Raw genomic sequence first — 288,358 nt, forward strand, 5'->3', positions numbered from 1 at the left:
AAGACTCTTTCATAAAACTGAACAAATGGAAACACTTCCAAATAGCTTTTATGAAGCCAACATCACCTTGATACCTAAACCAGACAGAGATGCTATGAAAAAAGAAAATTACAGACCAATATCGTTGATGAATGCAGATGCAAAGATCCTCAACAAAATCCTGGCAAATAGATTCAATGCCTCATTAAGAAGATTATCCATTACAATCAAGTAGGTTTCATCCCAGGAATGCAAGGATGGTTTAACATCCGTAAACCTATCAACATAATACACAACATCAACAACAAAAAATAAAAATAAAAAACACATGATCATATCAATAGACGCAGAGAAAGCATTCTTGATCAAAACTCTCAGTAATATGGAAATGGAAGGAACCTTTCTCAATATAGTTAAGGCCATCTACCACAAGACAGTGGCAAATATTATCCTCAATGGAGAAAAACTAAAAGCCTTCCCTCTAAATTCTGGCACAAGACAAGGCTGTCCTCTCTTACCACTCCTATTCAATATAGAACTGGAAGTACTCGCTAGAGCGATTAGGCAAGAAAAAGATATCAAGGGAATCCAGATAGGAAAGGAAGAAGTCAAGCTCTCACTATTTGCAGATGACATGATACTCTACTTAGAAAACCCTAAAGACTCTACCAAAAAGCTTCTAGAAACAATAGTCTCATATAGCAAGGTGGCAGGCTACAAAATTAACACACAAAATCAATGGCCTTTCTATACACCAATAGTAATAAGGATGAAATGGACATTAAGAAAACAACCCCATTCACAATAGTGCCACACAAACTCAATTATCTTAGAATCAACCTGACTAAAAATGTGAAGGACCTATACAAAGAAAACTATAAAACTCTGCTCCAAGAAATAAGAGAGGACATGCGGAAATGGAAACACATACCCTGGTCATGAATTGGCAGGATTAACATCATCAAAATGGCAATACTCCTCAAGGCATTATACAGATTTAATGTGATCCCTCTAAAGATACCCATGACATTCTTCAAAGAAGTGGATCAGGCACTTTTGAAATTCGTTTGGAACAATAAACACCCTCGAATAGCTAAAGCAATCATTGGGAAAAAGAATATGGGAGGAATTACTTTTCCCAACTTTAAACTGTACTACAAAGCAACAGTTATCAAAACAGCATGGTATTGGAATAAGGATAGGTCCTCAGATCAGTGGAATAGGCTTGAATACTCAGAAAATGTTCCCCAGAGATACAACCATCTAATTTTTGATAAAGGAGCAGGAAATCCTAAATGGAGCAGGGAAAGCCTCTTCAACAAGTGGTGTTGGCACAATTGGATAGCCACTTGCAAAAAATTAAACTTAGACCCCCAGCTAACATCATGTACAAAGGTAAAATCCAAATGGATTAAAGACCTCGATATCAGCCCCAAAACCATAAGATATATAGAACAGCACATAGGCAAAACACTCCAGGACATTACAGGCATCTTCAAGGAGGAAACTGCACTCTCCAAGCAAGTGAAAGCAGAGATTAACAGATGGGAATATATTAAGCTGAGAAGCTTCTGCACCTCAAAGGAAATAGTGCCCAGGATACAAGAGCCACCCACTGAGTGGGAGAAACTATTCACCCAATACCCATCAGATAAGGGGCTAATCTCCAAAATATACAAGGCACTGACAAAACTTTACAAGAAAAAAAACATCTAACCCCATCAAAAAATGGGGAGAAGAAATGAACAGACACTTTGACAAAGAAGAAATATGCATGGCCAAAAGACACATGAAAAAATGTTCCACATCACTAATCATCAGGGAGATGCAAATCAAAACAACGATGAGATACCACCTCACACCCCAGAGAATGGCACACATCACAAAGAATGAGAATAAACAGTGTTGGCGGGGATGTGGAGAGAAAGGAACTCTTATCCACTGCTGGTGGGAATGCTGTCTAGTTCAACCTTTATGGAAAGCGATATGCAGATTCCTCCAAAAACTGGAAATCGAGCTCCCATACGATCCAGCTATACCACTCCTAGGAATATACCCTAAGAACACAAAAATACAATACAAAAACCCCTTCCTTACACCTATATTCATTGCAGCTCTATTTACCATAGCAAGACTCTGGAAACAACCAAGATGCCCTTCAACAGACGAATGGCTAAAGAAACTGTGGTACATATACACAATGGAATATTATGCAGCTGTCAGGAGAGATGAAGTCATGAAATTTTCCTATACATGGATGTACATGGAATCTATTATGCTGAGTGAAATAAGTCAGAGAGAGAGAGAAAAACGCAGAATGGTCTCACTCATCTATGGGTTTTAAGAAAAATGAAAGACACCCTTGTAATAATAATTTTCAGACACAAAAGAGAAAAGAGCTGGAAGTTTCAGCTCACCTCAGGAAGCTCACCACAAAGAGTGATGAGTTTAGTTAGAGAAATAACTACATTTTGAACTGTCCTAATATTGAGAATGTATGAGGGAAATGTAGAGCCTGTTTAGGGTACAGGCGGGGGTTGGGTGGGGAGGAGGGAGATTTGGGACTTGGGTGATGGGAATGTTGCACTGGTGATGGGTGGTGTTCCTTTTATGACTGAAACCCAAACACAATCATGTATGTAATCAAGGTGTTTAAATAAAAAAAAATTAAAAAAAAAAAAAAGAAAACAACCCCATTCACAATAGTGCCACACAAACTCAATTATCTTAGAATCAACCTGACTAAAAATGTGAAGGACCTATACAAAGAAAACTATAAAACTCTGCTCCAAGAAATAAGAGAGGACATGCGGAAATGGAAACACATACCCTGGTCATGAATTGGCAGGATTAACATCATCAAAATGGCAATACTCCTCAAGGCATTATACAGATTTAATGTGATCCCTCTAAAGATACCCATGACATTCTTCAAAGAAGTGGATCAGGCACTTTTGAAATTCGTTTGGAACAATAAACACCCTAGAATAGCTAAAGCAATCATTGGGAAAAAGAATATGGGAGGAATTGAGGAATTACTTTCCCCAACTTTAAACTTTACTACAAAGCAATAGTTATCAAAACAGCATGGTATTGGAATAAGGACAGGCCCTCAGATCAGTGGAATAGGCTTAAATACTCAGAAATGTTCCCCAGACATACAATCACCTAATATTTGATAAAGGAGCAAGAAATCCTAAATGGAGCAAAGAAAGCCTCTTCATCAAGTGGTGTTGGCACAACTGGCTAGCCACTTGCAAATTATTGAACTTAGACCCCCAGCTAACATCATGTACAAAGGTAAAATCCAAATGGATGAAAGACCTCGATATCAGACCCGAAACCGTAATATATATATAGAACAACACATAGGCAAAACACTTCAGGACATTGAGACTACAGGCATATTCAAGGAGGAAACTGTACTTTCCAAGCAAGTGAAAGCAGAGATTAACAGATGAGAATATATTAAGCTGAGAAGCTCCTGCACCTCAAAGGAAATAGTGCCCAGGATACAAGAGCCACCCACTGAGTGGGAGAAACTATTCACCCAATACCCACCAGATAAGGGGCTAATCTCCAAAATATACAAGGCACTGACAGAACTTTACAAGAAAAAAACATCTAATCCCATCAAAAAAAAAATGGGGAGAAGAAATGGACAGACACTTTGACAAAGAAGAAATACAAATGGCCAAAAAACACATGAAAAAATGCTCCACATTACTAATCATCAGGGAGATGCAAATCAAAATAACGATGAGATACCACCTCACACTACAGAGAATGGCACACATCACAAAGAATGAGAATAAACAGTGTTGGCGGGGATGTGGTGAGAAAGGAACTCTTATCCACTGCTGGCGGGAATGCCATCTAGTTCAACCTTTATGGAAAGTGATATGCAGGTTCCTCCAAAACTGGAAATCGAGCTCCCATACGATCTAGCTATACCACTCCTAGGAATATACCCTAGGATCACAAAAATACAATACAAAAACACCTTCCTTACTCCTATATTCATTGCAGCACTATTTACCATAGCAAGACTCTGGAAACAACCAAGATGCCCTTCAACAGACAAATGGCTAAAGAAACTGTGGTACATATACACAATGGAATATTATGCAGCTGTCAGGAGAGATGAAGTCATGAAATTTTCCTATACATGGATGTACACGGAATCTATTATGCTGAGTGAAATAAGTCAGAGAGAGAGAAAAAAAAACACAGAATGGTCTCACTCATCTATGGGTTTTAAGAAAAATGAAAGACATTCTTGCAATAATAATTTTCAGACACAAAAGATAAAAGAGCTGAAAGTTTTAGCTCACCTCAGGAAGCTCACCACAAAGAGTGATGAGTTTAGTTAGAGAAATAGCTACATTTTGAACTGTCCTAGTAATGAGAATGTATGAGGGAAATGGAAAGCCTGTCTAGAGTACAGGCAGGGGTCGGGTGGGGAGGAGGGAGATTTGGGGCATTGGTGATGGGATTGTTGCACTGGTGATGGGTGGTGTTCTTTACATGACTGAAATCCAAACACAATCATGTATGTAATCAAGGTGTTTAAATAAAATTCAAAAAAGGATAAAAAAAACTACATTACGAAGAATTTTAAAAATGAGTTTAATATTAAGATCCAAATATGCATATCATTAACTGTAAACCATAGTGTCAAAAATTTAAATGAAAGATTTATGATAATTTCAGATAAGTACTTGAGAAAATATAATCTTAATTCTTTGCCCATGATTATTGCATATAAATTATTTACATTTTACAATGGAATTTTCTCAGAGTTAACAAAACCTAATTATACTGCAGTATTTTTTGGTGACACCTACCATTCTTTTTTTTGGGTGGGGGTCACACCCAGCAGTGCTCATAGGTTACTCCTGGCTCTATGCCCCTAGGCTCAGAAATCGCTCCTGACAGGCTGGTGGGGGGGGGGGGGGACCATCTGGTATGCTGGGATTCGAACCACCATCCTTTTGTATGAAAGGCAAATGCTCTACTTCCATGCTAGCTCTCCGGCCCCGATTCTTAAAGATACTTATTACAGAATTGGTAGCAATTTGAAAACTTTTAAGAACTGATCAACTAGAAAATTCTCTAGTTGAAGAAAGAAGCTGAATCTTGGAAAACTTGAATATTAATAGTAAAGAATTAGCTTCTTCATTTCTGCGGAGAGAAGCTTAAGGCCTGCTACCCAAACTCATGCCAGGTGTGTCTTATAAAAGGAGAGCCCAGTGGGAAGCTCAAAAGGATTTTCCAGAACTCCCTGAGGCACCAATGTACCAGTAATTCTGGACTCTCCCCATTAAAAGCCAAAAGCCCGAGCCCTAGGAATTCCTGCCAAAGGTGCACAGTTAGAGCAATGTCTTCAACAGCACACAATCTTTTCCAGATCTGCTGGGAAGTACAAAGTAGTTGGACACCCCTGATGACTGAGCGGGTTGCATGGTCATTGCCCTGCAAAACATAAATTAGAGAATTAGTTTGTATTTGTTTTAGCACAGTACAAAAAAAAAAAAAACTAAAATTCATGATGTTGAAGATTTTAAAAAGTGAGGGACTCTGGGTTTCTGCCACAGACGGAAGTTCCCAGACCCACTTATTCCCCTGTGGTTTAGCCCTTTGTTCATTTCTACTTGGCCTCTGTGGAGGAGGTTGGGCACACACTGATGAATATTTCATATGGTGCTTTCAGGATCTCACAGCACCTATGGAAATTCAGGAGTCATTCTCCTTATGATCTTCTTTTGGCATCATACTCTGAAATCTGTCTGGCAAATGTTTCCCTTCTAAAAGATTCCATGAACTACATACACCTGGTAGACTTTATTTATTATCTCTTTAGCAAGGTCTTCAGAGATTAAAAACACGAATATTTGCATTTTAACAAACAATAACTCCCTTGATTATGAACCCAGACAAGAAAACAGAACAAAGTTGGGTGGCAGATGCATTATGTATGTGCATTTGTTTTTAATTGATTGATTTGAATAATTTTCAACGTATTAGTTTGGATTGACAGCTAACACATGCTGTTCTGGATCTGCTGTGCAGACTGTATTAGCCTTTTGTCAAAGAGGGCAGTTTTTCATCTTGGGCATACTGACCTTGGACAGAATAACAAATTGTATTCTCAGTTGGAGCAAAGAATCTTTTCTTCAAAAAAAAAAATCTGTCTTGCAGGTGTATCATACAGCTTAGTAGAATTCATTTCAGGAATGCTTCCTAAATATAAATATTACAAGTGAAGCCTTATATTTAGCCGGCTCACATCTGGTTTATATAGCATGTCTCCTTGAGTTAGATTTTTGTCATGCCCATTCTAGTTGAGGGCGATGTCTAACATTTTCCATACTATCTGAATTCTTTATGTTCCTCATTCTTAGAGATGGTGACTATAAAATCATAACATATGCACACACTCACTTACTGAACAAATCTCCTAAAGATGTACCACAAATTGCCATCTTATTTTAGTGTTTTTATGAAGGTAATTATAACCTCATTGATAATAATCATCATTTTAGCTCTCCCCTCCCCCCAAGTTCAGCTTTGCATTTAATTCTTGTGATTCTTGTGATTTTTAAAAAACAAACCAAAAAAAAAGTTAGCCTGTTGCTAGGTAACCTCAGCAGTGGTGTATGGTGCTGCCCCTCTATTTTCTTAATTCTTCTATATTTCTTCTTGTGGTTTAATTATAATTGTTTTTCTTCTGAAGACTTTCCATTTGTGGCTGCCATTATCATCAGATAACTGTCTTTGCATTATTGTCAACTATCGAATCCAGTGACTTGAGGCCATGATTTGCTGATTCTTCCAGAGAATAGAATAACAAATTATATGTCCTTGATGATGCATCCCTGTGCTTTCAGAGGAATAGTTCCTCTCTGTGAGGTTACATTCTCAAGGAAGGTTTCCAGCATTTGGCCGCCCTCTCCATCTAAATTGCCTCATCTTTCTAACCGTTAGCATAATCCCTTTCTCTCTAGAAACAGGCTTATGTCTGTGTTGTGATGGTGTTATGTTTTGTGTATGATAGATTCTGAGAGAAAATAAAGTTATTGATAGATGCTTCACCATGAATGATGCTCTCTCTCTCTGAAGTGGTAAACATCAACAATAAAAATGAAGATGAATATGAATACTCTTACCCATGGGTTAATTGTGTACTAGACTGCTAAGTTATTTACATACATTATCTAATTTAACCTTAATAAGCACTACAAGGTACTATCAAGACCTTTTGTTTTGTTTTTGTTTCTAGACTACACTTGACTATGTTCAGGACTTAATCCTGGCTCTGCACTCAGAAATTGATCTTGGTGGGTGAATTCAGGAGACCTTGTGGGTCCCAGGATCAAACCCAGGTCAGCTACAGAGAATGCAAATTCCCAACCTACTGTACTATCTCTCCAGCCTTCCCAGGACTTCTCTAGGGAAAAGGAAATTGAGATGGGACTGAGAAAGCTGAAACTAGATAAAGGATAAAATCACAAAACTAAGGTTTCTATATCTACAATATCATTGATGTAAGAAGGCTCATAAAATTAAAAATGGCATTGTGTTAAATGAAAAGTTACTTCTAAGTTAAATCTGGACATCAGAAATATTCCACAATAGAAAAGCATCTGTTACCTCAGTGTCTGAGGTAACAGAACCGCTAGAACCACAAAGACTGACTTCATCATAAGTCCCACCTCAGGATCTGTGCAGATACTGAGACATCTAAACACAGAGCAGAAGTCTTCCACACACCAAAAAAAAAAAGGAAAAAAAAAAAAAAAAAACCACCAACGGGAAAGTAAAGGATCCTGAGCAAAGTCTAGAGTTGATTCCATGACAGTATGCTCCAAGGACGGAGAAACCCCATATCTCTTAGGCCAAGTGAATTCTTTTTCGAATGACCCCAATATTTACTGTGCCAGGGCAGGAGGGAAAAAATAAAAATACAAAAAGCACAAAACCTTGGTTATTTTTTATATAAATATATATATTACCTTCATTTATTATTATTATTATTATTTTTGATTTACCAATCTATTTTGGTCGATTTCTCTGTTTGGGTGTGATTATTGAAAGTGTAGTCCCCAATTATACTTTTTTTTTTCTCTTCCTTTCTTCTCTTTCGTTATGTGCTATGCCATGTTTCTCAATTCAAGACCATGGCGTGATTTTTGTTTGTCTGTTTTTGTTTTTGTTTTTGTTTTCTATTTGTTTGTTTGTTTGTTTTGTCTGCTCTGTGTGGTGCTTATTGATATAGCTGGAGCCCTCACTGGATATTTGACACTTCTTTTGGTACTAGTGGAGTGTTTCACCTTCTTTTTCTCCATCTCCCAAATTGATGATGAGAGCCTTTAGAAGGACTCCGCCCAATTTCGGGGTATTAGACTCTTATCCCAGTTTATTACTTTTCTCTCCTTCAAACAAAACCACGCAACTTGAACTAGCTAGTCCTGACTCCAGTTAGAGGGGGAAATAAGGGAGGCATCAAGACCAAACAGGTGCAAGACTACTAAGTAGTGGGTTAGATACAGAGGGGACCACATATGCTAGCCGCCCTGGGGTGAGGGAAAAGGAAAAGGGAGGTAGGACAGAAACAGAGGTGTAGGGAGGACAATTTGGCAATGGGAATCCCCCCTGATTTTATGTAAATATGTACCTAAAATATTATTGTCAACAATATGTAAGCCACTATGATCAAAATAAAAATTTATATTAAAAAAAAAAAGAAAAGCATCTGTTAGAGGCAAGAAAACACAGATCCTTATATTCAGTGTGTTGATGTTTTGAGAACTAATCAAGTAATTTGCTAAGACTTCATTTCTACCTCTTACCTAAGAAATATTATGATATTTTGTTTTTAACCTGCTCTCTGAGCATTTGCAATGTGAGGCAAATATTTTTTGCGTGTGCGCAGATGTGTTGTGTGAGAGCACTATCTTTTCTACCACAATTCACATGAACTTTATGAATCCCCCTTTTAATAAAATTAGCCAGTTAAAGTACATAAATTGAAGTGTTGTATGGGACAGTTCCTAAATGTTTTTATTTAGATAGTTATGATATAAATTGATTGAATGCAATTTGTTGTTATTGTTTATCAAAGCACAGAGAACATGAAACCCCATAAATGGTTAGATACTAGTCAATTAGAAGAAAGGAATTAAGAATTAAGCCTTTAGGTAGAGTCATTTAATTTCCTTTGTTTTTTGTTTCCTATTTTATCTCTACTCAGAATTGTTTTATAAAAGAAAAAAATTAAACTGAAAAGAAAAGGAAGATTTAAATTAGTATAAGAACAAAATACAAAATAGTGAAAGGCCTGCATATAAGATATTTGTTTAAACATTGGGTTTATATTATGTTTGCATATAAATTTTGAAGCCTGAATTTAATGAAACTAATCAGTGATAACTGGAATACATGTGTACATTTCCTTTTTGATAGGTTGTCTCTTATTTGATAATTAACCTCTGTATTATTCCAGTGCAACCATATCAAAATTCTTAAGTTCCAAATAGCATGAGGGGATAGAATTTTCTTCAAGAGCTATTAATTGTCTCAGCCCATAACAAACTGTGGCTTTTATTTAACCAACATTTTACATACTTTGTGAGGAGGTAAAATCAGCTGCTTTCTTCCATTTTCAGGAATTATGGTTATACATTCTACTCCAGACACTTTTTTGGCATTATAATAATACATTAAACATATTCAGGTTGGCAAAAACATTATATGAGTGCTATCATTCTCCAACTCCACACCCAAGGCAAACATCACTCATCAAGTTTTTCTTTTTAGCCTGTACTTCAACTTGGAATCTAATGCCACATACCAGACATCCACTACTGGCTCAATTTCAGCATAAATCCTTTCTGCCAATCTACATTAGACATTAAGCTACCTCCTTCATTTCTTGAATTATTGTATGTGAAGTGAATTGCTTTTGAACTTACCACCACCTGGCCAAATAAGTGGTCTTTAATATTTCTCCTAATTACAAAATGAAAATGTGTTCACTAGGATTTCCACCTTCATGGAGGGAAAAAGCTTTCCTAATAGGAATAACAATCTTAAAACCTGCTTTGCACTTTGGAAAAAATGAGCAAATTTTTAATCTGGGAACTTTGCAATAAAGATCTAGACTCCAAATCACAAGATAAATGTGCAACCTTATGCCTTTAAATCTTTTGCACACATCTGCTTTTGTGCATTCTTAGAAAATGTTCAAATCATTTGAATCAGAAGTGCAGTGTTTGCTAACTTTGATGTCCAGAATATATACTTCTGACATTGCTTAAAAATAGATTCAGCCAGTCAGAAGTTATCAGCTTCAGAAGGCAAAATAGGGAGTATCAAATGCTTACAATAGCACAGTATTGTCCTCTGGTATTGTTCATAATGTGCTCTATTGCCTCAAGTTGGAAGTTTCTTTAGCATCTGTTTAGCAAAATACACATACAATGTGCAGAGCACATAGATTTTTATGCATAAGAAAGTCTGGTAGGCAAATATTTCTAGTACTTTATTAAGAAAGATGGAGATAGCACAGCGGTGTTTGCCTTGCAAGCAGCCGATCCAGGACCAAAGGTGGTTGGTTCAAATCCCGGGTGTCCCATATGGTCCACCGGGCCTGCCAGGAGCTATTTCTGAGCAGACAGCCAGGAGTAACCCCTGAGCAACGCCGGGTGTGGCCCAAAAACCAAAAAAAAAAAAAAAAAAAAAAAGATGGCCCTATATGTTAATTTCCTCTGGGTTAATTTCACCAAAATACTCTCTCACTCATTCTCTCTCTCTCTCTCTCTCTCTCTCTCTCTCTCTCTCTCTCTCTCTCTCTCTCTCTCTCTCTCTCTCTCTCTCTCTCTCTCTCTCTCTCTCTCTCTCTCTCTCTCTCTCTCTCTCTCTCTCTCTCTCTCTCTCTCTCTCTCTCTCTCTCTCTCTCTCTCTCTCTCTCTCTCTCTCGTGAGTGGGGGAGCAAGCTCAGGCAGATGCTGCTGGAGTACTTAGGAGCAGATAATAAAGAACCAACCATTGATTCAAATGATGGCAGTTAATGAAAATTCATGCATGGACGCAAATCTCAGTTAGATGTGATATGAAAAAAATGCATTGGGCACTCATGCCTTCATTACCATTTGGCAAACATACAAACATTATTCTGATTATGTGAAATAGATGAGGTTTCTTGGAGAGATAAGCTTTAGAAAGGGACAAAAATGGAAGCCCAGAAAGAGATACATTTTGAGGTAAAGAAACTCAGTGGAAGAGTCTATGAAGTGGCTGTGAGGGGGCGGGGGGGGGGAGGGGGGATGACGACAAACAAACCAGGAGCAACTCAAGGAAAAACAAGTTCCAAAGAGAAGAAAAGCATTTATTATATCAACCCATTTTTAGTAGAAAATTTAATTTAGTTCAAATTGAAAAGACAGAGGAGTGATATATTTAAAAAAGTGTATAGTTTGGATTATAGAGTTGAAAAAAATTTGTTAGCTCACCTATTTTTATGAGAAATTAGGGCAAAATCATTAATAAATATCGAAGTGTTGAGTTATAAAAGTCTGGAACAATTGTTATGAAAATGTAAATAGGAATAAAAGATGTAAGTAAGAATAAGAAGAAATATTTTAGACAGCTTTAGGAATCCAGGTGAAGCTGGAAGATACAAACTTTAATGGCACTAATTTGTGTCACTGTAATTTTCTCTAGTGACCCAGTTGCACATAGTAGCATAAAAGATTAGAATAATTTCATCTTTCTTATAATACAATGATTTCAAAAGCTGTTTTAGAAATCAATGATAGCCAGAAATCCTAGTCATAAATATTTAAGAAATGTGGGATATATTTTATTTTATTACTTTTATTTTATTTTTTTCCCCTGGCCAGAGATTCTCATTCATGGGATGATCAAGATTTTGAGGAGTTGTCAATTAAGCTCAGAAAGTGATGTTTCCCTGGGAGCTTCCTGAATCATGGAGTCATCATTTGACCTTTCTATGTCGAAATTGCTTAGAGCAATACTGTCCTCCTTGCCCCCATCACAGCACCAGAATTTGAACTTGTGTCTTCGAGCTTGTCAGCTAAGTGCTTTAAGCCACTTAACCATCTTTGGAATATGAAAGTAGACTTAAGAGTCAGGTGATCCAGGTTTTTAATTCTGGCTTTGCTTTTGTCATATAACTAGGTTAAGTGACCAACTCACTGGTCTTCGTGTTTTTGGAATTTATCCATCTATAAAATGAGAACATAGATATTAGTATTAATTTTGTTTAAGCTTAAAGTCAATATTAAAGTTTCATAAAGATATAAAATATGAATTTTATAATACTCTTCTTATGACATTTAACAAAATATTTACTAGCAATATGTCCCAAGCACTGGATTTAAGGCATAAAAGTTATAATACTGTGCAACTAAAAATATCTTTTCTACATTTTGGAGGAAGAAACTGACAATGAACAGTTTAAAATTATATATTGTACACTTTTTCTTTTCTTTCAAATCTAGAGAAAGAAATGATAATAATAAATTTAAATGTATTTTATATGTTTACAACTTCAAATATTAATAGAGGAAGCAAAAAAAATTTCAACATCATATGATAATTTTAAAGGACTCAAAGGGAATTAAATCTTTGAAAGGAAACAATTCTCTTAGATGATAACATTTGAACTACCACATAAATGATGAGCCTAAAAACCATAAGCCCATATGAATGATCGGTCAGCTGTGCAAAGATGTAAGGACTAAGAATCAGGACTGAAGTAAAAACTAGGACAAAAGCCCTGGGCTTAGTTTGCTTGAAGAACAAGAAGGCTAGTGTAACTGAATCATAAAACCAAAGAGAAGACGAGTGCAAAAAGTTATTTATAACATATACAGGAGCCAAATAATGAGTGCATAGTCGAAGGAATCTGAATATTTTAAATACTTTTTTTATTTTTGGTTTTTGAGTCATACCCGGCAGTGCTCAGGGGTTCCTCCTGGCTCTATGCTCAGAAATTGCTCCTGGCAGGCTCGCTTGGAGGACCATATAGGATGTCGGGATTCGAACCACCGTCCTTCTGCATGCAAGGCAAACACCTTACCTCCATGCTATCTCTCCAGCCCCAGGAACCTGAATTTTAATGACTGGAAAGTTTCGGAAGGTATGATGCAAAACCTGTGTTGTTCATATTTTTTATTTTATTTATTTATTTTTGTTTTGGGTCACACCCAGTAACGTTCAGGGATTACTCCTGGATATGCGCTCAGAAATCCTTCCTGGCTTTGGAGGACCATATGGAACACCTGAATCCAGGTCAGTCCTGGGTCAGCCGTATGTGCAAGGCAAACGCCCTACCACTGTGCTATCGCTCTGGCCCCTTTAAAAGGTAAATATAGAATTTTTAAAAGGTAAATTTTGAGGGCAAAAAAAAATTGTATAAAGGTTAATGTGTCTTGCATGTGGCTTATCTTGGTTCAATTCCAAGTATTTCCAGGAGTGAACACTGAGTATAGCTACCACGCAGAGTACTTCAGGGGCTCAGTTTCATCCATCATTTTGGAAAGTCTTCATGCCCACTATAGAAAAGGTGTCTGGCTTGGGGACCCCATTTCTTGACAACTCTTGGAATGTCCAGAATTTGTCGATGCAATTTAAAATGCTCTGTGGCCGGTTGACCAGGCGGCAGCCCAACCTCTTCAGGTGTCACAGGACCGTGGTATCACTATCGGATTGCACTGAAGAGGTGGGCACCCGAACCAGCACCACATCTGGGAAGTGGTAGATCCTTCTGGTTCAGCTGGAGGCTGAGGTTGCCGCCAACCACAGTGACCGCTGTCTGGTCCATGAGCACTGCCTTGAAGCTCACCTCCTGCTCCGAGCAGCTCCAACAGAGGCCAGCAAGATCTGCACCTGCGGGTAGTTCTCCTGGATGTGCCGGCGGGTTGTGCCCTGAGTACAACCATGTATGGCCCCTTCAAAACAAACAAAAATTTCTAGAACCAGAGAGATGGCTCAAAGTTCTAGTGTACATGTCAGGGACCTACGTCCCATCCATGGAGGTAGATGGTCTCCCAGATTCTGCTGCAGTCTCTGCACCACAGAGTGTGACCCAAAGCAGCTGCCCCCCAAATGTTTGAAACAATAAGGAGAGCTCTTCATTTCTGTACTATTCTTCAAGATCTAGAACTCTAGTCTGGATAGTCATTAAAAAAATATGAGTCAAGTCCTGATATGCATAAGTCATCTTACAAGTACAAGTTGTCAAATGTCATAGATATAAAATAAATAAGGCCAGACTTAGAAAATAGTGTTGATTTAAGGAGATTAAGGAGTTGTGACTACTAAATGCAAGGTGGTATTCTTCTAGGATTTGGGGAGTACATTCTGCAATGCTCAAGGCTTACTCTTAGTTCTACTCTCAGGGATCACTGCTGGAGGGGCTCAGGGGACCATATGGAATACTAGAGAGAAAAGTTTATAGATGAGAGATAGTGGAAAGATAGATGCTAGGTTGACCCTGTGTAAGGTAAGCCTTCTCGCGGCTGTGCTATGGATCCTGAACTTAAAAAAAAAAAATGATGCTAGAGGCAAAACTGATAAATTCAAATCAAATTTGCAGGTTAGTTAGCAGTTTTGGGCCAGTGTTAATTTATTGGTTTTGATAAATAAAGTTTTAATATATGTTCTTATCATTAAGAGCAGCTGAACTAAGGGAATATGGAAGCCCTATTCTACTTAATGGCAGGTTTTAAACTTTTATAATCTTTTAATTTATTGATATAGGGCCTAGAAGAATTAAAATATGCTTAGAATGATCTATAGTTTAAAAATTAAAAAAAATCTAATTAATTATTTCAATGAGAATAATCACTAAGATTGACTAAAGTAGAATCACGAAGATAATTTGGTTGTTAAATAGACCATATGAGAGACTTGGTAGCTTAGAACACATGGCCACAGTTTGAAAATGAAGAAAAATCATTGTATTTGGTAATAATGTTGATGGTAGAACTGGCAGAACTAGCTAAAATTATTTCTTCAAGGTAAGTGAAACAAAAGAAAAATATCAAAATGTATGCCCAGGTCTTCTAACTTAGAAATTAGAGGTATTTTTGGCATCATTTTCTAACATAGCAAATCAAAGTTGATAAAGAGTTGTTATAGAGATGATGATAAGGGATTGTTTCCAGCGTTCTATTTAAATATGTTAAAACTCTACTGAAACAGAGAAGCATGTACAGATTTGGGGGGAAGATTGAAGGGGATAAATAGGTAAACTAGAAGCATTATGGAAACAGGTAGAGGGTCTAAAACACATGGCTAGTGCTAAGAGATATAAAAGTATGCATCAAAAGCATAAATTTTGTAGGCTGGGAGGAAGTGGGTAGGGGAAGAAACATAATTTTTGAAACATCAAGCTATAATGACAATTATTATTTATAATAATAAATAAATTTGTGGAGACCAATAGGCTTGCTGACCTCCAAGGGCAGACAAAACAAGGTATATAATGAGGACTCCAAATATAGAACTTAAAGGAGGTCATGCCTGGAGACAAATCTTCAGACTTCATTAAAAACAATTTTTTAAATGCACATCTGGGAAGATGACTCAAAGATGGCTAGTGTATATATTTTGCCTCTAGGATCCCCAATACCACATTACCTACTGAGCACGATTGGAAGTAATCACAAAATAAAAGCAATACCCAAAATGTGTTTGTTTTTGTGTGGGAGACAAATGAGATCATCTAGGAATAGTGAGTAGTTTAGAGAAGAATGAATTTTTTCATACTACAATATTTAGAGGAGACACAAAAAAGAAATTAGACAAAGGAAATGAGAAATATAAAGTTTTAAGTCAGAGTGGCAGAAGTAGGAGATGTGAGCTCTAGGAGGGAATTTTCTAGCATTTCAGTCCTGTTAACAGATGGAGTACCCCACAGATTTGGTGCTGTGACGAGTGTTATAACTTCAAAACAGTCATTTCAGTGGAATAAAAGTTTTAAAACCCAATGGCAATGAGACTATAGAGCTAAGAAAGGCCATTCTTTTTAGTACATTTTGCTGCAAAGAAATGACATTGAGATAAGAAAGAGATGTAAAGTCAGTGGAATTTTGTTTTTTTAAGATATAACTTCTACAAATTCAACTCAAGCATACTCCAAACAAATTTTTATGGAATGTCTGATTCCTAATCCTTCTTTCTTAGTGTTTCCATTCTTTTGGCTTATCCTAGTTCCTTAATCATTTTAACCATTGACGCTGCAGTTATTCCACTCTAAGAGTTCTAGTACATGATGAACAAACAAACCCCTTCACATTTTTAAAAAATTCCTAAGCAGGGGTTCAGAGGGTTGGAGCACATGTCTTCCATATGTAAGAACCAGAGTTTGGTATCTAGTTAGGGGTGTGCGTGGGCCCCTGTGCATTACCATAAAAGTGCAATAATATAAAAATAAAGCAAGAAGAAAAGCAACTAAATACATCTAATAAAATTCTATAAAATAATTCAATAAAGTTAATTCAAACATTTTCATTAATAGATTAAAAAAAAGAAGTACCAAGAGGAAAGGTACAATGACTTGGAAATTCGTCTAGAAAAACAAATATTTTTAATGATTCTCTTCTTCATATTTACATCAATTTATCTGAATACTTTGTAATCCAAGATGTGATAAGTAGGATTGGATAAGCAATAAATCATTTTACTCTTGACACTTCAAATTAAACCCTGTCATACCAAATCCAAAGCTGTTCCTATGAACATTTGATGTACCTTTGGTGGGCATGTGTTTACTGCTGAGCCACATCTTGACCTTGAGAAGTCTTTATTCCTAAATATTAGGTATTCTCCTACTAGTTCATTAGTTCACTGATGCCAGGAATCTGATTGAGTCTCCCAGTGTTTAATACAACTTCTTGCTTATAACAGATGTTCAAGGAATCCTTATTTGTGGATGTATTTATTGATTAAAATAATTTCTAATATTTAGAAAATGATACTGTAATTAAGACTAATAATTTTGGATTTTTCCTGAATTCCTTTGCTTTGCTCTTTTAATTGGAAAACTATTACCTTAATATTCTAGGTTATGTGGTTCAGATCCATGTTTTTTGCTCAATTTTTTTTGCTTTTTTTTTTTTTTTTTTTTGGCCTCACCAGAAATTCTCAGGGCTTTTTCTGACTATGTGCTCAGAGATCACTACTGAAAGGGTTCAGGACAATATGTGGTGACAAGGACTGAACTTGAACCAGCCATATGCAAGGCAAAGGTTCTAACAACGTACTATCTCTCTGGCCTTAACTTGGTCAATTATACTTGGAAGTAATTTCATTTGGGGGATATAAGAATACAGCTGACCATAGAACAGTTTCCTTGCAAATGTAAAGTTATGGTTTTATTTTAAAGCACTGATGATTAGGTGAAGGAGAAAAATAGCCATAATTTCATTTCTTCTTAACTCTTTGTTAAACTGAGTATGTATCATGATCTGTAGCCTTTGATCAAGGAAGACCCTCAATATCTAATAATCTTATCTATTTGGAGACATATATAGGTATAAATTTGGCAGATGTATCTCAGAAAGATATACCTACACATATTTATGTAAATATAATAATATTTGTGCAAAGTGATGAATAAAAATTGATAGCTTAATTATTTTATGGGAATTATAGAAATATATAGAATAGTTACTTTTGATTAGAAATATGACTCAAAGAAGAGGAAGGTATGCATCACATGCAGAAACTCCAGGTTTATTTTCAGGCACTTCATGGTCCTCAAAATACAGCTGGGGGTAGCCAGAGAACTCTCCCAAATATAGAGTGTGATTCATTGATCTAAGACTGGAATATATTACTGACTTTTATGTCTGTTTCTGAAGCTCATTCTATAGAAGTTACTATTCAAAAAATGTAAGTCATGCTGAATAATTCATTAACAGCATTAATAGTTTAAAATAACAAAATTTAACTGAAACATATTAGAGTTGGAGAAATAGTACAGGGGTTAAAACACTTGCCTTGCCTGTGGCCAACCCCTATTTAATTCCCAGTATTTTATATGATGACCTAAGTACAACCAGGAATGATCCCTGAGCAAAGAGCTAGGAGTAAGCCCTGAGCACTACTGAGTGTGACCCAAACACCCCCAGTAAAAATTATATATTACTAAATGAAACTTTTAGGAATCAAATTCCAATTAGAAAATATATAGAGAAATCATTTTATATTTTAAGGTAAACAAATAAGGCACACTGAAATGATACATAAGTTAGAGCATATATTTATATATATATAAATTTATATATATTATATATATAATATATATATAAACTTGATTCCTGGCAGCACATGGTCTCCAGAGCATTGTCCAGGTACAGTTCTGGAAGCTCCAAGGACTCTGAATGGACCAGGTAGCCCCAAGAAGCATCACAGTCTCAGATTCTTGTTTTGAACAGAATAACTGGTGGCACTAGTGGGGCATCCTGCTCTCTTGTTCTCTCTCTCTCTCTCTCTCTCTCTCTCTCTCTCTCTCTCTCTCTCTCTCTCTCTCTCTCTCTCATACTTATGAATGATCTGAATAGATAATTTAATACAGATCTAAGTGATCTAGTCATTTGTGTAAATAATAGTATTTATTGTTTTTTATCCTTTGCTTATACCAGGCATAACCAATCAGATAACCAGCATGGGGTTAGGTTAATAAGAACAGTGGAGTGTCCTGTGCTTGGTCCTGGAAGACAAAAAAACGAGGCTAGTTTGAGAGGTGCTTGCAGGAAGCCACTACTGAAGAAAGGTTGATACTGAGAGAGAGCAGCAGCTGGGGCTTGCCACCCTGGAAAAGGAGATTGCAGCTACACTGTTGTAAGCTGTAAATAAAGAGCTGCTACCCTGAAAACATCTGCTAGTCAGCATATTCGTTGTCCCCAAAAACCCAGAAGACAGAAGCTAGCAGTTTGACATTCTCTTTTGGAACATAATTGGCCCAGCAGCATCTTGTCCTTGGCCCTTGCACTGAACTGACATCCAGTTGACTGTGAATCCCTGGTAGGTTCCTAAGTGCTACTTAGAGAGGGTCTCTACACACTACACACACACACACACACACACACACACACACACACACACACACACACACACACACAGCAAGCATAGAGAAAAAAGAAAAAATAGTTTTGCTATATAGAATTGTTTTTACAATGTTCTGTAAGGTGCAAAAAAGTATGACTCAGCTTTAAGAAAATTCATTTTTAGCTTAAAGCTAAACAACAGTTTAAAGTGATTTTTAAAAATCTTAGATGAGGAAAAACTTGAAAAGTTAAGCAAAATATTCAACAATAAGGTAAATAAGGTATCCAGAATTCTTTGACAACCTTTAGAAAAATTGTTCTATTTGCCTGGTGATAGATTGCACATCTGTAAAACCATTTGCCAGTAAGCTTAAGTAAAGTAAATCATAAAGTATGATAAAGTGCTTTATGGACATTTAGAATTTTTAAATCTAATTTTCCATTACAAAGTAAATTAAAATCCCATTTGAGAATAGGTCAGTTTTGTGTTGCCTGGCTCGCAAGAACTATGCCAGAAATGAAAAGAATTGAAAGGATCAGACTCAACAGAGCAAATATAAAATCTCTAATTGGAAGCATTGAAGGAGATTTATGAGGTTTCAGGTTTTTCCAACAGAATTAAATCTTAAAGCTTTAAAGCAGGTTTGAACTCCAAAACACCAGCTCCACATCATGTCTCCTCTTCCACATTGAAGCAACCCAGAACAAATTCAAGCAATTGCTTAATATTTTAATTTGATGTCACTTTTAGTACAGAGGCTTTTATATTTATTTGTGTTTACCCTGGGCATGTCATAAATTCCTAAGGGATAGGGGCCCAACCTCTCAGACTTCTTCCACGGGTTTCTCTCACTACAGTGCCTTTCTGAAGATGCAGTAGATTTCACACTAGTCGAAACCAAGTTCTCTTCAGTTTTCTATTTTGCTAATATTTTCCTTCACATGTTTTAAGAAGCTCTCAATGTGCTTAATAAAAACATGAATCTTCTTGCCAAGAAGATTGTGCTTTGCTTGTTTGTTTATAGCAATGCCAACAGCATGCTGTATAGCATTATAACATTGTTGATTTGTTGTTCTGCTATGACTAGTTGCTTTATGCTCACACTGTTTATATATAGCTGTGTACCGGAGTGTCCAGTGGAGACATCAATGAGGAAGGTCAGAGATGTGTCTTAGTGGTAAACTTTTCCTACTGTGAAGGAAACATGGGCTTGATTCCTAGAACCACAAAAATTAAGTGAACATTAGAAAAAACAAACATTTTCTCACCACTAAAACAACATCTAGTTCATAGGTAAGCACCCACAAATATTATTCAGAAACTGATACTCTATAGGAAAAATGAGAATCCTCTATGGTTAGTTTAGTTTCTGGCATAAAATCCAAATTGTTCTTGAAAGTATTTTTTAATAGTCAGGCAAACCCTACCCCTGAATTTTCTGCCTTTGTCCTACCCTTTGCTGCTTTTGCTACTATGATGACCAGAGAGTCATTGTACACACATGGTTGTATAGTTTGCCATGGATCAAAGACTTTGATTGTGCTCACATGCCAGGGATTCTATTTTCAGCTACAGAGTTTATATGTTTGTTTGTTGTTGTTGTTGTTGTCGTCATTGTTAATGTGGTGGTTTCACCCATCTAGCCATGCTGTTCACACACATCTGGTAGCACACTGGAGATTGGAGAAATTATGCTCTGTGCAAATAATCAGCACTGGGAATCCAACTATTGGTCACATTCTTGCAAAGCAAGAGAGCTTAACTAGTGAAATTTCTCTGAAGCCCTTTGAAGGAGAATATTTTAGTTCAACAATGGCGGACATAAAGCACAGATGACAAGAAAGGCCGGCTTAAAGTTTTGTTTTCTAGCATTTTTGAAATTTTTTAAATATAAAAATGTACTAGTAAATTCTGCTTTAAGTATTACAAAAACTTTCATGATGCTTGGAGAAATGTCTTTTGTAGTTGATATCTAGAGTTCTTCTAGGGATCCACTAATCACTTTCATGGAAGGGCCAGATGATTTATCCTTTTAGATTTTAAACTTGTTAATATCTGTGTGCAGGGTAGAGAGGGGCTGGTGAAATGTCATAGATATTTTATATCATTTTTCAGTTCTCCGGTTGCATACAAGATAAATTAATATTGGCAAAACAGTGTAGATCGCAGTATGTTTTGTTTTTGTTTTTGTTTTTACTTTTGTTTGGTTTTTGGGTCACATCCAGCAGTGCTCAGGGGTTACTCAGAAATTGCTCCTGGCAGGCGTGGGGGATCATATGGGATGCCGGGATTCGAACTACCATCCTTCTGTATGCAAGGCAAACGCCTTACCTCCATGCTATCTCTCTGGCCCCAATCGCAGTATGTTTTGAATGTCCTCACTAAGCTTGCTAAACAAGAGGACATGAGCGTGTACTCTCAGGTAAGATCAGGAATCTCCCTGCTGTCTACTTTGTGTGAATCTTGACATTCATAATTGAGTTTGATTAAAGCTGGGTCCACATGCCTAATTAAATTTTATATTTACTTAGGAATTTTGCTTTTTATAGGATGTAAAAGCACTAATAACTTCTTTCAATTCACCTTTGAGGAAGAGAGAAAAGCATTATTAATCCAATTTTATTTCTGTGTGATTAATGAAACACTTTGATTCAAATAAAAGCTAGTTATTATCTCCCTATCATCCTGATATACTGTTTTTGCATATGTGAATTAAGGTAATTCCAAACGATCACAAATTTACCTATAAAATGGGGTTTCTGGAGTCTGTTCATACTTTGATGTTCTTCTTTAGCAGTAAAAGTGAACAGCAATATCAGTTTGAACATTTTTATAATATGAATCTAGTCCAGCATATGATTGCCAAATTCTGCTCCAAGGGTCAAATTCAGCCCAACACTTGATTTTTTAAGGCCCTTAGTTATGTTTTTTGTTTTTTTAAATACTTGTAAAAACAAACTAAAAGAATAATATTTTGAAAAAATAAAGTTATATGGAATATAATCTTCAGAGTCTATGAATCTGTGTTGGATATAGCCATGAACCTTCACTTATATATTGTCTATAACACTACAAAGGTAGCTTTCACTACAAAGGAAGAATTTCCTACTTTTCAATTTATAAGACATGACTCAGGAACCCTAATAGTTTCATTAGCTGACCCTTTACATAAAAAACTTGCTGAAGTATTAAGGATTGAGCAGTTTGTATCCAAACACTAAGTAATAAACAGAACAACAGAGTATGATTTGTGCTTAATTAAAATTAATTACAAAAATTTAGCAACTCATATGGGTATTTCAGATCTAATAGTCCAAAGAGAAAATAATCATATTGAGATAGAAGATAGAGTTGATTTTAAGGGGTAGGGCTTGTTGCCAAGCAGTGCTCAAGGGACCTGAAGACTGTTTCCTCTGATACAGAGTCAACCAGGCCTGAAATTTTGTTTCTGTGTTATGCTGCTTGGGTCCAGCACTGTTGGGGATTCCCTGAGAGCCAAAACTGTGATGCTGTGGGGAGGGAAAACAACTGGTGCTGGGGTCAATCTGAGAGTCTTGTATATGCTCCTGGTAGCTCTTCAGGCAACCAAATGATTCTAAAATAAAGTTAATTACCTTTGCAAACACAAAAATAGTAATTATAAATGTAGAAATTTAAATATCTTCATTTTATATATCTTTGCATGTTTATAAATTTTTTGAGTACATAATTTTTGTTAATAATTCTTTTTGTTTTGTTTTTGGGCTACACCCGGCATTGCTCAGGGGTTACTCCTGGCTGTCTGCTCAGAAATAGCACCTGGCAGGCACGGGGACCATATGGGACACCGGGATTTGAACCAACCATCTTTGGTCCTGGATCGGCTGCTTGCAAGGCAAACGCCGCTGTGCTATCTCTCCGGGCCCTTGTTAATAATTTTTTGTTAATGCTATAACTATAAAAGAGGGAATAGAGAGATAAGGAAGGAAATAACTTCATTAAAATATGCAAATATGGGGCCGGAGAGATAGCACAGCAGTAGGGCATTTCCTTGCATGCAGAAGGACAGTGGTTCGAATCCTGGCATTCCATATGGCCCCTGAGCCTGCCAGGGGCGATTTCTGAGTGTAGAGCCAGGAGTAACCCGGAGCGCTGTTAGGTGTGACTCAAAAAAACAAAACATTAATTAATGAATTAAAATATGTAAACATAAATGATAAAGTAAATATTAAATCTACTGAGTCATAATGAAAAATTATGCTTTGTGATTTGCTTAAATACTTCTTAAATTCCATACATCTGCCATTTTTCTCAATGATTAGTTCCATTCAGAAGCATTGGCATTCTTTCAGATGATGATCACTGACTGAAAAAAGAATGTTGTATTCTATTAAGTGAATTTTTGCAGTCCACCTGAATATTCAGTATGCTTAACAAATCTGAAAGTAGGCTGAGGTAGAATGGGGTCATTGAGGCAGAATCCACCTGAGAAATAAGGTAATTCATATTCATTCATTGTCTTGATGTGAAAATGAATGCTAATGCTCTTATATTGGACCATGATTGACCCTTTTATTCTACATTTGTGTGTGCTGTTTTTTCCCATATATTCGGGTTATTTACAATACATTCTGTTCTAATCTTGGCAGTATCAACAAGCACAGTGTAACTTTATTATTTCATTTCACAGATGTCTCCATTTACATAGAAAGTCTCTAGCTGTGAATGTCTACACTGACATTTATTTATAACTTATTTAGCTCTAAGATCTCCTTTGTTGTTGTTCTTTGGGCTTGTATTTTATTTAAAAGTAGTCATTTCTTGGGGCCAGAGCACTGGCGCAAGTGGTAGGGCATTTGCATTGCATGTGCTAACCTAGGATGGACTGATTCCCTGGTTCGATCCCCTGGCATCTCATATGGTCTCCTAAGCCAGAAACAATTTCTGAGCAGTTAACCAGGAGTAACCCCTGAGTATCACTGGGTGTGGTCCAGAAACAAAAACAAAAAAATAATTATTTAATAATATAAAAATCAAATATCCAACTTATATACCCCCTTTTACCCAAGGCTTCTTAATTTTCATATTCATGTCCTTATTAGAAACACTAATTTACATATAAAAGCTGGAACAGTTATTTAGTGACTATAGTTACCAGGACACAATTTATTAAAAATGTTTTCATCCTCTTTTAACTTATGATCCTATCTTATAGCAAATTCTAAATCAACACTTTCTGCCTTTTTTATTCTACTCTACCATTCCATCTATTCTTAGTTTAATACTCTTAATTTATTATGCTCATAAAAATACTTATAACTTTCTTTTTAACATAGCTACTATTTTGTCCCATATGTTCTATAACTATAGTTTCCACTTTTGAGCTGGGCCTATTATTCCAAAACAATGCCAGTAATAGTAAGACCTTGCTTTCTCTCAAATAGTACCTTATTTCATAACTGCTTCAAACATATAGTTTTAGTTGAGTTTTAGATCGAGTTATTATTCATATTAACCTCATTCAACTACTCAATCTCCCAAAATTGGAAATCAGAAAGTTTTAGAGAGGTTATAGTCATGCTCCTGAACTGATCCTGAAATGCTCCTAAGGAGACAGCTGTCAGAAACTCTCGCCCTGCTGCAGATTGTGGCTGGTGCTTGTAGTCAGGTCAAAGCCTGCTGGCCTCTTGCTAACTTTGGTTACAGCTGTCCAGAGTCATGCTGAGTATGTGAGATCCCACAGCACCAATCAAAATGTTCGCCTGCATTAAAAATAAATCCCTATAAAGTAGGACATGTAATTGAAGCTTTGTCATTTTCCAGCTCAGAGGTCTCAACTGTGATCTTAAGTTGAAGTATTAGATCTACTTAGAAATGAGGCAAGAAGCCTTTGCTTGAATAATAAAACATGAAGGAGATCTTTTCCAGATTTTTAGCTTGTACTGCTGGCAAAGTGATGAACTACCATACTTAGAGATCAGCTGACTTCTCAGAATAACATCTATTATGTGCAGAGATAGAAAAAGAATATAGCCTTCTTTATGCACTTCGACTACCAGTAGGCTTAAATGTTATATGGCAAGAAATTCCAACGATTTCTAAGAAAGTGTACATTTTGGAAAAGCTTAAGGGTACCTGGAGGGATAGCACAGTGGCGTTTGCCTTGCAAGCAGCCGATCCAGGACCAAAGGTGGTTGGTTCGAATCCAGGTGTCCCATATGGTCCCCCATGCCTGCCAGGATCTATTTCTGAGCAGACAGCCAGGAGTAACCCCTGAGCAACGTCGAGTGTGGCCCAAAAACCAAAAAAAAAAAAAAAGAAAAAGAAAAGCTTAAGGGTCAACTAGACCAGCTGGAAATTTTCTATAGCTATCACTATACACATGTAGTTTTTAAATGTCAAAATAAAAGTGTTATAGATACTGTTTTCAATAGCAAGAAAGTGAAATGGAAATTGTTTAAGGTGCTGTGCAGACCTTTAAGAAAGTCCACAGAAAGTAATTTTTACAGTGGAGCAGACTAAGACACAAAAATGAACTCAGTGGAGGTAATAGCCAGTTTGAAAAGGAATCAAGAACTTTTATCAAGCCATGAAATGGTCTTAGTTAAAGTTCTGCTGCTTATGTAAGTTTAAATTATGTTAGTTTAAGTTCTGCTACTTTATGAATCTACAAGCTGAAGAGAATAGAGGTCGTAGTGATAGTCAGTGGGTAGAGTGTTAGCCTTCTACATGGCTGATGTGAGTTTGGACCCTGGCATCCCATATGATCCCCTGAGAACATCAAGAGTGATTCCTAAGTGCAGAGACCCAGGAATATTCTGAGCATCACAAGAAACAAAAACAAACAAACAAACAAAAACTATCTGGAGGGAACAGTAGATAATTTGCTCTAAGTAAGAATCAATTTCCTAAGCTGGCAGCATCAAAAATAATCAGCACAAGATGTGAATACACTTGGATGAGACCAAAGTATTTAGTTCCCACTGGGTTTAGAGTAAGCACACTTCTGACTGCAAGTCTTCCCTGAACTTCTACAGGACACAAGAGATCATATACTTTCAAAGAAGAATTTTAGGATGCAGTGGTTACATGACCTCTATTTGAGGCAACTTATTTCTGTCTCCTGGAATGCTGGTTTGGCAAATACAGTTAGAAAGAAACATGCGACTATTCTGACATTTCTCCCTTAAAGTCAAGCATGCCAGCATAGCAAATTTCTTTGCTATTCTGCAGCCAGAGTCCCATGAACTCTTCTTAAAGTCACATTTTGCCACTTTGCAGAGTGCTATGGAGCTTTAAAACCTGAGGAGCACATAAATTGTCTTGAAGCAGAAGGGGCTTAAGTTCTATAATAATATTGTTCATTTATTCCATTGTAAAATCAGGTTATTATATACCTAAATATATATATATACCTAAATAGTATCTAAAATCATCACTTAATATAGACAGTCTTCTGATTTTATACAGGTAAAGAAAAATGAGGCCCAGATCTCAGGGTTTTTATTTTTAGCCAGGAGTCTTATGTAAAATAATACCCCAACTCTGATAAATATCATGTCAAGCTCACTTAATCTCATAAATTCCACACAATAGACCAATATCATTTTAAACTTTAAATTTAGACACTTAATTTATATACTTAAATTTATATACTTAAAATATTGGTAAACATGCTCTATGAGTAGGAGCCACTGATTTGATGCCTGGCACTCTCTGGTACTCCAAACACCACCAAAATGACCCCCAAACAAAAGAAAAGAAAAGAAAAGAAAAGAAAAATTAAGTTTATACAAAGAAAACTAAAAATTCTTTCTATGCTCAATATTTTTGGCCCCAATCTCCCCAGAACTAACTATTCTATTTTGTGCCCAAATATTGGTACCTAATTTTAATTTAAAATGGAATTATTTTCTGGAGGTAACAGATACCTTAGGCTAATCAGGCAAGGCACCTAAATATAGCCAAATAACTAGACCCCAGACCCCTGTAGTGATGGGATCTGAACTTCAACAATTCATTTTAAAAAAATATCTGTCAAGGAGTCAGGTTGGGGTGTAGGAGGGAACAGGGATCATTGCAAGAGGGATGGGATCTTAAGGTTCTGGGTTGGAGGTGGAACCATTGTATGCCTGAAACCCAATTAGAAACAACCATGTAAATTTTCATATCTAAATTAAAATAAATAAGTCAAATTATCTATTAATTTATTCATCACATATTTATGATTATTGATTTTTTGCAATTTAAAAAGTGAGTTCCCTATCTTAACTTCTGTAATGGCCTTCATCACAAAATTCTCTCTTCCATTTGTGAACAGAGACTCAAGTTGTAAGCAGCTGGGCTAGGTTCAACAAGATATTTTAGAAGACATTAAATCAATCTCACAGGGAAATAAGAGAAAAGCAAAGGACATCTGGGAGCTTGCCAGGAAGGTGGCCCCAGGCAAGAATAGATGCAGGGAACTTGCATCGTGCATATGACCAGTGACATCGAGGGAAGAGAACACATCTACAGAAGCAGCAGAGCAAGTTGAACTTTGTGGAGCATGTTCCAGATTCTGGATCTCACCTGTAGAAGCCAACTGGCAAATAGATTAGTGAGAAAGAAGGCCAGAACCTCTGGCAGAAATACCAGGGGAAAGTGATGGAGTCCTAAAATAGTACCTGGGGAAAAGAATAGAAGTAGGGAGTCTCCCCCTGAGAGAGGCAATGTGGTTTGGAACTAGGAGATAAAAGCAAGGATGGAGAGTAATGTGGTTTGGGATTTATTTTGGAGGTAATATTACAAGGTTGGCTATTAGACTTGAAGAAAGAGGTATGTATAGATAGAGGAAAAGATAGATGATCATTTCTAGGTGTTAAACATCAAGTTAGGTTATGGTACCTTGCTCTCAGCTACAGAGCAATAACTCAGCAGTTTTAGAAGAAATGTGTTTGGACACATTATGTGAGACATACAAGAGAATTTCAACTTAGCAACTTAAAGTGTTGAGTGCCAAGGAGAGACTTGGGCAAGGATATTAATTAAAATCCTCAGCATGTAACATAGATGCTGTATTTAAAATTCTAAAATGTTCTTTCTAAAAAACACCCCCTGTCAAAGAAAAGTTTTAAGACAAAGAATATTGAGAGAAAAAAATGAAGAGCTCCAGACAAGGAGACCTAAGAAAGGTCCAAGAAGACAGGACAAAAAGAGACAACATGTTTGCCATATGTACCAACTAAAGATGAGTATGAACACATATTTTTATTTAGCAGGAAATTGATAGTTATTTTACCTCTGAAAATCATCTATTTTCTTAATAGATTTTTTTCTGAGACAAAAAGGGGATAGTTTATTTCAGAAGATTTACAAATAAATGTTGTAGAAAATTCATGAGGGAGCAATCAACAGAAGACTCATAGGATGAATGTTATGTCCCAATGATGATACAGGAAAAAATATGATTCCCAGATGCAAGAAGAGCATGGTTCATTTTCCATAAATGGATATGATACAGGGGCTTACAATAACTCAATTGCAAAATGTGTCTTCCTTACAAATATGAAGCCATATGTTTAATTTTTAGTGGCATGCACTAAAAGATCCCTGCAGCTCTGTTGTCTACCCCCCCACACACACACACCCAGCTTCACAACAATTGTATATTAGCACTTCAACTGAAATGTGTATCCTCTCCCCAAATATCATGGTCAATTGTGTGAGTACTAATACCAATCAAGTATGCAACTATGGGGCTTCATAACAACCAAAGAGAAGGGTGGGGAAAAATCTATGCAGCAAACTTTGATATTTAAACAAAGTTTGTTTTAATGGATGTGTTTCCTGGGATGTAGCTGAGGCTCTGTGGTAGAATACAAACCTTGCATGTATGAGGTCCTTGGTTCAATCTCTGACAATAATGTGGATGAGCAAATCATACATTAGTCTATCCTTATGTGACAACTTAAGTAAGATAGCACAGTGGTGCTAGCAGTCATAACTCAAAGGACCACTGAAAAGCCAAATTGTGGGTGGTGCTATGATCAAATGTGTGACCTTACTCTTGAAATGCTGGGTGCAAAGTAGAAAAGGAGTTCTTTCTAATTCTAAGAGCCTTCAGATCAAAATAGTCCTAAGATAGTAAATTTTTATTACCTGTGACTTTATCAGATAAAATGATTGGCATTTCTACCTTCCTCATCAAATACTGTAAGCCTCACATTTACTTTTCTAAAAAGTTATTACTGAAAAGAAAGTTTCTATTTGCTCTTAGGTAAAATAGCACTCTAAAATGTAAAACAAGCACAAAACCAAAAACAAACTAAAGGTAAAACAAGGCAGGAAAGATCTTAAGGGCGCATATGCTGTATGCATGAGCCTTGGGTTAAAACCGCAGCACTGAATGGTCTCCTGAGCACCACTGGGAGGAACTTCAATCTCCAGAGAAAGAAAAATGTAAAACAAAGATAACAAAGCTATTAGGTTTTTTTTCTGGAAGTGGGAGCATTGATTAAGAGTGAGAACTAGTTAAGTAATAAATTTAAGATTAAGGAAGTGGACAAAGTTAAATAAAGCAATTCTATCACCATCAAAAACAGAACCTGTAGTTTATCATTTGTTTCTATAAGTATATATAGGTATTATATATATATATAATATATATATATATCAGATTTACTTCCAACTCTTATTTTGGGATCTTTAAAAAGTTGAGATTACAAGTGAGTGGCATGTGGTGCAATAATGGAGTGTCATGAAAAATTAATATCCTTTTACAAGGAAATACAAAATGGTTATTATAAATATAGGTTCTGGGTCTGTATTACTTGGGTTCAAACTCTGTTTAATCATTCCTAGCAGTGTCTCAGTCTCCTGGGTTCCAGTGCCATCACTGTTCATCTGCCCTTTGGGGCCAGCCAGATTGGTGTCAGGGAAGGAGTAGGGAACCTCACACCTTAATCCCTTTCACCAAACGCAAATGGGGCTGTTTTTTGGAGTCTTTCCCAGAATCCATCCAGCTCCCAGTGCTGATCCCTTGTTCCCTGGGGATAGTCAGGCCTGTGTCAGGGTGGGAAAAGGGGCATTCCCATCCTAATCCCCTCCACCAAGAGTGAACGGGGCCTCTTTTCCAGTCTTCCCTCGGCTTCCTTCTGGGATCCAGTGCCATTACTGAACCTACCGTCCTTCCCATCAGTCCCCCCTTTTCAAAGAGTGCAGATGCTAGTGCATTCTTGCGAAGTTATTTCAATTTATATAGTAGACTTCCTGGAAGATTGGATCTACCATTTCTTTCTTTTAGAAAATATACAGCTCAAAGACCAAGCTGAACAAATCAATAAACTAGTATGCAGTATTTTTATTTGGGGTGGCACATCCATTTGACGCTCAGGGGTTACTCCTAGCTATGTGCTTAGAAGTCTCTTCTGACTTGGGGGGACCATATGGGATGCCAGGGGATCGAACTGCGGTCCATCCTAGGCTAATGCTTGCAAGGTAGACGCCTTATCTCTAGCACCACCGCTCCGGCCCCACTATGCATATTTTTATCATACTTAGACAACCTTGTTAGTTTAGAAAAATAACCTCTAAGAAGATATACCTCGAGTCACATTTCATACAAACAATTCAAGAAATGACTTTCTTAAACATCGTAATACTCCAGAATTCCAAACCACTAAATGCAAAGATCAATGGGAAGCTAAAGAAGACATCTACTATGGGGTATATGGAGAGAAATCCTGGCATTTCTCCAAGTTTCCCCAAATGGAAATAGAATTGAAGGAACTAAAAAATATGTTAGTTGTAGAATTTCAAAAGTGGAGAATCAAATAGGTAAACTTGAAGACAAATTACAAGCCAGCATTGATAAAGAAGTCAAAAAAGAAAGGAGAGACAAAACCCTAGAATAAAATATAAGGTACTTAATAGACAAAGACAAGAGAAATAATCTCTGAATTATAGGAATTCCAGAAGGGGAAGAAAATGGAAAAGGAAAAAAAATCAAGTACTGAGAGAGATATTAGCAGAGAGCTTCCTCTCCCTTGGAAAAAAATTTCTCCACAAATCCAAGAGGCAAAAAAAGTGCCAAAATATAGACTATAACAGAAAAAAAAGAAGAGAGAAAGAGAGAAAGAGAGAGAGAGAGAGAGAGAGAGAGAGAGAGAGATTGACTCTAAAGTAGTAAGGGAGGAAAAAACCCTACTTGATAAAGGAAACAACATCAGAATCAAACAAGATCTTCTATTTGATACAATCCAGGCAAAAAATGAGTAGAATGACATATTCAAACTACTGAATGAAAGAAACTTTCAACCTAGAGTCCACCACCCAGCAAAACTCTCATTTACATGGTAGGGAAGGTTAAAAATATTCTCAGAAAAAAAAGAATTCACATTATTTGTGCTAACTAACAATCCTAAATGAGTTACTCAAAGAGCAATTACACAAACCAAATCCCCAATTGTAACAACAATAACCCTACAAAATATAATGGCACGACAGCCCTTTCTGTCAATAGTTTCCTTAAATGTCAATGGGTTAAACTCTCCTGTCAAGAATGGATACAACAATCACAGGATAAAGCAGTGCTCTGGATTTTATCCACCCCAGACTATTTCAAAAAACTTAATATTTCCTTTGAATATTTCTTTAGTTGTATTCCCATAATAGGTATATCTCTTATTGTCTATCTTCTTATATAGTGGCAATGTCCCCCATGTTTTGGGATCTATTTAGTAGGGAATTCTAATAGATAAGTTTCTTTAATGTTCTGAGTTCATATTAGAACCAGGTTATAGGGATTGTTTAACTTGTTAGTTTTACCCCCAGAGATACCAGAAGTACCATGTGGCATTGTTCCTTTTTTGCATAGGCACATTAAAATGGGGAAATCTTTTTTTTTTTATGGTTGTTTTGGTTTTTTTTTTGTTTGTTTTTCGGGCCACACCTGTTTGATGCTCAGGGGTTACTCCTAGCTAAGCGCTCAGAAATTGCCCCTGGCTTGGGGGGACCATATGGGACCCCGGGGGATCAAAAACTGGTCCTTCCTTGGCTAGCGCTTGCAAGGCATACACCTTACCTCTAGTGCCACCTCACCCCAAAATAGGGAAATCTTAAATGTGCAAACAAGTTTAGGAGCACATAAATTTTATATTGCAGAGGAGGCTTACACCCTGAAAACTTGTTATAGTGACTTGGCTTAGGCTTCAAAAAATCGGACATTGGTCATTCACCCCTGAATCTTGGACCCCATCTATGGAAACAGCATGATTTTCTACACAAGCACCAGTAATTGGACATCTACCAGGGAAGACCCTACTGCTGCCCTAGCATTGACTTACTCCAGAGTGGGTTCATATGACATCTGTTGGTTCACCTGGTAACAGAAACAACCTGCTTTCAGGGCTGGGTTCTTTTCATTGCTACCTCATGGTGAGATGAAACCAGAAGACACTCTGTGTCACCCTGACTTCAACATGGGATTTGTACAGAAACCAAGATATGTAACTACAGAAACCTGACAGCAACAACTGTGATTATGAAGAGCTTTTACTGGGACCACAGAAAAAGACTTTGGGGTTAGACAACATAACATATTAGGAGCCTGTAGTTGGTCTTATGCCAGGATACTTCATGAGTAAGGTCTCTTTGTTTATAGGCCAAAGGATTTTTTTCTATTTTCCCAAAATTTTGCTGTGCCTATGCAAACAACAACTGAACTTAACTAAAACTTCTGCTATTGTATTAATGACTTTATTGGAGATACAATAATTTCCACAAATATACTTGCTACTGAGCTTTCTCTTCTTTCTTTTCTCTTCCATTTTAATTTTCAGTTTTTCTTTCTATTTTTCTCAATAACTTTGCTTTCCCTTATATTGAAATAAATAAATTGTGATCAGTTATGTCAACTATGTGATGCATTTTCTTTAAATAAAATTTTTTTTAAAAAATTTTAAAAATTATCCCTGGGACCAGAGAGATAGCAGAGATGTAGGGCGTTTGCCTTGCATGCAGTAGGATCGTGGTTCAAATCCTGGCATCCCATATGGTCCCCCAAGCCTTCCAGGAGCAGTTTCTGAGCATATAGCCAGGAGTAATGCCTGAGCACTGCTGAATGTGACCCAAAAAAACAAACACACAACAACAAAAAAAAAAAGAATTATTCATAGTACAAAAATCTTGAACATTTTATTTATTTGTCATTGTTTACTAATTTGAGAAATAGGAATTATTTTAATATAGCGCATCTCATTGAGTTTTTATGAGAATAAAAATAACCTTATTTAAAAGCAGTACTTTATATTACAAATAAATACTAACAAAAACTTTGAAATTTTTATATGTTTCCAATAATTTTTATTTTGACCAAAGTGGATTACAAATCCTTCAAGGTAGTATTTTAGATATATAGTGACATTGAATCAGGAGCATTCTCACCACCAATGTTGTCCTCCCTCCATCCCTGTTCCCACCATGCATCCTATATTCTCTCCTTTGCCCCCAGGGCTGCTAGTATAAGTGGTCCCCTCTGTGTCTAGCTTGTAAATTGGGTATTGATTCTGTTGTCCTTGGCTTAAACCTTTGAAATTTTTAAATCAGAAATATCTGGATGTCTGATTAAATACAGAATTTCTCAAGTAAAACAAAACATATTTAGAATGAAACATCAAATTAATTTGATAAAATACATTTTATTTATAAAAAGAAATATGTTTCATCTGTGCAAAAAAGGCAAATATTCTATTTCATTCACTCATTCAATATTCAACAAACATTTGAGTAGCTGCTATGAGACAAAGACTATTCTGAGTATTTTACACAAAAGATAAACCATAATTAAGAAAGATATACTCCCTGTTATTTTAAAGGTTACATTATATTTGAGAATAAACAAAAATTGAAAATAAGCATAAGTGGATGTTGGAGCAATAATACAGCAGTTAGGGCATTTGCCTTACATGCAGACAACCTAGGTGCAAATCCTGGTTCTCCATGTGGTCCCTGCAAGCCAGTGAGGCATAATTCCCAAGTCCAGAGACAGGAATATTCCCAGAGCATCATCAGATGCGACCCCAAAACCAAAATCAAAACAAACAAATAAACATAGGGAGCTGGAAGAGTATTTACCTTGCATGCAGCCACTTAGGGCTCCATCCCCTGCATCCCATATGGTTCTCACAAGACAGCAGTGTTTAATTCCTAAGTATAGAAACAGGAATAACCCTGGAATACTTCTGGGTGTAGCTCAAAATCCAAAATATAAATAAACATAATATGTAATTTTACTATAATTCAGAATGTGATCACTGCGATTTTAGGACCACATCTAGCAGTGTTCAGAGAATACTGCTGACTATGTGCTCAGGGTTCACTCCTGAAGGAGCTCAAAGGACTGACTATATGGGGTGCTGGTGTTTAAACTCAAGTCAACACTTTGTAAGTAAAGTGCCCTTCCAGACTGGGCTGACTGACTGTGACAACAGAAGCAATAAGTAATGTATTCTGCTCCCTAAGTGGTCTTGGTAATGCGGACCCAAATACTTTAAGTGTGGGATAATCCTGACTTAAGTTTCTGAAAAGCTATAGGTATATGAACCTAAGATAAGTAAATTATGTAGATAAGTAAATTCTTATAGGAAATGATGTATGATATGAGAGATGGAGGAAAAGGCCTTTGTATAGGAAGGCTTTTAAATATTAACATATTTACCATATATTTTAAGATAGTTACGAGTGCTGTGTTGGTAAAAAAAAAAAAAAAAAAAAAAAAAAGACCAACAGAAGCAAGTGAATGAAGAGCTCAGCAAAGTGATTCTGCCATGAGTCAAAAAAAGAGAACAGTGAGGTTGAGAAGGAACAGAGCAGAGATTTGGCAAGAAGGGAAGGACAATAGGATTAATGACACATATATTTACCAGAGGAACAACTCTTGAGTCACTGCTATTTTCCAAATCAGAATATCTGCAGGAGGAGGAAAGAAGTGGGGTTTGAACACAGAACTCACACATGTGTGACATGTGTCCTACCACTATGCTCTGTGTCTTGTCCAGACGATGATTTCCAGCAGAGAAAAATATGACAGGAATGTAGAAAAATATTTCTAGGAAAAAATGAAGACTAAAGAGAGAAACTAGGAAACTGTCCTTTATAGAAGAAAGAAAGATGCTTACAAAAATAATGAAATGTCCCACCACCACCACCCTCTTCCCCATCACCACCACAAAAAAAAAAAAAGAAAAAAAAAGTAATGAAATGGAAAATTATTAAAGGATTGGGGAAAAGTAATTTAATCATAAAATTACTCAAATGTTGTGGAGTTTGTTTATGGGTCAGAGAAATAGATTAAAGAGCTGGAACACATTCACTGCATACTAGAGACCTGGCTTTGATCCCTGATACTGCTGACTACTTCAAGCACCAGTTTGGAAGTAGCCTCCCTGTGCTGAGAGGACTGCTGGATGTGCCCCCCAAAAGAAAGAATTGTTTATTTTAAAAAAAAAAAGGCCATCCTCAAAGGAATTCCCTCTATAATATCCCTAATAATTACTGTGCCTATGCAGGGGGAAAAAGAAAAAAAAGGGAGGGGAGAAAAAAAAGCACAAAATAATAATTTTTCCACATATATATTTATTGATTGATTGATTGGTTTTTTTGACGTCTTTATTTTGGTATAGATATTGAAGACAATGTCTCCTTTTTTATTTTATATTACTTTATCTTATCTTTTTTTTTCTTTTTGCACTCCAGCATGATTTGAATTCAGAACCGAGACTATTGTGTGGTGCTTCTCTTTATTGCTGTAGGGCTCACTTGATATTTAAGTTGATATTTATTTTTGTATTGTTATGGTGTTTCAATTACCTTTTTCATGTCCTCTCTCAAACTGAGACTGATAGCCACTAAAAGGACTCCGCCATTTTCAGCATATTTTTTTAATTTATTTATTTATTTTAATTTTTTTTTTTGCTTAATCTTTACCCCATTCTATTGCCTTTCTTTCCCTCAAACAAAACCACATAACTTGATTTATCTAGGTTAGCCTCTCAAATAGAGGGAGAAACAAGGGAGGACACCAGGACCAAACATATGTATGATCACTGATAGTAAGCTAGACAAAGAGGGGACCACCTACTCTAGCAGCCTGGGAGGTGATGGTGGGGATATGGGGAACGGGGAAGGGGGGAGGACATATTTGGTGGTGGGTATTCCCCTGATTCAATGTTAATATGTACCTAAAATACTAATGTGAAAGATATGTAAGCCACTATGATCAAAATAAAAAAAAATGACAGTAAAAAAAAAGCCATTCTGACAGTTCTAAATGTTTTATATACCATCCACTTATCCTTACCATTAAGTTCCTCTATGCTGAGTTATTGTTTATTTGTTTTGTCTTGCACCACAATCTGAGGACTTACTCAGTGTTCAGTGATCACTCATAGCAGGGCTCAGGGGATTGACCATATGTGTTGCTGGAGATAGAAACTGGGTCAGCTGAGTGCAAGGCAAGTGCCTTACCTCTGTGCTATATCTCCAAACCCTAAGCTTTCCTTTAGCACATGTGTGTACCACACATACATACACACAAAGACACACCACATGCACTAGGACTCTCAAACTCACACACACCCAATTACATCTGGTGACAGCATGTAAACCATTGAAAGAGCACTAGTAGGTAAGTGCTGTGTGGAACAAAGGACAAAGCTCTACCTAGAAAGGAAGCAATGGGTAAGGTAGAGAAAAACGAGGAATGTAAGGAAAGTACATTACAAGGAAGAGAGGATAATAGGCAACAAAAATTCTGCCAGCATCCACACTAGTTTAGAAAATGAATGAGCAAAAATGTTTGCTGCATTTCATCAGGAACTAAACAAAAAAATAACGTTGCAATCAGGGCTAACAAGACCCACACTTTAAAGTGCTCACATTCATACACTAGGGTGTCTTAATAAAATACGACAGAATGAGGGGCTAAAATAGCATAACTTTTCTCTTTGATCCTGGAGCCTGCAAAGAATTTCAAGTCAAAATGATGGCAATTGATTTCCTGAGATTGTTTTCCTTGACTTGGAAATGGTATTTTTTGAGAGATTTTTGGTTTTAGTTTTTATTCTTTTTAATGATTTCTGCTTAGAGTCTATGTCCAGATTGAATCTTCTCATAAGGAGATCAGTTTAAATTAAGAATCAGCCTAAGTGCTTGACTTATTAATTTGGGAACCATGCCCAGCAGTGCTCAGGGCTTACTTCTGATTCTGTGTTCAAGATTATTCCAGGTGTTGCTGAGGGGACCATATGTAATATTAGATATGCTTTGCCCTACATGTTGTACTATCTACCCAAACCATAGACTTTATATTAAATCTCATGAACATATATGTATCAAGTGAAAGGAAAGAAAAGTTATCATAATTTGGCAACACAACACTAGTGCAAGAATTTAATACCCTGCTCTCATTAGTGGGCAGGTCACCCAGACCTGTGGGTAAAGAAGCAAGAACTCTAACTGAAGAATTGGAAGAACTCAGTCTAACAGACATATTCAGGACCTTCCACCTCATTCCATCCTCACCCAAATTGAATACACATCCTAACATTCACCAAGATAGATCACGTGCTGATACACAATTTAAACATACATAAAATCATCAAAATAGAAATCATACCAAATATCTTCTCAGACCACAAATAGAAAGTTGGAGAAAATGAATATTCTGAAATTAAACAATATTCTTATAAATAACAAATTAATGAGGAAATAAAAATAAATAAAAATATTCCTCTGAACAAACAAGAATGAAGATTCAAAGTACAAGAACCTATGGGACATAGCAAAAGCATTATTATAGGGAAAGTTCATAACTATTCAGGCTCTATCAAAAAAAAAGGAAAAAGCTCAAATCAAAATCTCACCTCTCAGCTACAGAAACTAGAATAAAAAATGAATCACCAAATAAGTAGAAGGCAAGAAATAATTTAAAAAAATAGAACGAAATCAATGGTAGTAAAAACAAGCAAGCACTGAAATCAGGTGCAGGTAATATGAAAGAATAAACAAGATTGACAAGCCCTAGACAGACACAGGTCAAGTGCTCAGGTTAATGAGTCCCTTCTTTTGCTCCATAATCAGAACTGGGATACTGAATCTACTTTAACTGAGCAATATGGTGTATGAATTTGTGCATTAATCAGGGTAAGCTAAATGCATAATTCCTCTTAGCTTGCAATAGGTTTGATCAGGTTTTATTTATTCCTTATGCTTTCTTCTGACAAAACATTTTAGAAATTAAAGGAGAAATTTCTGCTGTTCTTATTTTAAAATGTCTTCACAGTTTGAAAATAACAATTTAATTTATCCATATTAAATGCTGACTGACCAAAGGATTTGGAGAGATACTAATTTTGTATTAAAATCCAAAGCAAGCTTATTTAAAATAGCATGAGAGACTTGGGAATGGCTGAAGAGCACAAAGCTCCTGCCTTGTTTGTGTGAACTAAGAGTTCAGCTGAGTGTCCAGATGGGCTGAGTAGGGTCCCTGTCATTCTGCTGTCTAGGACCCCAGGTGCACAGCGAGTGTGTGATCCCTGGCGCACAGTTATATATGTGTAGAATCTACCATTGAAGTGTGCACTTTATATTCATTATTAGGTCTAGTTTAATAAGTGTTTCTCTATTTGATTGCCTCAACTATTTTAGGAAATTCAAAGCCATATCAGAACTGCTTAACATTCTAATGAAACTTACTGTGTACCAGATACTTGTCTTATAGGTTCACAAACATTAACAATCCTTACTACAATTCTATGAGGTAGCCTAGTGAGGCTAATACTCTTGCCTAAGGTCATCCAGCTAGTGAGTAATAAAATCTGGATTTGAGCTAATTATGCTGACTCCAGGGCCAATGGAAAGCAAAAGAATTTTTTGCTTCTATTCAGATTTTTATCCTAATTGATGCCATCATTCTCTTGATTATAAGTAGATCCTTCCCATAAATCTAGAAAAAGTAACACATTTTACAAAATATACACTTGCAGACAGGTTTGCAACTGACCACAAACACTTGTGTAAAAGGATTCAAATATAGGTAGTTTGGACTATGTGGACTATTCAATCTTTGTCACCCATATTCAAATGTGGTGCTATAGCCCAGAAGCAACCCTATATAAAGTAGTCAAGAAGCATGACCCTCCAATAAAAGTTAATTTACAAAGAAAGCTGAGACCTGACCTTAGACTAACCTCTTTACTATTATTATTATATAATTATAATATAATATATTGTTATAATTATTATTTTGTATTTTATTCATCCTCCAGTCCTTCCCTTTACTGTTGCTGTGCTCCACTATTGCTCACAGGGTTGGGTATGAAGCAATCAGGCATTACCTAAATAAAGTTAGCGAGCACATTCAAAAGTTTATAGCTAAATAGTGGGAGAGTGCAGTTAGGGAGTGCAGAGAAGGGACCACTATGATAATGATAGTTGGAAGTGATCACTCTGGACAAGACCTGGGTGTTGAATGGAGATAAAGTGATGTGTATGATACCCCTTCAGTAACAAGTTTGTCTACACAAAGTTTTGTGAAAAGGCGAAAGAGAATCTGGGGACATTGGTTACAAGAAATGTGCACTGGTAAAGGGTGTTGTACATTGTATGACTAAAACTCAATCATGAACAATTTCTTAACTGTTTAAAAAAAACCTATAGAAGGCATTTAAATAAAGTAATTTTTAAAAAAGCATATGGTACCACTGAGATCAAAGGCACAGACTCGCACAAAATAAAATAGGTTTGTGCCCAAATCTTGTTCTTTTTTTTTTTTTTTTTACTAAAGACATACCACCACTGTTTACAGCACAACTTTAATTTAGAAGGAAATGGCTATACAATTTTGGCCCTGCCTTATTCAGACAGCTCGTAGAAAAAAAAACTAATAATTAAAACTCCTATTTAAATGTTTATTCTTTAGTCTTTGCTTTGCCTTTCAACCCACTGAGTGTCAGCTTTATATTTTCTTCATAAAGGGCAACACATTTTTGCAAGTGAATCTCTTAAAAGAAACATCATTTTACCAGGCATATTTCCAGCATTGAGAAAATACTGTTTTGCTACCTCAAATGTAATTAGTTTTAGAAAATGATTAGCAGAAAAGAAAAAAGGAAGAAGAGAGAACCCTTAATTTAAATGTAGACTTCCATTTAAGGACTCACTGAGAAAATGCACTGGAGAAGCCAGCCATTACTATAAGATGCACTGCTGAAGGTGGAGGGGTGCTGATTTTGGAGGAGCAAAACAGGAGTCAGTTCCTGTTGAAGTGAGAAAAGGGAACATGAGGGAATAGAGGTATTTTTAATATAATTTTTATTTTAATCATAGTGGCCTACATATCATTGACAATAATATTTTAGGTACATATTAACATAAAATCAGGGGAATTCCCATCACCGAATTGTCCTCCCTCCACCTCCGTTCCCGTCCTACCTCCCATCTCCTCCTCCCTCACCCCCGGGGCTGTCAGAATAAGTGGTCCCCTCTGTGCCTAGCTAACTACTTAGTGGTCCTACACCTGTTTGGTCTTGGTACCTCCCTTATTTCCCACTCTAGTTGGGAGGCGGGACTAGATAGTTTAAGTTATGTGGTTTTGTTTGAAGAAGAGAAAAGTAATAAACTGGGGGGGGGGGTAATCAAATACGCCGAAAATGGGCGGAGTCCTGGAAGATCTCATCCTAGTTTTGAGAGACGAAGGGGAAAAAGGAGGTGGAACACCACAACAGTACAAAAAGAAGTGTCAAATAAAACATCCAGTGAACACTCCAACAATAAAGATAAGCACCACATAAAGGCCATGGTCTTGAGATAAAAAACATGGCAGAGCACATAGGCCCCCCTGGGCTGACCATTTAGTCCAGGGGGCTGAGATCCCCCCCCCATGCCACACTGATCTTCATGGCCACGCCTGGTAAATCGGGCCCTGTGGGGAGGGTGGGGGAGAGAAATCCCTCCCCTATGCATACTGGACCCCATTCAGGAGTTTTTTTCTTACTAGTATTCATTTTCGCCCACACAACATACATACTTTTTAACAACATCCAAAAATATTCTTAATTCTTGACTGTTTCTAGGGAAAAAATGAATTTCCCTACATTTGGAGGATAATATTCAAATAGGTCTCTAAAATCAGTGTATATATAGACGTGACTTCCTAAACAGTGGTCCTCTTTGACTGCCAAGCCTAATCCATAAACAATTCATCTATACAATGTATATAGCCCCTCTGATATATTACACCTCCCCCACAGCAGAGCCCCTTTTACTCCCTCATCTCCCAATCCGGACTCGTTATCTTACCCTCAATTAACCCTCTTTACCCTCAGTTCTTTAATTTGTTAGGCACCAAGACCAACCTCCTGCCCCTGATTCTGCCCTTTTGCACACCCCTACAAAGCTCATTATTACTCCTTAACTCTCTCACCCCCAAGCATTGGTACCCCACATTTACTCTTTTTAACTTCAGTACTACACAGTCCTAATTACAGACCAAAGTCGTGTATTGGATTTAACAACCCCCAACTATTTCAAAAGACACAAAATGGACACATATGTCTTTTGAATATTTTATGTGTATTTTCTTTAACAGCTATAACTCTTTCTAAATAATCTTTTACCGTGAACATTCTACCCACTTTTTATCTTGTCTTCTCTTTGTGAGCTGTTCAATAAAGAATTTTGGTGGAAGAGTCCCTCGGTTTAATGGTAATGATTGAACCATGTCATGGGGATTGTTGGACTTGTTCTTATGGCCCCATATGCGTCAATAACGCCACGTGGCATTGTTCCTTGTTTACATAGGCACATTAAAATGGGAAAATACTATACATACAAATAAGTTCTTATCTAATAGAGATTGGAACACACAAATCTTGTAGTGCAATGGGACCTTACACCCTGAATATTGATATAATGACTTGGCACAAAATTGATATAATGACTTGGCCTCAAAAGAATGGGCATCCTCCATTCACCCCTGAACCAGGGAAGCTATCTGTGAAGCATCCAAGGTTTTTTTATAACAACATCTGGAAGCAATCCTCTACCAGGGAAGACCTTACCACTGCTCTGATATTGACCTGCTCAAAAGAGACTTCCCTTAACACTAAGAAGACTTGACAACAACAACGACCTGCTTACAGGACAGGGCTCTCTGCATTGCCCTTTAATTGTGAGGTGAAATGAGAGGATGCTCTGCACCATTCTGACTGCAATATAGGATATGCAGATTCCAGGATCTTTAATACAGAAACATGATACCAATAACAGAGACTGTATGAAAAACAAAAGTGTATTGGCACAATGACCTGGATTGGACAAACTAGTTTGCTTGATGCCTAGGAGTTGGTCTTATGCCAGGAAACTTCAAGGGTAGGGTCTCCTTGTATTTAGGCCAAGGTTTTTCCTTTCCATGTCCCTCATATTTTGGTGGGACTATGCAAACAATAATTGCCACTCTAACACAGTTTTTACTGTGCTCCTTTGTCTCTAATCCTTAAGAAAGGCAACTCACTTAAACTTTTGAGGTTAACTTAAACTAATATGCATGTGCATAGAAATGCAAAAAAGTAATTTGCCTTCATGTTTAAGGAGTTACATAAGTTTTATGGCTTTAGATTGCTTTGTGTGCTGTTAAGAAATATTATGTACTACAATCTGGGGGCTTGAGGGACAAAGTAATTGTACATGAGTTCTGTTTTATTTTTCTTAATGTTCTTTGGCTGAAATTTCAAAGTTAAGATCTCAGCAATGGGACTATTGAGAATTCTGTTTATGGGTGATTATCCTTCCACTGTAACATTACCTTGTCCTCTTTCTTTGCATCTTTGTTCTCATAATTAAAAATAAAAATTAATTTAAAAAAACATGGCAGAGCACATAAAGGAAAAAAAAAGAAGAAAAAATATGAATGGAGACAACAATTTCAATAACCACACCAAAACAAATAAATTGGCAAAAACTAGATAAACAAATTTAAAAATTGTGCTTTCTGACTTTTTTTTTGTTTTTTCTTCCCTCATGCACAGGCACAGTAAATATTGGGGTCATTCGAAAAGGAATTCCCTTGGCCTAAGAGAAACAGGGTTTCTCCACCCTTGAAGTATATTGTCATGGGATTAACTATAAACTCCTTTCAGGTTCATGTACTCTCCCCTTGGTGCTTTTGTGGTGTATGGAAGACTTCTGCTCCGTCCTGGGTGATAAAATCAGTACTCTGTATCTAGAGATCTCAGTATCTACACAGGTCAGAGAGTGGAACTTATGATGAAGTCTTTCTTTGTGGTTCTAGAAGTTCTGTTCCCTTCGTGTCATTTTAATCCATTTTCTGTGGTTGGTGGCCTTGGTCGTTGTGCTTTTACTAGGATGGGGCCTGAGATACCGTTTTTCATTATGTTTCCAGAAGATCTATTCCATTGCAATTGCAATCATCTCAGATAGACCTCTGGAACTAGAGATCATGGTTGTTGTGCAGGTCGTAGTTAAAACCCTAGATTAGGGCTTTTTTATTGGTCCCAGGATACATACAGTCCGGTCATGGTTCTATCTGTCAGTCATCTGTAATCGTGATCTTGGCATTTGGACAGACCAAAGGGTGTCAAGTCTTCTGATTTTGTCTTATCGTTAGCTGGTGAAGTAGGATAACCTGCTCTTAGGTCAAGTTATTCCCAGTTTCCTCATTGTCAGGATATCATATTAGAGCTGGCACTTATTGATGTCCGAGCAGTATTAAGGATGTCCCAGATGGGATCTGTTTCCTATGGCTGTTGTGAAGAACTGTGTCATTGCTGTTTCTGGGATTCAGTGTTCAAGGCTGGATGGTTGGTGTCTAATCATCTGGGGTCTAAGTTGAGTCCACGTGACATATTTTCAAGGTGGTAGATGCCCCTGTATTGTAAAGAAGTACGAGTTCTTATCTCTAGTAGATAAGAGCTCATTTTTATACATAAGATTTCTCCATTTTTTTAGTGTGCCTTTGCAAAGAGAAATGGTGCTACATTATATTGCCAGTGCATTTGAGGGTGGAAAGAAAAGAAAACAGAAATAGGTCACACACCCAAAAAAGATAAAAATAGAAATAAAAATATATGTGCTCACATATATATATATATATATATATATATATATATATATAAAGAAAAAGGATTTAAAAAATTAAATAAAAAGTAATTAAAGGAACAGAGTGATGCAAGAGACTACCTTACTTTTGGGAAAAAGCAGGTAAAGAGATGGTTTAATACAGGCCTTATACTCATGATGGAAGTATAGGTTTTCCCATTGTCTTTTGAGATTTTCTTGTGGCGTGTGGGTTCCCGTCACCTTTTCATCACACAACCTGACCTTCTTGAGAATGGCAAAAGATTTGCGGCAGGGAGGTCTTGGGAAGAGTTCTTGCATTGGGGATACTTTTATAGCTAAGTCCAGTTTCAAGTAATAGTCCACATTAGGAAGGGTTGGTAAGGAGGACCGGGCAGCATGAGTCAGCAGGGGAGTTGGTTGCCTTTTCTTGCAGGGGACGAGGTGTGGGTTTGACTGGTTGTCTCTTTGCTTAGGTGCTGGGTACTGGTTTGTTGGGCTAGGAGGTCAGTCTTGATGCCTAATGGGTTAAGAACTGAGGGTGAAGAGTTTTAATGAGGTGGGAAATCTGGGTGGAATTGATGGGTGAAGGGATAGTCGGATTTCCAAAGGGGAAAAGGGGGAAAGTATATGAAAGGGGCAGGAGATAAGAAAAGAGAAAATAAATTAAAAAGAGAAAGAGAAATAAAAAAAAAAGAAAGTAGTGAGAAGAGAGGAGAAAAGAGCATGGGAATGCTAGTTTGCTTGACTGTGTTTGATGAGTATGGCCTGTAGTATAAGTCTGTAGGTCACAGTTGCTGCTTCATTGATCTGACTGGACACGTGTTTCAGGTCCTAAAAGAAGGTATAACCTAGAGATAAAGGTTATGTTAAAGAGTTATATCAGGACATTCTCATAGTGCAAGCTGGGTATGGTATCTCGTGTGAGTGAGCCCCAAGATGCCATCTTAGTTTGTCCACCCTTTGTATCCAGAATGCCTGTGGACAGAAAAGCTAAGAGGTTATTTTAAATATAGTAAAATTAAGGCATTAAAACAAATTGTTATGAAATGTTTCCATTGGAGTCAGTGATTTCCCATGGTATTCTTTACTGTAATCCCTGTATAAGGTCCCTAAGGGATTATTATGGGCCTTTGTAGTACAAGGCTGATTACATACCTATTCTCTCTATGCTGCTGTTTCTGGTGTTGTTGGTTTCTTTGTGGTATAATGTGTAGTCAAGAGTTTGTGTTGTTCTTCTTTTATGTGTTTTGGGCACTGCTCTCCAGTGTATGTTGACTGTTACAGTGTTTGGAGTTTCTACCCTGTTAAACCCTGTTATTTGATTGTTGAGTATTAGTTGTATATAAGGTATATGTTCTAGGTGCTTCAGAATAGTGCTATCATTCTGTGTCTTTCATCTTCTGGCTTACTTTGTTTAACATAATATGATCTAGGTCCATCCACGTTGCCACAGAGTCATTTCTGACTGCCATGTAGTATTCCATTGTGTATAGATACCACATCTTAATGATCCATTCATCTGTTGTTGGACATCGATGTTGGTTCCAAGACATGGCTATTATATTGAGTGCTGTGATAAACAGTGGGGTACACATACTTTGGTTTATCTTTGAGTTGTTCTATGTGATTCTCGAGCTTTGCGATTCTGCTCTTTTGGCTTTCTACAGTTTTACGAATTTCTTTTAATTCTGTTTGAATGGAGTCTTTCATATTTTTTAGGAATTCTTGTTTAAATTGGTTCATTTGTTCATCTATTGATTTATTGTAATCTCAGGCCAGTGTGTCTTTCATTTCTTATAGCATGGCTTGGAATTCTATTCTCATGGCTGCTTTCAGGTCTTCCTCTCTTGGGTCTGTGCATTTTGGTGGACTTGGAAACTTGTTCTGATTTCTCTCCATCTCCCCTGTTGTTAATGTTTTCCTTGGTTTACCCATCTTTCTTTGCATTTATTGGCTTGGCTTGGAGTGCAGTGCCTTCAGGTTTCAGCCCACTTTTGCCACCTGTGACGTGAGGCTGGGTCCCTTCTCGAGGTGTGGCTTTACATGAGTATGTTGGGTAATGTCGCTGAGTTTTGGACCTTCCCTCGGTTTCCAGTCAAGTCTAGTCAATCTCCACCCCCTTCCTGCCAGACAGTGTAGGTTCACTCTCTGGCCCGTCCCGGGAGCTCAAGGTTCCCTTGAATGGCCGCCTTCCTCCCTCTCCAGTCGGGGACCTCCTGCACTTACTCTGGCTTGTTCCAGGAACTCCTGCACTCACTCTGGCTTTTTCTGGGAGCTCAAGGTTCCCTTGAATGGCCGCCTTCCACCCACTCCAGTCAGCTACCTCCTGCACTCACTCTGACCTGTCCCGGGAGCTCAAGCTTCCCTTGAATGGCCACCTTCCACCCGCTCCAGTCGGCGACCTCCTGCACTTACTCTGGCTTGTTCCAGGAACTCAAGCTTCCCTTGAATGGCCGCCATCCATCCGCTCAGAATAAAGGTATTATCTCTAATCACAGAGATTTGGGATTCTACTTTGTATGTGCCTTAACTATTTTGATGTTGAGCAGTGAAAACCTCCATCCTCCCAAAACTCACTCCAAAAACCAGGTATAGACATGGAAGTCTTTGAGTAGTTCCTGGGTGCTTTTCATGTTCCTTTAGCATCACTGGGCTCAAGAAACGCTATATTCTTGGTCCACCGCATTGGACTGTCCAGCCTGGTAAATTAAGTTTTATTATGAGGATTATTACATTATACATGTTAGTTTTAGTCCAGAATGTTTAAAATTAATCTAATAAAGTCCCAAGAATGAGACAGAGCAGCAGCAGAGTCTTCTTTGTGACTCAGAAGAGCATTTTCGCACCCAGGTTGTTGTTTCAATATAAAATATAAAGTCTGAAGTTCTAGTCTTAGAGCGAGGCCTTTCTCAGCATGGCACCATAATTTACCCCTACCACTGGCCTGTCTGAAGGGTAGTAGCAGTGAAATAATTTCACAGGCAGTCAGTTAAAGTTTCATTGGAATCAGCCAGCTTTATTTCACAGCCCTAACTGCCATGTGCATTTCCTCACATGGCTTCTATGCTAAGCCTTTTCCAATCAGCCACTTCTCTGCTCCTTCTCTGGCTCTCTGCCTCTGTCTTTCTTTCAGTTGCTCTCCATGCTTCCTTGCTGCCTTTCTGGCAGCGCCTTTTTAATAATCTTCTAGCCTCTTCCTCTCTCTGACTCTCTCCCCTCCCCTCCCCTCCCCTCCCCTCCCCTCCTCTCCTCTCCTCTCCTCTCCCCTTCCCTTCCCTTCCCTCCCCCTACCCTCCCATCCCCTTCCCCTCCCCTCCCCTCCTCTCTCATCCCTTCTTTCCCCCGAGGCTGACTCCTCTACCTTTCCATTCCAGGTGTAGGCTGTTCTGATCATTAAGGTGAGGTAAACAGGAAGTTGTGGAAGGGAAGATCTACACCAGGTCAGTACATTTAGGGAAAGAGAAGCACCAGGACAAGGGGAGGGGTCTTCTGGACTCTGTCCAGCCACAAAGTCCCAGGAAACTGAGGCAGGAAAACAGAGCAACAGAAAGATTTTTTTTTTTTTTTTTGTGATCAGAACCATTTTTCACCCAGATCACAATACCCTGAGAACATTGCTGCTCTGGTTCACTCTACAGCCACAAATTTTTTCTAGCCTATGAATACATGACACCATAACACCATAGCCATAGCAAACATAGTTAAAGGTCACAATGGGAAAGCAACACAGAACCACATCACAGTTAGTGAGCAAAGATGGTAGTTTTGAAGATAATATCAGCTACCTATATAGCCCCTCTAATAAGTACTTGAAAGGAAATGTTGAGGATGTTGAAGGAATTTCTAAAAATCCATGGAATTAACAGCCACGATGGCTGAAGAGGATATGAGAGTAGAAATAAGAAAGTTTCAAACAAATGATAGAACTGAAAAATTTGGCAAGCAAAAGAAAAACTCACTGTCTTGTTGCTGAAGTGATAACACAGTTTGATGCAAGGGCATTTGCCTTGCATGCAGCTGTCCAGAGTTTGATTCCCAGCATTCCATCTGGTCCCCTAAATCTGCCAGGAGTAATTTCTAAGCACCGAACCAGGAGTAATCCCTGAGCACTGCTGAATGTAATCCAAAAAAAATATTTTTAAAGAAAAGGGAAAAAAAAGCTAACCCCATCAAAGAATGGGGAGAAGAGATGACTAGAAATGTCCCTGAAGACAGAAAATAGATGGCCAAAAGACATGAGAAAAATTGCTCCATATCACGAATCGTTGGGGATATAAAAATACAAACAACAATGAGATATTATCTCAACCACAGAGAATGGCACATATCACAAAGAAACAAGAACCAGTGCTGGTGAAGATGCAGGGATTAAAGGACTCTCATTCACTGCTGGTGTGAACGTCAGCTGGTTCAGCCTTTTGGGAAAACATTCTTCAAAAAACTATAAATTGAGCTCTTGTATGATGCAATAATACTTCTTCCTAGAATATACCATAGGGGTCCCAAAAACACAATGCATAAAAGCTTCTGCATCCTGTGTTTATGGCAGCACTATTCACAATAACCAGAATCTGGATCAGATGAATGAATAAAAGAACTGGTACAGCTACACAATGCTATGTATACACAACATCTATGCAGCTATTTTGAAAACTGAAGTCATGAAATTTGCTTACACATGTACCGATATGGAGAGTATTAGTTCGAACAAAATGAATCAGAAGGAGAGTGATAAGACATATAATAATCGTATTCATTTGTTGAATATTAAAAAAAGTAAGTACAATAGAGATGAAGGCCAAAAGGACCAGACTATGGTAAGAAACTTCTCACAAATAGTGGGGGGAGTGATGTTAGGGCAGAGAAGGGACCACAATGACAATGATAGTTGGAAATGATCACTCTGGACAAGAATTGGGTGCTGAAAGGTGGTAAGTAAAGTTATATGAATAATAACTTTTTAATAATAATCTTGAAAATCACTGTGTCTAATAGGAGAGAGAAAGAAAAATTGAGGGGAAATATATCTATCATAGAGGCAGAAGCAGGGAGGGCAGGAAGGAAACTGTGGACATTGGTGGTGGGAAATGTGCACTAGTGAAGAGTTTTGGACATTATATGACAAACTGAGTTAATCATTGACAACTTTGTAACATTATCTCATAATGATTCAAATAATTTAAAGAATATGAAAATTAAAAACTAAAATAACTGATATAAGCATTTGCACACATAGGTATTAGGTTCCATATAATAAAGTTAAAACAAGTCTTTAGGTCATCTACACAAACCCTACTTAAATTTATATCATTATGCCATGTTTTATAATTTATTTTTTTTGTTGTTGTTTTTGGGTCACACCATGCAGTGCTCAGGGTTTACTCCTGGCTCTACGCTCAGAAATCGCTCCTGGCAGGCTCGGGGGACCATATGGGATGCCGGGATTCAAACCACCAATCTTCGGCATGCAAGGCAAACGCATTACCTCCATGCTATCTCTCCAGCCCCGCCATATTTTATTTTATGATTAAAATAACAAGGGCCAAATGTGTTGCATTTTCCAGTACTTACTAGTGGGTGAGGTGTCAATGCCATGCACATCACACAGTAGCATGTCAAACCAGTACATGCCTCAGCCACCCTTTCACTGGCACAACATGAGCATTAGGTTCAGCAGCCATATGTGCCCTAAATCATCTGTTGACAGGGACAACAGACTTGGGAGGAATTGATCCTGCTCCTTTGTGGAATCTTGATCCATAAACAGAATGGTCTAGAGATACTCAAGCTCATGTCTCTGCTCAGAATGGATTTCCCTGAAGTCTGTCTCATACATCATCTCTGTTCAGGATGGATTTCTCTGAAGTCTCTCCCATGCCTTTATCTTCATTCTGATGGACTTCTCTGAAATGTGCCCCATACCTTCATCTATCATCTATACTCATAATGGACATCTTTGAAATCTGTTCATTGGCACCATCTCTGATGAGGATGGAATTCTCTGAAGTCTGCCCAATGACTTCAGCTCACCTCAGGATGGGCTTCTCTGGAGTCTGACCTGTGCCTTCATCTCTCCTCAGCATAGATTTCTCTGAAGTCTTCCTGTGCCTTCATTTCTGCTCTGGATGGATTTCTCTGAAGTCTGACCTGTGCTTTCATCTTTACTCTGGATAGACTCTTCTGATGTCTTCCCCTGCTGTTGCAAATCAGCCCCTGATGAGGTTGACTGATGGAGGGATGGAGGATGAGGCCTTTCTCCTCCAGCTTGGACCAAGCATCTGTTACCCTGTTCAGCCTGCGGTTCTGAGGTGAATGCGGCAGGAAGAAAGCCAACTGACAGTCCGGCTTCCGAAGAAATCAGCTCTTTATTCTGCGAAGAGGCTGAAGCCAAAAGGCCTAAGAATAGGCCCCTGAAAAAAAGCCCCTCACCTTCCACAGACCCCTGCTTTTATGCCCCAGAATCAGGTACCACCCAAAGGTGGGATCAGATATCACCCAATGGTGGGAGCAGAATCAGGCACCACCCTAGGGTGGGAGCAGAATGCCAGGTCACACCCTTGGGTAGGGCACAATCACCAATCAGATCAGGGTAGGGTCAGTAACATAATAATCCCATTAAAATGTTTACATACACAACACCATGCCTTTATCTCTGCTCAGGAAGGACGGCTCTGAAGTGTCTCACAAGTCCGCCTCTGCTATGGACCGATTTCTCTGAAGTGTGCCACTTGCATTGCACTTTATTGTAGACAGACTTCTCTAAAAATCTGTCCTCTATTTTCATCTCTACTCAGAATGGACGACTCTGAATCTGTCCCAAGCTTTTATTTCTGTTCTAGATAGATTTTGGTTAAGTTTGCTCTATACATTCATCTTTGCTAAAGATGGAGTTCTCTAATATGTGTTCTTGTTTTCATATCTGCTCTGTATGGACTTCTCTGAAGTCTGCCCATGCCTTCTTCTCTGCTAAGGACAGACTTCTCTGAAGTCTCTCTGGTGCCTACATGTCTGCTCTGGATGCACTTCTTTAAAGTTGGTTCCTCTGGAGAGAGATTGCTGAGAGTGAACACACTGAAAGCTCCTGGGTGTAGGGATTGTTTTTTCAAAACTTTAACAGAAGAAGACCACCAGTAAACCACTGACACTTATCAAAGAGCCACGTGACTGGAGCCTTCATCACTACCCCGTTTTCCCTTTCTACCCTGTACAAATGCTAAAATCCAGTTTGAGAGCAAGATGGGTTTGCTTACACAGTAAGTTCACTATCTTCTCAGATTGCTCTCATCTGAATTGACCTGCTTTTCTCATACCAAATCTCATCCCTTGAGCATTGGCTTTTCAGCAATGAGCCACTGAACTCTGGATTCACATAAAATAGGTTTGAGTAAAACTAAATGTTTAGCATGTGAAGATGGGCCTAGGGATGATATGTTATATTCAAATAACAGTGTTAATTATATTGGTAGTTAAAGATCTCCAAATCCATTTTTAAATGGAAAAACAGTTGCATGCAGAATAGTTTATATAGCTTATTACTGTTTAAGGCAAATTATGCTCATACATATACCTGTATATAAATACTCACATTTTCAAATGTACATATTTGTTTATGAATAGATTAATTTTTCTTTTTAAGTCATAGCCAAAATTGTTCAGGACTGAATTCTGGCTCTGCACTCAGGAATTACTCCTACCAAAGTGTAGGGATCAAAACCAAGCCAGTTTAATGTAAGGCAAACACCCTACTTCCTGTACTATTGCTCCAGCCCCAATGAATAGAATATTCTTAAAAATTTCTGCAAAAACTTTTGGAAACATAATTAAAGACTCTATCTTAGGTTTTGTCCTAGAATTGGTGCAAAAACAAAGACCACCAACTACATAAGACTGATTAAAACAACAGTGATGAACAGAACTTCTAGAACTGTAAAGACTCCATCCTAGGCTCTATTCTATGACTTGTGCAAATACCAAGATCTTTAATTACAGAGGCCAGATTTTATCATCCACGACTGAGCGAAGAGTTTCCAGACACCACAAAAGGACCTAGGGAAGAGTAAAAGAGCATGTAAGGAGCCTGTAGTTATTCCCATGTCAGTATACTTCAAGGGCCGAGAAACCCTGTATCTCTTAGGCCAAGGGAATTCCCTCTCTAATCTCCTCAATATATTTACTGTGTCTATGCAAAAAAAAAAAAAAAGAAAAGAAAAGCACAAATTAAAATTTTTGTTATTGTTGTTGTTTGTTTTCTGTTTGTTGTTTTTTATTTTGTTTTTGCTTTGTTTTATTTTTATCTCAGAACCATGGTTATTGTTTGGTTGTCTTTATTGCTGTGGTGTTTTTCAGGTTTTTGTTTTGTTTTGTTTTTTGATTTTTTGTATTGTTATGTTTTTCTTCCTTTTTCCCTTTCTTCTCTTAAATTAATATTTATAGCCTCTAGAAGGACTCCTCCTGTCTTATGCTTGTTTGATTTTTGCTCTCCCTTTTTTTTTTTCAAACAGAACAACATAACTCGAACCATCTTGTTCTGCCTCATAAATTGAGGGGGAAATAATGGAGGGTACCAAGACCAAACAGTTGTATGAACATTGAATAGAAATAAAAAATAATCAGACTTAAATACCAAATCCGAAGCCAACGACAACAGAACTGATAGCCAATCTACAACAAGCTAGACACAGAGGGGACCACATATACTAGCAGCCTAGGAAGCAAAGGAAGGGGATATGGAATGCATGTTGGGAACAGGGGTGGAGGAGGAACAACAGTGGTGGTGGGAATGCCCTTGATTCAATGTCACTATGTACCTAAAATATTACTGTGAAAGATTTGTAATCCACTTTGATCAAAATAAAAATTATTTGAAAAAAAGAAAGAATTTATGCAAGAGATAGTAACAGTGATTGCTTCCTAGGAGATAAGATTTATGTCTGGCCATGGAGAAAAAGAGAGAATTTCATTGTACACAATTTTATAACTTTGAAGTTGATAGTATGTATATAAATTATTCAAGGACCATGTTGTCAGATGAAAAGTCATTATTTTAAAATACTGAAGTATTTTGTATAAAATATTTTAGAGTGTATAGGTACATTGACAGAGAAAAGTCAAAGATTAAGACAAAGAAACAGCAAACAAGATATCAGTGTTCTGGACACTATAAATATATATTTAAATAAGAAATCAAATCAGTAGAAATCAAAATAAGAAATAAAACATGTATTTGTATAAGAAATAAAATAAGGGCCAGAACAGTGGCCAAGGGGTAAGGGCCTTGCCCACACTCGCCTAGGACAGACCCTGATTGAATTTCTCCAGCATCCCATATGGTCCTCTCCCCCTCAAGCCAGGAGTAATTTTTGAGCACATAGCCAGGAGAAACCCCTGAGCATCACTGCGTGGTCAAAAAATACTATAAAATAATTGTAAAAATCTATCAATATTCTTGAAAAACGGGCAGACCAAAAATATACTTAATAGCTAAAGAATTAATAAAAATCAAGAAAAAATCATTTCAGTAACAAAGTTCACAGAACATGAAATCACACATTTTAGTACAAGATCAACTTTTATTTAGGAAAATTAAAATTAAATTAAAATGATAACTTTGCTATAAACTAGAGAAAAATACAATTCTCCACAAGAATATCAAGAATATAGCAAAGTTAATATATGTGGAAGTTAATTTGTCAATATGTACCAAAAATATTATCACCTTTTTATATATTTGTCTATCTACCACAAATTTTTACCAAATAATCAGAGTAACCTAATGTTATATGCAAGGATATCCTCAATATTTTGAATGATAAACTAGAAGTCAATGTTTATCAATAGGCTTAAATAGAGCAAAGTTCATAGAATAAAACACTAACCAGTGGTTCAAATTACATTTTAATATATTCTATCACTACAAGAACAATATTCACAGAACACGACCAAATGTTGAAAACTGTATAGCATAAAAAAAATTTCTAAAAATGTGCATGTAGTTATGTCTTAAAATAGTCTATAACATCTGTATTATTCTATCTTGTAACTTTTCTTACTTTTAAAATTATCTTTGGTTCTGTATTTTAGAATGAGGAAAAATATTATAAAAGAGTAAAAATAAGATATATAAGGGAGTTTTCCAACTAGCTTACACTAGTTACCAACTGAGATATATTAAAACTAGCTCCGGGAGCCAGGAAGATGACTCAAAATGCTAGAACACATGCTGAGCATTCAGGAGCCCTGGATTCAATGCCTAGCCTGGCATATTTCCCAGAACACTACCGGGAGCAATTCCCAAAAACCACATCAGGAATAAACCCCATAGCACTGCTGAATGTGACTCAAAACCAAACAAAAATTAAAATACATAGATCAATCAATAAATAATTCCATATGCTTCTGTCTCCTAGCAGGACTGCTAAACTCTAGGTTTCTCAGTCTCTCCTGCTGGTCCCCATGCATTCTCTCTCTCTCACTGGGAACTATAAGGCTTCCTAAAACAAATTTCTTTTTTCCCCTCCTTTGTAGTTTTCCAATGGGACGTCCATCATTTTGCCAGTTATTTCCAAATCAAAAAATACTGCAAAAAGAATGGGGAGGGGCCGGAACTATATATAGCTGAGCGGTGGTGCGTTTGCCTTGCATGCGGTTGACTCAGGATAGACCAAGGTTTGATCCCGGAGTCCCATATGGTCCAAAAACAAAGAATGAGGGGAAAATCCCATTAGCACTTCATTAGCACTATAATAACACCTTTGAATGGGTGCAACACTTTCTAAAATGTTTCTGCTGCCTTTCCCTCCAGCCTCCTTCCCTCACCATGTTGGATCCTTTACGCATTGGCATATTGAATTGTTCAGAGCATTCTATCTCCATGTGGATGATTCATGCCTTTGCACCGTGGATGATTCATGCCTTTGCACCGGTGATGCTTCTCTGCTGTGCATGCTGGCATTGTCTATGGCAGGAGTCCTCAAACTTTATACACAGGGGGTCAGTTCATTGTCCCTCAGACCATTGGAGGGCTGGACTACAGTTTTTTTTTAAATAATTAACAAATTTCTATGCACAGTGCACATATCTTATTTTGAAGTAAAAACACAAAATATTTAACACATATCTAACATGAAAAATACAAATATTTAACATGAAGAACAAGTAAAGTAAAATCAACGAACTTACCAGTATTTCAATGGAAAATATGGGTCTGCTTTTGGTGGCAGATAGTTTGAAGACCCCTGCCCAAAATTGAGAGGAATGGAGAGATAGAGTGGAAGGGAGTTGGAGAATCCAGCACATATTTCACACATGTGTACTGTGGGCCTGGGATGAGTAGGCCACTAAGCAGGACAGGCATCAGCAGCAAAAAACACCTGGTGGGTCGGATAAATATCCTCAGCGGGCTGCATGTGGCCAACGGGCCATAGTTTGAGGACCCCTGGCCTATGCCTATCCACCTGTCAGCATACACACTAAAGAAAAATCAAGCTTTTCTTAACTCCTCCAGGTATAAGTGGTGATTTCTTCACTGTTGGTTCCACATTCTTTCCCAAAAACTTTATTTCCTTTATTTCACTTAGTTGTATAAGCCTTACTTATTTAATAAGAAGATTATAAACTACTTGAATCAGAAGATGATTTTATATTATCCCCAGGGTTTAGGTTCAAATAGTAGGAAAAACTCAATAAACTTTTGTTGATTGACAAAGGAGAATAAGTAGTGACAATATCAAACAGCATGAAGAGGGAGGAGAGGAAGAAAGTTCACTTAGTATGATAAGTAGTCGTTGTTAACTTTGAAAGACTGGGAAGCATTGATTAAGCTGGGAGGCAGCAAGCAATGAAAGTATTGTGAACAAATAGTCACTTCAAGACTGAATAATTTTCTTCCCCAAGAAATTTGTCACTGAATAGGAGGGGAAAGAGAAAGTAATGGTTTGAAAGAAATCTTTGAATTTGGGTTTTTGTAAATAAATGGAAATTTAAGCACATAAAAAAAATTACCCACAGGATAATTTTGATGTCATATGGCAAATCAGTTTTACAGGAGAAATTTAATATTGTCTTAAAATGTGCACATTGTGACTCCACTGTGATTGGGGTTATGTTTATTGTTCATATTTTATCATGATGATCATATAAGAAGCTTATATTGGTGCTGTCATCTTCCCAATACCCTCCAGACCACTCCTAAAAGAAAATACTAGACAGCTCCCAGCCAGATACCGGGTCTGTGTTTGAATTCCATAGGTTTCATCTCCTTGGTATCTAATACTAAGTAGTAATCTCATGTCTATTTAATATCTAAAACCTTTTCATATTTTCCATCAGCTTATCTTTTATTACAGTAAAAGAATTTTAGGTCCACTCTCTATGAGTGTTTTTATTTAGATGTCTAATATGTGTTTTAATCCAATAACTATGGTTGATTGCCTTATCATTTTCAATCTCACTGAGTCACACAGTTTAAGCATTACATGTATGCCTTGATAAAAATGCAAATGTATTTTGCTATTCTATTCAATGTATATAGATTTCAGGTCTATATCCAGCTGTTTACTCTAAATTTGTTTGTTAGTTTGATTGTGGTCTTGAGGCCACACCAAGAGGTGCTCAGGCTTTCTCCTGGCTCCCTGCTCTCGGATCACTCCTGAAGGTTAACGGAGGACATGGTGCCACAGGTCAGCTACAGACAAGTACCCTACCCACTCTCTGACCCCAGTTTATGCTAGTTGTATTTTGAAGTTAATGTTTCTTAGGCAAAATGATAAATCCCTCAACCTTATGATTCCCACCTGTCAGCTATCCACTCAATTTCTCTCATGTAAATAGGATACTGTCATTCTAAATGCTCAAGCCTCAATTCCCAATGTCGTCCTTGAATTCTTTCTTTTCTTGCATTCTGTATTCAGTCTATCTAGAGTCCTGGTGCTTTTTTTCCCCTTCTTCTTTGGGAGGGTGGGAAGATGGGACACACTGGATCATGCTCAGGTCTTACTCCTGGTTTTGTACTAAGGGATCATTCCTGGTGGAACTCATAGGATCATATGTAATGCAGGGAAATGAATCTTAAGGTGGCCACTCTATCTCTCTGGTACCATATAACCATGAACCTAGCAACTTCCTACACCGCTCCCCAGTCTGCCAAGACACTTCATGTGTCCTGAGCACTAGCTCTTATCTCTCAATTGGTCTGAGCTATTCTTTCCAAAACCCAATAATTCAGCTCTGCACACAGCAGACAAAAGTTCAAAATAAAACTCCAACTATTTCTTCTCTGGTCCTAATAAAAGTTTTTCAATTTTTTCAGCCCAACAACCTGTCTTTAGATTTCTCTAAAAGTCCTTGTACAATATTCTTTCCTTCATACTTGTCAAGTTTATGTCCCTACTGGCCAGATACAACCTTGATGGGTTTTTTTTTTTTTTTTTTTTGTCCCTTTATTTTGTTGTTTTCTAGGCTTGAAATGCACCCAAAGGTATCTGCAGAGGACATTCCTATAGATGACCTTATCTAAATGCCAATCTATCTCACATTTCCTAAGCTGTCACTCTATTTTTCTACACAGCATTTATTCTATGACTACACACTCACTTCTTTATTTTGCCAACTTTCCATTTGGTTAATTAACGAATATTTAATTTGTCTCTTTACGCTCACCCAAACACACACTAGATTCTAAGTCTATGATGGTAGTAATTTTTGTTTTATTCACTGCTATCAATTTCTAACATAATCCTCACAACCAAAGACACTCAATTTGTGGAATAAATGCAAACTATTATTTCTTCAATTTCCATTCTTGGCAAGAATATGAGGAAAGAAGTTAATCCCTGACATTGGGGAGAAATAAGGTTTGGTGTGAGTCACCTGTGTGGACTCTGACAATGCACTTATACCAGACCTTCAAAATTTCATTTTCATCACCTGCCTGGCCTCTACAGACTGCTGAATTTCCACTCTCTGGCTCAGATTCTCAAAAGAGAATCTGTGAATCAAGGGATTTTCTCTTGACTAATGCAAATACAGTAAGATATTCATATTTCAGCTGGGAATGTAGCTCAGTAGCAAAGTAGCTGCCTTACAGGTATGTGACTGTCAACAAGAAAGGGAAAGAAGAGGAGAATCATACCTAAATACAGATATAGATTTTTAAAAATGGGAGAGTTCATACACAATTGTGAACAGAGCCCATTCGAGGGTCTGCACTCAGGGTTCAATCATGTTGGGACTTGGGGGAAATTTGGCATTACACTCAGTTCAGCCACTTGCCAGACCTGGTATGTGCTCTTTCTGGACTAAAACAAATATTACCTTTTGAAAAAGAATACTCAAATTTGTCCTTTAAGGAGTATGTTCTTTAATCACTACATACACTTCTTTTCTGTTTGTGTTTTTTAGTTTTGTCTTTGTTTTTCTCCTTCCCTCCCTCTTTCCTTGTCTAAGTAATGTTCATTTTGCTAAATTCAATTCCAGGGGAAAAGTTTCTATGAAGCATTCTTTGGATGCCTGGTCACTGTGTCTTATATCTTATCTACTTTATAATAACATTTATATAGAATTAACAAGATGTAGGTCTATTCTGTGTTATATTGAGTATTTGGTGGAGTCCCTATCTTTGAATTAGACTTAGAGAAAATTGTATTATTTTTGTTTCCAAATTTCTAATGCAATAGTGACATTACATTTTTGTGTCAAGGACACTATAAAGTACCAAACACATTTTTACCATTTTTTTTTCTAACTTTCACCTTTATTTTGTCCCAAGTTAGAGGCTTAAAAATTGATCATAAAACATTAAGATCATAAAACATCTTTCTGAATGCAGCTAAGTCAATGCATGAACACAGACTTTCCAAATGTTATTCCAAAATAGGACTTTCCCTCAGAAAGTGCTAGGAATAACTTCTGTAGTTTTTCTCAAGAGGGTAAGCTAAGCACCTCCAATAACTTTACCCCCAAATGAGCTACAATACAATAGATATGTGTAGCAAAGGCCTTTTTTACCATCCGTGGCATCACAGAACATTTTCCTTTCATTTAAAAGTCTAAACTGTGATTGTTTTTCTCTTTATAAACATAAGAGAATATATATTGCTTTATTTACTATTAATTTATGACAACAAAATGATACACTGGAACTCATGTGCTGACTCCTTTTCTTCAGATTCCCAAAGAAAAATATACTGCGCATTTCTTTAATTCTTAAATCTAAGATAATATTAATGAGGCATGAGCTTGTGTTGCATGTTTTACTTATTCTACAATTCTGGAACCAAATAACTCCACACCCTAAAAAGTGGCTCTAACCCAGGATGACACAAGCTCGATTTGTCAGACCTTCAACTTAAAAACAAGAAATTGTTTAAAGGCTCTTTGTTACACAATCATGTTTTATTCAAAAGGCAATGGGAAGTTGGACTGATACAAAAGGCAATTCTTTCCATTTTCCACTTGATCCCATAGCCAAATCAATTCTCTGGTTTTCTGTTGCTTTTGCCTCCATGATTTTATGCCGACTTTTTATGGGATTTTATTATGATTTTATGGGACTTCTCCTGAGCAAATCCACAGAAGCCAAGCCCTGGTCTGAGTTTCAGCACCTCTCCAGAGCAGCTAGACAAAATGGAAAGACTCTGGGCAACGAGGAGATATTATTTATAGATGTTCTTTAGCCCTAGTTGTGCAAGAACACAGGGGGCTTTTATATTATTGTTTTTGAATGAGAGAAACAAGCCAGCCATTTGTTATCACTAGAGAATTTGAGTCAGAAATAATAGTACAGTCGCAGGCCTTGGTAGAACACATTGCTTAGTGGTTGAGGTACATGTTCTTGACCTTCTTTGTATTCCTCTTGGTGACTGGAAAACATTAGCAAAATACAACAAACTTTATGACTTGAACCAAAATTAGCTTATAGCGTTCTTTCTGTCTTACTAATAACTGTGACCTAACCTTGTGTTGAAAGACAGAAACTAAAATTTTTATCTGTATCTTAAATATTTTAATGGAGTCCTGAATATTCCACCATATTAGTTGAATTTAACAATCAGTGCTGTTACTTCTTCAACTTGAATAATTTTAGAGCAAAGTTTTCTTAAGTTTAGAATAAATTTATTACACTTATCAAGCGATATTTTGTTTCTACCATAATCATGAATAAATTAAAGAATATTTTATAGGCTGTTTTAAAGAGCTAACTATAAACAACTAACAATAAATATGCTTCAATATTTTCTTTTCTTAAGTTTTACTTTGGGTATCTAACCCCCATTATTTTATTTTTTGAGTTTTGAGTCATATCCTGCCATACTTTGTACATTCTTTACTGCAGTGATTTTTTTTATAATTTATTTAAGCACTGTTGTTACAGAAATATTCATAGAATATACACCACCTTTCATTAGTGCAACTCTCCTGCCGCCAATGTTCCCATTTCCTTTTCCCACCACCAACTGCCTCTCTCTGGCATTCTGCTTTGCTATCATCGTTAGGGGAGTTTTCAGTGCAGTCAGTGCTCTAACTGTGCTCACTTCTCTGTGTGGCAAGCTGCATATCATGGGCTAGTCCTTCTGGCCCTCATATGTATTGTCTCCAGATATTACCATATTATCTTTATTTTTTCTTATATCCTATAGATGCATATTATTAAAGTCCATCCCTCTTCCTCTGACTCATTTCATTCAGCATAATAATCTCCATGTCCGTCTATGTATAGGCATACACTTCCTTTTTTCCTAACAGTTGCATAATATTCCATTGTGTATATGTAACACAGATTCTTTAACTAATCATCTGTGGTTGGGCATGTGAAATGTTTCCATATTCTGGCTATTGTAAATAGTGCTGTGATGAGGAGTGCAGAGGGTTTTTCTGCATGATATTTTTCTGTTTCTAGGGTATATCACTAAGAGTGGTATTGCTGATCATGTGGGAGGGAGTTCAATTTCCAGGTTTTTTTTTTTGAGGAATATCCAGATTGTTTTTCATAAAGGCAATACTAGACAGTATTCTTACCAGAAATGAATGAGCGTCTCTTTCTCCATGTATCCACTTGAGTGGGAGACACCAAGCAGCAGACAGTAGCAGTAGGGCTCAACACATTGCCTTTGGCACCTCTTGCTGAGTTCCTTCCTTCCTGGCTACAGAGTAGGCACCACTAGATGCTGCCTCCATGGGGGCAGATAAACATGCTGCCATTGGCACATCTTGCTGGGTTTCTTCTGGCACCAGTGTGGACACCAATTGCTGCCCCGATAAGGGCAGCTATTGACACTGCTGCTTGGCACGTATTCCTGTGTCCCTTCTGAGCCACAGAGCAGGCGCCACCTGAAGCCACCTCCAGGTCAGGGGATAGTTTCATTAATGCTGCTGCTTGGCATCTCATGCTGAGTCCCTTCTGGCTGTGGGAAAGTACCATTCACATCTGCCTCTGGGGAACGGGGGCAACTCAACTCATTGATGCTTGGCACCTCTCAGTGGATCCCTACTGGAATAGGGAATAGACCATCTCTCGATAAAGCCCCCATAGGTTGGTGTAGCTCAACACACTGCCATTAGTACCTTTTGCTGGGTCTTCTGGGTCACAGAGCAGGCACCACTCAATGAAGCCCCTGTGGGTGGGGCTAGCTAACCTCGCTACTATTGGCACCTCTTGCTAGGATCCATTCTAAGCCAAGGAGGAGGAGCCACTTGCTGAAGCCCACATGGGTGGGGCTGCTAAACACGCTGCCATCGCTGCCTTTTGCTTGGTTCCTGCTTGGCCATGGAGCAGGAGCCACTTGATGCTGCCCCTATGAGTGGGGGCAGCTAAACAAACTGCCATTGGCACCTCTTGCTGTGTGTCAATTGGCACCTCTTTTGGTTCCCTTCAGGAGCCACACGCTGAAGCCTATATGATTTGGGGCAGCTGACATGCTGCCGTTGGCACCTCTTCCTTGGTCACTTCGTAGCTAAGGAGCAGAAGCCACTCGATGAATCCCCATGGATGGTGGCAGCTAAAATCACTGTCTTTGGCATCTCTTGATGGGTCCATTCTGGGTCACAGAGCAGGCATCACTTGATGAATCCTCCAAGGATACCTATGACATTTTTCAAAGAAGTGGATCAAACATGCTTGAAATTCATTCAGAACAATAAACGTCTACAAATAATAAACTTAACATTCTATGGGATAAAGAAGATGAGAGGCATCACTTTCCTCAACTTTAAATTGTACTATAAAGCAATACTAATTAAAACAGAATGGTATTGGAATAAAGACATACCTTCAGATCAATGGAAACGACAAGTATTATGAGAATCAAGGTATACAACTGATTAATCTTTGATAAAGGGTCAACACATACAAGATGAAGCAAGGTAAAACTTTAACAAATGCTGTTGGGAAAATTGGTCAATTATATGCAAAAAGGTAAACTCAGACCTCTTTTTAACAAACATACAAAGGTCAAATTAAAATGGAATAAAGATCTTGATATCAGACCTGAAACCATAAAGTATACAGAGGAAAACATAGACAAAACACTCCATGACATTGAGTTTAAATGTATCTTCAAGGAGGAATCATCACTATGCAAATAGAAGCAGAGGTAAACAAATGGGGCTACATTAAACTGAGAAGCTTTAGCACTTCAAAGGAAACAGTAATTGGGATTTAAAGGCAACTCACAGAATGAGAGAAACTATTCACCCAAAACCCCCGATAAAGAGCTAATATCTAAAATATATAAGCAACTGACAGAACTTAGCAAGAGAAAAAAATATCTACCCCATCAGAAAATGGTAACAAGAAATGAACAAATATTTCTTCAAACAATAAATGCAGATGTCCAAAAGAAACATGAAAAAAATGCTCCCCGCCACTAATTATCAGGGAGATGAAAAATCAAAACAACAATGAGCTATTATCTCACATTACAAGAAAGAAGAAAGAAGGGCTTCCGGCTCTCTCTGGATCATCTCTTGAGCTGGAGGTTAGCTCTAGCCGGCATGGGGATGGGGGAGACCCCATGTGGAAGGCCTTCTCCCTAACTTGGGTGCACTGGGAGCCTTGATAGGCTCCAAGCCTTCCCCTCTTCTGTCCCCGCACCTCCAGGCCTTCTGGGGTGGCAGCTTCCGGCAGCTTCTGGCTCTCTCTCAATCCTCTCTTGAGCTGGAGGCTAGCTCTAGCCGGCATGGGGTTGGGGGAGACCCCATGTGGAAGGCCTTCTCCCTAACTTGGGTGCGCTGTGAGCCTTGATAGGCTCCCAGCCTTCCCCTCTTCTGCCCCTGGCCTCCAGGCCTTCTGGGGTGGCAGCCCAGGGAGCCAGACAAGGTGGGTGTTGGGGGTCCCTCCTGGATGGGGTCCCAAGCTTTCCCCGCCCTTCCCTCAGCTCTAGGGAGGGAAGGGCACAGGGTGTAGGGCGGGCAGATCCTGGCTTCCGTCTCTCTCGATCCTCTCTTGAGCTGGAGGCTAGCTCTAGCCGGCATGGGGATGGGGGAGACCCCATGTGTATGTATGTATATGTGTATGTAAGCTCATTTTTACTCCTTAACTCTCTCACCCCTCCAAACATCACTAACCCACATTACACTTTTTAACTTCAGTATTGCACAATGCTAATCACAGACCAAAGCCGTGCATTGTGTGTAACAACCCCAAACTGTTTCAAAAGACATAAAAGGGACACATATTTCTTTAGAATACTTTGTGTTTTTTCTCTGACAACTATAAGTCTTACTAAATATTCTCTTATACAGTGACGATTCTAACCACTTTTTATCTTCTCTTTATGAGTTGTTCAACAAGGAATTTTGGTGAAAGAGTCCCCCAGTTTAATGCTTATGATTGAACCATGTCATGGGATTGTTGGACTTCTTCTTATGGCCCCCATATGCACCAATAAGCCACGTGGCATTGCTCCTTTTTTTGCATAGGCACATTAAAATAGGAAAGTACTATACATACAAATAAGACCCTATCTAAGAGAGATTGGAATACACAAATCTTGTAGTGCAAAGGGACCTTACACCCTGAACATTGACATAATGACGTGGCATGGGCCTCAGAAGAAAGGGCATTTTCCATTCACCCCTGAACCAGGGAAGCCATCCACAAAACATCCAGGTTTGTCTATAACATCACCTGGAAGCAATCCTCTACCACAGAAAACCATACCACTACTCAGACATCGACCTGCTCAAAAGAGACTTCCCTTAACACTGAGCAGACTTAACAACAACGACCTGCTTACAGGACAGGGCTTCCTGCATTGCCCTTTAATGGTGAGGTGATACGAGAGGACGCTCCACATCCTGCTTCAATGTAGAATATGCAGATTCCAGGATCTTTAATACAGAAACATCATACCAACAACAGAGACTGTGAAAAGTGTGTTGGCACTACGGACAATGTCTTGGATTGGACGATCTAACTTGCCTGGAGCCTAGAGTTGGTCTTATACCAGGAAACTTCAGGGGTAGGTTCTCTTTGTATTTAGGCCAAGGTTATTCCTTTCCATGCCCCTCATATTTTGGTGGACCTAAGCAAACAACAATTGCCACTCTAACACCGTTTTTACTGTGCTCCTTTGTCTAATCCTTAAAAAAAAAACCACTTAAAATTTGAGGTTAACTTAAGCTAATATGCATGTACATGGAAATGTAAAAAATACTATGTCTCTAATGTTTAAGGAGTTACGTAAGTTTTATGGCTTTAGATTGCCTTGTGTGCTGGTAAAAAATATTATAATGTGTTACAATCTGGGGACTTGAGGGACAAAGTAATTGTACATGGATTCTGTTTTATTTATCTTAATGTTCTTTGGCTGAAAGTTCAAAATTAAGATATCAGCAAGGGGACTTCTTTTGAGAATTATATTATGGGTAATTGTCCTTCCACTGTAACTTTACCTTGTCCTCTTTCTTTGCATCTTTGTTCTCATAATTAAAAATAAAAATTAAAAAAAACAGTAAAAAAAAAAAAGAAGAAAGAAAGAAAGAAAAAGAACAACCATGCTGGCATGGATGCGGGGAGAAAGGGACTCTCATTCACTCCTTGCAGGAATGCCGTCTAGTCCAGACTTTATGAAAAACAAAATGGATATTCTTTAAAAAAAAAAAACAACTGGAAATTGAGCTTCCTTATGATCCTGCAAAACCATTCCTAGGGAGATAACCTAGGGACACAAAAACAAAATATAAAAATGTTCTTTGTACTCTTATGTTCATCACAACACATTTTACAATAGCCAGAATCTGGAAGCAAAAGACAATAGATGAGTGGCTAAAGAAACAGTGGTATATCTACATAATAGAATAATACGCAGCTGTTAGGAAAAATGTAGTGAAACTTGCCTATACATAGATGGGGATGGATTGTACTATGCTGAGTAAAATGAGTCAGAGGGAAGGGATAAACGTAGAATAATCTCACTCATTTGTGGGATATAAGGAAAATAAAATACAGGTAATATCCAGAAACAATAGAGATGAGAATTAGGAGGACCAGTTCATTGTAGGAAGCTTGCCACAAAGAGTAGAGAGAGCAGTTAGAGTAGAAAAGGGTTTACTTTAAAAGGGACATTCATGGCATCTCTTCATTAACAGTAGTGTAAAGCACAATGTTAAATAAGTAGAGGCAAGGGAAGGTTGATGAGAAGAAAGAGGCCATCAGGAAGGGTGAGAGTAAAACTGTTCACATTGGTGGTGAGAAATGTGCACTGGAGAAGGTTGTTGTACATTGTGTGACTAACTCAATCATGAACAACTTTATCTGTAGGGAAAAAAACTATTATGAAAAGAATTCGTAACCATGGTGTTTAAATTAAAAAAATATTTAAAAATAAAGTAAGTGGAAAATAGACTGGAGTGATAACACAGCAGCGTGATATTTGACTTGTACGCAGCTGATCCATAATCAACCAAGATTCGATCCCTGGCATCCCATATGGTCCCCCGAGCCTGTCAGGAGCTATTTCTGAGTGCAGAACCAGGAATAATCCCAGATATGGCCCAACCTCTTCCCAAAGTGAAATCTTTGAGGAACAGAAGAAAAATTTGCGTCCCTTTAAAAAAAAAATATTTGGGCCTCATATAGAGATGTTCAGGGAATAATCTTGATGCACAGGAATTACTCTTGGAGTTGCTTGGGGGTCCACACAGGCTCCTCTTTGGGCCTGTTATAGAAACAGCCTCCCACATCCTATATTATGGTCTTTCTTTACCCAGTATGTGGCTTTGACTTACCTTCCTTTTGCATACATAAAATTAACTTATCCCAGAGCAAATGGTTCTCTCTGACGGCACAGCTGTCCATTGAGGACAATGTGAAGTACATGGAGAATGTTCATGTAGAATGGCTCCCAAAAGAGGTGAAAGACTCGTGTTCAAGGATAATCTTACTAAAGTGTTCTCTGGAATCTGGAGCCTAGAATGAAGTGCAAATACAGAGATTAAGAAATCAGATAGTGGGGCCGGGCGGTGGCGCAAGAGGTAAGGTGCCTGCCTTGCCTGCACTAGCCTTGGACGGACCACAGTTCGATCCCCCGGTGTCCCATATGGTCTCCCAAGCCAGGAGCAACTTCTGAGCACATAGCCACAGGAGTAACCCCTGAGCGTTACCGGGTGTGGCCCAAAAACCAAAAAAAAAAAAAAAAAATCAGATAGTTCAAAAAAAAAAAAAAAAGAAATCAAATAGTCAATCATGACATAAGGATCCTGTAAACTGCAGTGTTTACTCTGTGATGGTGGCCTCAATCTGCTCATCAAACCTCTAGCTCAATAAACTTCTGGCTCCACTAAGTCCTGCAGTACCTGACTGTTCCCTAGGTTTGAAACCTGCTCCCCAGGATACAGGTTGACTTACCTTGTCTGATAGCAGAGGATCAAAGAACGAAGCTGGGAAAACTATTGAGAAGAGGATGGAGAGGATGGGGAGTGTTTAGGGGGGGGTTTAGGACGAGGGTATTGGGTTAAGCCCCGGGGACAGTGTCGCTCTCCACTTCCAGGTCTCAGGTGAGATACCTGGGACAAATATTCAAATCCTGAATGCAGGGGAGGGGGTGTTCTGAGAATACTACTGGGTGGTGGACGGAATGGGGGTGGTTTGGGAAAACGGGCGATGATTCTAGGCTGGTAAGGAATGGGTTTGACAATATGGGAGGCAGTTGTAGGGTCGTGAGTGGGAGGTTTGGGAAATTTTAAGGGGGTTTTGGGGATGGGAATCCCTGTCTTAGCTGTATAAGCAAGGGAAGAAGTGATCTCAGGAAAGTGGATTGTTTGTGAAGCAGTATGAGATGATGAGATAGTTATAGGAGGTTTAGGAATGGGAAAAAGGATTTTAGGAAAGTGAGTTTTAGATGGGAGTTTCTTAGGCATTCTCCTAGTGTCTGAAATGACAGTGAGAGACTGAGCCTAAGCTGGATCTGCACCAGCTTTGTGTACCCAGCTGTCTCCTAGTGACATCATTGTGACTCTAGAACCCATTATGACAGTTTTCTCCCCCCACCAGCACAGGTATGTCAGGAGCCTGGTAAGAGGTTTGTGCTTCAGGGTGATCATGAATAACAATGTGGCTGCAACCATATGCCCTGTGTCTTGAAGTAGTTTGGAGTTTTGTTCCTCAGATTTATAGCTATATCCCTCTACTTCCCATCTAATTATGCTTTTCCTGTATAAAAGATATTACATATTATTTTCTCATAGCTGAATAGTACTCTATTGTGTATTATTTATAGTTCTGTATCCATACAGCTAAGAAACAAAAATTTATAAAATAATTTAGATAAAATTATCTCAAGAGAAAAAATAACCACGAAAGGGCAGCATGATCTGAGATGTCTAGAATTTTAGGAGGTCTAGAAATATTGCACTTCTATACATTATGGAGGAAAACATTTAAGTTGTGACTAGTTTATACCTATATCTTTCCTTCTTAGGAATGAGGACTCAAGTATTAAATGTCATGAGTATCATGCAGGCACGATAAATTGGCTTCTTACATTCTTTATGATTCTTGCATTAACACTTCATTTTCTCTTTTCTTTGTTCTTTTTACCAAAAGCATGTTTTGAAACTGTAATGGGGAGATGGAGGTACAGAAATACACTAAACACAAATGAATACAAACTAGAGTTTTGGTCTGAGAAAATATTTGATTATTGGGGCTGGAGAAATAGCATGGAAGTAAGGTGTTAGCCTTGCATGCAGAAGTTCGGTGATTCAAATCCCAGCATTCCGTATGGTCCCCTGAGCCTGCCAGGAGCGATTTCTGAGCATACAGCCAGGAGTAACCCCTTTTGGGTGTGACCCAAAAACCAAAAGAAAAAAAAAAAGAAAAAAAGAAAAAGAAAATACTTGATTATCTAATGGACTTAAATATATTGGCTTACAGGTTGAAGTACCAGATTGCTCAAACAAACAAACAAAAAATAACCTTAAACATGTTGTTTATGTAATTCCATGACCACTAAAGTATATTTTAAAATGCTAGTTTTCAAATTTTAACATATTTATTTTTCCAATTTTTATTTTGGCACCAGTATGTATAATCTTTAGTAATGTTTCAGGATTACAATGTTCCAACACCACACCCACCATCAGAGTGCCAATATTCCTCCACCATGTGTCATATATTTGTAACTGCTTTAGTGAAAGAAAGACATGTTGAGTTTGGAATTAAAATGTCAAATACTAAAACTGGTAATTTCAGTATTCAAACTAATTTTAAAATAAAATTATTATTTTGATGAAAAGGTAAATAATGCACCAAGTACACATCACTAAATAAGCAAATTATTAAAGAAATAAGCTATGCCTTTAGATTTTAAAACACAAAACTTTGGCACATTTCCAAACACTAATTTTTGAAATTTTTAATGTTATTTTTGTTTATTGGCTTTGGTTTTGGCCTACACCTAGCGGTGCTCCAGGCTTACTTTTGGCTCTGTACTCAAGGATTGCTCCTGGTGGCCTCCATGGATCATATGGGATAAAGGGATATAACCTAGCTTGACATTGTATAGAGCAAGTGCCTTATCTGTTATACTAGGCTCCAGGGTCCAATTTGAAGTGTTAATGAAGTAATTTCAAATTTGCACTTTCAGTTTGTCCCCAAAAACAGGAGTTGCAGAAGGATTAACTGTAGCCCAGTTCTTTAGTTTAAATCACTTAAATAATTTTTATTGTGTTATTAGGTAATTTTTGTCATTTTTAATTTTGCTATTATATTATACTCAGTGGTACTGGTGCCAAGGTTGGAATTATTCATAGAAGTGCTGGGTATTGAACCCAAGGCTCATGCATTGAATTTAAAGCATGCATTCCAACCTTTTGAGGTAGCCTCCCCAATTTTATGTTAGATACTATGGCTTGCAAGATAAGAAATGCAAAAAATGTGAATTCAGGGGACAGGGTGTCTGGAGTTTAGCTCTTGACTTATAAAAATACATAGGCAAATGTAAAAAAAACAATCTTAGCCATAAGATTATGCTTCATAGTAAAGCTCAAAATAACAACCAAGCCTTCCAATAAAGAGAAGAAATTGATTTCATCTTCCTGGAATTTAAAAGGCTATCAGTAACCAAGGTATTCTGTATGTATCTCTTCTGTAGAACAGGTGTTTGATCCTTCTGTAACATCCCAATCATGAGGATGTGTTTTCATGTGACATCAATGATCAATTCTGGCACAATCAGGGAGAGAGAAAGAGAAGGAAGAGGAAAAGGAAGAAGAAGAGGAGAAAGAGGAAGAGGAATTCTTTGAGGATCATCTGCAAAGGCCCTGGTTTAGTATAACTGGGGAGAATTTCCTGGATCATTCTGTTCTTTTAAAGCTCATGAGGAGTCTTGCTTTTAGTGTTGCCTAACTTTAATGAAAATTAAGCAGTCACTAGAAGAGAACTCTAATAGGTTCAATAAAGAGTTAGTTTGAAGTATACAAGATTCCATTGATGGAGCTATAGAATACATTAGAAAACAATAGCTACATAATTTATCATGCAGAGAACCATATTAGTGACATTGAAGGCAACATAATAGTCATAAGCACAAAAATTAAAAAGAGAAGTAAGTGATAGAATAGAAAGTGAAAGGTCTGGACATCCTAATCTAGCTGCCCGACACAGAGAAATGAAGAGACTGATGCCCCAGCAAATGCTCTAGCAAGTTCTTTATTACTGGCCAGTCGTGGTCTAATGCAGGGGTCTTCAAACTACGGCCTGCAGGCCACATGCAGCCCGCAGATGAGTCTGATCCAGCCCTCCAGCAGTGAGCGCTGTTTGGTTGCCAAGATACCTGCCAGCATATACACTCAGTGTATATCCAAATATCAGGAACCAGGCACTCAAAATGGTAACCATCTTTGGTAGCACTTATGCCTGTGAACAGACTTTTTCAAGAATGAAACATCTGAAATCTCCAACCAGATCAAGATTAACTGATGCACACTTGCATCACTTGTTACGGCTGGCAGTGACAAATATGGAACCGGACATTGACCATCTCATTAGCCAAAAGCAGGCCCACAGTTCCCAATGAAATACTGGTGCGTGACCTGTTTATTTATAAATGGTTTTCATTTTATTTATATAAGTTATGTGCAGTGTGAGTAGGAATTAGTAGCTCATATAGTCCAGCCCTCCAGCTCTCTAAGAGACGGTAATCCGGCCCCCACTTTAAAAAGTTTGAAGACCCCTGGTCTAAGGCGTGCCCATAACAGGACAAAGGCAAAAGACCCTGAGTCTTTGTCCAGTCTGTTTATATACTTTTCAGGCAAAAGCAAAATCACTCTTAGTAATTATTAAAGGTCAAGGTAAACTTTGAAGAGAAACAGGCAGTAAAGGGCGGGAAATACAGACCACATCAGGGGCTGTAAGATATGGGAAATGCATCATTTAAACATACCTGTGACATTTAGATAAAGGGGATTGCCCGTGCAAGGGCTGTAAAACATACCCATGCAGGGGTCCCCGCCAAGAGAAAGGGAATTGCCCATGCAGGGGCTGTAAAACATACCTGCCCAGGGGTTCCCACCGAGATAAAGGGAATTGCCCGCACAGGGGCTGTAAAACGTGGGAAGTTAAAGACTACATCTGGGCCCTAGCTCACAAACAAAGACAACTTTAGTAAAGCCTTAAAAGAATAAGAAAAACAACTCCGTTCATCATTAACTCATACTAGGTTTCATCCATTTTAATCTTTCAAAAGTAAGGCTTTCTATGGATAGCAGCAAGATAATCTTCAAATCACAGGAGAAAAAAAAAACAGAAAGGGAAAGATCTACTGATAGAAGAAATAATTACTGAAAACTTCCCCAACATAGATAAAAAGAGTCTGTACAGATTTGAGGCCCCCAAAATGCTGAACAAAATAGACTTAAACACTAAGGCACTTAATAATTAAAGTGATAAATACAAACGACAGAGACTACTTGAAGTAGCAAGAAAGTATAAGAAAAATAATGTAAGAATCACGAGACATCCTATATGAGACCATACAGGCAAGAAATGTAGAGGCATGCAGCATGCATGTCTCCGTTATCAAGGAAGGCACACTCCAGATGTGTTTTTTGGCTTTCCTGGTGCAGTGCCTAATTTTCCTCCCAAGAAATATTTCAGCCAGAAGGCCTGTTGGAGAAGTCAATCATGGCCCCTGCATGGATTACTGGCTATATTTCTGACATGGCTGTGACATTATATACCTCTTTACTTTTATTTATTTGAATTTTTCTCCTTCGCTAACTACAGAAATTCGGCCTTAAGTTATCTTGCAGTCTAAAGAAATGTCAGTACCAAAAGCAAGCTGCTAGAAGTTCCCTGCTGGCTTAGTATATTTGCAACTCGAAGTCTAACCAGATACCTCTCTTTCTGTCAGCCTATTTACTTCCAAAGGCCAAGTCAAAACACAGCATCTTTAAGACAATGGTCTTCTCTCCCTGCCTTTGAGCACCACAGCAGAATGACTGCCTCAGGGACTTTCCCTGTCACTTTGTATAATTCTGCACCCCTTTCTTTAGTTTTATCTTTTTCTATTACCAGATCATAGGAAGTAGGTCTTAGCCCCTAGCTAGAATACTACTTCCCTCAGGTTAATATTTGTTTTCAGGAGAAAACCAGGATTTCCTGCTATCCCTTAATTTAAGTTAGTAATGACTCCTAGGGCCAGGTACTACTTTGATATGTAAGAAATTAGCCTTCCTTTTATCCTCCACCCTTTGTTCCCCTGGAAATGCCTTGCATAGCAGAGTTGTGCTTAAAATGTCATTGGCTGAAAAGTAAAGTTGTCTCTCATCTCATAGACATGGGTCTCCATACAATGCATTTTGTGTGGTCTCAATTATTTCATATTTCATATTCATCTGCTTGTGTACCTGCTTTCTTTCCGTGAAGGTTTTTCTGACCCCACTATGGTTTTGCTTAGGGATGCAAGATGTCTGCAGCAAAGAAAAGAGTGTAATGACATATTCAAAATATTGAATTAAAAAATAACTTCTACCTAAATCAATACCCTGTTATTTAGATTGAGGAAGGTATTTAAAACTTTCTCAGACAAATAAGAGCTGGTAACATTTTAATAACAAAATCGACCCTGAAAGAATTACTAAAGAGCCCTCTATTCAAAGCAAAATACTATTCCTAAAAATAACTAAACCATACTTATACACACATACAACAAAAGTAGCAGCACAGCCCTTTATATCAATAATCTCTCTGAACATCAATGGACTAAAGTCTTTTATCAAAAGGCATAGAGTAACTGGATATTAGGAAAGAAAATCTGTCTATTTTACAGTAAATACACCTAAATTCATAGGATATATAAAGGTTTGGAGTGAAAGCCAATTGTAGATGGTATAAAGTCAGGAAAGTATACTTTTATCAGACCAAATAACATTTATCCCAAAGTAATCATACAGAGAGGGACACTACTCATTAATTAAGGGAATAATAGACTGAGAAGTACTAACTCTTATCAACATATTTGCACCAAATGAAAGGTCAGCAAATGTTCCAAAGCTTCTACTCATGAAACCTAAAGAAATACATTGAGGGGGCCAAAACAATAGTACAGGAGGCAGGGAACTTGCCTTGCAATGTGGCAAACCTGGATTCAATCTCTGGCATCTCAGAGGGTCCCCAAAGTCTGCCAATAGTGATCCCGAGTGCAGAGCCAGGAATCACCCTAAGCACTGCTGGTTATGGTCCAAAACCAAACAAAAATACCCACACCAGTGTTGTGTATGTAAATATTTTAGGGGATTAGTATATTACTGACCCTAACCTGATTGGTGATTGTGTCCTACCCTAGGGTGTGACCTGGCATTCTGCCCCCACCCTAGGGTAGTATCTGATTCTGCTTCCACCATTGGGTGGTATCTGATCCCACCATTGGGTGGTACCTGATTCTGGGGGATAAAAATAAGGGTCTGTGGAAGGCGGGGGGGGGGGGGGTTACTGGAACTGAGGCTGAGTCTTTGGACTTCAGTCTTGTCCACCGAATAAAGCTAATATTTCCACATGCTGACTGTCTGCGAGCTGTTTACCCGCCGTTTCACCTCAGAACCATAGGCTAGACAGGGTAGCAGATGCGTGCTCCGAGCTGGAAGAGAAAGGCCTCATCCTCCATCCCTCCATCAGTCAACCTCTTCAGGGGCTGACTTGCAACATAATGGCGCCTTGAACATGGATCTGAACTCTGGACCCAAGAGAACAGCAATCATGGTGAGATTCCTGCTTTTGAGTTTGATTTTGGCTCTTTTCAGTTGCAGTCAGCCCAAAACCTTGGGCTACCATGTGAAGCCATTTTCTAATATGGCCGACACCCGTTCTGGGGGAATAAGGGTAACTAAAACATGGGAAGTGGAAGTTTGTATCACCTCCATCTCAGGCCCAGGCCCAGGATTGAGACTTTGTTACAAGAAACAGAAACCTCAGCCTCCTCAGAGACTGATGGAAAGCCTAGATTGGAAACAGACAAGAAAAAAAGACTGTATTGAAAGCGGACTAATTTTCTGAGAATGACCTTCAGCTTGAATTTGAATTTCGACTTTAAACATTTCGGACTGGACTTTTAGTTTGAATCACTTTGAATTCTGAACATCCAGATGCGCCCTGCAAAGAAGCAGCGGCCAAGACGATCAGCAGAAAATGCCCGTTCTGCAGGCAGCTACGATCAGCAGAGAAGCGCATCCCGCAGCAAAAAAAAGCAGCGAAAAACTCCTAATCAGGCCAGAAATGGAAACACTTGCAACTCAGCTCAGCTCTGCTCAGGTAAAGCTACATGGAAACAGCAGTGTGGAAGCAGCTTTTTGCAGCAAGCTTGGGACCCACCCTCCAGATCAGGAGAATGAAATGGCTCAAGTTAACCCAGTTGAAATTCCATTGAAGAAAGCCACGTGGAGACATCAGCATGAAAGAAGATCAGCGTCTGGACTAATGGTTTTAGGTGAAGGGATTAAGCGGGTAGCCACATATTTTACACATAGTTGGTGATGGGATAAGTTCTAGTTAGTGGTGTAAAAAATTAGTTAAAAAAGGGGAGAAATAGGGGCCGGTGAGATAGCATGGAGGTAAGGTATTTACCTTTCATGCAGAAGGTCATAGGTTCGAATCCCGGTGTCCCATATGGTCCCCCGTGCCTGCCAGGAGCAATTTCTGAGCACGGAGCCTGGAAAAACCTCTGAGCACTGCCGGGTGTGACCCAAAAACCACAAAAAAGGGTGGGGGGAGAAATAACAGTAAAGCCCAAATGAACAATCTAATTTAAAAACTGCCACATTTAACTTGCTTCAGGTGTATCTCTTGATTAAGTCAGGTTCTTGCCAATTTAAATGTTTTATTGTTTTCCATAGTTAATATGTTCAATTGCAAAATGATTTACTGTGTATTTTAATGTATTAGTCTGTTTTCAAAATGTATGTTCTGTATTTATGCTGTAGTACTTCTGTGTAGGGAAAGTTAATAGGAACAGAAAGTTCCCGGATAGTGCTTGGTAGAAAAGCGTTAAGAAAATTTTAAGTTACAGGTATATAGTATATTTTGCAGAAATGTTATATTTTTGAAAAAGGCTAGTATGTTAATTTTCACTTTATTACGTTGTTGCTATGGAAATATTACCTGCCTTTGGCTAAAGGCGGAGTCAGGATTGCAAAAGCTTATTATCATTAATTTATATTAAGGGAGGTACACCTGTGTTTAGGTTAGAAGTTTTTCTTTACATTTTCCTGTGAAGCGCTTATGCAAACAGCCGCTCTTTTATTATTGACTAGTTTTTCCTTTAATAATTGTAGACAATATTGTTTGTTTACTAAAAACAAATGGAGGAATTGTTGTGTATGTAAATATTTTAGGGGATTAGTATGTTACTGACCCTAACCTGATTGGTGATTGTGTCTTACCCTAGGGTGTGACCTGGCATTCTGCCCCTACCCTAGGGTAGTACCTGATTCTGCTTCCACCATTGGGTGGTATCTGATCCCACCATTGGGTGGTATCTGATCCCACCATTGGGTGGTACCTGATTCTGGGGGATAAAAACAAGGGTCTGTGGAAGGCGGGGGGCTTTTTGGCTGGAACTGAGGCTGAATCTTTGGACTTCAGTCTTGTCCACCGAATAAAGCTAATAGTTCCACAAGCCTGACTGTCTGCGAGCTGTCTACCCGCCGTTTCACCTCAGAACCGTCGGCTAGACAGGGTAGCAGACGCGTGCTCCGAGCTGGAAGAGAAAGGCCTCATCCTCCATCCCTCCATCAGTCAACCTCTTCAGGGGCTGACTTGCAACACACCAGTAGTGAGATACTTCAACAATCCATTTTTGTCACTAGACAGATCAACTGGACAAAATATCAGTAAAGATAAAAGACAAGGAGTTGGAAGAACTCAAAATAATGAACCGGGCTCTTCACCCATTGAAAGCTGAGTATGTTTTCTTTTCTAGAACACATGAAAATTCTCCAGAACAAATCCCATATTAAGGCATAACCCAAATATCCATAAATTTATAAATATAAAAATAATATTAAGTACATAGATCACAATAACATGAAAGGGAAAATCAGTCACAAAAAGGGGGGAAACTTCCTTGAAAGTTGAATAAATTACTGCTAAAAGGTAATGAATCTAAGAGGAAATCAAGGAAAAAATGAAAATATTCTTTGAAGCGAATGATAATGAAGATACAAACTATCAGAATCTATGCTATATATCAAAACTGTTCTAAATGGGAAATTTATAGCAATCCAGACCTACTTTAAGAATAAATCCTAGGGGCTGGAGAGATAGCATGAATGTAGGGCGTTTGCCTTACATGCAGAAGGACAGTGGTTCGAATCCCAGCATCCTATATGGTCCTCTGAGCTTGCCAGGAGCGATTTCTGAGCATAGAGCCATGAGTAATCCCTGAGCGCTACAGGTGTGACCCCCCCCCCCAAAAAAAAAACCAACAATAAAAAAAGAATAAATCCTAGCCAACAATCATCTCAAAAATCTAGAGAATGGAAAACAAAACAAAAACCCAAAAAAAGTGGTAAAAGGAAGAAAATGAGTTAAAAAAAATAGAGCAGGAAGAATTACATAGAAACAACAACAACAAAAAAAAAACAATACAAAGAATCAATGAAACTAGAAGATGAGGGCCCGGAGAGATGGCACAGCGGTGTTTGCCTTGCAAGCAGCCGATCCAGAACCTAAGGTGGTTGGTTCGAATCCCGGTGTCCCATATGGTTCCCCATGCCTGCCAGGAGCTATTTCTGAGCAGACAGCCAGGAGTAACCCCAGAGCACCGCTGGGTGTGGCCCAAAAACCAAAAAGAAAAAAAAAAAGAAAAAGAAACTAGAAGATGATTCTTTAAAAAAAAAGATACATAAATCTAGACTCTCAAGAAAAAAGAGAGAATGCCCAAATTAATAAGATTAGAAACAAAAGGGGAGAAATCACAATAGACCCCTCAGAAATCTAAGATATTATAAGAGTATACTGTGAACAACTTTATATGACAAACTAGAGAACCTAAAATAAATTGACTGACACTGAGAATAATGTAATCTTCCAAAATTAAACAGATAAAGACAAAAGACTAAACAGATAAATCATAAAGAAGGACATTGAAATAATAATTAAGAGTATCATGGGGGCCGGAGAGATAGCATGGAGGTAAGGCGTTTGCCTTTCATGCAGAAGGTCATCGGTTTGAATCCCGGAGTCCCATATGGTCCCCCCGTGCCTGCCAGGAGCAATTTCTGAGCCTGGAGCCAGGAGTAAACCCTGAGCGCTGCTGGGTGTGACCCAAAAACCACACACACACACACACACACACACACACAGAATATCTCCCAGGGGCCGGAGAGATAGCATGGAGGTAAGGCATTTGCCTTTCATGCAGAAGGTCATTGGTTCGAATTCCGACATCCCATATGGTCCCCTAGCCTGCCAGGAGCGATTTCTGAGGGTGGAGCCAGGAGTAACCCCTGAGCGCTGCTGGGTGTGATCCCCCCATAAAAAAACCAAACCTCCCCCAAAAAATATTTTCCAAGTATAAAATTCCTGGTCCAGGTAGAGTTACTGGTAAGTTCTATCAAATCTTTAGAGAAAATATGTTAATAAGCCTTAAACTTCCAAAATAGTGAGGAATCAGTAATCCTTCCCAACAGCTTGTATGAAACTAACTACACTACTAATGTCCAAATAAGAAAAAAACACTTCTAGAAAAGAAAATTTCAGACCAATCTTCCTGATAAAACATTGATGCAAAACTTCTCAACTCTGAATCCAATAGTATATATACTATGATCAAGTAGGAGTTATTTCAGGGATGGTTCTACATATGCAAACCAATTAACACAATATGTTTCAACATATACAAATCAATTAATACAATGTATTGAAAGGTCCGGAAGTCCTAATTTTAGCTGCCCGGCGCAAAGAAATGAAGAGGCTTATGAGTTTCAGCAGATGCTTTAAAAAGTGCTTTTAATACTGACCATTATGAATGGTCAGGGTCTATGAATTCCCACCAGAATCAAAGACCTCGTGGGTCCCTCGTTACCCCCTTATATAGGATGGGAAGTGGGAGGGGAAGAAGAGTCCTTGAGGGCTGGACTTCCGCTACGATAACACCAATGATTCGTGAGGTAGGGGTAGAGGTGGGGCCGAGGCAGTGACGACTTCCTTAAGGGGCGGGGCACCCACCAAGGTTGGTGGGGGGGGGCTGATTTCCCTTTTCAATCCCCACTTCTTGTACTGGAGGCTTCTAATCCTAGAAGCCAATGTGATTTTGGGGCCTTTACTTTCTGATATTACTGGTCATAATTATTTGCATGAGCTAACCCTGCATGGGCCAATGGCTACCAGAAGTAAAAAGGCTTAGGAGGGGCCCCAGTAGGAGTATTAGATAGGGGAGAATTCCATGCCATAAAGACCATAAGGGACCATTTAATAGCTTTGTATCTTGGCCAGCTACTCTTGATGGTGCTTGATTTTGTTTTACACATTTGAAATTAACTTTTGTGAGAGTTTGTTATTTCTGTTTAGCCCTGCTAGTTTTGCTTTTCCAGTTACCAATTTTCCTGCAACTTCTGAGCCCTACCAGTAGAGTGCTCAGACCTAGGAGTGCCTAAGAAATGTATGCTAGGCAGAGGGATGGACTCTGTTCCTGGGATGATGTTAATGTTGGGGAGCACTAATGCTGGGATGCATAAGCCAAATTTTTACCACATATTTATATCCGTTTCGGAGGTAAATACCCTGGGCTAGAGGGATCAGGCAGGACTTTTGAGCACTGAGTACCTTCTACCTGACCCAGGTTTACAGATTTGATGCTGTTATGAATAGCAAACAGAAGATTTAAAGCTAAACGGGATTACCTTTTGACATAAGTACAGGTAGAAGAAGCAAAGGTTAGATTACCTAGTGAGACAGGGACAGCCAGAGGCCAATTTCCCCCACCCCCAAGAGGGAGGCAAAGGCTGAGGTTTTGCTTTACACACCCATTCTGGCCCCCCAAACACACACATGGGAAGTAGAGGACCGGAGGTAAGCAGTTCGAGCCCTTCCTTAGCAAGTGCCAGGGAGAGCATTTTCAGAGTTAGTGAGTGCATTAGGGCTGAAGTGTGCCCGCCAGACCCGTATCTTGAGAGGATCCTCAGTGTGCTTCACTTTTCAGGTTTTGGATGGAAGGCGTGAACCCAGGAAGCATGCAGTTCACCTTGACAGCAGTTCTTTTCACATAGGCTGTGAATTCCACAACGAAAATAAGGAGGTTTCTGCTTTCTTTTCTTTATTTTTGCAACTTAAACAGCTGTTGGGGTAGAGAGCCCTAAACTCCAGTTGCCTTACCTGCACTGGGTTAGACAGAGATGAAGAAATTTTATTTTTATTAATGACTGTTTTACTTTTTAACATTACCAAGAGAAGCATAATTTTTGCTACCTGCTTTAACCTCTGGGATAGATAGGCATAATGTTATTTTTAGTAGTTAACTTGGCTTATTAATTTCTGCGGCCTTTATTTTCCCCTTATAGTTTTTTTTTCTTTGATGACCATTTTGCTTTAGAGATTTCATTACCCTAGAAGTTATTAGAGGGAACGTGGTCGAAGATCAATCTTCTGTAGCTACTTCAGGCTGACAGGGGACTGCAGTTTCAATTTCTAGATAGGGTGAAATCTCATATTTCCCTAAAGGAGCAGTTAACTGGTTTACTTTTACAGTTTTAACACCTGAAAAGGATTAGATTAATTATACAGGGGAATATTACTTAACCCACTCAGGCCTTGGAGCAGTAAATAGCACAACTTGAATGGCATAGCTGTTCTTATTGTCTGTAATGATAGCACAAATTAATTAACAGAAAACAAAGCATAATAGCATTATGAATAAACAGTTTTGAGTTACTTCAGTTAGACTAACATTTGCATTTGCAATTTATGATTTGGTTTAATACAACTAGTAAGAGCATTTTTACATAAGTTACTTTAAAGAAGTGGGTTTTAAGTTAGGCCCACTAGAATTTTAATTAGCTACCAAAAATGGTTTTTCTCTCCACCTTTACCTTGTACCTTACCCGGTATTTGAATAACTTGGCTTTTTTCTTTGCACATATACAGCACTGTTGGAGAAATCTCCATCTGGGGCACCCCCATTACTTACAGAGCTTTTTTGAGGATAGGTTGTGGACACTGCAGGTTTTTCACAGTTACTCAGGTTTGGCTGATGAGTTGGTCGGTTCAGCATGAGGTTCTTCTGGCTGGGCATCTCACCCTCTGCAGGAATTTTTAGAGGTGACTTGTCTGTTCCACTCCTCTCCAGGTTTGGAAGAGACTGACCTCGAATTCTCTTCTGAGCTTGAGGGAGAGAGCAGGGCCCACAGGCTGTGATAATCTTCTAGGAAAATCTTCAATTTCCTTACTCAGGCCATTTATTTCAGTTTCTCGCCGGTGCCTGCTTGTCACACCGCCTCAACTCCAATTATTCCTCTGAAAGAGGGCTTTGGGGTTCCCTTACTAATTTTTTTTGATTTTCTGTTTGCATGAGGACTACTTCCCATGCAGAGAGAAAAGCCATTTGCTTGTATTCTGTGCAAAGCAACATGATGCCATGACATAAATGGTACTAAAAGGTTCTGGGAGAAGAGAAAAAGCAAATATTACTTAAATTACTTAGATAATTTTAGAATTTTTTTCTGCAACGAAACATTTTATACATTTTCAAATAAAACCATGACCAATTTTATAAAACCTCCTGTGATACAAATATTAATGTTCTTGGTAACATATAATGAAAAATTGCAAAATAATATTTTAATTATGCTTAATTCTAAATATAGAAATTCACTTAGTTTTCTAAACAGAAAACACCAGGAATTTACGTTACACAAATTAATGTTGAAAACCAGAAAGAATGAATACTTACTACTTTTGGTAGAACATGCTTAAAAACATTTACATTTTTTTTTTAACCTAGAGACATATTAATAATTATTTAGATTGATTATACACATTTTTATTACACATTTTTAATTTTTTTACACCACTTTTCTTTCTGCATGCAAGGCAAACGCCCTACCATTCGGCTCCTTCTCTTTTTTCTCCCCCTTTTTTTTTTTTTTTTTTAAGCTTCGCCACTCATTTTTTTGCAGTGGTTTCGCTGCTAAAAATTTTCACGTGCACCGAAAAACAAACAAAAATAACAACAGTAATTTGCAACATTTTCTTATTAATTTTTTTAAGAAACCTTTAAGTTAGAAATTTAAATGCTTAAAAAAATTTTTTTTTTGACTTCCAAACCATTTGCTAGATTTTTCTTTGATATGTAAATGACCTACATTCCTCAGCCAGGTGGAGCTGGGAGGACAATAGTTTGCCCTGGGGCGTGGTGAATTTCTTCACCACGTGGTGAGTTAAAAAGCATTTTTTTTTTTTTTTCGGCTAGAAAAAAAACGGCCAGTTGCTCTTTTTGGCCTGAACGCATGGCAGGATAGTTGGGGAATTGCAAAGTTCAGAAATTCTCCAGGAAAATTTATTCCCGATGGCCATTTGAGAAATCTGGGATTTGCAATTTCCAACACCCCCCGCCAAGTCCCTAGTGTGGACCTTGCATGCGCCAGCTTCCTGGTTGGGTGGGGAGCGGGTTAGGCGGGTTTCGGGCGCCCTCTCGCCGCGCCGCGGGCGGCGGGGGTTGCGCGTTTCGCTGCTGGGACGACTGACGGGCGAGGGAGACGCGGGCTCACTGGCGGTCGGCCCCTTTCCCCAGGGGTCGGCCCTTGAGAGGGGGTCGGGCTTGCGTCCCGTGGTCAGACCAAAAAAAAAAAACATAGAACACACAGACAAGAAACAGACAGACAAACAGACAGCGTGGCGCCACAAATAACCAAGCAAAATGCGTTCAAGTAATCTCTGCATTCCACAATAAATCCTAGACAGACAACTATGCCAATGACCAAGTTCTTGAGCTCCAAAAATCACAGACAGACAACCTCTTCAGCAGCTCGGAACGTCTTCCAGCTGCTCTTACTAAACCCCTGGGGTACCACCAGGGTCGTGACCTAAGCAGCCAAAGTTCGTCAACCTCTTGCCCATCTGGTATACGCATCAGATGGGGAACCACACACACCTGGAAACGCATCAGGTGGAAGATTCCTTAGTCACCCGGGGGGACTTTAACCCCCCTATGAAACAAAGTCTGCTTCTACTCGGTTTCCACATCGAGCAAAGAGCTCATAACATTTGCCAAACCACCACAAAGCTAGCTTCCCACTGGACACAGAATACAACATAATCTCAGACTAAGACAGACACGAAGCAAAGCGTGCTCACACACACACATACACACATCAGAACTCACCAGACACCTTTTCATAGCTTTGTGCCGGGCAGAATGAGTGAGGACTCCTGGTGGCTCGCCAAAATGAAAGGTCCGGAAGTCCTAATTTTAGCTGCCCGGCGCAAAGAAATGAAGAGGCTTATGAGTTTCAGCAGATGCTTTAAAAAGTGCTTTTAATACTGACCATTATGAATGGTCAGGGTCTATGAATTCCCACCAGAATCAAAGACCTCGTGGGTCCCTCGTTACCCCCTTATATAGGATGGGAAGTGGGAGGGGAAGAAGAGTCCTTGAGGGCTGGACTTCCGCTACGATAACACCAATGATTCGTGAGGTAGGGGTAGAGGTGGGGCCGAGGCAGTGACGACTTCCTTAAGGGGCGGGGCACCCACCAAGGTTGGTGGGGGGGGGCTGATTTCCCTTTTCAGTATCACATAAGTAAATGGAAAACCAAAACTTATATTCAATCTATGCAGAGAAAGCTTTTCTGTCACATCTACTCAGATTTAAAAAAGCTCAATAAAATAGAGATAGAAGAACTATCCTCAAGATAGTTGTGATTATCTATAACAATCCTATAATCAATATCATTTTGAATGGTGAAAACTGAAAGTATTCCTGTTGAAATCAGGTACAAGGCAAAGATGCCAACTGTCTCCACTTCTATTCAATATAGTATTAGAAGTCCTATCACCAGTAGTCAGGAAAGAAAATAAAAATCAAAGGAATTCAAATTAGAAAAGAAGAAGTCAAAATATCACTGTTTCATGACATGACAATATACATTGAAGACCCTAAAGAGTCCACAAAAAATGCATCTGGAAACAATAAATCAATGTAGCAAATTTCTACAAAGTCAATACACAAAAATTAATTGCACTCATATCTTCAAATAGTGAATCATAGAAGAAAGAGTTTGAAGATTTAATCTAATTTAAATAGTATTCAAAGACATCAAATACTTAAGAATCAATGTAACTAAAGAGATGGGAAAACTATACCATGAAAACCTTAAATCACTCAAGAAAGAGATAAAAGATGTTAGGTAATGGAAAAATATTCTATTCTCATGGATCAAAAGAATATTGTCAAATGACCATCAACCTAAACTACTTCATAGAATCAATGCAATCTCTTTACAAATATAGATAACATTATTCAAGTTATTAGATCAGTCAATAATAAAGTCTGTATGGAGTCATGAAGCCCTCAAAATAGCCAAAGTAATACTGAAAAATAAGATATAGAAAGCATTTCATTACCTAATCTTAAACTATACCATAAAGCTATAGTGATCAAAATAGCATGGTAGTATAATAAGGTCAGACTTGGAGACCAGTGACTCATAATAAAATAACAAAGAAAAAATTCCCTCATATATTCTTTGACAAAGGAACTGAGAACATGAAATGGAATAAAGACAGTTCAACAAATGGTGCTAAAAAACTGGACAACTGTAAAAATTAAAGCTGGATCCATATTGCATACTGTATATATTCAATTCAAAGTGGATCAAAGACCTGGAGGTCAGACTATAATCTATAAAATACATTGAGGAAAATATTGGCAGAATGCTCTAATGTTTATAATTCAAAGGTGTCTTTAATTTTACGATGCCGTTGACAAAAGCAACAGAATAAAAAAGAAACAAATGGGGGCTGGAGAAATAGCACAGTGGTAGGGCGTTTGCCTTGTAAACCTACAATGGTTTGATTTCTGACATCCTAACTGGTCCCTGCCAGGGGTGATTTTTGAGTTCAGAGCCAGGAATAACCCCTGAGTGCTGTCAGATGTGACCCCAAAACCAAAATAAATTAAAAATTAAAAATAAATTAAAAATGGGATTACATCACTTTAAAGAGTTTTCATGTGGCAAAAGAGATCTGAGCTAAAGGTAAAAGACTAACTGGAAAAATATTTGCACTCAATATATCAAAGTGTTGATATCTAAGCTACATAAAGACTCCAAATATAAAAAGCAATAAATTTTAAAACCCTATAAAGAATGAGAAGAGGAAATGAACAGGTACTTTTATATATAAGAATATATAAATATTCTTATATTATATATAAGAAAATTATTATATATAATTATATATAATACATAGTATGTATAATTGTATGTTTAATTATATATAAGAAAGATATACAGATGGTCAATAGGCACATAAATGTGCTAATTATTACTTGTAATTAAGGAAATTAACTCAAGATAACAATAGATTTCACTACACATCAGTGAGAATAGCACATATCATATATACTGGGAGCAATCTGTTGGATAAGGAACTCTTCTTGACTGTAGATGGGAATGTTACTATAGCTGGGTTTATTTCTATATTCTATTCTTTTTGTTTTGTTTTTTGTTTGTTTTTGGGCCACACCCGGCAGTGCTCAGGGGTTACTCCTGGCTGTCTGCTCAGAAATAGCTCCTGGCAGGCACGGGGGACCATATGGGACACCGGGATTCGAACCAACCACCTTTGGTCCTGGATCGGCTGCTTGCAAAGCAAATGCCGCTGTGCTATCTCTCCGGGCCCTTATTTCTATATTCAATAAACATATATAGAAAACAGTATGGGAGTTTCTCAGTAAATAAGAACTAAAACACCATACAGTCCAGTAATTACATTTCTGGGATCTTTTCCCAACACACAAAAGAACTAATTTAAAAGGAGATATGCTCATTATCATTCATTGTAGCATTCAACACAATAGCTAAGAGAAGGAATAAACCCAGGTGTTTGACAGTAGATGAATGGATTATAAAGATATGATATGCATACACATGGAATGCTATGCAGCTGTAAGGTATGATGAAATAATGTGATTTGCTGCAACTTGAATAGAACTGGAGAAGTCAGAAGAAAAAAAAAAAAAGAGAATGATTTTACTTATCTGTGGTATATAGAAATACTAGAGGAGGGAAACCTATGTAGTAGAAGGGAGATTTTTAGACCACCCTTCACCCCAGAGTATAGAAAGGGAAAAAAATAAAGAAAAGAAATCTAGTGGAGGAGAGAGGCAGATAAGAAGCAATAAAGGATTAAGGGCCTCATGAATACTGGTGGTTTAGAAGAGTTAGTTCTCTATCCAAAGCAAACCACAGAGCCAACAACATAACAACAACCAAACTTTAAAATGTGCAAGGTAGCAAATTCTAAAGGGTGGGGTATGGGATAACCTGGGAATACTGATGAAGAATAACTGAAGAAGAATAAGATTGGTGCTGAAATATTGTACATCTAAACAACTATTAGTGAATTTATAAATAATAATTCTTTAATAAAGTGTTTTATTAAAAATGTTTTGCATAATTTTTTCTGCCGTGTTACCAGAAGCACAGCAGACATCTTGGACCTTCTCTCTGCTGTCCTGCAGCCTGGGATTTTGATCTTCTCCACCATTCTTCCCTGAGGGCTCTTCTTCAAAGGTGAGATGTACAGCCCACAGAGAGTGGAGCTTACTTCTGCTGTGTGACATGAAGCATAGCAGACACCTTGGGCCTTCTCCCTGCTGTTGTGAGGCCTGAGATTTTGATCCTCTCTGCCATTCTTCCCTGAGGGCTCATCTTCACAGGTGAGCTGTCCCCCTATAAAGGATGGAGAAGAGGAATGGCCACTTCACTACACAGCCTTGTGCATTGTCCGATGAATACCAACACAACATGTAGAAAAATCCACAATAAAAGCATGACAATGGGAAAACAACATAGGCCAACACCAGGCATAGAGAATGAAGATGGCAACTCTGATGACCCAAAAATGGCCAACCACCTAGTTAATCTCTCAGATATGGAGTTAAGAGAAGAAATATGGAGGATGTTCATAGAACTCAAAGAAAGCATAGATCGAGTTGAATGGAACATAAATAAGAATCAAGAGGACATGAAGATAGAAATTGATAAACTCCAAACTGAAATAAGTCTGAAAAACTCAGTAGATGAATCAAAAACCTCAATGGAAAGCCTCTACAACAGAGTAATAGAAGCTGAGGAAAGAATCAGTGAACTGGAAGAAATAGAAAGAGAGAAACTTGATAAACCAGATTAAAAATGATAAGGGGGAAATCACTACAGATATTGCAGAGATTCAAAGGGTAATCAGAAACTGCTTTGAGAAACTCTATGCCACTAAACATGAGAACCTGGAAGAAATGGATAAATTTTTGTACTCTATAACCTTCCATGGTTGAATAAGGATGAGGTAGAATATCTAAACAGCCCCATTACTATTGAAGAAATTAAATTGGTGATCATAAGTTTTCCTAAAAACAAAAGCTGATGCCCTGATAGGTTCACTAATGAATTTTTTTAAACCTTTCAAGAGGAAATTCTACCAATCCTTTTCAGGGTCTTTCATAAAACTGAAGAAACAAGAACACTTCCAAATAGTTTCTATGAAGCTAACATCACCTTTATACCAAAATCAGATAGAGATGCTGTCAAAAAAGAAAATTACAGGCCAATATCTCTGTTGAACACAGATGCAAAGATCCTCAACAAAATTCTGTCAAGTAGAATTCAATGCATCATCAAAGTGATTCACCACAACCAAGTAGGATTCATCCCATGAATGAAAGGATGGTTTAACATCCATAAATCAATCAACATACACCATATCAACAAAAATAAAATATATCATATGATCATATCAATAGATGCAGAGAAAGCATTTGATAAGGTCTAACACCCGTTCTTGATAAAATCCCTCATCAAGATGGGAATGAAAGGAACTTTTCTCAATATAGTCAAGGTCATCTACCACAGACAATAATAAATATTATTATCAATGGAGATAAACTAAGCCTTTTCCCTATAATCTGGTAAAAGACAAGGCTGCCCTCTATCACCACTCCTATTCAACATAGTACGGAAAGTACTTGCCATAGCGACTAGGCAAGAAAAAGATATCAAGGGCATCTAGATAGGAAGAAGTCAAGCTCTCACTCTTATCAGAAAACATATACTATATTTAGAAAACCCTAAAATTTCTGCCAAAAAGCTTTTAGAAACAATAGATTTATATAGAAAAGTGGCAGGCTACAAAATTAACACACAAGTCAATGAGCTTCTTATACACCATAATGATAGAGAAGAAATGGATATAAAAAAAAAACAATTCTATTTACATTAGTGCCAAACAAACTCAAATATCTTGGAGTCAACTTAACTAAAGATGTGAAGGATCTATACAAAGAAAACTACTACAAAAGCCTGCTTCAAGAAATAAGAGAGGACACAAGGAAACAGAGAACATACCCTGTTCATGGATTGGCAGGATTAATATAATTAAAATGGCAATACTCCCCAATGCATTGTACAGATTTAATGCAATCCCTCTAAAGATACAAATGGATCAAACACTCCTGAAATTCATGTGGAATAATAAACATCCACAAATAGCTAAAGCAATTCTTGGGAAAAAGAATATGGGAGGCATTACTTTCCCCAATTTTAAATTGCATTACAAAGCAATAGCAATTAATAGCAATTATCAAAACAGCATGGTATTGGAATAAGACAGATCCTCAGATCAGTGGAATAGACAAGTATTCAGGGAATGTTCCACGGATATACTATCAACTAATCTTTAATAAAGGGTAAAGAAATTCAAAGTGGAGCAAGGAAAGCCTCTTCACCAACTGGTGTTGACACAACTGATTAATTACTTGCTAAAAAATGAACTCAGACCACCATCTAACACCATGCACAAAGCTAAAATCCAAATGGATTAAAGACCTTGATATCAGGCCTGAAACCATAGGTATATAGAAAACACATAGGCATAACACTCCATGAAATTGAGACTAGGGGCCGGAGAGACAGCATAGTAGTAAGGCATTTGCCTTGCATGCTGAAGGACAGTGGTTCGAATCCTGACATCCCATATGGTCCCCCAAGCCTGCCAGTGGTGATTTCTGAGCATAGAGCTAGGAGTAGCTCCTGAGCACTGCCGGGTGTGACCCAGAAACAAAAAAAAAAAGAAAAAAAGAAAAAAAGAAATTGAGACTAAAGGCATCTTCAAGGAGGAAACAACACTCCAGATAAGTGGAAGCAGAAATAAACAGATGGAACTACATTAAGTTGAGAATCTTCTGCACCTCAAAGGAAATAGTTCCTAGGATACAAAAGCCACCCATCGAATGGGAGAAACTATTCACCCTATTCCCATCAGATAAAAGGCTAATATCGACCTCAAAGAAGAAATATAAATGGTCAAAAGTCACATGAAAAAAATGCTCCACACCATTATCATCAGGGAAGTCAAATCAAAACAATGAGGCACCATCTCACACCACAAAGATGTCACACTTAACAAAGAACAAGAATAATTAGTGCTAGAGAAAGGAACTCCTTCACTGCTGGTGATAATGCCATGTAGTTCAGCCTTAATGGAAAACAATATGGAGATTCCTCAAAAAACTGGAAATTGAGCTCCCTTATGATCCAGCTATACCACTCTTGGGGATATACCCTAGGAACATTAAAGTACAATTCAAAAATCCCTTCCTCACATTATATTCATTGCAGCCAGACTGACAAGAGCCAGTCTCTGGAAACAACCAAGAAATCCTTCAACAGATGAAAGGCTAAAGAAACTGTGGTGCATATACACAATGGAATATTATGCAGCCATCAGGAGAGATGAAGCCATGAAATTTTCCTATCCTTGGATGTTCATGGAATCTATTATGCTGACAGAAATAAGTCAGAGGGAGAGAGATAGAAACAGACTAGTCTCACCCATCTATGGGTTTTAAGAAAAATTATAGTCTTAATGTAATAAGGCCCAGAGACAATAGAGTTAAGGGGACACAGAAGGGCTGGAAAGACTGGCTCACAATTTGAAGCTCACCACAAAGAATGGTGAATGCTGTTAGAGAAATAACTACATTAAGAACTTGCATGATGATATTAAAGAATGAGAGAAGAATGCCTGTCTATAATACAGGCAGGGGTGGGGGATGATAGGGGCATTGGTGGTGGGAATGTTGCACTGGTGAAGGGTATTCTGTTTATGACTGAAACCCAACTACAATCATGCTTGTAATCATGGTGCTTAAATAAAGATTTTATATATTAAAAAAAAGTTTTGCATCATTTTAATTAGCTTAGAGTTTGCATCCTTAGCTCCCTCAGTCTCTCATATAAAAAGCCTTTCTACATACTCCTTACCATTTTTACCTAATCTGATACCCTTCTAAGTTGATGCACTTTTTTATTGCCTTTTCTATCCACCAGATAACAAAATTCAGAATTTTTGTGGGTTGTTTGCTTGATTTTTTTTTTTTTTTTGGTCTATAGTGTATTCCCAGCACTTACTAAATAGGTGATGAAGGAATGTGTGAAAGGTTGCTTCTTAGCCATTGGTTGACATGAATTTCATCTCAGTGGTTACTTTTCTCTGACTGTCTGGAGTTGAGTTTTTGTCCTAGGTTTTTTTTCAATGGTGAATGTTGTTTATAGGTCAGTGGCCTCCTGACTGTAGGTGGAGATCAGTAGCAGTGATTAAAGTATTACAGAGCATAAACTTGGCTGCTTGTGGAGCCACACTAAAGCTGGGGCTAAAGGTGGGGCTCTTTTTTCAAGAAGCTGATTTGGGGGACACAGCAAGTACTTATTAAATGCCATAACCTTATAGCTTTAGTAAACTGGTACTTACAGTATCTACCTAGTAGAGTAGTATTCTACCTCGTAGAGTTTTTAGATTTTTCATGAATAATGAATGGGAAAGACATTAATGTAATCTTTATTTTTAATGTTAACGTTACAAAATTTAAAAGAATATAAGATTTTATTTTATTTTTTTGTGTGGTGCTGAATATAAAATTCAAAGTTCAAGGCACAGGTTTGTCACTGAACCATATGCTCAGCTCATATCATTTTAGACATTTAAATGTGGCTTTTTGGGGTCAGAGCAATAGCGGTAAGGAGTTTGTCTTGCACATGGCCAACACAGGACGGACCCAGGTTCAAATCCCAACATCCCATATGGTCCTCCAAATCTGCCAGGATCGACTTCTGAGCCCAGAGCCAGGAGTAACCCCTGAGCACAGCCAGGTGTAACCCCTCCTCCCCCAAATGTGGCCTTTTTATATAAAGCCTATGAAAAGTTGTTAGGGTGAAATTGGAAATTTAGGAACTTGGTTTCAGATTCTTTCTCCCTTCCACCCAGCAAAGTTTTTTTTTTTTTTTTTTGAAATGTTATTCTTCAGCATAATGATGGAATAACTCATATCCAAAGACAATAGAAACAAAGAATAAAGAATTTAAGAACTGGCTTTTAGTAGGAAATATGCCACTTGAGGGGGTTGGATATAGGACAGGGAGGTGATGAGGAGTTGGGGCTGGAAGGAAGTCAAGTGTAATATATTACACTATCAGCAATGGTGCTGTAAACCAAAGTGGAGAAAATACATATAAATATAAGAACTTCTAGCAGAAGCAGACTGGTGAGAGGCTAAGTGGGTTGGATCAACAGTTCAATTTTTCTTTTTGGGTTATGTCAAAAAATGAAGTCAGTATCTCTCATGGGCCAGACTTGTGCTCTATAGATCATAAGCAAAACAGTGAGAATTTGAAGGACCATTATAGATTATTTCTATGAATGCATAAAAGGAGTATGTAATTTAGTGTGTGTGTGTGTGTGTGTGGAGTAAGGATATTGGTGTGCATGTGGGATGTAAAGGAAGATTTTTAAACAGGAAATAATGTGTTATCTTTATTATCTTGATGCACTATTGTAGGATTAAATGAGATAGTCATCTTTTAACTAGGCTAAATGAAAGATGAAGTTCAGATGGAAGAACTATATCCAGGCACAGAGACAGAGCCTTGTTGAATCTAGGTGGTAGGATTTAGCATTGGTTTGAAGTCAGTCGGGTAGGGGTCAGATAATAAAGGATCTCTAAACCCTAGGAATTAGTTCGAGCCTGATTGTCTAGTTGGACGACTGGGTAAGAATTTTTGTGTAGGTTAAGTGTATTGGGAGCATTTTCTGAATGTCACAGGAACAGAAGCAGAACTGAAATTAGAAAGGCTTGACCTAAAACGCGGGCACGAGGTTGACTCTCATGAGTCACCCATTAAGAGGAAGAATTCATCCATGGGACTTCAAATCAGAGAATTCTAGACATCTAGTGAATCAGAGAACCTAAGAACCTTCAGGGAGCCAGACTGTTGAAGGAGCAAGATTAGATCACCCCAATTGGGAGTGGGGGGTGAGAATGAGGTGTATGGAAGGCCTGGGACTGGGCCTAACTGTCCAGGGCCCAAGGGGCGGGGGTTGCTAGTTACTTTGTTGAACTGAATTCAGGAAACAACGTTAAAAATGACTTGTGCAAGAAAATGTGAAGAATGAGGACTCTGAAGTCTGAACACTTGGAGGGGAAAAGAAGTAGGATGCTGGTAGCCATCACGGGACACACTTATTTGTGGACACACCTGGCAAAGGCCTTGAACCATTGTCCTTTCCAGGCCATTGAACATCTCACCTCTCCTGCATCTCTTCTTCTTCAATCAGACCCCAGGGTTGGTAGACCCAGTGGGAGACCCCGCCACCGCAGGGTAGAGACCAGGGTGCTGGGATGTGGGACACTGAATGGGGTGCTTGGGAGCAAAGGCATCTCAATGCAGTATGCCTGTTCAACCTCAGAAAATCTTGGGGCGCACAGCCTGGAGTCTTCAACACATGACCCGCTTCGGGGTCACTGTGGGACAGGGTCCCCCAAGCAGCTAGCCCGCCCGGGACCACCCAGATATGAGACCCCCCACCCCGCCTCCGGTGCACCGGGGACGGGCTGCCCACCCAATAGGCACGCGGGGTAACGGGGACGCGAGTCGGGGCGCCGGGCCGGGAGGTCTCCGAGCCGACCGCGCCGCCGCCCCCCGCCTGACGCACGGAGGGGCCGGGACGCGATTTGCCCGAGTGACGGGAGCCGCCGCCGCCGCCGCCGCCGGGGCCCGCTCCGCCCCCAGCCCGCCTCCCTCCGCCTCGCCCTCCGCCTCCGCCCGCGCCGCGCTCGCGTCCCCGCGTCCTCCCGATCGAGCCCCGGAGCCGCCGGCCAGCAGCGCCCGCGCCAGCCAGGTGAGTGCGGCCTGAGCGCGGCTCGGCCGGGCGGAGCGAGCAGGCCCCGCCGGCGGGCGGATGGCGGGCGCGGGTCTCCTGGCCAGCCGCGGCGCGGGCCCGGCTCTGCGGCCCGCACGATCGCGGGGTGGGGGCCCCCCTTCGCCGCCGCCGCCCGGGCCGCGGCCCCCGCCACTGTCGCCGCCGCAGACAAAGCGCCCGAGGTGGGAGCCCCGCGGTCGCCCCTGCCTCCCTGCGCGCCGCCTGCCAGCTGGGGCCCGGCCCACCCTGCGCCGGGCCGCGCCGCTCTCCCCGGGGAGGGCGCCCTCGACCTTTGCTTTGATGCTGCGAGGGGTCCCCGATAGTGCAACAGGTCTGGGCGCTCATTCTCCCATGCCTGGGCGGCCGGCCGCTCCCCGGGGCTGTGCGCGGACGCGATGCGGCACCCGGCGCCGCCGCCGCCTTTGTGTGCTTGTGTGTGTGCCGGTGGCCCAGCCTGCCCGGGGGCGCGCGCCGCCCTGGCCGCCTAGGGCCGCGGGGCGGACACGCCTGTTCCCCCCCACACACGCTGTTTCCCCCCAGGATCTAGATCTGAGACACACAATACACACACACACACACACACACACACACACACGCACGCACACACGCACACACGCTGTTTCCCCCCCAGGATCTAGATCTGAGACACACAATACACACACACACACGTTTGCTGGCATGCTTGTTCCCCCCAGCGACTAGAACTGAGACACACACACACACACACACACACACACACACACACACACACACACACACACACACACACACACACACACACACACACACCCGGGCGCCGGTGCTGGATGTCAACCTGGCCTAGCAGTGCCCAGGGGCTTGCACGGAGGTCTGTGCCGCACCCCCAGGCTTGCACGGTGGGATTTGCCTAGCCCGGACATCCCAGGTGCCTGCCCAGAGCTTTGACATCTTTTTTTGCAGCCCTTGGCTATCCCTGAGAAGTTGCAAGCATTGCGGAAGGAGCAGCTCCCTAGCGGTGGTTTGACAGGTCACCCCCTCCTCCTTCTCAGGGAAGGATGAAATTTGCCACTGAAACCCCCCCAGATGGGGAAACCTTCCACCAGGTTTTATTTGGTCCTACAAACTTTTATTTTCTTTGGCATGAGAAAAAAAAAACAGCCCCCCCCCCCATTATACCCCTGCTCCCCAATACACACCTCCCGAATTAATACAGACTCAGGAACAATTTATCTTTGTTTCCTTACCTTGGGTCCTTGCCGTTCCGTAGCTGGTTTGGTTGGAATGCTATTTTCGTGTAACAATACTAAATAGAAGGAAGATAGCTTTATTTTGCTTTGAGCAGTAAAATACTTCTTTGTTCTAGGACCAGGAAGCTTTTATATGTAACACTTTGTGTGGACCTAAGTTGGTGACTGACTTGTCTTTCTGCGACCAAATATGTGAAAACATTTCTCGAAGGGACTATAAAAGCATTACGCAACGGTATAGATTGTTTTTACAACCCTCCAAGTCCAGGAAATAATTTTATTCCATGTTGATTCAGACATTCAGGATTAAATTTGACCTTCAAAAAATTGGGCCTACTCACTGAACTTCCCCAATGTTAAAAAATGAATTGATTGTTGGTTAAAGAGTTGACTTTCTTTAAACCTGTGAATTGTAATGGGAAAGGAATAATTGCTCCATGAAATGAGCTAATGGTGGGTGTAGGTATCCAACAACAGGATCTCAAAGTTTAGAAAGTGGATGTCGAACTACATAAAGTGAATAGAAGTTGCAAATTTGAATTTCTTGAGATTTAGTTGAGTGATGAGTGTTTCTGTAAAGAAAATTCACTCATTTATAGCAAAATATATTTTTACCTATAAAGACGTTTGATTTCTTGTTTCCTCTTTCTAAACACTTAATTAAGGCTTAATTAATAAGGACTTTTCTTTTGAAGAAATGAAGCTATACCAGATTCAGCTGATCTGTAGATTCTCTGACTTAATTAATAGTGTGCCTTTCTAAAACCACCATTCATCAGTTTAGCATCTAACTTCAAAGAGCTTGTTTGTTACAATCAACCTCAACAGTGTCTTTAAAAAAGACAAATATTTAATGAAGTGTAGCAGGAAAAATCCTGTTAGAGTTTTATTTGCTTTAGAATACATAAAGTGGAGTCAACTTGAGTGTAATTTAGTGGTGAGTATATTTACAAAGTAGGAAAAACATCGTTAGTTATCCAAAGATATTTCCATTGTCCTGCAATAGAAGCCTCAATTTCATTCATCCACGGTTATTCCTGTTCTCTCTTCTAATTTGTAGTTGATGGCCTTACTTTCTGCCTTAGAGATTAGCCAATTCTGAAAATTTTATATGAACAGAATCACTTAATATGTGTCCCTTTAGATCTTTTACTAAGTGTACTATTTACAGAATTAGCTCATATTTTGCATGCCTCAGTACTTAGTTCATTTTTATGCCTGAGTACTATTCCATTTGTTGGCTTTGCTGCATTTTGCTTATCCATTCGACAATTGTTAGACATTTGGGTTGTCACTTTTTGGCTATTATGAGTAATGTTGCTATATGCAGTTCATTTTTATTTACACATATGTTTTCAGTTCTTTGACACAGAATTGCTAGATCATATGGTTGTTGAAGCCCTGCCAATTACTTTCCTTAGCTCCTGCACCATGTACATTCCTTCTGTTTAAGTATGAGAGATCTATTTTCTCTATGTGCTAGTTTGTTTTGGGTGGGAATCATCCTGAGAGGTGTGATGTGCTACTTCATTGTGATTTTTATTCGTATTTTCTTATTGAATAATGACGTGGAACATCTTTTCATGCTTTTAATGATCATTTGTATGCCATCTTTGGGAAACTGTCCATATAATTTATAATAATTCATAAAAATTTGTTTATGTTTTTTTCTCATTTAGTCTATACAAAGAAACCCCCATAAGAATAAAGAATCCTATAAAATATTATGCCTATATTACTAGTAGGAAAGTAAGGTGCAACAACGTTAGGTCTACTTGTAAACTCTGGTCTTTTGCCTCTGCTTCCAGCATTCTTCCCGCTTTAAAATGAAAATTAAATTGTGTTTGAAAATTTGCTTGGTTAAAAATGGACAAAGTAGTGAGAAAATAAATAAAACATTAAGCCAAGCAATAACAGATGTGGGTCTTCTGGCCACACTCCTTCATACTCATCAGATTATTTGGTGTTTTTTAAAATAAATTATTTTTTCCCTCCTCTCCTGATAAATTGGATATGGTTTTCATAATTCCTGTGGGGAAACAGTCAGAGGGATTGAACTTAATAACAGAGACTTTGTAGCCAACCCAATACCAGAACATACTATTCACTCTTCAGAGAATACTTTTTTTCTCCTGCAGCATTCATACTTTTTTCTATTTATAACTTTAATCTTAAAATTAAGTTTTTTGCCATATTTTTTTGATGTGTGTTCTACTAAAATCACTTTTACTTTTGAATAAGTTAGTTTTCTAGTCTCACCTTGAAATACAGGAATATTAGGAATATGTTTCAGGTTTTTATTACCTTATATCAGATACAGCAGTATGCAAGATTCTCAATTTTCAGAGGCTAAATGGAGACAGTATGTCACATTTTCATCTTTACATGTAGGTGTCCAGCAGAATGCCCCAATCAACTCACCTTTATTGAATGAGTACAGAATACTTTTAGAGAATAAAGGCAGTTAAAAATTGCAGGAAAAGATAATCTTTCTGATAAAAATTAGAACTTAATTAAAGCAAGGAATGGATGATAATGAGAATTAGTACTAAGAATTCCAATGAATGAATGAATAAAAGTTTTCATTTTCACTATCCAAAGTGTAGGAGATCCAGCAAATGAATATTTAGATCCTTATTCTGATTTATATTTATATAAGGTCAAAATCTACCTTTACTGCTTTCCTCTATTACTAAAGGTCAACCAGTTCTGTCTCAGGTAGCCATTGTTAATATTTTGGAGTTTGTATTTCCAAACCCAGGTTTTTATGTTTTGTATGTATTATGCATCAGTATATATTCACATATTCAACTATATATATATGTGTGTGTGTGCATTCATAGTGTTTTTATTTTGCAAAAGGCTTTTACCACATGCATCCCTTTAATAAAGTAAAATTAAGACTTCTTTATATTCACAAAGGAGGAATATAATATTTATGTGGTTGGGTTTCTCTCTCTCTCTCTCTCTCTCTCTCTCTCTCTCTCTCTCTCTCTCTTTTCCAGTTTGGTATCCTTGTTTGGTTTTGGTGTCAGGCTTAAGCAAGCCTGTAAGATTGAGTTAGAAAATTTTCTTTTTCCCACTAGTCTGGAGTAGTTTATAATGGTCTATAAACATTAGATGTCACCTGGCAAATTGGGAAGGGAAAAAAACTGAAAGATCTCTTCTGATTTTTCTGGTTTTTACTTTTGGGTTAATTTTCATTTATTATTTTATTTAGTTATTTTTTTTCCTTTTCCCTTTTTTTTTTTTTTTTTTTTTTTTTGGTGAAAGGAAAGGATTGAAGTCATCTTCATCTTTCCACATGTCCACTTCACATTCTTCATTTTTGTTGTTGTTGTTGTTTCTTGTTTTTGGACCATACCCTGAGATGCTCAGAGATTACTCATGACAGTGTTCAGGTGTGACCATTTTTGTCAGTTTTTGTGAGCAAGGTAGCACCCTACCCACTGTACTATCCCTCTGGCCTCACACTTCACATTCTTCAGTATTAATAAGTTGACAAAAACAAATGATTAAATGACTCAGTAGATGCAGTACATGGGCATCCTTTTAGAATCCTAGACTTCTAGTTTTTTAACTTACCTTAGATAAGTTACTTCTTTAAGCTTCTGTTGTTTTTTTCCTTCAATATTTTTAACATTTGTAAATGCATTGTTTATTAGCTCCCAGGAATCTTGAAAGCATTGGCGTGGTCTAATATGTGAAAAACTTGAATAGATTCTATAAATATAAAAATAAATAAGGAATCCTATCTCTAATATGCTATACAAATGTAAATTTGGAGCCAGTTAAATCATAGATTTAAGGGTATAGGGTCATAAAGCTAGGGACTATTTCCACTATCACATCATAAGGACCTATAACAGTTCCTGCATCATTTAAAATTTAATTCTGGTAGATGGTAATTTCTAAATACCTATACTCTTGAGGCAGGATAGTAGGAGAGACTAAATAAACAGGCCTGTATTATTCCAGCATTATCATTAATGAGCTTTGTGACTTTGAACCAGTGACTTTTATTTTTGGGGGGGTCACACCCAGTGGTACTCAGGGTTACTCCTGGCAGGCACAGGGGACCATATGGGATGTTGGGATTCGAACCATGGTCCATCCTGGATCGGTTGCTTGCAAGGCAAATGCCCTACCGCTATGCTATCTCTCCAGCCCCGAACCATTTACCTTTTTTTTTTTTTTCAATAACATGGAATAATCACACTACTTTGCAGGGTAGTTAGAGAAAAGAAAGTAGTATGATACTTGGTTTGTAATAGATGTTCAACTTATTAAATTTTTTGGCCTATAATGAATGCCCATCAAGGGTGAACATGAAGTGCTGCTTTTATTTCAAGACTGTATGGTTCATGAACATTAAGCCCTAAGTTAATTTTAATTTTTACAGTATATTGCCCTTAATAAAAAACCATTGGTCTGATTGAGTGATCAACCCAATTTCTGTTTCCTTACCTGTGAAAACAGAGTAAGAGAACTAACATGTAGAGAATACATATTGAAGGGCTATTTGAGCCATTAATGAGGCAGTTTACAAATTTCACCTTGATTTAATTTTCCCTCTTAGCCTTGCAGAGATATCCAATTGTCACTTCCCACTTTAAATAGAGGAAGAAATGCAGACTCAGGAATTATTTCTGTTGAGGTTCAGTTGGTGAACCCATCAGTCCTGTCCCTCATTCTTTCATTTCTCCTGTTCCTTGCTGGGGATGAGCCAGTGTGTCCTTAAGTATAAGGAATAACAAATGAAACATGCAGTAGAATGAAATTCTAATGTATGGAAAAATAAAACCAATGTAGGGGTGAGGCTGTTTATTTATTAATGATTTCCATTACTGAAATACAAATAGAAGATTGTTAATGTGTCTTAATGCTTATGCTTAAGAGTAACTTGTTGGTTTTTTTTTTTTAATGCTTGTGTTGTTCATAATCTCTTGACCTAAATAATTGATTAAGCTTTATTCCATTTCCAACTTGACAAGGTGAAGGAGAGGGGCTAGCTAAAGGTCATAAAGGGAAATAATAATAAACTTGTGTGATAGAGTATGTGTTGGCAAGAGCTGGGAAGTACAGTTCTCTGCCAGAGACAATCTGGATTATATTTTGATGTCTTCTTGTAGAGTCATTTTAAAAAGGAACTTGTCTTTGTCAGCTAGTTTTTAAAGAGTTTTATGTTCTTGAATAATAGCAGTGTGTGTGTGTGTGTGTGTGTGTGTGTGTGTGTGTGTGTATTATTTTGAAGTTTGCTTGGGTTACATTTTATTTGACCAGATTCAGTCACACTGATTTCATATTTTTGCAAACCTTCTAAGAGGGATGTACAAAACATATAAAATGCTCCTTGAGACATCATATTAAATTGTGATCCTATAAATGGTTTAGAAATTCTTGTTTGTTTGTTTTTTAATTTTTTTGGGGGGGGGCACACATGTTTGATGCTTAGGGGTTACTCCTGGCTAGTGCTCAGAAATTGCCCCTGGCTTGGGGGGACCATATGGGATGCTGGGGGATCGAACCATGATCCTTCCTTGGCTAGCGCTTGCAAGGCAGACACCTTACCTCTAGTGCCACCTCACTGGCCCCAAATGGTTTAGAAATTCTTTTGAAAGTTTTGTTACCATTTTGTTTTGGTAGGAGTGGAAATTTTTAGATTTAGATTAGAAATTTTTTATTTTAGTTTGAGGACCATACCCAGTGGTGCTCAAAGTTCTTGATCTTATTCTGGGTTTTGGGGTGTAAGAGTAGCAATGACATGAGTATCTATATTTACTATGGTTTAATCATAAAATGTATGGGATATTAAATATTTTAAAATCTGAGTGATTTTTATTTGGTTTGGGGGCCAAACCTGTCAGTACTCAGGCTTACTCTTGGCTCTGCACTCAGGAAAATCCCCTGGCAGTGCTGAGGGGACCATATGGGGATTCAGGGATTGAACACAGCTCAGCCTTATTCAAGGCAAATGCCCTCAGCTCTGTACTATCATTCTGGTCTCCAAAGATGAGTGATTTTTAAGTTTAGAGCTAATTTTTCTAGGAAAATTATGTATTTGAGGAACAAGATGTTGACTTGTGTTTGGTAATCACACTGATTTAGCTAGAATGAAATGTTTGCAGGGCACTGAGGAAAATATGGTTGTGGAAAAAGTAAGGAAGGGGATTTGTGTTAGAAACTATAATACATGGATGGAAGAAAATTTTTTTCCCTTATCTTTTAGAAGTTATTCTAATTAAAGTTTGATTTGGTCCTTGTTATCCTTTTTCATTTTAATGAAATAGCTAATACATTTATATTTGGAATAGCTAATACATTTGTATTTCACAGTTTAAGTAGTATGTGAGGACACATTAAGAAGCCTCTTATATCTGTTCCTTGGCTATGGAGTTTTCTCCTTTATCACCAATGCCATCAGAGTATCTTTCTAGAAATAGTTTTATATTTCATATGCTTTTCATCCTTGCTATACAAATAACAGTACTGTACCTGTATTTATATTGTGCCTTTTTTCACTTTTTGGATAATTTTGTGTTGTTTACTAAAATTTATTTATGTTTTGTTATTTGTGTTGTTTTAGCACATTGTGTTAATTTTATAGTTGTTGTTTTGAGACAGTATGGCCTATTCTTGCCCAGGAATTCAGTTCTGATAGGACTTGGGACTTCAGGTGGTACTGGGGATCAAACGAAGGCCAATTGCAAGCAAACTAAACATTCTTCCAACTGTGTTGTCTCTCCAACCTGTAAAATAATTTTTATTAATACTAGGGATCAATTTAAGGCATTCACCACTTAAAGCAGGCACTGCAATACTGAACTGCTTGTATCTCCAGCCTCTTTTTATTTAATTGGGTTTTTTGGTTTGTTTATTTGTTATAATTTTAGATCCACAGCAAAGTCACATAAATAGCACAAAAATTCACTTGTTTGCCTTACCAGTTTTATTCTGCCCTGATGCAGTCATCTTTCTGTGGCACATTTGTCAAAACTCATATTGCCTGTGTGTAAGTATTAAGAGATCTTACCAGGGTTAACAACCCTGTTTCCATGAATATCCTTTTTTATTCCAGCATCTTTTCTGGAAGACACTTTTTTGTTCGGTTGTCATGTCTCCTTAGTTTCTGACAGTTTCTCAGTCTTTTCCATTTGCTATTTTTGATAACCTTGACAGTAATGGCTAGATGTAGTCTATAGAGTGTCTCTCAACTTGGATTTGTCTGTTTTTCTCATGATTAGAAATGGACTGTGGAGTTTTGAAAATACTGTCAAAGAGTTGCTTTGCCTTTGTTTTCAGGAGATGAGAGAAAAACGTAATGTTTATCTGACTGCATGATGATGGCCACTCAGTTAAAGTAGTGCTTGTTGGGCGTCTCTACTATTGCTCACTGCTCACTTCTTTTTTTTTTTTTTTTTTTGTCCTTGCCACATTCTGTCTTTGGAAGTAAGTCATTCAGCTCAACTTGTTCTCAAAGGGGAGGGAGAATGAAAGAACTTAAATGTAAAGTCATTCCTTAGATGGACTTAGTTTGTATTCAGCTGAGAGACATTTCTATGGTTTAGTTCATTTTTTGAGAGTTAAGAGAACAGGCACTGACTGAATCTCTGCTACTTGGATTCAAACCCTGACTCCATATCAGTTAAGTAATCTAGGGCTACTTTCCCTTGATCGCTTAGTTCCTCTATGGCTCACATGTTAATAGTTCCATCGAATTTAGGGTTTCTGGGAATCCTATGAGGGGTGTGTGTGTGTGTGTGTGTGTGTGTGTGTTACTTAGAGCAGTGTTTAGTGTTAGTAGTTACTATATAGTTAGGCAGCAAATAACTAATTCCATGTTGGGTCAAGTGAGCGACTCTATAAGTTAAATTCCTGTAGTGCTCAGGACTTACTCCTGGCTTCTTGCTGAGAAATCTCTCCTGGCAGGCTTCAGGGAACTAAACAGGGTGCTGGGTAATGAAACTGGTCATGTACAAGGCAAGTGTCCTTGCCAGCTATATTATCTCTCTGGCCCAACCAAAATGTTATTTTAGTGAATTCATTTTAGTAACTGGGTACAGAATAATTTGGCCCTGGGAAAGACTAGAAGTACTCTGATTACAAGATGTACAGTATGAGAAGTGGGACATCATGCTGCTGACCTGTCTTCTAGTGTGTCAGCATGATGTCTTGGTAATTGCTTTCAAATAAGTGTTGGTTTTTTTTTTTTGTTTTTTGTTTTTTTTTTCCTTCTTTTGTCAAGGGGAAGGACATACTTAGTGGTGGTTATGCTCATGCTGTTTGGGGGCTGAAGCTCAGGTGTTACAAATGCAAGGCATGTGTTCTCCCAGTTGAGCTTCATCCTGGCTCAAAAAACAAGTTTTATTTTTAACTGTTTATATTATTGTTATTACTGTTATTTTTTTACTATTACTTATTATTGTAATCGGAGGGGGCCCCTAGAAGTGCTTAAAACTTTTTTTTTGCTAGATGCTCAGGGGTCACTCCTGGCAGTACTGAGGATGATATGTGGTGCTGAGAATGAACCTGGGCTGGTCACATGCACCTTAATTTCTGTTCTAACTCTCTGATCCTGAGGGACTCACACATTATGTGAGTGCTCCTACATACTTTGACTGTGGTGCTCCAGACATCACACAGTTTTTAGCATTGTGGGCTACAGTGTATTTATGTCCCACAAAGTCTCTGAGACCACACTGATGGAACACATGGGCACACTGAAGGTCAAACTGGTGGGATGATGCTTGCAAGGCAGGCAGTTTTGTCCCTTAGCAATAGCAATCCCCAGACCATAATTATAAAGAAGTTTTCAGTAGGGCCAGAGAGATAGCATGGAGGTAAGGCATTTGCCTTGTATGCAGAAGGTCGGTGTTTCGAATCCTGGCATCCCATATGGTCCCCCAAGCCTGCCAGGAGCGATTTCTGAGCAGAGAGCCAGGAGTAACCCCTGAGTGCTGTCGGGTGTGACCCAAAAACCAAACCAAAACAAAACAAAAGTTTTCAGAAGCATCACCACCTTGCATTTGCAGTCTACAGAGGAAGGCTAGGTTGCAGTCTGCATTAAAGTAAAACTCAAAGTTAATAGTGATACTTCCTTTGGAACTGGAGTGTGTAAGCAAAATAGGTCAGAAAGGAGAAGAATAAATTCCAGATGGTCTTTCATTGTGCTATAGAGAGAAACGAAAGGGAATGAATAAAACGGAATGATGATAAACCTCTGTCCTTTGATTGCAAAATAGAATACAAACATTGGCTGGCAGAGTGCATAGGGAGAAAGGAAGAGTTGTTCAGGCAGTGACAAGTGACATAAGGCAGTGGTGGGATCTCCGGCACTTTGGCGGTGATATTAACACATTGAAGTCATAACCATAAGCGCTATTATAATCATGTTATCTAAACCATGGTAAAAAAAAAGACATCTTTTATATTATGAAGCTTATTATGTTGCATTTTCATAAGTATTAATTATAAGTAGTCAACATAGGATTGTTAATTTGATTTTGTTTTTCTGTTTTTTGGGTCACACCCGGCAGCGCTCAGAGGTTATTTCTGGCTCTGCACTCAGAAATCGCTCCTGGCAGGCGCAGGGGGCCATAGGGGATGCCGGGATTCAAAACACCGACATTCTGCATACAAGGCAAATGCCTTACCTCCATGCTATCTCTCCGGCCCCAACATAGGATTATTATTAAATTTAATATCCATTATTAGAATTTTTTTCATTCTTGTATCCCATATTATGTATAATCATTGACAGACTGCACTTGTTACCTGTTAATAGGTACTGTTAGTGGTTAGTGTTTATTATTAAATAGGCTTCCTCCATGACCTTCCCCTGCTCATAAGTGCTGAATCTTACATAAGTTGGTTTGGTAGGGGTGGGGCAGGAGTGCTACTCATTAGTCTGTTTTGTTTGGAAGTCCATGAATATAACTTAGCCAGCAATGTGCCCTTCTTTCCCCTGACATTTCTGGAAGTTATTTCCCTTTCACATGATCTAGGGCCTTCACAAGAAGTCCAGGCCTCAAGAACAGACTGTTGGGATATAAAGACACAAACAGTTCTCAGTTCTGCAGGACAAGTGAGCATATCTAACAGGAGGAGGTAGACATCATGAAAATGGGATCTGGATCCTGGGAACTTGAGATTCTTGGTTTACAAATAATTAAATTTTCAACTGTGGAGAGGGCAAAGACGAGCTCGAGTAACCTATTAAATATTCTGATTTTGGCATGCTGTAACTAGTAAAGCCATTTCTTTTTTCTGGTAGACTCAGCAAAAAATGAAAAGCATTGCTCCTTAATCAAACCAAGTCCAAACAAAGGTGAAAACTTCTCATAGCTACTGGAAGCTACAAAGTTAGTATGTCAAAAGACTGAATAGTGTTTGTTTCATATTTTTCTGTTGTGATAAGGGAAGCTGGGTCAGTGGCTCGTAGGGGGTGTAGAAGGTATTGGGACTGCCCTAGGGTGGAAGAGGATAAAGAACACTGGAGTAAGAGAAGTTTATAGGCAACTCAGAAGACAAGCAAAGTTTTACAATTTCTCCAGGTCCTACTTTATTACTCAAAGACTAAATTAAAGGCTTTGTTCCAAATACTTCCTTCCTATATGAAAGCAAACTCACCAGACATCTGGAGTTGTGGTGAGATGACTATGTTGTAATTTAGCGTTTGTATCAAGTTTTCCTCCAGGATACCTAAGATTAGAAATGAGGAGTGAATGTTTTATAGCATCTGAATTGAGCAGATGACAACATTTGAACTATATCCTAATTCTCTTTTTTTAAATATAAGATTTCTGTTAAAAATAATCTATAACTCTTTTCGAATATCCTCATATAGTGACAATTTTGCCTACTGGATTTGTTATTTGATTGTTTGATTTTCCCCCTTTGAGATTTGTTTTATAAGCAATACTGGTAGAAGAGTATCTCTGTATAAATTTCATGTATGTACCAAATTACGGGGAATGTTGGACTTTCTTCGTCGGACCCCAGATGCACCAATAATATCTTGTGGCATTGCTTCTCTTTTGCATAGGCACATTAAAATGGGAAAATAATACATATGCAAAAAAGTTCTTATCTAATAGAGATGGGAACACAAATTTGGTAATGTAATTAGGCCTTTTACCCTGAATATTGGCATAATGATTTGGCTCAGGCCTCAGAAGAATGGGCAATGGGCATCGCCCACACACACCTGAACAATGGATACCATCTGTGGAAACAACCACAATTGTCTATAACATTACCAGGATCCAAGCCTCTACCAGGGAAGACCTACCACTGCTTTGGCATTGACTTACTCCAAAGAGTGCTCCCAACACCCAGACGACTCAGCAACAGTCTGCATGCAGGGCAGATCGCTCCGCATTGAATGGTATAGTTAAACTAGAGGATGCTCCACATCAGCCTGACATCGATGAAAAAAAATGCACAGAATCCAGAGTCTTTAATTATAAGAATCTGATACCAACAATAGCTAAAGTGTGAAAAAGTTTCACCGGGACCACAGAGAATGACTCGAGTTGGACGGACTGGTATGCCTGAAACCCAAAGTCGGTCTTATGCCAATAAACTTCTGTGGTGAGGCCTTTTTGTAATCAGGCCAAGGATTTTTTTCCATTTTCCCCATTTTTCTGGACCTATGCAAACAGTGGCAATTGCCACTATCACACCTTTATTATATTTTTTTACTCATCCTTTAAAGAAAAAAAATACAACTTACTGAACTTTAAAACAAATAACTGTAGTAGAATGCCTGTCTCGAATACAGGCAGGGAATGGGAAGGGTGAAGGGGTAATGTTACACTGGTGAAGGGGGGTGTTCTGGTTATGACTGTAACCCAAATATGAGCATGTTACTTAAATTAAAAAAAACGGTGTGAAGTAACTCAAGCTTTACTTCATGAAAATATTTAAGCCTGCTTGTTATGTTGTTTTTAGTGTTAATCATTTAAGCCAATAATCACTGTGTTTCTCTATAACATTTGACTGACATCAAAGGAAAGATAAATTTTTAAAAAATCACATTTTCTGTGAAGGAACATGCTGGACACTGTGGTTGTTAACTCTGGATGACTTTGAAGAATTCATTCCAGTCAAGTGAAGGGAAGCACATGTGTGGAGACTGTTTAAGTTTGTCTTGCTTCAGAGCCTGCTTGTAAACAGATACTCTGCCATGCCAGATTCAAGGTCTGTCTTGAGGAAGTCAGGGGCATCCAAATTGTACATTTGTTGAGATACACGGGATTAATTTTTATACGTTTTTTTTATTGTTTTAAATATGATTGCTTTATTTAAGCGCCAGGTTACAAAATAGTTCATAGTTCGGTTTTAGTTATAGAATGTATGCCACCTTTCACCGGTGCACTTTTCCTGCCACCAGTGTCCCTCATTTCCTCCCACCTCCCCCATCCCAGCCTATGTCTGGGGCAAGCATTCTCTCTCTCTCTGTCTCTCTCTCTGTCTCTCTCTCTCTCTCTGTCTCTCTCTGTCTCTCTCAGTCTCTCTCTCTCTCTCTCTCTCTCTCCTTTTTTACACTGTAGTTTGCACTATTTTTAATGAAGGGGTGCCATGCATCTCAGTTTATCAAGTTTCAGCATCCAATTCTTGGCTAGAGTGATCAGTTCCAACTATCATTGCCATATTGGACCCCTCTCTACTCTAACTGCACTCACTGCTCTTTGTGGCAAGCTTCCTACCGTGGATTAGTTCTTCTGACTCTCATCTCTATTGTCTCTGGATATTATTCCCATACTTATACCCCACAAATAAGTGAGATTCTGTCTAGCCCTTTCCTTATGACTCATTTCACTCAGATAATAATATCCATATCCATTCATGTATAACCAAGTATCATTACTTCATTTTTTTCTCACTGCTGCATAATATTTATTGTGTAGATGTACTACAGTTTCTTTATCAATTCAATCTGTTGTCAGGCTCCTGGGTTGTTTCCAGATTCTGGCTATTGTAAATAGTGCTGTGATGAACAAAAGAATCAAAGAGCATTTTTGTATTGTATTTCTGTATTTCTAGGGTATATCCCTAGGAGTTGGAGATACAATTTTTAAAAAGTGGCATAGCAGCCAGATCAATAGCAGAGCAGGTAGGGCATTTGCTTCACGTGCAGCTGACCCAGGTTCAATTTCTAGTATCTCATATGACCCCCTAAGACTGCTAGAAGTAAATTCTGAGTGCAGAACCAGGAGTAATTGAGTGCTGTTGGATAAAACAACAACAACAAAACACTCAAAAAATAAAAAATAAACTAAAAAGTATTAGGTTAGTATTCTTTTTAGACCACAGCTTCTTTTTGCACTCTTCTGTGGAGAGTTATTAGTTTGGTTATATGTGTCATAAACATAGAGATACACCTACCCTTTTGAACTAGTGTTTTTTACATCCTTGGATAAATGCCTAGGAGTATTATTATGAGAGCACATGGCATACCCATTTTAACTTTTTATTTTTTTATTTTTGGCCCACACCTGGTGGCACTCAGGGTTTACTCCTGGCTATGCGCTCAGAAATCGCTTCTGGCTTGGGGAACCTAAGGGACACCAGAGGATCGAACCATGATTTGTCCTGGGTCAGTTGTGTACAAGACAAATGCCCTACCACGGCATCATCACTCCGGCCCACCCATTTAAATTTTTTTATGTATTTTTTGATTTTGTGTTTTAGACCACTTCTGGTCGTGCTCAGCATTAATTCCTGACTCTAAATCTGTGCTCAGGCATCACTCCTGTTGGGTCTCTGGATTTGAGGAATCAAACCCTGATTGTCTGCATGCAAGGCAAGTGCTCTACCTACCTGCTTAACTTATCTCTTCAGGCCCTCCATTTTTCTTTTTCCAAGTTTTCCACAGAAACCATCAGCAGTGGGCCTTTTTCTTTATATACCTTGCCAACACTTGTCTTTCACCTTTAAGTATATTATTTGCCTAAAGTTATGTGAAAACTTTGTTTTCAAGTTGAGGGTGTACTTGATTCTCAGTTTTCTAGAGTCTTTATCCTGGATGGCTGCTGTGATCTTCATTCAGCATGGTCCCCACTCCTACTGCATTCATGGGGGTTCACTGCAAGGTGGGGATCATTACCAGATGGAGGTTGTAAATTCTTGCATTTACATGAATGCCATTGGAGTTCCTCATCACTTTCTCATGATACTGTATTGGCTCCCATTGGCATGCAAATAGTGTGGTCACATTTTGGGGGGAGAATTAGGCCACACCAGGCAGTTCTTAGGGAACCATACATAGTGCTAGAGATAGAGAACTAGGTCATTACATACTAGACAAGTGCCTTAACCCCTGTACTATCTCTATAGTTCCTAAGGTTATGTTTTTATATGTTCTTCTGCTTAAAATAATAGTTATTTCCTTTGCCATCTCTTTGTTGTTGCTATTTTCTTGAGATGTATGGAGTCACACACACTTGATTGCAGTGCTTGCCACAGTGCTTTGTTGTATTAATGCATGCACTTTCGAGAAATTGCACATGTTTTATTGTAGGTCTGGGAATAGTAGAATCCATTGGGATCACAGGGTGCATGTCAAGTAGTGCCAGGATCAAACTCTGAATCTCAAGCTTGCTAGGAAGACACTTTGCTACAGAGCTATCCTCTATTATTAGGTAACACCTAATTTTATTCCAATAGAGAGACTTCTGTCCTCCATAGTTCTGCCCTTCACCCAAGGCTTTTAAATTGTAAAAACTCACCTGGCTTGCATTAGTTCCATCTATATTAATATTTTGCTTGTTATTGGTCTCTACCCCCACCTGGGGGTGAATTGAGTGGAATAAAGCCTGCTGATTTTGGCATGCAGGAACAGCTCTCTCTTGTTCAGGAGGTTGAAAACTCCCTGACCACACATCTTTTAGCGTCTCAAGCTTGCTCTGGTTTATTTCCTGCTGCGATCCCTACTCGAGACCTGTTTTCCTGGGGTTGGATTACACATGTGGAGCCCCATATCTGTCACCTGGCACAGGGACTTGAGACAAAATCGTGAGTGCACATATCCCCTGTGGTTAAGCCATCATGGCCCCCATATAGTGGACTGAAAGTGCCATGTCTTTTACCAGAGTGACGACATACATGGGCAGCTTAATGTTATTCTGGTGCATTAATCTGCATCTCTCATTTTGAATATTTATGCCATATTCTAGAAATTCTTCCAGACACATGCCTCAAGAGGGTGGAGAAGCCTTCCCAGTGGTGACATTCTCGAATTAGAAGCCAGTCCCCAGGGTCAATAATTTATAGTTTATTATTGGCGTAAGACCAGAGAGCCCCCACATCTGCCAGTCCAGTACATTAGATGAGGAAAGGGCCGGGCAGTGGCGCTAAAGGTAAGGTGCCTGTGCTAGCTTGGACGGACCACGGTTCGATCCCCCGGTGTCCCATATGGTCCCCCAAGCCAGGAGCAACTTCTGAGCACATAGCCAGGAGTAACCCCTGAGCGTTACCGGGTGTGGCCCAAAAACAAAACAAAACAAAACAAAACATTAGATGAGGAAAATGCATATGACGAGGCAGCTACTAACTCTTCAGACTCAATATGAAAACGCTCAATCAACTCTGTGACTTCCTAAAAATTTCCTTTTTTTCCTAATGCTTCTTCCTGGTCTTTTAGTTAAAGAGATTAAGCTGAGTTGGAGTGGACATCTAAAGATTTAGAGATATCTAGATACTTATAGATACAGATTGGGATATTTGTTGCTTTATGGTCATGGTTAGTGGTGCCTGGTTACTCACAGTATTTAAGGAAGTACATAAAATGTGATCTGGTTTTCAAAGAGAAAACGTTTTGTGAAAATATTCTTTTCTTTAGGCAAGATTGTTCTTTTAAAAGTTAATTTTTATGAAGAATTAATAAAAGGATGGTTATAGGAGGGGGACAGGTGATACAGTTATAAAGCTGAGCACAAAGATAATAGAAAAGTTATAAGTACCTTGCTGTAGAAAAGGAGTTTTGCTACCAAATCAGAGTCAGATACAGCAAAAATTAGTAAATATGGCACTCTTGAATGTGCTGAGAAAAAAATCATTAGACAGCTGGCTTCTCAGTAGTTAATGAATTTAACTACTTACAAATGAATTTAAGAGGTTAATAGGACTTTTAGTTTCCATAATAGTAAAAGCAATTAGGGTTAAGAAAAGAAGAACAAGGGAGAAGAGAAGAACAGAGGAGAGAATGAAGAAGAAAGGAGGTCAGCCAAAAGAGAATAGAGGGGAAAAATACAGGGTTAGAGACAGAATTCAATTAAGTTTTGTGACTGCAAAGGCCTCTGAAGAAAAAGAAATACGGTGATCTAGTTTATCCTATATTTCGGTTACTTTATTTTAATTCCATATGGGTTAATTCTAATGCATGATGATAAAGAGGTTACTGGATTACTGTGAAATAACTTGTCAAATATTGTTTAAGATATTCATTATTTGTTGGTTAACCAATTTATTTATTGGTTCTCCTCAGAGGTACTAGGGACTGCTGTGGCTAGCTAGACCTTGTAGTACTTGTGAGGCTCAGGACCTGGGATAGAACAGGCTAGAGAGCATATCTAAGTACTTCCAGGCCCCGTTCTACTATTGTAAATGTATCTTCAGTAAGTACATGTTTTGCTGAATAAATGTAACAGAATATATGAAATTTAAAGGAATTTAACGATCATAAAATTTCTAAGGGAAGACCAAGAGAAAGCAATAACCTTTTTAAAGGCAGTAGTTTTCTAGGGACTTGCTAGTGTTGCCATAATAACTTCAAAGTTTGTTAAACCGTAGTGCCTATAAAAGGAGAAGAATAGAGAGGGAGGGGAGGAGAGTAGAGATAATACTGAAGACTGGAGGGGGGATAGACAAGAAGGAAACAGGAAATTGAGGGTAGAAGATGAACTGGTAAAGAGATGGGTTTTTGTATAACTGAAACTCACTATCAACAGCTTTCTAACTATCTTATGGTAATTCAATTTTTTTTAAAGCTTGTTACTATACAGTTGAGACTCTGTACTTTTAGGGAAGAGAAAAAATTGCGACTATCCATCAGTATACTTGTCTCTGGTAAGCAGGAGTGGTAGGAGTGTTTCTATTATATATTGATGCAAGATTTTAAAGTTGACCTTTATGTGGCCAAAAGTTGGCCTGCTACCACATTTAGCAAACATATCTGATTACCAGTGCTTATTCTGAAAAATAATCACTGTCTTTATTCCTAAAGAAAATAAATGAGATCTTCATGAAAATTTTATTCAAAACATCTCAAAACCAATTTACCATTTGTCCTATATTCATTTGAGTTCCTTCTGTGTTCCAGATACTATACTTGGTACTTCTAGGGAAAAAAGACAGACAGAATAGAAAGTCCAGTTACCTTGTTTACTGGCCTTCTGTAGTATAAACCTCTTTAGAAGTAGCTAAATTTTATGTTTGGAACTATTAAGTTATAAAAGAAATATCAGGTAAATAGGGCCTTATACAAGTTTTCATTTTTGTGAAAAATAATCATTAAAAAGCCAATAGAAAAACCAGGCAGATAGAGCTGAAGTTACCAACCACAGTGTAGTTTTACATATTTGTGTGTGATAACATTGTTTTCACCGAAACTTAACATGGATTGTTATGTCATCAGTAAGTTAAGTAATGTGTATTGAGAAAGATGACTGGTCAAATATTTGCGATATTTTTCTTTTCCTGTTCAAGATTAGTCAGAATAACTTTAAATAAGCAATAGTTGAAGCAGTCACTAGATTTTTTTAATAGAATAAATTTAAATATGTAATTTTTGTTTTTAGAGCTCTTTAGCCAAAAAAGATGATTCTTTAAAATACTTTTGGTCTTTTGTCATTTTATTCACATAAAAGTCTCTGGCAATAGCTTGTTCTTAATCATTAAACTGTAAAAATAAAAATTAGAAAACTACAAATTATTTTTTGGGGCCAGAGAGATAGCATAGCAATAGGGCGTTTGCCTTGCATGCAGAAGGATGGTGGTTCGAATCCCAGCATCCCATATGGTCCCCTGAGCCTGCTGGGGGCAGTTTCTGAGCACAGTGCCAGGAATTGCCCCGGAGCCCTGCCAGGTGTGACCCCCCAAAAAACCCCAAAAACAAAACAAAAACAAAACAAAAAAAGAAAACTACAGGTTATTTTCTAACTATGAGTACAAAAGTATTAAGGCTGGAACTTGTACTAATTTATATTAAACAGTAAGTAGCAAACAGATATGTCATTTCTTTTATGAAATGTTTTTAAAATTAAATTTTATTTTTATTTTCTTGATTTTTATTTCCAACATGTAAATTTTTTCTTGTGATTTGCTTGCTTTTTTATTTTTATTTTTTTTTAGGTTTTGAGCCATACCCAGTGGCAATTCTTAGGGCTTACCAGTCTTGTTTCTATGCTTAGGAATCATTTCTGGCAGTTTTCAAACTGTATGTGGGCACAGTTATTGAATAAGAGTTTCTCACATGCATGGCATGAACCTTAATCCCTATCTTTATATATTTATTAATTTAATTGAGATCTGATTGATCCCATTGAAACTTTCTTAAAGATTTTTTTGCTGTTCATTATTTACTCATATAGAGCATGTCTATATAATTAATAAGTGTTGTTTGATATTTTCTAAGTGATTTAACATAAATATGACATACTCTTTTGTCAGTGAATTCCCATTCATCTTTGAATGGGTATGTGAAAAATGTAACAGAGATGGTATAGGACCTGGAATGAGGCTTCATGGTCGAGGGCATACCTTGCATGTATGAAGCCGTGAGTTTGATCCCTGGGCTTATCCCTCATCTTTGTGCCTGGCACGAGGGCTACAGCAGCATCAACAGCAATACCTAGTAAGAATGGAAAATAAAATAGTAGCACTAAGCAGGGAGAGAAGAACTTTTTCTGACCATGCTTATAAATATAATAAGTATTGTATTTATGACACAAACTCATATATAAGTGTGTTACATGATTGTGTGTCAGAGAATGTTTTATAGGAAGAGTAAGCTAAGACTAGAATCAAAGAATAAATGGATTGTAAGAAAAATTTTATTTCAGGAGTGAATAGTATATGTCAGATACAAACAGTGAAAGGGATTCTCAAGATAAATGGACTCTGTTCGATTTCTTGTTGAAGAGATAGGCATGATGGGGTAGAGAGGATGGGATGTCATCTGTGAAATAGATCATATCTATCAGATTTGCCATCTTGTAGAGATGGCAATGCATGACCGCACTAATTTTGTAAGAGGAGAATTATTCAGGTCAGCAGGCTATAGGACAATGTGAATAGAGGGTATAGGAAAAGGAAAACTCAGTTTTATTGATTAATTTGGGATTTTATATATTATATGTGAGTGTAGTTACGTGACATGCCATGGTGGGAAATAATGTATGGAAGTTTATTTCCAAGCACTTCTAACAAATTTTGATACCGTTTTAGCTTAACTGCAGAAAATATGCAAAAATAATTTACAGAGGGGGTTCAGAGATTGTAGAGAGGTCTGACATTTGCCTTTCAGTCAGTCAAGATTGATCCAGAGCACCACCCATAATAAACTGTGAGTATAGCTTGGTGTGGACCTCCTCTTAAAATAATAATTCCAAAATATTACACATATTCTTCACTGCATATTTTCTAGTTTTTAACTTTTCACCACATCTGCTTTTATAAAAGGAACAACTATCATTTCAAAAAAAAAAACATTTGAGTGATTTATAGCCTGTGTCTTTGTCCCTAAAAACTTCAGTGTGCATTTCTCAAGAAAAAGTATTTTTTAGGTATTTATAGTACAGACAAAATCAGGGAATTAACATTGATATAATTTTACATTGCAAATTTTGTTAATTTATTTAATGTCTTGAGGATAAAGGAAGCTTTTTTGTCACAGGGTCTAGTACAGGAGCATATGTTTCTTTTCATTGTCATAATGGCTTTTTAATCTCCTTTAATCTGTAGCATTTCTTTGGTCTTTCTTCATGTTTTATAATAGATTATTTTTGAAGAGGACAAGTTATTGTTCCATTACCGGTGATGTAATCACTTAGCACTTTGGATAGGGTGGTGTGCTTCAGACTTTCTTCTACACTCAAAGCCACCATTTTTTTCTTAATAATTGAATATATTTTGGTGGCATATTTGGGGCCTTTATGGATACCCTATGTAGATATTCTCATAAAACTTCTCTCTCTATAGTTTTAACAATACATTAGTGATTCTTACCTGAATCATTCTGTGCCCTGTTACCTATAAATTTTGAGATGCTTGCTTATTTTCTAACAGCAAAATGTTTTAGAGTCATTTTGTGCTTTTTCTGCCTTATTTCAGAATTTGCCATTTCCACAGGTACTTTTTAAAAGTGAGTAGTATTTAGAAATCAATCTAGATACTTATTCTGACTGTTGTGAGAACTTAGATTTTAGGGTATTGTGTTAGACAAGGTTCTCTAAATAAAATTAGTAAATGTATCTTATTTTAACTCATTAATTAATCTATTTATTCATCCATCTGCCCATCTGTGTGTGAGATCCATTGGAATCTGGCATATATGACTATGGACTTTAATATGGAGTTTGTAACATGGTATGCCAGGATGAAGACCAGGGAAAAGGGAGGAAGAATTGATGTTGCAGTTTAGGTCTGAAGGTAAGTCTACAAGGCAGTGTTTTTCAGCTGCTAGTTTGTAGACCAGTACCTGGTGCGAGCTGTTGTGTGAAACATTGATAACCACTGTGCACAGGTATAGACAGGCAGAATCTTCTCCTAGGTGGTGAAGGCCTATCTTTTTTTTTTGGGGGGGGGGGAGGGCTGTCTTTTTCATTCTTTCATTCAGGCCTTTAACTGGGAGCTCTATCCACTCACATTATAGAGTCAGAGTACTTTATAGATTCAATTACTAATCTTATCCAAAAAGACACGAGAACAAGTACTCAGAATAGCATGTTTAATGGATATTCTGGGTATGGTGTAGTACCGTAAGTTAATAAATAAGATTTAAAATTTAAAAAGTCAGAGAGATAGTACAGCAGGTACAACACTTGCTTGCCTTTCACTTGGCTGATCCAATTTTTATCCCTGGCACTACATATGTTCCTTGGTCACCACCAGGAGTAATCCCTGAGCACAGAGTGAGGAGTAAACTCAATATTGCTGGGTGTGTCCTAAAAAGCAAAAGCTTAAAAATAGCCTTAATTATGATCAAAGTTTAACCTCAGTGGATAGAGCTATGATACACAAAGTCTGCATTTATTTTTATGAATATGTATTAAAATCATGAGTATATACTATTACTTTTATAGTTTTTTGGAGTCTGGGGGGGGGCTTACTGGTGGGATTTGAGGACCATCTGTGGTACCACGGATATAACCCAGGTTATCTGCAAGCTTACCAAGTCCTACCTCTGAATTATTGCTCAGGTTTCCTAACTTTTATATTCTAAACATTATTTCATTTTAGCCTACTTTTCCCCTATTACAAACTACTAATTTTTAACAGTGTTAAAAATAAACACCTCTCCAAATAAACAACCCATTTAGAGGTATTTATTTATTTATGTGCCATCTCGTTTGTTTGCAGTGTAGAATATGTAAAAATGCTGTTTACAAAAAGTTACTTGGGTTAGTCCTCTTCATCCATCTTAGACCCTTTAGTATTTAAAATGTGGTTTGAGAATTTTGTTCTGCTTCTATTTTAGAACTCTCATTTTATCTACATTTATTGTGTTGTTTCTTTTTGACTTTATGAAGCATCAATGTGTTTTTTGTTTTGTTTTTGGGCCACACCTGGTGACACTCAGGAGTTTACTCCTGGCTCTGAGCTCAGAAATCGCTCCTGGCTTGGCAACCATATTGGGATGCCAGGTATCAAACACTGTCCCTCCTGGATAGCTGCATGCAAGGCAAATGCCCTACTGGCTGCACCACCCATTCAGCCCAGCATCAACATGTTTTTAAAAGACAGGAACTATACGAGAAGGTCATACCTCAAAAGTATAGTTTTCTTGCTCTAATTATCTTCTCATTTTCTTATGCTCATGTCTATTCATTATTACTGTGGCATTGTACTCCAAATTAATTTATCAGTTTCCTTCTGTTTTCTGTGGCACAGATGATAAATGTACTATATTTTCCTCATTTACATAATAAAGTAGCACAGTGCAGTTTTTCTTTTGCTCCTTGGGTTTTATTCCTCTTTGCTTTCCTACACTTTGGATAATGCATTATCTCATAGAAGTCATCACTTTGTTTTTAGAGCTGTATAGTATTCCAGTATTTAGATAGCAGAGCTTTATCAGTTCATTATTCAGCTTCTTTCAATTCCATTTATATTTACTTGAAAAATCTTGCATATCATGGGAGTAACTATTGGGCCCATACTCAATCATACTGCAGAATCTGTTCAAGAGTGACCCTTGCAGTGCTCAGGAGGATCATAGTGGGATGAACAAGGGTCAGTATTATGCAAGGCAATCACATTATCTCTTTTACATCTCTCTGACCTTCTTGTATAACATTTTTATTTTGAAAATTATTTTCTATCTTATGCTGTGCAATTTTTTTATTTTGTTCTGAATTAACCTTACCTATTTCTTAATCAGAACATTTTAAAAATTCAGTTTGTGTTAAATGGTCTTTAAGGTTCACTTTTCTCATTAATCTTTGCTATTATTTCTATTTATTATATTCCTTTAGCAGTAATTTATTTGCATTATTAATATAAATGTTCAAAGTGATGGATTTTTCTCTTTGCAGTGCATTAAATAAGTTTTTTATATTTTAGATTGTAGTTTGCAGTCTTCTATTTCAAGTTAATAATAGAGGCTTTAAAATTTTGAGATAGGAGCTTTTTCTTTTTATGATTTTATCAGTCAATAGTTATATGTTTTTAGTGTTCATATTTTTTTCAACATAGTGAATACATTATTTTCATCACTATTTAAGTCAATATTTATGTCCACTTGAGGCCTACTGCTTTTAAATTGCAGTTTTTCAATAATGTGACAGTGGATTACAATATAGATTTCAAGTATATATAATTATTGTCTAAGATCTATGTATTATATCTGGGCTCTTTTTCCCCCTATGACCTTTTCTCCCTTATGACTTTTTCTCTTATGACCCTGGTTTCTTCCGAGAAAGTGCTGCCAGAAATATCTTGATTTTGATTTTGGTTTGGTCATTTATGGATATAGTTTTTACTGCTATCTGATTTTTTTATGGCCTCCTTCTTCATTTTGTAACTCCATATATGGATACTTTCCTCAGTTCAAGATGCTGGATCTAAGATTATGATTCCCCAACCACTAGCTTCCATTTACCAAACAACTGTATAGCTTAGTCCCTTCACATATCTGTATCTGAAAGCAAAATTGTTGCAATATCCTTTTTTTTCCTTTTTCTTTTCTATCTCTGTCTTCACAGAACCTAAAATAGAATCCTTCCTTTCTCTTGTTTTTGCAAATGAATGTCTTTGTTGAAAAGGAGAGAAAACCCTCCACAGTGTCAAAGGTGTAATTGATGGGCAGTATAGTATATCAGGCCAGGAATACTATCAGTTCCTTTCACTCACTCACCATGTAAAAACCTTCAGCATATTTGATAACTGTTTTGTAATGCTACCTGGCAGCACACAAGCCAACATTTTGCTTTGATGGTGTGAAGACCAGAAAACTGTACATAATCTACTGCCTTAATGGTTGATAGATGCTAAGATAGATTCCTAGGTTTTGGAAGAATCCTAAGGAGGGGGATGATTGTCTTATTATAGATCCCTTTTTTGTTGTTTTTTGTTTGTTTGTTTGTTTTTGGGTCACACCCGGCGGTGCTCAGGGGTTCCTCCTGGCTCTACACTCAGAAATCGCTCTTGGCAGGCTTGGGGGACCATATGGGATGCCGGAATTCAAACCACTGTCCTTCTGCATGAAAGGCATACGCCTTACCTCCAATGCTATCTTTCCAGCCCCTATAGATTCCTTTTTAAGGATTGTAAGTTGTAGAGAGCTTATGCTAAAGAGAGATTTAATGAAGGAATTCTGTTGTACATGCTATAAAATAGCACTTGTTTTCCCTTGAGGTACTGCATATCTAAAGTATAAAGAGGTACAGCATTGTGCTTAAGATCATAGAGCTAATAAGGGTAGAAATAAGATTTGATCATAATTCCATTTGGCTCTAGTTCCTATCACCACAACACCCTGTCTACTCTAATTGTTTTAGAGTAAACAAAAAAATGTGAAGGGCTCCACAACATCCTACAGATAATTAAACATGGGGGCCAGAGCAAAAGCACAGCAGGTAGGGCATTTGCCATGTGCAAAGGAAATACCCTAGCTACTGTTCTATCATTCTGGTCCCACTGGGAGATCTTTAAAAGATCTTTTTTCTGGGTTAAACAATGTAATGTTTAATTGAATCTTCATCTAGGAGACCTGCCTGATTTTCTGATAAGCAATATCCTATTCACACATCATGTTAAATGTATATCGTGAACATAATCTTCTGTCTTCCTCCGTGACTTAAGCTCTTTAAAGCACTATCTTACTGAGAGCATAATTCAGTGGGCTAGAGCACATCCTTTGCAGGAGGCCCTGTTTGATTGCCTGCCTCACATGATGCCACAACACCACTGGATATGGCTCCAAAGCCTTAAGTAAGTATATAAGTAAATAGGAGTATGAAATGGTGATAGGGATAGGGTAGAGTGAGATGGGAATTGCTGAGAAAATGACTTTAGTCACAAAATGAGGAAGATGTGAGGAGAAGGGAAACAAAAATACCCAGTGCCAACAGTGGCAAAAGTAGTACTCTGCTGCTGTCTGAATTTTCTCTTCTGATTACTGCATTTGTCAGATTTTTGTTCCTCAGCATTCCTAAGTGAGGACCAGATACCCCAGTTTCTCTCATAAAGAACTTTTAAAATCTGATGGAGAATATGGAATATTTTAGGTTATGCACATTCAATTTCCTGTCTTTTTTATTTCCAAATGAAGAACACATTGCTAAATGCAAAAAGAATTAAAGCATTATGTACAGCTCTTTCACAATATTGGCTATTTAGAGAGTTGGTCTTAGGTTTTATCATAGATACTTAAAGATAGGAAAGTAGAAAAAAATGAGGAACCACTCTTTACCCATTATGTACTTCATGTTTATCTTCCCTTCATTATTGACATTTCATTTATATATGGGAAAGTTTGTCAAAAAAGATGTAGGACTCTTTTTATAAACATAACTTTAATACCATGGACATTTATTGACTCATTTTAAAAAAAATCAAGTTATTGGGTTAAGCAAGATCTTGAGAAGTAATTTATTTAGTACAGGAGAATGACTTAAGACATTAAGCCAGCCTTATATTTAAATGTTAGTTTTGTTCCTTACAATCTGTAACACCTGTTGGGCAGGTAAACAAACTTAGAAGCTTCAGCATCCTCAATTGTTAAATGTTAACAGTTGTTCTAACTTCATAAGATTGTGAGTTATAATTAAGTGTACAAAAGTGGTTAGGCTAGAGCTTTTAAACATTAGATTCTCAGTAATGTACATTGTTTATTGGAGAAATAAAGAAACATGAATAAATAGCTTGAAATTCTATATTTTAGTGTAGTTGGTATTTTTAAGTGATTTGCCTTCAGTTATCCTAAAACTGATTTTTTAAGGGAGTACTGAAAAGTCTGAATACTGCTTTAAATCAAAGGCATATTCTATATGGAAATCAATAAATAATTAAATTTTGGATATAATTGAACTCATAGCAATGATTTGAAAACTTTCAGATACTCTAAGACCTATACTTATAGGTTTACACTATAAATTAAGACCTTTCCACATGGTTAAATAAAAAGCAGGTTTAAATTCCCCTTTTGTGCTGATTTATTTAGAGTGATAGACTGATCTATAAACATAAAACATAAAAGTGACAACATTATTTCCTATACTCTCCTTTCCTTCCTCTAGTCTATTTAATCTTTTCTTCTGATTGTTTTATCCCATCCAGAATGTACAATGTGGAAAGAAATTTGTCTTTGCAGCTGAAGTTCTTTTATAGCAGTATGTTCTAATTATAGTGGAAGTCAGAGGGATAAATTGCTCAGCACATGCAATTTATTTTACAGACTTTCTGGACCATATTGCTTACATATTTTTAGTTTTAGTACTGAAAAGTACATCATTTTCATCCAGATTTTCCTGATTTACAAAATGGGCACTTGTTTTGTTCATTTCTTAAATTATTTTCCAACATCTTTACTAGGTAAAATTCTTATTTCAGGGGCTGGCGAGGTGGCGCTAGAAGTTAGGTGTCTGCCTTGCAAACACTAACCAAGGAAGGACCACGGTTTGATCCCCTGGCATCTCATATGGTCCCCCCAAGCCAGGAGCAATTTCTGAGCGCTTAGCCAGGAGTAACCCCTGAGCATCAAACGGGTATGGTTCAAAAAATCAAAAAAATTTTGTATTCCATAAATTTAACCCCAATTTTGTGCACAGTAAGGTTTGCTATTTTGCAGAATCATGATCATAATTTGATTTAACATTTCTACCTTTCCCCCTTCAGAGAAAACATATTTTTACAAATTACTTCCATCTACCCCAGCTCTAGGCAACTACTATTCTTCTTTCTCTAGTGATGATCATTTTTCATATTTTATGTAAATGGACTCAATAGAACATGAGGCCTGTGCTAGCTTCTTTTCATTAGCATTAGGTTTTAAGGTTCATCCACATTGTACTATATCAGTAAATATTTCATTTTTTATTTCCGAGTAGTTTGACATTTATGGGTATAACACCTTTTGTTTATTCATTCTTATTTGATGGATTATTTTCAGGTCTTTGAGAGCATGAGTAATATGTTTTTTTTTTATAGAGAGACATTTATTTAAAAATTATGTTGTGTGAAATCATCTGTGTTTGCCATTGCTCATGCACTATTCATCACCCCCACCATCACCACATCCCCATACCTCAACCCTGTCTGGGAAGCTACACCTGTCCTGACTCTATACTCAAGGATCACTCCTGTGGGAAGGGATTTTAGTTGTTATTTTGTGGTGTTGAGGGTTAAACCTGAGTTGGCTGCATGTACAGCTAGCATCTTACCCACTGTGCTCTCTCTCTGGCCCGCATTGCTCATTTTGATCTTCTGTGACAACATAATAGAGAATATCACTGCTCAGAGCTTATGTTTCTAGACTTCCTGTTTATATTTGCCAGGCAACTCAAGGTAAATTCATGATTGGAATCACAGTTTTTGCTCAATATTGAATGTGTGTGTCACCCACTACATTAAAAGCTCATTCCTGATCTGCCGGTATTTGGTAGAAGGGCCCCAGGCCATTATGACTGCTCCTCAGACCCCAGAGATTTCTTTTGCTTCTCTGCCCTTTTGAGACACACAGGTGACCTTTGTGATCCAATGTGGGGACTCTGACCAGGCATTGAATCTGGCCTCTGTTTCGATTTTCCCATCCTTGAACACTGTGAAGATGAATTTTTGTTGTTTACAAGTCACTTATACCATAGTATTTTTGTTAGTGCAGCTCAATTAGAGCCAGAGAAGTGGGTTTCTTTTGTTTATAAGTCAACCCAGGCTATGGTATTTTTGCTCTAATGTCTGACTGATCTAAGACAGTTTCCTTATTAACAAAATGAAAAAATTGGAGATCTCTTTGGTTCTAAGTTTGTACTTTTATTTTATTTATTTAGCTGCTGCTTTATTTTTCCATTTGAGGTAACAGTGGTTTATAAGAGTATGTTTGTTTTGGAGGTACAATGGGCCAAACTACACTTTTTCGCAAAGTGCCAGTAGCCCTTTCCCACTATCCATTCGACCTTCTTTATCATGTAATCCTTTCACTGCTCCATTGGTAACTTCATTTCTATTTTCAACTTTTAATGATTTGTTTCTATTGGGCATGAGTTATTCCCTCTTGGTTTCTTTATTTCTCATATACGTGAGATCATCTGGTATTTGTCTTTCTCCTAACTTACTTTATTTAGCATGATACCTTCTAGTTCCATCCATGTTGAAACAAAAAAGGCAAATACTTCTTTTCTTTTCTTTTTTTTTTTAAACATCAAGATATATTATAGTTCGATAAACCAACAGGTCTGACTCAAATCTTAGAACATGTTACTTACGAACATTAAGGTTTTGGATGCATTTATTCAAAGATCTAAGCTAATTACCCTGTGTTAATGTTATATATACTGTTAATGTTCTTTTTTTAATTTTTATTTTGATCATAATGGCTTACATATCTTTCACAGAAATACTTCTTTTCTTATGACTGAAATAGTATTGTATTGTGTATATATAGCACAACCTCTTTATCCTCTCCCCTCTCCCCTCCCCTTTTCTCTCTTTTTCTTTCCTCACCTTCTCTCCCCTCTCTTCTCTTCTCCCTTCCCTTCTTCTCCCTTCTTCTCCAATCTCCTCTCTTCTACTCTCCCCTCTCCTCTCCTCTCTTGTTCTGTCCTGTCCTCTCCTCCTCTCTCCTTTCTCCTCTTCTCTCCTCCCTTCTCATCTTCTCCCCTCTCTTCCCCTTCCTTCTCTCCTCTTCTCCTTTTGTGTGTGTGTCTGGGGGGGGGTCACACTTGTCATTGTTGGACATGCTGTGGTGCTGACAATCAAATCTAGTGCATGACAAGCTTACACTCCAGTCTAATGGAACCATTAGTTGCTTTCCTAGCTTCAGTATAACCTCTATCCTTTCACTTTTCACTGGGCAGTTGAAGATAGTCTCCATAGCTTGGCTATTGTGAATATTGCTATAATAAATATAGGTGTGCAATTGCTTTATTAAATTGACATTTTTATATTCTTGGACCAGACACTAATGAGTAAAGTTACTGGATTATATGTTAGCTCTATTTTTAATCTTTTGACAAGTCTCTTGCCAATTTTCACAGATATTGAACCAGTTTGCACTCTTACCAACAGTGAATGAATGAGGGGTTGTTTGTTTTTTGTTTGTTTGTTTCTTGGGCTTCACCCGCTGATGCTCAGGGGTTACCCCTAACTCTGCACTCAGAAATTGCTCCAGGCTCTGGGGATCATATGGGACTCTAGGATTTGAACCGGGATCTGTCCTGGGTCAGTCGCCTGCAAGGCAAACACCCTACCATTGTGCTATTGCTCCAGCCCCAAGTTATATTTTTGACCTTTTTGATATAAACAGTTTTCACTAGTGTATAGTAATATCTTGCTGTCTTAACTTACATTTTTCTGATAATCAGTGATGATGAACATTTCTTGATATGAATGGCTGCCTTCTGTGTGTCTCTTCAGCTGTTCTTTCCACTTTTTGATGGTTATGACTGTTTTTAGTAGTTTAATAAGGATGGGGTGGGGTTGGAGGAACCATGTGATACTGGGATCTAACCTAGGCCTCCTGAATGCTAATTATGCATTTACTTAGCCTCTTGAGCTATCTTTCCACTCCCAAGACTGTAATTTCTAAATTAGTAAACATTTTTTTTTTTTTTTTGGTTTTTGGGTCACACCTGGTGACACTTAGGGGTTACTCCTGGCTCTGCACTCAGAAATTACTCCTGGCAGGCTTGGGGAACCATATGGGATACCAGGATTCGAACACCATCCATCCTGGATCGGCTTCATGCAAGGCAAATGCCCTACCACTGTGCTATCTAAATTAATTACCTTCTTTTGTATCTCAGTTTTCTTTTTGAAACATGGGAGTATTAATAGAATTGTAGCCTTAAGGAGAAATACTATTAGAACATAATAAAATTCTAGTTAGTGTTAAGTGACTTGTAATAATGCTGAGCTCTTTTGGGGAGGGGGGGTTACGGGGCTACACCCAGCAGCACTTAGGGGTTACTCCTGGCTCTATCCTCAGAAATTGCTCCTTTTTTTTTTTTTTTTTTTTTGGTTTTTGGGCCACACTGGTGACGCTCAGGGGTTACTCCTGGCTATGCGCTCAGAAGTCGCTCCTGGCTTGGGGGACCATATGGGACGCCAGGGGATAGAACCGCTGTCCATCCTAGGCTAGCACTGGCAAGGCAGACACCTTACCTCTAGCGCCACCATGCCGGCCCCCAGAAATTGCTCCTAACAGGTTCAGGGAACCATAGGAGATTCCAGGGATTGAACCCAGGTCAGCTGTGTGCAAGACAAATGCCTTGCCCGCTGTGTTTATGCTCGGGCCCCAACTACTAAGCTTTTTTTTTTTTATGTTATATTAAAAGCTTTAGTGAAGAATTCAGTAGTGATAAACCAGTAATCAGTGTGGGAACATTTTGCTACAAATCATATATGCCATTTACTGAGTTTTATCTATGAGTATACTGAACACCTTATGTAGTTTGGTTTATGTAATCCTGTCCTGTACAGAATTCAGTGATTCAGTAGGTTCAGTGATTATGCTAATAAAAGCAATAAAAGAAATTTCCCAAAGTGAGCCAATAAATTGCCAGAACTACACCCTGGATTCTGAGCTTTTCTGTTGCACTAACATTGGGAAAATCAGCTCTTTGGAAATTGAATCCTATGTCCTAGATGCCTTCAGTGGAGGGAGATCTTTTGCTTGGTCAAAACAATATTGCTAACAGTCCTTATGAGGGATAAAGGAGCAATTGTTCTGAGTAATTTACTCTGTCTTTTATTACTTTTTTTCTACTTAATAGTAAAGTGGCATTTCAATTACTAATTAAAGATTTGCAGTACCTTTGTATTATTGTTATGAATCCACCTAAAATTACTTATAATTTATATTATTTAAAAATTAAAGATTTAGGGCCCGGAGAGATAGCACAGCGGCGTTTGCCTTGCAAGCAGCCAATCCAGGACCAAAGGTGGTTGGTTCAAATCCTGGTGTCCCATATGGTCCCCTGTGCCTGCCAGAAGCTATTTCTGAGCATATAGCCAGGAGTAATCCCTGAACAATGCCGGGGTGTGGGCCCAAAAACAACAAAAAAAAATTAGAGGTTTAAATCTGATGTGAAAATAAACTTTTTTTTTTTTTTTTGCCTAGATAAGTCCTTTACTACATATAAGGCATGCACCTTAGCTCCTTTACTGTCTTTCTGTGTCCCTGATAATTTCCATTTCTTTTTTTTTTTTTTAACTATTTTTGGTTTGGGGGCCACACCCAGCAGTGATTAGGGGTTATTGCTGGTTTAGCACTCAGGAATTGCCCCTGGCTTGCTTGGGGATCATATGGAATGCTGGGGATTGAACCCGGGTTGGCCGTGTACAAGACAAATGCTGTATATCACTCTGGCCCTGACTTCTGTTTATTATAGAGCTTTTTATCCTACTAATTAGTACATGTTTAAAATTGGTTAAAATTGTTGAGGGGCATGTCCTCCCAGCACTGCTCAATGGTCAATGGCCAGTTTAATAATTCTGGGCCCATTAGTCTAGACACATTTCAGTGCTCAGGGTCTGTGATGTGGGACTCATCAAAAGCTAAGGTTTACTTCTATTAGCTTGAGATGCTAAGGGACCTCCAAGGCTATTCCTGGTGGTGGTGCTGCAGGTACATATGCAGTGCTGAGATTTGTGTCCAAACTTCTGATCATTAATCCTCCACACTTGCTTTTTTAAATGTGACTTTGTATTATTACTCTAGTGTGGTGTTTGTTCTGTACCAGATGTTTGCATTATATAAACCAAAACAATCATGTTAAAATCTAATTTGTTATCTGTTTATTATGTCATTCGAACTAAAGTTCTATTGTAGATGTGAGGTGTTCAATTTACAAATAATTGGCTACTAAAATTTATTTATAAACTGATGATTTGGAATTAGGAAGTAGATAATACTTCTGAACTCTTGTTCAGATACATCCAAAATATAGGCTTTTGTCTGTAATCATTTTAGCAGAAGGTGTGTATGTCTTTGCCATGAGAGAAGGAAAACACTTCTGGGTTAGAGGTCAAGGGAGAAGAGTACCACCTTCTTAGATATTTAGGGAGGTGAGTAGGTGAAGCAGGATTGGAATTTGGAAGCTAGACAATTAAGTTGTGAATTTATTTTATCAGGACTCGCTTCCTCCTCTGGTACTGTAGGGAAAGTTGAATGGTCTTCTGAACCCAGTGGACATAGGCATAGCTCTCAGGAAGAAGTGGTCTAGGCTTCTTGGAAATTTGTGCAGGGTTAATATACGTAAGCTTGTAGAAAAGCATTTTATTTTATTTTATTTTATTTTATTTTGAAATTTGGTACATTTGTGTTTATTTTATATTTTTAGTATATAAAATTTTTATTTAAGCACCATGATTAGAAGCATGATTGTTGGTGGTTTTCAGTCATAAACAGAATATCTCCCTTCAACAGTACAAACATTTTCCACCCACCAATGCCCCCCTCCTCCCCACCCCAGTCTATATTCGAGACAGGCATTCTACTTCTCTCATTCTTTAACATTATCATGCTTGTTAGTGTAGTTATTTCCCTAACAGCATTCACCACGCTTTGTGGTGAGCTTCAAATTATGAGCCGGTCCTTCCTGCCCTTCCAGCCCTTAATTCTATTGTTTCTGGGCCTTATTACAATAATGTCTTTAATTTTTCTTAAAACCCTGTGTTTATCTCTCTCCCTCTGACTTATTCAGAGGGAGAAAAGCATTTTAGAGAGCTCTGGCAGCAGCTAAAGAGATTCTAGTACTCTCCCACTGTAATACCAGAAACCTCTTTATCCCCCAAATATTCCACAAGCTTGATGCATTTCTATAAAACAAATTTCCTACTTTCAGTTTGCTGATCTAGTCTTGTGAAGAACCAGGCCAAACCACTAAGAATATGTTCAATAAATAAATATGTACAAGTACTGTGCCAAAATCTGAAAAGATAATCATAAATAAAATGAAAGTTTAAAGGTTGTAGCTGCCAAAAGTTTGATGGGATAGGAAGCCTAAGGAGCTGACTTCTCTCTGCTTCTGACTTTGTAGGTAGAAGAGGGAATAATTCCTTTTGCTTATATTTATTATAAATCATAAATTAATTACTTATAATTATAATATATTATATAAATCATATTATGTAATGTAATATAATAAATATTTATTATCATAAATCATATTTATAATTCATTAATAAATTTATATAAATAAGTCATATGAATAATTATATGTGAATTTATGTTTATAAATATTTATAACTTTATAATAATAATCTATATATTATAATATATTTACATATTATATTTATTTAAAAAGGGTGTTCAAAGATTCTCCTAATTGGTTTCCAGTAGCTATTTCATTAGTTGTCGAGTATTGGGATAACAACATTACCAATAGAACTTTGAATATTTTTTTTTAATTTTTATTTTGACCAAAGTGGCTTACATATCTTTCACAGTAATATTTAGGTACATATTAACATTAAATCAGGGGTATTCCCATAACCAAAGTTGTCCTCCCTCCACCCCCGTTCCCATCTTGCATCCCATATCCCCCACCTTCACCCCCCTGGCTACTAGTATAAGTGGTCTCCTCTGTGTCTAGCTTACTACTTAGTGATCATACAACTGTTTGGTCTTGGTACTCTCCATTATTTCCCCCTCTGAGAGGCGAAACTAGGTAGTTCACATGTGGTTTTGTTTGAAGAAAAGAAAAGCAATAAAATGGGGTAAAAATCAAATAAGTCAAATATGGACGGAGTCCTCTAGAGGCTCTCAACCTTAGTTTGAGAGCAGAAAGGGAAAAAGAAAGTGAAACACCACAGCAATACAAAAGGAAATATCAAAAAAAAAAAAAATCCAGTGAGCACTACAGCAGTAAAGACAAGCACCACTTAATAACCATGGTCCTGAAATAAAAACATAACAGAGTGTAAAAGGAGAAAAAAAAATGAGAGAAAACAACTTCAATATCCAAACCAAAACAAAAAAATAAAAAGATAGATAAATGTTGCAAGTCAGCCCCTGAAGAGGTTGACTGATGGAGGGATGGAGGATGAGGCCTTTCTCTTCCAGCTCGGAGCAAGGGCGTACTGCACCCCTGTCTAGCTGACCGTTCTGAGGTGAAATGGCGGGTAAACAGCTCACAGACAGTCAGGCTTGTGGAAATATTAGCTTTATTCGGTGGACAAGATTGAAGTCCAAAGACTCAACCTCAGTTCCAGAAAAACGCCTTTTGCCTTCCACAGACCCTTGTTTTTATCCCCCAGAATCAGGTACCACCCAATGGTGGGATTAGATACTAACCAATGGTGGAAGCAGAATCAGGTACTACCCTAGGGTGGGGGCAGAATGCCAGGTCAACCCTAGGGTAGGGCACAATCACCGATCAGGTTAGGGTGAGTAACATAGTAATCCCCTAAAATATTTGCATACACAACAATTTGTTTTTAGTAAACAAACAATATTGTCTACAATTATTAAAGGAAAAATTAGTCAATAATAAAAGAGTGGCTGTTTGCATAAGCGCATCACAGGAAAATGTAAAGAAAAACTTCTAACCTAAACACAGTGTCTAAAACCAGAAACATGTATCAAGGAATCAACTTACAAGCTCCTGAGAAGATAAATCTAAGACGTACATAGATCATTCGAAGAGACGCCAGAAAGGTTGTGTAGCAGGCAAGAAGAAGCACCTTTTCTTTATTTCTTGTTGTTGTTGTTGTTGTTGGTTTTTTGGGTCACACCTGGCAGTGCTCAGGAGTTACTCCTGGCTCCACGCTCAGAAATCGCTCTTGGCAAATACCGGCATTCGAATCAATGACCTTCTGCATGAAAGGCAAATGCCTTACCTCCATGCTATCTCTTCGGCCCCATTTTCATTCAAGTCCAAGTAGACCAGAAAGCCCATCTTTGAGGGCATTGAACTAGGCCTTTTATTTCGGAGGAAGAGGCAAATACACCCCCTGCACAGTGGGGAGCCACTGCAATGATGATCAATAGGGTATCTATCTGAACTTAATCCAAGTTCTTAATCCAGTCTGAAGTCCATATGATGTCTGAAATTGATGTCGATTATTTATAGATGGGAGCTTAAGTCACAAATCAAAACAAAATGTTTAAGGCAGAGACCCTCCCTGTGTAAATAAACAACTTGAGGGCCCATCCAAAATGGATGGAATCTCCTATAAACCTAGTATTTTGCCTATGATGCGCCCACGCAAAAAACTCTGAGAACAGACAAAAATATCATTTAGGAAATTATAGACAACAATATCTAACTCACAAATCTAAAGTCAAGAAAGCAAAACACTAATGTAATACAACATCAATTCCTAAGATTAAAAACTAGAATAGAAAAACATTAATTACAATAGTCAAAAGAAGTATAGTACCAAATATAACTTCAAAGAATTACAATTATAAGAAAAATATAAAAGGTGAAATTTCTACAGAGTCCAATACCAATCTGTAAAGATGAGGGGTCTGGAACTCTGAAAAGACCGGCAAAAGACACTTGATGGGTCTGGAAAAGCGGGTTGAAGCCTGGTACAGAAGATAACATCAAGCTGAATGAAGAAGGAAGGCCAGTACAGTCATCCATGTGTTGGGGCATCCCCAAGAGTTACATCATTACCATCATGAGTTGGTTGGGCTTCTGCATTTCCTTTGGGATCGGTGCAATCTTGGGGTAGCCATTGTAGAAACGGTCAACAATAGCACTGTGTATGTGGATGGAAAACCAGAAATTCAGATAGTACAGTTTAACTGGGATCCAGAGACTGTGGGTCTTATCCATGGATCTTTTCTCTGGGGTTATATTGTGACACAAATTCCAGGTGGCTTCATTTCCAACAAGTTTGCAGCATATATGGTGTAAAACTCCAACAGTCACAGATTTCTTCCTCAGGCCAAGATCAGGAGGCTTGTAGTTGTGGGTGAAGGAGATGAGTTGCACATGTGAAGGGAATCCTGAAAATTAAATGTTAAGGACTAGGAAGAGAGAAGGAAGGATAAGGAAGACTAAATTGGGGAAGATAAAGTTAGGAAAAAGGGAACTATATACAAAATATGCAGAACAGACAGACACTAAACAAGACATACACATACAGACTTCACAAAAAATATGGCCATAACACTCACTCATACTAAAAAATATTTGTTGGAAAGGATCCAAAATAGAGCAAAAGAAAAGAGAATTCAGCTGAATCAACTAAAAGTGCCTTAAAATGTAATAGCCGGCAACTGTTTAGATAAATCATTTCAAATTCAAAAAAAAATATTTTTTTTATGGCAGAGCAGAGCAGATCTGAAAGAGAATTTCATGTGTAATACAAACATGGAAAACTCTACTATAAGTGTATAACAGTATATATACAAAGTTATTGTATAACAGTAACTCGATGATAATCAATCATAGGCAAGAAGCACTGTGAAGAAAGTCCACCTAAAAATTATCATTATGTCAGCGTCTTAAAATCTAAATTGAGGGAAATAAAGCAATGATGTTAAAATAAAAAGAGTGAAAGTTGTTAAATAAGTATACCTGGAAAGAAAAACAACATTAATATGATGAGAAATTTTGTGCTGTTTTTTTTGTTTTTGTTTTTGTTTTTGTTTTTTTTTTTTTTCCCCAATAGGCACAGTAAATATTGGGAACATTAGAAAGGGAATTCCCTTGGCCTAAGAGATACAGGGTTTCTCCACCCTTGAAGTATACTGTCATGGGAATAACTATAGACTCCTTGCATATTCATTTACTCTCCCCTCAGTGCCTTTGTGGTATATGGAAGACTTCTGCTCCGTCATGTGTGATAAAATCAGAGCTCTATATCTAGAGATCTTGTTATCTGCACAGGTCAAGGAATGGAGCTTACGATGAAGTCTTTGTGATTCTAGAAGTTCTGTTCCTTCACTGTCATTTTAATCCGTCTTCTGTAGTTGGTGGTCTTTGTGCGCTAATCCTACCTAGTATGGAGGCTGGGATAGAGTCATTATGTTTCCAGAAGACCCATTCAGTTGCAATTATCTCAGTCAGACCTCTGGAATTAGAGATCTTGGTTGTCGGACAGGTCGTAGACCAAAACCTAGGATAGGCTTTTTTTTTGGTCCCAGGATACGTTCTGCCCAATCATGGTTGTCTCAGTCAGTCATCTATAGATATTGATCTTGGCTTTTGCACAGATCAAAGGGTGATAAGTCTTCTGATTTTGTCTTATCATTAGATGGTGAGGTAAGACAGCTTGTTCTTAGATCAAGTTGTTCCCATTTTTTTGTTGTCAGGATATCTTATTAGAACTGGCACATGCTGGTGCCAGAGCAGTATTAAGGATGTCTTGGACGGGATTTGGTTCCTGGAGCTGTTGTGGAGAACTGTATCTTTTCTATGTCTGGGATCCAGGGTTTAAGGCTGGATGGTTGGTATCAAATCACCTGGGGTCCAAGTTGGTTCCACATGACCTATGCTTAAGGTGGGAGGTACCTGTATTAGAACTTTGAATTTTAAAGCATAAAGTCAGTATAGGACAATTAATGCCCTTTTGAATTTTTTAATAGAATTCTTTTTTTGTTTGTTTTTGGGCCCACCCAGCAAGTGCTCAGGGGTTACTCCTGGCTCTGCACTCAGAAATTACTCCTGGCAGGCTCCGGGACCATATGGGAAGTAGGGGATCTAACCTGGATCTGCCACATGCAAAGCAAACACCTTACCCTACCTGAAGTGTTATCACTCCAGCCTCAGAGAATTCTTTTTTTAAGGTAGATGATATTTTTGTAGGAATCTCATTAATCTTGTCTTCCTGTTTTCCTCACTGAATAATATAGGAATATATTTATTGCAAATTTAAAATTTGTTGTAAATAAAAATTGTTGTAAATTCAAATTTTCATGTATTTAGAGAAATCACATTTTTGGTTGGGTTGTATTGTAATGAAAAGTAGTTATAGCTTTCTCATTTTCATATAAAGTCTTTTTTTTTTTTTTTTTTTTTTTTTTTTTTTGGGTTTTTGGGTCACACCTGGCAGTGCTCAGGGGTTACTCCTGGCTCTATGCTCAGAAATAGCTCCTGGCAGGCTCGGGGGACCATATGGGATACTGGGATTCAAACCACTGTCCACCTGCATGCAAGGCAAATGCCCTACCTCCATACTATCTATCTGGCCCCTCATTTAAAGTCTTAAAAATAAGTTTGTTTTCATAAAATGGTCAGCAGTTGTTAAACCAGACTAACAATTTTGCTTTGGCACCAGCAATAACAAAAAGCACATAAGATGTTAATGCTTGATCTGTTTTACATATGTTAATTGATAACCTCAGGTGGTGATAAGAACCTGTATTATATGTGCTTTATTTTAGGTCTCTGAGCTAGCTCTTTCCCTAATTCATAAGAACAATTGGAGATGTTTCTAATCTGATTTTAAGGACAGCTATTAGTATTGTTTTTTGAAATTGATGCCAAGGAGTCTACATTCTGATTTTGTTCATTGCTATATATGTCTAGATGATGTCAATCTATTAGAGATGATTTAGTTAGCCCTAAGCCATCCTAATGGGTTTTTACTGATTTAAAAAATTCTCTCTGAATCCTCTAAGTAAATTTTCCAAACTGGATGATTTATATTTACAGAGAGAGAAGTTGCAGTGTACCCATTCATGTCATCAATTACAGTCTCTTGTCTTGATTAAAAGGCTTGCAATTCTCTTTTTCCTGCTGCTCAACACATTCTCTGCTGCCCTCTAATGGCTGCCCATGGGTAGCACCACTGAAGTCCGTCCACCACAATCACCCATCTGTCTTCTCACTTCCAGCACCAAGTAATTTATGTAGTTGCTGGATCAGTGGGAGGCTGTCCTGATGGACGGAAGTTTGGAGGATAGAGAAGCTACTTTGGAGGAAAAGCCATGCACATGTTGATGATTGCACCACAGGTTTTGACATCCAGATAGTTGTGATGTTAGAATTCCTAGGGTAAAAAATTCTATATTATCTTGGGTATTAACTAGAGTAATACTGAGGTGTTACTTTACTGTTTTGACCATATATGGGCTCATTTAGCCATTCATTAATTAGATAGATTTTGAATGTAAGTTATATTTATTGACTCAAGGAATGAATGCAAAGATAAATGACACTTATCTTTGATTCTGCTGACAATTTAACTACTTTATTATCCTGATTGTCCTCTTTTAACTTTCCAATACACTGGGAAAGATAGGCAACATGTTCAAACTAGAAACTGGATCTATATGCTAGTTAAAGCTTAATATCACAATATTTCTGCCCAGAATCATCTTATGATTGAAAGGGCTATTTTGTGTATGATTTACTTAGTAAATTCCTAGTAGGAATATTTATTTACTTTGGCATTTATACCTTTTGTACTGTTACAGTTGGACACATGCCAATATCTAAGGTCCCACATCTACTATGAATTTTGGCTTTCTACTTCTTTTATACTTATTAGACTGTGACTTAAATTAGTTCATGTTTTAAATGACCATACATGATATGCAATATCTTCTTAACTACATATGAAGTTTTAGTTATTTCATTTCTTAATCTTCACTCATTAGGTTTTATTGAGGATATATTTTCCTTTTCATTAATCTTAGTAGGTAAATGACCTTCATTTTCATTGACTTCATTCGTTCTATTGTGTCTATTCCATTGCAGAACATGAGCTTTGTATAATTAGCATTTTATTATGGTGATTGTAGTGACTTGTTGTATTATATAACATTTTATTTTATGTTTTGTGTTCTGTACACTATTGTAAATACTGTAAGACTTGTAGGTGAGCAAAAGAAGAAATTTGTCTTTATATGATGGACTAGTAGTACAATGATCTTTTATCATTGTTTATGATAAAGAAATTGATGGAAAAAGGAGACTGTAAAAGACTCTGTAAGAGCCAAATAATAACTTTTATTTTTAAAGACAAAAATAAAAAGACCAGATAGCTCAATCTTGACCCACTTACTAAAATACTTATATTTTTGTAAACTTAAATTATTTTTTAAACACTATAGAGATGTTCTTGAGGAGAAACTTAGATTTTTTTTGTGTGTGTATGTGGTTTTTGGGTCACACCCGTGTGTGTGAGCACACGGTGCTCAGGGGTTATTCCTGGCTCCAGGCTTAGAAATTGCTCATGGCAGGCATGGGGGACCATATGGGACACCGGGATTTGAACCGATGACCTCCTGCATGAAAGGCAAAAAAATGCCTTACCTCCATGCTATCTCTCCGGCCCCGAAACTTAGATTTTTTTAACAATGCAATTTAATATTTTGTTATCTTGAGGTGATTCTGTATAGTAATGGAAGGTCTGAGCATTGGCTTTCCAGGAAACTGGATATTTATGTAATATTTCTTTGGGATATCATAGTTTGCAAGTTAATACAGTCTGAAGACTGAGATCATCTTCCTTTTCACTTTAAGCATGTGGAAAATACATGGAGAAAAAGATGGCACTTGTTGGCTTAAAAATAAATACCCTGACTTTTGAAGCACAACTGTTACTGCAAGGGTCACCTGCAGCTATCATTTTCTTGCCTTGTGGGATCTTAGGAATTCCAGATGTTCTTTTCTCTTCAGTGCTGGTTAATTGGGTTCTCTTATAGCAAGGCTTAAAACCTTACAGTATTGAAGTATTCATTCAAAATAAATGGCAGCAGATTAAAAGAAGTGTTAAATGATTGCAGTTAGAATCTAACAAGCTCTAAGTTGCAATTTTGCTTTCTATGTAATTTTTCTCCACTGAGTAAAAGAGAAGTCTACATGAGCTAACCTTAGCGGAAAGGCATTTATTGGTTGAATGATGTATAACTCATAGAATTGATGAAAAAGAAGAATCAATTTCTAAAAATAGGAAGGAGCCAAAAGCAATTGAGAATTTGTGCTGCTCATGTCCTATGAAAGGGACAACTAGGAAGCTGCTTCATTGATAATTCTTTGCGGGCACAGCCCCTTGTCAGTGCAGATTTGTGATTCTTGTTTCCAACTTTCAGGGGCTCTGAAATTAAGTCTGTGTTTATCATTCTTTTCACTGATCTTATGACCTCTTTCACTGTGTTATTAGCATTTACTTTGGTCATGCAAAAGCAGTGGTGGACAAAAGTATTGGTGTTATAGTTTGAATCAAGGTAATAGAAGAAAACATATTTTTTATTTGAATATAAGCTAGAGCTCTGCTGTATTTTGATGGTCACTTATCACTGTATATTTTCAGAGCTGTTTTTCAGAGCTATCCACATATCACTGGATATTATCAGGGATATTTCAGAGCTATCTGAAGATGTGAAACATTGCTACTAGAACTGTTTTACCTGGGTGTGAATCCTAACTTCTCCACTTACTATTTGAAACGTTGAGAAACATTCAACCTTTCTAAGCTCCAGTTAACATTTCAGTAAAATGGAGATTATACTAGTATTTACCTCATAAAAAAATTGTGAGATTTAAATATATTAATCTGCATCATTATAATATAGCTTGAAAATTATTTTCTTAGCAGACAGGTAGAGTGATAATGCTGATTTTGATAGTTGTATACACAATAGCTTCATGTAGCATACTTGTGTATCTAATATCTAATAAGTATCAAACTACTTTTTATTTTAATATTTGATACTTGTTTAAGACTGCATTTTATATTGAGGAGCAGTATTGTGACTAGAATTTTTAGTTGTAGCTATTAGAGCATAGTACTGGAAACGGGATCAGTTCTGGGTGTTTGCTGCATAACTAATACACTTATGTAGTCATATTGCTTCTCTCAAATTGTTTTCCAGAATTTGTAATCATAAAACATATTCTAATTTCACAATGTGTTCAGGGAATTGCCACTGTGGTGTGATGGTGGGTGGGAGTGAAGTAGACAGGGGAGGAAGAGAGGAAAGTGATGAAAAATGTTTTATCAAACAGGAAATCACGTAGAGATAGATAATATAGTTGAAACACTGCTATTTTTGTTGTTGTTTGTTTGTTTGTTTTAGTACTGGAACAGATTCCTTAAGCTTGTTTTGATGTTGATATGCTAGGCTCCACTAAACCAACCTTCAATACGTGCTATGCTGAAGTCAACTTTCAAGGGAAGTTCCTTGCCCTGACCCCTTGCTGTAGGAATAAGTCTTGTTTCGTGCATAGACTGTACGTAACCCTTAAACTATAGAAAAGTAAGCCAATAACAGAACACAGTAACTTGATATAAAAGGATAAATTTGGCTGATGATATTTTTTTCCTGAAACATCAAAAAAAGTAAAATATGGAGAAAAGGAGACAATTAAGAAAAGGGATAACAGAGCCAGAGTTAATACAGTGGGTTGGGTACTTGATCCCACCAAGGTTCGATTGCTACCGCCCATGAGGACTGCCAGTACTGATCTCTGAGAGAAGAGCCAGGAATAAACCTGGATATCCTTGGGTTTGACCCCCAAACAAAAAAAGGAAAGAATGGGGGTAACATTTGAAACATCTGGAAATATCTTGAGAGAAGTAGTAGAATAAAAGGGTTTATTCTATTCAAAATGTCAGTTATGCTAAGAATAATAAAAGCTGGGAAGCCATTGTAAGTATTTATTTTTACTGATTATTTTTTAATAGTTGACATTTAACTTCTGTGTTTTCAGACGTGAGGAAGTTTACAAGTGTGAGATGGAGGCCTCAGTTATATTACCTATTCTGAAGAAAAAGCTGGCCTTCCTTTCAGGTATGTGTCTTGAAATTGGAAGCATTTGATAAATAAACTTACCTGTTTTATTATTGTATAATGCGTTTTGTTTAATGTATTTTTAAGACATCTTTTTAATCAAAATGAATTTAATTGTGAATGGACCCTGTCTTATTGGTAATTGTCAAATCAGTTTTATTTGTTCTGTGATTTGATGAAAATCACCTGTGTATTATAAGTGCTTCATATATATTTCTTATATAAAAGCGCAGTAATTTATATAGTTCAAGGATAATTGGCCAACCAGCCTAAATTATTTCTGAAGTGCAGAGTAATTAGTTTTGATGATACCCTGTATTCTGGTTTTGTCTTTTAACTTCCTGTGAAAAAGCTTTAATAAACTGGAGATACTACAAAATATGCTATGTGGTTTTTACTTTTTACCATTTATACAAGTACCATTTATACAGTTGAATTTACTTTTAGTTAGCAACTCAAAGTTTATATTAGCTAAGCAGATTCAGAGAGAAACTTGTATTTATTAGTGAGCATAGTGATTTTGTAGAATATTTTATCATCAAGTTTTTACATGCTTTATTTTATAGATTCTGTTGCATTCATATTTTAGGATATTTTTATATTATCTTGCTTCATATTTTATTTAGGTTTTATTTAAACTCTCTTGATAATTATGCCACTGCTGTCCTTTTTAAAAATAACATGGTTTGTATATTGGCTTGTTTTTCTAGTATAGGTTATGATGACAAATGAAATATTGAACTCCACTAGTTTTTTATATTATTAATATGTGTTTTTTAAAAGTTTTGTTCTGAATGCTTCTTTTTTTTAATGATGTGAACAGTATAGGAAGCATACTCAACATTTGTATATTTATGCCAAATTTAGCACTGTAAGTTTCTGTAAGTGGAAATATTAAAGAAAAATTATATTGAAATTTGTGTTAGATTTTTCTAGACTTCTAAAATATTTTTTCAATTAGTTTCTCCTACAAATATATGAAAATGTCCATTTGCCAAGAGTGGATGTTTTTATTCTTCATAACACTGTTCAGTGACATTTTTGTATACTTATGGTACTTAACCACCATGTTGCATTTAACTCTGATGACCATGCCTATCTCAAAAGCCTTTATCCTCTTGAGTTCTGCTCTTGTACTTTTACATTGGTGGTTTTTAGCCCTCAGTGAACATTGAGAGCCTGAGCAAAATGTCCTGAACGTTGGGCTTTCCTTTAAAGATAATTCTATGGTTTGTTAAAATGCTACGATTCAAATATAAACTTTTTATTTTCAAATTAGGCTTTATAATTTAGGGGCAAACTTAACAATTTTCATTTATTTCAGCTCATACCTCTTGACTTACACTATTGAACATGAATTATTTCTAGCAGTAATTACCTAATTATTTAGTATAGAAAAAATTTCTTCAAAAACACCAAAATTATTTGGATACCATTTGAAAACCACATGTCCAGTCCTTACAGAAAAATACATTTTATATTCAAATTAAAAACACATGGAGTTAAAGTTGCTTTTATATATTAAGTCAAACTATTTGAATTGACATTTATTGAAGTTAAGTAGTTATTTTTATAATTAACAAAAAAAATCTAAAAATAATTTATGGTTGGTTTACCTGCATTCATGTTTTAGTGGATGATTTTTAGAAACCATATACAATTGCTTCCATTAATATTTGTTAAGAGTTCTTGCATCTAAATTGCCATAAATATCTGCCAAGTCGGTTATATGGGGAATTTTCAATGGAGATAGTTATTTTCAAGTATTCATTACATTTAATAGTACAAGTATTAATAAAAATAATAATGCAAATTTTAATAGCTATTGCAAATTGAGGATTCAAGCTCCATGAATTGTGTGTTTTGCTACATGTCTATTAGACGTCCATGTCTTTGTTTTATGCACCATCTCCATCAGACTGGGATTTTTCTTTATTTCCTCATCAACCAAACATGCTTCTTTGACCTTTGTGACTTAACTGAGGTCATTCTTCATCGTAAAACACTCTTTATTTGGTTTATAAATCCAACTCATTTTTCTTAAGTGTTTGACTTGAAAGGTTTCACATTGATTATAGCTCATACCATTTTTCTCAATTTCTAGTTTCCTTTGTTTTTAATTTTACTATTTTACAGAACACTTTTTTTTTTTTTTTTTTTTTTTTTGCTTTTTGCTTTTGGGGCCACACCCTGTGATGCTCAGAGGTTACTCCTGGCTCTGTGCTCAGAAATCACACCTGGCTTGGGGGACCATATGGGATGCCAGGGGATCAAACCTTGGTCCGTCCTAGGCTACTTTAAAGAACAGTAATATCTCATACTATCCTGTCATACAACATTAAACTTTTCCTCTTAGGTTGATTAAAGTTTATTTTATTTTACATACTATGCTAGGCACACAACAGATGCTGATGAATTGTTTATATAAGAGGCATACTAAATGAAAGAAAATTAGACAAAATGATAATTGCAATTTTTAGTGAAGAAGGAAGATTTTAGGAGTGAATGTTTTATTTATTTTTCTAATTTTTTATAATTTTGCTATATTACTATAAACATTTACAATATATAAGATAAACACTCATTAGGCAGGGTTTTTATTTACTTATGTTTTAAAATTGTGAATGTTTATGTAATAGTTGGGCCAAATATTCTTCATTTGATACTTTAGTTAATCTATTGCATGATAAATTTATATGTATTTTTCATTCATAGGAGGAAAGGACAGACGAAGTGGCCTCATTCTGACAATTCCTTTATGTCTTGAACAGACAAATATGGATGAGCTTAGTGTCACACTAGACTACCTACTCAGCATTCCAAGGTAACTCTAAAGGTGTCTTTTCCTAAATCTCAATGTTTCGGTTCAAATATTGATTCTTGTTGTTGTTAAAGTACTGTGTTATCTGCTTTTTACTAGCATTGAACTTAATTTTAAAGCACTAGTTAAAACTTTGAATGATATCAAATGGATAAAATTATGGCTTATTTTATGCTCTTAATACACTAAATAATAATATGATATAGAATACAAGATATACATACTGTCAACTTTTAAGGAGCATAAAAATTGACCATCTATATGTCATGGAAGCTTAGAAAGTAAATCGAATTGAAAGTATCTTTTGTTTAAATAGCTGTTTCACAATATTTTTAGATACATCCATAGGTTCTGATATGTTGTGTGAGACTATTAAGAGTTAAAAATAGTGCTCTTTCTTTAGTTTGTTTTTGGGAAATACTCAGTGATGCTCAAGGACTACTTAGGACTCTGCACTCAGGAATCACTCCTGGTTGCTTGCACACAATGCAATCACCCTACCCTCTGTACTACCTCTCCAGCATCTAAAAATAATTCTTCTTTAAAAAAATACAAAGGGGGGCTGGAGTGATAGCACAGCAGCAGGGCATTTGCCTTGCACACAGCCGATTCAGGATGGATCTTGGTTCAATCCCTGGCATCCCATATGGTCCCCCGAGCCATGAGCGATTTCTGAGAGCATAGCCAGGAGTAACCCCTGAGCATCACAGGGTGTGGCCCAAAAAGCAAAAAAAAAAAAAAACCTGAAAAAAAAAACCAAAGGGACTGGAATACAGTGGGGAGGGTGCCCTTCTTTCATGCAGCTGACCTGGACTAATCCCTGGCAACCTACATTGCTCTCCTAAGCCTTCCTCAGAGAATGATCTTTGAGAGAGAGGAGTAAGTCCTGAGCACAGATGGATGTGACTTGAAATGAAAAGAAAAAGCTTTAATCAGAGCAATCCATTCTTTGTATCCATTATTTTTTTTTCTTATATTTTGGAGACATAATAGGTTATTTCAATGTAAACTGTAGAATGCACGGTTAATATTATTTTCAACATTTTCCCACATCAAAAGACCCAGTATTATTTTATAGTTCTAAAGAAGTCTTAATGATTCACAGTCATTTATTAATTAAAAGCCAAAAAAATCACATGTTTTAAGTTCAAGAAACAAGTCTTCAACTCCTATAATGTGCATATGGGCAAAAAATATTAAGACCAGAACATCTACTTCTAATATTGATCTGATACGTGGAAATTCTGCTGCTTAGTTTTGTTCACTGTTAATCAAATGTGTTTTCCACTGAAAAATACCAAATTTTTCACTCTGGAAAGTAGGACAGTTACAGTCAAATGCACTAGTTTTGAGTAGCCTTGCTAATTCTTTGATCTGCTGATAGCTCATAGGTGTTATTCACCATTCTTGAAAAGCATAAAAATATCATTTATAGATGTATAGATAAAAAGTGTGTCAGGGGACTTTAGAGACCATCTGAACCAAACTGCCCCACTTTATAATTGATTAAATTGAGACTCAGGGTTATTTTCTCCAGGTAATATGTCTATTTAGAGCTTGGACTGGAATCTGTATTTTCTCATATCATCTAGAATGCTTTCATATTAGGTGAGGTGAGGTTCTGAAGTTAGAATATAATGCAAATTACTGCTGGAATTGCCTTCAGAGGGCATAGAAGAGAATAGAAGACATATACAAATTTTCCATAAACAAAACAAAACAAAACGGTTTCCTGTAACTTTGGAAAGTATTATTGAGGTGGAGCTCCAGAAGATGCATATGGTTTGTGATTAGGTTAGAAGAGAATATTGGGGTCAGCAAATATAGAGGTTAAGGCATTTGTCTTGCATGTAGACTATATCTGCCCAAGCCTGAGGTGGGGTGGGGGAGGACATAAGAGGGAGAGGAGAAAGAGAAAAGAAAGTAGAGAGAGAAATGCATGCTTGTATACACTACTCTTAATCTTATCCAGAAGCAAGTATGGCAGCTGCTCGTTAAAATGCTCCTCTGCTCATAATGTAAAAGACAGAGGGACTAATGCTTTCACCAAGTCGCTTATCCTACATCTGGGTATACAAACAGAAAGTACAATGGAGGGCAAAACAACCTGTAATATTTAAGTTCTCTTCCTGTCCCTTCCATCTCTCTTTCATTCTCTGTCCTCTTCCCTTTCCTATTCCTTTTACCTCTTACTTCCTGAGTCTTTCTCCTTTACTCCCCCTTTCCATCTCCTCACTGTCTTTTCTCATCTTCCTTCTCTATCTTTTTTTGTGGGAAGGATTTTTTTTGGGCCAGGTGGTGCTCAGGTACTCTTTTGGGTCTGTACTTGGGACCATACATGATTTCAGGGATCAAAAAAGGGTTGGCTACCAACAGCCTCTTTTTTTCTCTTTTCTCTCATGCCTTCTCTTTTCCCTTCTCTATCTCTTCCTTTCCTCCTTTTTCTCATATAGAAATATCTTCAGTGTTTCTCAAAGTGGGTGATGCCACCCCTTAGGAGATCTGGGAGGCTTGTTGAAGCTTTGAGATAATGAAGGGAGGGGCCACTTTCTGGGTGTTTACTTAAAGAAGGTAGATTTGGGAGGAAGTGCTAAATGCCTTTAATTTCCGTAAAAAGGGAGTAGTATGCCAGGTAAAGCTGGGAGCCTCTCATACATAATGCAGTTCCAATGTAAATTATGAATCAGTTTTTGTGTATGATATACATAACTGCCAACCGAGAGGGAAGCTGTAGGTTGAAGCCAGATGAAAGAGCTTGTTCTAGCAAGGCAAAATAGATAACTGGATGCTTCAGTTTTGATCACTATTTTGCTGACGCTGGAGCTTCTCAAATATTTGTGAAAATGGAATTCGTGAGCTTGCTTTCTTGACTTTCTTGGCTCAGCCTTCTGTGACTTTGACATTTAAAATGTAGGTGTCAGCTTTGTCAGTTGCTGCCATTTTATTAGAGAGCTGCGGTGTTTTTGAACTATTCATTACAGTAGAACAGTTTACTTGCAGCAGTCTTACAAATGGATTTGTCCCCTCAAAATGTCTGCCATTAAAAACTGCTTTTAACTGGAAATTCCCTCTAACGTTTCACTTGGAAATAGTTGAAATGGATAAGAAAAGGTGAAAGAATTGGAAACAGCTCTCAGTGCTCATCACTGAGAAGTCTACAACCAACATTTATTGCATCTCTTTATTTCACCTCCTCTTTACACCCAGAATATTTTATATGGCAGTGCTTGTGGTTACTGACTGGCAGTGCACTCAGGTATATTGAACCTGTGGGCCTGCTGCAAGGCAAGCATCCTACCTGCTATATCTCTCTAGACACTTTGCTTTTTTCATTTTTATTTTTTTTGGTCTTTTCTGGGCGTAAGGGTGGGGCAAACTCAGTGATGCTTTGGGAAAGATAACTTCTAGTTGATTGAGCTAGAGTCTTCCACAGCCCACAAGCACCCTAACCTCTATATGGTCTCTCCATCAGCACTCAGAACTGTCTTTAAGTTTACCCTATCATCTTGGACTCACTAGTTATCTATATATGGTACTCAGGACCATATGTGCTATTGAACATATACACTTTTGGAGATGAGCGGGGATACAAAGATTAGCCATCTGCAAAGGTGTTTAATTTTTTTAAATTTTAAACATAACAATAACCCCTATAATTTCTGACCCCTAGAATTATACCTTTTTTTAAACAAACAATGCAACATAGTTGAAAATAGAAACATTTCCTGGTGATTTTCCCTCTGTTTTGGGGCCATGTGCTATAATGCTTAGGGGACCACATGATGCCAATGATTGAACCCAGGGTTCCACATGCAAAGGACGAGTGTTTGCACTATCTCTCGAGCCTTGATCATTTTTTTCATATAGGTTAACCCTTTATATAAATTTCATATAGATTCTTTAGTAGAGGACAAAGAAAAGAGAGGGTCATCTGGGTTAATTGTAGCCATCTCTGATCACTAAATTTCTTTAACACTTCCTGATGTCCAGTTGGTTCTCTGCATAGTTCAGTACTAACCATTGTTGCTATGGTTAACCTAAAGGATTTTTGAAAGGCTATTTTCTAAAGGTTAATCATAAACATTAGTAAAAGATAGTAAAGATAAATTTTGACCAGCCCCAGTGTTACATTTTAGAAGAGGTAAACTGAAATTTTCATTTGTTTTCCCAGTTAGTGCTATAATAGTAGGACTAGAAATTGTGAGTTTATTGTTATATAATATAGAATTACATTCAAGTTTTTCTTATGGAGGTGGACACAAAAATATTATGTATACTGCAAGTCTTTTTATTAAAAAAGTAAATACTATCAGAGAGAAAATGTAGGGGATAAAGCTATTGCCTTGATGCAGTAACCCTTGTTTGATCCCTAGTATAGCTTGTGGTCCTTGAGCACTCCAGAAATTAAACCTTAACACTGAGCCAGAAATAAGCCCTGGGCATAGCCTCCAAAGTATAATGTAAATACTGAAATTACCAAGAATCAAAACCTTACAGGCAGATCTTTTTGTCATATATATTTTATTATCTATTTCAAAATACAATGTACAGTATGCAATTTATTTGTATGGCATGAAATATACCATAAAATACATAAGTAAAGCATAATAAAAATATATGGCAGAACATGATTTTAATATACTGAATCTATCTACTTTTTAAAAACTCATGAGTATACATCAGTGTTTCTTCACTTTGTTTTTTCAGCATTTACTCTGTAAAGAGTCCTTTTATTAATTTATTTTGGGGCCTCCTAAGCAATGCTCTTACTACTCACACTCAGTGATCCTAGGTCCATCAGGTTGGGATGTTTTGGGGTGGGCCTAGGCCTGCTGGTACACAAGTCTTAGTCCTGTCTTTGTGTTCAGAGGCTACTCCTGGTAGTGCTCAGGGGACCCTATGTAGTGACAGTAATTCAATGAGGGTTATCTACATGTAAGGCATGTTTGGTTTTTTTTTTTTTTGAGATTAAAATGATCTTTACTAAATATCTAAATTTGAAACAAGAACTTGAACAGCCATTTCTCTGCCAAAATGTGTAGTAGAACTCAAAATAACCAAATGGTAGAAGCAATCCCAAGTTCTTATCACCAGATTAAACAATTTGCAAATATGGCATATAATTATAACATTCAATCTCAAAAGAATGAAATGAATACATGATATAAGAAACAAGGTGAACCGGGAAGACATTGAGCTTAATGATATGAGTAATGTAAGGCATGTTTTTTAACCCTGTCTTACTATTCTCTGGTCCCAAGCTGAATGGTTTAATGCTCTTTTCCAGCGTTTCAGTGCTGCTCAAGAAGCATTATAGGGGTTCTTGAGTACCATACACACACCCTGGCTGGGTTTGGGAGGCCATGTGTGTCAGGGTTAGAACACAGGTTCTGCCCTAGACTGCTGAACATTCCTCATACCTTCCCTGAAAGAAGAGATCCTTAATAGGCACATTTTTCCTTTTCCCTTCTGGGTTTACATATATTATTGAATCTGGATTTGTATGTAAATGTCACTGGCTTGTGAGATATTTGAATATTCACATTACCAGTAAAAAATAATCTAGGTACTTTAGAATTCAGATATGCATATTAATGGTGGCATGAAAGAGTCATAGAACAGAGTCATAGAAATGATTTCTATGTTTCTAAAAACAGCTTAAACAACGAGAAAGAAGAAAAAATAAACAAAGAAAAAATAAAGAAAAAAAAACGAAAAAATTAAAAATATTGCATTCCTTAAGTTTAGAGTAATTGAAAGACATTTTGATCTAGAGTTGTTATGTGATATTAAGTGCCCTGAAAGATAAATGTCGAGTATTTTATGCCTTTAAGCTTACTGCTGATGGTATTTGCAAGCCTCATTACTTTCTTAGTCTTAATGTATAGATAAGTTTAGGTCATGCTTTGATATGTAAATACAAGTATAAAGCTTTTTTGTTTAACAAAAATGATCATGTAACATGTGATATAGAGATGCAGTTAACCCCTTCGGGGATGATATTAGTCCCTAGCAGGAAAATCTCTCCTTATTGCAGCTTTATTTTTCCCTCATGCTAAATTCTTCAAGTATATTGAATCTCTGAACTGCTGTCATTTTTCCAATCACCAACTGGGCTGGCTTCTGGTCTACTTTTACTTGAACTGTATGTTCTTAAGTCTTAAGAGAATCTTTCTAGATGTCTTTATGGGGATATTGAGCAAATTTTTCCTTATATGAACCCTCAACTAGCCATCAGAGTTAGTTTTGCTTCTCCTGATAAGTCTTTATAGGCTATTAGCAATCCAGAAATGATCGTTTGATAGTGTATTTTGTCTCTTAAAGAGAGACAGTACAGTGAGAAGGGTGATTGCCTCCATGCAGCTTACCAGGTTGAGATCCCTGGCATGCCATATGTTCCCATGAACCCCTAGCACCTCATATGGTCCATGTATCTGATCCAAGAGCATAAGCCAAGTATAAGTCCCTGAGCACTGGGACATCCCAATAATTTGCATCCCCCAATAAATAAAGGACTAATACTTTTTCTATATTGAAAAATCCAAAAATAGAACAGTTAAACATTTTCCAAAAATCATTTATACATCATAAAAACCATCATTTTTAAGTATATAATTCAGTATACTCAGTATTTTATGAGCCTTAATGAAGTTTTATGAGCATCACACTGAGAATTCAGAGCATTTTTATCAGTCCCCCTAAGGAATCTTACACAGATTAGTCAAACCCATTCTCCCTCTTCCCAAATCCTAATGACTACTAATTTGCCTTCTGCATCTTTGGATTTACCTATTCTGGATATTACACAAAAATGTACAGTATATGACATTTTGCCTATGACTTTTTAATACTTAACATATTTTTCAAGCATATTCATGCTGCAGGATATATCAGTATCTCATTCCTTTTTGTTGAATACTATTCAGCTGTATAGATATATAGCATCTTATTTTTTCATTCTTTAGTTGATGGACATTTAGATTGCTACTACTACTATGTCCTACAAACATATATGCCCAAGTTTTTTGTAACAATATATGCTTTATACTGTCATATCTCTTGAATTTTTTATTATATTTGAAAGATGAACCTCTGTCCCTCCCATTAGATGCACACACACATATATGTTTTCCACATATTTAGCATTTATATCTATGTTCTGATTACTTCTTTTCAGTAGAATTAGATACTACTTCTTTATATATATACATATATATTACTATACATTATATATATTTAAGCACCATTATTAACAAACATGTTTGTAGTTTGGCTTCAGTCATAAAAAGAAACCCTCCCCTTTACCTGTGCAACATTCCTATCACCAATGCCCCCATCTCCCTCCTTCCCCACTCCTCCTTGCCTGTATTCGAGACAGACATTCTACTTCTCTCACTCATTAACATTGTCATGATAGTTGTTAGTGTAGTTATTTCTCTGATAACTACACCATTCTTTGTGGTGAGCTTCATATCATGAGCTGGTCCTTCCAACCCTCATCTCCATCATCTCTAGGTATTATTCCAATAATGTCTTATTTTTCTTAAAACCCATTGATGAGTGAAACTATACTGTATCTATCTCTCTCCCTCTGACTTATTTTACTCAGTATAATAGTTTCCATGTACATCCATGCATAGGAAAATTTCATGACTTCATCTCTCCTGATGGCTGCATAATGTTTTATTGTGTATATGTACTACAGTTTCTTTAGCCATTCATCTATTGTCAGGCATCTGGGTTGTTTCCAGGTTCTGGCTACTGTAAATAGTGTTGCAATGAATATAGGTGTGCAGAAAGTATTTTTGTATTGTGTTTTAGTGTTCCTAGGTTATATCCTTAGGAGTGGTATAGCTGGATCATGTGGGAGTTCTATATCCAGTTTTTTGAGGAATCTCCATACTGTTTTCTATAAAGGCTGAACTAGACAGCATTCCCACCAGCAGTGAATGAAACTTCCTTTATCCCCACATCTCCACCAGCACTGATTGTTCTTGTTCTTTGTGATGTGTGCCAATCTCTGTGGCATGAGATGGTACCTCATTGTTGTTTTGATTTACATCTCCCTGATGATTAGTGATATGGAGCATTTTTTTTATGTGTCTTTGAATTTTGCATTTGTATTTCTTCTTTGAGAAAGTGTTTGATCATTTCTTCTCCCCAATTTTTGACGGCATAGATATTTCTTTCTTGTTAAGTTCCATCAGTACCTTTTATAACTTAGATATTAGCCCCTTATCTAATGGGTTTTGGGTGAATAATTTCTCCCATTCTGTTGGTGGCTTTCGTATTCTGTTCACTATTTCCTTTGAGGTACAGAAACTTCTCAGCTTATATAGTCCCATATGTTTATCTCTACTTCCACTTGTTTGAAGAGTGCTGTTTCTTCCTTGAAGATGCCTTTATTCTCAATGTCATGGAATGTTTTGCCTACTTGTTGTTCTATATACCTTATGGTTTCAGGTCTGATGTCAAGGTCTTTAATCCATTTGCATTTGACCTTTGTGCATGGTGTTAGATGGGGTCTGAGTTCGCTTTTTTTTTGCATGTGACTGACCAGTTGTCCCAACATTACTTGTTGGAGAGGCTTTCCTTGCTCCATTTTGTATTTCTTGCCCCTTTATCAAAGATTAATTGATTGTATGTCTGGGGCATATTCTCTGAATACTCAAGTCTATTCCATTGATCTGCAGGTCAGTCTTTATCCCAATATCATGCTGTTTAATGACTACTGCTTTGTAATTCAATTTAAAGTTGGGGAAAATGATGCCTCTCATATTCCTTTTTCTAAGGGTTTATTGTCCCAAATGAATTTTAGTAGTGTTTGATTCACTTTTTTGAAGAATGTGATGTGTATCCTTAGTGGGATTGCATTAAATCTGTATGATGCTTTGTGGAGTTTTGTAGATATAACTTCTTTAGAAACTCCCAAGACTGATATGTGGATGCATGGAGTAAGGAAAGGCAAGTAAAATTTTCAAATTATTGGATTTCAATTTCTAGAAAGGATCTGCTGTTTGAATTATCAAGTCATTACTCTGCTACCAGGCTGCCATTTTTTTGTTGTTTTGGAGGAAGCCTATGAGATCCTTGCAATATGTTGCTTTTATCAAACCAAAGCAGTAAGATAACTACATGGTTTTGGTCTTTGGAATCATTGTTGCATTTTACTAAGTTAGACATATGGGAAATATTTAATCAGTAGTTGAATAATAAATATAAAACCAGAAAATTATTTTTCATCACCTAATAGTTTGTTGGTTATGTGATTGAGGATGTAAAGTGAAAGCAGGAAATCAGAGTATATTCAAGCTTTGATTAGTATGTACACCAAAAGCTGTGTCATTTAATTACATTTCTTTAGGAGAGTACAAAGGCACTCATTTCCAAAGGCTTAATAATAGCTTGTGTGTTTAAACAGCCACTTCTCAAACCTTATACTTCTGACAGGAAAGAGAATAAGTATATTCATACTTGACTGTCATGAGTTAACTTTTTTTTTCATAGGCTATTGTACAGATGAAGACATTGGGACACTATTGGGATAATTTGAATGCAGCTCTGAATTTTTTTCTCCTCTTGAAAAAATACTGGCTTATCATGTTTTAGAGTCTTCTGAGGTTGGCATAAAGGGGACTGACAAACAATGCTTTGCAGGCCCAGGGGACCCTCCTAGTAATTCTTAGCCAAACAAGCCAGTGGTATAGTATTTGTGCCCAATAATATAGTGCTCCTCTGTCCTGTAATGCTGCTTTGGCCTTGCATTCTCTGGGATTACCCAAAGTCACCTTGGTGCTGCTGCAGTGGTGGTGGGGGAGAGGTAATTAAGAAACAGGGAGGGAGGAGTAGGGATAGGCTGTAGGTGCTCAATGCTCAGGAAACCATATGGTGTTGATAACTGAATCAATGCTATGCAAGGCAGGGACTGTAACCCTAAATGTGTGTCTTTGTTCCTAGACTACTTTTCTTGTCAAATGAAATTGCATATTGTCAAGCTCCTAAAATGAGAAAAATTAATTTCTCAAGAAAATAAGAGTATTAATTGACAATGTAAAAATAAACTAAAAGAGATTAATGCTACTTTATTATGATAAAGCAATAAATTTTCTTAGAATGATGAGAATAAAATATGAGGCTTATATACATTTTTTTAGAACGATGAGAATAAAACATGAGGCTTATCCTAATGTCTTATAATTTATAATTTTGTTTTATTTCAGTGAAAAGTGTAAGGCTAGAGGATTTACCGTGATTGTGGATGGCAGAAAATCACAGTGGAATGTGGTGAAAACAGTAGTCTTAATGCTTCAGGTAATTTTATTTTTGATTTTCAGGAAATGGTTTCAGTTTTCAGCAACAGATCCAGGTTATAATGCCTTTAATTCATTGTGCTGTGCTCTAGCTTTCCATCAGTGATCTGAGTTGGGAAATGTGCAGATCAATATTTTCTAAAATGATTCTATAGACCTGGATTTTATGGGAAATGAAGCTCTCTTCTAAAAGTTTTGAACTGATAGAAGATAGCATGTCACATTTAATTAGCTTACTCCACTGATGAGTAGATCTGAAAGAAAGAGCACACTTGCCACTCTACTCAGCTGGGAGCTTACACAAGTAGTGTCTGTGGTCCCTCCTCTGAGGGAGTAGCAATAGGACTTAATAAGAAAGCACTACTCAGGCAGTTCTGATAGGTCTCTACTGTCTGTTTTCTTTTTTCCCAAAAGCAGCAGGATGTGTGATGTTTCTTTTATTTCAAATCTAGGTGTTGACGAAGAGCTGTATTTCCTGTGACTTTAGTAAGATGACAAATTAAAATTCAATAAACACCTATAATTGCAGATTCTTTGTGTGGATCACAATTTTGTGTTTTATGTTTTTTTGTTTTCCTCATGGAACTATCTTGTGACCCTTATATTTCCACTGTACCTAGTAAATAGTTTGACTTCTTATGATCTGAAAAACACATTTAAGTGCCTGAGAAAAAGACAACATTGTCTTCTATATGGGGTTTGTAATGAAAGGTTTCTATAGAAAGTTCAGGTTATGGGTGGTGGGTGCAACTCATATTGCTCCCATAGGGCAAGAACTTGGCTTGTTCTCTTCTCCCATGATTGCCATTTTCAGCTATGCAGCTGGTGTATTCATGATTTTTCATGGCTTGGTTTACATTCCTTTGAGAATAGAATGAGTCTTTAGAGCTGGCCAACTGTCAACTTGGCGACTGTGTTTATAGACATGGCTCAGCTACCAGGACTTCCAGGAGTACAAGAAGACTGAGAAGAGTGCCCATACTCACTTCACACCTCAACAATGGCCCAATTTCACCACTCCTCAATGGTTCTCTGTAGACAAGAATTTGACCAAACTCCGGGTATTTTGGTATTTGATCTGAAGCCCTTCAGTTCCCTCATACTTCTGGAAAACCTGCAGCCTATATCATGTCCCACAAAGGCTTCAGTATCAGCAGTAGAGCTTGGAATTCCTGGGTCACAGTGCTCATTGGCAGTTGCAAGACAACTCCAAAAATTTTTTAACACTGTCATCCCTGTAAGGAATACATCAATTTTAACACCAGTATGTATCTGAAGCCACCTAATGTTCAGAAACAAAAGAAGTAACAGAATGATCAACTAACAACAAGCTCACTAAACTTCCTAATAGTGGCTTAGTGACCTAATTATGAGATAAAATAAATTTTTCCCACTTATAAATGTATTTTGATCAACTATATAAACTGTGATACATGGTCTTTAAATAACATAATTGATATGTTAATGCTGCAGACTTGTTGCGTTGCTAAGCAGAACCTTCCTGGGGTCCAGGAACCTTTCACAGGGAGAGAAGCGGGAGCACAAGTGGATGAATTTGAAATATGAAAATGAAATAAATGAGACCACACAAAATGCATTGTATGGGGACCCTCGTCCAAGGGAAGAAAGACAAATTTACTTTTCAGCTGATGATGTTTATAAGCACAAACTCTGGTATTCAAGGTGTTCACAAAGAGCTGGAGAGCAGTACAATAGGGAAACAGGCCTTAAATTTACATATTAAAAGACCGTTCTTCAGGTGAGAAAGAACTCTGCTGGAAGGCAGTGAAACCAGAGCTAGAGATGTTTTTGGTTTAGCAAAAAGCAAGTTTTTTTTAAGAAACCAGGAGGAGAGAGACAGAGATATTTATGATGTTTATGTAGTAGCCAGAAAATAGATTTTAGGGGGGACGGAAATAATTGTTTACCATCATAGAGCTAGACTCAGAAAAACAAGCTGTTGGCACCAGGTTATATGAACTAGCCAGTGGGGAACTTTTGGCGGGCTTTTGGTACTGACATTTCTTTGTCTGTAGAAGAGCTGAGGCTGGATTTCTATAGTGGCCAAATAGAAAATGTAATGTTACAGCCATGTTGGAATTACCGCCAATGATTCACGCAAAGGGTCAAATGATTGACTTCGCTAAGCGGGCCTTTTGGCAAATAATTCGTTTGGAGGAAGGCACTGCACCAGGGAAGGAAGAAACCACATCTGGTGTATGCTTTCCTTAAATGGGAGGTAACATGTTAAAACAAAAAATTCAGGTTAAATGATTGAATGAAAGTAAGGGAAAAGACCATGCCTGGCTGTTCCTGGCTGTGTTATTGACTTTGTTATTATTCAAAAATGAAATAAATATAAGAGTTGATCAGAACTGATAAGACCAGTTCTAGGAAAATTTGGCAGTTATGTGAAATTGTTTAGAATTTTATTTGAGGAAAGACTAAGAATTTTATAATTTTATTTTGGACAGTCTTCCAAGTAATACTCATGGTACCACCCCCTACTTCACCACCTGGGCTGGGCCAATTCAATGTTAGGACCCCAACAATACTGTACTGCTGAGTTGTAGGGGTGCTAGGGCCACCCAGTAGTTGGAAGCTACCAGGACTACCTGGAGTGAGGAAGGGACATGCAGTACTAGAGATTAAACTCAGGTCCCTGACATTGTGAGTTATATACTCCCTGCTCTTGAACTATCTTATCTCCCTGGCCCCATACTTAATAGTTTTTTTGTTTTGGGGTCATACCTAGTGATGCTCAGGGCCTATTCCTTATCATTCCTAGAGGTGCTCAGGGACCATACGTACTGGTATGGATCAGACTGGGATGAACACATGAAAGACAAGTGCCTACCCACTGTACTTCTCTTTAGTTTGTATACTTAAAACTTGTATATTTAAAACTTAAAACTTAAATAAGGAAGATGACTTTAATGTTTTATTTAGGAGTAATTAAGTGCTAATGTGGTTATTTTTTATCCTCACAATTTTGGGAAGTAATTTTCATTTATTACTGAAGGTCAAACTGAGACAAAAAAACTGGGAAAGAGCAAGTATTGAATCTTAGCTTGGCTGCAGCCCAAATTTTTTACTTATCCATTATCAAGTGTTTACTTACCAGTAGATTCATCAAAGATTGATCATTATTTCTTTCTTCATAAATATTTGGCTTGAACTTTCCATTACTAGAATCATTTTTGGGGGTTAGAAATTACACAGATTTCAAAGGAACATGTTTTGAAGGGAGTAGAGATTTTGTGTCTCAAAAATATTTTTTGTCATATATGTTCCCAGCTTTGTGTGTGTGTGTGTGTATGTGTGTGTGTGTGTGTGTGTGTGTGTGTTCCAAACACCAAGGTGAACTCTTCTCTGTAAAGGTGTTAACATGCCTATGAGATGATAAACCCGCTAATTATGTATTGTGTTCTTTGCATCCTGTTATTAACTGTGTCTTAGATAAGCTCTTTGGAACTTGCATGTGAATTGGACTTTGATCATTTGAAGAACCATCAATGGATGATTTAATTCCCCTTTTTGCAGTTTATTTTCTGATAGCCTTTTGACAGCTTTTAAATTTATTATTGGCATTTCCAGAAGTTGCAGTGTTCAATTTTTTTTTTTTTTAGTTTGGTCAAACTGGGTTTTTTTTGGCCACACTCAGTGATGCTCAGGGATTACTGCTGGCTATGTACTCAGAAATTGTTCCTGGCTTGGGGGACCATATGGGATGCCAGGGGATCAAACCATGATCCGTCCTAGGTTAGCGCCAGCAAGGCAAACGCCTTACCTCTCTGTGACACTGCACCAGCCCTGGTCAAACAGTTTTTAAATAAAAAGTTTGCCATTTCTTCTGTTTCAAAATGTGCTTGTACCAGTAGTTTTGAATCTCAGAAGACAGTGCTGGTTCTGTTTGTGTTCTTAAATTAATGCCCTCTTACATGTTTTTTGTTTGTTTGTTTCTCACAGTGATAACACAGTGATGTAAAAAACAATGATCTTTTATAGGGTGACTAAACCTCACCCTATGCTAAATTTTCCGGTCCCTCTGATAAAAGTTCTGGTACAACTAAATGTATTTGACTCACTTTATTCATAACCCATTCGTTGTGTGTATGAATGTGGGAGTAGGAGGTGCTGCCTTATAAATGTGCCCAATGACATGTTTGAATAAGATGTTTTCTGTTTCCAGGGCTGAATCAGTAGTGAAGCAGGGAGGGTGTTTGCTTTGCATGGGGCCTGCCTGGTTTCAATTCTCAGCCCCCCTCACCCTATTTGGTTCCTGAGTTCATAGCAGGAGTAAGCCCTGAAGACTGCTATGTGTGGCCCGAAAACCAAGAAATACAAAAGTGTTTTCTATTTCACCCTAAATAGAAAATAATACGAGTATGTTAACGAGTGGTATTATTTCATCTAAGCCATAAATATGTGTTTTAGAACAGTAGTGGTCCTCTTGAGATCAGTAGTGGTCCCCTTGAGTTTATAAAGTATGTTTTCTTGAAACTCAGCCATACCCATTCATTTACATTCATTCACACTACAATTCAAAAAAAAAAAAAAAAAGAAAGAAAGATGGAAATCATTTCCGCTGAGACTGTGTAATGCCTACACTGTTTATTGTCCTACTCTGGTGAACTGTGTAGGCATTTCATTACATTGTTTATTGTCCAAACCTTTAAAAAAAGTTTGTTTATCCTGCCCCCCTCCCCCGTCTTGACTCTAGAAAATAATGTAGTAGAACTCCAGAGTCAAACAGACCTGGCTTTTACCCCCAGTGTAATAATCTCTTTGTAACTCTGTTATCTCGAAGTAGCTTCAAGTTTTCTGCAGTTCAGTTTACTTTTCTGCAAAACTGGGAAAGTGAGATAATATTGCATCAGATAGAGATCCATGCTATGAAGAAAAAAGAGTCTGAGTCAATGGATTCTGTTTTTGACTGCAGGTTTCGGGACTCTATCTGCTGTTTGAGGATAATCCTGCATGAAGGGAGGAAGCACTTCCTTTAGAGAGGAAATATCAAGGCCCAGAGGCTTGAATAGGGTCTTATCAGATCTGAGAGCAGAAAGTAGGGAGCATAGATACTTAAGACTATACTCAAGAACTGTACTAAGACTGTAGGCTTGGTCTTTCAATGGGCCTGGAGCTTACAGGCCCTTTCATCTTTGGAGAGATGTTTCCGTTTTATTCAGAGTAAGATAAAATATGAAGACTGTTCAGAGGATACTTCAAAAGAACTGACTAGTTTAGGGATGTTTAGCAATGCAGGTGGTAGAATTAGATTAAATATATATTTTAAAGATAAGCTGTATGGGGCTTACTAATAAAATATCTGTGAAATATTTACTAATTGGATAAATGTGAATCTCCAGTCTTTAGATAATGTAGTTTGTCCATATATGTAGGAAAAGTGAAATTATATTTATCATATCTTATTTTTGTCTTCATAATCATGCATAATGCTGAGTTTGTATAATGCTGATAAGAATTTCTTGTTAGGAAAGTTGATTTTAAATTATTTGATGAATATATACAGCATGATTTTCTGGAAAAATATTGTATCACAAAAATGTTTAATGATTTCCTAACTAAAAATTGTTTTGAGACAATTTAAGAATATTCCTAGTAGAGAGATTGGGGGAAATATAAAAATAATTAATAGGTGCTATCATATTACATTATTTGAAAAATTTTAAGTATTTCTTTAGTTTTTGTATTATTAATTATTATTTGAATTACATATTTTGTATATTATTTAGTATTTGTAATACTACTTAGTATTGAATATTTATTTAGTAATTGAAAATACTTCTTCTATTTTTTTCTTCTTTTCCAAAAGTGTCTTGATTACACATTCTAATTATAACAATCTGGTAATTTACAATAGCAAATTATTTCTTTCATGTGTTTAATTGATAATAATTATTTTTTTTATTTTACAGAATGTTGTTCCAGCGGAAGTGTCCCTTGTTTGTGTAGTGAAGCCAGATGAGTTCTGGGATAAGAAAGTAACACATTTTTGTTTTTGGAAAGAAAAGGATAGACTTGGCTTTGAGGTAAATATATTCTATTGAAAAAGAAGAAGTATATTAAATCTTTAAAAATAGCTGATATTATTTTGTTTATTAAGTGTTGGCTACCAAACAGTGTTTAATTTGTCCTAAGCAGTGATTCATCTTCAATTAGCGTTCAGATACTTTTTGAATGAATTCTGATGCTGTGTAAAATTTTGTAAATCTTTTCTCATTCCTCACTTATACCTTTTTTTGTTGATACGTTTCTTTGTAAAATAATTAATTGAGGTACCAATTCGCATTACAACACAATTTGAAGGTGCAGTTAATTCCCCACTTTTTCAAAGCATATTTTCCTGTTTCCAGTTATGGTTTTGACTTCTAATTTTCTAATGACTAAGATGTGATTATATTTTGAATGTTAGTTTGCCATTCATATACCTACCTTGGTGGTATCTGTTCAGTAACTCTCACCCAATTTTAATTTAAATATACTTTTATTTATGAATTTTTAGTGTTTTTATTTACTTTTATACCTCAGTATGTGATAGCTCAACACCATGATAGCTGAATGGGAAACACATCTAAGGAAGAAATATGAAAGTATGGTAAGAGAAGTAAGAACCTGTGTTTTGTCATAAATGAGCCTTTCAGACAGGCCAGATGCAGTAGAAAATGTTGCTTAGAGAAAATACTGTGGTTGGTGCTAGTTGACTCTTCTGGGCTACTGTTTAGGCTCACTGACCTTGATGGTCTATGCAACTTTCCCATCAGATTTGCTGTGATCCTAGTGGACTGCCTTTCTATGAAATTTTGATGTGTTGTGCAGCCACATGAGGTGGCATAATTCAGGATCTCTGGAACAAATCCAGTGGATTGGCATTTTTTTATGGTTAAATTATGGACCATTTCTGTCTGAGTATATCAACTACTGGATTCCTTAACTTTTCTTCAGCTCACTTTATTCAGCTACTGGGTTCCTTAATTTTTTTTTACTGTAACTGATTCTATTCTCATTTTGAGGCATACTCATATTTGGGTTGCAGTTCCAAACTTCTGTCATCGTTTCCTGTTAAGAATATTTCTTGGGGGGCCAGGGATAGCAAGGAGGTAGGACGTTTGCCTTGCATGCAGAAGGACGGTGGTTCGAATCCCGGCATCCCATATGGTCCCCCGAGTCTGCCAGGAGCGATTTCTGAGCATCTCTTATGGTCCCCAGGCCTGCCAGCAGTGAGTCCTGAGTGCAGAGCTAGGAGTAAACTTTGAACATCATTACTTATTTGGCCCCCAAACCAAATAAATAAATATAGCTTAGTGGAAAGCTATGTTAGTTGATCAAGCTAATCAGCAAGGTGGAAACAATGATTGATATAGTGGTTTTATTTATTTCAAGAGCTTAATAAGCAGCAAGAAATACAGATCATGAAGATTTGCCTCAGGATAATACCACAGACATGCAAATTGTTATTATTTTATCAAAATTGTTACCTAGCACATCATGAAACACCAACACTACAGAAATTATGGTAAAAAGATGCCATGGTATGATTAATTCCACCTTTAATTTTAATTTATGGAATCAAAGGACTGTCTCCTGGCCATGCTTATAAAATGTTTTATAGGTATGAAAGGTAAATATTTAAATATTAGTTATGATATCAGTTAACCTTCTTGATGGTATATTGTTGATAATTTTGTGAATTATTCATAATAACATTCTGATATTTTATCTTAAAATTAAAGGTCACAAATAACAAATGCCATAAGATTGGTAAGGTCAAAACTGGACTTTTTTCTTTGTTTTTGGACCACACTTGGGCACTCAGTGGTTACTCCTGGCTCTGTGCTCAGAAATTACTCTGGCAGGCTCAGAGGATTATATGAGATGCTTGGAATCGAATCCAGTTCCATCCTTGGTCGGTTGCATGCAAGGCAAATGTCCTACTTCTGTGCTATTTCTCCAGCCTCTAGGCTTTTTTTTTTTTAGAAAGGATGTTGGGCAGGGATTTGAGTCACACCTGGAAGTACACAGGATTGACTCCTGGTGTTGCTTCAGTGATCCTATGTGGTGTCAGTGATCTCACTGGGATCACCACTTGCAAGGCAAGCACCTTACATCTTATACTTATCATATTAGTAATTTAATAGGCTTCTTTGAAACTCTAAACAAGCCTTTCTATTCTGTGACTGTTACATGTTCTGTGAAACATAATAAAACAATTTATTGCTGTAGAGAGTGTTACATCAGATTTTCATAGTTGTATGAAAACACTGAGTCATGCAGTGGGCCTGATATTTTAGGAGAATTTATACTTTTTTTTTTTTGGTTTTTTGGGGCACACCCATTTGATGCTCAGGGGTTACTCCAGGCTAAGCGCTCAGAAATTGCCCCTGGCTTGGGGGGACCATATGGGACACCGGGGAATCGAACTGCAGTTGCGATCTTTCCTTGGCTAGTGCTTGCAAGGCAGACACCTTACCTCTAGTGTCACCTCGCCGGCCCCAGAATTTATACTTTTAAGTGTATTTTGAGTAATGAAATATTGAGTCTGTAGTTCATTTCCATAGGTAAAGAATTGTTTAATTAGGAAGGGTGATAATGGGAGTAAATATTTGAAAGGGTTTGTTTTTCACATTGTTTCATGTGTTTTGGGTCAGATTCTTACATGCTGGGGCAAAGGGTAAGGTCATCTTATTCCTAACTTACTGCTCAGGAGCTACTCCAAGCTCTAATAGATAGTACTTACATGACTAAGAGGGACAGTTTGTTGGACTATGTAATAAACTATGTAAATTAATATTTGAATAAAATATATTGTATTAAATCATGAATATTTGTATATTTTACTTTCATTGTTTTTATAAGGGTCTCCAAAGGGGTTCAGAAGGTCTAGGGACCTGCCATACTTGATACAAGGCTGGTTGTTCGGTGCTGTTGCTATATTAGCTCCACAGGCTCTCTCCCTGCTTTTTAATATTTTTAGCCCCAGTATTATTTCTTCATTAGCTGCTTGACCAGAGATACTCAAAAGTTTTGTCTGTGACTTTGGAACATGCTTCTTTAGAATATTTTGCATTTAGGCCGAGTGTCTTTTTATATTTAGAATTTTAGAGCAAAAGAGGATCAGCTATAAAGCATGTGATAACTATGTCTTAGGCATTTATTTCATCTTTATTTTTTATTTTTTTTTATAAATATCTTTACTTAAACAACATGTTTACAAGCATATTTGTAGTTGGGTTTTAGTTATATAAATTATTTTATCTTTAAATTTGATGGAGATTTGCTTTTGGGAATTGGACTCCTATTTTTTTTTAAATATTTTTTTGTTTTTCTTAAGAAAAAAAATCCTAGATTGCATTGCTTTGTTTTTAACCTTTTTATACAAGTTTATTTTATTTGTGTTCTCTTACAGGACTATAAGGAAAGAAATATAGGAAAATCTCACTAATATTTTGTAACTGGAGAAGGCTTAATGTAATAGTTCAAAGAAAACCTGTTTAGATTTTTAGATATATTCTGTAATAGCAACTTCAAAATGTACCTGTTCATTCTTTTGCTTTAGTTTATTTTGCTTTAAAAAAAAAATCTCTTATCTGAGGGGGCATAGGGGACTTTTTGGTCTATACCTGGCACTACTCTATACATACTGAGTTCTGCCCTCAGAAATCACTCTGGTGGAGCAATGGAGGATGATATGAGGCTCCAGGGATAGAACCAGGTTGACTGCTTATAAAGCAAGCGCCCTGTTCACTTACTATCTCCTTAGCCCCATATTTGTTTTTAAATCTGTGCTTTAAATCTTATTTACCATGTCTTTTTTCTTTTTTTTTTTTTAGCACTTCAGTTTTACTTCAGGCTAAATCTTTCCTGCCCATAGCAAAATCAGGTTTTCTATTTTTACTTATTCATTGGAATCTGTTGGTTTTTATGTGTGAAGTCACATCCACTGCTAGGTTTCCATCATGTGAATAGAGTTGAATTGTCATTTCAAACTTGGTTTGTAGTCTTCAAAGTAGTTGTCAGAACTTTATGTTATATTCTGGCAAGTGCTGTCATTTTCCAGAGGCAAGTGATGTTTCTCAATAGAAAAATGGAAGGGCACTGGAAGGGAAACTTCTTTTCCCTTTTGAAGTTATCTCTCCTGATTCATTTGAAAAGGGCAATTCATAGATAAATAGCATTTTTAAAATAAGATTCTTACTATAGTGAACTTTTAAAAAATTACTTGTATTTATATTGGATTGTGGGTAACATAGTTACTATAGCTAGCATGTATGGCTTTAATGTACAGTAATTGTACCTTCACCACCACCACCAGCAAAATGTAAACTGACTCTTTTTACATTCATTATTTATTATTATTATCATCACTATTATATTTTGTTTTTTAGGTCAGACAAGGCAGCGCTGGTGGGTTACTTCTGGTTTTGCACTCAGAAATTACTCCTGGCAAGCTCAGGGGACTATCTGGGATGCCAGGGAACAAGCCTGGGTTGAACACATGCCCTACTCTCTGTGCTATCACTCAGACCTTTCTTCATCATTTTTGAACACACACTATCTAGTCAAATTTAATGAAATAGAAACAACTATTCCATTTTACAAGCTTTCACTATCCCTTTCTTCCTTACAAGCTTAAGGAAAGATTGGATGATTACAGTGAAGACTGAGCTGTAGTCAGCAGTTCTCTGAATGATTCAACTTGATTACAAATTTGAGTCTTAATTTTTTTCAAGCTATTGCTTTTTAGAAATTGTAAATTTATAAACTTAGCTTTGAGATATCTTTGGTATTTATGTATACACTTCTGCATATTCACATATCAAGTCTTGTTTTTACTTTGAACAGCCGTCAGAAAATTTATAAGATACGATTATATAAAATGTCTTAAAATGGTGGATAAAGTGAGCTTCATGTAGGTGTCCATAACTCCTTAAGATTTCCTTATTATTATGTCTGTTTTGCATAGGTAAAATGTAATAACTATAATCCGACAACCTTTTTTCTTTGATAAACGTACTAAACAACATTAAGTATTTAAATTATTTTATGTCATGCAATTGAACCTTCACTATTTACATTTATGTTGATTTTATGGAAAAATTTTAAGAAGAAATAGCCATGTTGGAAAAAAAATAAAATAATAGAAAAAGAAATAACCAGGTTCAAATAAATCTTTCTTTATATATCTAAATAAATTACCACATATTTTCCCTTTTACTTATTTGACATAAAATATGTCATCAGTAATTGTAATGATTTTAGCAAAGAGAGAGAGAGAGAGATTACAATGGGTAAAACATGACAGGTGCTCTTCTGCTCTTCCCTGAGCAAGGGAGTTAATAATGTATTTGTGAGAATGGCTCAAATTAGAAGTATAGAATGTTAACTCACTAGAATAGTTCCTTTAAACTGAAAGATATTATATGTAATTAATGCAGATGACTTCTGTGAGAGATTGGGAAAATAAACCTGGAATGAATTCCTTTAAATTAACTTTTACAAAGTCAGCAAATGAGAGGATTAAGGCAGAAGACACCTGGAATGACTTTCTTCTCGTCTATATCCTTCAAATTATAAGCAAATAGTGTTTAACCTAGGAAAAGAATTTGAGAATCATTTGGGGTACTTTTCTGTCTGTTTGTTTTTGGGTCACACTCGGAGGTGCTCAGGGGTTACTCCTGGCTCTGCACTTAGCAATCGCTCCTGGTAGGCATGGGAACCATGTGGAATGCCAGTATTCGAACCACGGTCCGTCCTGAGTCAACAGCATGCAAGGCAAATGCCCTACCACTGTGCTATATCTCTGGCCCTGGGGTACTTTTAATAAAGTTCATGTTACTCTGTGCTTTTGACTAGAACGTCAACATTCAGATTTATTTATAGAGTATTTTGGGACGGGGTGTTGGCCACACCCTGTGACGCTCAGGGGTTACTCCTGGCTATGTATTCAGAAATCGCTCCTGGCTTGGGGGAACATATGGGATGCGGGGGATGGAATTGAGGTCCGTCCTGGGTCAGTCGCATGCAAGGCAAATGCCCTACTACTGCGGGATCACTCTGACCCCTATTTAGAGTATTTTTTAACTGAAGCTTTATAAAAAAACCTGAAAAATAACTTTTTATCAAAATTCACACTCTGGAATATTGTGTAAGCAAGAGGCAGATTCCTCAATAAAAACCTATATTCCTAGTGCTAAAGCATCACTTCTAATGAATTTATTTTCCATTAAGTTATTGTAAATAGATGCACAGTACATTATTAAAAGTTAAGTACTACAACATAAAGAATGAGAGAGGAACCTTTTTATGTGATGTTTTTTAAGTAAGAAAACAGAATATTATGCCAAATAAGACAATAAAGGCGTCAAAAGATTATTATTTTTTACATTTATTATATTTTCTGTTCCATTGTCTTTTTAGAAGAGAATACTCTGAAATATCATCTCAGATGTGAATTAACATTCAAATTAGCAAAAACTGTTGCCTTAGGAAGAAATACATATTTTTTTAATTTTATTGCTAGCATATATTTAGCTAACGAGTTCTAAATGTTTTTAAAACTTAATTCCGTTTTTATTATGGTAGTTCTTAAGCAGTGCTCAGGGGACCAATTTGGGCTACATTCAAGGCGAGTCTCAGCCAGAATTGAATGTGAGGAATGGAACATGGCCCTGTAATAGGTAACAGGGCCATAGGTAACAATTCATGTGCTCTAACCCTTTTGTGCTTGGATCTGATGGCTTTTTCTTTCTTGTCTGGAAGTATCTTTCTTAATTCCAACACGAGTTGTTGGCAGGTAAAATGACTTCTGTAATGTAACTCCACTTATTTCATGTTGAATATCATTCTTAGCTCAAAGAACAGAAGTTGAATTGGAATGAAAGTAAAGTCCTTTGTGACCATGTTTTCACTAGAAGATAATTTTTATTCTTTGTCCTTATCATTCTAAGTTGTTTATTTTTAAGTTTGCTCCCTAAATAGGAAGGCCATAAAGTTGAGAATCACTAAACTCTTTGCTTGAAATAACATTACATTGCCCTTTAGAATAGCCAAACATTATATAGTTTGCTGTTATTAAACTACCCAAAAACAAATGTCTAATTTTTTTAATGACCAAAATATGTGAATCACTAAACTTTGTTGGTATTACCATGCTTCCATTTTCCTTTGTTCTTTTCCTCGTGTCCTAATTTGCTTTCACGAAAGGATTTCTCTTTATTCACTCCTGTGGTCTGAGTCTCAGACCTTTCTGTTAGTCATTGCCTTTTCCCTTGATCACTTTCTGGTTTTAATTTTTTAATAGAGTATTTGATACATATTCCTTAAAACATTGCCAATGACTATATGAAGGTCAGTAAAATAGTAAGGACTTCAGAACTCATTTCCTAACTTGAGAACCCAAAAATCACTATCTTGAACTATGTACCTTCTTTATCCTATTCAACTGCCTCTATCCCTTAACACAGACAACTGTGTTTATATATCCTAGTTTGTATTTTCAGTGTGTGTATGTGCCCAATTGAATCAAAGAGCTGTGAAATGTTTCAAAGAAAATGGGGAGTATTTACTTTATAATTGTTCTTTTATATCTACAGTTATCATTTAGGGATCGTATTTATCTGTGAACAATATATTTAGCTTCATGTATTGTTTTCAGTTTATAAAAATGAAAATGTTGAGTCCTCACTGATGTGTTTTTTATCACTTGTCATTCTGTGTTCAAATTTATGCATGAATTGCAGCAAATGTAGTTTATTCATTCTATTGCTGAATATTCTTACATTGTATAAATAAGAAAACAATTTGCTTGTTCTCCTGTTGGTGGACATTTGGATCATTTTCATTTTTTTTGCCATTAAGAGTGATGTTCTATAAACATTTTGTGATCTGTCTCCTGGTAAATATGTATAAATAAGATTTTTGTTTGCAGAATATCTAGGCACAGTTTATGGAACTGTATAAAATTTTAAGAAAATGTCAAATTGCTTTCCACAGAAGCATTCGAATTTAAATTTTCAATTGTAGTACATGAAAATGTTTGCAGCTATTCAGCTTTGTTAATTCCTGAGTCTGACTATTTGATGTTCATAAGTTTTTAAGATGTTTCCTTTTCTCACATTGTCTTGGGTATAGGTGTTATTGTAATGTGAGAAAATGACTTTTCCTGAGACTATAATTTTCTTTCTATTCTCAGGAAACATTTTAAAAACTCATTTTATAAGCTATGTTTTGGTTGTTGTTGTTTTGTTTAGTTTTGGTTTTTGCCTTTTAAAGGTGTTAGAGGTTTTCATTATGTGCATATTGTGGGGAAGCATCCCCTTGATGTAGGTTTACATATTCTTTTGCCTTTTAAATCTATTTCCATAAATTGGTCTTTGTTTTTATGTAGTTGATTAGCTTCAGATTTGCTTTTCTTTCTCCAAAGCTATTAATTGGTGGTTATGTGATTCTCAATAATAAGACTCATAATAGCTGATTCTCTTCTTCTTTTTTATTTGTATTGTTAGTATTGACATCTGGTGCCTACATCCCTTATTATTTGCCTACTATTTTTTATTAGTGCTGAATAATAATAAATAGGATTATTCTGTCTTCATTTACTAATACTTCAACCTAGTGACACGGTTTGTATATGAAATGTATATTTTCATTTATTTACTGATTTTTAATAAAATTAATGTTTCCAAGCAGATCAATGGCAGTTCTTTTTTTATAGTGATTATTTGTTTATTTTATAGTCTTATGAGTTCATTATATTAATGACATACTTATGAGCTTATTGAATTAATTCATAAGCATACTTGATATTTCAGTGTATGGCATTTTTTTAATAATTAATATGTTAATAACCAGCATTCATTGTCCAGTGTAAGCCTTTTACACGCCGTTTTATTGATATCTTGTTGAGATGCTACAAGCTCATTAAGCTTATTTCCAACCCCAGATTATAATTCACTGATTTTTCAAAGAATTTCAACTCCTTTTTGTTGAAAATGTTTTTTGAAGATAATAGTATGACTGATAGGGGAGTATATTTCTATAGAATTGATCATTATTTCTAAGCCTTTCACTAGAACTAGAAAATATTATGTTTGTAAGTATGTAGAATTTGATTTAAGATGAAATAAACCAAAATCAACAGATAACAACAGTAATAAAACTGATTAAATAAACCATGCATTTAAGCTCATCTTTCCCATTCATAGGTAATTTTCTTTCATATCTTCTTTGCCTAGAATTTGAACGTTCCAATTAATCATCTGCTCTCTTTCTTTATTAACTGATCAGTACCAAAACTATCACCAATTGTATTGATTACTGGAAATGAAAGATCTCATTTACTTTATTGTGTTTTTTTTTTCTTGTAATTTTGAACTAATTATACTTAATATAGACTTTTGTCCATTTCTTCTAGGTTTAGGTAGTTGACAGCACAGAATTGTCCTATGTCCACTTATTTATTTATTTATTTTTTTTAGAAAATCAGGAAAGGCATTATTATTGTCGATGTCATGATAACCCAGAGCCACACATTATAGTAGTGGTGCTTGTGTACTTTCTTGTTGTAGGTCTCACCTGCGTGCCTTGTGGCATTTGCACACAGACTTGTCATGGGCCAGACTCCTGGACACAGAACTTGCATATATTTTAATTGCAGTGCAGCCTGCATTTACTTTAATGGCAATAATAGCCAAGGAAAGCAGAAAGAATTAAAATAGATAGGGATAAAAGATTATCATTTTCAAATGTCAATTTTATTTGTGGTTTTTTTTGTGTGTTTTTTTTTTGTTGTTGTTGTTTTTGTATTTGTCTTTGTGGGCCACACCCGTTGATGCTCAGAGGTTACTCCTGGCTATGTGCTCAGAAATTGCTCCTGGCTTGGGGGACCATATGGGCACCAGGGGATTGAACCAGGGCCTATCCTAGGCTAGTGCTTGCAAGGCAGACACCTTACCTCTAGAGCCACAACTCTAGCCCCGGTCAAATGTCAATTTTAAATTCATGAATTCTTTTACCTCTTTCTAGTTCTGAGTTTTAAATTAAATATTAGTATATTGTTATTCTGGGTCTTATTTTTTTAATTTAGAAGACATGTTTTATTAATATATTACCAGAGGAATGTTAGAGAAGCCTTAATGTATGTAATTAATTTTTATTACTAGATTTATTATTTCTTTGTGCTTATCAGTTTAGCATACCCCAATAATTCTTACTCTGCAAGATCTTTGTTGATATATCATTGTATGAAAGAAAATTAGTTTTACTACCAAAGCACATTAATACTGGTAAAAAATTTGAAATAATTCAACTGAGCTCCTCAGATTTTAAAATGTGGTTTTATAAATGTTTTCATGGTACCTTATTTCCTAGCAGTATCTACAGTTTATTGAATCAAGTGCTGTCGTATTAAATAAATGGAAGTATTATCATAATATTAAAACAATGACGTTTCAAACTAGTTTTACCACCTTATTACTTTCATCTAAATTTCATTTACTGTGACTTTTGCTATATGCTTCTTATCTCTTTTTTCCTTTTTTTAGGTTATTTTAGTGTCTGCCAATAAATTGACTCGTTACATAGAACCATGCCAGTTGACAGAAGATTTTGGTGGGAGTCTTACTTATGATCACATGGACTGGTTAAATAAGAGGCTGGTTGGTATATAACTTGATATAAATGAGATATTTAAATAGCATTCTAATCAACTAAAATTTAGGCTGTTTTCCATTTTACAAAAATGAAGAAATATAGTGGCATACAGGTGTTAAATGTTACTGTGTTATTAGAAGCGGTATTGCTCATCAAGGTTGTAAAACTTTGGCTGAAGAGATTGCAGTAGGCTAGAGCTCATGCTTTCCTTGCTGTAGCCCTAGGTTTGATCCCTTGTCCCTGAGTACTACCAGATATCTCCCCAAAACCAAGTCACCCCAAAATAAAACCAACAACAAGTAGTATAGCATGCCTAAAATCTCTTAAGTAAAATGACAAAGCATAATTTTTAGAGGTAATTCAATATGTAGATGATATTCATAGAGGATATTTAGACCTTAATTTGAATTAAGGAGCATTTTGCAGGTTTAAGATTTCCATTTCTGAAGCTATATAAACTTTGTAAAGCATGGCTTTTGAAATTTTTTTCTCTATATAATAGTATACTGTTTTTTTTTTTTCCATTAAGGGCCACAACTAGCTGTGGGGGTGTGTGTGGGGGACCATATGCGACGCCAGGGGATCAAACTGTGGTCTGTCCTAGGCTACTTTAAAGAACAGTAATATCTCATATTATCCTGCCACACAACATTAAACTTTTCTTTTTAGGTTGATTAAAGTTTATTTTATTTTACATACTATACTAGACACACAACAGATGCTGAATAATTGTTTATATTAAGAGGCATAATAAATGAAAGAAAATTAGACAAAATGATAATTGCAGAAATAATGAACCAGCTAGCAGGTACAGGCCTAATGAGGTTCTCAGACACCATCAGAACTACATTGGCTACCAGGGCTACACCTGGCAGTGTGTGGGGTTCCATGCAGTACTGGGGGTTAAACTAAGGCCTTGCATTGAGCTGTCTTTTTAAAAGCTCAGTCATGACCCTGGTCAATATGGTGTTTAATTGATCTACAGTTTAATTAACTCTTTTTAGATTATAGCAGGTCCCCCATAATTCCATTTTATTCAGTGTTATTTTATTATAATGTGGATGAGAGGAAAAAATCCTAGGCAAAATTAAAGACATCCTTTACTTATAAGGCTCTTTATTTGTAGTTTCCAAAAATTTACTAAAGATATTAAGTGAAAACTTCTAGTTGAGGATAACTCTTCTAATTACATTGAAAAATAATGAATTCTAGAGTTGGAGCAATATCACAATGGGTAGGGCATTTGCCTTGCATGCAACTGATATCCTCAGCATCCCAGATGGTCCCCTCGAACCAGCCAGGCACAATTTCTGAGAACAGAGCCAGGAGTACCCCCTGAGCACCACTGGACCTGACCCAAAGAAACAAACAACAACCAAAAAAAAAAAAAACCTGAAAAATAATGAATTTTTATTATTTGAGAATGAATAGTCAATTGTATTTCTGTTATATTTTTGAACAATGATGATGAACAACTAGTGAGCACTTACTTTATTTAATTTTTGTTCGAATTTTTCTTAAGCCCTTTTTTAAAAAGAAATTTAAATGAATATGTTTAAATGTCTATGTTCATACTACATGCCTGCATCTAGCACTCTGTAACCCTTATAGGTAGTCAGATGGATTGGTGATTAGAAAAGCATTGTTCTGTAACTTGAATTAGAGTTAGAAGTGCCAGAATAATGTTACAGTAGTTTAAATTATTGATGTTAATGTTTCTCAAAGAGATGCACGAATTAATAAATATTTGACTGAAGTAAAAATAATTTTTAATGTACTTTGGTTAAAAGGCTTTTTTTAACCATCAGAGCTCTTTTACCTTAGGGCCAGTTTTATTATCTCTTACATGCAGTTGTTGAACTGTACTGAATGACTTACATAAAGGGAATCATGCTTGGTGATTCTATTAGTCTTGATCCCAAATCCTTAAGCACATAATAAATTTTATAATCATTCTTTAATTAAATTTTACTTACAGGTTTTTGAGAAATTTACAAAGGAATCTACATCATTATTAGATGAACTTGCTCTGATAAACAATGGAAGCGATAAAGGAAACCAACAAGAGAAAGAAAGGTAGGTAACAAGATTTATGACAAAACTATGATTATTAGTGGGGAGGAGGATGATTTGGGACATTGGTGATGGAAATGTTGCACTGGTGAAGGGGGGTTCTTTACATGACTGAAACCCAACTACAATCGTATTTGTAATCAAGGTATTTAAATAGAGATATTAATTAAAAACTGATTATTAAAAAGTAATAACTCCATTACAAATTTAATCTAAAAGAACTAAGGTAATCAAATAACATATACAAGTTGATTATTTTTAATTTGTGAGAATTTTTTTATGTTTGTATATTTTATTTTGGCTTTTGGGCCACACTCAGCAACGCTCATGGGTTACTTTGGATCTACATGCAGAAATTACTCTAGTATAGAGTAATATATATAATATACTCTAGTATAGCTGTGGAGACTATATATAATGCTGGGAATTGAACATGCAAAGCAAACTCCCTATTTTTATGCTATAGCTCTGCTCCCTATGTTTGTAATTTGAAACAAAAAATCTTTATAAAATACTTACATTAGTAATTACCATTTAGACACCAAAATAATGATTTTCAAGGGCATTATCTTTATAATGAAGTAATAAGTCTACTTTTTATTTAAAGTTTTTTTTTAACATTTTTCTTTATATTGTTATGAATCAGACTTAATAGTCAAACCTGATTTTTGATACATTAGCCATTAAGTTGATAGCTTATAGAACTTCAAGTAAAATATGTAATACTTGAGTTCAACTCGGTGAATTTAGTGTTTTATGGCAAATGAATGCAGCGATTGTTCACTAGTATTTATGTAAATGACCTAGTATTTTAATAAATTTCTGTTTATTTTTATAATATTACACTTTTTATTTATCTGTTGGTAGGCCAAGACTTTCTTTTCACTTTAAGGAAATGTATAAACACTTTCTGGCTTCTCAATAAAATTATCATAGCAAAGTAATTTTTATTAGGAAGTTTAAAAGAAATCAACATTCATGTTTAATGTCTCTTTTAAATCCAAGCATAAAAAGATAAAGAAACTTTGATGAAATGCATCTTGTTATTCTATGAGTCCAAATATTGTTACATAGCATTTAACTGAAATAATAAGGCAAGAGGGACAGGAGATGATCAGACAGCAAATTTTGATTAAAATAAAGAAAAACATTCAATGATCTGAATATAAATCTTATTTAAAACAAACAGTTAAAAGCATCATCTAAAGATACATAAGATGTAAAAAAATGTTTTAAGAATTACATCATGCAAATATGCCATGTAGATATTAGACATATACATAAGTTATGGACCTGAAAATGCCAGCTGAGTTTCTTGACAAAATTTAGCTGAACATTAGTGCTTTCCGAATAGTCCAAAACACTATGCTTGATGTTTCTGAAGGTCTTATTCCTCAGGAAAGACATCCTATGAAGAGGCACTGAGCACAAATGGATATACACCAAAACAAACAAACAAAAAAGGACAAGAATAATTATAAAAGAAGCATTATTATTATAGAGCATAGTTTAGAAAACACTCACAGACATAAGAATATCAAAGATAATATTGTAGACCTCAAATATTGCTATAGACAAAAAACTCTTGATTGAAAGATGGCTGTCCACAATTATTTAAAGTTTCCTTTCTGTGTTTTATTTTATAATTATAAATTTCTTTTTCAAAAAATATTTAGTGGGAAAACACTAAAATGAATTTCTTTGAGATACTTGATATAATTATATAATCAATTTTTCTAGATAATGTTTTATAACTTACAGATATTTTCTTGACTATTAATAATTAATTATCTCAATGGACTTCCTAATATTAGGAGAAATTACCTTGATAGAATAATATAATTTAGTTTTTATACTTGTTTATGTATAAATGATTTTCTAAATGTTTATGAATAGAAATAAAGCTTTTATATCATTTTGATGCTTATCAGGTCTGTGGATTTAAATTACCTTCCATCAGTTGATCCTGAAACAGTTCTTCAGACAGGTAAGATGGAAAAAATGTGTGAATATTAGTGATAGGCAGAATTCAAGTAACCAATCACATGTTGATTGGTTCAGGAAATAATCACTGGTGGATTTATTGTATAGTAGGCACTTGAAAATCTTTTCAAATTTTTTTTGATTAGCCTAGCAGCATATTAATATAGTATACAGTATTTTTAAATTATTGATAGTTAAATGGTTTCCCTTTGAAATACCTTATCTATGAATTAGAGATAAATTTTCTATTTCATTGGTAGCTTTGAGGACTTTGATCATTATAGTCTAATTTGTATTTTTCTATATTTTCATATTTTATTATTTTAATAATTCTTCAGTGTTTAGTAACTTCCCCATTTTGTGTATGAGGTTGCTAAGGTTTAGAAATGAAAAATAACTTACTCAAGATAAAGCTCTCTTAACATGGCTCAGTAGTCTAAATGCAGAATCATGAACTGTTGTTTTACAATCATTTGTGATTAAAACATAGCACATTGCAGTGACATTGTACATATCGATGTCTGTACTGTATGGCATACATATTCTAGCCCATATGTCTCGAATAGTTGTTTTCTAGCAGAACAAATTAGAATTTTATAAGTGAAAAATACTTTATTTTTATTTCTAATGTTTTTTCTAATAATGTGTGCATGTTCTAAGCACTTACATGTGTTAACATATGCCCATCACACAACCCAATTTCTATTTCTACTGTTCCATGTTTATGTTTTGTGGGTTTTTCTTTTCTTTTCAAGGATATTCTAAGCAGTGCTCTGAGGCTGCGTGAACTATACAGCCCACTTCATCCCAGTTTCGTGCAAGACATGGAACCCATGGCCTTGAAATTGCAAGGCCTGTGCTTATAATAGAGCCATATCCTTAACTCTATTATCCTAATTTAATAATTAGGAAATTGAGGCAAAAATGGATAAGTAACTTACTTAGGTTAAACACAGTTAAATGTTAGAGTTAGGACTTGACCTAAATAAGGCAATTTGGTTTCAAATTATATTTATCATTATTATGTGAAAAGTTTATCATTATTGCTGTAAAAAATTTCATAAGAAAATATTAAGGTAACATTAAGGTTTAATAGGAAAATATTAAGGTAACACTTGTCAAAGTAGGAAAAATGTATTATGATCTTAAAGGCTTCTATGTGTACATATCAAGACTTCCCTTAGATCTTTAAAACAGGTGTTCTTCTCATTGTAGGAGTTTGAAGGGTGCAGAAATAAATCCTCTAAGTTTATTGTATTGATTTTTTTCTAGGATTTTTTCCTTTTATATAGATATTATATATATATATATTATATATATTCATAAGAATGGAATAACATAAAAATACAATTAAAATACTGCTCTTCATTAAACATTTAAATTTTAAATTTTTACAATACAAATTTTAAATACAAATCCACATTTTTATTGAATATCTTGGTTTATATTTGTGTCTTATAGAATGTAGTATATGCAGTTTTTAAATTTGTTTTCATATAAACTAAAGAATTTTATTTTAAGACTCAACTGGCAAAGTAGATAGATAGATAGGTAGATAGATAGGTAGAGAGGTAGAGAGGTAGGTAGGTAGGTAGGTAGGTAGGTAGGTAGGTAGGTAGGTAGGTAGGTAGATGGATGAATGGATGGATGGATGGATGGATGGATGTGTGGTTAGTACATTTAAGACATGAGAAACTAGGAGTAATAGTGCAGTGGATAGAGAGTTCTTGCCTGTGCATAGCTTTCCAATGTTCAATCCATTGTACCATCTATGGTCCCCGAGCCTACCAGGAGTGATGAGCACAGAACCATGAGCACAGGACTAGGAATAAGCCCTGAGTACTGCTGAGGATGACCAGAAAAACAAAAACAAAAGAAATAAAGAGCAAGAATGAAAAAGATGGGAATGTCAGATAAGATACCTTATAAATACTAATTTTGAGTGTCTTTCATTTGTGAAGGCCATGAATTGTTATCCGAATTACAGCAACGCAGATTTAATGGCTCTGATGGCGGCGTCTCATGGTCTCCAATGGATGATGAACTACTTGCACAGCCACAGGTTATGAAATTATTAGATTCACTTCGAGAGCAATATACCCGTTACCAGGAAGTTTGTAGACAACGAAGTAAGCGCACACAGTTGGAGGAGATTCAACAGAAGGTGATGCAGGTATGTATCAAATAACATATTCTGTTTGGATTTTGTTGGGGGACGTTGTTCAAGGTCTGCCACAAGTGTTTTGGAGATAGTTTCTGTGACTGATTTCTTACTGTTTGTTCATATTTTGTTGAACTCTGAAATAATTTTAGTTATGTGTTTTTATAATTATAATTTGCATTTAAATTACATTATTTCTACAATGAAGATATTGGAGATCATGTAACCAGGAAAACGTCAATGAAAACTAGTTGATGGAGTATCATTTGTGGTCTCATTTTTTTATCTTACAAAAAAAATAATTTTTTGAGGCCGGAGCAATAGCATAGCAGTAGGGCGCTTGCCTTGCATATAGCCTATCCAGGACCATGGTTCGATTCCTGGCTTCCCATATAGTCCCCCAAGCCAGGCGCAATTTCTGAGCACATAGCCAGGAGTAACCCCTGAGTGTCATAGCGTGTGGCCCAAAAAAAAAAAAAAAGTCTTTTATTTACACTTAAATTATAAGAAAATCCTTTGTGTTAATTTGGGCTATATGGAATTTTTCTTTGTAATATATATGAGAAATTATAATATTACATTTCATTATTTTTCAATACTTATAGAAAACCTTAAATATGTCCAGTGCTATTAATTAGGAAATTGTGATGCTCATGAATGTCTTTTTCATTTATTTTTTGTAAGGAAAGTTCACTCATTTTCATAGGGGGCCTTGGATCATTCCCAGCAGTACTCAGGGCATACTCCTAGACTCCTGACTCTGTACTATAATTTTGAGAGAAAGAAACAATAGCAAGAGTAAGTAAGAGTATTATGAAATCCCAAGTACTTTTGAAAATAAAAGGAAATATTAAACTGTACAATGATTTTGACCTTTGAGACATAGGCCATATATAAGCAGAGAGGACAAACTGATGGGATGCTGGGATTCGAACCACCATCCGTCCTGGGTTGGCTATGTGCAAGACAACTACCTTACCGCTGTGCGATCTCTCCGGCCCCTGTGTTCTAATGAAATTTTACTTATGGAAGTAAATGGTGGGTTGTAATTGAGCATTTACATATGAACATCATAAGAAGTAACTCTCTTCCAACACTGCCCAAATGGCTTTGAGAAACACAGGACTTTGCCCCGATGAACAGGTTTTTTTTTCTCTCAGTATTGTCAGAAACAATGACCTCAAGTTTGTACCTCAACTTTCTTACATCTTCTCAGAATCCAGTACACAGTGACTGAGGAGGCAAACCTGATGGGAGACTTAACAAAAACATTAGTAACAAAGTAAATGCCTACAGGATGTAGTTTGCTGATATCCGCTCTGGAACATAAGATTGGAACATAAGATTGTCGTAGGAAAGAAATGAAGGAATATGTAATCCACTTTGCTCAAAATAAAAATCATTATTATTTAAAAAAATGAGGGAAATAAAGGGGTTGGATCATAAAAGGTCTTGGTTTGCAAGAAAGCTTTAGGATTTATGTAATACTAACATATAAATTGCAGATTTTTGAGAATATAATGTCTTTTTCTTTATATCATATTTTATGTTAAAAGCTATTAAAATGAGGTAAGTTTTGCCAAGTAGCATGAGAATATCTCTCAATACCAAGAGGACAGACTAGACGTGTTCACTTCATTTAGGCAATCAAGTTCATCCTTTTCTACTTCTTCCAAGTTGCTCTTGGGAAGGAAGTATAACTTCTTTGTTTCCTATTTTTCTTTTCTGTAAACTGAAGAAAGCAATAACAATAAGAGTAGTAATAATAATGGGGCTGTTATAAGGTTCAAAGAAGATAATTATTTTAAGTGTCTAGAAATCAGCACATAATGGATTTTTTTTATTAATAGTGCCTTTTATTTGCACAGTCATTAAAAATGAATTTCTATAATCATGTACCTTTGTGCTAGGTCAGGAATATAATAGTGAATAAAAATAGGTATAGTTCCTACTTTCATGATACACTATTACATAATCACAGAACAGTTATAAAATTGCTGCAGTGCCAAATCCAAGAAGGAAGGTCATGGAAATAAAGGTGAGAAAGAATATTTGAAAGATGAATCATTTTTCTGGCTTTCAAGATTTAGTAGATGAAGGGGTTGCCCTTTAGGGGTCACTGAATGAGATCTAGCTTTCAATGTGGGTTGAAGAAGTTGGGTTTCAGACATGTTGAATTTGAAGTTGTATTATAACTTTAAAAGAAAATGTTCCACTTTGAGAATTCTGCAGAAGTGACTAAGAAGTCCCTTTAAGATGTTTTCTCCCAGCTAATATCTCTAGATTCATCATAGATTGCTTATGAGATAAACCTCAAAAGAACTTTTTTAGATGTTTTTTAATATTTGTAACTCAGAAAAAAATTTTTTTCTAAACATTGGAGTCTGCATTTCAGTTACTTGCTTATTACTGTCTCAGTGATTTGCTTAAATGTTTGCTTCAGTTCACTTTTCTTTTATTAAGTAACTGTGTATGTTACTTGCTATGCAAGGATACCATCTTTTTACTGGGAATTTGACAAAGCAAACATGCGATAAACCTTTATATGCATAGATGAGATAAACATTAAAATAATGGATGAAGTTGCTTATTTAAGTAAAACTATTTAAAATTTTAATGTAGAACTATTTAAAATTTTAATTTTAGTGTATCTTTATGGGCCCAGAAACTATTATTTAAAGAATAAAAATGAAAATGCAGAAAGTGAAATCCTTAACAAGTCCAGAGATTAATTCAAGTTTGGAGTGATAACTTGTTTGTCAGCTGTGTTCAAGTGATTATTAATAGCACTAATCTTGATGGAACCACCAAAGAGAAGAGCCAAGAGTAGGCAAGAAAGAAAGCTTTTTTCTTAATACCTGAGTTTAGAGAAACCACAACATTTAGTGTCAAGATAAGAATTAAAAAAAAAGACAGGTGAAAAATTTTTTATCAGTGAAGAAGAACAGTATAGAGTTCTTTGTGTGGAAGACAAAGAAGTGAGAAAGGATTTCTGGAAAGGAGCTAGCATCCCCGTCAATTTCTTCTGACAAGAAAAAGAGAATGAACAAGCATTTCTATAAGAGGAAGAACTACCATGTCTGCTGGAATACCAGGATCCAGCTTATTGTTAATCCTGGATATGGGGTGAGCCTTTGGGGTGAGTTTTTAAATAAGAAAAAGGTTGGTGAAGGGGCAGTAACAACTGTGGGCAATTTTGTACCTCCTAAAAAGTAAGACCTAGGTTAACACCTAGAGTTAGAAAAGAGCTTGTATTAGTATTAGGACTCATATTACTGTGCTAAGGCACAGTAACAAAATAGTATGGATTAAGACCTTCAGATACAGAAAACAGTTCTTTTAGAAGTACAGAAGGCTAAAAGTCTGAGATAGGTATAAGCAGGGTTTTCTGAAGTTAGTGAGGAAAGATATGCTCCAGGGCTCACCTTGGTTTGTCCATGGCTATCATCTCTCTATCTCTGCATGCCATTGTTCCTTTATATTTCCCTCTCTCTATGTCCATTTACAGTTCTTTCCTTAAAAGACAGTACTCGGAGTAAATTAGGGCCCATCCTAGTACACCCATTTTAAAATTATTGCATTTTAAAAGATACTATAAATAACATCCTAATATTCTGAAGTCAGGACATTAACACATGAATCTGAGGGATACAACTCAGGTAGTGTTATTTGCATGCTAAATATTAAGAGGCTGAAACTCTAGAGAAGTATGTTTTATGAAGGGGAAGGTTGTATACATCTGAGAGGATCATTAAACTATTACTATCCAGTACCCTGAGACTGTCAATAGACTCTAAAATATAATTGAAGGGATTAACTTTAGCGAGGAAAAGGAAGAATCCCTCAGTTCTAATTAGAGAAGGCACAGGTAGAACGAATTCAGTTGTCTCTATAGAAGTCATGTATTAGGAAGATGGAAGACTTCTAATGATATTTGTCATTTTTGTAAGTAAGAGATCAAAGTTATTTGCTGACTCTGTAGTTTTGGATTGAGTAAGAAGGGACTGACAGTTTAAGAGGTTTAAATGGAATGGACTTAATTCCAAATGTATTTTGTAGAGATTGGAAAATAAAATTACCATAGAAATGTGGTATTTTTAGATAACATTGATCTAAAATTTATGACAGAAACATTCTGACTTGTTTTATAGCTGACTTAATTCATGGACTGGCTGTTGAGATACAGAGAGAATATGGTAGATCAGTAATTTGTTTAAACATTTGTGTTTGGCTGCCTGGAGTTAAGGGGTTATAAGAAAAAAATGAGAGGAGGAAAGGAGTTAATGTATTGGAAATTCATTTTTAAATGATGGACCAGCTCATTGGTTAAGAAGGAAACTAGATAAGGGAGAGAATTATAATTATAGTTATGATCATGGTGATGGTAAAATGATTATTGTTACAATTAAATAAATTACATTATAATTCAATTAATTTTTTTAGAATTTTAAGTGTATTGCTTGACTATTAGTATTTATCATACAATGGTTCCTGTATTCTGTTTTAGGTATTTCATAGTTTTGGAAAAGTTCTATTTCCCTTTTTAAAGTGAAAATTTAAATTAACACTATAGTAACATATTGATTCTATCAATACATCTAGAACATAAACTGTACTATTTTTCATCTTAGAGGAAATAAAAGTTTAACAAGCTTAGAGGAAATGAAAAATGTTTTCATTTACATAGATAATAGCTGACTATCTCTTTCCCCAAATCTGTAAAAGTAGAATTTTTTGTGACTTATCTTTTAAAATAGGATGAAAGACTGATGGTGATGGAGGGTCAATGACTTCATACATAAAATAATAAACATTAATACTATTACAACCATATTTTCATAATGATAATAAAATGTTTAAAAAATAAAATGATGGCAGGAGAAATAGTATAGAGTTTAAACTTCTAGCCTTGCATGCATCCTAGCACCACATATGATTCCAAGCAATGTACGATGTGATCCCTGAACATAACTAGGAGTAAGTCCTCAGCACTGCTGGGTGTGGTCCCCCAAAAATAATGAAAAATAAAAATGATGAAATAAAATATGACAGAAACCAATATATGTAATTGATAAAGCATAAAATAATATAGTTCAGCATCAAAAAAAAAAGAAAGAAAGAAAAAAGGGGCCGGCGAGGTGGCGCTAGAGATAAGGTGTCTGCCTTGCAAGCAATAGCCAAGGAAAGATCGCAACTGCAAAAAAAAAGAAAAAAGAAAATAATATAGTTCAGCATCAGACTTAATAGAATTATTCTAGGTTCTCCATACTGTTGTTACTACATTTAAAAAAATTAGGGGCCGGCAAGGTGGCGCTAGAGGTAAGGTGTCTGCCTTGCGAGCACTAGCCAAGGAAGGACCGTGGTTCGATCCCCTGGCGTCCCATATGGTCCCCCAAGCCGGGGGCAATTTCTGAGCGCTTAGCCAGGAGTAACCCCTGAGCATCTAACGGGTGTGGCCGAAAAACCAAAAATAAAAATAAATAAATAAATAAATAAATTAGATTTTTTTACATGCTTATGGGGAGAAAATGGTACTTCATCATTGACATTTTATCAATATTCTTAATCTTTGTGTGATGGTAATTACTGCCAGCACAACAAGTATTAATTCTGAGCTGTATAATGGCATGGCTGTAGAAGGCTGTGTTCCTCATATTCCCATGTTCTTTTTCTGGTTATATAGTGATATGCCTTTGATTGCCATGCCTTTCTGCTGATACAACCTCTTCCAGATATTCTCTCATCCACTTTTTTAGTACTAGTCTGACCAGCAACGCCTGGTGCATAGCTACATACTATTTTTAAATGTTTGCAAATATTTGTTGTGGCAAGTTTTAAGAGCTCAACATGAAGGTTATACTTTGCAAATAAATGTAACTATTTGAAAAATCACATTGATCTAGTTTGAGCACAGTATATTAATATTCAGATTGACTATGAGATATCCTGATTAAAATTAAGTTTTATAAGTTAGCTTGGCAAACTTCAATCATTTATGCATTTAAATAGATTTGTTTATTGGGGCATCAACCTCAATTTGCATCATTTTATTAGAAATAGTGATGCATTTACTATATCTACATTACTAATATTGAATTCAAGGAAAATTTTATCAGAATACATAAAGAATATATGTTCACTGACTATGTAATTTGTGTTTTGCAAGGAGATAAGTTTTGCTTTGTTTAAAATTGAGTTTTAGATTCATGACTTTAGGAAAATTTCATGCTACTGAATATTTTTTGGTTTTGATGTTCTAATAGAAAATCTGCTGCATTTTTCTACTAGAAAATATTCTGCTGCTAAATTGTTTACAGAACCTGACAAAACAAAAATTTAAATGTTTAAGTGGTATCACCTTATATTTAAAAATAATATATATGATAAATGAAATTATTAACTGGATACTTTCATATTTTGTTTTTGCGCCACAACTGGTGATCCTCAGGCCCTGCACTTCAGGCTCTGCACTCAGAGATTTCTCCTGATGGGGTTTAGGAACATAATGTATGTGGCGATTGAACCTTGGCTGGGCCATGTGCCAGGCAAGCACTTTGCCCCATATACACTTGGTCCAGCCCCAGCTAACAACTATTTTAAATGCTTCAATTTTACACTTTTAGGATTTAGATATTTCTAGTAAAATAATCACATTGTTTAAAATACTTAAATGTCTTTTATGTTTTGTATTTATAGTCATAATTCATAGTAATAAAATATGTAGTATTATAAAACAATTAAGTCCTCCCAAAAGTAAATGAGAAATTGTTTTAGAATGTCTACATAAGCTTCTTTGAAATTTAATTTTTAGGGGCTAGAGATATAGCACAGTGGGAATGGCATTTGCTTTGCACATGGCTGACCCAGCATTGATCCCTGGCATCCCATCTGGTCCCCTGAGCCTGCCAAAAGCAATTTCTGAGCACAGAGCCAGGAGTATCCCCTGAGTTCCATCAAGTGTGGCCAAAAAAAAAAAGACTTTATTTATGTCTAGTTTTAAAGCTATTGAATAGGACCAGTGAAATCATCATCCAAATTGTATTCTCTACAATTGGATGATTTCACTACAATTTCCTGAGTTTGCTTCCCACCACTGCTGACTCCTCAAGGGACTAAGATGTGACAGGTGAAGTCATGGTGATCCATCAAGCACTGGACTATCAGGAGGTCTATGTTTCTGAGCAAGCATTTCCCGGAACTGGCCCTGACCTACCCACATGCCCCAATGTCACTGAGTCTGACCCTTATTAAAGAAGAGAATAAAAGTTTAAGCACTTGGTTAAGAAATTTAGGGATTTGGGCATAAATTATAGATGTGAAACAAACTTTATAAAGAGGGGACTATATAAATGGGAGGCCAGAAGAAATGAGGCAATATGTATGGTCCCTTGAGCACTGCAAGAAGTGATCCCTGAACACAGAGCTAGAAGTAAGCCTCTAACTACAGTCAGCAATGGCTCCAAACATGTATATAAATGCACATATATGTATATCCATAAATACACAAAGTGTTTATGGTTTTTTAACTGGCAGAAGTAGAAATATTGTAAAGTAATAATCAGGGGCCAGAGAGATAGTTCAATAGGTAAGGAGTTTGCCTTGCATGCAGCCAACCTGGGTTCCATCTCCGGCATTCCATATGGTCCTCCAAACACTACCAAGAATAACTCCGAAGCAATGCTCGGTGTGACCCAAAATTCAAAAAATACATTTTTTAATTAAAAAGAGTTTGAATTCTGATTTTATTATTGTTTAAAAACTAGTACTTGTTATATACCTTTCAAAGGATTTTTTACAGTTAAAAATGTTCCGGGCCCGGAGAGACAGCACAGCGGCGTTTGCCTTGCAAGCAGCCGATCCAGGACCAAAGGTGGTTGGTTTGAATCCCGGTGTCCCATATTGTCCCCCGTGCCTGCCAGGAGCTATTTCTGAGCAGACAGCCAGGAGTAACTCCTGAGCACCGCCGGGTGTGACCCAAAAACCAAAAAAAAAAAAAAAAAAAAAATGTTCCATAGATAATTCTTAGTATTACTTAATTCAAATATAAGAAAGTATTATGGACAGCAGTTTTAGAATATATACTAACAACCATTAACATTGTATCACTGTACTTAAGGTAATTAGAACTTTTTCTGTTAAGAAAACTAAAGAAAAAAACGTTCTATGTAACTGATATATATTCAGTATAAGATTACTTAGAATTTGCAGCAATTAGAATCATTCTATTAGAAAATCAAAGTCTTGAAAACAAGTATTATAGTCATTTGAGGCAGTACATTATTTAATTTGTATTTAATAAGAGTCTATTGGTTGAGCAGATGGGAGAGAAGGAGGAAGACAGGCAAGGAGAGCAGACCTTTTAAAAAATACTTGCCGTCATAAATAGCTGTAGTGTAGCCACATGAAAAATCATAGTATTCTAGTTAAGTGAAAAGCATAGCACAGAATTTTTTTTCTATAAGAATTGACTATAGCACTTAAATCTATAATACACACACATATATTTATATATACACACACACACACACACACACACACACACACACACACACACACACACACACACACACACACACACACACACACACATATATATATATATACACATACATAACTACTATGGGGCTGGAATGATATGACAACCTGGTAGGTTTCTTACCTTGCATGTGGCCAACTAGGTTTGATCCCTGGCTTGCCATTTGGTCCTTGAACCTGCTTGGAGTGATCCCTGAGCAGAGAGACATGAATAAGCCCTAAGCACAGTCATGTGTTGCCCCCCCCCAAATGACTACTATCCTTGTGAAAAATTAAATAAATATAAATTTAAATTTTATATTTGTCATTTTATGATGTACTTTTATATAAATATTGAAAATTTGATGCAATATTGGATTTTTGTTTGGGGGGAAGATACATCTGGTGATGTTTAGGAATTATTCTTGGCTCTGTGTTCAGGAATTAGACCCGGGGACCATTGGAGATAAAGGAATCAAACCTGGGGACCATTGGGGATCATTGGGAATTAGGCTCAGGGGACCATTGGCAATAAGGGTATCAAACCTGGTTGGCCACATTCAAATCTAGCACCCTACTCACTGTACTATCTCTTCTGCCCATTGGATTATTTTTTTTAATGAACATATTTTAGTCTGTTAGTAGTAAAAGTGCACCTTTTACTTTAGTGCAACTTTGGTCCTAGTTTTTCAATAATGGATTGTGTTATCTTAGGCAAAATACCTGGTACCTATATAGCATTAACTTACCTTGTCTGTAATTTCTGTCGTGTTATGCATCATAAACACTCATTCACTTCTTGCCAAATATCCTGGATATTTTTTGTTTTGTTTTGTTTCCTGGGCCACACCTGGTGATGCTCAGGGGTTACTCCAGACTATGCGCTCAGAAATCGCTCCTGGTTTGGGGGATCATATAGGATGCCAGGGGATCAAACTGGTCCGTCCTAGCCACACTGCTCCTGCCCCTAAATACCCTGGTTTCAAAATTAGGATATAACCATGTATCTCTTGTTGAATTTTATTCTAATTTATTGTTAGCAAATACAAATTTTTTGTGTTGTTAAAATTACTGTCTATGTCATTTCATAGTGCAGATACAATTATGGATAGCAAAGATTTATAAAATCTATATCTTCTGTCTGAAAATTAATCTTTATTATCTAATCCAGTACCTTTTCCCAGAAAACCCAATAAAATCAGAATACAATTATGTTACTAGTCAACATTCTGGATCTGAGTTGGGAGAATTATAATGACTTGATGGGCAGCATGCTTTGTGTGTTCCTGAATTCAGTGACTAGAATTATGAGCATAATCCCTATGGGGTGTGAAATGTAAAGGCCAAGGGATCTCCTCTGTCTGCTCCACCTGGATCAACCATCCTTCCACCATAACTATTGGGTTGCTGCTGACTTAGCAAAAGAAAAATGCATCCATGCTATTGACTGGTAAACTGTGTTCTACCCTATATCCTTCTGAGTACATCAGCAACTGTCAGACTACTGTCAGGTCTCTGTGTTTAGATCCTGAGACCCCAGATGAATATTGCAGCAGTATCATTCTATAGTTTAAGGTTTCTCTTCAAAGTGAGAAAACTGGTATTTTGATGTTATGTTATTTAAGAAATATATTCCATTTTATCAGTGCTTTGAGAAGAACATAAGATTGAGTCAGGTCATGTGAACTTTGGTCCTAGTTTTTCAATAATGAATTGTGTTATCTTAGACAAAATACTTAATCTGAACTCTGCTTTTCTTATCTTATAAATTTTTAATTCTCTTTTATAGGAGTGCTCCAAATTTCTTCAGCCTGGCACTAGATCAGATATTTAAAAGATTAAGGAGTGCCCCCCCCAGTATAAATAAATAAATAAATAAATAAATAAATAAATAAATAAATAAATAAAAGCTTATGGTGCTGCTCTGTATATTTATCCAAACTTAGTTTTAAAATAAGTTATAAAAGTAACTTCTACTTCCTACATGATATAATTTAAAGAATTTTAAAATATTTCAGGAACTTTGTAGAAGGAAAGAGGGAGATTCCTTCTAATAAAAATTTGAGAATCTTTTGATTATTTTATCATTTCATCTTAACTTTCATCATAGGTGGTGAACTGGCTTGAAGGGCCTGGGTCAGAACAACTACGAGCCCAGTGGGGCATTGGAGACTCTATTCGGGCCTCTCAGGCCCTACAACAGAAGCACGAAGAGATTGAGAGTCAGCACAGTGTGAGTAGCTTTCTCCACCGTAGCTATAGGACTGTTACCCAAGTGCTTGATGGGTAGCATTAGAAGTTGATTTTAGTATAAGGACAAAATTCACATTCTGTTTAATATTTAGGGATCATCAAGTACAGTTTTACCTCTAAGTCATTGATTTAGTTTTGTCTTGATTTGTTTTTGTCTCCAGTACTGTTTAATTATATAGTTTTATATGAGCACTTTTTTTTTGGTAGAATTTGAAAAAAAAAATACAGTGACAAAAGCAAGAATGATAATATAAAAATGGACCCTTTATCTGTGGTTCCTGAGAAATTAATATTCAGATCTCAGAGAAAGGCCATTCAGCTTTTTTGGGAATGTGCAGTCCAGTGAAATGCCTGGAAATTATTCTAAACTTGTTTCATTAAATACAATGGGCAGAAAGTGACTGAGGAGAGTGCAGGACTTCTTTCTATTCACTGTACACTTAGGGTTCTTTCACTTTCTTCATTGTGTAGAAACAGATTTTTTTTATCTTTTTTTTATTAATTTTTTATTTTGAATTATGAGAACAAAAGATGCAAAAAAAGAGGATAAGGTAAAGTTACAGTGGAAGGACAATCACCCATAACATAATTATCAGAAGAAGTCCCCTTGCTGATATCTTAACTTTGAACTTTCAGCCAAAGAAAGTTAAGATAAATAAAACAGAATCCATGTGCAATTACTTTGTCCCTCAAGTATAATGTAGCACATTATAATATTTCTTAACAGCACACAAGGCAATCTAAAGCCATCAAACTTACATAACTCCTTAAACATTAGAGGCATAGTATTTTTTTACATTTCCATGTACATGCATATTAGCTTAAGTTAACCTCAAATTTTAAGTGCCTGTGTTTTAAGGATTAGAGTCAAAGGAGCACAGTAAAAACGGTGTTAGAGTGGCAATTGTTGTTTGCATAGGCCCACCAAAATATGAGAGGCATGGAAAGGAATAACCTTGGCCTAAATACAAAGAGATCCTACCCCTGAAGTTTCCTGGCATAAGACCAGCTCTAGGCTTCAGGCAAGTTATCCTTCAAACCAAGACATTGTCCATAGCGCCAACACACTTATCACACAGTCTCTGTTGTTGGTATCATGTTTCTGTATTAAAGATTCTGGAATCTGCATATCCTACATTGAAGTCATGATGTGGAGTGCCTTCTCGTTTCACCTCACCATGAAAGGGCAATGCAGGAAGCCCTGTCCTGTAAGCAGGTTGTTGTTGTTAAGTCTTCTCAGTGTTAAGGGAAGTCTCTTTTTTTTTTTTTTTTTATTTAAACACCTTGATTACATACATGATTGTGTTTGGGTTTCAGTCATAAAAGGAACACCACCCATCACCAGTGCAACATTCCCATCACCCAAGTCCCAAATCTCCCTCCTCCCCACCCAACCCCCGCCTGTGCCCTAAACAGGCTCTACATTTCCCTCATACATTCTCAATATTAGGACAGTTCAAAATGTAGTTATTTCTCTAACTAAACTCATCACTCTTTGTGGTGAGCTTCCTGAGGTGAGCTGGAACTTCCAGCTCTTTTCTCTTTTGTGTCTGAAATTTATTATTGCAAGAATGTCTTTCATTTTTCTTAAAACCCATAGATGAGTGAGACCATTCTGCGTTTTTCTCTCTCTCTCTGACTTATTTCACTCAGCATAATAGATTCTGTGTACATCCATGTATAGGAAAATTTCATGACTTCATCCCTCCTGACAGCTGCATAATATTCCATTGTGTATATGTACCACAGTTTCTTTAGCCATTTGTCTGTTGAAGGGCATCTTGGTTGTTTCCAGAGTCTTGCTATGGTAAATAGTGCTGCAATGAATATAGGTGTAAGGAAGGGATTTTTGTATTGTTTTTTTGTGTTCTTAGGGTATATTCCTAGGAGTGGTATAGCTGGATCGTATGGGAGCTCGATTTCCAGTTTTTGGAGGAATCTCCATATTGCTTTCCATAAAGGTTGAACTAGATGGCATTCCCACCAGCAGTAGATAAGGGTTCCTTTCTCTCCACATCCCCGCCAGCACTGTTTGTTCTCATTCTTTGTGATGTGTGCCATTCTCTGTGGTGTGAGGTGGTATCTCATTGTTGTTTTGATTTGCATCTCTCTGATGATTAGTGATGTGGAGCATTTCTTCATGTGTCTTTTGGCCATTTGTATTTCTTCTTTGTCAAAGTGTCTGTTCATTTCTTCTCCCCATTTTTTGATGGGATTAGATGTTTTTTTCTTGTAAATTTCTGTCAGTGCCTTGTATATTTTGGAGATTAGCCCTTTGTCTGATGGGTATTGGGTGAATAGATTCTCCCACTCAGTGGGTGGCTCTTGAATCCTGGGCACTATTTCCTTTGAGGTGCAGAAGCTTCTCAACTTAATATATTCCCATCTGTTAATCTCTGTTTTCACTTGCTTGGAGAGTGCAGTTTCCTCCTTGAAGATGCCTGAAGTCTCAATGTCCTGGAGAGTTTTGCCTATGTGTTGTTCTATATATCTTATGGTTTGGGGTTGGATATCGAGGTCTTTAATCCATTTGGATTTTACCTTCGTACATGATGTTAGCTGGGGGTCTAAGTTCAATTTTTTGCAAGTGGCTAGCCAGTTGTGCCAACACCACTTGTTGAAGAGGCTTTCCTTGCTCCATTTAGGATTTCCTGCTCCTTTATCAAAAATTAGGTGATTGTATGTCTGGGGAACATTTTCTGAGTATTCAAGCCTATTCCACTGATCTGAGGGTCTGTCCTTATTCCAATACCATGCTGTTTTGATAACTATTGCTTTGTAGTAAAGTTTAAAGTTGGGGAAAGTAATTCCTCCCATATTCTTTTTCCCAATGATTGCTTTAGCTATTCTAGGGTGATTATTGTTCCAAACAAATTTCAAAAGTGCCTGATCTACCTCTTTGAAGAATGTCATAGGTATCTTTAGAGGGATAGCGTTGAATCTGTATAACGCCTTGGGGAGTATTGCCATTTTGATGATGTTAATCCTGCCAATCCATGAGCAGGGTATGTGTTTCCATTTCCGCGTGTCCTCTCTTATTTCTTGGAGCAGAGTTTTATAGTTTTCTTTGTATAGGTCTTTCACATTTTTAGTCAAGTTGATTCCAAGATATTTGAGTTTGTGTGGCACTATTGTGAATGGGGTTGTTTTCTTAATGTCTATTTCTTCCTTATTACTATTGGTGTATAGAAAGGCCATTGATTTTTGTGTGTTAATTTTGTAGCCTGCCACCTTGCTATATGAGTCTATTGTTTCTAGAAGCTTTTTGGTAGAGTCTTTAGGGTTTTCTAAGTAGAGCATCATGTCATCTGCAAACAGTGAGAGCTTGACTTCTTCCTTTCCTATCTGGATTCCCTTGATATCTTTTTCTTGCCTAATCGCTATAGCAAGTACTTCCAGTGCTATGTTGAATAGGAGTGGTGAGAGAGGACAGCCTTGTCTTGTGCCAGAATTTAGAGGGAAGGCTTTTAGTTTTTCTCCATTGAGGATAATATTTGCCACTGGCTTGTGGTAGATGGCCTTAACTATATTGAGAAAGGTTCCTTCCATTCCCATCTTGCTGAGAGTTTTGATCAAGAATGGGTGTTGGACCTTGTCAAATGCTTTCTCTGCATCTATTGATATAATCATGTGGTTTTTATTTTTCTTGTTGTTGATGTTGTGTATTATGTTGATAGACTTACGGATGTTAAACCATCCTTGCATTCCTGGGATGAAACCTACTTGATCGTAGTCGATGATCTTCTTAATGAGGTATTGAATCCTATTTGCCAGGATTTTATTGAGGATCTTTGCATCTGCATTCATCAGCGATATTGGTCTGTAATTTTCTTTTTTCGTAGCATCTCTGTCTGGTTTAGGTATCAAGGTGATGTTGGCTTCATAAAAGCTATTTGGGAGTGTTTCCACTTGTTCAATTTCATGAAAGAGTCTTGCCAGGATTGGTAGTAGTTCCTCTTGGAAAGTTTGATAGAATTCATTAGTGAATCCATCTGGGCCTGGGCTTTTGTTTTTGGGCAGACTTTTGATTACCATTTTTATTTCATCAATGGTGATGGGGGTGTTTAGATATGCTACATCCTCTTCTTTCAACCGTGGAAGATTATAAGAGTCCAAGAATTTATCCATTTCTTCCAGGTTCTCATTTTTAGTGGCATAGTTTTTCAAAGTAGTTTCTGATTACCCTTTGAATCTCTGTCATATCAGTAGTGATCTCTCCTTTTTCATTCCTAATACGAGTTATCAAGTTTCTCTCTCTCTCTTTCTTTGTTAGGTTTGCCAGTGGTCTATCAGTCTTGTTTATTTTTTCGAAGAACCAACTTCTGCTTTCGTTGATCTTTCGGATTGTTTTTTGGGTTTCCACTTTGTTGATTTCTGCTCTCATCTTTGTTATTTCCTTCTGTCTTCCTATTTTTGGGTCCTTTTGTTGAGTGCTTTCTAGTTCTATTAGCTGTGTCATTAAGCTACTCAGGTAAGCTCCTTCTTCCTTCATGATGTGTGCTTGCAAAGCTATAAATTTTCCTCTCAGTACTGCTTTTGCTGTGTCCCATAAGTTCTGATAGTTTGTGTCTTTATTGTCATTTGTTTCCAGGAACCTTTTGATTTCCTTCTTGATTTCATCTCGGACCCACTGGTTATTGAGTGGGTTATTGAGGCTGTTTAACTTCCAGGTGTTAAAGTTTCTCTTCTGAGTCCCTTTGGAATTCACAAATAATTTCAGAGCCTTGTGGTCAGCGAAGGTAGTCTGTAAAATTTCTATCCTCTTGATATTATGGAGGTATGTTTTATGTGCCAGCATGTAGTCTATCCTGGAGAATGTCCCATGTACATTGGAGAAGAATGTGTATCCAGGTTTCTGGGGATGGAGTGTCCTATATATATCCACTAGGCCTCTTTCTTCCATTTCTCTCCTCAGGTCTAGTATATTCTTGTTGGGTTTCAGTCTGGTTGACCTATCCAGTGTTGACAAAGCAGTGTTGAGGTCCCCCACAATTATTGTGTTGTTATTGATATTGTTTTTCAGATTTGTCAACAGTTGTTTTTAAATATTTTGCTGGCCCCTCATTTGGTGCATATATGTTTAGGAGAGTTATTTCTTCCTGCTCTACATACCCCTTGATTAATATAAAAATATCCATCTTTGTCCCTTACAACCTTCCTGAGTATAAAGTTTGCATTATCTGATATTAGTATGGCCACTCCAGCTTTTTTATGGGTGTTGTTTGCTTGGATAACTTTTCTCCAGCCTTTTATTTTGAGTCTATGTTTGTTCTGACTATTCAGGTGCGTTTCTTGTAGGCAGCAGAAGGTTGGATTGAGTTTTTTGATCCATTTAGCCACTCTGTGTCTCTTAACTGGTGCATTTAGTCCATTGACGTTGAGAGAAAGAATTGTCCTGGGATTTAATGCCATCTTTATATCGAAATTTGGTGTGTCTTTTGGTCAGTCTTGTCTTAGATTAGGTCTTTCAGTTTTTCTCTTAAGACTGGTTTTGAGTCTGTAAAGTTTCTGAGCTGTTTTTTTGTCTGTGAAACCATGTATTCTTCCGTCAAACCGGAAAGTGAGTTTTGCTGGGTACAGTATTCTAGGTGAAGCATTCATTTCATTCAGTCTTGTCACAATATCCCACCACTGCTTTCTGGCATTTAGTGTTTCTGGTGACAGGTCTGCTGTAAATCTCAAGGATGCTTGCTTGAATGTAATTTCCCCTTTTGATCTTGCTGTTTTCAGAATTCTGTCTCTATCTGTGGGATTTGTCATTGTGACTAGGATGTGTCTTGGGGTGGTTTTTCTTGGGTCTCTTTTGGTTGGTACTCTTCGAGCATGCAGGATTTGATCACATATATTCTTTAGCTCTGGGAGTTTCTCTTTAATGATGTTCTTGACCGTTGATTCTTCCTGGAAATTTTCTTCCTGGGTCTCTGGGACTCCAATGATTCTTAAGTTGTTTCTTTTGATCTTATCATAGACCTCTATTTTCATCTGTTCCCATTCTTTGACTAATTTTTCCATTGTCTGTTCATTTGTTTTAAGTTTTTTTTCCAATCTCTCCTGTTGTATGGAATTGTTATGTATCTCATCTTCCACAGCACCAAGTCTATTCTCAGCTTCTGATACCCTGTCCCAGAGCTTATCCATTTTGTCATTCACTTCGTTTACTGATTTTTTCAGGCCTGTTATTTGACATGTTATTTCAGTTTGGAGTTTTGTGATTTCTGTCTTCATATTTTCTTGATTCTTATTAGTGTTCTGTTCTATTCTATTCATGGTTTCTTTGAGTTCTTTGAGTATATTCCATATTGCTACTCTAAAGTCCTTATCTGAGAGATTGATTAGTTGGTTGGTCGTTAACTGGTCATCAGAATTGTCATCTTCATTCTCTATGTCTGATGCTGGCCTGCGTTGTTTCCCCATTGTCACACTTGTATTGTGGGTTTTTCTACGTGTTGTGGTGGTACTCATTGGTTATATGATGCAGGCCACACACTTCTCTGGCTCCGCCCTTTCTGGATGGGCTGACTTGCCTCCAAGGTAGGGGAGTCCTCCGTGGATGAAGCCTCACACAGGATCAAATCTTAGGCCCAAGCACGCAGCAGAGAAGACAGTCTGGAGAGAAATTCTTGCTTCTGTGATCCAGTACAGTTCTTAGTGTGGTTTTTTTCTTCTTGTGATGGTGTTCTTTTTTAAGAAAGAGCGCATGGCTGCGTAGCGAAGTGGAGCTAAGTGCCTTCTGGAGCCTCTTTTCAGCCCACTCTCAGGAGGTTTACGCAACAGGATAGCAGAGAGACACACACAGGCAGCACTCACAGTTTTTCACAGTCGGGCCCCACTGGTCAGGCGTAGTTTTCACTCGCTCGCTGGGCTCTTCAGAATGCTGTATTTTTGGGGTTCACTTCCCAGGACTCTGAGTAGAGTCACTGGCTCGCTGGGTAGCTTCCGAATGTAGTTTCTTTGGGGTTCGCTTCCCAGGGCTCTGAGGAGAGCTTCCAGAGTTCAGGAAAGATAGAGAAGGGTAGGACAGGGCTCCCTTCCGGTGCTCAGTTTCCTCAGAAGAAGCACAGCCAGGTGGAGACTCTGCAGGTAGAGCAATCAGCACTCTGCCTGGAGACCCCCACATCCAGCCATTTCTTACTCACTCACTGGCTCGCTGGGTAGCTCCCGAATGTAGTTTCTTTGGGGTTCGCTTCCCAGGGCTCTGAGGAGAGCTTCCAGAGTTCAGGAAAGACAGAGAAGAGTAGGACAGGGCTCCCTTCAGGTGCTCAGTTTCGGGTTCACTGGGTAGCTTCCAAATGTAGTTTCTTTGGGGTTCGCTTCCCAGGGCTTTGAGGAGAGCTTCCAGAGTTCAGGAAAGACAGAGAAGAGTAGGACAGGGCTCCCTTCCGGTGCTCAGTTTCCTCAGAAGAAGCACAGCCCGGTGTAGAGTCTGCAGGTAGAGCAATCAGCACTCTGCCTGGAAACCCCCACCTGCAGCCATTTCTCACTCACTCACTGGCGCGCTGGGTAGCTCCCGAATGTAGTTTCTTTGGGGTTCGCTTCCCAGGGCTCTGAGGAGAGCTTCCAGAGTTCAGGAAAGACAGAGAAGGGTAGGACAGGGCTCCCTTCCGGTGCTCAGTTCCTCAGAAGAAGCACAGCCCGGTGGAGATTCTGCAGGTAGAGCAATCAGCACTCTGCCTGGAAACCCCCACCTGCAGCCATTTCTCACTCACTCACTGGCTCGCTGGGTAGCTCCCGAATGTAGTTTCTTTGGGGTTCGCTTCCCAGGGCTCTGAGGAGAGCTTCCAGAGTTCAGGAAAGACAGAGAAGGGTAGGACAGGGCTCCCTTCCGGTGCTCAGTTCCTCAGAAGAAGCACAGCCCGGTGGAGATTCTGCAGGTAGAGCAGTCAGCACTCTGCCTGGAAACCCCCACCTGCAGCCATTTCTCACTCACTCCCGGGAAGTCTCTTTTGAGCAGGACGATGTCTGAGCAGTGGTAGGGTCTTCCGTGGTAGAGGATTGCTTCCAGGTGATGTTATAGACAAACCTCACCATTAAGGGGCAATACAGCAAGCCCTGTCCAGTAAGCAGGTCATTGTTCTTGTTGTCTTCTCAGTGTTAAGGGAAGTCTCTTTTGAGTAGTTCGGTGTCAGAGCAGCTGTAGGGTCTTCCCTGGTACAGTAATGCCTCCGGGTGATGTTATATACAACCTTGGATGTTTTGTAAATGTCTTCTGTAGATCAAGGGGTAAATGGAGAATGCCTATAATTCTGAGGCCTGTGCCAGGTCTTTATGTCAATGTTCAGGGTGTAAGGTCTCATTGCACTACAAGATTTGTGTGTTCCCATTTTTATTAGATAAGAACTTATTAGTATGTATAGTATTTTCCCATTTTAGTGTGCCTAAGCAAACAAGAAATAAAGCCACGTGGTGCTATCAGATATATGGGGGCGTAAGAATATTTCCAACAAGACACATGACTTGATTCAAACATAAGTATTAAACTGAGGGATTCTTTCACACCAAATTCCATATTGAGCAGTTCACAAAGAGAAGATAAAAACCATGGGGGGTGGATCATCACTGTATAAGAAAGTATTCAACAAAAGTTTATAGCTGTCAAAGAAAACACCCATAAAATGTTGAAAAGATATGTGTCCTTTTTATGCCTTTTAAAATAGTTGGGTGGGTGTTAACTCCAGGGAACCACTTTGGTCTGTGACTTAGGACTCAACATACTTAAGGTAGAAAGGGTAAATGAGGAGTAATGATGATAAGAGTTAAAGAAGTTAAAGAGAAATATGAACTTATGAAGGGGTATGCAAAAGAGCAGAGTACAAAGTGGACATTCTGCATACATAAAAACATAATTCAATGATAGTGAGTACTATTAATGTTTCTTGTGAGAGTACTATTAATGTTTCTTGTGAGAGTACTATTAATGTTTCTTGTGAGAGTACTATTAATGTTTCTTGTGAGAGTACTATTAATGTTTCTTGTGAGAGTACTATTAATGTTTCTTGTGAGAGTACTATTAATGTTTCTTGTGAGAGTACTATTAATGTTTCTTGTGAGAGTACTATTAATGATTCTTGTGCGCACGGGGGCTATCGCCCCCGCGTGATTTTGAAAATGTAGACTGGACAGAGATTACCAGTGACTTCAAGAAACTGGGAGGCCAGAAGTTCAGAGCCCCACCCAGACCCTCCCTAAGGAGCTGAATGGATAATGGGGGAAGGCCTAGGGTACCTTCAAGCTCCACCAAGGGACCCAACTCACCGGCTTGCCCAGGCATGTGGCCCGGGGAAGCCCTGGAGATCTGGAGCAAGGCGGTAGAGGGGTGCTGGGGTTACCCAAGTCCCGCACCCCCACTAGGCCTGGTCAAGCAAGAAACAGATTTTTAAGAAAAACAGCACCCCACAGTTATGAAGTTGGAATATTAATTTGTTTAGCCACACAGTCTGGAAATTAATTTTAAATAGGTTTTTGAACATGTAACACCTTTTTTATACAGAGGAAATCTTGTTTTGTTTATAATTCTTTTCAGAAAAAGTGACCATCTTGTGTTCAGACCTAGACCAGTTAGATCACTTTTCTGATAGAAGCCTACCTCTTATAATAATTATAGACAGGTTGAATAAAAAGTTGAAACAGAAAACTAATTCTGATTTTTTAGTCCTTATGCTACACTGTCTTAAAATTGATAAATTTATACGCATATAGGGTCTTCATTTTATCTGATCATATATAGGATTAAAATATTTTCCAATAAATAGGTAGCCAATTAAGATAGCTTCCATTCCCAAATTCATCTGAAAAATAGATTCATTGGATTTATGCATTAATTGGGGGAAAATCTTGTATTCTGAACTCTGTTGACATCACCTACTATGTCTAGTGATAAGCACCCACTTGCCAGGAAGATGGTTGTAGGAATCAGGAAAGTCATAGTAGCTTTGGGTACAAATAGGACACAGTGGGTGATTTTGTTGTTATTCTACCTAAAAAAGGAAAATGTTTGAGAATCTCTGACCCAAATGAACAATACACGACAATGAAACTGCACATAATATTTGTTAATTTGGTACAGATGAGATTGAAGGATTATCTGAATATCATATTTCTGTTATTAACTTTTCTTTCCCATCAAATTCCCCAGGTAATGTGGTAATTAAAAGTTGACTAGTATTAGTAAATACATGCTTATTTCAATTAATTGATGTTAAAAAGTAGATGTTGAATATGCTTTTTTGAGTGAGTTTAATAATTGAGCAAAAATTATTTTTTTCTATTAGAAATAGATTTTTTGGGAGGGCCACACCCGTTTGATGCTGAGGGGTTACTCCTGGCTAAGCACTCAGAAATTACCCCTGGCTTGGGGGGACCATATGGGACACCGGGGGATCGAACCGTGGTCCTTCCTTGGCTAGTGCTTGCAAGACAGACATCTTACCTCTAGCACCACCTCGCCAGCCCCTGAAATAGATTTAACTCTTCTAAAATGATTTTACTGTTTACTACATGATGGTTCTATTTTCTTTCCTTATATTATCTTATAATTTTCTTTAGATCAGTTTTGATATTCAGAAATATTAGTAGATATGACATAGTATATCCTACAGTAGTTGTAATTAAATGAAGGAGGAGAATAATAGAAATGGGTATTACAAGAGTTGGAATCAACTAAAAAAATATTATGTACTACTGTCTTTTCTTTTCCTAATTAGTGCTAAAGGTGCTTAATCTATATGTTTCATACATTTTGCAGGTTTTAGAGTAATGGACTTTCCTTTTATGCTGATAATATATTTTGAATAATTTGTATTTATACAAATATAATAATTCATTTTCCTGAGATTATAATTTTTTAATTCTCTCAGCTCTTTTAAAATATGTTTTTCGGGCCCAGAGAGATAGCACAGTGGCATTTGCCTTGCAAGCAGCCGATCCAGGACCAAAGGTGGTTGGTTCGAATCCCGGTGTCCCATATGGTCCCCTGTGCCTGCCAGGAGCTATTTCTGAGCAGACAGCGAGTAACCCCTGAGCGCTGCCGGGTGTGGCCCAAAAACCAAAAAAAAAAATAATAATGTTTTTCATATTTTGACATGAATTGTGATTAGTTGAACTCTTTCAAAAAATAGTAAATTGTTCCAGAGAATATTACTGAAGTATTCACTGAGTATAACTATAATAACATACTTTGTTTCTCTTTAGTTTTTGAAAGTACTTACTATTGAAGGTTCTAGACTTTATCTTGAAAATTTAGTTATAAAAGCATTCCCAAAGTCCCTTAAAAAAGGATACATAAGAATCCTTAAAACAAGATTTATCTGTTATTTTTAATAGATGTTAAGCATATCTGTAGTTAGAAATTAGATCTCCTACATATATAATGAAATCCACAAAAGGAGTTGAAATCAATATGCTTTATATAGTACACAGTGTATATATATTTATATTGTATATATTTTATATTGTATATCATCATTTGTAAAATTACAAATGGTATACATATAGTCATGTGTTTAGTGTTTATGAACTGTCTGGAAAGATAGATCAGAGAATGAGCACCTTGCCTTGCACATAGCCAGTCCAGGTTTGATACCTAGCACTGCATTATGATATTTCTGCCAGGAGTTCCTGAGCACAGAGACATTGTGACTACTGAGCACTATCAGTGACCTTATTTTATTTTATTTTATTTTATAAAGTTTTAAAATAAGTTTCTCATTGATGACCCTTTTATGTACTTATATTTACTTAAAACATGAAGTTAATAACATTTTAATTAACATAATTTAATTTTTAATTATTCATAAAATCACTTTAATACATGAAGAAACTGGAAGATTAATATGTAAAATACAGATCTCGGGGCTGGAGTGATAGCAGTGTAGGTAAGACATTTACCTTGTACATGGCTGACGTAGGTTCAATCCTTGGCATCCCAGTCCCCTGAGCCTAGCTGGATAATAAGGCTGATTAGTGTTATAAATTCTGAACACAGAACCAGGAGCAACCCCTCAGTATCTCTGGGTGTGACCCCCCAAAAAAATACAGATCTCTTAATACTTAGACAAAATCTTCCCTCTCCTCTTTTTTTCTCCCCCTTCCCATTTCTTTTCTCTATTTTCTTCCTTAAAAAAAAAAAAAAAAAAAAACTACTAAATTCATGGGCTGAGTGAAGGGAGAAACATTTACCCCATAATCTTTGTTGTTGTGATGACTAGGATTTGCACTATTGAGTTCTAGTGCTTGAACACCTTGTTTGCTCACTTGTTCTATCACACCTTTTTTGTGGTCCCAGGAATCCCAAACAGTGCCACCAGGATCACACTTCACATGTTGGATGATTCAGGTAGTCAAACTCAAGAACTCATGCATATAAAACAGGCGCTGTCCCACTGAATTGTATCCAGCCCCCCATTTTTACATTTTTCACTTTTACCTATGCACATGAATTGATTGATGTTTACATTCCTGAACAAAAGGGGCCATAGTGATAGTGCAGTGGTAGGACATTTGCCTTCAACGCGGCTGATTCAGGATGGACCTCAATTTGATCCCCAGCATCCCATGTGGTCCCTCAAGCTAGGAGCGATTTCCGAGTGCATAGTCAGGAGTAACCCCTAAACATCACTGGGCATGGCCCAACCGCCCAGTCTCTCCAAAAAATATAGCCAAATAGAGACACTGATGATTCTGTGGATCTTATTTCTGTATTGTTTATGATACCTGGGATTTTTTTCAAAATTACTAAGTAGAGACAAATTTATGGGCATTCAGGTAAAATGGGATAAATCATTAGACGATTATGAGTTGAAAATGGATAGTGCCCTGAGATTTCATTATACTGTTCCTTGAGTTTTTTGAATAGATGTGAAACTTCTTTGTTTGCTAGAGAATTGCATTGTTTTCACCAATAGGTGGCAGTGCATCGTCAAACTGAGACTGGGTTATTGTGGGATGAGTAGTTCATGTTTAAGATACTCTGTTAATAATGTTAATAAGTTTCTTTAGCCATTCATGCTGAGTGAAATAAGTCAGAGGGAGAGAGAGAGAGAGAGAGAGACGCAGAATAGTCTCACTCATCTATGGGTTTTAAGAAAAATAAAAGTCATTTTTGCAACAATCCTTAGAAACAATGAGAGGAGGGCTAGAACTTCCAGCTCACTTCATGAAGCTCACCACAAAGAGTGGTGAGTGCAGTTATAGAAATAACTACATTGAGAACTACCATAAGCATGTGAATGAATGAGGGACCTGGAAAGCCTGTCTAGAGTACAGGTGGGGGTGGGGTAGGATGGAGGAAGATTTGGGACATTGGTGGTGGGAATGTTGCACTGGTGAAGGGGGTATTCTTTACATGACTGAAACCTAATCACAATCATATTTGTAATCAAGATGTTTAAATGAAGAAAAAAAGAAAAATAATAATGTTAATAAGTGAGAGAAGTAGAATGCTTGTCTCGAATATAAGCAGGGGGTGGGAGAGGAGGAAATGGGCATTGGTAGTGGAAATGTTGCACTGGTGAAGGTGGGTGTTCTTTTTATGTCTGAAACCCAACTACAAACATGTTTGTAATCATGATGCTTAAATAAAGATATTTTTACAGCTAGAAAATAAAAGATACCCTGATCTCTGAGTTTTATTTTAAGATTTCTTTTCTCTTTGTAAGTCAAAGCTAATTTTTTAAAGCATACAATGAAATTGTCCTGGTGTTCCCATTTAGTATTGAAGTATAAGGAACTTCCCATTTAGTGTCGAATTATTCTGTTCTTCACAAAAGCATAATTCATAAAGTTAAAAATAACTACCAATTTATTAACCTATTAAGCACCAATATATAAAATATTAGAATTCTACTAATATGATTTTTTTTGTTTGTTTGTTTTTGGGCCACACCCTGTGACGCTCAGGGGTTACTCCTGGCTATGCGCTCAGAAGTTGCTCCTGGCTTCTTGGGGGACCATATGGGACGCCGGGGGATCGAACCACGGTCCGTCCTAGGCTAGCGCAGGCAAGGCAGGCACCTTACCTCCAGCGCCACCGCCCGGCCCCTACTAATATGATTTTATAAATAAGCCAATATACATTTTGAATACTAAATAAATATAACAAAAATATTTTGGTACATCAGAAAGGTGTACAGTAGCTTAAGTTACAAATTAGTTTAATAACAAATTTGAAATTAATGTTTAGAAGTAGGAAAAGCATACAGGAATGGTTAGGAGCATAATATGCTTCTATGTGACTTATAATTTACTGTTTCATACTACATGTTTCTCTAAAGTGATTTTAGTTATATATTTTTACAACCATAACTTGCATTAAAATTTTTATTATTTCTACAGTAATGACATTGTAGATTACTTTTCCAAAAAGAACTTAAAAAACGAATTGGTGGAACATTATGATCTCAGTATATTCTTGCAGGAAATATTGATTTGTTTTTACTCTTAATATATAATGTTATTTTTGTTAACTACAGTTTTCTATCCATAACAACATATATATTTATATATTGAATTTTATCTTGTACAGATAGAAAATCTTAAATATGTTTGATGTTAATTAAATATGAATTTTTCTGCTTATTTTTAAGTTTATTTTTATAAGAAAGGTAGCTTAGGGGCCGGAGTGGTGGCGCTAGAGGTAAGGCATCTGTCTTGCAAGCGCTAGCTTAGGATGGACCGCGGTTTGATCCCCCAGCATCCTATATGGTGCCTCCCTAAGCCAGGAGCGATTTCTGAGTGTATAGCCAGGAGTAAACCCTGAGTGTCAACGAGTGTGGCCCAAAAACAAAAACAAGCAAACAAAAAGAATGGTAGCTTAAAATACTAAATATTAAAACTAACAGCAATTTCTGTTACTCTGATAAATTTATGAGTTTTCATAGTCTAAAGGTTTTACTTAGAAAAATAGAAATTAAGGCTCAGAGATCTTCTTTATCCATTACAGTTAAAAGAACAAAGTACAGGATTCCTGACGGAAAAGTGGCAAATTTGTAGATGATTGACATTTGGTTTTTGTATTTGAACTCAGGGCCTCAACATCTAAGACAACTATATTCCTTTGAATGACATCTCTGTCATTCTTGCTCTAACTTAATGTTTGGGTCCAGGGTAACAATTTGATGGGGGAAATATTCAGCTTAAAGCTTACTTGCTCCTCACTCAGGGTTTACTACTGATGATGCTTAATGGACCATACAGGGTGCCAGGAATTGAACCTGAGTTAGGCACATACCAGGAAAGTGGCCAACTCACTATTCTATTGCTCCAACCCCTGATTTATATCTATGTGAACCATGAAGTTAAATTGTTGATTTTGACTGAGAATAGAAGGTGAAAAGGAGCTTGAAATTTGAAGGATAAGGGAAAAAATGCTTAAGTGATCATGAGAATGGGAAAGTGAATTGACTAGAAAAAAATAACTCGAAATAGTAACTAGAAATACTAGCCAATGTAATAAGATTCCTAAAAACCTGTCTGAAGTTACTTAGCCATAGCATCAAAAAAAAAGATCTGTTTCTTCTAGCCATGTTCAGTTCTTATGTTAGAGGTTCGGCAAGTAAAGTTCAGGTTAGTGCCTTTAACAGATTTTATATAGTGGATGGAATGAGGAAGGGCAGAGCAAGGGCATTGATTGTACACTGGGAGTTGATTGGCATCTGATTAAAGACATACCTGAGAATGTGAGGCTGCTGAATGAATATGGACAATAAAACAGGAGGCCAATAGATTGGTCAACTTCAGGCAATTCTGGGATTAGGTTTACTAAAGAATGTCACCTGTAGAGTTAATAGATGCTGGTCTGAGAATAAATTCTTGAAGTTGAGATTTGGGGTGCTGTATGGCACTATATGATAATGACCAGATTTTAATATCCATTGGAAAAGAGCTGAGGTGGGGCACAGACAGAATAATTGGAAGTTATGGCTTCCATAACATAAGCATGGCTGCATGGTGGAAGTAAGGATGAATATTGGCACTGAGAAAAAGGCACTAGACTGGGCTCTACTTCAGAGATGCAACTAGGTAATTGCAAATAGGTAATTTCAACTAGGTAAGTTGGCCAGGTGTGATTAACCAGGCATATATTTTAAAGAGTTGCTGGCTGTTGAGAGAAAACAAAAGTGGCTTGGAAATAGGAATGAAGCTGCAGTCCACCCCTAGGCCGGTGATTTGTTGGTTGTCAAGCAAAAACAACAGGGTTGAGAGATCTGCTGGGCAAATTGTTTTCTCTAAGAATGGACTAGTTTCACATAAAGCATCAAAAAAGAAAAGGGACCATTCAGAGGTCAGGATGATTTTGCTGAGTAAAATCATTTGCTGAGCATGAGTAAATTCTAGAAATCGTAGTAAGCAAACTTGAATTTGGGGACTTTTCAGCTTCAATTTACATAACTTTACCTTTAAAAATTCTCATGCATGCTATTTTATATATCCTAAAAATAATAAAAAGGTAAAATAGTCCTTCCTGAATTGATTTGATCTTTAACTCAATTTATGCCTATTCCAGGAATGGTTTGCAGTCTATGTAGAACTCAATCAGCAAATTGCAGCACTCTTAAATGCTGGGGATGAGGAGGACCTAGTAGAGCTGAAGTCATTGCAGCAACAACTTAGTGATGTCTGTTACCGACAGGCCAGTCAACTGGAATTCAGGCAAAATCTCTTACAAGCAGCTCTTGAATTCCATGGTGTTGCCCAAGATGTAAGTGTCTGCTTTAATTGCTTTTCTTTTCTTCAAATCATCTGAACATTTATCTGCACATAATTTTTGCAGGTTTGCATGTCTCTTAATTATTTTTCTGGATCAATGCAATAGTTTTCTGGTGGGGAAAGTGAGAAAAAAATTCTTTGATTAAATCTTTTATTTTCTAGCCATTCTGCATGTAATTAAACCTTTTATTGTCTAAATAGAATGTTCTAATTTAGTAGATATATTTCATTTTGATAGCTTTCCCATGCTTATGCTGTTTAACATAGATTCAAATGGAAGTTTTCAATACTTTTTTTACATTCTGCTGACCTGGATATGCCTTTGTTTTTCTGGTGCATGCATCTCTGTGTTCTGTCTCTCAGATAACATGTATTCTAATTATCCGTCCTTGTCTTTTAACAGCATAGTCTTTTTCAAATATAATTGTGATAACCTCATTAGAAATAAACCTCATTAATCATTAAACACTTTAGATGCTGATTACATCAGGGTTATCTCTTTGGTGTCCCTCTGCTTTAGTTGTCTCAGCAGTTGGATGGCTTATTAGGGATGTTGTGCGTAGATGTAGCACCAGCTGATGGAGCATCGATTCAGCAAACTTTAAAACTGCTTGAAGAGAAGCTGAAAAGTGTTGGTAAGCAGATTTTAAAAATGCTGAAACATAAGGGTTCTTTTAAAAAATATATGACCATGGTTAGACAAGTCAACTTATGCTGAACTAATTATTATTTATAGGGAACACAGGAAAAATTAGTATGATAAAAGATTTTATTCCCTTGAAGAGTATAAGTTTAGCTACATTTTTTTTATTTTTCCTATTTGGTCAATCACTCACTTCAGTAGCCTTTAGAATTTCCTGTCTACCCAGCTATATCTACAGGTGCTATGTCTTGCATATACTATAGAAAGTTATTTGTAGTGCATGCATAAACTGTAATTAGCTGTGACTTGTTCTGTGGTAAACCCTGTATGCCCCAAAATGTGTTTTTATGCAATGATTTTTGTTGTTGCTATATCCTAACCTTGTTTTTTAAAAAAAAAAAAGGTGGGTGGGGGAGTTGGTTTTGATTTTGTGTATTTGTTTTTCCAACTGGGAATATTGCAGAGGTTACATACTATCAAGGAGAAAATGGTCCGGTTTTACATGCTAGTTCTTTAAGTTGGCCTCAAAACCATTTAAGTTTTACTGTAGAAGGACATATCATAGGTTTCTCTAGGTAATGAATGGAGAAATAAATAGTAAATTATATCAAAAAATTGGTAGGGGTCATGTACTAAGCAAGATAGAAAGCCATAAAGGAGGGGCCGGGAAGGTGGCGCTAGAGGTAAGGTGTCTGCCTTGCAAGCGCTAGCGTAGTAGGACGGACCGCGGTTCGATCCCCTGGTGTCCCATATGGTCCCCCAAGCCGGGGCGATTTCTGAGCGCATAGCCAGGAGTAACCCCTCAGCATCAAACGGGTGTGGCCCAAAAACCAAAAAAAAAAAAGAAAGCCATAAAGGATTGAAGAAGAGGGATCTTAAAGTAGAATTTAAGAAAATGGTGACATGCACTTGTAGCAAATTATTGAAAAGGACTTATGAATATGAAAAATCTTATTATTTTGGAGCTTACTTGCAGCCTTTCTTATTTTAACTAATAATATGCATAATACAAATTTAATACTTAATATTCCAAATCTAATTCAAATGTGAATTTAGTAGTCAGTCACAGCTTTTCCTACAAAAGGAAAATAATTACTGTATATTTGTCAGATTTATTATATTATAAACATCATGTGTTGTTTCTCATTGAGTGGGGGAACTTGCATAGTGTTTAAGAAGTTTAGCATCTTTTTGTAGTGATAGTACATTGCAACTCATACACTTTTTGAACAAAATATCTGCCTTATTATAAAAATGAATGGCATAAAAACAGACAGGAAAGAATTGAAAGATTCTTGTCTAAATTTAAATTTTCATTTTCTTCCTATTGTCAGTTTTGCTAATTAATTATTTTATATGGACTTCGCCCCTTGGCAATTATCAATAGGAAAAATTTGGCATGATGAGTTCTGATTGACCCACATGTTAAGTGGGTTTTATTGCTTGAATTGTTTAAAGGACTCCTTTCTGAGATAGTTATTAAACTACAGTACAATATTTGGAATACCTGGAATCTAAGTGTAATACAAGTTAATGTAGTTTTACTTGGGGGGGGGGTAGAACTCTGCATTGTTTAAGAGATTAAATCGGGTTACTTTTATTTTAGATGTAGGATTGCAAGGTTTGCGTGAAAAAGGTCAAGGTCTTTTGGATCAGATCTCCAATCAGGCATCCTGGGCCTATGGAAAGGATGTAACCATTGAAAATAAAGAAAATGTGGACCACATACAAGGAGTGATGGAAGATATGCAGCTTAGGAAACAAAGGCAAAGTTTGACTGTTTATTTTTGCTAGTACAACATTTATTCATCAAATTGGGAAAATGTAATTTGTATCGTTTTTATAAAGTACTATTCTCTTTATGCAACAGGTGGTTTTTTTTTTTTTTTTAGTAAATTAGTAATTACCACATATACTTGTACTAACAAATAGTAACAGTTTAATTAATAGATATCCCTTGAAGGGGGCAACGGGTTGGACCACATCCAGAGTTGGCAGGGCTTATTCCTGGCTCTGCACTATAGGTTCACCCTAGTGGGCTCAGGTGGTCATATAGGGTGCTGAGGATTGAACCCCAGCCAGCCATGTACTAGGCAACTATCCTACCTAAGCTACTTCCCTAGCCCCAAATGAATAGATACCCTTTCCTTTTAACTCAGTAGGAAATTTTCCATAATAATCAAGTATTTCATATTCTATATCCTAGTATAGCATGTTGACATTTCTGTCTTTTAAAAATACGATTTTTGGAAATCTTGGTTTTTTTTCTTTAATTTGGTTCAGGTTATTACTACATCCATCCTTTACGTTGATATTTTTATTCAGTACTTTCTTTAAAAATCATTGGATAACAGTATTGGAATTTTTAGGGATTGGCTTTATGTTTCTTAGTGTACATCTGTCATTGCATCTACTATCAATTTTCCAATACCACAATAAGGAGACCCCTCTTCTCATACCTTTCACCCCATCCCTCTTTTCTTATGGGACCCAGCAGTTTTCTCTGAGTCTAAGAATTAAGTATTTTTATTTGTCAGTTTATTGGCTTTAGTAATTTTTGAGTATTGCTTTTTTGAAAATGTTCAGAGGATTTTTAATCTTATGTCTCAAAATATATATAAAAATGTAGAAAATTGAAAGTACAAATACTTGTGTTATATATGGAATTTATACCATTGAAAGGAATGCTAGTGTAGTAGTTCATTAATTTTCAACTGAAACTTCTGATTTAGAGATCAATGCAATTGTATAGCTGGTAGAGCACTTATCTTACATAAAACCTGGGCTCTATTACTGGCAGCACATATGGTCCCACAAGTCCATCAGAAGTAATCCCTGAGTGCAAGTATGTCCCAAAACCCAAAAAGTGTTTTCCTTTTTTTATCCAATAATTTCTCTTCATTTCCTTATTTCTCAGCATAATTACATCTAGTCTGTCTCTTTTATCACAAGACACAATTTCATCTATTTATTTTATTTTATTTATATTTTGGGGCCACACCTGGTGACACTCAGGGGTTACTTCTGGCTATGTGCTCAGAAAATGCTCGGAGAACCATATTGGATGCCAGGAATCAAACCCAGATCTGTCCTGGGTTAGCCAAGTGCAAGGCAAATACCCTGCCACTGTGCTATCACTTCGGCTCCAATTTCATATTTTTTTATCCTCCCCCATCCCAATTTAATCTTTTTTAACCCAAGTAATGTTCCTTTGATTATATGTATCACTGCTTCATTATATAGTCATCTGCTGACATTAAATTAGATTAATTCCATATTTAAATGAGGGGCAAGTATCAGACTAAGAATGGGAACTGATCAAATGAAGAGATGAGGTGAACATGTTTGATCAGAGCAGAGTTGTATTATCCTTTATGATGAAAATAATCAATCAATTATTGAAAAAAATTATTTTCAGGTAAGGGGAAGAAAGAACTTCTACCTGATGATTATTTTCTCTCTGATGCTAGGGAATTTTTCTGGGAGGTTCTGTTAAAGACCTTAAAATGCTGTGCAACAATGCTACACTCTGTACACTCACAAAAATGGATTTGATCTTTAGATTTGCAATATCTTAGTCATTATTGTTTTTCTAAAATCTTTATAAGTTGAATTTTAAAAATTGACAAATTGCTATCTTTGAATCTTGTTTAAAATACTCACTGGTTAGGGCTCGAGTGATTGTACAGCCAAGTAGGAAATTTGCCTTGCACACAGCCAACTTAAGTTTGACCCCTAGTATCCCATATGATCACCTGAGTACTACCGGGAATAATGCCTCAGTGCAGAGCCAAGAGTTATGCCTAAGCACTGCTGGGTATGACCACGTAGCTTCCTCTTTAAAAACAACAACAACAACAACTGGCAGTTGAACCCTCTCCAGGTTTTAGTGTGCTCCCATTCTTGATTTCAGAATCTTACAGAGTCAACGCTAACCTTAAAAATGTTTGTGAGTCACGTCATTAAGGCATTTTGAAGTTTGATGTAATACAAATAGAGATACCCTTAAAATTAATACAAATCAGTACAAAATATTTTGTTTACCTAACTACTAACAAGTAGTTTTGCATACCATAAAACATGTGATCCTTGACATTGTTATAATGGTTACTGGCAGGACTGAAATGACTTCCTAAATTTCTGTTTGGGTTTATTAGGTGTGAAGACATGGTAGATGTGAGAAGGTTAAAGATGCTGCAGATGGTACAATTGTTTAAATGTGAAGAAGATGCTGCCCAGGTAAAGATCGGATGACACATTATAAAATCTTTTCTTAGAAGCTGGATTTCATTGATAAACAAAAGTAGACTCTGTGGGCTTAAGAAAATAAGTATATTAACTACAGTTTTAGTTTATTCTTTTAAAATATTTTTAACTCTAGTTATCTTACTGTTCTCCTTGACTTATCTACTCAATGAAATAAATGCTTCATTGAATCAGAAATTGAGATGATTTTATCGAGTTGGTTGTTACTGACATCCAGAATAAAGATGAGTTTGGCACATTGTTTTTTAACCCACAAGAGAAATTTTTAGCTAGTCACTCAATTTGCTGTCTTTCTGTAGTTAGCATTGAAAGGCATCCTTAAAGGAAATAGAAGGAATTGATGGTCTTAAATAGTAAATAAATAATGTAGTAAGCTTTCTAATAAGAGCTCTGTTATATAAACATAATGTTTTATATAAATAATGAAGTTTATTTGAAAGTAAGTTTTACCAAACATTAATATCTTGATTTAAACATGTACAAAGAAGAGTTCCTTAATGTAGCTTGACACTGAATGAAATCTGCTATTAGGAAGCTAAGTTACAACTAATGGAATGATTTATCTAGTGATAGTATCCTTTATATAAATACGATGTTTTGATGTAATGTATAAAGAATATGACGCCAACTTCTTCACTTATGTTCTCATGTAGGCGGTGGAATGGCTAAGTGAACTTCTGGATGCTCTTCTCAAGACTCACATCAGATTGGGCGATGATGCTCAGGAAACCAAAGTTTTGCTGGAAAAGCATAGAAAATTTGTTGATGTTGCACAGGTGCAGTACTGGTTATCTTCCTTTTCTACAGGCTCAGTGTTTGAATAGGTCTCTGCATGATTTTAGTGTAATTTAACCCTCCAAGTTCAATCAGGTTAGTTATGTTATTCCAGAAATATCACAGAACTAAGAATATGTGAGCTATTATATCAATACTGACCTACATAAACTTGAGAGGGTTTCTGTTTTCCTGACCACAGTCTTTGTGTAGGTTCTCTATCTCTGACTTGGGTTATGTGATATGGCATTTTCTTTTAGGCATCCCCACTATTTATTCACAAAAGTTAGCATAAGTAAATTAGAGATCCCTGGTTTTTGCAACTCACTGTACCTGCATAGCAGTTGTGTGAGTTAAAAATAGATTACTCTGTTTTCCCTAAAAACTAACTTCATAGTTTTTATCAGTTGTGATTTTCTTTTTTTTTTTTTTGATTTTTTTTTTATTTAAACAACTTTATTACATACATGATTGTGTTTGGGTGTCAGTCATGTAAAGAACACCACCCATCACCAGTGCAACATTCCCATCACCAATGTCCCAAGTCTCCCTCCTCCCCACCCAACCCCCGCCTGTACTCTAAACAGGCTCTCCATTTCCCTCATACATTCTCATTATTAGGACAGTTCAAAATATAATTATTTCTCTAACTAAACTCATCACTCTTTGTGGTGAGCTTCCTGAGGTGAGCTGGAACTTCCAGTTCTTTTCTCTTTTGTGTCTGAAAATTATTATTGCAAGAATGTCTTTCATTTTTCTTAAAACCCATAGATGAGTGAGACCATTCTGCATTTTTCTCTCTCTCTCTCTGACTTATTTCACTCAGCATAATAGATTCCGTGTACATCCATGTATAGGAAAATTTCATGACTTCATCTCTCCTGACAGCTGCATAATATTCCATTGTGTATACGTACCACAGTTTCTTTAACCATTCATCTGTTGAAGGGTACGAGCACTTCCATGCCTATTTTCACTCTCCTATTTGCTTTGATTAATGAGCAAACAGACATTCTATTTGGCCTGTAATTGATCTGGATGATGTGAGTAAAACAGTGGAAGAGAAGGGAAGTTGAGTAAGTTAGGAACTTATTAAAAATACTGTTTCTCAGGGTCAGAGCAATGGCACAGCGGTAGGGCATTTGCCTTACATACATGCGGCTGACCCAGGATGGACCAAGGTTAGATCTCCTGTATCCCATATGGTCCCCTAGCCAGGAGTGATTTCTGAGCACATAGCCAGGAGTAACCCCTGAGCGTCACCGGGTGTAACCCAAACACCAAACAAACAAACAAACAAACAAACAAAAATACTGTTTCTCATGGCCAGAGAGATAATGCAGTAAGTTTGGTGCTCATCTTGCACAAGGATGACCCGGGTTCTATTCCTAGCACCATATATGGTCTTTCCAGCTCCTCATAGCGTGAGCTCTAAGTGCAGAAAAAAAAGTAAGCCCTGAAAACTGCCAGGTGTGGCTCAAAAATAAAATAGATAAATAAAATGATTGCTTCTCCTTCATTGTCTATACATGCAGAAACTGTATTAATAAATGCCAGAGGGCCCGGAGAGATAGCACAGCGGTGTTTGCCTTGCAAGCAGCCAACCCAGAACCAAAGGTAGTTGGTTCGAATCCCGGTGTCCCATATGGTCCCCCGTGCCTGCCAGGAGCTATTTCTGAGCAGACAGCCAGGAGTAACTCCTGAGCACAGCCGGGTGTGACCCAAAAACCAAAAAAAAAAAAAAAAAAAAAAAAATAAATGCCAGAGAGGTCATTCAATAATAATTTCTAGCAGTATCAACTAATTGCCACCTCATTCTTCCTAAACTCCTTTCAGATTTTTTTAAAATTATAATTTTGTTTTTTACTTTTTCTCTTTTAGAGCACATATGATTACGGAAGACAGTTGCTCCAGGCCACAGTTGTGTTATGCCAGTCTTTGCGTTGCACTTCTCGATCGTCTGGGGACACGCTTCCTCGACTGAACCGAGTTTGGAAACAGTTTACAATAGCATCTGAAGAGCGAGTGCATAGGCTGGAAATGGCCATTGCATTTCACTCAAATGCAGAAAAGGTCTGTTTGTTTTGCAATCGTGGGTCATTTATTGTATATAAATATAGTGCATTTATTTCATTTGACTTTTACATATTTGTCATGTTTAAAGTGTGTTGATTTTTGTGGGGGTGTGGTTTGGACTACACCTGGCAAAGTTCCTGACTGCATTCAGGGATCATTTTTGGAGGGCTTGGGGGACCAAATAGGAAACCAGCAATGGAAACTGGGTTGGCTGCATGCCATGCAAGGCAATTGCTCTACCCATTATGCTATCTCTCTGACACCAAAGTGTGTTGATTTTTGATAGCATTACTTGAGCCAGCTGTGATTTTTTTTTCCAAATTTATAGTTGTGTCATGGGCTAAATCTGTATTTAGATGTAAAATATTGTCTTAGAGAGTTCATATCAAATTCTGTAATCACTCAGTCCTGTCAGAGCAGAGTCCTGAGGTCAGAGAAGCCCAAAGCTGACTGCCTTTATAGTGCTTCTCCCCTCCCCGGACTGAGGCTCAGAATGTGCTTTCCACTATTTAGGTCATCCTGACCCTCCTCCCTTTCATTGTGCCGAGAATGGAAACTTTGCTTCACCAACTATTATTACTTGCCATAAAAAACTTTAAAGGGCACATTGGAATGTCATATTTAAAGTAGGAACTCCCAACTATAATAATGAAAATAGGAATAAAGAGAAAGTACTTTAAAAAAAAAAACCATGTTATATTTAAAATTCCATTCTAAATTCATTATTTAATGAATTCAGTAGGAAAAAATAAATATGATATATAAAATAAATATTCAGTGGACGATTTTTCATTAGTCTACCTTAACCCTGGACCATGAAAATTACTCAAGTCTTAAAATTTCCATTCCAAAGAGGAACTCACTAGTTCAGTTAACTGTTTCAATATTCTATAAAGAAAGTTCATATGTAGGAGAGGGTCAGGTGCAATTCAGGAGCAAACTATGCTGTAAATGCAACCCTTTCTTCTGTAGAATAGAAGAGATTTTGCCAGGAATCATATAAATTAAGCAATTTCTGTATTATGCAGTACACTGGTTGAGAAATATCTGTAGTTAGTTCATTCTGATCTATGCACTGAACTCTGTAATTCATTATTTTAGCTTAAAATGGGCCAGGGACTTAGTGTAGTGCTAAGTTTGCGTGCCTGGCATATGTTGAACCCTGCATTCTATCCCGAGCATAACCAAAAAATGTGGTCCTTGGCAGGATTCGGTGATGATGAGTGAAAGTATACTATCTTTATTTTAACTCAGAAAGTAAAGATGGTTTAACTTTGTGAACCTACTGATTTAATAAAGCTTTATTGGAATATGTAACATTGGCATAGAGAGTATGCAGATCAGAAGTGTTATGAGAGAAGTGTCACAAAGTGGACACAACTGAATAATCTGCACTTTTAAAACACTGTACATTTCCGGCAGTTGAGTCCCTCCCTGCTTTGAGTCACACAACTTTTGCTGCCCCTTGTCAAAAGGGTGGCCACACTCCACTGATAACTTTTTTTAGGACATTTTTTTATTAATGTTACTACAAGAATAATTTAAAACCTAGACATTTTAAAGAATCATAGAATAATTAATGTGGTTTGGCTTTAATTATTTAAAAATAAACTGGGTAGGTTTTTTTTTTTAATAGAAAATGGTGAATATTTTTCTGCCACATTATCTTTATCATATTTATAAGAAACTCTGTTCCGGTTGATAAATAATACAGCAGTTAAAGTATACCTAGCATGCACTTGACCAGGATTTGATTCCCAGCATACAGAGTCCCCTGAGTATCACCAGGTACAGCCCTCAAGGCACCAAATATATCCCTGAGACTACAGGGCCCAAGCAGCACAGCAATCTCAAGCATTTAACTGCCAAATTGGTTAACAAAGAATTACTGGCAGGGACTTTAGACCAACTAACTGAGCATCATGTGGGAGGCCCAAATTTAAAAATACATAAAAGAGAGAGCTGGGACAATAGTGAGTGGGTAGGGATTTGCCTTGCATGCAGCCGGCCCAAGTTTGTTCTCTGGCATCCCATATGGTCCCCCAAGCCTGCCCAGAGTGATTTCTCAGTGCAGATCCAGGAGAATACCTGAGCACTATTAGATGTGCCCCCTCCAAAAAAGAAAAAGAAACAACTGAAGTCTATTTTACTGTTTGAACTTTGTGAAATCTCTTTGTAATTATTCATTTTGACTGTCAGTGTAAATATAATCACAACTACAGGCAAAACTGCTTAAAAACTTGAGCAACTAACTATAAGTATAGTTATATATGTTATATATATATATAGTACATATACTATGATATACTGGCTGTAAAATACAGTGATTGGGGAAATATATAAAATTGAATATAGATTTACAAAATACTTAAGTTCTTTTTTGATATTGAAATAAACATGATTAGTTTGTTTGTTTTGTTTTTTGGGTCACACCCAGCAGTGCTCAGGGGTTACTCCTGGCTCTATGCTCAGAAATCGCTCCTGGCAGGGTCAGGGAACCATGTGGGACGCCGGGATTCGAACCACTGACCTTCTGCATGAGAGGCAAGCACCTTACCTCCGTGCTATATCTCCAGCCCTGAAATAAACATGATTAGATTAAGTAATGAAAACCTTGTAAAAATGAAAAACTTTCCTCATTTTTCAGTTTTCTGTTTTTTTTGGCTTAGATATAAATGATAATAGTTAAGTAAAAAAAATGAGTATCTTATCAAGTTAAAACTTTCTATATTTGAATTATAAACACTTACACCAGTTAATCCAGATAACATAGCAGATAAGTTTTCAGAGTGTCAAGTCTGTTAGTCATCACATGAATTTTGTTTTAGTAATATGAATATATGTCATTTCATACTTTTTTCTTTATTTTTGAGTATAAGCTCCTTGAAGCCAAAAATCTGTGTTTCATTTATATTATAAACTGCTAAATAAGCATATGGTAAGTGTTCAGTAGTTATTGAATAAAAGAATTTTTCTAAATTCCAGTTTGAAGTTACTTTCCAAATAATAGTCTTGTGTTGTTTTCTCTTATAAATTACTATAGACTTTTTCATGCTTTAAATATATATTATTAGGATAGATCATATATTTCATCTTGTTTGAATTTCTTCAGCAGTCCATTACAGTGGGGTAAATGAAGGAAGTAAGAACAAAATACTTCCAATATACTGAATTTGCATGAACCAGACATCCTTTCTGGATCTCTTGATGAACATTTCATTTGTTGCAGATTTTGCAAGACTGTCCAGAGGAGCCTGAAGCTCTTAATGATGAGGAGCAGTTTGATGAAATTGAAGCAGTTGGGAAATCACTTTTGGATAGATTAACTGTTCCTGTGGTTTATCCTGATGGGTATGGCACACGTTCTTGCAATGTTGTCTTTTTTATCAGTGAGATCTTAACATGAAATAATTAAGAAAGGAAAATCTATTTTTGAAAAAAGCCAAGTTAATTAGTGTCGATCCCCATCTTTAATTCCAATTGTTTTAAAATAAAAAATATTCTGAACTCTTCTCTTTGCAACTATAGCAGTTGGTACTTGCTACCTGTCACTTCTTGGCAGTTTGCTGTAAAAGAAAATGATTGACTAGGTTGACATTACCAGGTTTTAAGCTTGATTATGATTATAAAGAGGGGAGTGTTAGGGCTTTATTTAGGGAAATTTAAATAACTAACATGTAGTGAGATCATAATGTGTAGTAAGCAATGACAGGCATATCAACTTCTTTTTGACTATAGAGTGCCAGACAAGTAGGGCTATCTTCTTTACAGAAGATAGAGGAAAGATTCTCAGAAATAATTTGGGACCAAAGAGATAGCATGGAGGTAAGGCGTTTGCCTTTCATGCAGAAGGTCATTGGTTCAAATCCCGGCATCCCATATGGTCCCCTGAGCCTACCAGGAGTGATTTCTGAGCGTGGAGCCAGGAGAAACCTCTGAGTGCTGCCGGTGTAACCCAAAAACCAAAAAAAAAAAAAAAGGAAAGAAAAGAAATAATTTAAAAAACTGAGCTTATAGCTTCTAAGGGAATTAGAATGCACCCTTAGGTTGACCCAACCCCATTCCTTTTCTTTGATGATGATATATATTCCTAATTTCTCTATTGGCAGAATGATGAGGTTCTGATCATTTCAGTGATAAAATATGAAATAATCTCATGTGAATAAATGACCAGTAAAAGAATGAGAGGATACATCTAAAACACTCAGTGTTGTAAATTAGTAATAAATAAGTAACAATAATTATAATAAAAGAAAAAGAAAGCTAGATATCTAAAAACTCTGTTAAAGTCTGAATGATTAGTTTTTTAAAATCAAAAGATGTGAGCTGGAGAGATAGCATGAAGGTAGGGTGTTTGCCTTGCATGTACAAGGACTGTGGTCATCCCATATGGTCTGCCGAGCCTGCCAGGAGCAATTTCTGAGCTTAGAGCCAGCAGTAACCCCTGAGCACTACCAGGTGTGACCCCCAAACCAAAATAAATAAATAAATAAATAAATAAATAAATAAATAAATAAATAAACAAACAAAAAAGATGTATCATCTCCAAGTGTCTAACCAGGGTCTCAAACTCAATTTACCTGGGGGCCGCAGGAGGCAAAGTCGGGGTGATTCTTGAGTGCAAAGTCAGTAGTAAGCCTTGAACATTGGGGGGTGTGACTCAAACAACTAAAACAAAACAAAACAAAAAAAGATTCTTCTAGGGCAGGGCCACAAAATGTTGTACGGAGGGCTGCAAATGGCCCGAGGGCCGAGAGTTTGAGACCCCTGATTACTCAAAGTAATTTAGAAGCGACTCAGAGGATGCTTAATTCAAATAATACAGCAACATTGAATGCAGCTTGCTTGGTAGAGGATTGTATTACAGGATTGTGACTTTGGAACAAGATTGCTCTTGGGCTTACATCTCAGTTCTGTGACTTAATTCTGACACCTTGCACTCAACATTCTGTGCTTCAATTCTCTCATCTAAAAATTGGGATATGTTATTATAGTCATACCTCTTCAGGTCATAGGGCAGGAAATTAATGAGCAAACTATACATGTATAGTAATTTTTTTGTTTTATTAGCTCCACACTCAAACCAACTGAGCTAACTGGCCAGCCTATTTTTTTGTTTTAAATCATTTAATATATAATAATATAACTTCTGTATAGTGAATTTCCAATAACTATATTGAATCGATACCAATAAAATAAAATTCTCCTTAAAACAATTTTTATTTTAAAAGTCTAATTAAGTAATCTTTACTTATACTAAAACTTTAACATGAGAAAAATAAAATTATGTTAAGTATATGTAACAAAGAACAAAAGTTAAAATTAATAAATTTCTAGTGATAGTATTTTAAGAATGTTTATGGCTGTTTCATTCTAGAACTGCCAACTCCCCTTTTTACATTTCACTATGTCCCATACTTTTTGTTTGTTTTGGTTTGGTTTTTTTTGGCCACACCCAATGGTACTCAGCTGCATGCAAGGCACTCCCTACCCACTATGCAATCCTCTGGCCTTCCTGTCTCCTATTCTATACAGGGAAGCCTAAGACTGTATATTCATAGTATTTGTCTAGGTTTCTCATCCTATGTTCAACAAATAATTTACAAGTATTATTACTTCATCTGTTTTAAGATAAAATAGAAGTTAGTACAGTATATATTAAAAGTTCATAGCTACCACTTTCAGTATTTGTAATGGTTAGACTATTTAAGTGCTATATGCTTATGCTCTGTTGAAGGCTGTTAACAATAAGCTCATTCAGTTTTTTCCTTTGTAATATTCTTCTAGTAAAATAATTAAATGAAGTGGATTATATGATTGGATGTATTGCTTGAAGACTTGGGTTCATATGCTGCTTTTTCAGCTCTGTGACTTTAGTCAAGTCTTTTATTTTTTATGCCTTTGTTTTTTGATCTGAAAAATATGAATTGTTTATTAGGCAGTTTTCAAGAACTTTCTGCTCTAAAAGATTCTGTGACTCTTTACAAATAAGGTAAACTAAATGCTTAATGTATTTTCCAGTTTGTAACGTAACGTTAAATGGACATTTTACTTGCCAGCAATATTAGATCATTGATGTGTGTAGCTCTTAGCACTAAAGTACACATTTAAACTTTATATTTGTGTCTGCTTGCAGAACTAAAATTGATAAGCACGATATCTCCAGTTTTCCCTTTTGTTTTATTAAGATTATTATATACGCACACACTATATTTATGCTAGCATATACATATGTATTTCTCCTACATTTCTAAAGATGTTTTCCTATCATGAAAAAAAGATGTTTATGCAATTGAATTGCTATCAAACAGGATAATCTACAGATGAACTCATTTCTACTCAAAGTCTCTTAGCACTTAAATACATTTTAATAGTTATGTCTTGCTTCTTTTTTACATTTCACAGTAGATATATAGACAGTAGACTTCTATTTAATTTGACTGAATTTTCCTGTTTTAATTTTAGAACTGAACAGTATTTTGGGAGTCCCAGTGACATGGCATCTACTGCAGAACATATCAGAGACAGGATGAAGCTGGTTAGTCTCAAAAGGCAGCAGCTGAGACATCCTGAAATGATGGCCACGGAGAGTTAATAGCTGCCCACTTCCTAGACCCGCAGCTCATAATTCCGCATGTCGTCTGACTCCTACAGCAGCCTCCGCACATTCAGAAGCATTTCACAGCCAGGATAAGCCTCATTTCTTTCCATACACATTTCTCTCTCCACGTTAACCTTGATGCTACCAAGGCCTTGTTCTTTAACATGCTTTCAGACCATAGACTCCAAGTATTTTTTAAAAAGGAACTGTAAACATTGCACTGAAATTTTACTTTAAAGCTTTATCTGACCCATCAGTTTGTAGATAACAACTGATAATAAGCTTTGATTGGTGCTAATTAAGAATTTAGGAATTCTCTATTAAAAAGTGGTTTCCCTACTTCCCCAGGTGATATAGTCGATTTAGATTGGTTAATCTGTTATTATTAGACAATGGTGTTCTCAGATTTTTATTTTGTAATTCTTTAAATTTGATTATTTTTATTGTGTCAGTAAAAAGAAACCCCTTAAGATCTTTGATATATTCACTAAAAGACATTTTTTTCTATTTGTATTGATAATGTATTAAAAGTTCATTGTGCTTAATAAAAGGCTTCTTTTAAACATCTTATTTAATTTGGTGATTATATCCTATTTCCATATATGAGTGCCTTATTTAAAAGGGCATTCTTAGAATTGTGAAGATAGTATTATATTTGCTTTTTTTCATGTTGGTTGCATGTATCTTAGCCAGAAAATTTATATGTAAGCATGTAGATATAATAATTAAGCATGTTTTATTATAAAAAGTAATTGTAAAGAACAAGTTAGATCTTTAAGAACTTGTGAATAATGGAATGTTTCTAATTGTTCTCTTCTTCACCTTGAAAAATATTATATAAATTTTATTTTTAGGAGAAAGTGCTATAGAAGAAGGCATACATAATTAGTAAATGTGATCCTTGGTATCAGAGTAATTTTCCTGGAACTCAAATCACAATTGTTAATAAAATCTAACTTGTCATGAAAGATTAGAAGCTAAATAAAACCTGAAGTAGTCTGATCACAAAATCTTTACAACTCATTTAGGAAAACAATACTAAATGCCAGCACTCTTAAGTTTACATTAAGTTTAAATGTTAAAATACACTTCATTGAATTTTTGTATTAATTTTTATTTTATAAAATGTTTTTGAAAAAATAAAAATTAAGTTTAATTGTGATCAATACAGAATTATGCAAAGAATTATATGCTGGTTCTCTTTCCTTTATCTACAAAAAATATTCTTGTATGCTTCAATGCAAAAAAACTCCATCTGAATGTTCTAATTTCTCCAGCCTTCTTCACTGCCAGACTTCTTGGAGAAATGCTCATCCATTGCCCTTACATTCTCTCTTTGCTCCTCACTCAGCACCTTGTAATCTAGTTCTACACCTCACTGTGGTAAAACTGTTCAGTGGGCTTTTAGGTATCAGGCTGAATGATTTTTTTTTCCTCAGTCACTTTTCTTTTTTCTTCTCTATCTCTAAATGCTTGCGTCACTGAGAAACTATTCTACAGTAAATCTTCTCTTGAAGATAGTGTTCTTTGCCGTAACTGTGAGAATAGTCACCTAACTCTTAAACAAGTGTGTTTACTAAACACTAAGCACCATAGATACTTTTCTTTAGCATGTGTCTCCATCTTCTGTGGGCATCCCATCTTTAGGACTGCTATTTTATCCCAGTATCCTGTGTTATCTATCTGTTTGAAAATTCTATTCCTGTACTTTAAACTACCTACTTGATATTTCAACTTTGATGAATTTACTTATTATATTATTCAATGTTATCATTCTGAAGCAATTTTTCTTAAAAGTGTAGCCTTTTTTCATAGTCAGAGATGCCAGAAAATATGGGGCTAACATTTTCAACTGCCCCTCCTTGTCTTATGCTGCCAATGCTTCCAGAACATCTAGGAAGTTCTTTCTATATTTGATAATCCTTCTCAGTCTTCTAGGGCATAAATACTATGAGTATGAATTTCTGTGACTCTTCATTTAAATATTTATGATGGTGCTAAATATATTTTCAAGTTGTTCGTATCTATACCTGCTGTATTGTAAGCTCTCGAGGGAATGGTTCTTGTGTGAATTCTGTTTCCAGCCTTTTGCTCATGAGTAATTGGTTGTTCAGTTCCCCTGCATGTGAGTGGTCTATTGTAGGCAGAAATAATACTCCTTATTGGAGTCTGAAGTGAATTTCCTAATGCTAGGACTGACTTTTGAGTAAATCTACTCATAAGTAAGCCTTTTGGCATTTATGATAAGTGGAAATCAGCTACTTCAGATGTTTTGTTATACTATATCATTTTTTAACTGAATTTCAGAATAGTTAGAATGTCTTTATTAGGACTTTGCTAAAAAGGAACAAGATTCTCAGTAGTCAGGCTCTTCGCATATACTCACCTACTTCTCTGAATAGTTAACTTTCATATGCCTTAAGCTTTCCTGCTTATCAGATGGAAATAAGGTTGCATCTGAAAATGTTATTTGCATTTGAATATTTTAAACAAACATGAACATTTTTTCAGCACAGTAAATAGTTATTCATTTGTATGTTTGCTGCTACTCTGTTTGTATATAAAATAATGAATGAAAACCCAACAGTGTCCCAATAGGATCTCTCCCTCCAAATAGCTTCATAGTTTAGAGTACATGTGAAGAAAGCAACTGATCTGGTACAAGTCACAGACTCTTTGATTATTGGCCTAAAAACAGAGAGAGAACCAGCATTTCTATTTATATTTGCCCCAGCATTTCACAATACTCTAGCTCATCTCAGGGAATGACTGTTAGTTATAGACCTTTTCTTTTTTCTTCCCTTCCCCCATATATTTTGAAGGATTTTGTCTATTTTCTTTCTAATCATGTTATATTTTTTAGTATGAGTGAGTGTGTGTGTGTGTGTGTGTGTGTGTGAGAGAGAGAGAGAGAGAGAGAGAGAGAGAGAGAGAGAGAGAGAGAGAGAGAGAGAGAGAGAGAGGAGAATGGCAGTTAAGAAGCTTTTGTTTTGGGGGGAAGGGCTTCTTTTCTTCCTAGTTGTCAAAGCCAACAGAGTTATGATGCAAAGTTAACTCCATTTCAGATAAAGTTGGCATCATTCCTAGTTTTCATTGTTGTTGACCTTATTCTTCTAGGATGATTCATTGGTGAGGCTCATCCTACCAGATTTGATGATGGCAAGCCCTGGCTTTGTAGCCTTGTAGATGACTGAATATTTTTCTCATCTATAGTCACTTAATTCAGCCAGTGTTCCCAAGTAGTCTTATTTTGTTCATTGTTTAATTGATCACTCTAAAAGTTGGCATGAATTGTAATTTTGTTCCTTTTTCTTAACAGTATTAATTGGAGGCTTATTTCTTAATAAGAGCATGGTAGTTGCCTTTTTTTTTTTCTGATAGTTCAGGGCAGATCATACTCTCTGGTTTAAAAACAATAGCATGATAGTGAGACCAGATGAATTTATCTCACTGTAAAAATTACACTAGGAGAGGGACCGGAGAGATAGCACAGCGGTAGGGCATTTGCCTTGAAGGCAGCCAAATCTAGGATGGATGATTATTTGAATCCCGGCATCCCATATGGTCCTCCATGCCTGCCAGAAGATATTTCTGAGCATAGTCAAGAGTAACCCCCAACTATTGCTGGGTATGACCAAAAAACAAACACAAAAATTACACTAGGAGAAATTCACAAAAACAAGAAATGTTCTGATTTACATTTTAAGTTTTTTGTCCAAAATAGAATTGTATTTTTTTTGTTCTTTTAGGAGGCAATATATACCAGGGCTACTAAAATCTAAAGATTATGTATTAAAGTCCTATATTGTGATTCCATAGGAAATGATATAGCAACTTATAATCAGTGAGCAAGAGGTATATGACTGGAGAATCTTAGGTTAATCCCCCAAAGGAAAAATTTTCTAGAATTAAAGGAAGGCCAGACATAACTGAATTAAATTAAATTAAACAAGTGTGGCAGACTTCACTTTCAGTTCTCAAAATAAGTTTTTATAGTAGAAAATACTCCTCTGGCATATAAGGGGAGAAAAATTCTTGATAAAGCAAAGTGAAACACTGATTTGACATCAGACATTTACTTCAGGGCATACTATGGAAAAGTCTAGGTTATGATTTTGTAGTATGTGGATAATGGAGAAAATCACACGCTAAAGTAAAAACTAATGAATATAATGGAAATTGTTGGAAGTTTGTATATATGACTTCAAAATCACTATGGTTCTTTGGCTATAAAATAGAGTAATATAAAACCTGATCGTTTTATAATAGAAAAGAGCATTATTTAATCTTACATTTGACTGTAACAACAAGCATGCAGTTTGTGGGGAAATGGTATGTTTATGCTTACCTCACTCAATTCCATTTTGCCTGTATTCCATACTGAAAACTAAGGGTAGCGTCACTTAGTGCATTAGTAAGTTACAGAACTTTTACATCAGTCAAATTCATGCTTAGTGGCAAGAATAGAACCCAATAAGATGGAAAACAAGCGAGGATAATCACCTATTTTTAGGTTGACTGGACATGACTCAAGCTATTAATAAATATTAGAAGGAAATCACTGGAGTATTAATTAATAAGAGTCAAATTAGAAGTAACATTGAGTTCAAATATGTTAAGATATTTATAAATAATGATGTTTAAAAAAATAAATTTGAAATCCAGGACACTTACATTCTGTAGTCTAACTGCACTGGTGGAGTTAGATCTTGCTAAACTTAGGCAATGATAATTCTAGGTTTGGTCCTGATATAGAGAGAGATGGAACTATGATTGCTCTGTGAATAGCAATACAGAGGAATGTTAGAAGTCTGAAAATGGTTCATAGCTATGTTGAATAATGTGACTGCATTGTTTTAATGAAAACCGGTTACTTACTAGTGCCTAGGTTTTATGGAAAAAAAAAATAAAAACCTTTGCAAGAGTTGAGATCAAAGAAAAGCCAGAAGAATTAAATATTTTGAAAGCAGTAAGTTTCTAAAAGAATCAAGATTTTCTGTAAGAGAACTCTTATGGGAAATTGTTAATAATACTTATGTATAACTACATAAGTGCTCTTACATATGCTTATATATATATAGGAACGCAAACGGTATCACTTGCTAGATAAGAGCAGAATGTTTTTAGATTTTAAGACAGATATGAACTTTAGGACAAAAGACTCTTGAAGTCTGAAGCCATCTTAGATTATCTCAGGGATTCACCTACTTAGAAATATTTACTAAACCAAATGCCATCTCTAATGCATTCTAAGTGTTTCCCTTTAGGAACAGAGAGAGGACAATAATTGTGATGTCCTTCCACTTAGAACTTTGATCAACCCACCTGTCATGTTTTGGATCTACTCATCTTTTCTATTATAATTACCTTGCTTTTTAATGGAGACGTTAGGGTAAGAACATTTTCTGTGGCTTGTTTTTTCTATTACTGTTTCTTCATCTTAGGTCTAGTGTTAATCTGTATAGCCAACAAAATTGCTCAAAATATACCATCCATACATGTTCTATTTTTTAAGGTGTGAGGGGATCAAATATATCACTTTGACAAATTTAAGCCAGAATAGAATTGAGAACGTATTTCTCACCTCACACTTAATCATATCCATGTGCTCTTAAATGTCTAAATTAAGACCAAGCTAAAGAAGTGGATCATGATATTGGGATAAATGAATAAGTGGAGTCATTTGGTAAGCATTTACTGTGAATTTTTCCTCAATTTTATTTAAAAAAAATTCAAGTAAAATATTTAAATGTTATAATGTTCCATGTAGTTGCTAGTTAACATGTTGCTTTCAGCATCATGTAACTTCAGTCAGACCCATCAGTTAACCCAGATATCTTGAATGCTTTTAAAATTAGAGATGAGGGGCCGGTGCGGTGGCACAAGGGGTAAGGCATCTGCCTTGCTTGCGCTAGCCTAGAATGGACCTCGGTTTGGTCCCCAAGCCAGGAGTGATTTCTGAGTGCATTGCCAGGAGTAACCACTTAAGCATCACCGGATGTGGCCCCCCCCCAAAAAAAAAACAAAAAAATAAAATAAAGTAAAATTAGAGATGTCTGCTAAATATTTTGGCATAAGTATCATTAACTAGAAGTATTGGCTTACATTAAATAAAATAAAATTAGCATAAGTTAATACAAATCCTAATTGTTTATCTGCTGAGTTTTGGCAAATGTGTACAAAATTGTCAAGATGTCAAATATCAGAAAGTTACCACATAGTTTTTCCCAGTCCATCTTTGTCCCTATCCTACTTTTTCTTACCGTAAGTGAGGTTTTCCTATTCTTTTTTTTTTTTTTTTTTTTTTTTTTTTGGTTTTTGGGCCACACCCATTTGACGCTCAGGGGTTACTCCTGGCTATGTGCTCAGAAATCGCTCCTGGCTTAGGGGGACCATATGGGACGCTGGGGGATCGAACCACGGTCCTTCCTTGGCTAGCGCTTGCAAGGCAGACACCTTACCTCCAGCGCCACCTACCCGGCCCCAGGTTTTCCTATTCTATATCTTTTTGTAAATAGACTCACACAGCATGTACTCTTGATCATGGCTTCTCTTCACTCATTATGTTTTGAATTTATCATGTTGCTGGACATATTTGTAATCTGTTTCATTTTATTGCTGAATTGTATTCCATTGACTGACTATTGAAGGTTTTTTAAATCCATATTTCTATTTATGAATACCTGGGTATTTTTCAGTATTGACAATTATAAAGAAGGCTGCTATGATTATTCTTAATATAAGTCTTAGGTGACATAGACTTTCATTTCTCTGCGTGATTTCTTAAGGCTAGAATTTCTATATTGTATGGTAGTTTTAAGGAAGCTGCCATACCATTTTTCAATGTGGTCATGTGTGTCCTGAATTTTAACTGTATTTTGGATGCGTGTAAAGGTGTAAACTATTTTTATGGTTCATATTTGAAACATTAGAAGTAGATTTTGGAGAGATGTAGCGTTATTCATGGTCAACTATTGGTATTGAGGAAAGAAAATACCTATCTGCTCAAAACTGCATCCTAAGAGGTTTCTATGCCTGAAATATTTGCATTCATTTCACATTTTTGAAAGATTAACCAAGCATGGTGTTGTATTAGCTAGAAGAAACAGCACTGGTTTGTTTATTTGCTAACTTTTGCCTTCTGCTTTCAGTGAAATAGTTTATAATTGAACAGAAGAGATGATTTCTAGTCAATAAATGTAGAAAGGGTTGTAAGCAACATGCACTGCCATTCATCCCAGGTTCAGCAATGTGAGAGCATCCATCTGGCAGGGAAGAATCCTAAATAATGGTCAAAAAACAGGGTGGGAAGAAGTCTACCTCACTATTGTGCGTAGGAGATAGCTATGTTTTTGCAGGACATTTTAGCCTTTAAAAATTCATATTCGGGCCGGGCGGTGGCGCTCGAGGTAAGGTGCCTGCCTTACCTGCGCTAGCCTAGGAGACGGACCGCGGTTCGATCCCCCAGCGTCCCATATGGTCCCCCAAGCCAGGAGCGACTTCTGAGCGCATAGCCAGGAGTAACCCCTGAGCGTCACCGGGTGTGGGCCAAAAACCAAAAAAAAAAAAAAAAAAAAAATTCATATTCATATTTTAATGTTTTTTTTGTAATTCAGTACCACCCAGCTCTAGTTATTCAATACTCTGTTCTATTGGATATAGCAGTTAACTGTATAAGTCTGTAAAATTATAATCATGTATGTATGTTCCCAATCTATGTGTTCAAAAATATTTATATATGATTCATTCAGTCTTTACTATTAGATTTTTAAGGGCTGGGATATTTGGCTTCTACTGTAAATCCTTTTAATGTGCCACATGTTGTAAATATGCAATAAAATGTTAAAACTCTTAAGTAATGGTGGATTTTTGTTATTTCTTTGACATGTTTGATCTTGGACAAGTCATAAATTTTGTTCATGTTAGTAAAGAGTATAAAATAGGGAAAATTGAGTCATACTGGTTTTTTATAAAATGTAAATTCTGCATTTTCTGAATTTTTAGAATTGTTTTATATAAAACTTGACAATTTCTAATAACATTTAAAATATATTTTCTGAAAATATAACTTATTTATTCCAAGATAATTGGTGAGAGAAGCTATCCTTTCCTTCACTGGTACTTTTCTTCTCACTGTATAGGTTTTCTATCCCACTTTTTTTCTACACCATAGAAATTTTGGAGTTTTCTCTAGGTCCTACTTTGTCAGAAATTGTTAGATTGTCATCATAATAGTCATCACATGTTTGTTTCTACCACAAAGTCCAGGTATTGTTTTGTTTTGTTTTTTGGGCCACATCCAGTGACGCTCAGGGCTTACTCCTGGCTATGCGCTCAGAAATAGAAATTGCTCCTGGCTGGGGGACCATATGGGACTGTGGGGGATCCAGCCGCGGTCTGTCAAAGGTCAGCGTGTGCAGGGCAAACGCTCTACCACTACGCCACTGCTCTGGCCCCCACAAAGTCCAGTTTTTATTGGTGATGTGCGCTGGGTTACATCCAGTAGTGCCCACAAGCTTACCCTGGCTCTATGTTTAGGAGTCAGCTGGTGATAGAAAGAAAAAGTATGCATTGCCAAAGATTGAACTAGCTGGCAATACGCAAGGTAAATGTCTTAAATCCTGTATTATATTTCTGGACCAACAACCACCCTTTTTGTTGTTATTTGTTTCGGACCATAGCCAGTGATTCTCAGGAGTTACTCTAGACTCAGATATTACTCCTGGGAGTCCTTGAGTTCAAACAGGTTAGCCTCGTGCAAAACTGTAATTACCTACTGTACTATTGCTCTTGTTCCAATAAATATTCTAAAACAAATAAATGTGTATTTAGGACTGGGGAAATCATACAAAAGCAAGTTAGCTATATTTGAAATAACAAATTTTATTCTATTCTAAAAATAACAGGTATTTTTTCAGAATACCTACTGGGAATTTGGAATTGCCAGGATTGTAGAATTGGCAAGCCTTATACAATCCAACGAAGTACTTTTGAATACAATATACAGGCAAAAAATAAAATTATATACTTATGAATAGATCTTTACATTTTTCTAGTAAATACCCAGTTCTAGATTTCTCCTTGAAATAAAATTAAAAACTAGTTCATTTTCTTTAAGCCAGAGGTAGCAGGACAAAGATGAGCTCTCACTCATCTGTGGCATATTGGAAACAAATCAAAAGAAAGGGCAATGCCAATCAAATCTTAAACACTGGATTACATACCTAAGAATAGAAATACCCAGCTTTAATATATAAAGAGAATTATGTGAAAGGAAAAAAATCAGGAAATATCTAACAAAAAACACGTGGCAAACTGGAAAAGAAGTGAGCAATAAGTGTGTAAAAGCCAGATGTTAGTATAACAAAAAATATGTAACAATCTGCACTCCCTGTTAATGTTGCACTACACCAGCCTATAGTTTACTTATCTTTAGAAGCTTTCCTTCCACCTCATCAAGGTGAACTAAGAGATAAATATGGAAATTGGGAAAGTATAATTTTAAAAGCCAAGTCATATTTCTATATTTCAAAATATAGAAAATAAATCTCAGCAAATTCAGTGTTTAAAGTGTGTTGTTAAAGATCATATTCCTTGAATATATGATAGGAATTTTTTATCTGTTTACTTTCCTTTTTTCAGGTCTATTTAAATTACTATAAAAGTACTTTGTGTAGGACAGTATTTCATTTTTTAAGAGTCAAAGTGGGACTGAAGTGATAGTACAGCAGGCCTACCTATGTTCAATCCCTGGCATCCCCGCTGGTCCCCTGAGATCACCAGGAGTAATTCTTGAAAGCACAGCCAGGAGTTACCCCTAAGCACCACCAGGTGTGACATGAAAAAACCAAACCCCCCCAAAAAAAAACAGAAAAAATCAATAGTAATAGCAAGGAGCTCAGGAGAACTCAAAAACCAAAGTGTATATTGTTGGTTTTTTTTTTTTTTTTTTTTTTTTTTTTTGGTTTTTGGGCCACACCCGGCGGTGCTCAGTGGTTACTCCTGGCTGTCTGCTCAGAAATAGCTCTTGGCAGGCACAGGGGACCATATGGGACACCGGGATTCAAACCAATCACCTTTTGGTCCTGGATTGGCTGCTTGCAAGGCAAACGCAGCTGTGCTATCTCTCCGGGCCCCAAAGTGTATGTTTTTCACACAAGAGGTGTCTCCTGAGTGCTATGAGAGACTACTGCCAAGTACCTAGCTGGTAATAGCTTTTGATCATTAGATTTGGCCCAAAAATCAGAAAAAGAAGAGATAAAATGTATATGGAAAATTCTAAGACAACTGCCCCTGGAGGTGTTGATAGGAATGAAGTCTAGATTGGAACTATTCCTTTAATGGAAAGCTAAAATTCCTTATTCCCTGGATTATTGGATTCTCTAAACTTGCAAATGTCTCTGCTTGGTCAAAAAAGATGGTCAAAAAAATAAATGTCTCAATAGCAGTTCCTCTTTATAATCTACTTTCTTCTTAGGAAGAGTGCTCCCAGGGCTTGGAGCAATAGACAAAGGGTAGGGTGCTTGCCAACCAGATTCGATCCCAGCATCCCACATGGTCCTCTGAACTCATCGGGAATGATTCCTGAGTGCAGAGCCAGGATTAACCACTGAGCACCACTAGGTGTGGCTCAATAAACTAGAAAAGCAAAAGAAAGAGCATTCTTAGGACTACTCCCCTTCAATACTAAGACTAGATAATAATGAATAAAATGAATAACAGGACTAAGCTAAGTATAATTTAGATTAATAATAATTGTATTATTAGATTATGTAATATTCTAGAATCTTAGATATTAGAGGCAAAAACATGCTTTAAAAAAACAGATGAATGCAATTGATTCTCTTCAACTACAATATAAAATAAATTACAGCATAGAATTAATGTTATTCCTGCAAATTGTGAACCAAGAGATACTTTAAAATGATCAAATGCTAGGTTCAGTGCAAAGACCAAGGTCACCAACCACAGAAGATGGACTAAAACGACACTGAGGTAACAGAACCTCTAGAACCACAAAGACTGACTTCACCATAAGTCCTACCTCAGGATCTGTGCAGATACTGAGACCTCTAAACACAGAGCTCTGAGTGTATCACCCTGGACAGAACAGAAGTCTTCCACACACCAAAAAACACCACCGGGAGAATAAATGATCCTGAGCAAAGTCTAGAGCTGATCACATGACAGTATACTCCAAGGACGGAGAAACCCCATATTTCTTAGGCCATCTGAATTCCTTTTCGAATGACCCCAATATTTACTGTGCCAGGGCAGGAGGGAAAAAAAACAAAAATGCAAAAAGCACAAAACCTTGGTATTTTATGTATATATGTATATGTATATATATATATATATACATATCTTTTACCTTCATTTATTATTGTTATTATTATTTTTATTTACCTATCTATTTTGGTCGATTTCTCTGTTTGGGTGTGATTATTGAAATCGTTGTCCCCAATTATACTTATTTTTTTCTATTCTTTTCCTTTCCTTCGTTATGTGCTATGCCATGTTTCTTATTTCAAGACCATGGCGTGTTTTTGGTTTGTTGTTTGTTTTTGTTTTGTTTTTTGTTTGTTTGTTTGTTTTGCTTTGTTTTTCGTCTGTTTTTTTGTGGTGCTTATCGATATAGCTGGAGTCCTCACTGGATAATTGACACTTTTTTGGTACTGGTGGAGTGTTTCACCTTCTTTCTCTCCTTCATCTCCCAAATCGATGATGAGAGCCTCTAGAAGGATTCCACCCATTTTGGGAGTATTAGACTCTTACCCCAGTTTATTTATCTCCTCCTTTTCAGGCAAAACACGCAACTTGAACTAGCTAGTCCTGCCTACAGTTAGAGGGGGAGATAAGGGAGGCATCAAGACCAAACAGGTGCAAGACTACTAAGTAGTGGGTTGGATACAGAGGGGACCACATATTCTAGCCGCCCTGGAGGTGAGGGAAGAGGAAATGGGAGGTAGGACAAAAACGGAGGGGTAGGGAGGGCAATTTGGGGATGGGAATCCCCCCTGATTTTATGTAAATATGTACCTAAAATGTTATTGTCAACAATATGTAAGACACTATGATCAAAATAAAAATTATATTAAAAAAAAGAAATATAATGTTTTACAATCTGGGGACTTGAGGGACAAAGTAATTGTACATGGATTCTGTCTTATTTATCTTAATGTTCTTTGGCTGAAATTTCAAAGTTAAGATATCAGCAAGGGGACTTCTGAGAATTATGTTATGGGTGATTGTCCTTCCACTGTAACTTTATCTTGTCCTCTTTCTTTGCATCTTTGTTCTCATAATTAAAAATAAAAAATTAAAAAAATAAAAAAATAAAAAAAAATTAAAAAATGATCAAATGCACTAGTTAGAACAGCTCTCTCTCTCTCTCTCTTTTTTTTTTTGGTTTTTATGGCCACACCCGGTGACACTCAGGGGTTACTCCTGGCTATGCACTCAGAAATTGCTCCTGGGTTGGGGGACCATATAGGATGTTTGGGGATCGAACCTAGGTCGATTCTAGGCTAGCGCTGGCAAGCCAGATGCCTTACCGCTCCACACCACCACTCCAGCCCCTCAACTGCTCTCTTCTAAGAAATTGTTCTTAAACCACAAGAATATTTCTCTGGTACATAGGATCCCAAACATATGTTCAGTAGATTAGGAGGAAAATAGTTATATTGTGAATTTGTAGTTAGAACAAAAATAAAAACATTTTCTAATTCAATAATAATCCAATCTGAATATGCCTACAAATTAACTAGAAATCTTATCAATGTAGATTCTAATTCCATTAAGTCCTGGTAGAAGATGAACTTTTTGTTTTGGAGTTTATATATCCAGTCTTGCTAAGGATTTACTCCAAGCTCATTAGTCTTGGGATGATTACACTGGTGCACAGAAGTGGTACTACATGTTGGAACACCTTGCTTTTACCCAAAACAAAGGCATTCTCCAGCTTCCTCTTTTTTTTCACCAATCCCTTTTGACATGCAAAAGTCCACCTAGACTAGATTAACTTTTCTCTCATTCAACCCTCCCCCTCTAGGTTGGGATTTGAACTGGTAAAGAGGTTTTCAATTTGGCAGACCCAGTGACCACGAGGCTAGAAGCCACCGGACTCCATGATTCTCTCCCTCTCCCCACCCTACCAGATTCTCTCCCTCTAGACTGGCTTGGATTATTTTATTTTTGGGGGGAGGGGTCACACCCAGCATCACTCAGGGATTACTCCTGGCTCTGTGCTCAGAAATAGCTCCTGACAGGCACGGGGGACCATATGGGATGCCGGGATTTGAACCACCCTTCTTCCTAGATTGGCTTCCTGCAAGGCAAATGCCATACCACTGTGCTATTTCTCTGGCCCCCTGGCTTGGATTATTAATACACTCAGCGACCCTGCTTCAGATCCACTAACCTGGGGTTATAAATACAGCATGTGCATCTATATGCAAGATTTGTACCCAACTCCTTAAACACTTACCCAGCCCTAGTTTATTAATTTTCAACACTTTCCACCTCACACCTAACACAATGGCTATCATCAAAAGACAATAGAGGACATGCTAACAAGAATATGGAGTAAAAGCAGCCCTGAGCACTGCCAGTGGAGATGTGAATTAGCATTGACACTGAAAGAAGTATGGATTGAGCTTCCTGGAGAAACTAGATATAGATCTCATAATCAGCTAGTATTCTGGATATCTATCCCAAGGAAACAAACACAAGATCTTAAAGAAATATCTGCATTCCCATTTTACTGCATTATTTTACTCTATAGCCAAGGTAAAGGAACAACTTAAATGTACAGCAATGAATAAAAGGATAAAGGGGTATAATATCCACCTGCTTACTGAATCTATCCAAAATTAATCCAGAGTGGGGATTGAAAGAACATTCCTCAACACAGTCAAAGCCAGCTAACTGGGTTTTGTCTGAAATTTTCCCCTGGCCATTCTCAGTGACTGGAGCTTTTCCATCCACTATCTTTCATGACAGACCCAGATTAAAGACTATTGCTGTTCCAGCTCTGGTGGGTTAGTCTTGCTATTGAGGACAGTCCTGAAAAATAACCTATCACAAACTTTTTAGTCATGTTTTGAAGAAGAAACTAAGGAAGCTCATTTGTCCCTGTCTCGTGTTATTCACCATTAGAGAAGTTTGAAGACACTTCTCCTGTTCTTGCAAAGACATAATCATTATTGCAGTTATGGTCACTGACACAAACCCACAGCTGACCACTACTGACTATTCCCCAGTTATTCTCTGGAAACGTTCCTTGCACCCCCATCCTCCATGATTCACCTTTGGGCTGTCTCATTCTTGATCATGTCTTGAGCTTGTCTTCCTTTAAAAATGATTTTCCTAAGAATAAAAACAAAAATAAAAATACAAGAAAAAAAATGCAAAATTAAAAATGATTTTCCAGAGACTAGAGCCATTGTACATCAGGTAAGGTGCTTGCCTTGCATGTGGCCAACAAGGTTTCAATCTCCAGCATCCCAGATGGTCTACCAAGCCAGCCAGAAGTGATTCATAAGCACAAAGCCAGCACTGAGTACTGCTGGAAGTAGCCTCCAAAACAAACAAACAAAAAAAAATTCATTTTTCTTTTCCTTTCTTTTTGTCTCCCTCTTTCTCTACAGTCAGTAAAGCTACTTAAGCCACTCATCATGACTTACGCTGCTTTTGCTAAAAATATTCTGTGGTAACTCATATAAAAAAACATGTAGAATCTATCAATTTTCTTTGTTGCTTCCTCTACTGGTATCTCAAAAACTCTTCTGTAAAACGCAATTCTTTTACAAGAGCAACCTACTAGCCAGACTTCCCAAATTAATCCCATGACACCAACTGAATCCAAGGAAATACTATTTGGTTGGTCTCACCTAATTTTATCTGTCTTACATTGTCTCCGCTGCAGGGTTAGAACTTTCTCTGCTATATATTTCTCATATCTTTCTCTCTCATATGTTTCAAATGTGTGCACAGACAATGCCTCATAAGTTTCTCTGACTAGCTCAAAAAGTGGACATAACTTATAGACAATTTGGCTAACCATGAATACTTAAATACTGAAGAAAAATATTAAAATGAGAACAGTAATTTTAATACACTGCTGGAAATTTCCTTAACTTATAACCAGAATAGAGCAGAGTAGGATGAAGAAAAATATAAATCTGAAGAAAAAAAAAAGGCAAAAAAAAACAGCTCTTGGTTGTTTTTATTTGGTCCTCACATTCAGGTGTCCCACATCAGAGACCCACATCTTAGGAACCTGATGTTCAGCCAAAGATGGAGTAAAGAGGCCTCAATTGGATCTCACATGCTGCTAGAAAGAAAAGCACAAGGAAAGGGATGCCTGGTTTGCCCCAAAGGGAATTGGTTGACTGGCAATTCTTGATGAAATTCTCCTGGCCAGTATCTGAATAAGAGGAGCAAAGTGATGGAGCTGACCTCTACCAGGGTTCACCAAAATATGGGTCCATCATCTTCCAATATTAGAACCCCAGGTGACTCTTGTTGTTGACTCAGTTTCAGAGTCAAAGACAAAAGGATAAACTTTTATTGAAAAAAAAAATGGATGGTGTTACTTAAAAATAATTTATATTTAAAAATGGAAATTGTCTACTAAAATGTGTTGGAAGGGTATAGCCAACTTTTGAACTGAAATACCAGGATGTAAATGTAGTGAAATACAGAAACTCTCCTAGAACCAGAGCACAAAGTTGTTCTGAGTCCAACAAGCTCAACCAGATAAAACGTTTCCAGATGAGAAACAAGGGTAGGGCATTTTCCTTGCACACAACTGACCTGGGTTCAATCCCCAGCATCCCATATGGTCCCCCTGAGCCTGCCAGGAATGATTTCTGAATGCAGTGCAGATAGTAACTCCTAACTGCTTGCCAGGTGTGGCCTCAAAACAAGACAAAACAAAACCAGAACAAAACCAACAACGAAAATAAATGAAGGACTGAAGAGAAGGCCAGGACCTGTGCATTGTGAGGACACAAGTCAGCATTCTACAGAGATCTTCACATCTGTAATCCTGCTGCAGAATTCAACGCAGACAGAGGCATGCCAAACTCAGAAGGTAGACTAAATAATGCAGATAGACTTGGCTTTTGAACTCTACTTTAGAAACCTCTGCTTTTTATTTGTAATAGGAAACCTGTATGCTTAGGGCAGTGTGCATTTTGTGGGGTGTGGCACAAATGGTCCACTACTTTTGTTTCCATTTTTTATTCCCAGGCTTCTGTGAATTTCTCCCATCTTGTTTCCTGTTTTTCCTAAAAGCCTGAGTATCTGGCTATCTTTTTTCCTGCAGGTGTTAGTGACTTCTTTATCCTTCCGGATGTTCTCAGTGATCATGGCCTTTCATGTGGATTCTAGAGTCTGGTGAATTATGTGATAATAAAAACAAGGATTCCTGGAGCAAGAGACTTCTTTGTAAAAATCTATTGAGAGACTTTCTTACCCAGAACAAAATGGGCATCTCGAAAACTGCTCAGTAAAATTTTAGAAACTCAGTCCTATGTTTGAACAATTGTTTCTTCTGAAGTGAAATCTTAAACTAAAGCTTTGCTACTAAATTGATGCTAATATTCTGTTTGTAAACCATAGATTCTGGACAACTGAGAAATCTTATTATAATAATCTTATTATAATCAAGAGAACCTTACTATATATAATATATACCTATACCTATACAGCCAAGTATCGTTTTTTACATATACAATATGAAATCATATTTGCATATGTATACATTAATTTCTTTAATTATCTTTGTGTTTCTTTTTTTTCCATTCAGATTACACCCTCTCGCTCACATCAACTCAAACACATTATGAGCGATCATCAATGGCAGAAAGTAGCTTGCAAAAGCATCACTTAAAGTTGATTTCACGCTCTGGAGAGAGTGTTGTGTCTCATCATTGTGGTTTCTAGTACCCTACACATTCAGAGGAATTTTTCTAGTCAAGAACTATAGAAATGATCCCTGAAAGTAGAGTCTTATTTTTGTGTTTCTTAATAATGCATAATTATAAAAAAATGTAAGTCTGCATACTTCTTGCCTAAACTCCATGGATAACACTATTCTGCTTAGGGTATCTTGTATTTATGTCTTTATGGTTTCATTATATTTTCTTTTTGGCAAATGTTATAACAGCTTGGAGACGTGACAGCACACCCTAAGTATCACTGCTGGCTTCCCAAGCCCTTGGAATCCCTGGGGATTCTTGGGGATGGAAATTCTCAGCCCCCAACTGGAGTTTAGCAACAGCAAGAAATAAAAAGGCCACAAACCACAAATGAAATGTAATTTTCCAAAATCAAGTTGATTAAGACTCCTCTCCTCTTATATAATCACAGTCCCTTCTGAAGTAATTCTCAGAACACTTCAGAAAGAGAATTATATCCATGAGATATAATTACATGCATGTGTTATGTTGTAGTCTAAGTACATAGCTCAATATAGGAGCAAGACTTGTAATAAACAATTTTTAAATAATTTTCAAATAAAAGCTTTACAATCATTTTTTCTAAATCTTTCCTTGAAGTATTGTCTAAATCTCTGATCCAGTGAGGCATTTTCCCAAATTAATATTCACAAATTATTTAATTTTGTTACTATAATCTACACATTATTAAAATTAAAATCTATATAAATGCCTAGCAATGCATAATTCAGTTTTCCAGATTACACTGTTCTAGATAATTTTCAAAAGAAAAAATATAGTATTTGTATCATTTTATTATTTTGGTAAATTTTGCTTAAAATCATAATAAATATAGCTGCCTATAATCTCTTCACCAAACTAAGTATTCTTTGAACTTGTCCAAGTTTTGTTTTCCTTATCACTTTAGGTCCTATGGAGACACTGAGGATTTATATATTTAAACAAACTGAATTTGAAACAAGTTCAAATTTTTAGAACTCAATTTTTAAAGAAACTACAACTGTCAAAAAGAGCTATCATAAGGGCCAGAGTGATAGCACGGCAGTAGGGTGTTTGCCTTGCACATGGCTGACCCAGGACAGACCTGGGTTCTATCCCCAGCATCTCACATCATTCCCTAGCCTGCCAAGAGTGACTTCTGAACGCTGAGCCATGAGTAACCCCTGAGCAGCGCTGGATGTGCCCCCCCCACCAAAAGGAGCTATAATAGTCTAAATAAGTTTTTTTTTTTTTTTCAGTTAAACTCTAGTGTCCATCAAGGAATATCCTTAGGGACAGACATAGTACAGGGGTTAAGCACTTGCCTTGCATATGTCTAACCCCAGTTTGAATATACCAGGTATAACCCTCCCCTCAAGCACTTCCAGGAGTGACCCTAAGAACTGAGCAGTGGAAAGCCTGGAACACCATGTGGTGTGATCCAGCTCCTCCTCTCTACTCAAAAAAAAAAAAAGAAGCAACATTCTCAAAAGCATTCTGTTGGTCTTTTGGCTCTATACCATTTCTCCTGTAATCTGTTTTCTGAACTGCTAGTTTCTTTTTTGTAAGTTTCTTTGAGGGGCCACAGTGATAGCACAGTGGGTAGGGTGTTTGCCTTGCACAATGCCCACTCGGGTTCAATCCCCTGCATCCCATATGGTCCCCAAGCCATCCAGGAATGATTTCTGAACCCCCTGGCTGTGCCCAAAAACAAAATGAAAAAAAGAAACAAAAAGAAGTTTCTTTAACAATGTTGAGTTAATAATTGCCCAAAAACAAAACGAAAAAAAAAAAAAAGAAGAAGTGTCTTTAACGATGATGAGTTAATAATTGCCTTTCCTTCAGGGAAAAAAAACCAAACCTATAAATATGTCCGACTACACACAGAATGAAATCCAAAAGCCTTACCTTGAGTTAACAGTAGAATTATCACATAACCATTCATCCAAATGAAACATTCAAAGGTTAGAAAACTGACCTAAATTAAGTATGGCAAGCAAGAGATATAAACCATAGTTATCCCAAGCTAAACAGGACATAGTGGTACTTACCTAGAAGGTCCTGCATGGATTTTTTAGCCAGAACTCTCAGATCTGGTGTTCTACTAAGGTCCTTTACTTTTAGTCCTTAGCTCCTACCACACCAACCCACTGGATGCTTCTCAAATATAGCAACTGTGCCTCAGCTGCTTGGAATGTTCTTCCTAGAGATAGCTGCATATCTTGCTCTTTTTAGCTTAATCCAGGACTTTACTTAAATATTTTTAGTAGAATCCTTTTTTTAAACCTTTCTTAAAATAGTATTTTTCTGTTCACATTCTCCCTCTTTCCTCTTACAATGCCTAATTTTTATTCTGACATAATCATTTATGTATTTTGTTTCTTAATTGGGTGTGTCTCCTATCAGAAGGCAAACTCCATTAGTGGGCATATTTTGCTTTATATACTGTCATGTGCCTAACATTTAGGACAGTACCTAAAATTTAATCAGCATTTAACCACTTCCCATGAATTGACAAATGAGAATGTACACAGAAGCACAAATTTGTGACTAGAATGAAGGTTGCTTAAAGAGAAAATAGAAATTTTCATTTTTCAATAGATAGCAATTAAGTGAAAAAGATTGTTATCTAAGAAATAAATATAAGTTCCAGCAAATATGTTACATGGTACATTATTTTAGGAAAATATCTGGCTAAAAGAATGATAAAAGTAGTATTCTAGAAATAATGAGTCATTAAAATGTGTTTGATATTTCATTAAAATTTACTTATTATTTGTTTATGGTGGGATAATTTCTTCCTTGGTGCTACATATTCTATGTTTCTCTAATAAATTTTTATCTATTTTGGATTGCTAACCATGTGTTTTTATTTAATTCAAAATTTTTAATATGTTTTACATTTTTTCATAGTTACTAGATTTAGAAAACCTCTTAACAGATGGTGTGATTTTAGAATTCATAATGCATAACAATTGTAACACCACCTATATTCCAGGCATTATTTTGAGTATTTTACAAATATTTGATGATTTCTTGGTACATTCTTTGTTTGTTTGTTTGTTTTGGGCCACACCGGGCAGTGCTCAGGGGTTACTCCTGGCTGTCTGCTCAGAAATAGCTCCTGGCAGGCACCGGGGGCCATATGGGACACCGGGATTCGAACCAACCACCTTAGGTCCTGGATCGGCTGCTTGCAAGGCAAACACCGCTGTGCTATCTCTCCGGGCCCATTCTTGGTACATTCTAAATGCTGCATTTAGTTATTCCATCTACTTAAAATATTGAGATGTATTTTTAGCTTTTATCACAGTATATTTTATATTGGTTATTTTTGGTTGATAATAGTATATCTTTCCTACATTTTCAAGAGCAAAGATTACTGCTTTGTCCAATGCTATAATGAAAAATAGTCTTTGAGGAAATAGTGCCTAGGATATAAAAACCACCCACAGAACGGGAGATTCACCCAATACCCATCAGATAAGGGGCTAATATCTAAGATATACAAAATACTGACAGAACTTAAGAGGAAAAAAATCTAACCCCATCAAAAAATGGGGAGAAGAAATGAACAATTTATCAAAGAACATACACAAATAGCCAAAAGGCACATGAAAAATGCTCCACATCACTAATCAGGGAGATGCATGTCAAAAAAAAAATAATAAAGTACCATCTTATGCCACAAAGACTGTCACAGATCACAAAGAACAAGAACAATCAGTGCTGGTGGGAATGAAAGCAACTCTCATTCACTGCTGGTGGGAATACTGTCTAGTCCAGCCTTTATGGGAAACAATATGGAGATTCCTCAAAAAACAGGAAATTGAGCTCCCATATGATCCAGCTTTACGACTCCTAGGAATATAACCTAGAAACACAAAAATCCAATATAAAAATACCTTCCTCACACCTATATTCATTGCAGCATTATTTACAATAGCCAGACTCTGGAAACAACCAAGATGCCCTTCAACAAATGAATGGCTTAAGAAACTGTGGTACATATACACAATGGAATATTATACAGCTATCAGGACAGATGAAGTCATGAAATTTTCCTATACATGAAGCACATGAAAACTATTATGCTGAGTGAAATAAATTAGAGGGAGAGAGAGACATACACAGAATTATCTCACTCATTAATGGGTTTTAAGAAAAATAAAAGACATTATTGTAATAATGCCTAGAGATGAGGGCCAGAAGGACTGGCTCACAAATAGTGGTGAGTGCTGTTAGAGAAATAAATACACTAATAACTTTCATGCCAATGCTAATGAGTGAGTGAAGTAGAATGCCTGTCTCAAATACAGGCAGGGGGTGGGGCAGGAGGGAGATGAGTGCATTGGTGATAGGCATATTGCACTGGTGAAGGGAGGTGTTCTGTTTATGATTGAAACCCAACTACAATCATGTTTGTAATCATGGTGTTTAAATAAAGATATTATTAAAAAAATAACAAATAAAAATATTCTTTGAGGGATTTAGAGGCCATACCCAGTAATACTCAGATGCTGCCCCTGGCTCTGTGTTCAAAGGTCAGAGATATGGTATAGGAAACTGTAAAAAAAGAAAACTTAAAAAAACTAAGAATTGATTCATATTACCCAGCATTTCCTCTTCTTTACATCTATCCAAAGGTTCAAAAAACACTACCTGAAAAGATATCGTATTTTACCGGGGTCGTCTTATATGCCAAGTATATCCCAAAAAATGTTTCAATATGCCGCTAAACGAAAATTGTCTGAATATTGCCACAGAATGAATTTTCCAACTCGATCCTGCACCAATCACTGCAAGGCTGCTTGGATCGCCTCTCTAACTCAGCCAATCCAAGCAGGCTTTTCATGTATGCAAATTAGACAATAGTTCTGTACCCAAATTTACACTGTAAAAAGCCTGCTCATATTGGCCAGAGTCAGAGAGGAAGTCTATTACAGTATAACCTTTGAACCTTTGTTTGTTGTGATTGGCTCACTGTGGTACATACAGTTGCAGCACAGGAATGTTCTGTCTGATACAGCGACTATAGGCCTAAACCTATGTTTTAACTGCAAAATTAGGGAGTCGTCTTATACGCCCAGTCGCCTTATACACCGGCAAATATGGTATTTATGTTCTGATATTCTTTGCAGCAATCTTCACTATAATCTGAGTGTTGGAGAACAGATGACTGTATATAGAAATGGTGACAGATGTACACAGTAGACCATTACTTGATTCTAATAAAAAACAAAATTATGCAGTTTGCTGCTACATGAGCAGAACTGGAGGATACCATGCTAAGTGAAATCAGAAGAAGCAGGACAGTTACAGAATTATCTTTTTTATTCTGTAGCATATTCAAAACTAGTTAAGATAAGAACAAATTTGCTGTTTATAATAGCAATCTGTTATTATAATTATAATAATGTTAATATATAATGACAAAATTATAACATAATTTATAATAACATAATATATAGTAACATAATACCATAATATATAATAATTTACATTATAAAATTATAACTTAGTATATAATAATATAGCATGATTGTATTAACAATATCATATATTAATTTTATAGAGTAATTAATAACAACAATGTGAAATTGATCATTAATAATAACAAATTAACAAATGTCCTAAAGCAATTTTGTAGAACTGAATTTTAAAGAACTGAATTCTATAGAACTAAGCTTACAAAGGTGTTGTGGGGAAGTGTGTAGAGCTAGATGAGAAGAGATCTTGGGGTTTAGGTGGAGGGAAGTAGGCATTATAGTGATTGGTATGATGTATGCATGAAACTACCATAAATAGCATTGCAAACCATAATGCTTAAAGTAAAAGAAAAACTTTAAGGTAATAAGTGACAAGAAAAGAATGGTCAAGGAAAGAGTGCGTACATCAAGATGACTTAACACTCAATAATGTCTATATAAAAAGAGGTATGTTAGGGTCCAGAGTTGAAGGACCTGGTATGGTCAGGTAACTTCGGGCGGTGTTAATGGAAAGAGGCTCGAAAAAGCTTAACATGGGCCAGGAGAGTTAGCAGGGCGGCGTTTGCCTTGCAAGCAGCCAATCCAGGACCAAAGGTGGTTGGTTCGAATCCCGGTGTCCCATATGGTCCCCCGTGCCTGCCAGGAGCTATTTCTGAGCAGACAGCCAGGAGTAACCCCTGAGCACTGCCCGGTGTGACCCAAAAAACAAAACAAAACAAAACAAAACAAAAAAAAAGATAAAGCTTAACATGTGGTCCTTACAAAACAGCGTCCCTCCTTGTTCAGAACCTAAGAGCAGCTTGACATGTAACATTTATAAAATGGTGTCTCTCCTTGTTCAGGACCCCTAGGTATATAAAGCAACTTCTGAGACCTGAAGAGAGACATTGAGCGCAGCACAATAGTAGTAGGTCAACTTTATATTCCCACTTTCACTGATGGCAGATTAACCAGACAACAAGAAAATAATAGCCTTTATGGGGCGTTAAAAATCTGGCCTTAATAGATATTTATAGGCCTCTATCTTTTCAAAAGATAAATGTACATTTGCAAATTTACAAATGAAACATTCTACAGGACAGACCATGATGGGACACAAAACAAAATGTCAATAAGGTAATGAAGATCAAGACCACATTAAGCATCTTCTCAGATCACAATGTAATAATCCAGAAATCAAGCATCAAAAGAAACCTAAAAATATTCAAACATTTGAAAACTAAACAAAATAATTATCATATTAATAAGGAAATCAAAGAGTTAACAAAAGCTTTCTGGAAAGAAATAAGAATGAAGGCACAAGTGACCAGAATATATGGGACATAATAAAACTAGTACTAAGAGGAAAGGAATTCATAGCAATGCAGACTTAAATAAGAAAGCAAGAAAAATCTTAATAATCTAATGTCATGCTTTGAGAACATACAAAGAGAAGAACAAGTGAAACTCAACACTAACGGGAAAATTAAATAATTAAGAATAGGAAACAGTGCTTCAGCAGCACATATACTAAAATTGGAATGATACAGAGAAGATTAGTATGGTCCTGAGCAAGGATGACACGCATTTGTGAAGCGTTCCATATTTAAAAAAAAAAAAACAAATAGGAAACAAAGTTGAAAAAATGACTAGAAAAGATGGATGAAATTAAGAGCAGATAGTTAAAAAAAAAAAGCTAGATTTACAAGTTCAAGAAAAATGGCAAAAAAATCTAATTAATTGGATCCAAAAATGAAAGGTGAAAAATTGTAACAGATTCCATAGAAACACAGAGTATAAGGCTCACTCCCTGTAATCCAACCCCAGGAGAACGTCTCTAGAGTAGAGTCACCATTGCTAATAAAGGGAGATAGCATGGAATCCTGGTGGGGTGGGGTGGGGTGGGATAAGGATGGGGTGGGTGTGGCTTCCAGTTTCATAGTCCAAGAGCCCCACCCAAACTGACTTCTTTTTTGAACAACTCAATCCACAACCTGGATTGGGATGGTCCAGTGACAGACAAAAGAAATTGTAGCAAAACCTTCTTAAACTAATGCAGTCTAGGTGGGCCTTTTACATGTAAAAAGCGGTGGGTGAAAAGGAAGAGGAAGCTGGGGAAGAGACTTTGTTTTGGTTAAAGCAGGGTGTGATCACTGTGCAGTAATCTAACAACAGAGGATTATATAAACTAGTATGAACTTTATACCACTATATTGGAGAACCTAGAATAAATGGGTAAATATTTAGACTCTCCCAAGGCAGAATCAGAAAAAAATAGTAAACTTGAAAAAGTCTATCACATTTAAATTAAAACAAATCAAGAGCCCCACCCAAATAAAAGTTCAGTTTGTTTTCTAGTGAGTTCTACCAAATCTTCTTAGATGATTTATTACCTATACTTCTCAAGCTCTTAACCAAAAAGGCCAACATTATGAATTATATTACTAAGAAGAAAAAGAGAATGGTGTTTTCTTAAAAATAACAACTGAATTTAGAAGAAAACAACAATGATTTTATTATGTTATATGCCATTACACATACATACAAATTCTATATAACTGAAAACTAGGAAGTCAAGTTGAGACCAGAGCTGGCTAGAATCAGAGAATCACTATGTGTAGTGTGTGTGGTTTATAATATTTCCAGCTTCATTTTGCAGATTAACTGGAACTAAAGGTCCAAAGCTCTTTCCATAGTTCCTAGTACATGTTAGTTTCACTAAAAGTTGCTATTATTATTGCTACAAAAATAATGAAAGGTGGGGCTGGAGTGATAGAACAGAGGGTAGGGCGCTTGCCTTGCACGCGCTCGACCTGAGTTCAGTCACTGGCATCCCAGATGGCTCCCTGAGCATGCCAGGAAGGCATCCTGAGCAAAGCTAGGAGTAGCCCCTGAGCATCGCCAGGTGTGGTTAAAAAAAGACAAAAAATAAATAAATAAATAAAAATAATGAAAGGGGGTGGGCAAAAGCACCTAGGGGTTTGCCTTTGCATGCAGCCTTCCTAGGTTTGAACCCCAGCATTCCGTATGGTACCCTGAGTCTGCCAGGAGTAATGTTTGAGTGCAGAGCCAGGAGGAAACTTTGATCACTGCCAGGATGGCTCAAAACAAAACAAAATAATGAGAGCAGAAATGTGATAGACTTATTCTAAGTTACTATGTGAGATTTTTAATTTTTCTTTATAATTTTGAATAGTTGAACCAATGTAATAATAATATATTCAAGATTTACTATTAAAACATGGACAGACTCTACATATACCCCATCAAAAGAAAATGTGTTTTGGCATATTCATATGAAATATTCATAAACAAATAAAAATAATTTAATGATAAAATTTTCAAACAATTAGCTACTTGAAGTTATTTATTTATTTGGTGTAATTTGGGCCCCATCCAGCAATGCTCAAGGCTCTGTGCTGAGAGCATTCCTGGTGTTGCTCAGAGCGCCACATATAGGGCCAGGATCAAACCTGAGTCAGTTGTGTGCAAGGCACTCAACTTTTTTTTGTTTGTTTGTTTTGGGGTCACACCCGGCAGTGCTCAGGGGTTACTCCTGGCTACACGCTCAGAAATCGCTCCTGGCAGGCATGGGGGACCATGTGGGATGCAAGGAATTTAAACCAATGACCTACATCAAAGGCAAACAAACGCCTTACCTCCACGCTATCTCTCCGGCCCCAAGGCACTCATCTTAACTACTTTATTATCTTTCCAGCACTTAGCTACCTACAGTTTATTAAAATGACTTTATTTATTTATTTTTTGTTTTTGTTTTTGGTTTTTGGGTTACACCCGGCAACGCTCAAGGGTTATTCCTAGCTCTATGCTCAAAAATCATTCCTGGCAGGCTCGGGGGACCATATGGGATTCCTTCAGCATGCAAAGCAAACGCTCTACCTCCGTGCTATTTCTCTAGCCCCCTAAAATGACTTCTTGTCACTATATAAATGTTTGTTTCTTTGAAGAATTAACAATAAAATAATCATATAATCTAATAACATTATATCAGAGTATATACCTAAAAGAGCTGAAAGCAAGGCCTTAAAGAGTTCATTTGTATACTGGTGTTCATATCTAAGTGCCTATATAAATGCATAAATAGAATTTGTTGCATACAATGAGGAATATTATTCAGCCTTAAAAAGGAAGGACCTTTGGGCCTTGGGACATTGAGACATTGGAAGAATAGTGCAGGTAATGAAGCACTTATGTTGCATATTGCCTCATCCAGTGCAGCCCTAATTCTATCCCATCATTGTATAGGGTATCTAGAGCTCTTCCAAGCATGCCACTGAGCACAAAGCCAGTAGCAAGCCTTGAGCAATGCCAGGAGTAGCCCTCAAACCAAATATTCATAAAACAAAATGAAACTTGAGAATATTATGCTAGATTAAATTAACCAACTATAAAATGACAGTGTATAACTATATAATCATACTTATGTGAGATGGTTTCGGTAGACACAGGAGGAATATAGGAACCATTATTTAGAAAACCTAAAACATGGAAGCAAGCTAAATGTGAAGGTCCAGAGAGGGAAGAGGCAATAGAAAGCTATATGTTTTTGCTTTATAGTTAGATTTTTTGGGGGGGGAGTTGCAGTGGGGTGCAGGGAGGCCTCCCAAGTAGAACCACTTCTGACAGTTCCAGATCAACTAAGAAAGCAGCTCAATAAAAGCCTTGAACATGAGGTGCTGTTCATAAGGAAGCACTAGGGCTATCTCCATGGTGCTAGTGGACGATAGGGCTGTATTCAGTGGTGCTCAGGCAATTATGTGGTTGATGTTGATGGTGGAGCCAGATTGGATGCCTTCCTACATTATCTCCAAGCCCTAATTTATAGTTTTATGTTTTAAAGGTTTTAGTTTTAAAAGCGAAAAGCATTATGAAGTGGATTATGGTGATGATTGGTTGTACAACATAATGAATGTACTTAATATCAACAAGCCGTACACTTAAAAGTGGTCAAGATGATACATTTAATATATATTTCACCATAATAAAAAATAATTGGAAAAAGTGCTATTTGCAACTCTGCCAAATTCAGCTACAGCTTTTCATTCCCCATGGAGGATATTTCACTAAATTCAACTGGTATGAAAACAGGCATTTCCCAGAGGGATAAACAGAGAACACATAATAACCTCTTCTAGATCCTCTATAAACCTCAAAGAATATGAAAATGCCTGCAAGGCCTTTTATTTAGTTTAGTTTTGGGTCTTTTTTTGTTTTCTTTTGTTTTGGGAGATGGTAGGGAACGCAGAATAAAAACAAGATGCAGCAGAAAAAGTTTAGGACTTTTACATTATGGAAATTTTCTAACATAATGATCTAGAAAACCAGTGCTTTTAGTACAGTATATAGTGAAATATTTTCCAAACTATTTACTGAAATTAATGATGCACTTAATAATTCAACATGAAGATGAAAAATAGGCCAGAGTGGAAATGGAGAGGTCCGAACAACAGAATTTGTGCAGAGAATAGTATAAAAATCTTGTTGTTGTTGTTTTTTTACTTTTTCCTTTTTTCCCCTTTTATTTAAACACCAAGATTACAAAGTTGTTCATGATTGAGTTTTAGTCTTACAGTGTCCCCCACCCTTTACCCATGAACATTTTCTGCTACCATTGTCCCCTTTTCCCCTCCACCTCCTCCTTGCTTGACTCTGGGACAGGCATTTAATTCTTCCCTTCTGCCCTCTTTATATTTCTGTTCCTCCCTTCCTATACCCCTCCCATTTTTACTTTTACACCCTGAGGTTTGTTCCTGAAAGGGTATTATCCATATCAAATTATCTCTGTCCAATATCAGTTATTGTCCAGAGTGATCATTTTCAACTATCATTGTCATAGTGGTCCCTTCTCTATCCTAACTGCATGCTACACAATTGGTGGCAAGCTTCCTACTATGGACTGGTCCTCCTGGCCCTCCTCTCTATTGTCTCTGGATATTATTACAGTACGAAGTTTTATATTTTGATAACCCATAAATAAATCCCTCTGACTCATTTCACTCATCATAAAAGAAAAAAAAAGGTGACAAAAGAGAGAAAAAAGTGATTTAATTATGTTAAAGATTTAAAAGTCAAGACTTGGAATGGAAAGTCATAAATTGCTTAAACTCAAGTTTACATTGACATTATTGCTCATGACCAGCAATTTAGAAAACATTTTCTTCACACCACACCTGTGGCCTACTCCATGTAATTAGCAGAAAGGTAGGTCATCTGCTCACACAAAGGCAAAGAATAGCTAGATTGATCTTTTAATGACGCCTTAAATATTTCTCATTCCCTTCGCTCTTAAAACTTAGAATCAAGTCTCCTCTCAATCTCCTTTCTCCTTTTCTCTTAATGTGAACCTGCAATTCCAAACATTCCATGCTGCCCTCCACACCCTTTATGCAATCATCCATCTTGAAGTGGGGCTTTGTGGACACAGCTACTCTTTCCCTGGCTGTGGTCTAGCCTGTTGCCAAATGCTCCTTCCTCAGAGCTTTTATTCAACCTATGACACACACTGTGCTTCCAAAGTAGGATTAACTTCAGGTAAAAGTGAACAATGTGTATTTTGGGTGCAGATTCTGTTTGCTGTTCTGGTTGGCAGTGTACACAATGACTTAAATGACACACCTTTGGGCATTTTAATTTAGGGGTGGTTATTGTGACATAGTTGTCAACTCTAGCTTTTTCTTGAGGACAAGGAGCTGAAAACTGGTTTTATTTCATTTATTTTGGTTTGTTAAGACCAACTGTTTGCTGGTAGATAAGGAGCATGCCTTCGGCACTGAAGTCACCTCATAGTGCTGTTTGTTGGCTCTCTGCAGATTCTCCGTCGCCACCATAAAATCAAGCCATTTCCAATACTTTACACCTTGTGGTGTTTGTGCACCTGATCTCCCAAACTTATTCCAACTGTCCCCTTTAAGATGTTAGTAAAGAAGACGAAGCTCAGGCACGTATATCTAGGTATTATTTCCATTACTAGAGGAGCAGGCAAGAATCTGAAAGCAGAGGTCTGAGTCAGGACGACTTAACTGCATATTCTGGGAGGAACAAAAAGTAATTGCTAAACAACTCAATGTCTGTAAAAGCTTTCTTCCTCTTTAACTTGAGAATATTATCAGGACCCTTAGCAAAACCCAAGTGATGATGCTGACTTAGTTGTCTGAACACTGACCCTGAACCTGAACATGCTTTTAAATGGAGCTAAAGTCTTAAAACATCGACTGGACTCATTTAATTCTGTTTATTGCTATATTCTCTATGTGGCTGTGTCCCAGCGATTTTTGATAGCTGCAGCAGCTTTTGGAGTTGGTAACTCTGTGTTTGCATCTGACCTCTGACCTAAACTTGGTGTTATTTTCAGCTGTTCTTTGACAGGGACTCCAACAGCTGCTGTTTAATACCACAGACAACTTGTGACACACACACACAGAGTTTCTAGCAATAAGATTAGTCTACTGATCTTGTGCTCTGATTTGAAGTGAGAATTTTCCTGCCAATTGGAGTGGGGGAGCTTCAGGATAAAAACCAATTCTGGAGTTACAATGTTTTTCCCCTTTTATTTTAAATAAAAACGAATTGGATACAGTACTAATCTTAAATTAAACAACAGAAATATCTTGTTTTAACTAAAAGGTAACAGCAAATTAGGTTTCCCATAGTTAATTTTGAATATTTATGATAATTGAACTTTAAATATGTTTATCAAGATTCTCATAAAAATGCTAAAAGGATAGCTATCATTGATAGTTGCTAGTTAAAATGTGTTCTATCCTGGTCTTTTTCCACTCGGGAGAAGACAATGCTCTCCCTTGAACTTACCTTTCTTTCACTTTCTCTCCTCTCACATCACTCTAATTTCTCTTAATAAAAACTACATTGCTTCACTTAAAAAAAAAAAGGCAAAGCAAAAACATGTTTTAAGCGTTCCCTAAGAATCTGAGCTCTTAGAAAATGTAACTATTTTATATAAACTTCCTCTGGGAAAAGAGTGAGTTTTAGAAAAGAAGATTATTATAAAGTTGGATTTCAAGCAATTTTGTGGTTTAATCCCAAAACAAACACCAAAATTTCTTTTTTCAAGTAATTTGGGGTTGGAGGGATCTTTGCTAGAGGAAGACTAATAATTTCAAAGTGAGTTGAATTTCAGATCATAACTGGCTGGTTTAAAGGTCCACTATAGCTGTATAGTTTCAGAGGCAAACGTATTAGAATTATCAGGATGTAATTTTTTTTTCCATCTGCTATCAAACATCAGCTGATAGGAGAGTACTAGAAACTGCCCTCCACACTGAAGATAATGGTAAAAATAACAGGCGCTTACTGTTACCATACTAGGGGTGTGGCGACTCTCCTGCGCTCTCCTCTCTCTCTCATGATAAACTCAATGGGGTTGTCTATTTTTAACCTCCTGTTCTTTCCTTTTGGCAGAGTAATCAGTGCAAGCAGAGTTCTTTCCCTGAATGAAACCGAGTAACCTCGGTGATTGCCTTCTGAAATGACCGACAGACACACATCTGCACAGAGGCTGCCTAAAGTGTAAACTCTGGAGACAAAGTGCCATGTCCAGCCAAAGGAGACCGGGTGAGGAGCTTTCTGCAACAACGGTCAGCTCAGTAGCTGTGCAGGCTGGAAACTGCAGAATTGTCATAGCTATCATAAAGGTAAGCCAACAACTTTCTTTCTTCTGTGTGACTGTGGACTTCTTGCTCTGCTCTGAAAAGTCCTGGGGCCTGGGGGGAATGGTTACAATCAGCTGTACACAGTATCTCAAAGTGAACACAGTCGGTACCTTGCCACTTTCTGCTTCTTAAACTGGCAACGAAGAGAAACTTAAGTTTCCATTAGTTACTAGAGCTCTCTGCTAGTTAGACAGCATCTATAGCAGCTTAATAAAAAGTAAATAAAAACAACCGCCCCTCAAAAAAAAAAACACCCACTTTCCACTAGATATTTTCAATTTGATGTTTAAAGGCATTCTTGATTACAGAATCTTGACTGCCAAGGTTGACACATCAAATGTGAAGGAGATCTGATTTTTGAGAGTGGAAGTGTTGGAGGAGAGAAGAGGCAGGTACCAGTAGGGACGGGTGTCGATGTTTGGATATGTTGAAGTGCAGGAAACTCCTGAGAACCTCCCTGGCAAGTTTTACCCTGTAGCACCTGGCTTGACACAGTTAAGGCACTAATAAATCCTCCTCACTCTCTTGAGGGAAATGAAGACCCTGCCAAAGAAGGTGCAAAAGGCATGTGTCATATTTGCTCTTACCAGCAAGCCATTGAAGCCATTGGGACTTAAAGCTTTTTGCATGTTTTAATGTCAAGTAATTTGTTTATTTGCAAAGATGACTGCACATCTTGGACTGAAGAAGACATCCATGACTTCATTTCCTATAAAAATATCCTGCAAGCCACTCCTCCTCTTAAGCATTATGTTTAGATTTAGGCAATTTGACCATCTAAAGTCAGTAAAGAAGAAAATCCAGCAAAAAATAAAAGAAGGTGATACTCACCAGCTGGCTATTTTCAGGTCTTTACCGGTCTTAATTGAATGACTTTTATGACCTTTTGCTAGAGCATGGAGGACAAGGCTATTTAATTTCACTTAATTGCTGCAAATTTTATGTTAATGTGAACATTCTCCAAAAGAAAATAGCACTTGACATTAGGCAAAATGACGCACTCTGTGATCTCAGAAAGCAAAGTTTTCCTACAGAGGCAGATTTCCCAGTGCTGCTGAAGCTTGACTCTGTGAACAGGTCACTGGCCCTCCAGTTCTTTTAAAGGCAATGAAAGGACGATGGAACAAAGCCTGAAGTAGAAATAGTAAATATGAACAGCTTGTATGTGATTTTATGATGTTTTAAGCAACTACAAATTTTAACACTGAGATAAAAATGGCAAACCCACTTTACTTTTTATTTAAAAAAATAAATTACTTTATTTAAAGACCATGTATTACATAGTTGCTGTAATACATTTTGTTCCAAGACCAATCCCATCACTAATGTAAAATTCCCTCCACTGTTATCCCCATATTCCCACCATTCCCAAACAGATCTCCCTTGGCAGGCATGAAATTATATATTTGACTTTGCTTATTTACAGGTAAGTGGAAATGAAATTATATTAAAAAGTAGAGTAATAAGAAAATGTATGAAAATTAATGTAACTCACAATGAGGTTATTATGTCATTGGCAGAAGGTTTGCTAAGTGATTTGTTGTTAGTTGATTTTCTGTTATTTGTTTGTTTTCTGAACATTCGGTACCTTTGAATCCAAATTGATGTCTAAATAAGTGTGTTCTTACTGTATTGAAAGTATTAAAAATATTGAAAAATACTTGGAGTTGCTGCAATGCAGCAAATTGGCCCAGGCGTTCCAAGCACTGTGGCTGATATTATGGCTTTTGTGGGGCATAATTTTGGTTTCTAGGACTTCCAGAAGTATGAGAAAGTGGCAGAAGAATGTTCTAATTTACCTACCCAAATCCTGGAGATATCAATATTGCCATACCTGGAATTTTGGTTGGTTTGGCATTTGTGCAAAGCTCTGTGATTGAGTCGTGAAGCTGGACCCTTAGCAAAGTGGGTGAAGTGTCAGTTGTGGATGGCGGTTACAGCTGATGTGGCTTTGGCAGAGCAGAGATTTAGCTTGCCCTCTCCTTGCGAGATTGCAATTTTTAGCTGCCTGGCTAACATACCTATGATTTGGTATTAGTATTAATTGGTATTAGTCTTTTTCTAGACTAGAGTACCCACTGTTTTTAAAAAATGAAAATTTTAACTTTTCTTCAAACATAAAATGTTTTCAGCAGAAAGAATACAAATATATAAGGAAAAAAGTAGAGGAACAGAGGATAACTCAGAGTTGAGCAGATGTTTTGCACATGGAAGGCCCAGATTTGATCCCTAATATCACAAATCGTCCGTGGGCACTGACCTCCAAGCACATAGTCAAGTGTAAGTCCTGAGCATCATTGGATGTGGACCTAATATTAAGCAGACAAAAATGGAATAAATTATAGAAGAGTTAAAAGTAGGTTTACAGTAAGGGGAAAAATTCCCAAAGATACTGGAAACACCTTAACTGAAATGTATATTTAGTATTTTTTATTATTTAAATTAAAATTATAATTTTTTATTTAAAAAATTGTGGTTTGGATAAATTAAGCAAACTGATTCTAAAAATGTCCCTTTCCATGCTTCACTCTTTAACCTTAAATCTTTTAACACACTCACTTCTGGCCCCAATAAATTGAAGCCATGCTACTCAGTGAAAAGCCTATATTAAAGGAATGAAAGTGTCTATACCTATGAACATCTTGTTTCCAGATTTGTCTGGGTACTAATTATCTGGGGTAGATTATTTTCTCATTATCTTTAGCAATTTACTTAGGTCCATGCATGTGTCTGTCAGTAGTTCCTCTTGTCTAATCAGTTGTTGTTTCTTAGAAAAGCAATTCCTCAGGAAATTCAATGATAAATTATTTCTTGGAGCATTCCTGAGTGTGGAAAATAAGTTGACAGTATTCAAAGAGCACTTGTCACATGTATCCCACTGAATTGATATGTTTGTATGTACTATATTGAATATTCAACAACAAATTCCAAAATGAAATCAAAATAAAAGTTTTGTTGTTTTGTCAGCTGTTTATTCTATATGTTCAAAACCACAAGGCCATTGTAAGGACAGTAATAAGCCTTTATAAACCTTTCCTGTATGGTGAAGTTTTTTATTCTACTTTCCTGAGTGGAACCTCATTATTATGATTATTTTAATTATTTTTTCTATTTCATTAAGTAATCATAATTTTAGAAGTTATTTATAGATGAGTTTTAAACATATGCTGTATGCCCCACCACCAGTGTCAACTTCCTTTCACGAGGGGTCCCATATGCCTCCGCAGGCTGCCACCCTACAAGCACATTTTAAGGTTTGGTTGTTGTAGTTTGGTTCTCACACTTTCAGCATTGTTAAGCCTGCAATTCGGATCTATAATTTTACTCCTCCACATTCCAATAAACTCAGGGTCCCTGATCTTAAATCTCCCTTTACTTTACTTTCTCATCTTCCTCCTTCCACTGCTCCTCTTGATATATTTACATTTTTGTCCTTCTTCCTATGGAATCTCTTTATTTTTAAAGGAATTCTGTTTTATGAGTGAGAGAATATACAACTGTGAATTATTCTGTAAGTTTAAAATATTCTACAGTGTAAAATCTATTGCATGCACTTCTCAATTGAGAGATTTAAATGTAGTATTCCAAGAAAAAACAATTTAAGAATACAATAAAGGCAGGGTATGGACTTAGAGTTGACCTTTTCTATTCTACTATCAGACTCTCTTTGTGAAAAGAATGAAGTGTTTTGTAGATTTAATTCAAAAACTGAAAATCCCTGTGGTTTGGGGAATAAACTGTGAAGGCAAGTAGCAAGAGGAATTAAAAGTACATTTAATTTTATTTCTATTTTTAGTCTGGCAAATGGGTACAGCTTCAGTTGACTGAGTCACAGCCAAATCTCCTAGAAATTGGTACCAGTCAAGATGAAACCAAACAACTTCTTCATGATCATGAAGTTCTTTTGGCCAAGCTTAAGGTAAGATATTATACAAAATCAAAACAAAACTTGGAAAGTGTTTCATATAGTTTTTAAATTTTTTGTGTTTCCTTTGATATCATTGGTCCTAGAGCTGGTTTAATATAATAAAGTCATCTAGGTAATAGTTATTTATGACTAAACACTAGCATTAGAGACAAATAAAAGAATTTAAAAATATTTCTCTAATGTGATAGAATGATGGAATGTAAAAATATTTTTACTAGAGGAATAAGTAATTTTTATTTCTATCTGTTTCTGTAAGTTTTCCACTATTTTTTCATGTTATACAAAGTCACAAAAACAGATCTAAGCGTTCTATTGTTGATATCTGTTGGCGAATAATATAGTGGCTTCCATCCACACATAGGCATACTCTAATTTGCTCGACTACTAAAATGATTAGATTTGGTATTTAATATTTGGAGTTTTTGAAACCAAATAATAATTGGTGAAATTAGAGTTATCATTCCATGATGTAGTTTTTTATTTGAGTCTAAATATCACATTGACTTTGAGATTTCCAAATAAGGGATCAAATCAGAATCAACTGTATTGATTTGGGGGGCATGTTTTACCTACTATTTCATGAGTGGTTCTCCATGCAGGGGATATGTTGCAGCAAGTATAACACTCACATGTACTTGGCCTTAGTATGGCTCAGAGGGAGAGTAGGTCTTGATCCAGCTACTGCAGAGATATGTCCTGATATTTCTGCCAAAACATATGACCAAATTATCCCAGCAGGCATCTGAGCAGGGGTCAGGAGCACTGAGCAAGTAAAGGGGGGGTGAGGAGTCAGTGAGAGAGTAGAGACTGGGTTGATGCTTGAGTTTCTCTAGCACTCACTTATGGACATCATTTATGAAATACAAATAAAAAGATGTGATTATTGTTAAGGATTCAAGACAGAGACAGACACTTAAGCCTTAGGTGATCATTTTCTGAGCCCTGTGTTGCAACCAGATTTTGAGAAATGAAATTCACAGGCAAATGAATATTGTCATGAGATCAAAGAAGTTTGATTCAGAGACTAGTAATATCTAGCTAGGCTGCTTAGGCTGCTTTTCTACTATTGCTGTTTTCTTTGAACATCTACACTAACTTTAGATTTCTACAAACAAAGCACAGAGGACTTGGCTAATCTACCTGACAGTGTGAGCAAAATGGTCCAGTGCTCACTCATTGCTATGTGGTGCTATTGAGGTATATCTGGCAATACTGATCAGGAGTCAGGGTGGAAATTAGGTGATATTAAAGTATTAACTAGAGGGGTCATGTACCTGCCAAATATATGCATCAGTCTTTTGATGTATCTTTTCAGACTTTGGACAGTGGTTTTCAAATTTGATAGTAGTAAAAAGAATTAGGTAGTCAGACTAAGAAATTGAAGAACTAGTACTAAAATATCTATAGGATCCAAGAACACAGAATTTCTTCTTTTATTTAACAAAGGTTTTGGGGGACAGAGAGATAGTATTTGTGTAGGGTTTGTTTGTTTGTTTGTTTGTTTGCATGCATTTCACTTGGATTAAACAGCTGGAATCCCATATGTTCCCCTAAGCACATTCAGGAATGTACCTTGAAAGCAGGGGCCGGTGAGGTGGTGCTAGAGGTAAGGAAGCAAGCGCTAGCCAAGGAAGGACCGCGGTTTGATCCCCCGGTGTCCCATATGGTCCCCCAAGCCAGGGGCAATTTCTGAGCGCTTAGCCAGGAGTAACCCCTGAGTATCAAATGGGTGTTGCCGAAAAACAAAACAAAACAAAACAAAAACAAAACAAAAAAGAACTGTACCTTGAAAGCACATAACAGAAAAATGTTCTACTTTAATGCTAATTAAATCACTAACTAGTAGAATCTGGCTAGCAACTCAAAGTCTTGCTGCAATTCCATGAATTGTATAAATGCAACATTTTCCTATCAATATCTGCCCATTAACATTAAGTTTACCCTTAATAGACTCCTAAGTTTCCAACTCTTTCTTCTGTACCTTCCAACTCTTTGAAGTTATCATGACCTTGAAAGCACATCCTTTCCCAGTTCCCATTTGTGCCCAGATAACATTTTCAAGTCTACTAATAAATTGGAGTGGGGATGATTATGGTAATCTGAGTCTTCCAGACTGTCTCTTGGACCTCAAACATATATTTGTCCAGGCCCACATCTATAGGGTAAATGTATTTTTTTTTAATTTTTATTTTGACCATATTGGCTTACATATCTTTCACAGTAGTATTTTAGGTACATATTAACATTGAATCAGGGGCATACCCATCACCAAATTTGTCCACCCCCCACCCCTGTTCCCTTCCTCCAACCCATATCCTCCAGAGTAAGTGGTCCCCTCTGTGTCTAGCTTACTACCAGTGATCATATATCTGTTTGGTCCTGGTACCCTCCCTTGTTTCCCCCTCTATTTGAGAGGCAGAGCTAGATAGCTTGAGTTATGTGGTTTTGTTTGAAGAAAAGAAAAGCAATAGAATGGGGTAAAAAAAAAATCAAATAAGCTGAAAATGGGCGGAGTCCTTCTAAAGGTTTTCAACCTCAGTTTGAGAGAGGACAAGAAAAAGGTAATTGAAACACTGCAACAATACAGAAAGAAATATTAAATAAAATATCCAGTGAGCACTACAGCAATAAAGACAAGCACCACACAATATAAGTTCCCATCAGCCAAAGTTATGTTTTAAGTTCAGGCTAGAATGCATTTGGGTTTTTCATTAATAGAATCCATCCTCAGAAGTGACTTATGATACTAGGTTTTAAAATATTTTTATGCCATTCTTTGGGCTTTGAAGTTCCTTCTTAGAGTTTAGATTTTTTAAGCTATAAATAGGAGAAGATGGATTCACATGTATTGTAGATATAACACTAATTTGCTGTGATCTTGGGACATTTTCTATTTCTACTGTTAGGATAAGAACATGAGTGAAAGACCTCTGATTTTACACAAAGGCCTAGATGCATGATATCTGAATGTCTATCTCCTTTATACTCCCCACACTCCACCTGCCATTCAATGAACCAATCAACTCAAGAATTTTAAGTGGAAGCATCATTTTAACCTATGCTTTTAGTAAAGAAATTAACAGAACAATTTAATTTCTTTTTCTTTTTCTTTTTTTGTTTTTGTTTTTGTTTTTGGGCCACACCCAGTAACATTTAGGGATTACTCCTGGTTATGCGCTCAGAAATCGCTCCTGGCTTGGGGGACTGTATGGGATGCCAAGGGATCAAACTGTGGTCCATTCTAGGCTATTGAGGGCAAGCCAGATGCCTTACCACTTGCACCACCAATTTAAAATTTCTTTTAAAAATAAAAAAATTGCTTCAATTTTGCTAACAAAATACATTAAAATAACAAAAATGTAAATTTTCTAATGCAAATAGGTCATAGACTAACCAATTTACTAGTTAGAGTGCTTTCAGGATAGGTACTATCTTAATTCATAAAAGAAAATTATTGACATTTTAATATGAGCTTTTTGAATAATGAAAGACTAGTATGTAGATCAATAGGTCAATACTACTTAATATTTAATATTCCATCTAGTCCTTTTCATATGCCCAGGGCCTGTCCATTTATTCTCATTATAAAGAAGATACCTTGTGTAATGATTGGAAGGTGGAGAATTCACTGTCAGTCCATTCATTCTGATTCTGTCAGGCAAAGCATTTATTAGCCTCCATGTGCTCTGATTCTTCATTTGAAAAGTGACAATAACTGTTCCTCCAAAACATCTAAAAAATAAATTTGGAGAATGAATGCAATGATATACTAAGGTCTGGTCTTAAAAGGAAAAATGTAACACATTTGTTATATTAGTGATTAATATATCAAATTAATTTGTTTAAGTTGATAGAAAATTAATTTTTTCTTCCATTGAGAGCAATATCAAAACTTGATAATATAGGGCAGAGCAGTGACACAAGCAGTAGGGCGCTTGCCTTACATGCACTAATCTAGGACAGACTGCGATTCGATCCCCTGGTCGAATCCATATTCGATCCCATATGGTTCCCCAAACCAGGAGCGATTTCTGAGTGCATAGCCAGGAGTAATCCCTGAGTGTCACTGTGTGTGGCCCAAAACCCAAAAACAAAAAAACAAACAAACAAAAACTTGATAATATAGACTAGAAAGAAAAATTTCTGAAACAGAATTTTTTTTTTTAATTTTTGGGTCACACCCAGCAGCGCTCAGGGGTTACTTCTGGCTCCACGCTCAGAAATCGCTCCTGGCAGACTCCGGAGATCATATGGGATGCCGGGATTCGAACCACCATCCCTCTGAAAGCAAGGCAAATACCCAACCTCCATGCTATCTCCCAGACCACTGAAACAGAAATTTTATGAGTGCATCTGATGTCTAAGCCTCAGAGATATTTTTAATTTCCATTCATTTACTTAGAAATTCACATAAAGTGTCCAGAGGAAAAAATATTTATATGTTTTTAGTAGTAAAAGCATAATTATGGAGGAAAGCACCAACTCCATTAAGGTATCTATATTCCTAAACCATCCTTAGATGATTCCAAGTGAGGAAAAAAAATTGAGGAAAGAGCAGGGGAAGAATATGAGCAGGGAAAGAAGATAGTTATGGCCATAGTCAACATTATATCTTTAGGTATGCAAGAGAGAAGTGTGAAGTTTGAAAAAACACACAGTAATATTTAACTCATGTGAAAGAAGAAATAAAGCAAGTAAACAAAATATCAAAATCCCCTTGCCCACGCGTACATTATGGGAACAAAGTGGTGGTTACCAGTGGGAAGGCAAAAGTGGGTGGATTATAGGGTAAAATATATGATGGTCAATGAAAACTAGGCTTCTAATGTTGATAATAACAAGCTATATACAGATGTCAAGTATGTTACAAATCTTCCAAAAAAATTTTTAACAAAAAACTATAAAAGCTTATCACTAAAGCATGTATTTATATATAAAAATACATATATATAAATATATGTATATATAAGTATTTTGTGAAGAATAACACTTTGAGTTGCAGAGTAGTAAAAATATTACAAGTCTGAGATGACTCATAGATCTATTGGTTTCTTAATTCTGAATTTTTTTGTCCTAATTATATATTTGTCCTAATTATATTCACTTAGCTAGAAATGCTTATGGTTGCAGCCACAAGCATGGAATGAATCCCTAGCATCTCATATGATTCTCTGGGCATGATCCCAGAGTAGACCCTGAGCACTGCTGGGTGTGGCCACCCCGTTGAAAAATCTTTTTCTTAAGTAAGAAGCAGGTGGTTTTAATGCTGTAAATTGTAGTGGATGTTCATTACAATAATACTATTATGAGGGCTAAAGAAATAGTACAGGAAGTAAAGCTCTTGTCTTTATTGCAGCTGACCCCACATATGGTTTGTCAAGCAAAGCCAGGCATCACTTCTGAAGGTAGAATCCGTAATAGGACCTTAACACTGCTAGATATGGCCAAAGTAAACACAAAATGCTGTGAAGTGATCGCCATTATTTTCCAAATGTTTTCATACCAATGGTTATGGTGATGAAACATCATGTCTGTTAAGCAATGGCCGATTCCTCCACTAATGATCTCCAATCTACTGTGAATCTCTATGAATTTTATGTATCCTTTGTTTATGTATCATATATAATTAAATCAAATAATAGTTATCTAACTTATTTCACTTAATGTAGGTTTGAAAGTTTTATAATGTTGTAACAAGTATCAGAATGTCACTCTTTATAAATGAATACTATAAAGTAATAAAATGAATGATATATGGATAACACTTTATACATTCACCCACCAATGAACATATCTTCATTTGCACTTTTTAATTTATAGCAAATAACACTAAATAAATCTGTTAGATATAATTATCTGAGTAGTTATATTTAAGCTTTAAATATTTAAGCTTTAGAAACTACTGGAACATATGACACTTCTTTATTTACCTGTTGAGGAAACACAAAAATGTCTTTATAATAGCTGTAACATGTTGCATTTCTATTAGCAGTGTTCAAGTTTTCCAGTTTCTCCATTTTGTTCCCAGGGCTTGTTATTTTCTGTTTTGTTTTTCCCTTCTAGTAAAACCATGTTTATAGGTCTGAAGTTGTGTCTCAAAAATGGTTTTAATTTGTATGTCCCTAATGGCCAATAATGTCAAGTATATTGTCATGTATTTACTGAACAATTGTCTATATTCTTTGGAGAGAATTTCAGGTCATGCTTTATGGGGCTCAAGGGATCAGGAAGTTGTAGGGACCAAGCACAGCACTCCAGTGTGCAAGAAATGCCCCAAACCTTAAAACCATCTCGCTTGTCCTTTTGCCCATTTTATTGGCATAAAATATTTTGTTTGTTTTTCATTGTTGAATGTTGAGAATTCTTTATATACTCTGGAAATGGAAATACAGGATAGACAGAATCCAGTTAGATCTCCAGCAACACATGGTCCCTGGAGGCTACCAAGAACTGCTAGGGTGGCTTGTTCTCCCCAGCATTACAGGGCCTGAGTAACTCTGAATTCTTGGAACCTTGTATTGAACCTCTAGCTTGGTTGATAGAAACTCAGCAGATGTAATGCTTGTAACCCTGAACACTGTTTGGGAGGCTCTCCTTATTAAAAAGGCATTGTTCTGCATTCTGGATATCAAATATAAGGATTTCTCACTTTCTTGATAAGATCTTTAAATATTGTATTTTCAATTGTTGTGCAATTTGACTTATACTGCTATACTAAAGAAACTCATTGCATGCTTATTTTGAATGCAATATACTCATGTGGACAAGATTTGAAAAGCACAAACATTTTGTATTTTCTGTCTCATTGTAGTATTTTACCCATAAATTGGAAATTTCTGCTGACTCAGGGATGGGTTAATATTGCATTCATTTCTCTGTTTTCTTCACTATAGAAATGAAGGGGTAAAACTAGGGGAAGTTGGTAGAACTAAGGGTAACATTAGTCTCCCTGGGTCTCTCTGCAGGCCCTGGTTGCCCTGGGTTTGTAGGTTCCCAGTTCCCTGCTTTGACTGACTTGGCCAGATCTCCCTGCCTAGAAGATGCAGACACAGCCACCAGGATAGTGGAATCTGTGCTTGTTCATCAGATGCAACTTTCTCCACAGCAGTAGTTCCAAGGACTGGATTTTAGGAAGAAAATGGAAAGCCAAGTCAATTTTATCTCCTGGGCTTTCTTTGTCAATAATAAGAACAGAGACAATTGATCCATATCTGACCTTGATGTCTGTTTCACCATTGATTGAAAATCTCGATTGAAGAAATGAGATTAACTGACATCTTCCAAATTCTACCACTAAATTTTTCTGTGCTCAGCATTCTTAAAATGCCAAGTCCATGGCTTTCATTTCAGGTATCCTTTTCAGAAAGTTACTCCAAGAAGGTAGGAAGGACACAGTAATCCTGCAGAAGTGATGATCATCCAGTTTAATTTTTTTCAGGCTTTTGAAAATGTATTTTTTCTCATTAAAAAATGAAAATGGCATTGTCTGTCACAACTAGCAAGCAACAAAAGCCCCTAAAACTTGTCCCGTCTCAGATGCACATTCCTAGTCTATAGTAATTTCTTTTTGTAGACTTTCAGTTCCAGTGAACAGTGTACAACTGTGGAGTGAAGTAAAATTTGAATAGCAACTTTAAGATTTGAAAAACACTACAACCCCTCAAAAATTATATTCATTTTTATTAAAAAATGTTGAGGTGAGAGAAAAAAGAGTCCACAATAATAGGCATGGAGCTGAATATATTGCAAACATCACAAATAATATGCTATTTCTTTGTGCTAAGCAGGTGCTCAGAATATCACCTTACCTAAAGAAGAATTCATGCAATTACCTTGATTGATGGCCTGAAAAGAAATTCTGTAAGAGGAACTTTTGTAGGCACAGACTAAAGTATCAAAAAAAAAAAAAAATTGGACAGGACATTCACTTAGTCCCTCTCCTGGTTTAGCAGTCAAGGTTGGATTCTTTGGCAGATGCTTAAAGAAAGGCCGAGGGAAAATATGAAGCACTAATCATTTTACTTCGTGGTAGGCATAGTGTGTGACAGAGATCTGGCAGGAAAAAGGTAATCTCTACATTTCTGCAGAGAGCGACTCATTTAGAGCAAGTACTGACCACTGTTTTGACAACTTTGGAGTACACAGAAAGATGATAATGGATTGATTCTTTGGCACTCCTCCAATTTAGAAGTGGGGTTTCTGTTCTTTTTTTAATACTGCACTTACTCTGAGACTACTTTGATGAACAGATTTTTAAGCACAGAAGATACAGTATCAGTCTGATTCCAGTCTCAGGAGAATGTTCACTATTACCTTCAGTAATTTCAGATAGTCTTTCTTGGATCTCAGCCAACCTGTGAGACAGTCGGGCAGCACTGTGGAGAGGTCCATGTGGAACAACAGCACTGGTTGTGCTCTGGGCTCATAGCCAAACAACCTGCCAGACATGAGGGGAGCCATCTTCCGGAGTCTATTTCCCAGCGGACCTGAGTGGCGTAGAAAGAAATCTTCTTCACAAGTCCCCTTAAATTGAGAATTATGAACAAAATAAAGAGCTATTTTAAGCCATGTGGATTTGGGCTAACAAAACCTATTGCTGTCTTGTTTGTCACACAACAATAGATAATTGGAAGAGAAGGCAATAGGCATGAAGGTGTCCTTCAGTGATTTTGAAACAGCAGCCACAAATGAAAAGGCAGCAGCAGAAGAAAACAATTTTACACAGGGAGACTGTTGAGAAGTGGAAGTAGGATTCTCTAAAATTAAAAAGCTGGCATTGTAGTAGACATGGCAAATAACATGATAACTATATAGTTTGTGAATATTTACACATCTTTTCACATTTTTATAGAATCATCTCATTGGAAACATAACAGTGTCCATCAATGAGGTAATGCATTTATAAATCCATCTCAAGTTCTTTCATACTGTCGTCCAGTATGAAACAGTGTGTAGAACTCCAGCCTTCTTACTGTGATATTGATAGTCTCTCATGTTGTTAAACATGGTGTAGTCTGGGCTTGATGCTCTTTGTGACCAAATAAATTTTTATTTGAAGTTGGTCAAAAGTCAGAATCACAACAAACAAATTTGATTTTAAAAGCTTATAGTCTCCAACTGTTCATTGTTTATAAAGTAGTTTTTCTTTTAAAATATAAGTCAAAAACCAAAACTTAGTCACTGAAAACAAAATTTGAAGTCATTTTTAGGACAAATGTTCTCACTTTGAGATTTGGAGTGACAGAACAGAATTGTGAGGGTTTAAATCTTTAAATGAGGATTGGCCATAGTAAAACTGCAAAGGATCTAATCTAACCCCAGGGATATTTCTGAGTGCAGAGTCAGGAGTAAGCCCTGAGCACCTCGGGGTGTGGCCCCCAAACCAATTAATCAATAAAGCTTATTTTAAAAAATGTTAGAATTGCACGGATCAGACCGGGTTCAATCCTCGGCCTCTCATATGGTCAGTCCCCGGAGACTGTCTGGAGTGATTCCTGAATGCTGAGCCAGAAGAACCTCTGAGTGCCACTGGGTGTGGCTCAAAGACCAACCCCCCCCCCAAAAAAAAAAAAAGTTAAAATTGAGTATTAGATCTAGTTTCAGGGCAAATAAGAATAAGCAGCAACCTCCTGTCTCAATTAAGTGTGATTTTTTTTTTTTTTTTTTTGGTTTTTGGTTTTTGGGCCACACCCAGCATTGCTCAGGGGTTACTCCTGGCCGTCTGCTCAGAAATAGCTCCTGGTAGGCACGGGGGACCATATGGGACACCGGGATTCGAACCAACCACCTTTGGTCCTGGATCAGCTGCTTGCAAGGCAAACGCCACTGTGCTATCTCTCCGGGCCCAAGTGTGATTTCTTATGCTGGCAAAAACATCTGAGTAAAGGCAGAGGCAGACTAGAAATAGAAGAGAATTGCAAACACCATGGAAACAACAGAGTTACTTTTTTAACTCCAAAGTTTCCCAACTTGAATTTAAGGGCAATTTGACACCCTAAAGTACACAAAAGACATAAGCAAAAGTCTTCTGTTTCTGGGCAGGAGCGATAGCACAGCAGTAGGGCGTTTGCCTTGCATTCGGCCAACCCAGGACGGATAGTGGTTCAATTTCCGGCATCTAGTATGGTCCTCGGTGCCTGCCAGGAGCGATTTCTGAGTGCAGAGCCAGGAGTAATCCCTGAGTGCTGCAGGGTGTGGCCCAAAAACAAACAAACAAAAAAGTTTTCTCTTCTGGTGCAGTCGAAAGAGGATTACTGTGTGTGGAACTGAAAGGAAACACACTGCTTTTTGTTGTTAGTTGTTTGTTTTTTCTTTGTCTTTTCTCTTTGTTCCTGCACAGGCAATCTCCCAAAGGTAGCAGTTATGGGGAAGGTGGAATCTTCCAAGCAGTTGTCTCACCTTCTGAGTAAGGAAATCTTTCTCTTGGAGCTGAGTTTGTGTCTGTTCCTCCCACTTCTTCATACCCACACTTCAGATCAGAGGACCAGGCTTCCCTGGTGAAAATGTCAGGGGATGAGTCTTTGGGAGGACAAAGCAGCCAGCAGAGGTAAACACCTCTATTTAGCTTTCCAAATCAGATAGATGGTTATCCTATTTTCATGTGGGCCTGATTTCTACTGGAGATAGAACATGGAATTTCAAATTCCGTTTTGTAGGACATGCTGTTTTTCTTTTAAGTTTCTACTCCAAGCATATTCCATGTTTCAATATAATTAGAACTAGGAAAACCCAAACCACGAAGGCTATTGCTGATATTTTCTGAGAGCCTAAGGTTTTTGGCTTGGTGATCCCTAAGGCCATTATACTTTTATTAACATGTTGGAAAGGAAACACTTTGCTAGTGTGTTTTAGAAAACAATAAATAAAAATATTAATGCAAACCTCGGAAGCAAGCACCAGGTAATTTAAAGTTTTTAAAGTAACATATAACTTTTAGCATGAAATACATTAGTAAAGGGTAAATTCTCAAATATGTATTTTAAGTTTTAACTTTAAGAAACTTGAAAAACAAGGGGGCAGAGCAATTGAATAGTGGTTTAGGTGTTTGCCTTCCATGCAGTTGACTCAGGTTTGATCCCTGACATCACATAAGGTCCCTCACGCCTGCCAGGAGTAATTTCTGAGTGCAGAGACAGGAGTAATCAGTGAGTGTCACAAAATGTGCCCCCAAAACAAAATTAAAAAATAATTGAAAGGGGAAAGCAGGCAGAATAAAAAGGGGGAATAAAGAGCAAGAATCAATGGCACTGAAAACATAAAAATCAATAAAATCAATAACTCTCTTGCCAGACTGAAATGCAAAAAAAATAAAAAGACAACATTTATTAGCATTGAATATGCAACATAAAATCTCATGTTGCATAAATAAACTTCACTGATATAGAATTATAACATGTAGATATACTGTGAACAATTCCATACACATAAACTCAACAGGAATGAAATGAAACAATTTTTTCAAAGCTGTAGTCACTATAACTAAGTGAATATGAAGACAAGAAACTAATGATATTGTTTTAATAACATGCTTAATTTATCTTAATATATTAAAAGTAGTAGTCATTATAAACATCATTAAGATAATTTTTATTGTCCTCAAAATCAGTATGTACTTTTGCTAACAACACAAAGCAATTTGAACTTGGCTTAATTTCAAATGCCTTGTGGTTATCATATTGAATGGTAAAGATTTAGACATTTAAGAAGGTCAGTTCTTCTAGGAATAAAAAACAGTTTATTTTTAATGCAGCAAATATCTACTTATAACCAAAGCAATTTAAAAAGGAACCTGAAAAAATTATGAGATTAAATTTATTTTAAGGGCAAAAAAACCCTGGTCAAATTATTTTTTTTTTGTTTTGTTTTTTGTTTTGTTTTTTGGGCCACACCCTGTGATGCTCAGGGGTTACTCCTGGCTATGCGCTCAGAAGTTGCTCCTGGCTTCTTGGGGGACCATATGGGACGCCGGGGGATTGAACCACGGTCCGTCCTAGGCTAGCGCAGGCAAGGCAGGCACCTTACCTCCAGCGCCACCGCCCGGCCCCTGGTCAAATTATTTTTAAAGACAAATTTTCTGAGGCAATTAAGTAAATAGTGTTTTTAGACAGTATGATAAGAGGAGTAGAAATATTTTTCATAGGGTAATGTTCAAAGAGTTATGTGTATAATTATGTTTATTCATGTGATTTTCAGCTACTATGGTTTGTTTTATTTAAAGAAGTAATTGGATGGTTACTGAGAGATAGCACAGTTTGCCTTGTAAGCAACCCGCCCAGGTTCCATCGCCATCTTCATACAAAGTTTCCAGAGACCACCAGGAGTGTTTCCTAAATGGACAGACAGGAGAAAACCCTAAGCATCTCCAGATGCCTCAAACTAAAACAAACAAACAAACAAACAAGCAAACAACTGGATCTGGAGAGGATTGGGTGCTCACATTGCACAGTTGACCCCGGTTCAACCCTGGGCATCTCTTATGGTCCCTTGAGCCTTGCCAAGGCATTTTTCCTTAAATAAAATAGAATTAAAAAGTAACTACTACAAAGGAATTACATAAGCTTTTTTATTTTTGTTGTTGTTGTATTTTGCAGGGGTCACATCTGGTAGTGTTCAGGTAGGGCTTCTCCTGGCTCTGTGCTCAGAGATCACTATTGGATGTGCTCAGGGGACCATATGGGATGGTTGGGATGGAACCTGAGTAAGTCATGATCAAGGCAAGTGTGCTACCAACCTGTATGCTCTCACCCCTATATAACTATTTTGAAACAATGATAGAAATATTGTATTAATCTAGTTTGAAAGGCAATTATTTAATGATGAATGACCTGATTGTAGTCTGGAGGTTTTATTGCCTTAGTGAGTTCATACATAATTAATTTGTTATTCATTCTTCATCTATACCTTAAATTATATTACTTAATAGTGATAATCATATTAGAGACTAAATGCAGCTAAAAATCTAAAATTAGTTGAAAAATTTTTGTTAATATTCTTACTTATTTATTTATTTTTTAATTTAACTTGTTTTGGTTCTGCTTGGTACAAAATTCTAGGAGAAAAAGTCTTGCTTTGGATAAAAGCTCAGGTCAAAACCAGGGCACAGAGAATGTATAGTCTGTCATTTTTTATTAATATCTTTATTTAAGCACCTTGTTTACAGACATGATTATAGTTGGGTATCAGTAATATAAAGAACACCCCCTTTCACCAGTGCAACATTCCATGCACAAATGCCACCTATCTTCCTTACTCCCCCCACCCCAGCCTGTATTTGAGACAGGCTTTCTACTCCTCTCACTCATTGACATTGTTATGATAGTTGTCAGTGTAATTATTTTTCTAACTGTATTCACCACTCTTTGTGGTGAGCTTCATATATTCTTGATTAATTTTGCTTAGTACTGGTTAACAGATCCCTAAAAGTTGTATATTTTGGTACATTAGTGATTCATGGATAATAAAAACAAGGACATATCTATTATGTTAGCAAATTTCTGAAAAGAGCTATCTTAAATTTTTCTTTGTATCACTTAATTCTTTTATAGATATTTCAAATATAAATTGCCTTTATGATTGTAAGTGATGACTTAAGACTGTAATATCAAAAAGGTATGCAAATATTATTGAAAGAATATGATAGTAAGTACTTGAATGCTTAGAGATAGTTATTGACCAATAAGTTCTTGTTTTTAAAGACCCTGTTTTGTATATGTTGCTTATTTAAATGAAGTAAAGATTTAAATCTTTGGCAATTCTTGTTTTATAGAACTAGGTCAACCACCTGGGGAAAAAGTTAAATAATTCAGATTAGTGTAACAAATAATTATACTTTGGGGGATTTTCTTCCCCCTCCAAAAAAAAACATAAAAAACATTCTATATTACTTGCTATTTAAAACTGACCTGCAGAATGTTTAAATAAAATAGGAGTATCAAACATTTTAATCAATAATCATCATGATAATTTCCTTTGCATAGATCAAGTATGTGCTTCCACAAAAAGAGAAATAGTTAAACTAATAAATAGAATTTAACAATTTAACATAGTTACTAGAAGTTTCATCTTATATGTAAGATTATAGGCTATTTACTATACACACAGTTCAAAACTGTGTAAAGGGAAATTAAATCTAGAAGAATTTTCAACCCTTTGAAAAACTTGCATATTAAGTTATGTTTAGCATCAACATATTGTCATTATATGGTATATATATATATATATATATATATGTTTAGCAGCAACAATTGTCAATATATGGTATGCATAATAATATGAGATAGTAAATATTAAAATTTGCATATGATTAAGGAAGATCAGTACTGTCTCTGCTCAAGTTTCACAATGTCTTATGCCACTATATGTCACTGCAGTTCCAATTTATTTTAAAAAGTGGCATTCAAGGTTCGAATCCCGGTGTCCCATATGGTCCCCTGTGCCTGCCAGGAGCTATTTCTGAGCAGACAGCCAGGAGTAACCCCTGAGCAATGCCGGGTGTGGCCCAAAAACAAACAAACAAAAAAAAGTGGCATTCAAATCATAGGCATTGTAAAATAAAACATACATTAAATTGTTTACAGATGGCTTATGTAAAACTAACCTGTTCGAAAATGGAAGTTTGTATTTGGTTCTCAAAGGGAGGTGATATAAAAGGATTTAAAGTTGAAATGTCATTTCAGATAAATCCAGGGAATGGGATTAGCAACACTACTGGGACTGGAATAAGGAAAATACATATATACAAGTGAAGAGCTATCCAGAGGTGATGCTAAACTGGTATGAAAGACTAGAAAGCAGTGCATGTTGGATTAAGTGGGTGGATTTGTGTCTCTTAAAGCAGGGGAATGAGTTGATAAATACAGGGTTTATAAAAGGTTATTATTGGGGCTGGAGAGATTGTACTGCAGGTAAGGCACTTACTTGCCTAGTGTGCAGCTGACCTGAGTTTAATCCTCAAGCATTCCATATGGGGTGATGGAGAGCCAGGAGTATTTCCTTAGTACAGCCAGGTATGGCTCCAAATTTTTTTTTAAGGTTACCATATATGAAAAGGTAAAATCACTCGAGTAAAAATTTGCAAATGGAGGCTATTAAAAGACTTTAAAACAGACTAGAATTCTAAGAGTAAAGAACAATAAACTTAGATAATTTTGTTATAGCAGTTAGTATAGTGTACTATGCATATAGAAATATTTTGATAGATTAATTTGTAAAAGATACATTATATAATAAAAGATATATTACAAAAATATAGAGGTAGTGACAGAAAATAAAAGATTGTTGAACCTTCAAATTTTATCAGCTAGTAAAAATAAATGCTTCAGTGATACTATAACATAATTGTCAAATGGTGCCATTTTTGAATTGAAAACTATTTTTCATATTTGACATGTTTAGTCACTAATATTATTTTATATTACTTGATATTTAAGACTGACCTGCAGAAATGTTTAGATAAAATATAGAGTATCCTATATTTTAATCAATAATCATCACGATCATTTCCTTTGAATAGATCAGGTATATGCTTCTACAAAAAGGAAATAAACTAATAAATAGAATTTAAACATAGTTACTAGAAGTAAGTTATATTTAGTATCTGTTGAGCAGCAATAATTGTCATTATGTGGTATGCGTAATAGTATGAGCTAGTGAATATTAACACTTGTATATGATTAAGGAAGATCAGTACTGTCTTTGTTCAAGTTCCACAATGAAGAGCATGTTGAAACTATTTCAGGAATAAATGTGAAGACAAGAATAGAGCTGGCCAAAGGGATTTCTCTTCTAAAGTCAGTTAAAGCACAAAGATGATGCTGACTGAGTGGCTTTTGCCAGAACAGTGAACAGGATTAAGAGAACAGGGCAGGCCTCATTATTTAGTGAAGTTAAGAATTAGTGGAGAGTTTTTTATAAATCTGAATTTTTGTTAAAAATTTGGAATGTAAAGAAAAAAAGTAAGAGAAAGATGTTAGGTAACCAGAGGGTCTTACACAATTGACCAAAGATAAGAAATGTATGAGGCAGCTTTCAGATTCTAGATAGTCATTGCGATAAGTTGAATGCAAGGGGAGTGAAGTCCAGTATGGTGACTTTGTGCTTCCATGTTCTCTGACAACTGTTTCTAAACTCAGCACTAGAAACGGTACTAAGCAATTAGGTCATGAATTGGAGGAAATGATATGAAAAGGAATAATCTGCACATGGAATAGAGGAAGGAAGTTCTAAGGAGGTGGTTTTCAATCTGGTCAGCACAAGAACGGCTGGGAACTTGAAAAGAACGCAGGACTCAATTACTCACACCCTAAACCAAAAGAATCAAGGGAATTTTGGGACACTGTCAAAAAGTTTAGAATAGAAACCTGAGGCATAGTGAGAAATACAAAACTCCAGGCCAAATCAGGAGAATCAACCAAGAAACAATCAAATTCAAGAATTTAAAGAGGTCCCATGATGGCACTGAATGGAACCAAACAAAGTACTAGGCAAAATTATTCAGGATCACATCACAAAAGTTTTGGGGAAAGGAAATTTTGAGAGATATAGACAGAAGCATCTTAGGAATCGGCCACTTGATTTGACAGTAAAGAAAGTATCGTTGATCTCAAAACTTTCTGGAATACTTCAGTTTATACTGTTGATCACATCCTCCCCTAAGGGTCCTCTGAAACTGTACCCTATTTCTACTATAGTAATTTTTTTGTAGGAAATTTTATTTTTATTTATGTCTTCCTCATTATATTATGAAAATATTTCTATTCCTCATGGTAGTACTCTGTTAATATTAATTTTTAATAAGTGCTAGTAGCATGAATGACTATAAAAAGAAATACATTATTTACAAAATTGAAGAAACCAAACATAATTGAGCCATTAAAAAAGAAATGTAAAAGAAGAAAGTGGGTAAAGAAAAATAATTATGATAATTTGAGTGGTATTGGCATATCTCCCTCTTCTGGCTCACAACAGTTAGAAGGTTTTAAGAAAACTAAATTATTAATGTACAGAACAGTGGGGCCCTCCTCAGAGAACATGGTGGAGAGATTAATTATTCATGCTATTAGTTTTTCTGATGTGTCATTATTCTTCTTTTAACAGAGCCAAAGATGAGTTTCCAAATAAATTACTGATGATTTTATTTATGGGGACACACTTGGCAGAGCTGAGGGCTTACTCCTGGCTGTGCACTCAGGGACCACTCTTGGTGGGAGCTGAGGAACAATACAGATGCTGGGTTTGGCTGTGTACAAGCCAAATGCCCTACCTGCTGTACTATCTCTCTGGCTCTTCAAGTAAATTATTGATGCCCAATTTTGGAATGCTAAATTCTCTTTCTTTATGAAATATTCCTTGAGCTATGGCCACACCTTAGGGCTTACTATCTACATTTGTTTCCATGGATCTAAAACAGCTCTAAGAAGTACAGTCTCACATTCCAATGTAGCTTGGTGAAATAAAAACTATATTCCATATTTCAAGTGAATTTTTTCAGTTTTAACACCAGAATCAAATATCTTGGGTGTTGTAAAATGGAATGGTGCCTCTTGAAAGTGCTATGCGATGAACTGTTGTGGGGAAGGCAAGAACAAACAACAAATGGTACCTCCAACTCCAGTACACTCTTCCTCATAAGTTAGTGTTGAGTTTGACATTAATATCTTTACACTTTTATATGTGCCTGAACTTCTTAGATAAATATAAAAATTTCTCTTGGAAGAGATTATATTGATATATTAAGTTTTTATCTGAATAATCTTTGTTTAAATTAACTGTAAAAATTATAAAACCTAACTCATAAAATAAGGATGCTCTTGATACAGTAAATTTTTATTGAATGCTCAGTATGTGCTAACCAGTTTTAAATTGTTAATACAGGGCTACAGTGAAGTATAGTGTGTTGAGCATTTACCTTGCACACAGCTGACCTGGATTCATTTCTTGTCTGGCACCCAAAATATCCCTTGAGCCTTGCCAGGTGTGATCCTCTAAACACTGCTAGATGTGGATGCCCCCCAAATAAATAAAATAAAATGTAAATAAAATATTTATATAAAATATATTTAACAAACATTAGGTATTATAAATGTATTAATTATTCTAGTAAACATGTAAGGTGCATTTTATGACAGGCAATGAACCGTGGCAGTTAAGCTTCTAAATCCTACCTGCTGAATATTAATTCCTTGTGTAGGCAAATAGTTCTGAGAAGGTTATAAGTTTTCTCTCTATCTTTATTTCCTCATCTGTAAAAACCAGATAATAACAGTGTTGACATATTAGGTAGGTGTACAAATTCAATGAGTTATATCACTTAATGAATTTAGAACAGAACATCACACATAGTATATTTTTGGTACTTCTTAACTATTATTATTTTTTATTCCATTTTACAAAGGAGGAGACAGGCACACATACAATTACTTGCCACACAAGTGGAATACAGCAAAGCTTCACTCTTAGGTGGTATATCCTTATAAATTCTTAACTGGAACTGGCATGCTGCATGACCACAGCTCATTAGCTACTATCTTACCCCATTCAGGAGGCATGTTTGATTGGGGTGAATTACATCCTAGCTAACTAAAAAATAGACACAGTAATTTATCATTGTTGTTATAAACATAGATCTTGCAGAATTAACAGATACCAAACTGTAGCAGTAGATTCCTCATATGCTGTGTTTTGGCATTTTACTTGGAGGAGAGAGTAGAATTCCATTCCAGGGTAAGGAAAGATATATCCTCAGCCAGCAGAAATGTATAAGGAAAATGACATTGGTAGATAAATAAAGAGATTAAATAACAATGAAATTATAACATCAAAGTACTGTATGATCAAGTGCCCAGATGAAGGAGACTGATGGAGAATCTTCTTGAAGTTCAGGGGAAATTCATTTAAGTTAGCTGGAGTGGTTTTGTGGACATGGTGATCAACTTTGAAATCCACGTATGGAAAGAAGTGATTAAGAAGAAGAGTTTCTAGGGTAGGAAAGTGAGCTACTTCAAGTTAGAAGTAGCTGCTACCTTCCTGACTTCAACTTTGTTGGTCCTGTGAGCAAATGTTAGCTTAATATTGGTATTTATTTATCTTCCTTTTGGTACGAAAACTCCCCAACATTGTAGCTTTCATCAAGTGTTAAGGAATGTGTCCTTCTCTTTGTTGTTGCTTTTGTTTTGTATTCATGCATGAAGAGTTCAAGTTTTCCAGTAAAGCACACAAAAGCATTCTTGAGAGAAGTCTCCATGATTGTTTTCTTAGTCACATCAAAGGCCACAGATATGTAAGTGAAAGGTAATGAACTCTAAACAAATCCAAGGGTACAGACAACTCCTTCAAATAGCAAAAATTGCCATTAATAGTCAAATCCATGCACCTATAGATTATTTATAATTGCATTTTTATCCTCATTTTATAGAGCAGATCAGGAAAAGTCATTTATATGCTAATATGCTAATATTAGAAAAATTAAGACAAAATGCTTTTGTAGAAAGTAAATTCTGCAGAGCTTTTATTGGATGCATTTGAAATATTTGTTTCAAAAGCTTCTTTCACTGAGCTTGAGTAAAATCATGTACTTTTTTTTTTGGGGGGGGGGAGCACAATCAGTGGTGCTCCAGGCTTACTCCTGACTTTGTACTCAAGGATTACCTGTGGTAGGGTTCCAGGAACCATATGAGATGACAAGCCTATGTCAACCATGTAATGGCAAGTGCCCTATCTGCAGTACTATTTCTCCAGCTCCCAAAGAAATCTTTTTGAAACTATTACTGAGCAATAACTTATGTAAAAGAAATTATATTATTTTATTTATATTTAATGGTACTTTAGAATGTCTGGCTCTAAAAACACCTCTTGTACAACACTATATCCTGCTAAACAAATAAATCTTTAGATCTGGGAATCTAAATCAACTGATTCAGTACAATATCAAAAATTTCCAAGTATTTTTTAAATTTTTTTCCTCTCTGTTATTGCTTAAGATTTGGGCATGTACTAGTGATAATAAGGCCAACAGATATTTTACTCATTTGGTTCTAGTACAAGAGCCTATGAAAGTTAAAGAGTTGACACAGAATTTTAATTAAGCAAGGGCTGTGGTCTAGCTTTGAGTTGGAGGCTATTTCTAGTAAGAATGGCTGAGTTCCTTGGGTTTTTCAGCAGCCCATTAACTGAAGCTTCTATTTCATCCTGGAACCCAACCAGATAGCTAGTTGTGTCATTGTGTGCCAGTTGGATGAGAGGCAGCTCTTACAGATAGGCAGGGTAATCTCATCATCGAGCAGGCATGTGAAGTGAGGCTTCCATAGCCAGAATTAGGTGGTGGCATGCTCATTTCTATTGCATCAGAAACATATTTTAAACCAGAAAGCTATTTTGTTTTCCAACAGTGTATATAATTTAAAGCTATACTGAATAAGTATGATGTTAGTAGACTGTATTACCTATGCTGGTAATGAAGTAGAGAGATATACTGCCTATAAAAGGTAGTAGGCAATTTTCAAAGCACTTATTAGCTTAGCTTTATTGTGAATTTTAGTTGCCAGTAACCATGATGCTAGTAGACATTGACTTTTATGGTTATGTATGATAGCACTGATGCCTTTCAGGGAACTATTGTCTTGTCCTCACAAATCTTTAGAAATTCTGATTTTTAAATGACACCACCAAAGAAAATTCCTTCTTCCTTCCTCCCCCTCCTTCATTCCTTCCCTCCCTCCCTTCATCTTTCCCTCCTTCCTTTGTCTTTCATTCTTTCCTTTCTTCCTTCCCTCCTTCTTTCCCTCCTTCCTTCTTTCCTTTCCTTGTTCCTTTCTTCCCTCCTTCCTTCCCTCCCTTCTTCCTTCCCTCCTTTTTTCCTTCCCTCCTTCCCTCCCTCCTTCCTTCCCTCCCTTCTTTCTTCCTTCCCTCCCTACTTTCTTCCCTCCCTCCTTTCTTCCCTACCCTTCCTTCCTTCCCTCCTCCTTCCTTCCCTCCTTCATTCCCTCCTTCCTCCCCTCCTCTCTTCCCTCCTTCCTTCATTCACTCATTTCCTTCCTTCCTCCCTTCTTTCCTTCCTTCTTCCTTTTCCTTCCCTCCCTCCCTCCCTCCCTCCCTCCCTCCCTCCCTCCCTCCCTTCCTTCCTTCTTTCCTTCCTTCCTTCCTTCCTTCCTTCCTTCCTTCCTTCCTTCCTTCCTTCCTTCCTTCCTTCCTTCCTTCCTTCCTTCCTTCCTTCCTTCCTTCCATCCTTCCTTCCTTCCTTCCTTCCTTCTTTCCTTCATTTCAATCTTCTTTTCTCTACACTTTTAGGGTGGTTTGGGTCATACAGAGTGTGCTCAGAGCTAACACTTGCCTCAGTATTTAGAGTTTACTCCTGCTTAGGGTAACAGATGGGAGCCAGAGATCTACCCCTGGGTCTAGTATGCAAATAAGCACCTGCTATACTCTTACCCTTGTTCCTTCTATTTGTAATTTTTTTTAATATTTTGGGCCTTCCACAAGGTACTCAGACACAGAATCTCACTCCTAAGAATACTCACCTATCAGAGCCATCCTGGTGATGTAGCACTCAGGTAAATAGTTCTGATGGCCAGCCAACAGGGCCACACTCAGTGGTGCTTGCAACCCAGAGAAACACTCCTAACTTATATATGATTTATTCTTCATTCAAACACAAATAGTGAAACAAACCTCTTTTAGTCAGCTACATTTTGCTAAGGGGATTCACATAGTCTACTTTTTGGGTCTTTGATTGAAATCTAATCTAGATGCTTTTCAAAAGTGTAGAGAAATAGGAATATAGTAAAGGTAATTGAATTCTAATTTAAAAGTATATGAAGGTATTCATTACAGTTTAGATCAAAAATATATTTTATTGATGTGAGAGGAATCTAAGGAACCTCGTTAAGATAACAAAAGAATTTTGGTAAAAAAATTTTTTGGTAAAATCAAATAGAATTTCTCTATGACAAATGATTCTATTTATTTACATATACCCAGAACAAAAACATCACTTAAATATATATATATATATATATATATATATATATATATATATATATATATATATATATATATATATATATATATATATATATATGCCGGTGACTTGCATCTCAGCATCTCTGTTGGGGACAAAAATCCTTCACAGGAGAAAAGTGGGTGCATGGAACGGACAAATATAAAATATGAAATAAATGAGACCACACAAAATACATTGTATGAGTACCTGCATCTGCAATAGACGAGAGACAAATTTACTTTTCACCTGATGACATTTTAAGCACAACTCTGGTATGCAAAGTATTTCCGAGGAAACAAAGGGCAGGGAATCTTAGGAGAAGAAAGACAATGATACCAAGCCCTAGAATACACATATAAAAGAACTAGCCATACAGGTGAAAAGGATCCTTAGCTGCAAGGGAGGAAGTTCTAGTTTAGAAAGGAGGTTCTTATAACAAAGAAGAAACTGGGTTTGCTACAAATTTTGCAGCCTGCCGGACTTAGTGAAATGCAAGAAAGATAGGAGCTATTGTTTGCCACCAAGAAGCTGAGACCAGAAAAACATGTTGCTGGCAACTGGCTAGACTCATCTTTGAGTTGCAAATATACTTAGCCAGCCCCCACTTTGGCTGTCTTTGGTACTGAAATTTCTTTTGACTGCACAATGACTGAGACAGAATTTATATATATTCAGGGGTCCGAATTTATATATATATATATAACAGAAATATAGCCAGTGATCCACATAGGGGTTATGATTGATTTCCTCCACCAGGCCTCCTGGCTAAATATTTCTTGGGGGATAATCAGGCACTGCACCAGGAAAGCCAATAGACACATCTGGTGTGTGCTTCATTTAATAATGTAGGCATCTATGTTGCATGCCGTGACAGGGAGTGGAGCAATAGCACAGTGCCTTGCCCACGGATGACCAGGAATGAACCTGTGTTTGATTTCCAACATCCCATATGGTTCCTTGAGCCTGCCAGTAATGATTTCTGAGTGAAGAGCCAGGAGTAACCCCTGATAATCGCCAGGTGTGGCCCCAAACAATTAGTTTTTAATTAAGTTTTAATTAAACTAACTAAATAACCAACTAAATAAATAAATAAATGTACAGCTATGTTGCAGTGTTATATATATATGTATATATTATATATATATAATGGAATGGTAGGCAGTTGAAAGAAAAGATAATATTATTGAGATTAATGATAATTGGATGAAACTGGAGAGTATCGTGTTAAGTAAAGTAAGTCAAAGAAAATGGTCAAATGCCAGTGGATCTTATTTATCTGTGGCATAAAGAGGAACAAAACAAGACAATAGACCTTCTTGAATCATAATAAACCCTTGACTTTGAATTACAAAAATCAGATTACCAAGCATTTGGGTAGGTGGGAAATAAGAGGCAAACATAAGGATAGTAGTGGAAATTTTAAATTTTTTTTGGGCCACACTCGGTGGTGCTCAGGGGTTACTCCTGGCTGTCTGCTCAGAAATAGCTCCTGGCAGGCACAGGGGACCATATGGGACACCGGAATTCAAACCAACCACCTTTGGTCCTGGATCGGCTGCTTGCAAGGCAAACTGTGCTATCTCTCTGGGCCCAGTTTTAAATATTTTTATGGTGTAAAGTGAAATAACAGTACATTATTAGTACTATACATTAGTAGTATTATATTTATGTTACATACACTATATTAATACAAATTAAAGATAATTAAGAATTTTGATTATGCATCAATATTTTTTCTTTTGTATCACATACTAGAATCCCAAGAGACTTTTGTCTTATGTTAAGTCGACAGAGCTAGGTAGACCATGTATCATTGCCTGAGTGGACACTGTTCTATTTTTGAATAACAAAATAATAGCTAACACTGAGAAAACTTTTAGTAATGTGCACTTAGAGGTGATGAAGGCAAAGGAATATTCTGACTCTTGGAAAATTATCTGACTTTTGGGAAATTATAAACTAATGGAAATTGGTTTTTTTTTTTGCTTCTACTGCTGAGCTCAGAGGTCATCAGGGCTACCCTGGATGGTCTCTAGTGAACTGCACAGTGCCAGAGATAATACTTGGGTGCTCTCTGTAAAAGAACATGTACCTTAGGGGCTGGAGTGATAGCACAGTGGCAGGGCTTTTGCCTTGCACATGGCCGATCCAGGACAGACCTTGGTTTGATCCCTGGTATCCCATATGGCCCCCAAGTTAGGAGCAATTTCTGAGAGCATAGCCAGGAGTAATCCCAGAGCATCACTGGGTGTGGCTCAAAACAAACAAAAACACCCCACTATGTGCCTTAATCCTTTGAACTATCTTCCTGGCCCATGAATTTAATTTTTAAATTTAATATAAAGGGATTAATACCTAAAACTAAATTTGTACCTTCTCAAAATATTAATATTTGCTTATTTGCTATTAGCCTTTCACAATAGTTTATCTCAATAAATAAAAAATATTATATGGTCCTGGTAGAAACTGAAAGATGGAAGGTCATATTTGTTCTCACCTTACCTTTATTACTTGTGGGATGTATATCTGGATCATTCACAGCTGTACAGCAGCATAAAATGTAACATCCCTATTAGAGAAATGGAATTAAAGTGGCATCGAAATCCAGAGGAAGGTGCAGTTGTTTTCAATTGGGGTAAATGGATATATTTCATGGAAGAAGCAGATTAATACTGACACCTGAAAGCTAAAAAGATTGTAGATAGGCAGAAAGTGTAAAAAATTCCAGCTTACCAACCATAAAAAGCCCAAACAAGCCTTCACATTATAGGCAAGAGACTGACAAAAAGCAGACATTAGCCATAAATTTTTCGAAATGTTCCTAGTATCTATTATTTGATTCCAAGTACCCAAAATTTGTTGTCTTCAGCAATTTTATGGTTAAAATTCAGATTTCTGTGAAAGAGGATGCTACCTGTGTACTTTTGTAGATGGACTCCATATTGTAAGAAAACATATGCAGGATATGCCATATATATAGTTGCTCTTTTAGAAAATTGCTTTTCAGGGGAACATTTAATGCTCCACTGAAGAGAAAATCTACAATCCTTTTTGTGCTCTGCATGGCAGTTGAGATGTTATAATGTCCATAATACAGGCTGTACTTAAACCAACTATTCAAAGCTACATTTAAAAAGACAGCATACATTTTTCAAGTATCACAGAATATCTGTAGTTTTCTATTCTCTTGGAACCAAAAAAGAAAGTAATGCCTTTTAGCATCTCTTTAAATAACCAGCTTTAGGACATTGGCTAGAGTAACTTTTTCTCAGAAGCAATTTCAAAATACTTACCTGAGTTTAATGACTAACCAAGTGGGAGAGGAAAGCTTAAATTAAGGTGGCCTCTACTGAGCCCTGAGGCAAGTCATTTTTCATGGATAGCTCATCTTAGAAGCCGCATTGCTCACTGTCAAATCAAAATCAGCTCACACTGTAAACTGGGCATTCCATTTTGTTCTGTTAACAACTGGCTTTAAAAAACAGACAAACAGGTGCCGGGCGGTGGCACTGGAGGTAAGGTGCCTGCCTTACCTGCGCTAGCCTAGGAGACGGACCGCGGTTCGATCCCCCGGCGTCCCATATGGTCCCCCAAGCCAGGAGCGACTTCTGAGCGCATAGCCAGGAATAACCCCTGAGCGTTACCGGGTGTGGCCCAAAAACCAAAAAAAAAAAAAAAAAAAAAAAACAGACAAACATGTTATACTGCTACTGTAAATTAATCTAAGTGTTTCATTCCATGAGTTTCCCAAGTTTTTTTCATCCTGATAACAGATTTTTAAAAAAAAATCTAGAAATATTTTATTTTGTAGGTACAAACGCTGTATTTTTTAGACTTCGAAAAGTGGCTGAAGTAGGGTAATATTTACTTCAGTGTTTCATTTTTATTTTTTATATTTTGTGTAACTGACTTCCAGTTGCTTTATATTAAAGAATAAGTCAGTGAAAAAGTGAAGCTCTTCATTATTCTCTAAAGTAGGTGACAGGAAGTAAGAGTCTATAAGAAGGGTACAAAAAAAAAAAAAGACTTGGGAAGTGATGACTTGTGGTGTTTTTAACAACTATGGGGAAGGATTATCACCTGCTTCACTCATCCCTTCACAGTGCATTCTTTCTCTCAAATTAAGATACAAGTATAAATCTAGAAATTTATTGCTAAACTGGGCCTCTCCGGTTTAAATTGTATTGATGTAGCTTCTTAGCACGACTAGAATTACCAAACAGAACTAGAGGTAAAAACTATTATGAATGTATTCACCATTACTCAGATATAAATAAGAGGTAGGAAAAGCTGGCCTAATTGAATACTGGTAAGCATTTATTTTTGCTGTGATTATTTTATTTTTGTTTGTTTGTTTGCTTGCTTGCTTGCTTTTTGGGCAATAAAACCCTGTGACGCTCAGGGTTTATTCCTAGCTATGCTCTCAGAAATCGCTCCTGGCTGTGGGGACCTATGGGACGTCTGGAATCAGAACAAGGTCCATCCTGGATCAGCCATGTGCAAGGCAGAAGTCTTATTACTGTGCTATCACTCTGGCCCCTGCTGTGATTATTTTAAAATAAAAATATCCGTATTCTACAGAAAATTTGAGGGACCAAAGCAATAGTAAGGCACATTTGCCCCGAAGGCGACTGGAGCAGGTTAAATCCTCAGCATCCCATTAGGTTCCCCAGCACTGCCAGGAGCACCACTGGGTGTGGTCCCGAAGCCAACACAAATAAATAAAAGTATCTTTAATAGAAAATTTGGGGCAGGAGGTATGGCGCAAACTGTAAGGCGCCTGCCTTGCCCGTGCTAGCCGAGGAGGGACTGCGGTTTGATCCCCTAACGTACCATCTGGTCCCCCAAGCCAGGAGCGATTTCTGAGCATATAGCCATGAGTAACTGAGCGTCACTGGGTGTGGCCCAAAAAGCAAAGAGAGAGAGAGAGAGAGAGAGAGAGAGAGAGAGAGAGAGAGAGAGAGAGAGAGAGAGAGAGAGAGAGAGAGAGAGAGAGAGAGAGAGAGACAGAGACAGAGACAGAGACAGAGACAGAGAAGAGAGAGAGGAGAGAAAGACAAAGAAAAAAGAAAAATTGATCATTGTAATAATAAATACTTCTGTTGTGTGAGAATTTCAATTCCAGTTACAAAGTCAGTTTTTTTTTTTTTTACCATGATCAAAATATTCCCTGCATCCATTAAACCAATTTTTGGAGACATAAGGGCTAACATGGGGGAATGTATTTTGTATTTGCAGTTTGCTTGGAAGGGGCATCACACCCTGACTTTATTATTACAATGGCATTTTTCCCCCTTTAGAAAGTCTTGGTGACTTATAAAGCTCAGCCTACTCTCATCCTCACACACTATCAACTCCCTCTCACTTCTCCATCTCAGAATTCAATCTGTGCTCTATTAGGTCAGAGTTAAGTTATGCTTCAGAAATTATTTGATATAAACACACATTCCTCCTAGTTGCTGATTCATTCAGTAATTAATAAAAGCAAATAATGGAATTAATGCAAAAATAAAAGGATAATATGGTTTCTGTATTCAAAAAGCTTATAAAAAGGAAGCTTTTCATTTTGAACAAATTCAAAGATACAAAGATGTTTCATCTGGAGTTACTACTTACATTTCTGCATCCATTTGATTTATTTATAAATTTATTTATAAATCCATTGATTTATTTTTTTATTTATTTATTTATTTTTCCTCTCATTTATTCACATAATATATGAGTGAATATAATATATAATTTTGGGAGAGGAGAAGAAATTGTTTAAAAGTAAGTTTCAGGCATCAAGAATGCTTACAAAACAAGTTAGTCTATAAGTTTGGAGGAGGTTTCAGCAGAACTCCATATAGAATTTGATCATAGAAGAAAAATGAAGGTCTAGGAGATAAGTAGGAAAATTCTCATAAAGTATCACTTCCCAGGTGTACACTGGATGGGAGAACAACCCAAGCAATTAGTAAAGCACACACCTCGGCCCTAAGAGAGTTTGCTGTAAATAATTTTGCACAGTTGGGTTATTAGTTAATAAGAAGAAGATAGGGGAAAGAATTATGGGAAAGATAGGATGGATGTAGGCAGTGGTCAGACCATAGAGTACAGTATCCATGGGAAGGAGCTTTCTCTTATTTCTTTTTAAAATTTATTTTACAAAAATAAATTTATTTTACAAGTCTTGATTAAGCATTGACAAGTGTTAAACTGTGGAATAACATTGTTTGTGTAATGCTATACCAGAACTTAAAAGGAACTATTGCAAACGGGAAATTTTTATGCACATATTCCAACACAGATCTGCATGTAGAGATATTTTGGAAACTAGTGTGCTTTAATACTCATGAATTTCCATTTTCCAAAGAATGGATTTGTGGATTATTTCAAAATATGACTATACATCTAAGCAAGGGGAGAGCGATTTTATATTTGCTTAATAATTTTTAAGAAGCAGAGATTTTTAAGGTTTTTTTTTTTTTTATTCCACAAACTGAGTCTGAAGCCCTGTACCTGTGAACCTGGGAATATGCATCTCCTCTAAGTGGCACTGGTACTGACAGCCTGTTGTCTGAAGTTGGTAGCTTTAAGCTGTAGTCAGAGAATAGGGAGGATTCAGCAACAGTGGGGTTTGGGGGGTTTTGTTTGTTTGTTTACTTTATTTAGGACAATTCAAACAAATGTGGCTGGAAGACTTTGATTATACCAGACTACATTGTTGAAACAGCCATTCACATTGTTGTATTTTTGTGCTCTTGGAAAGTATCACAAAGGGAAGGAACTCCAAAAATACATGAACATTAATAAAACACTTACTAGCCCTAATATTAGCATGGAAGATGGTTTGTCGAATGGGTGTCTGTTTTTGTACCAAGTACTTTAAAACTACCAGTTTAGGGGCCAGAGCGATAGGACAGCAGTAGAGTGTTTGTCTTGCATGTGGCTGACCCAGGATGGACCGCTGTTCTATCCCCGGGCATCCCATATGGTCCCCCGAGCCTGCCAGGAGCGATTTCTGAGAGCATAGCCAGGAGTAATCCCTGAGAGTCACAGGGTGTGGCTCAAAACCAAAAAATGAAAATTAATAAAGAATACCAGTTTACTAAAATGAATGATAAAGATACCCTAAGGTCTAGATTTGTATTCAAGCTTTTTAGAAATTCTGTTAATTAAAAGAAGCCAAGATAACTATTGTGATAAGATATAAGCTATAAAAAATAATGTAAGAAATGGCATCTATCACCTTATGAATACTGTCACTTTGAAACTTTATGCACTAGGGGCCTGAGTGGTGGCGCTAGAGGTAGGGCATCTGTCTTGTAAGTGCTAGCCTAGGATGGACTGCAGTTCGATCCCTCTGTGTTCCATATGGTCCCATCAAGCCAGGAGCGATTTCTAAGCTCATAGCCAGGAGTAACCCCTGAGCGTCAAATGGGTGTGCCCCCCCAAAAAAAAACAAAAAACAAAGAAAAAAGAAAAGAAGAAAAAAGGAATAAAAGCCAAAAAAAGAAACTTTATGCGCTAAACTAGAAAATGTATTCCCTGGTTCTCGCTCTAAAACAATTTTTATCACTTTGTGATTGCAACGGATAATCTAAGCAATGACAGGTGGAGACAATAATGGTAGTTAATCCAGACATATATTAAATAATGGAGACAGGAAAATAATTTAATAATAAAACTCAGTCATCCCATGTTTATTTAAATATGCTTTGAAGTAAATGTTACAAAACACTTCACCTTTTAAGACATTGATTTTGTAAGTTTTTTTATGCTTCAACTATTTAAACTAAAAGCTTTATTTATTTACTTAATTTTTATTACATTATTTAAACATCATGATTCACAAAGTTGTGCATAATAAAGTTGTTTCTGGCATTCAACTAATCTAATCCAACCACCAATTCAACATTCCCTCTACCATTGTACCCAGATTCCCACCAACCCCCAGGTCAGACCCTGTGTCACATACAATATAATTTATTATATATTGCTTGTTACAACTAAATGGCAATGGAATTCTTGAAAAAATTACAGTAACAGAAAATTGTGAAACTTATTCTATCTCACAATCAGTGTATTAAGGTTTACTAAGTTGTTGGTGGCTAAATTAAGCTCTTTGTGTTGTTTTTGTTCAGGTGGTTGAGCTTATGTGTTTTCTATGCTTCTACCTTCAGTTTGCGGTGTTCCTACTGGGATGCCAATATTGAGGAACCCAGAGGTGTCGTGGGGATGTATATGTATTCTTGTGCTCCAGGAATTCCAGGATCTCCGGGAGCTAGACCAATGGGTATGGGTGTGACTGCCAGAAATCCTAGGATAATGGAGGGATAGGGGAAGGCTGCCCAATCCCCTTCTGAGAAAATTTTTGAGTTTACAGTCCCCTCACAATCTACATATGTGGAGTTTTGGTTGGTTAGGTAGCTCAGCAGTGATTAGTGGTGAGTAGTGAAATTGGGCTATGGCTTGGTGGCAATTGTAGGGAGTAGATTAGACTGCCAGGGCTTCAGCAAGACTGGGACTTGGTCTGAGCCCTGCTAAGGGATCCCCGCAACATACATAAGCATACTTACTGTGCTTTCATGAATGTTGGATACTTCTGAGAATAATGTGAGATTATGGAGCTGACTGATGAACTGACATGGTGGTGACTATGGAGAGTAGGACTAAAAGTCTTATTTAGACATTGTTGGCTTTGGGGAGGACTGAAGGCAATCAAAAAGTGACACTAGGGAAAATAACTGATCTTTAGGGATTTTTGCTATACATTCTGTTCAAAAACTATATTTCAGAGTACAATTACTTTAAAGTGGTTGGCAAATCATTATCTGCTGCAGTTCTTTTGTTAACTTTTGCTACTTTTAAAATAAGTGATTTTGATATTTTATTTTTTTATATATTGATTAAAGTATATTCAGTTTGAGAAGCTATACAATGCACCAAATTTCTGAATTAAATTTGAGAATTTTTTTCTTTTTCTTTTCTTTTTTGGATTAGCAATGGAGACTACATCACACACTTCTCTGTGGGATAACTAGAGACATCCCTGTAGGTGTTCAGAGGTCATGTAGTGCTGAGGATCAAACCCAAGTCCTCACCCTTGTTCTCTGATACTTGTAACAAATCCTCTGGCTCTAAATGTGTTTATTTATGTAAATTGGAGAATGAGGCAAAATGAGAAACACAATCAAAATATAATACTTTATTTCCCCATCTCTTGGACCAGCTCTGGGCACATGGCTTTGATAGCATGTCCTATCTGCTGCACTAGTTTTAGTGTCTTTTCAGATAACTTCAGCAAAAAAGTACTCTGGAGGACATTTATTTTCCAAGTTTGGTTCATTCTCCACTCCTGAATCTATCACATTTTTGTCTTTGAGCCAATTAATTAAATCACAACAGGGATGAGTAATTCTTATGAGCTAGTCTTTCCTTATTAGCAACAGGAGAGCAGGATTGGTCTTTCCTAAGGTCACATGCTTGGTGTATGTGTCTAGGAGAGGAAGAAAAACTATAGTTTTCAGTAGCAAAAGAAAAGGATGCCTTATTAAGCAAGGAGAAAACAAACACATTTTTTAAACAGTATGAGCACTGGTTTCCAATAAGATCTTTACTACTTTAAGTTACTCATCACTTCGTAAACTAATTTTTAACTGTTGTTTTGGTGTCTGGTGGTGCTCTGAGATTAGTCATGGTTCTGTTCTCAGGGAACACTAAGAGAGATTGGGGGATGATATAAGGTGCTAAGGACAAACCATATTTAGCTGTGTATAAGGAAAGCACCTTACCTGCTATACTATCTCCCCAACTTTTAAAAATTGATTTTAAATCCTTATATTAAATGTGGTAGAAACTAAGTGAAATAGTTTACACAAGATTTCCTGATACTAATCTTGCATTTTGTAAATCACAGGTTCTCAATAAAAGAAAGTACCAAAAGTTCTTTTGAAGGCAATGTTGTTTTTATTCCAATATTCTTTTGCTAGTGTTTCTTTCCATTTATACATAACATTTGTAGAAAATATCTTATCAGGGGGCCGGAGAGATAGCACAGTGGTAGGGCATTTGCCTTGCACACAGCCGATCCAGGACAGACTGTGGTTTGACTCTTGGCATCCCATGTGGTCCCTTGAGCCTGCCAGGAGCGACTACTGAGTATAGAGCCAGGAGTAACCCCTGAGCTCTGCCAGGTGTGACCCCCCCCAATAAAATAAAAGAAAATATCTAATTTAATAGTTACACAAAATGGCCAATAGCAGTAGTGCTTGGAAACATTTGGAAAAATTATAATCAAACTGACAAGTAAATATTTATTAAAATTGCTTTCTATTAATAGATCGGATATCAAGTCACATATTAGCAAATGACTATTAGTATCAAAAATTAGTTATCAGTATTCATTATATGATGATGGGCTTTGAAGCAAATTTGTTAGGTTGTTTACTAGCTTTAGAGAAAATAGCAGATGACTATAAACACTGATTTACACCACATTTTATATTAACGTTAGTAAAATGTGTTTAAAATATTGACAATATGTTTGCTTGCACATGTTTTATTTTGTTTTAATAAAGGATGCCCTAGATATGCATAAAAATTAATAATGTTTTCTTAGCTATTGGTACATGCTTGATTCAAGTGAACTACAAATTTCATGATGCAACATTTTTTTCATACTTATAAATGGGCTTAAAAGATAAAAAACTCAATTTGATAAGAGAGTTGGAATTACAAGTTCAAAATACTAAAACTTTTTTTTTAAGATACTGTTAGCTTTAATGTCATGAAGTGCTTTCCCCACATTTTCCTCTATGTACCTTATGGCAGAAAAAAAAAGGAACTCTCATTCACTATTGGAGGGAATGTAGACATATCCAGCCATTTTGGAAAACAATATGTTTGATATTCCTCAAAAAATTAAAATTTGAGCTACCATATGACCCAGTATTACCACTCTACACTCCTATGTTCATTCTAGAACTAGTTACAATATCCAGAACTGGAACCAACATAGGTGCCTGAGTACAGATGTGTGGTTACAAAACTGTGGTACAATGGAATAGTATAGCTGTTAGAATAAATGGAGTCATGAAATTTGCTTATATGAAGATGGATATAGTCTATTATACTGAGGGAAATGAGTTGGAGGGAGAGGAATAGACATAGAATAATAACCTTCATGTGTGATATGTAAGAAAAAAAGGTAATATGGTAATAATATCCAAGTAAATAGGCATGAGGGCTTAGAGGGCCAGTACATGGTAGAAAGCTTGCCACAAATAATGGAGCAGTGCAGTTAGTATAGACAAGGGACCACTATGACAATGATAGTTGGAATTGACCACTGGACAATAACTGAGTGTCAAACAGAGATAAAGTGATATGCACAGTACTCCTTCATTAATAATAATGTAAACCACAATGTCTAAAACAGAAAAAAATGGATGAAAGAGATAGGAAAGGGAGTTAAATGCTTGCCCCAGAGACAGGCAGATGGAGTAGATTAGGAGGAAATTAAAGACATTGGTTATGGGAAATACTCATGGGTAAAATAGTGAAACCCAATCATGAACAACTTTATAATCATGGTATTTATTTATTTGTTTGTTTATTTGTTTTCTGATTTTTGGGTCACACCTGGCAATGCTCAGGGGTTACTCCTGGCTGTACGCTCAGAAATTGCCCCCTGGCAGGCTCACGTGGACCATATGGGATGCCGGGATTCGAACCAGCCACTTTCAGCAGGCGAAGCAAACGCCTTACCGCTGTGCTATCTCTCTGCCCCCCCCTAATAATGGTATTTAAATAAAAATAAAAAATACTGACTTGAACTTTACACAACTAAGACCATTACCAAGTTTACAACATTGCTTCATTCAATTTTAAGTAGTGATTCTGCTATCAGCATATGTGATATAATTAAATAAACTTATTTATCTTAATTATATAAACATATATAATTAAATGAATTTATATAAAAGATAATTTTATAAAATTTGTAACCACAACAAATTATTACAAAATATATAGACAAAATCAATGACTGAAAATTTTGTTAAAGAACACTAATCTTATAAAAAAATAACAATAATCAAAATATATTATGGGGAGAGGAGAGACAGGACATTGAGTAAAGGAACTTGCCTTGTACAAGACTGACTGAGGTTTAATCCCTGATACCAGCACATCACCAGGAGTGATTCCTAATCTCTAGAAGTAAATCCTGAATATTTCTGGGTGTATCCCAAAAATTATTGAAAATAAAATATATTCTGATGTATATAAGCACATCCATGCATATGTTCAGTGATAGTGGAGCACCATTATTTGAACTAGGATGATTTGAACTCATGAATTCTGAACTGATTATTATAGACTATAGTGATTGGCTTATCATATAAATGCTGCCAATGTTTTTCTTTCTAACTAGGGCTATGTAATAATTTAGTTCTTCATTTTAGGAATTCAGAATGTTCTCCATTAATAGTTTTATAAATGTACATTAATAACATAGTCAGAAGGTCCAGAAACATAACTAAAATAATAGCATTTATGGAAACTTACTATAGTCACTGTGCTCAGAGGTTCCACAAACAGCTTCATCAAACCTTGTAAAATCTTACAAAATCTTGTAAAATAGGTGTTCTTATTATTGCTCCTGTTTTACAATGGAATGACTTGGTGCAGACATTAGTTCTAAAATATGCTAAATAACTAGGTGAAGTGAGAATGTAGACTCTAGATTTCGTGTCCAATCATTATGTTTGTTATAATGCAAACCATACATCACTAAAGAAAAAATTATTATTTTGTAATATGACCACTCAAGGAAAATTCATATCCATCACTGAAAAAACAACTCAATCTACATGATTTTTGTTAGTCGAAATATATTACCTGTATACATAAAAAAATACTTCAGAATTTTCTTCACAGGACAATTTTGTTTCTTCTTTGTGAGAATAAAAATTTTTAAATCACATTAAAATGCTAAAACAGATGAAAATATTGATATAATTCAATACAGAAACAAGAAATGAGCAAAAAAGATCTACATCTCATTTTCATACTGGCTGAATGCATCAATCAAATCATCAGAGTAATTGCTCAACTGTTTACTTCAGTTTTCTGGCAGCAAATACTTCACAGCTCTTATAATTCCACAAGAATATCAAGTACTCTGTATTATCTGTATAATTTTGATGTGTTTGCCATGTTTTCTGGGGATTTTGACCATACATTCATTTCCTTTCTGGTGGCAAATAAACTCTGAAATTACGTGTCTCTTCCTGTCTCTCTTAATTTAGTCATTTCCACCTTTGCTAGCTAAGGACACCTGATTTTCATGTGTTCTGATATCAAGCACATCTCTTCACTCCTGTAACTTTCCCCCCAAATCTTTTATGTTTAATATTATCATCCTGCCAATTATTTTATTCCTAGGTAAAATATTACCTCTATTTTTACATTCATATGTGTGTAACCAAAAGGCTACAAAAGCAGAAATGGTTTGTTGACCATTAGGATATGTTATTTGATAAAATTATCAGCTTACTCACTCTCTAGCATAGTTAGCTATCCTCAAAGACTTATGCATCCTCTTACTTTCTCTATTGCATTTTTCTAAAATTGTATTTTCTAGATCTTGGAAAGTAGAGAACTGTATTCTCAGATATTCATGATATCTAAAATTCTTTAAATTTTTCTTGATTATCATAAAATATATATAAGCTTTCAAATGTCAGTGCATACATGTAAGTTAGTCCCTTTCATTTTGTGTTAAGTTCACTGCAGAGTTCGCTTTTTTGCATGTGGCTAACCAGTTTTCCTATCACCACTTATTGAAGAGACTTTCCTTGCTCCATTTTGCATTTCTTGCCCCTTTATCAAAGATTACTTGATTGTACGTCTGGGAAAATTCTCTGGATACTCAAGCCTATTTCATTGATCTGAAGGTCTGATTTATTCCAATAACATGTTGTTTTAATGCCCATTGCTTTGTAATACAATTTAAAGTTGGGAAAAGTGATGCCTCACATACTCTTTTTCCTAAGGGTTGCTTTAGCTATTTGTGGGTGTTTATTTTTCCAAATGAATTTCAGGAGTGTTTGATCAACTTCTTTGAAGAATGTCATAGGTATCCTTAGAAAAATTGCATTAATTAATCAAAAATTGGTCCTGGCAGGCATTGGGGGCCATATGAGATGCAGGTATTAGAACCAACACAGGTCCTGGGTCAGCCACTTGCAAGGCAAACTCCTTACTGTTGTGCAATCTCTCTGACCCCCCTCTTTTATTTCTTGAACCAGGGTTTTGTCTAATACCGTGCACAGAGATCAAATCCAAATGGATTAAAAACCTTGATATCAGAGCCAGAACCATAAGAACACGTAGGCAAAGACTCCATGACATTGAGACTAAAGGCACATTTAAGGAGGAAACAGCACTCTCTAAACAAGTGAAAGCGGAGATAACACTTCTAGGAACACAAAAACGCAATATAAAAATGCCTTCCTCACACCTATATTCATTGCAGCACTATTTCCAATAGCCCGATTCTGGAACCAACCAAGATGCCTTTCAACAGATAAAGAAACTGGCTAAAGAAACTGTGGTACTTATACACAATGAAATATTTTGCAGCTGTCAGGAGAGATGAAGCCATGAAATTTTTCTATACATGGAAGTACATGGAAACTATTGTGCTGAGTGAAATAAGTCAGAGGGAGAGAGACACAGAATAGTCTCACTCATCTAAGAGTTTTAAGAAAAACAAAAGACATTATTGTAATAATGTCTAGAGACAACAGAGATGAGGGCTGAAAGGACTGCTCTTGATGTGACGCTTATCACAAAGAGTAATGAGTGAGAGAAATAGAATGTCTCACTCTGACAAAAAGCTCCTAGAAAAAATAGATTCATATAGCATTGTGGTAGGCTACAAAATTAACACAAAAAAATCAATGACCTTGTGATACACCAATAACGACAGAGAAGAAATGGACATTAAAAAATAATTCCATTCACATTAGTGCTACACAAACTCAAATATTTGGAGTCAACTTGACTAAAGACATGAAGGACCTATACAAAGAAAACTACAAAAGCCTGCTTCAAGAAATAAGAGAGGACACAAGGAAATGGAGACACATACACTTTTCATGGATTGGCAGGATCAATAGCATTAAAATGGCAAAATTCCCCAAAGCATTGTACACATTTAATGATGTTCCTCTAAAGATACCCATGAGATTCTTCAAAGAAGTAGATAAAATACTCCTGAAATTCATTTGGAACAATAAACACCCATGAGTAGCTAAAGCAATCCTTGGGAAAAGGAATATGGGAGGCATTACTTTCTACAATGTTAAATTTAAGCAAAGCAATAGTTATTAAAACAGATGGTATTGGAATAAAGACAGATCCTCAGATCAGTGGAATAGACCAGTATTCAGGGAATGTTCCACAGACATATAGTCAACTAATCTTTGATAAAGGAGCAAGAAATGCAAAATGGAACAAGGAAAGCTTCTTCAACAAGTGGTGTAGGTAAAACTGGTTAGCCACTTGCAAAAAAGCAAACTCAGATCCCCATTTAACACCATGCACAAGGTCAAATCCAAATGGATTAAAGACCTTGATATTAGGCCTGGAACCATAAGGTAAAACACTCCATGACATTGAGACTAACTGCATATTTAAGGAGGAAACAGTACTCTCCAAACAAGTGGAAGCATGGGAGAAACTATTCAGCCAATACCCATCAGGTAAGGGGCTAATATTGAAGATATACAAGGTGCTGACAGAACTTTACCAAAAAAACCATATAACCCCATCAAAAAATTAAGAGAAGAAATGAACAATTTCTCAAAAAACAACTACAAATGGCCAAAAGGCACATGAAAAAATGCTCTACATCACTAATCATCAAAGAGATGCAAATCAAAACAACCATGAAGTACCATCTCAGGCCATAGAGAATGGCACACATCACAAAGACCAAGAACAATAAATTCTGGTGACGATGTGGGAAGAGACGCTCTTTCACTGCTGGTGGGAAAGCCCTTATGGAAAAACAATATGGAGATTCCTTCAAAAACTGGAAATTGAGCTCCCATACAATCCAGCTATACCACTCCAAGGGATATACCCTAGGAACACAAAAATACAATACAAAAATCCCTTCCTCACACCTATACTCATTGTGGAGCTATTTACAATAGCCAGACTCTGGAAACAACCAAGATGCCCTTCAATGGATGAATGGCTTCAGAAACTGTGGTACATATATACAATGGAATAGTATGCAGCAGTCAGGAGAGTCATGAAGTCATGAAGTTTTCATGAAGTCATGAAATTTTCCTATACGTAGATGTACATGGAATCCATTTGCTCAGTCAAATAAGTCAGAGGGAGAGATATAGACCCAGAATAGTCTCACTCATCTATGGGTTTTAAGAAAAATTAGGACTTTATTGTAATAATGCCCAGAGACAATAGAAATGAGGGCTGAAAGGACTGGCTTACAATATGAAGCTCACCACAGAGTGGTGAGTGCAGTTAGAGAATTACATTAACAACTATCATGACAATCTTTTTTTGTTTTTTTTTTTTGGTTTTTGGGTCACACCCGGCAGTGCTCAGGGGTTACTCCTGGCTCCATGCTCAGAAATCGCTCCTGGCAAGCTTGGGGGACCATATGGGATTCCAGGATTCAAACCAATGACCTTCTGCATGAAAGGCAAATGCCTTACCTCCATGCTATCTCTCTGGCCTCTATCATGACAATCTTAATGAGTGAGAGAAGTAGAATGCCTGTCTCCAATACAGGCAGAGTTTAGGAAGGAGGGAGGGGGGCTTTGGTGGTGGGAATGTTGCACCAGTGAAGGGGGGTGTTCTGTTTATGACTGAAAACCAACTACAATCATGTATGTAATCATGATAAAATAAAACAAAAATGAATAAAAATAAAATAAAACAATAAACAAGGTATTGAAAGAACTTAACAAAAAAAAAATAAACCCCATCAAAAAATGGGAGAAGAAATAAATAGACACTTCCTCCAAGAAGAAATAAAAATGGCCAAAAGGCACATGAAAAAGTGTTCCACATCATTAATCATCAGGGAAATGCAAATCAA

The 288,358-nt window shown here is 36.7% G+C and overlaps 2 protein-coding genes, 2 long non-coding RNA genes, 1 other non-coding gene and 1 pseudogene across 7 annotated transcripts in view; 4 read left to right on the forward strand and 2 right to left on the reverse strand.

Annotated features, from left to right (window-relative positions):
- Positions 1-5,387: 5,387 nt before the first annotated feature.
- LOC126009173 (uncharacterized) lies at positions 5,388-93,793 on the reverse strand. Of its 3 annotated transcripts, XR_007495887.1 has the most exons (5): positions 93,778-93,793; positions 66,382-66,562; positions 34,944-34,989; positions 34,156-34,227; positions 6,188-6,222 (listed from the first exon to the last, which is right to left on the reverse strand). It is a non-coding gene; the product is annotated as an uncharacterized LOC126009173 (long non-coding RNA). The 3 variants fall into 3 exon arrangements; XR_007495888.1 differs by lacking the exons at positions 6,188-6,222; positions 34,156-34,227 and adding an exon at positions 5,388-5,454; XR_007495886.1 differs by lacking the exons at positions 6,188-6,222; positions 34,156-34,227; positions 34,944-34,989 and adding an exon at positions 61,880-62,234.
- On the forward strand, positions 92,448-214,777 carry SESTD1 (SEC14 and spectrin domain containing 1). Its single transcript, XM_049773432.1, has 18 exons — positions 92,448-92,533; positions 136,281-136,360; positions 139,076-139,184; positions 149,402-149,492; positions 155,431-155,544; positions 166,054-166,167; positions 168,141-168,238; positions 170,167-170,222; positions 172,180-172,391; positions 183,004-183,126; positions 199,645-199,839; positions 200,368-200,482; positions 202,097-202,256; positions 204,648-204,729; positions 205,410-205,532; positions 207,412-207,603; positions 210,836-210,957; positions 214,072-214,777. The coding sequence occupies exons 2-18, from the start codon at positions 136,306-136,308 to the stop codon at positions 214,199-214,201; spliced, it is 2,091 nt and encodes a 696-aa protein (XP_049629389.1). The 5' UTR covers positions 92,448-92,533; positions 136,281-136,305; the 3' UTR covers positions 214,202-214,777.
- Positions 214,778-220,228: 5,451 nt separating this feature from the next.
- On the forward strand, positions 220,229-221,207 carry LOC126009172 (uncharacterized). Its single transcript, XR_007495885.1, has 2 exons — positions 220,229-220,480; positions 220,695-221,207. It is a non-coding gene; the product is annotated as an uncharacterized LOC126009172 (long non-coding RNA).
- Positions 221,208-231,011: 9,804 nt separating this feature from the next.
- LOC126010380 (small nucleolar RNA U3) lies at positions 231,012-231,225 on the reverse strand. The gene has a single exon (XR_007496425.1). It is a non-coding gene; the product is annotated as a small nucleolar RNA U3 (small nucleolar RNA).
- Positions 231,226-238,128: 6,903 nt separating this feature from the next.
- LOC126009757 (uncharacterized) lies at positions 238,129-238,228 on the forward strand (annotated as a pseudogene).
- Positions 238,229-245,024: 6,796 nt separating this feature from the next.
- CCDC141 (coiled-coil domain containing 141) overlaps positions 245,025-288,358 on the forward strand; it is a 230,691-nt gene continuing 187,357 nt past the window's right edge. The window contains exons 1-2 of the mRNA XM_049773528.1: positions 245,025-245,290; positions 249,105-249,227. Of these exons, the coding sequence (XP_049629485.1) occupies positions 245,189-245,290; positions 249,105-249,227 (225 nt within the window). The 5' untranslated portion in view covers positions 245,025-245,188. The remainder of the gene's footprint in view (positions 245,291-249,104; positions 249,228-288,358) is intronic.

This window comes from Suncus etruscus, chromosome 5, assembly GCF_024139225.1.
Source record: "Suncus etruscus isolate mSunEtr1 chromosome 5, mSunEtr1.pri.cur, whole genome shotgun sequence".
In the NCBI taxonomy this organism is placed as follows: Eukaryota; Metazoa; Chordata; class Mammalia; order Eulipotyphla; family Soricidae; genus Suncus; species Suncus etruscus.

Excerpts from the sequence above, each read along its gene's own strand:
- SESTD1 (XM_049773432.1), top strand. The coding sequence starts at position 136,306 with ATGGAGGCCTCAGTTATATTACCTATTCTGAAGAAAAAGCTGGCCTTC. Across the intron at positions 139,185-149,401 it reads TACCTACTCAGCATTCCAAG|TGAAAAGTGTAAGGCTAGAG; the intron begins GTAACTCTAAAG and ends GTTTTATTTCAG. Across the intron at positions 205,533-207,411 it reads AATTTGTTGATGTTGCACAG|AGCACATATGATTACGGAAG; the intron begins GTGCAGTACTGG and ends TTTCTCTTTTAG.